General features: G+C 39.2%; 1 protein-coding gene and 1 long non-coding RNA gene across 2 annotated transcripts; both read right to left on the reverse strand.

Moving 5' to 3' along the window:
* Nucleotides 1–8734: 8734 nt before the first annotated feature.
* LOC136679736 (uncharacterized) lies at nucleotides 8735–11051 on the reverse strand. Its single transcript, XR_010796577.1, has 3 exons — nucleotides 10313–11051; nucleotides 9629–9730; nucleotides 8735–9493 (listed from the first exon to the last, which is right to left on the reverse strand). It is a non-coding gene; the product is annotated as an uncharacterized lncRNA (long non-coding RNA).
* A 2061-nt stretch (nucleotides 11052–13112) lies between these two features.
* On the reverse strand, nucleotides 13113–232221 carry LOC136678440 (low-density lipoprotein receptor-related protein 1B-like). The gene is made up of 92 exons (XM_066656491.1): nucleotides 232104–232221; nucleotides 231777–231890; nucleotides 216574–216705; nucleotides 198447–198566; nucleotides 196029–196157; nucleotides 192191–192445; nucleotides 186981–187143; nucleotides 185398–185620; nucleotides 183304–183490; nucleotides 182796–182939; nucleotides 181531–181767; nucleotides 180930–181110; nucleotides 178270–178489; nucleotides 177637–177826; nucleotides 167714–167836; nucleotides 165694–165834; nucleotides 165202–165327; nucleotides 160999–161115; nucleotides 155856–155936; nucleotides 152863–153027; nucleotides 152183–152368; nucleotides 149474–149674; nucleotides 148170–148415; nucleotides 145933–146130; nucleotides 143370–143574; nucleotides 141684–141848; nucleotides 140053–140297; nucleotides 132794–132925; nucleotides 130859–131086; nucleotides 130504–130678; nucleotides 126904–126998; nucleotides 124525–124674; nucleotides 114372–114512; nucleotides 112087–112212; nucleotides 107844–107975; nucleotides 105764–105898; nucleotides 104936–105065; nucleotides 104118–104244; nucleotides 103561–103712; nucleotides 101718–101842; nucleotides 100590–100961; nucleotides 95908–96097; nucleotides 92247–92451; nucleotides 88225–88417; nucleotides 82350–82475; nucleotides 79384–79512; nucleotides 76658–76777; nucleotides 73722–73835; nucleotides 73444–73599; nucleotides 72208–72330; nucleotides 69835–69954; nucleotides 68455–68583; nucleotides 67725–67847; nucleotides 67457–67597; nucleotides 66173–66360; nucleotides 62805–62988; nucleotides 62349–62434; nucleotides 61094–61216; nucleotides 58911–59092; nucleotides 57428–57627; nucleotides 56780–56968; nucleotides 55737–55885; nucleotides 54962–55055; nucleotides 54563–54679; nucleotides 53819–53938; nucleotides 52400–52519; nucleotides 49293–49409; nucleotides 46841–46947; nucleotides 45090–45237; nucleotides 44202–44308; nucleotides 42726–42858; nucleotides 38112–38234; nucleotides 37575–37697; nucleotides 36930–37073; nucleotides 36171–36305; nucleotides 34569–34688; nucleotides 33980–34221; nucleotides 33322–33545; nucleotides 32716–32822; nucleotides 31628–31744; nucleotides 29297–29470; nucleotides 28974–29099; nucleotides 28065–28229; nucleotides 26964–27125; nucleotides 26404–26578; nucleotides 25239–25343; nucleotides 21997–22110; nucleotides 19400–19476; nucleotides 16690–16780; nucleotides 14755–14905; nucleotides 14173–14289; nucleotides 13113–13501 (listed from the first exon to the last, which is right to left on the reverse strand). Exons 1-92 carry the CDS (start codon nucleotides 232219–232221, stop codon nucleotides 13361–13363), a joined length of 13998 nt encoding a protein of 4665 aa, XP_066512588.1. The 3' UTR covers nucleotides 13113–13360.
* Between the last annotated feature and the right edge of the window lie 56137 nt (nucleotides 232222–288358).

Here is a 288358-nt window from a genome sequence, read left to right on the forward strand (position 1 = left end):
GTAATAAACAGCCTGGTTGGTTTCATAATGCTTCCCTGTAACCAACCAGCTGCTTCTTTTATGGTGTGGAATTAACATGAGGACTCACTAGATCATATTCACTCACTCTACTGCTGCATTCCAGTAGCTGGTTGCATCAAATTTAAACCCCTGATGCTCACCTACAAAGTAAATAATGGGCCAACCTCTCTCTACAAGATGACAATAGAGAAGATCTGACCCATGTCTCGAGTGTTTTGAGCATTAAGTATGTTCTGGCTAGAAACACAATCCTTCAAGTCGCATGGAAGACAAGCATCAATCAGTGTTAGCCATTTAAAAAAATTATTTGTTACCCTCCTGGCTCACCTCATTAGTAGAAAAAAGAAAAAAAGGAAGTTTTAATGCACTTGCTGGCTATAATTGTTGTAAATGTACTGAAGTGAATTGAAGTGAAGCTAGAAATGTTATTGTGTGTATAACACGCAGAAATCAAATGTTGTTTGTGTGGCTGGAACAGCAGAAATCACATTGAATCTGACTTTTCAAGATCAGATTTGGGCCATTTTAATATGTGGCATTGAGATCCTATTCATATCCTATATCTGGCAAAATTGGAAGTTATGTGATTCTTACGTTACTCCAATCCAGGTTTATTCCTTTTTGTTAAAATGAAAATGCTTTGGATGGAGCATACAGATGTTTCCTTCTGGTCAGAGCCTGAAGCAATATCATTTGTACTTATGGGACAGTTTAGGAGCGTGATCTGGTCAGACTAATGTCAGATATAGGTCACATTATATTCATAGCAGTCAAAAAAAAAAAAAAACTGATATGATCAAAAAATAATTTTCGGGCCAATTTTACCTGCTTTGTGAACATAGCCTCCTTAGTCCCAGGAACATATTTTCTTTATGTGGCCTCTAGAAGACAGTACAAAGCAAGTCAAAAGTTGCAGGACACCCTTTTACTTCAGGAATGAAAAGGAAAATGACGTTTCTGAACAGCCTAGCAAGTAATGGGTGAGGGGGCCTATTTTTAGGCTATGACCCGACATGACCGCCATCACTAAATTGGATCAAGATCAAGTTTTTCCAATGGAAAGTTCATGTAGCATATCAGAGAAGACCAGAGTTGTTTCAGAAATCAATTGCCACAGTCAGGTTTGCAATGTCAAGTTTCCACACATTTGTTGTTTGTTACAGGCACATTACAGGCTTAAACAGACCCTAAATAATCAGCACAATCTTCGGTCAGAATGGATGGGAACACTGGTTCCTGTAGCATTGTCAGGTAGCGCTGAGTATTTAGGGTCTGGCTGAGCCGGTAACAAGCCTTTAATGAGCCTGTAACAAACAACAAAAGTTTCCTGAAATTTCCTGAGTTTTCTGGAGTGCTAAACCTGAACCATAATGACTAGAAGAGTCACACCAGTTAAAATAAACACACCGTTCAAAATTAAACAGCTCCTAATACTTTATCGGTTACAAGTCCAGGTCAGTAGTGTCTGGGTCCGGACCAGGACCACACTCCGCCTGCTATATATTGTTTAATCGATTAATGGTTTAGCTAGCATTGTGGTCAACTACTCAAGACATCAATTTGTATTTTTTTAAGTAATAGCTAATGCTTAGTTACCAGTGAACTAATACAGTATTCATTCATTCATTCATTCATTATCTGCAACCGCCCATCCAATTCAGGGTTGCGGTGGGTCCAGAGCCTACCTGGAATCATTGGGCGCAAAGCGGGAATACACCCTAAAGGGGGCGCCAGTCCTTCACAGGGCAACACAGACACACACACACATTCACTCACACACTCACACCTACAGACACTTTTGAGTCGCCAATCCACCTACCAACGTGTTTTTTTGGACTGTGGGAGGAAACCAGAGCACCCGGAGGAAACCCACGCAGACACGGGGAGAACACACCAACTCCTCACAGACAGTCACCCGGAGCAGGAATCGAACCCACAACCTCCAGGTCCCTGGAGCTGTGTGACACTACCTGCTGCCCCACCGTGCCGCCCCTAATAAATTATTACAGTAAAAATACTTTTTTAATATAAAAAGAAATTGTGACTTGTAAGGAATATTGTCATAAACAATCAAACAAATGAATGCAGCAAACTCTTACCTGTGAATATCCTATAATCAGTCCATGTAAAATGTTTTAGAGCGGGAGTTTAGGAGCGAGGAACATCATGATCATTAAAGGAAAATTCACCAAAGAATTACATGGACAAACAAACACCACCTCCATACTTTGTTCCACAGCCATCAGGATGAAGCTGCAAGAAATTGCATTATTTGTCTTAATTACATTCAAAAACTTATCAAGTAATCTTTCAAATGAAGACATGATGCAGATGGCTTGCACACACTTCTATATTATTCTCTTTTTGACCTTCCAGGTGTGCCAATTCTTACCCCCTTTGAGTTCGGATTGCCTTTATATTGAAGAACAACACAAGAGTCGGACAGTCAAGACTCTAGTACATCCTGAGTGCACACATTTATATACGCTTCAGATGTAGGTACAGATGTGGAAAGAGGTCCAAAGAACCAATTAGAATAGGTCTTAGCTGTCCTTATCCTTAACAAAAAGGATATTAGAGCATTGACACATAAAGCAGGAGGTGCTAACAGGAACCAGCTTCTGCAATAAAAAGGAAATATACATAGGTTAAAAATAAATAAATAAATAAATAGGATATATAGATGTAGATATATAATTACAGACTGTAGTTACTCTTCATGCTTTCATATCCCCATTTTACCCTGCTCTTCAATGGTCAGGACCACCACAGAGCAGGTATGAATTGGGTGGTGGATAATTCTCAGCACTAGAGTGACACTGACGTGGTGGTGTGTTAGTGTGCATTGTACTTTTACAAGTGGATCAGACACAGCAGTGCTTCTACAGCTACTTAACCCTGCACTGCTGGACTGTTTCCACTGAGGATGGACTAGAGGATGACTGACACAAACCGTGCAGAAACAGGCTACAAGGTGGACCCAGAGGTAGGTGTGTTTAAGTGAGTGGACACACTGTTTAAAAACTTTAGCAGCACTGGGTGAAATGGGGATAAGAAACAGAGGACTACAGTCTGTAATTGCAGAACTACAAAGTGCTCCTGTATGGTCAGTGGAGTTGATAAAACAGACAATGATTGTAAATACAAGACATGTGTTCTTAATTCAGTGATTATTCAGATTATTATTACTATTATCATTACTAGTATTATTCATTCATTATCTGTAACCGCTTTTTCCAATTCAGGGTTGCGGTGGGTCTGGAGCCTACCCGGAATTTCTGGGCACAAGGCAGGAACACACCCTGGAGGAGGCGTCAATCCTTCACACACATTCACTCACCAACTCACACCTATGGACAATTTTGAGTCACCAATCCACCTTCCAATGTGTTTTTGGATTGTGGGAGGAAATCCACACGGACACAGGGGGAACACACCAAACTCCTCACAGACAGTCCCCCGGAGCAGGACTTAAACTCACAGCCTCCAATTCCCTGGAGCTGTGTGACTGCGAAACTACCTGCTGCACCACCGTTCCGCCACTAGTATTATTATTTATTTATTTATTTTATTTATTTTTTGCTGTTTTTTGTATTGGTACAAAGAGGAACAAGCATTTATTCAGTTTCAGCTGCTGTCAGAACAAAATCTAATCTCCAAAAGAATAATTTTACAGGAGAAGGAAAGCCCTTCCCAACATTGACAGTAAATTTAATGTGAAAAGTTTTTTTTGCCAAGTCATTCTGGACCTTTTCTATTGCTGCATTCATCATGAAACTGTGGCATTTTGTAAACGGCAGCTGGTGATTTCCAACACTGTATAAGAAAACAAACTGACAACAAAGGAGATATAAGGCAGTGCTCTGTTAGGGATGAGATGTAAATGTGTTTGTGGTTAGTCTGTATACCCATCTGTTACCCTTTTCTCCATTTCCTCCTCTACAGGATCACAGCAATCCCAGAAACACACAGCAACCATGGCTACGAGGCATATTAAAAACAACAGAAAAATTAGACCCCCTGAAATTAAAATTCTTTTTTTAATTAATTTTGATTTCTGTGAAATAATAATTATAAAAAAAAAAAAATCAAGTGATCTGATGCAAGTGATCCTTTTATTTATCCACGAAGCAAATAAATAATACAACTCCCATTTGAACCGTTTATGAAATATGTGTAAAATCAGAAAGCAGTAAGTAATCGTTTATTTAATTAATTAACTAATTAATTCATTATCTGTAACCGCTTATCCAGTCCAGGGTCGCGGTGAGTCCGGAGCCTACCCGGAATTGTTGGGCACAAGGTGGGAACACACCCTGGAGGGGGTGCCGGTAATTTAATTCATTGCAATAAAATAAACAACATTGGATGTATTTCTTCACAACAGTGTTTTCAAGTTTTGAGACAGGAGCATGTTTACTTCCATGATCTAGAGTCTTTTCTTTAATGAACATTCAGTCACTGGGGATTGTTCCAGTTTTAAATCTGAAAAGTTTCAATTTCTTCCATTTAACAACTCTTCAGGTGCATGATTGCACTGGACATTAGTTGTTGTATTATACTCCTTGATCTTTACATACAGAGATTCCCTGAATCTTTAGAGCATAAAACACCTAACTTCTCTGCAGCTGTGTATTGCACTTGAACTGCTGGATTTTTCTGAAGAGTTTTTCTTTTTGCAAATTGTAGTTTTCTACCTGTCCCTTGCTCATAAAGGACTAGAATGTTCTGGGAAGCTGTTTTCATTCTCAATCTTCATTACATCACCTGTTTAAGATGATTTTGTCTCAAAAGGCTACTTTTTAGTATGAGACATTTAGACATGACCCCTCCTGTTTTTTGCCTTAAATGTCTGTTCTCTCAGCTCCACTGACCATACAGGAACACTTTGTAGTGGCTTTGTATACCTTTTGTTTTTGCCCTTTTTTACCCTGTTCTTCTATAAATAGGTCCATCACAGTGCAGATATTATTAGGGTAGTAGATCTGTTGCTGTTAGGGTAGTGGATCTGTTGCTGTAGAGTTTGTGTTGGTTATCCTCTAGTCCATCATCAGTGGACACAGGACGCCGCCCAAAGGATGCTGTTGGCTGGATATTTTTGGTTTGTGGACTATACTCAGTCAACCAGTGACAGTGTGGGGTTTAAAAACTCCAGCAGCACTGCTGTGTCTGATCCAGTCTCCACCAGTCAACACCACCACGTCACTGCAGCTCTGAGAATGACCCACCACTCAAATCCTACCTGCTCTGTGGGGGTATCTGAAGAACACGAAAGAACAATGAAAGAGGGCACACAAATTACTACAAAGTGTTCCTGTATGGTCAGTAGAGCTGAGAATACGGACAATGATTGTGGAAACAAGTCAATCCCATGTTTCCCCACTGTTCTTGGCTTTGTCAGATAATTCTTCCTTGTAATTTTATAACCTTATTAAGAGGTGGTCATAATGTTATGGCTGATATATTAATAGCAGTACAACGCTGCTGGAATTGCAACATGCATGTGAACCAAAAGTGGCCCACATACTAAAAATTCTCATTTGGCCACATGTCAAAAAACAGATCTGGCCCACATCTGACAAAGATATGTCAGTGTTGGCTGGAGAAAACTGGATGTGAAAAAATGGCCCAAAACATGTGACTCATGTGACACAAAACATGTGACTCCAATCTGGTATTTATGTGGCCTTTATATGACAAAAGGGAGCAGTGCAATCAAGTGCTTTTGCAAAAATTATTTTAAACATTAAATATTTTGTTGAATAAAGGATTACATGCACTGAATAATGTAGCAGCCTCTTACCTTTGATAGTCCAAAGTAACTCTGATACAAGCTCTACACATCTGTTTATTACTGCCACTGGGTTTACATCACTTTATAGGAGGATTGCCTTTATCCAAGACCTAAATTCCATTTATTGGACATATAGGCCAGAAGCAGCAAAATTATCCACATCACTGGTGGAATCAAATAAGAGACACATGAATCACATCGGCAGATATTGCCACAAGTCCTTGTGATAATGATTACTGCAGTTAATTCAAGTAGAACAGGAACAATGAAAGTGAGGAATACCAAGCTAAAGTTCAACTTAGTATCACATGGGCAAGAGAACTCCAGCAACTTTTCAGCTCATTTCAGAAGGATGGCAACAGGAACTGTGGCTTGTAGTGGAGATTTACAAATCACCTATTTAATTCTGAGCAAGGGTTCCTTAAAAAATCGCATCTTTTGAGTCTCCTATGGGATCTTTTTGATTGTCTAGTATTCCCTGAAATTGGAAGTGTATCAAATCGAATAAAACACGAAAGACCTGAAAACCTTGATCCCAAACTTTCCAACAGCCAGTCATTGTCATTATGAAGCCACATATTTCTGCATAGAAGTCATTATCACTGCTGTGCAGGACTTATGGTCATCAACAGGAGAGGTTGGCTGTTGTTTTTTATACTTGATTAAATCTGCAAAAGATGGCAGCACGATTGCGCAGCAGGCAGTGTTACTGTTACAGCGCCAGCGTCCTACGAGTCCTGGTGTTGTTTGTTCAAGCGCCGCTCCGTGTGACTGTCTGTGAGGAGTTTGCTGTGTTCTCACTGTGTCAGCAGTGGTTTCCTCCCATGGTCCAAAGCCACATGTTGGTAGGTGTTGGCACATGTTGGCACATCTGAAAATTGCCCATAGGAGTTTGTGTGTGTGTGTGTGTGTACCTGGCCACTGGAATGCATCATGTTGTAGTGTCAGTCCCAAAGCCTGGATAAATAGAGAGGGTTGTGTCAGGACTGGCATCTGGCACAAATCTGTGGCAAATTGAGAATGCGCGCTGTGGCAACCTCTCACGGGAACAGCCAAAGGAAGAAAATTAAGCAAAAGATGATGAGATCTGCAAAAGGGGGCATCTATATCTACAAAAAGAGATCATTGTACCTCTTAAACTTGTGGCTAAGTCTTGTATTTACTAAGTCTAAGGCTAAGTTCTTCTAATTTTCTCCAGGCATGCTTTCAGATTGTTTTTTTGCAGTGACATTAATTGACCAGTTTTGGTTTCTTTTCCCATTACTTCATATCCCAAAACATTTTGTAATCCTTGTTTAGGTGAAATCTTAAAATCTCAAGGCATTAAACAATATCATTACAATATACATTTTATATGCAATTTATTTCACTTACATTATGAACTGTGACTGTCAAAACTGCATTTTCAAATTATTCATATGTATTACACTTCATGTAATGTCAATGTCAGTATATATATATAAAGACACACAAACACACACACAGGGAGGGCCGTTAATATGGATACACCTTAATAAAATAGGAATGGTTGGTGATATTAACTTCCTGTTTGTGGCACATTAGTATATATAGGGGGGGGGGGGGTGGTTGGGGGGACCTTTCAAGATGGGTGGTGACCATGGCGGCCATTTTGAAGTTGATCATTTTGGATCCAACTTTTGTGACACATCAAACAACAACACCGCAAGCAACACCGCAGGAGAAATGCTAGCACAGGCTTCCAGTATCCGCAGTTTCAGGTACTGCACATCTCATATCTTCACAGCATAGACTTCAGATGACCCCAAAGATAAAAGCCTAAGGGGGTCAGATCAGGAGACCTTTGGGGCCATTCAACTTGCCCACGATGACCAATCCATGTTCCAGGAAACTGTTCATCTAGGAATGCTCGGACCTGACACCCATTATGTGGTGGTGCACCATCTTGCTGGAAAATCTCAGGGAATGTGCCAGCTTCAGTGCATAAAGAGGAAAACACATCATCATGTAGCAATTTTGCATATCCAGTGGCTCTGAGGTTTCCATTGATGAAGAATGACCCCACTATCTTTGTACCCCATATACCACACCATACCATCAATTTTTTGTTCCAACGGTCTTGGAGGGATCTATCCAATGTGGGTTTGTGTCAGACCAATAGCGGTGGTTTTGTTTGTTAACTTCCCCATTCACATAAACGTTTGCCTCATCACTGAACAAAATCTTCTGTGTAAACTTTTATTTTGCCCATTCTGCAAATTCAATGAGCCGATCTGGGTCATCCTCGTTGAGATGCTGCAGTTTGTAAGGGTGCCACTTGTGAGTAGCTAATATTCGCCGAAGGGATGTTCGACTGATGCCACTCTCCAGTGACATGCGGTGAGTGCTACGCTGTGGGCTCTTGCTGAATGAAGCTAGGACAGCCACTGAAGTTTCTTCATTAGTGACAGTTTTCATGCGTCCACATTTTGGCAAATCCAACACTGAACCAGTTTCACGAAACATGGCAAGCAGTTTGTTAACTGTAGCATGGGAGATGGGTGGTCTCGTAGGTAGTCTTGCATTGAAATCTGCTGCAATGACTCGGTTACTGTGACATCAACACAATTTCTATCCTCTCCTCACGTGTTAACTTCTGCGACACGTCAATGGCTGTAAATAAAAAGAAACTTGTAAATAACTCATGAAAGAATAAAGTTACAATAACGTTACCAATGGTTACAAGCACACCATTGTTTTTCTTGTGAAATTCCCAATAAGTTTGATGTGTCACATGACCCTCTTCCCACTGAAAAAACAAAAGTTGAATCCAAAATTATCGACTTCAAAATGGCCGCCATGGTCACCACCCATCTTGAAAAGTTTTCCCCCCTCCCATATACTAATGTGCCACAAACAGGAAGTTAATATCACCAACCATTCTCATTTTATTAAGGTGCATCCATATAAATGGCCCACACTTATGTTACACAGACTTACACATAAGTCTTTTTTTCTATTTTCAATTATATTTGACAGAAAATACAACAACAAATGAATGCAAAAAAAAATTTGTATTCATATAATTTCATTATATTGGGATCTGGAGGTTGTGGGTTTGATTCCCGCTCCGGGTGACTGTCTGTGAGGAGTGTGGCGTGTTCTTCCCATGTCTGCGTGGGTTTCCTCTGGGTGCTCCAGTTTCCTCCCATGGTCCAAAAATCACGTTAGTAGGTGGATTGGTGACTCAAAAGTGCTCCTAGGTGTATGTGTGTGTGTGTGTGTGTGTGTCACGTTGTGAAGGACTGGTGCCCCCTCCAGGGTGTGTTCCTGCCTTGTGCCCAACGATTCCGGGTAGGCTCCGGACCCACCGTGACCCTGAATTGGATAAGTGGTTACAGACAATGGATGGATGGATGGAAGATGAGCAAACAGTACAATAGCTCCAGGTTTTCTTATGTTTTATTAACTTCCACTTTATCCATATTAGAGATAAGATCTGGCAGTGATGAAATTCTTATAGGAAATGTATCAGTATCTCCTTTAGCAGGACATCACTTTTTAATGTCAGGGAAAAAAATGCTTCTTGATTTTGTATCTACCTTCACACAGTGCACCTGTTTTTAATACATCAAACTGACCTGTATTTGTAACTGAATAAAAATTTAAAAAAAACATCCTCCAAACTCAGGAACACTGGGAATGAAGAAGTGGTGCCTCCTAAAACAAACATGACATGAAACAGACAAACAAAATCTTGATGGATTAAGGCATCAAAAAATAGTAAACAACATAATATAGTTCTACCATTATGTAGTGTATTATAGAAATTTACTACAGGACAAAATGCTGTACCTCCTCTGGCTTAGTTCCCTGTGTTGCATGTCGACAGTCTCGGCGACCCACGATTAGCACGATCAAGATGCAGATCAGTGTTATCAGAATAAGGCCTGCCACCTTAAAATATAACAATATGTTTAAGTAAGTTTTCTCCAATGATGATGGAGATACATCAAATAGATGTATCTGAGATACTGTGCTAAATTGAAGTTGAAATTTTAAACATGGATGGCCCATAAAGTGTTTAATTCAGGGACTATAGAGCAATTTGAGTTGAGTTGTACTTTCATAAATATTATTGGCTGCTTCCTGCTTTCTTTATGCTTCTATAAATACAGTAGGAAGTCTACATCAACCCTCAACATTCAAATTAAAGCCAATTTGTTTCTCAAATCCCAGCAGTCCTAATATACTCTAACTCTGACCGACAAAGTCTTTCAAATAAACAAACTGATAAAATGAACTCAGATTTTTAAGGCAACTTAAAATCATTAAAAAATTAAAAAATAAACAAATAAAGAAAAATCAATGCAGATCTACAGTGAGTATTAATCATTCAACCAATGGTAAAGAAAATCCAAATGATTCTTCAATAGTTTAGAGGTGGTGTGATGTGATCTCTTATTTCTTTTTAAGGTGACAAAATAGCAAATATTTTTAAGTTGAAATAAACAGGAGAATGTTTATCAAAGCTCTTACCTGGGACCAACCAATGAAATGTTGGTATAATCCCTTTTCCACAGATTCTCTTGAACTGGAAGGTACACACCAGGTCATACGAGGCTGATCTTCATCCAATATATAATTTCCTTTCCAGTATGTCAAAGCACAGGCCACATACTGACCATCCAGAAGCAACAAAATGACCCACAGAGTCGGAGGGATCAGGCAAGGGAGGAGGACCATGAAAAAACGGCTTCCACATGTCCACCTCCTGCACGGCCGAGTTGTTACCAGCATCAAAGTGAACACCACCAGTGCCGGGACAATAAACATAGAGGCTGCATACACCTCATTTACCCCTGGTTTACAGGGGCAGGACAACTTAATCTCCATCAGCTTCTGGATTCCAAACAGGAGAAAGACAAACACAAAGGTGGTCCTGAGAGGACACTGGAAAACATCCGTTATGAAGCTCATTGTTCGAGGCAAAGATACTTTCGTTCTGTGCCAGATAACGACAACAATTTCTTGGATCCTGAAATACATGCAGTCTGATTTCGTAGTTTTTAAAAAAAGGCGATACACAGGAAGCTAAGACTTTAAACAGAGTTAGTGATTCTGGTTCACAACCTGCCAAAAAGAGTTGCACAAAAGATCTCTGCCCCAAACCTCTTTAAAAAGTGCTGCAAAAACAACCATCCAGTTCAAAATACGGTGCCAAAAAGAGCTCTTCGTCCCAAACCTCCTGAAAAAAGGTGTCAGAAAGATCCCACTGCTGTCAAATCACCAGGCAAACAGTTGTTATAAGCCCTTTCTGTTTTAGAAAGTGAAACCATTGTGTTTTTTGTTGATGCCTGTTAGTTTCAAGTGCTGCACCCAGCACTTACTGTCAGCCAAAAGTTGGTTGTTATTTTAGGAACTGATTACAGGAAGTCAAGAAGGGCACGTATTTCTCAGCATTCTTAAGGTTAATTTCACACTGACAATGCCATTTTTATTCTGTGTTTACCAGTAAAATTAACAATGCACAAGTTGATTAATTTTATATTCTCAACACTAATGCAACATCTGAGCATAGTTGTAAAGGCGGTAATCCTTAAACCACAATGATGCACAAGTCAAACATTTAGTTTATTCATGAAAAAATATATTTAAATAGAAAAGGATTATTCATATTGTTACCAGCATGAAGTTTAGAAGCTAATACCTGTCATGATATAGGGGTGTATAATTACTGATGGCTCCATTAATACTTACAGATTTAGTCACATTTTGGAGCTACTACATGCTGCCTTCTAGCTGACGTCTTTTTCAGGGATGTTCCAAGTACATCCTGCTGTGACAACAAGATTGAAGCATGTGTTTCCAGATTGTGTGGGTGGGAAGACATGTTGTATAATGACAAACAGTTGCAAATTTACATTATGGATCCCTGCATTTACTAAGCACTGCTTTCTGCTTCTTTTTTTATGGTTTTATATCTGAAATGACAGAGCAATAATCACAAACACTTAGAGTGTTAAGGAAATTTATTTTATATCTAGAATCACTGGTCCAAAATCAGATTAAATAAATGCAATATGTGCATAGATGAATGACAAATGCAATAAGCCCATTATCATTAATATATTCATTTGAGTTAAAAGTATAAACTCAACAACATATTTCAATTTTAAGGTTTGTTAAGTTGGCATTTATCATTTAAGTGCCATTATTGATACCTAATCTGAAGTTAGGACCAGAGTACCCAAAATTACTGTACAATCTGTATAAAAGTACAACATTTAATACATTAACAACTGGACATATAAATCAAATATAAAATTATAAAACCTTTTCTTTTTTGTCTATTTCCAAGTGTTTACATGTGTTAAAGCTGACATGAAAACACATTTCCTTTGTTATTGTTTACACTCATTCATCAATTATCCATGACCGTGTGTTAAGCGTGAATCGCTGAAGTATAGATATGATACTTAATGTAATCAAAAATGAGAATGAACATTTGCAGATATGTTCAAGGCCTAAGAACTATGACTGTTTTGGTTTTGGTTTGTTGAAAAGCATACAGATTATAAAGACTAGTTCATATACTACATGTCCAAACGTTTGCAGACACCCTTTATGAGGTGCACCGATTGCTGATATGCACAGTTTAAATTATCTCTACAGAACAAGCATTGACCTGTAGAATGGGACACTCTGGAAAATCCTAAGACCACCATGCTCAATGCCAATTGTTCACCAGAGTGGTATAAATCCCACCAACATTGGGCTGTGGAACAGTGGCACTGTGTTCACTGAAGTGATTACGCTCCACCTAATGCCTTTGGGAAGATGTAAGAAAGCCAGAAATGATCATCATACCATCATCAGTACCTGACCTCACTAACGCTGAAAAGGCTGCCACCAAATCCTCATAGCAATGTTCCAACAACTGGTGTGAAGCAATGAGTAGATGAATAGAAGTTGTTACTGCAGCAAAGAGGAACAAAACCTAGATTAATACCTTTCCTTGGATGAGCAGGTGTCCTAAAACATTTGGCCATATAATGTAGATCTGATAACTAACAGTAACATATGTTTAGCATTTGCAGAGCCATACAGTGATATCAAAAATAAAATCTGTGCTATATGAATATCATTTTGTTAAATATGTGTCTCCTATTTTGTAATACTAGTAAAAGGCAGAGGCAACTTGGGAATATAACATATATATATATATATATATATATATATATATATATATATATATATATAATACACCTTTGTAGGCATATATGTATAATAATAAATAAAACCTACACAGAGTTTTTAAACAGTCTTTGCGTGTATTTGTGTAAAGCCTTAGGACTCAGCAGCTTGCTGTAGCATCACAGAGTGCAAATAATACATCAAAAAATAAAAAACAACAGAAATGTTCAAGAAATAATTAAACCTTTCATATGACGATGGCACAAATGAAACAAAAAGCAGGATATCAGTCGCCTGAACCTGATCAGACATATAAAAAGTGTCCTTTTCTGTACATGTCTTGAGTAAAAAATATGCTAGGTCTGTGTAAAAGCTAGATTTAAGCCAGTTTCAAGCGGTCGTTTCACGGATGGCTGTGTCCAGTCTCTTTGGGATCAGGTCTCTCCTCTCGTTGAGTCTGATCACAGGTTTACGACACTGCTGACCATCCACGTACATCTTCGCATAGATTGGATTTGAGTAATTCATGGCCTAGAAACACAAACACATTTTGTTTCAAGTTCTTACTAACTTCTGATGTGATTCAGATCCAAATTTTATGGCTCCTGTGTTGATTCTGACTGCAACTCTTATGACTCCCAATTTGATTCATGCTCCAAAATAATGACCAATAGTCTGATTCAGACTCCAAAAGTTACAATTCACAATTTGATTCAGACTCTAAACATAATGACTCACAATTTGATTCAGAATCCAAAACTCATGGCTCACAATCTGATTCAGACTTCAAATCTTATGACCTACAATTTGACATGCATTTCAGAACCCATGTTTTGACTCAGATCCTGTGATACATTACCTGATTTGGACTACAAAGTAACATGAACTATAAAATTGAATAGACACTTAAAGTCTTGTAATAATACTCTAACGTTATTAAACTATGGCTAGAAACTGCAGTCTAAAAATCCTGCAAAAACTAACAATGAATAGTCCAATCAAAATTGTGTTCTCTGTTGTATCTTGGCAGATTACAGTTAGGTTAAATTCCAGCATCATTAAGAACAGACCATGGTTTTACTATGTTTCATTTAGTGATCACAGGAAAAAGATCAGGAGAATACACAGGAAAAGTGAGAAAAAGTGAATGCAAGCATGTGAGTGAGGGGAGAGAGAATGAGAGAGAGAAAGACAGAACTCACCTGTCCTGGGATGAGCTCCGTGGGGACAGAGTGAACAGGTAAAGTGTGTGAAGTGTGTGAGGGGTGCAGGGTGTGGGGAGGCAGGTTTCTAGGGTCACTTGACCTCACACACCAGCCCTTTAGAAAAATAGAGAGAGTGAGAGGAAGAAAGGAGGGAGGAAGAAGGAAGGATGAAATAGTGAGAGGGAGAAAGCAAGAAATAGCATTCATATATAGTGCAAAGTGAATTCCATTCCAGCTTTAGTGTCTCAAAAAAAAAAAAAAAATCCAGGGCAAGGGGCAAAGTTTAGGTGTGTTTTTCAGCAAGCCCCTTTCTACCTTTCTACAGCTTCTCAGGAATATTATAATATGCTGGATTAATACAAAATTTATAACAGAAAGTAAAAAACTAAATATATGACATGATTTCAAATCTAATCTGGACCTGATTCATTTTCATTTGTTTCCACTATTTCATCCCCCAAACTCAGAAAAAGAACTGACCACAGAAATCAAAGCAAAATCCCCAAATTTCATATATGCAGTTTCTAGTTTTATAAGACATGCACTACTTAAAATGCTTTAGAAAATTCATCCCCTGACCTTATGAGGGTCCAGCGTGAAGCTGGGGTGCAGGAAGCTGCCCACGTCTACATGGTTGTCATGTTCAACCTCGTACATGTTATAGGATGGGTTTCCAATCTCCACATTTAACCCTCCATTAGCCATGGGCTGCCTCTGAACTCGCTTTCCTCTGAGAGAGAGAGAGAGAGAGAGAGAGAGAGAGAGAGAGAGAGAGAGAGAGAGAGAGAGAGAGAGAGAGAGAGACTAAACAATAGGTAACTAACAGCAGAACACTTTAAAATAATATTTCTCATTATATTTCAGTGATGTTGATGCCTGGGCTTATGGTCAGTCAGTCCTAGTTCCGGTCCCAGAACTATTCAAACAAGTAGGAGTTTAAATATTACTGGGGGGGTGGAATGCAGGAGTACCTTTTAGAACACAGATCAACACAAAATGAATGAAAGAAATAAAAAAGGGCTTTTCTATCTGAATTGTACCAGGGTTGTGGTGGGTCTGGAGGCTTCTCATAATCACCCACCAAAGTGTGATTTTGGACTGTGGTAGAAAACCTAAGCACCTGGAGGAAACCCACGCTGACACAGGGAGAACACACCAAACTCCTCAAAGTCACCTGAACTAACACAACATCAGAATCCTGGAGCTGTGTGACAGTGACATTACCTGTTGCACCACATAGAAGAGCAAATTCAAAACAGAAACTGGCGAACAGGGGGCCAAACATCATCAGCGCTGATCTGACTTGTTCTTCAGCGGTGGATATGGGGGCATGACAGGCTGTTGGTCCATTGTTCTTAGTGTTGACAGTGACTTCTGACAGTGGGCTGTGGCTGTGGATGTTTTGTGATCTGAAGTGAGAGTGGAGGTGGATTTTGTCCTTTCTCAAAATGCAAGCTTAAGTTTATCTGATAGGAACAGTTTTGCCACCAGGCCTTGTGTGGCTGTTATAGGTGTCACTTTCTATATCTGTTTTAGGAGGTTGGAATTTTCCATACGTTATGTCTAATCTCAGAAATATATCCTAATATGCTGAGTAACTTTTAATTTGACTGGAAATTAAATAAATGAATGATGATGTGTATTTTACATGGACAAAAGTACATCTACATTACACCTGGTTCCCATTTGTACGGTCAGACACTGACATTGGATGAAAGAGTCTGTCTCACAATCTCCATTCTAATTCGTCCCAAAGGTGTTCAATGAGGTTGAAGTCAAGGCCCTTTGCAGGTCAGTGAAGTTCTACTACACCAAACACCCCACCATGCCTTTGTGACCCTTGCTTTGTGCACAGGGGTACAGCCTTGCTGAAACAAAAAAGGGCCTTCCCCAAAATGTTCCAGCAAAGTTGGAATCAGACAGTTGTACAAAATGTCTTGGTATGCTGAGGTATTAAGGTTTCCCTTAAGTGGAACTAAGAAGTCTAGGCTGACTCCTGAAAAGTAACCTCACAGCATTATCCTTCTTCCACCAAACTTTTGAGGTTAGACAGCCAGATAGGAGATTGTGATAAAGTCACAAGACATGTTCCCAATGCTCCAGAGTCAAGTGGCAGCCTACTTTATACCACACCATCGAACGCTCAGCATTGTGCTTGCTGATGTAAGGCTTGCATGCAGCTGCTCAGCCTTGGAAGCCCATGCCATGCTACTCCTTGTGCACAGTTTTTGTTCTGATAATGACAGAGGAGGTCTTGAACTCTGCGATAAGTATGTCGGCTGAGAGTTCTTGACTTATATGCACTGTGCACCTCAGAACTTGGCGACACTGCTCTGTAACTTTCTGTAGTCTGCTACTTGTATTTTGAGTTCCCTTGGTTCCTAAATGCTTCAGTGTTTGAATAATATCACACGCCATATATCTAAGAGGGAAATAAACACCACAAAGTGTGTCACAATATTTTTATTCATATAGTGTATATTTTTAAAGTGAAAAAGATAATTCTTTTCTCACCTTTGTCTTCGTTTGCAGATGAACACGCCCACCAACACTGTGACAATGATTATCACCAGCAGCACCAGAGGAACAATGATGGCGATACTCCCTGAGACAATGGCACAGAAAAGGCAGTGTGTTTTCAGAATCAAGCTGTGATTTTATATGAATTTAACCACATTCAAGCTAGTAAAGAAACTGTGTGCAAAATGCAGTTTCTGAACACCACATTTGCGTTTGTAAATAGAGGGGGAGATATTTTAATATGATTTGCATTTAAGTTATTGTTATTTTGCTTTGATTAATGATGTGCATAACTATAAGTAACATGTATTCCTATTTGTATACATAGAGTACAGCAATAACTGTAGATTTCAAGATTTCTAAAGGGTTAATAGGGGTTGTAGAGTCTCTGAGGTTATGTCACTGTGGTTATTTACGAAAGTAGAGTGCTTTCCCTCTGTGTTAGATCTCAGTTTGATCACGGCTATGAAGGAGCCTAGATTTTCTTCAAAGAGGGGGAGGAGACCCACTGCTGCCATGCTGCAAAATCATGTTTTATTACAACGCTTTAGTTGCAGTGACATCAAAAAAGCGGCTGGAGGAGGAAGTAGGTTAGAAAGGCGTTGCTCCTGAACCTCCAGACCGGCTCCGATTAAAGATTCCGCACTCTAACATCCCTATGCCATCTCAACATCCCATTTCTGATGTTTTAATGAGATGAATGGGGAGGATTATAGGGGTTCAGTAGGTCAGAAGAATCTGGCTTCGGAGAACTGTACAGAGACCCAATTCTGTACTGTTCGGAATTCTTAAAACGTTGGTAAAAATCCCATTCAACCTAATGTGAAACTGTAATAACCCAACGTAGTATTGTGAAAAAACAAACAAACTCCTGATTAACAGAATTAGTTTCAGATAATCAGATGTTTGTTTCGGTTCACAACAGAAACAATCTCTACTTTTCTGGGAATCTTTGCATAAGATGTTGGAACAAAAGCTCTAGAGAGGTCAGGTGCTGATGTTCCTAATCAGCCCAGTGCTATTTGATAGCACTCCATCACTACTTTGTCATTTGTCATGGTAACCTTACGGTACTTTTCCACTGCATGATCCTTATTTGACCCAACTCTACTTTTTTGATGCATTAGGTAAATTTGGCCCTGTTAGGTAAAGTACCTCGGAACCGGGTACTTTTAAATACATGCTCTCTCGTGGTTCCAAGTAAGTTGAGTAGGGACTAAACATTACGTGTAAACATTGTAGAGCACTTATTGGACAGAGAGATCTGTCAATTACAATGTAATGCCGACATCCAGGATAAACCTGCCATTTGTAGAATCTACAGTAGTGATCATGTTTGTTTGACAGCTTGTAAAATTACACTATTGTCTTTTAGAGGTTCAAACGTCGATTAGATTGGTGGCTGATGGAGGAATCCAGAGAGCTGGATGGTGCTACAAGTAACAACTTGTTGGGGACTGTTGTAATGGAAATCCAACCAGGTAACAGGCACCAAGAAGTTAGTAGATCTTCTTCTCAAGAAGAGAGCAGAGTAGGTACTATGCAGTGGAAAAGCACCATCGGGCTCATATTTGGCTGTTCCAGAACTTACCTTTTTAAGCCAATGCTTGTCTACAAAGGTTATTTCAAGCTGTCTGAACTAAATCTAAAAGATGATCACAAATGTCCATTCTCCAGCTGCACAGATCTAAAAGCCAGCTTTTTTCAACATGCTGCTTTCAGCTTTCCACAGTAAAACAGGCTCTCTTTCTTACGTCATCTTCTACTTTGAAATATCACTCCTCAGTCCTGGAGATGAATTAAGTCTGGTCATTGCTATCTCTCCAGAGAAACCTCGTCTAACGGTGCTCAAATGCCAAGGCCAAATCCACAGCGAAATGTCAGCAAATCAAACCAGGACAGACTCCACAGAGAAACGGACATTAAACTGCAATAAAGAGACCAAAGCCACTGAGGAGAGAGTGTTGGAATTATTACTGAAACCAAAAACGTACATCCCAAATGCCACTGTGCTGGAATTACAGCACAGAACAGTAATGCTGTACTGCTTTATTACAGCCACAAGGGCTAGGAATACTTGTTAATGCCAGTTTATTCTGTTTATTCAGTTTATTATTCGATAAGACCAGGCCAGAAGCACAGACTCCAGAAAATCTGCTTTATGAAGGCAGCAATATGGAGATAAATGTCGGTCAGTGACTCGTGTAATGACCCAAGTTGGTTATTTATGGACTCTAAGCGTGCTTATGTAGTCTTTATGAGCTCTGAACTCATGTCCACTCGCTGTGAACTCAAGGTCATTGGCCTGATATGAAATGCCAGCGGCCAGGCAATAACATTCATATTTGAAGAGATGACATCCATATTTGAAGCTGTGATAAAATAAAAATTATTAGCTGCCCAGATTCTGAGTTAATGTCCCTTCTTGTTTAAGACAACATGGTTTTGCTATACTTGTAAGGACCTAATATATTTAAATGGGGGGAAAATGTAATCTATGTACCTTATGTAACTGTTGCCAATTTACAACTGAATAATAATATGAATACTGGCCTACAAGATATGCAAAACTTTTGGTAAACAGTTTTGCTTTTTCCAAAAATAAATCAATGTTTACTGTTCTGAAAAGTTCTGTTTTGTGTTATTACGTTATATTATTACTAGTAACACTATAAAAACCCATAAGAATAGCACTGTCACTCACTTTCACTGACGTTGTCTGTTCGATTATTCTTACTGGCGGGTCTTTCACATTGTGTTCCAGTCCAGTTTGCTGAACACCTGGGGAAAAAAAAGCATACCCATATCATACACCTGAGCACAAAAACCACACCCTAATTACACAGTAATATAAAACCACTGCAAGATTGTAGGCATGTGTATAGACACCACAACCACAACACATCTGAGTATAGAAGCCACATCACATACGTGAGTACATAAATCACGCCCATGAGTATATAAACCACACACATATCACACATCTGAGTATATAAGCCACTGCCATATCACATACTTGAATACAGAAACCATCAGAGGTGGAAAGTAATGAATTACATTTACTCACATTACTGTAATTGATAAGTTTTTTTTGTGTGTATTTGTAACTTTACTTTTACTTAAGAATATTTTGCATTACGTATTGTACTTCACTACATTTTAAATCACATGAAAATGCAAGAAAATATATTTGCGCATTGGAAACTACTGGAGTGAATGATGGGATGGAGAGCAATCTAGCGCTAAAATCACATGATGGTGCAGACGCAGCTAAGTGTAAAACCCTGTTGAATTCTGTGTTACTCTGCATGGAAATGAAACCCTGACCATATTTAAGAGTCCACTTTGGCTTCAAGTGCAAGAAAGGTGAAATATTTGTAATGCAGTGTAAGCTGTGTTTACCAAGAGAGAAATAGCAGCTTATAAAAACCCATCATCAAACCTGCGAATGTAGAACATGTACAGGTAGGTTAAATAATACTACTGTTGGACTGGTAGTCAAAAATAAGTTTTCCTCTTTTAGTAAGAGGCTCAAATTAGCAGAAAATACACCAGTGAGTGTTGGTTGGTATTACTGAACGGTTACCTGTATTGGCCTTTTTGTTACGACTTGATCTGCACCAATCAATTTTATTTATCTTCCATACTTTCGCATTCTATGGGTGTATTAACATACTTCACTGTAACATTTTTGTGTTTGAGGTATTATAACACATTTCTCTGTTTGAGGTATTATAACTCTGTATTTAGAAGCACCTGGCTGCTATGATAATTTTATTTCCTTCCAGGGATTCATAAAATTCATAAAATCTACCTGCTGGTAACATGTTATTAATTAGTGCAGTTACATGACGAGATCAAAAACAATATGAATAGGAATGATATATATTGCAATTTAAATATATATTTCTGTTGTTTTGAAGTAGCTATGTATGAGGTAAATATTATAAGGTGTATTATTGTATCTTCAGGCCTCTCCATGAGCAGTTTTTTTTATTTGTACAATTATTCCATTAATTAACACCAACTGAAAATTATATCCCCTTCTCCTTTTTGCGCTACACAGAAAAGACCCCCCCACCCAAAAATATATTATATTATACTATATATATATATATATATATATATATATATATATATATATTATATATTATACTGGTAATTTTATACAGTACTTTACTTGAGTAGAATATTTTAGTACTCTTTCCACCTCTGGAAACCACACACACATCACCCACCCGAGTACAGAAACCACACACCTGATAAGAAATTCAAACATAAAAAAAAAACTGCTAGTGTTTCTCTGAACAATGCACTAACTGCTCGAGAGCCAGACCTCAGCATTATGGAATGGGTTTGGGATTTCTTAGGATGTTTCCTGTAATTTTTCCTGATGCTGAAAAATGAATGGTTTGTTCTTCTTTGTTAAAAAAAAAATATTCAACAAACATTTCATGAACGAACAGACAGACACAAACACACACACACACACAGCCCTATTAGAGTGCAAGCTAATGGAAGTTTGTATCCAACACTGGGATGTAATGTGTGTGAAGGTGAATGGTGCAGACATGCAGATATGTGTGTGTGTGTGTGTGTGTGTTTGTGCTTATGTGAGTATATTAAAATTATTAGGACACATGCTGATCTGGATGCTCAGGGAAGGATGGAGGTTGGGGTGACTAGGTTACTGGGATGTTCCCAGTCGCTATGGCAACCAAAGTGCTACTGCAAAAAATGATTTTTCATCAAGTAAACTCATCTTTAATCTAGTCAACATATCTATTATTTATACTTATGAGACCCTTAGAATGAAATGGTAACAGTTAAACATCCCCAAATGTCTCTTAACTTTTTTAAAGTGGTATTACCTCTGAAATAGACATATTTTAACATTGTTTGCACTAGTTGCCTTTGTGTCCCAAAAAAATTACCAATCATAACCATGGCAACAACATATGAAGTCAATAAAATGAGGGCACTTTATACTAGACCTGTATAAATATCTGACATTAAATGTTATTATTTATAGTGTATTATGACAAAACTGACCCAAGTTCCATAAGAAACCCATGATGACAGATGACTGTTAGAATGAAGTATTAAGCATGTTAACATAGGCCTTTGTCAGCTGTCTTGTGAATGAACACCAATGATGGTACAGAATTAAAATATGATGTACTTATTACAAATTCACAATGAGTAATGTGAGATATATTGACTAGATTTAAGAAATGATCACTTTGACAAGAGTTCACTGTCTTGCAGTGTGGCATTAGCAGTAGATTTAAGGTCACCTACTTGCATTGAGGTTTATTTAAGGTGGATAAGGAGCAAATCCCTCGGTTCTGACAGTAGAACGAACACGGATCCAGCCGCTGGTCACAGCGCTGGCTTTTAAACCCGGCCGGACAGCTAAGAATGAGGAGAACCCAACGAGACGAAGGACACATCAATATACACAGGGACAAAAAACACCTCACACTCAGATCTTGTATCTCCAAAACAGAAAAACTTACAGCAGGAGGAATAAAGTATCCTAATTTTCAATGAATGTGAGTGTGAAATTTATTCTGGAGCAAGTACATTTTTCCAAAAATAAATTAAAAAAATGGAGATACAAGCTTTATATTTGGATACATCAGCACTGTCATCAGATATTTTTGAAATTAAGAACACATTTTTCTTATTAAAGCGATGATATATACATATATCACATTCAAGAATCTGAAATCAATGTTTTTTTTAAACATAATCTTAACATAGACAATCCAAAAATAAATTAAATTAACATCAACAGTGCAAATTTGTTGATGATCAAGTCTCAAGGAAAATAACCTGACCAAAATGTATTATATATTTATGCAGTTTGTATTGAAAATAATATAGAATAATGGAAAATTATTAATATGCAGAATTGATTCCAGACTTTTGAACTGTAGCATGCACTCACTGGCCACTTTATTAGAAACACTTATGACAAATCATCATCAAGCTGAAAGTCATCCACCAGGAAAAAAATTTGGACAAGGGCAACTGTGGTCGCAACTTCTGTGATATGTCTCCGATATGTGAATCTTTAAGTAGCAGAATTACTCAGGATGAGGTATCTAAAAATTAAATCAGTAGGTAATTCTATAAAAAATAAAGCTTTCCAACAGAGCCTTGTTTTTAGCCACATGGATGGAAATGGCACACAAAAGAGTGTGGAGTAACTGATAGGAAGATATCTAAAAATCTTTGGACACAAACCAAAATGACATCATAGGACTGAGAGTTATCAACTTCCACAAAAATAACAAATATCCAAAAAGAAAATAAAGTGAAAAACAGCACACAGAGAACAGAGAAATCACTTGAAAAAAGAAAAAAAAAACCCACACAGAACAGACGTCTTTAGCCAGAAAAGAAGTGTTGTTGTTAATATGCTAATCATTCCAGGTAATCTCCCATCCACAAGCTTTCATTGAAGTCCTTTAACCTCAGAAAAAAAACACTTAAAAACATACCACGGACATCTGCATACAAATAGAGTCTGCCTCACAGAAACAGGACAAAAATAAACTTTTAATGGAGTCTAGAGCGAGAGGTGGGGGGGAGGATTAAAAACTATAACAATAAAATTATATTAATAAGAGACATTTTTTGGTAATGTCTATCAACAGTTTTTCACTTTTTTATAACACACACACAGAGACAGAGAGAGAGAGAGAGAGAGAGAGAGAGAGAGAGAGAAGCACTCCTCTCTCTCATTCTCTATTCAGCTTTCTCCTCTCCTGTTTTTACTCCCTTCTTCATCTCCATCATAGTCCCATGGTTCCTCTACAGATAGTGCTAAAGCTTTATGCAGCATGTGTATTGTACAGTAATGATACAACTTCTAGGTAGAGTAGTAGCTGTAAGAGTACTAGTAATATTTCAGGTAGCAATACCAGTATTGTTAGTAGTACGCAGCACTACTAATTGGTTATTGGTTAGAGGATGAGCAGGGTGCTGATTGGTTAATGGGTGGGCAGTGTGCTGACTGGCTTGTCAACTCAAGCATAATGTTGGGTCAAACTTTGTTCTTGAATTTTGTGGCTGGTAGGTTGTATCTTCCGTGTTGGGATCAAAGTTAGCACATTTTTGTAAGTGGACCTCGCTGAAACTTCACTGCAGAAAATATTCCAGCAAATATTTTAATTACACATACACACAATAATTCTACATCTATAAAATCAATCTGCACATGTGCAAATCTTTTTTTCCAGCTCCAACTCTTTATTAAACATTCACAATCTTAAGGTTATTATTATTTTTTTATTCCCCCTCACACACATTAACACGATATATGTACATGCAATTTTCTCACATGCACAGACAAGTGACACAAATCTGCAAACTGTGAACATATATCTGAAAATTATTAAACATTTCCCAAAATATGAATGACAATTCTAAAATTCCACAGTAGCACAGTATCGTAGTAGAAGTACCACCTTTACTTCTAAAAGTATTAGTACCATTATTTCTAGCTTCTAGTAGTAGTACTTCTGGTGTTATCATTAGTAAAAATACCTGCACTGCATTTAGTATTTGTAAATTTAGGAAACCTACATGGATACGTGGAGAACACAACTCCTCACAGACCCAGATAGGGACTTGAACCACAACCTCAAGGCCCCTGGAGTTGTGTGACCAATGACACTACTTGCTGTGCTACTGTGCCACCCTTCTTGTAGTATTATTAGTAAATTTAATAGTAACAATATTATTATTAGTTATTCAAGTAGTAGTAGTAAAAATAGAAATATCATCATAAATTACACTGAATGATCACTGGATTAGGGACACCTATCTTGAATCTACTTTTATTGTCCACTGACTATAAAGGAGCACTTTGTAGATCTACAATTACAGACTGTAGTCTATCTGTTGCTCCGCATTCTTTGTTATCCCCATTTCACCCTGCTCTTCAATGGTCAGGACCCCCACAGGACCACCAGGGAGCAGGTGTGATTTGAGTGGTGGATCATTCTTAGTGCTGTAGCGACACCGATGTGGTGGTGGTGTTGTGTTGGTATGAGTGGATCAGACAAAGCAATGCTTTCAGAGTTTTAAAGTGCTCAGTTCCATTGTTGGACTGAGGATAGTCCACCAAACAAAAGTATCCTGCCAAAAGCATCCTGTTGGCGGCGTCTTATGTCTACTTATGAATGTCTAAAGGACGACTAATACAAACTACAGTTTGTATCTTGGACCAAAGAAGCAGGTTTGTCTAACAGAGTGGACGGTGTGGACACAGTGTTTAAAAACAGTCATCCCTGGCGCCCTGGAAGCAGTTGGGGGTTAAGTTACTTTCTCAAGGGCACTTCATTATTCTAGAATTAGCAGTAGTTCTAATACTGCTTCTAATATTGGTAGCACTGCATTTAGTAATAGTAGTAGAAGAAGTAGCAGTAGCAGAAGCAATAGTAGACGTAATATATGTGTAGAGTCATGTGCAAAACGTTCTGCAGCCTTGGTCAAGCAGGTCACTGGGTGTTTGTTGTATTGTTACTCACTGGCAAAAAGGCAGAGAGGTCTCAGAGTCCAGGTGACAGATTCCTCCATTATAACAGAAACCATCACACAGCTGACAACTGGACGCTATTCTCCCACTGGTGCAGCTATACAAAAAAAAAAAACACATACACACGCAGGCAAATACAAAAGCACACATGAATATCTTAAAAACAAACAACACTTTACAGTGTCTGTAAATTTTAATATGTCCACATACACGCATCAAGGCTGTGCAAAATTCAGAATTTCAAAATTTAATTCAATTCATTGAGTGAATTTGAATTTAAATTGGAATTATAGGAAGTGGATTTGAATTCATTGCAATTCAGAGAAATTCATTCTTATCACATATCAGTGAGAATGTGATACTTTTATCATACATTTTTCATCCAAATGAAAGTACAGACACTAACATTAAGCATACATTCCCTTAATGTCGAGTAACTAGCAATATCTTAATTTCAAAGTAATACAATGAAACAATGTTTTGGTAAAAGCAATTATCATTTATTAAAGTACTTTACAGGGTAACATTGTTGCATCTAGTGGTCAACAGTTCTTCAAATGTTTTGTCATTGAGGCAACATCGTTCTGGTCTCAATTTCTTGCCCACAACACTAAAGAGGAAGCAGGCATAGCCAGATATTTACATGAAAGTACAGCTAGGTTTGGGAAATGGTTTTGAAGACTTTAATAAAGCAAGGTATTCTGGGAAATGAAGTGCTGTCCTATCATTTTCCACAGTTTGAATGTTATTGCAATTTTAATGATCTGTTTTATAGAGTATGTATTAATGTTAATAAGTGGTAAAATGCCTATTTACTATAGTATTGTGTACATAAAGTCCATACAATAATATATGTATGAAATTCATGCTGTAATCATATGTAATATATACTGTAAAGCTTCCTTGTTTTTATGTATCTTTACTTTCTTTAAATTTAATTCCTGCAGTTCAAATTTCGCTTTCTGTTTGCAATCTCAATTCAAATTCAAATTCAAGAATTGAATTGGAATTTAGGGGTCAATCTCAATGCAATTCTGAATTTTGTTCAACCCTGAAACATACACACTGAGACTGACTTCCAGAAGGCAGGCACACACACACACACACACTCACACACACACACACACACACACACACACACACACACACAGACTCACTTGCAGTAGACATCAGCTGTGTTATTATCAATGATACACGGTGCTCCTCTGCAGTGAACACAGCGGTCCAACTCACATCTTGGACCCTCATACCGAACCGGACAGACACACTCCACAGAACCACCCCCAGACAGGGTACATACCCTCGAGTTCACACAAAAGTGATCACACACATCTGTACACAAACACAAGCAAGAAAGCAGTAAAATATCAGAGACAGAGAGAGAGGGTAGACAACCTCAGGTTCACAGAGAAATGATCACACACATCTGCATACAAACACAGAAACAATGCATTTCATCAGAAAACATGAGAGAGAGAGATAGAGAGAGACAGAGAGTACACAGAAATAGTGACAAATACAAACTGCTTACATTTCCATACAAACTGGCAGCTGACTGATCTTCACTGTAATGGACTGGAGTTAAAGTCTTCATTTTGTGTTAGTTAGATAAACATGGTACGTAGCTTTGTCTTGTATGAGCCAGATTATACATCACTTATTGGCTCTCAAATTAAAGTAATATATGCATTTGCGCCATCAATTTCAATTTACTCACGGTGTTTACAGCGTTCTCCAGTGTACTCTGATGGACAGATGCAGAAGGGCTGGTTGCCAAGAGAAACATCACAGGTTCCTCCATTTAAACAGAACCCATCGCACACTCGCTTCTCACACATAGAACCAGAATAACCTAGAGAACACCTACACACAGGCCTCCCTACACACACAGAGAGAGATATAATTTTAGATACAACTCATCAATAATGTTTCAGTGTCTCCTTTGTTTCTCACACAGGACTAAGAATATATCACACAAGAAGTAGAATATGGGTGTTTCTGACAAAGTGGCCAAAGTGGAAGTAAAAAGCGGTTTCTGACCGGAGGTAGAAGGGACATATTTCTAGTGAAGTAGCCAGTGAGTGGAAGTAGAAGGGGATGTTTCTAATAAAATGACCAGTGAGTGGAAGCCTTAGTACATACTGTAAATATAGACACACTTGTCCTGCCTGACAAGTGCACTTTTAGACAAGTGCACTTTTAAAGCTTCTACCTACCTACCTCTCTCTCTCTCTACAGTAGGGTACAGATATTACAGACAAGTGGATCTTTACAGTGAAATACAGCAGGGTTTTTAGCTGTTGTAAAAACTGCAGCTTTAATAAAACCTTTGCTTCCAGACTGGTGTCTGATATTTTACCACACACACACACACCCACCCACACACACACACACATACACGCTCACAGCAGGAATAATGACCCGCTGACAGATCTCTCGCCTGCCCTAAGTGTCATCTTGTCCTCTCTATCTCTTTCTCTCTCTCTCACTCACGCACACACACACACACACAGAGAGAGAGAGAGAGAGAGAGAGAGAGTGAGAGACAGAAAGAAAGACTCACTTGCAGTAGATATCGCACACTAATTACTCTCTATCCCCTTCTCCTCTACACTCTCTTTGTCCTTCCTGATCAATCACTGTGCCTCTCTGTATTTGTCTTGTAACCATTTCCTTCCGTTTCTTTCCATCAATTTGTCTGTTCTTCTTATTCTGTCTCCATTATCCCCCTTGCAATCTTTTTTCAGCTCAGACACTCTCTTTCTGGAATCAGAAGTGGGATGTTTCTAATAAAGTGTCCACGGTGTTTAATGCTTACCCAGTGGTGATGAGGTGCAGGTTCCCCCATTGAGACAGTGCTGTTTGCAGTGGCTGATCTCACACTGCTGTCCAGAATAATTCGGCCAGCAGAGGCAACGGGCTTGTCCTTTCTCATTTAACACACACCTCCCACCGTTCTCACACAGCGGTCGACACAGGTCAGCTGAAACACACACACAGAAATGTGTTTACAAAGGACCTGGTCAACTGTAACAGTGCATTTCCTGTATTTCCTAGATATTGCATTTGTCCTTGTTTTCTGTCTTCATATAAGTCTGAGGGGGTGTGAAACCCTAAATACGAACTCCAAAATTCCTAGCCACCCCTTTGTGGATTCAGCTCGTTTAACATCCATCCATTAATCAAAGATGTTTATCACTTGTAATTACAAACATGAAATGAAATGGGATGCTCTGGAGTGGATACCTAACACCCATGCTCAGTGCTAAATACCACCAGAGTGCTTTAAACACACCTGGATTGAAGTGTGGACTGGTAAAGCTATGTTGTATAGAGTTCATATAATTTAGGAATGAGCTGGAGTGGTGTTCGTGATCCAGAACTAATCATCAAGCACCTGACCTCGCTAATCTTCTCGTGGCTGAATGCCACTAAATCCTCAAAGCAAAGTGTGCGGACACCTGCTCATCCAACATTTCTTCTCACATGAAAGGTATTAATCCTGAGTTTGTTCCTCTTTAATGTAGTAACAGGCACCGCTCTTCTGGGAAGGCTTGAAACTACATGTTGGAACCCTGCTGTCAGCATATGATGGCACGAATAGTTCTGGATCATAAACACCACTCTTACTTATCCCCAGCGTAGTAATATCCTAATCATTATTCATGTACATTTAATTTGTGCATTTGTTTTAGTTATGGATTTTAGTGTGTTTTAAGTGTGTTACCGGAGACACTGGCATCTTTGCAGGTTCTGTTGATCAGAGACTTTCCCTCAGGACACACACATCGCGCCCCGTCAGGATTCAACAAGCACAGAAAATCACAACCCATGCTCAGACAGGGGTTCAACACTGAGAGGGTGAGAGAGACAGAGAGAGGGAGAAAGAGAGAGAGAGCCATCAATATCGCCATAATAAATAAAAGCATTATTAGTAAACAAGCTTGTAAATGTGATTTGAATGTGTTTGCATGAGGTAAATATTACATTTAAATTAGATATTAACTGTTTGACAAAACAAAGATGCACATGATCTAGGTGTTTCCTCACCCTCTTGTTGTTTATATCGGTGGAACACCAGAATGCTGGATGTTCGCTCCACACTCAGACGAAGCTTCTCCGCTGGCTGTCGACCATACTTATGAACCCGGAATACCTCGTGTCTCAAATCCGTTCCATAGACATAATCCTCAAACACATCGATACGGAAGGGCTGGGAAATACCTGCAGAAATATTAAATAGGAATAAAGTTTGTTTCGGTAACACAGTCCAGCTTTATCTTCCTGGTCTTCTACCGATGGCTGACACTGTAGATCCAACATTTGGGGACAGCTCTTATTATGATGTTGATTAAACATATTTAAATATGGAGCACAGCACATGAGCCTAAAGTCACCTTTCCCAATACCTGGATTGTGATCTCTGGATTGACAGAGCTTCGTCCAATAATTTTGGGATGAGATGGAAGAGTGTTTGTGAGCCAAAACTAATGATCCAGCATCAGTACTAGGCCTCATTAATGTTTATCTGACATAAGGGCAACAGTCACTATTTTAATTTAAAAAAAGGGCTTTTTATAGAATTTTGACGATGTTTCTTCACATTTTGCTGCTCTCCAGTCTGTCTGCAATGCTAGAAACCGGATTAGTTTGTTTATGAACCCCAGTGTCAGTAGATGCCTAGGTGGCTCTTGTCTGGTTTGCCAAGGTTTCTCTCTGTCTACTCACAACAGAGAAAAGGCATCTGGAGCTTTTTAGAAAACGGAGAGACCTGCAACCTTTGAAAAGCATGAACCAGATTAGCATATTACTCTATTCCTACTCCATATTGAGTCCATATTAAGGGGGGCATCTAATTGTAAAGCAGACCCAGATCATAAGTGCTACAAAACTAAGCAATGTGAGAAACAAATGAGTTTCTGTGGTAATTCAAACAGTGAATAAAAATATAAAATTTCAATTTCAGACATATGCAAACAAGTCGTTTATTCCTCAAACATAATGTTCCATCTTAAAAGACACAGAGCTTCTAAATGAAAACAAACCAGGGAGAACAACACCTCCCCAGAATCGCCCTTTAGCTCAAATATCCTGGCACCTAGTTTAAAACCTTCCCAGAGTGAGTTGAGACTGTCAATGCAGCCCAAATGGACTTCTGATTAAAACCCTTCATTTTACAAGACTGACAACTGCAAATGTTCATTAAATTTTCCACTTTTCATAAAGTGATATTTAGCTGACCCTTCAAATTTAAATATTCATTCATTCATTAATTCATTCATTCATTGTCTGTAACCGCTTATCCAGTTCAGGGTCGCGGTGGGTCCAGAGTCTATCTGGAATCATTGGGCGCAAGGCGGGAATACACCCTGGAGGGGGGGCTAGTTCTTCACAGGGCAACAAAACACACACACACACACATTCGCACACACAATCACACCTACGGACACTTTTGATTTTGAAATATTTTTATCTCTAACTTTTTAAATAGGAATTGTTTCTTTTCTCTCTCCCTTTCTCTCTCTTTAACTCACACTCTCCCTCTCTCTCCCTTTATTTCTGTGTAATTCTCTGAATTACATTTGAGTCAGACACTGAGCCAGCTTGATGCTTTCATGAGTCTCTTTCACAAAAAAAATAAAGCATAAAGGATTCTCTCAAAAAATAATATTAAATAAAACAAGGTAAATCTGGGTATTTTTTATTGCTTTTTTCTCCCTCTGAGACACATGACAGAACCCACTTTGCCAGGCCAGCTAAGCGCCAACCAAAAATACGTGGACAGGAATAAAGCCAGCTGCTTAGCAGGGGGAGGGTTTTCATAAAACACGCTGGATGTGAATTCCTAAATGTGTGTTTGACATTTTCGACACTTTGTCTAAATAAGATTAGGTTATTAAAAAAACATATATCCATAATATCCTTATCAGAATACCAAACTTGGGCACTTTATTGCAAACATACCACTTCTACTTCCACTCACTGGCCAATTTATTAGAAACACCCCCTTCCACTGCCACTCCCATGCCACTATTAGAATCAGCCCCTGCTACTACTAATCTACTTGCCAATATATTAGAAACACGCCTTTACATCCATTCACTGGCCATTTTATTAGAATCACTGCCCTACTTCTACCCTCTGGCCACTTTATTAAAAATACCCCTTCTACTTCCACCTACTCGCCAATTTATTAGAAACATCTCCCTTCTACTTCCACTAATTGGCCAATTTATTAGAAATACCCCTGCTACTTCTACTCACGGGTCACTTTATTAGAAACACCTATCACTATGTTTACTCTCTGATATAGGTCTGGAAGCTGGGTTCTCCTGAATTATTAGAACCGAAGCTGGTGAAAGCTGAGTGAAGGTTTCTCACCGTGCTGAGAAGTCACGGCCAGCTGAGCATCAGATCCATCCAATCTAACGCTGCCGATCACAGAGAGTTCCGAATCAGCCCAGTACAGCCGCTCCCCATAATAATCAATAGCCAAACCTGCACACACACATACACACACACCACATACATTACAGGTCACTGAAGCATGACAAGGATTCAGAAGCTGTAATTTTTAGGTAAAATATTACGTAGTGTTCCTTTAAAATAGCAGGACGTTGTTCACAGGTTCATAAAAGAAAAGAATTAAAGACAATCTCACACTGACAAATTCTGACTGCCAGTGTTTCTGACATCATACACCAAAGCAACCAATCCGGTCAACATGTGTTCTGGGAGTGATTTCCATAGCATTAAGTGAAGAAACCAGAGGAGAGGACTTTGTGAGCTTAGTGTTATGATTTTTAAAAACACAGCAGAGATTTTTTTCTGTGGCAAAGTTGCTAAAGGAGAGGTGGTGAGTCTTGAGTTGAGTGAGCCTTGTGAGTGCAACATCTTTCAAACAAATTAACAACAGAAACATTCAAGTAAACCAGTAAATAACAATAGAAGCGAAACAGTGTCAATGACATGGAAAAAAACAGAAAACTAATAAATAAAATAGCAATTAAAAGTACCAGTAAAAACAGTAAAACTTTCATACACCAGAGTGAAATGGGTCTCAGATAGAGCTTTACAAAGTTCAACATAAAAAACCCAAGAAATAACCTAAGTGTTGGAGACATTCCACAGTTGCATGTAACTGAGGTCTATTCTGATTGGCTCATCTGTGTTGTGCTTCACAAAGTATTTTGGGCTGAATCATTCTTTATAACTTCAGCATCAGTGGGCAGGGCCAAACTGCTTGGCTAATGTGGGCTGTATTTTCGAATATATATATATAAAATTTAGTTTTTGTGACATTACAAAAACTGTTTAAAGCTGTTTTTACAGCTTAGATGTATATATGTTCTGAATGAACTGAGATGGAAATCCTTTAAAATGGGACCACATTTACCACCAGAAATTGTATGCCAACATAATGGAACATTCAGAAAGACAGGAAAGATAAGAAGTAAAGAGATTAAGACCTGTGGGTCTTCTTAGGTTTTTCTCCAGCAGAACACGACGCAAAGAACCATCCATCGCAGATTCCTCGATGTGGGAGTGATCACCAATCACTGTCCAGTACATCATGCTAAACACAAATGTTCATATCACACTGTAATACTCAGTAAATAATCACCTTTACAATCAACAAACATTACTAAATAATTCATATATAGTTTTTGACTTATTTCTGCAGCTGCACATGAACCTAATGTCTCCAGGCTCAAGGTGAAGTGTCTGTGATCTTACAGCCTGAGGATCTGTGTTCTCTGGGGTCTTAAATCTCGAGCCCTAATCCTAATCCAATACCTTTAAGATGATTTAGAGTGGTGTTTGTGATCTAGAGCTAATCACCCAACAGCAGTGCCAAACTTTAGTAATGGTTATGTGGTGTGATGCCATCAACTCTTCACAGACACCTAGTATTAAGCCTTTCCAGAAAAGTAGAACATATGATTAAGCCATTTAGTGTAAAAAATAAGAACAGATCATAGTCATTCTGAAGTGATTCTGAAAGATTAGAAATGAAACATTATAACTAAAGTTATCTTTCTTTCTTAATCTTAGCAGTAGTGTTGTTAGTGTACCCTCGGACAGGATTGACTGTGATGGCAAAGGGCTCCCCCTGCAGGTCGGTGATGAGACGAGTGCAGTTGGATCCACTTAGCTGTCCAACGTTAATGGAGTAGCGTAGACGTCTCCAGTGTGTGCTGTAAACACTGAACCAGTGCATCCTCGAGTGATCTGTCCAGTAAACAGCACCGGTCACCCAGTCTACACCAATGTCTCTTGGCCTTCGGAAATCTGGACACTGCACAGAGAACGAGTGAGAGGGGGAGAGAGAGAATGTAGCTGCAGTCTGTTCACTGTAATCTTTCTGAAGCTCAGATTTAAGGCAGTATCTCTGTGAAGTTTGTCTACGTCTGTGTGTGTTCGTGTGTGTGTGATGTAGTCAGACTGTTTGAAGATGTTAAGCTTTAACACCTGCTCATAATCATTCAACAGCGACGAATCTCATTAATCTAACAATAACACACTTCACTTCATGCACAGAGAATCTAACACTCACCTTGTACACATATTTATTGGCCATTTCATTAGAAACACCATCATTATATGTATATAATTACAGTAGCTGCAGTTTATCAGGTGCCTCTTTTGCCATTTATCATTGGACAGTTTTGACCACAAGGCCACTGTTGTCTAGATATTTCTGCGTGTGTTTCTCTGGGTATTTTGACTCACAATGTTGCCACTGGCCCCTCGGATAGGGGTCCTGTCCCCCAGTTGTCTGTAGAAAATCCCCCCAGGGTTGAACTGTGTCGCCCAAATGAATTTGTGCAGGTGAAAATGGGCGTCCATCCCCACAATGCGTGCGTTATCAGACAGCCGGGCCAGCTGGGCATGTCCGTGGCTCTGATTAAACGGATAAACAAAGCTGTGTATCTCCGTATCATTTGCAACATACAGCACCTGATCCTCAGGACCTGGAAAAAAAGAATAATAATCTTAGGAATGATTCAACTCTACCTGGAATGGAACCCTCAGTGATAAGTCTTCACAATTTTTAGTTATGGAATAGGAATCTACTCTATTACATTGAAATTATTTCACTGAATGTCAGCATGCTTAGAGGACAACAATACTCCTAATTTACATAAACGGACAAACACTCACATTGGCCAGCGTCATGCAAGTAACACTTTAAGACATGACAATTAACATGGTGTTTAATTTGTTAGCATTCTCCTCTAAGTGTGTTGAGCCAATGAAACAGAATTAGCAGTTTATATACTTCTTTATACATAATTTACAGAATGTGTTGCTCTGTTACCTTTAGTTATGCATTCACCATTGATCTCTTTAAAATTCTTGTCACAGGTGCATTTATACGATCCTTTAGTGTTGGCACAGTACTGAGAACATACACCAAACATCAGACACTCATTCACCTCTGAGAGAGAGAGAGAGAGAGAGAGAGAGAGAGAGAGAGAGAGAGAGAGAGAGAGAGAGAGAGATGGTGATGGTGATAAATTCAAACTTCCCTACAAACTGGCAGCTAACTGATTTACAGCTTTACTGTAATAAACTGGAGTTAAAATCTTGATTCTGTGTTAGTTAGATAAACATAGTAAGTAGCTTTGTCTTGTGTGAGCCAGATTTTACATCACTTATTGGCTCTCAAATTAAAGAAATATATGTATTTGGGCCATCTGTTTGAATTTATGGCTGATAGGAAGATATAAATTATAGAAAGGTACATTGAAATAAGTGTGCAATATAGTAGAGAGATTTGAGAGATTTAGATGTGAGAGAGAAATAAAAACAAAATGTGGAGGTAGAGAAGAGAGCCATTGATAAGCTGCAGACTGTAGTTAAACACAACTTTCTCTGACAAAAATATAAATTATACTGTATATATCAATAAATATCTATGGTATTAAAGAAATTGTCTACGATTGTGGTGAACCGCAGAAATAGTGCAATATCCTCATTTCCCTTATGCTTTTCAATTTACGCCATGAGCAGAGACTGAGAGAGAATGCCTAGCGTACCAGACTGAGACAGTTTGTTTTTACCAATTTTTGTTTTCTTTTGTTTTTACCCATTTACAGACACTGGGGTTTCATAAAAACATTGGACCAGTTTCGAGCATGCAAACAGAGTGGAAAACATCTTCTGATTCTCTTGATTACAATCAAGAACGTTGCCTTTAATAGATCAAAATGTATGACATTTCACCCTCTCCCGTTAAATGGGGGCGGGGATTGTGGGGGGGGGGGCAACATATCTAGACAATATATCTTTCTTCTGAGGCTACATGTATTCATATTCATTCTAATGTTGCATATTGTTTAAGAGGCAAAACAAAATGGCAATCATAGTGGCAAAATTTTTCGCAGAGAATATTAGTTTTGCTTAATCTTCATTGCATGATTTTATGTACCCCAGCAAGTAATGGGTGAGGGGGGCTGTCTTTGGAACAACTGTCCTTTGGTACAACATGGCTGCTTTCAAGATGGTGACCATGTACTGGACATAGCCTAAAAGATAGCCCGCATCTCCCATTATTTTCTGGGGTATTCAGATATGTCATTTTGCCTATTGTTTCTAAAATAAAAGGGTGTCTTGAGATTTTTGACTTACTCTGTACTCTTCATTGCCACTGTTGGTCAAGAAGTTTTTAATCTCCAAAACTTTTTAGTGGAAGGAAAAACCCCCTTCCAATTTAAGAAAATGTTGAAATATTCATTCATTCATTATCTGTAACCGCTTCAGGGTCGCGGTATGTTGAAATATAATATTTCAAATAATTTTATAGAATCTCTATTGGTTAGTTCTAGGAAAATACACTCAGTGCATAATGCATAAGATATCTGATATGTTCCAATAACAGAAAAAAAAGATACAAGAATTGTTTTCTCTCTGTCTTTACCTTCACACGTTTTGGTGTGTTGATCCCTCCTGAACCCACTGTTGCACTCACACACAGAGTGTGTGAGTGTATGTTTACAGAAAGCATCATCGCCACACATGTGTGTTTGTGCTCTGCAGTCACCTTCCACAGGAACTAAAACACACACACACACACACACACACACACACACTGATATCACCACTCCCGCTAAAAGCTCTGCTTTTTCAGCTGAATATGGACAAGCTTTAGTGAAAGCTATTGTGAGGAAATGGAGCTTGACACTTAGAGAATGGATTTTAGTTGTTGTGTTTTAGCTTAAAAGTTTTTAGACGTGCTCAGAAGCTCCAATGGGCACTTATATTCCCAGGGCCCTACATTCCATACAGTGGCTTATTCCTCTGAACCCTGGGAATATACAATTGTTGGTATACAGGATGGGAACTGGGAATGCAGGACCCCGCAATAAAAGTGCACCAAGGAAATAGAGCACATGTTAAAACATGTCACACACCTTTATATAGCATTAAGTAAGATAATTATCATTGTACTATATCATAATCTAACTGGATGGGCATTATGGATTTGAGGTATAATGTGCATTTCCATTATCTACAAAAAGATAATTTATGATATAAACCTGTTTAGAATGTTAAATGACTTGACTGGATTCAAGGGCAAAAAAAATGACTAGGACATGAATATTTTGAGCTTCAACTCATCACTTTTTTAATATGAAGACACTGACTTATTATTTTTTATTTTATGGTGAACACTCACACTGTTTGCAGTCTCGTTCATCAGAGCCTCCATCTCCACAATCATCAAACAGATCACACTGAAGCTCAGCAGAAATACAGCGTCCGTTAGAGCAGGGGAACTCTGCTTTACCACAGACTCTCACACTTACATTACTAACCTCACCTAGAGAGAGAGAGAGAGAGAGAGAGAGAGAGAGAGAGAGAGAGAGAGAGAGAGAGAGAGAGAGAGAGAGAGAGAGAGAGAGAGAGAGGAGAGAGATATTTAGATGGGAGAGAGAGAGATTTTGCTGGGAGAGAGAGATCTGAAGTATACACACAAATCTAGTAGTGGGAATGATGAATATATAGTCACTGTCCAATTAAAACGTATCTCCATTTTTGTGGATTTTTAGATTGCAACATCATTTAAACACCACAGCTGTCCTTCACATTGTGCGAACATTTCATGATAAATGGGCCAATAAAAATGCTCCAAAATTACTAGGAATAAAATCTTTTTAAATTGAATTTCATTGAAAGTTAATAAGGTTTTTTTTCTCCGGTCGAGATACTTTTTGGGAGACACACTTTTAATTGGACAGTGACAATATGTTGAAAGTGTGTGAGTGTGTGTGTGTGTGTGTGGTGTGTGTGTGTGTTTGTGTGTGTGTGTCTGTGTTCTCACCACACTCCCCCTCATCAGAGTTATCTCCGCAGTCGTTTGCTCCGTTACACACCTGTTCTGTCCGAACACACACTCTGTTGTTCCTGCAGCGAAACAGTCTGCCCGGGGGACACGGCAACTTTACTACACACACACACACACACACACACACACACACTGTTGATTAGCCAAATAGCTGTTATATTATAGAGCCATATGTTTGTAAGCACCTGCTCTTCCAACATTCCTCTTGAAATTAAGGATATTAATCAGGAGTTTGTTCCTCTTCACTGCGGTAATTGTCATTTCTCTCTGGGGAGGATTTTTTTTCACTACATTCTGGAACACTTCAGTGAAGATTTGGTGGCACTCAGCCACATAATCTTTAGTGAAGCCAGGTAGTGATGTTGATAATTAGTTCTGAATAACAAACACCACATCAACTCAACCCACAGGTATTGAACTGAGCTCCATCACACCAGAGAACACAGTTCCACCGTTCATCCGCACTACGCTGAGGGGCTTTATTCCTCTCTGGCTCATGTAGTTTTAACATACCACACATCTCTGGATCTTCGTCAGAGTTGTCACCGCAGTCATCCTCTCCATCACACAGAAAAATCAGCAGCTTACACAGTGTGTTATTACACACGAACTCATCAGAACGGCAGGTAACAGCACCTGTAGAGAGACAAACACACACACAAATCAGCAACATTATTTTCTTTTCTACACTCATTGTCCATTATCTCAACTCCACTGACCATTCTCAGACTTTACATTTATATAATGACCCAAAAAAGCATGTGTGTTTCATATCAGCGGACTACACATTTATAAACCACCACGTCAGTGTCACTTCAGCGCTGAGAATAATACAACACCCAAATCATACCTGCCCTATGCTGGTCCTGCATCGTCCTAATCATTGAAGAACAAGCCAAAAGGGGGTAACATAGAATGCAGAGCAACAGATGGACTACAGTGTGTAATTGTAAAACAACAAACTATATATATGAAAAATATTCTCCCGCTTTAACTGAATAACTGATCGATGTTCTGAATAAATGTGTTATTAATGTCTTAGAACTGTAATTTCTATTCAGTGTCAACATAAAAGTTCAGATTAAAAATGTTCTAAATGATCTAAAATGTTATAGTTTTTTTTTTTGGAGAGAGAGAGTGTTGATAGTGTGTTATGGCAGGTGTCCAATGCAAATGGACATTAATAAGAGAAGAGTGACGCGAATATAATTGAACAGGGCTCCAGGCTGAGCTGAAACATGCTTCATAATAACACACCACGGAAATAAAATCCAGATGGAGAAAGACTGAAATAATACACAGAGACAGTTAAATGACGAAAAATATCTGATAGATTTACATAATGTTCATGGAAGCTGAGCAACACTTAACTGAATTTTCCATCATAGTCCAGACAAAACTTACTGAACATAATCTCTCTCTCTCTCTCTCTCTCTCTCTCTCTCTCTTTCTCTCTCACACACACACACACACACATAAACACACAAACTGGGTATCTAAGCAGAAGTGCAAATTTGAGCAATAGTATTGCCCCCTTGTGGACAAATCAGACTGAGAAACAGGTGTGAGTGCATGAATAAATTGCAAACAGAGGTGGGTAGTTAGTAACTACAGGGGTTGGACAATGAAACTGAAACGCCTGTCATTTTAGTGTGGGAGGTTTCATGGCTAAATTGGAGCAGCCTGTTGGCCAATCTTCATTAATGGCACATTGCACCAGTGAGAGCAGAGTGTGACGGTTCAATTAGCAGAGGGTAAGAGCACAGTTTTGCTCAAAATATTGCAGTGCACACAACATTATGGGTGACATACCAGCGTTCAAAAGAGAACAAATTGTTGGTGCATGTCTTGCTGGCGCATCTGTGACCAAGACAGCAAGTCTTTGTGATGTATCAGTAGCCACGGTATCCAGGGTAATGTCACCATACCACCAACAAGGACCAAACACATCCAATAGGATTAACTGTGGACGCAAGAGGAAGCTGTCTGAGAGGGATGTTCGGGTGCTAACCCGGATTGTATCCAAAAAACATAAAACCACGGCTGCCCAAATCACAGCAGAATTAAATGTGCACCTCAACTCTCCTGTTTCCACCAGAACAATCCGCCGGGAGCTCCACAGGGTCAATATACACAGCCGGGCTGCTATAGCCACACCTTCGGTCACTCATGCCAATGCCAAACGTCAGTTTCAATTGTGCAAGGAGCGCAAATCCTGGGCTGTGGACAATGTGAAACATGTATTGTTCTCTGATGAGTACACCTTTACTGTTTTTCCACACATCTGGGAGAGTTACAGTGTGGAGAAGCCCCAAAGAAACGTACTATCCAGACTGTTGCATGCCTAGAGTGAAGCTTGGGGGTGATCAGTGATGGTTTGGGCTGCCATATCATGGCATTCCCTTGGCCCAATACTTGTGCTAGATGGGCCCGTCACTGCCAAGGACTACCAAACTATTCTGGAGGACCATGTGCATCCAATGGTTCAAACATTGTGTCCAGAAGGCGGTGCCGTGTATCAGGATGACAATGCACCAATACACACAGCAAGACTGGTGAAAGATTGGTTTGATGAACATGAAAGTGAAGTTGAACATCTCCCATGGCCTGCACAGTCACCAGATCTAAATATTATTGAGCCACTTTGGGGTGTTTTGGAGGAGCGAGTCAGGAAACGTTTTCCTCCACCAGCATCATGTAGTGACCTGGCCACTATCCTGCAAGAAGAATGGCTTAAAATCCCTCTGACCACTGTGCAGGACTTGTATATGTCATTCCCAAGACGAATTGACACTGTATTGGCCGCAAAAGTAGGCCCTACACCATACTAATAAATTACTGTGGTCTAAAACCAGGTGTTTCAGTTTTATTGTCCAACCCCTGTACCTACACTATCATCTTGTCAGTATTTGACACTATCATCAGTAAGTATTTTATTTTATTATTTTACTTCTTACTGAATTTATATTTAGTTCCTAATCTGTTTAATATGATTGTGATTTGTTTTGTGATGCCAAAGTGGAGTGATACACACTTCAGTTCCTGTACTGATAGGTACATGATATGGTGTTCTGTTGACCACCTCAGGACTTTAGGAGGTTCAAAACCTCATACTCTTGAACTGAAAATATTTTTTACTTTCACTGGTCATGATCTACATGGCTCTTCAGATCAAACCATCTGTTTAAACCTCAGCGTGTGACTCCTGGTGTTTGGTGTAAATGATCCTCAGTCAGTCGCAGGTGTGCGCCGCATCACAAAAGACACAAATGTCTGCAATTTAACCAAACACCCAAACACACCGAGCAGGGCTTTCATGTCGGAGAGAGCGTGATACGGAGTGGAAACCTTTCATCTCTGTCATTTTTGCAACTATTTCACAAATCACTGCACTCACGCATATGTGTGTGTGAGTGTGAGAGAGAGTGTGTGTGTGAGAGAGTGTAAGAGAGAGAGCGAGAGAGTGAGAGAGAGAGAGAGAGAGAGAGAGAGAGAGAGAGAGAGAGAGAGAGAGAGAGAGAGAGAGAGAGAGAGGAGAGGGGGAAACAAGGGCAATTTTCATAAATATTTTGCAAATGAGCACTCTCATGCCTGAGACGTCATAGGCATGAATGAGTGTGTGTGTGTGAGTGTGTGTGTGTGTGTGTGTGTGTGTGTGTGTGTTGTAATCTTCTGAAGAAAGATTGTTTGATGATCCTGCTGGATGGATTCCTCACACAAACGTCTGTATGTAAAAAACCAGATGCAGTTTTTAACCCTGTGGAGCCTTCACATCAAATCCAATGTGTTTTTCTTTTCCCTTTTTTATGCTCTTTGAGATAAAAGAAAAGTTACAATTAATTTTTGAGTTACTAATGATAATATATTTATTATTTTTCTTTTAATGGCTGAACACAGGATAGTATTCAGCAGATAAAAACATAAAAATACCACCAAATACAGTCTGTGTATTTAGGTCATCCACATCATGAGTTTGTGTTAATGGTGAGAATGTTATACCAGCTCTGACCAGTTGGGTATTGGATTGTAAGCACTGGATTGAACATTTTAAAAGTTAGGCTTGTAGCTTATGCATAGAGCCTCAATATTTTTTACATTTGGTCCACGATGGGTCAGATAAAGAATCAGAAATTCCCCCTGCTGGCCAAAGACAGTTTAACCTTTAACCTAAGTTATATGTTAGCTTATATACAGTGTATACATACAGACATACCTCCACATTCTCAAGAATTAGGGTCACAGGACCCTCACAAAAGTGTGAATATTTCTAGGTCTGCAAAACCTTAAATCTCAATAATGTCGACCATATTGAACACACAAATATAAAACAGTATCCTGTACTAATTTATTTATTAATTTATCTATTAAGTGTATGACTATGTTTTTAAGCATTTTTGGGTAACATTCTCCTGCTTTTTTGTAATTTTATGGTAACAGCTGTATAGTATTAAATTGACAAATATCATTTAATTTTAAAAATGAACTTAAATATTATATATTAATATGCTACGCCTATGAATGCTAACATCGATAGCACCATCTTCTCACACGTACATTTGGATATAACATTATCCCCAACAACAGAACCAATCGATGCACCTGCTTTTGCAGCGCTTTTCGCCTAATGGGACTCATAAGGAATGCAGTGATGAATGAATTCTTCTTTCTTGCAACTTTCAAACTTATTTTTTGTTCATTTTTCTTGAATAAATGACTGTTGGCATTTGTAATACTGTGCAGCAGTTACCATAAAATGACAAAAGAGAGGGAGAATGTTTAAATATTGAATTACAATAATACATTACACAATAAATGCTTTAAAATTAAGTAGTACACTAAATACATGTTAGATTTCACAATTGCAAATGTAGACTACAGCCCAGTTCACACCAGAAGAGGTAACCACACACAACATTGAAAAACGAATGTTTCAAGAGGGGAAAAATGTGAGGAAAAAGAGAGAGAGAGAGAGGGGTGGGGGGGTGGAGGTAAATAAGGTGACTCAAGAATACAATCATTTTTTCACTCTGTGCACAGATTCGTTTTGTTGCTGATATTATTATTTTACCCAAGCGTCACTACTTATACTGAATGATGATTGGATACTCGATGAAAATGTAAATGTACCATTTTCACAGTTTTCCTCGTCACTTTGGTCGAGACAGTCGTACACTCCATCACAGCGCCATCCAGAGGGAACACAGTGCGCTCGGTTTCGGCACAAAAACCCCTCCTGTTTACATTCCCTTACACAGTCCACCTGCACGCAGACATACATAAACATCACAGGTATTTCTCCAGTGTCCCTTAAACGATGACAATGTGTGCTGCAGAGGGTGAAACTCCTAAACTCCACGTCTTGAGCCAGATACTGACCTTACTTCGTTTTCCCCATCTGTTGACACTAAGCCTGTCAGCTTTATCACATAATTGTTAATATGTTTAGACATTTAACCACGGACAGAACGTCTCTTTTGCACATTAGTGATAATGTGGTTTATTATGTGGTTCATTTGTGAAATGACTAAATTCACATTCTCAGGACTTAGCTTATTTATTCCCTTGATATTTAATGTAAGTTATCTGACACATTCAGTATTAAGACAGAAAAAAAAAAAAAAAAACAGGTCACTGACGCATTACCTATATCCATCCATCCATTATCTGTAACCGCTTATCCAATTTAGGGTCGCGGGGGGTCCAGAGCCTACCTGGAATCATTGGGCGCAAGGCGGGAATACACCCTGGAGGGGACGCCAGTCCTTCACAGGGCAACACAGACACACACACATTCACTCACACACTCACACCTACGGACACTTTTGAGTCGCCAATCCACCTGCAACGTGTGTTTTTGGACTGTGGGAGGAAACCGGAGCACCCGGAGGAAACCCGCGCGGACACGGGGAGAACACGCATTACCTATAAACGATTATTAATAATCTAAGGTGCTTTCAACCTAAAAAATAACCATGTAATAAACATTATGTTTTTTATGTTTGTTCACAGTCAATCTCTGTTTATAAAAGAACAGGCATTTCTTGGAAGCAAATTTTTTTCACATTAATAATCTGGTTATGATGGTTTTCAGGCATTTTATAATATTTTTTAAAACTTTCACTTTATTAATATTTTGGGAGTTCATATATGGGAATGTATGCTGGTATGTGTGTGTGTGTGTGTGTGTGTGCGAGCTTTAATACAGCCCTCTTTTCCCCTGAGTTTTTGTGCTTAATTAAACACAAACTTCTTATACACACACACACACACACACACACACACACACACTCCTCTGCTTATATAACAGACATTAAAATAGAACGTCTCTTCTGATATCTCCTGTGTTGGATGTTTAAAGCAATTTCTGTGGGGGCCAGTGTTAGAGGTCATCACTAAAGTGGACAAGAGCTTTAATTTCACAGCCCTTCACACACGCGCACACAAACACACTGTATTATACTGTATGGCATTGTAGAGAAATACACTGAGGTGTATTGCATTGTATTTCACTGTATTTTAAAATACCAAATAGTACAAGAATGTTTTGCATCAAAATGTATTACATTGTTTGATTATTGATAGTTTAATGTGCAACTTCTGTACCTCTTCAGATCCGTCCATGCAGTCATTTTTTCCATCGCAGCGCAAATTGGCTGACACACATCCTCCCCCTACACACACATATTCATTCACACTGCAGGAGGGACCAGCTACACACACACACACACACACACATACACACAACACAAAAATAAATTTAAGCTGGGAATATAAAATGATTCCTGACATAGAGCTATTGTGTAAACAGAGCCAGATCTGAATACCACATGCTGTTATAGCCTTATGATCAGTCATGTGATCAGCTGTGGGTGTTGGTGTGTGTGGGTTTGACCCAAAACACTAAACTCCATATCGACCCTGTCCAGAAATCCTGCTGTGTCCAAAACTAAACCCTATTGTTTATATTCACACAACTCATTTTTTTTCTCAGTTTCAGTTGTATTCAAGGGGTTGTCACTGTGAATTGCCAGACAATCTGGTCAATAAACTACACATTAGAACTCTTCAGTATCCCTTGGTCTTGGGAGCTGCACCAGCAGCTGGGTGGTGGACTCAATGAGAACACACTGAACTCCACAGAGACAGTGACACAAGGGAAGGCTGCATCCCAAGGTCCCCATGGCCTTTTAGGTGTGAGGCAGTGGCAACATGCTATAAAAATACACTCCAAAAATTATACAATACCCAAATATTTATGGGCAAAATCTTTTTGGGTTGTTTGGATTGATCTGGACAAAGACAAACCAGTTAGTGACTCAGTAGCTCTAGATTTCAACATAACACAACAGAAGACATTCGGACACACTATTCAAGTACTGACAGTGTTGGGGTGATAAAGCTTCTATTTATGCATTTAACAGTATTCTACACTTTATATATGATCCACAATTCTGTCTGTGTGTGTGTGTGTGTATGTTTGAGTTTGTGTACCTATGAGAGCTGTGTTAGCTGGTTGACAGTGTTGCTCGTCCTCTCCATTTTTACAGTCCTCCTGTCCGTCACACAGCCATTTTGCTGAGATACAAAGATGATTCTGACACTGATACTGACCCTCAGCACAGCGGCTCTCACAGCCTCGCTACACACACACACAGGCATACAGGGACACATACACACACAGTAGGAGAAGAGAGATATGAGGGAGTAAAGAGCGAGAGAAAGAAAGAAAGAGAGAGAGATAATGTTCATTCATTATGGTGTAATTGCAGTTGGGAGTAAAACAATTGTGCATCTGTTATTTTTAAAGAGTTAAAGAGCTATTTTCGAGTAGTTAACTCTCTGGTAATTAAAAGCTTTGAATTCACACAACCTGTAACTTCTACATGGTCACACCTGTACAGGTATTACTGGCAGACTGGGGGTCTTTTGAAGTTCTCCAGTTAAAGTTCTGCAGCATGGGAACAACTCACAGAGGGCAAACAAGAGGGACAAATATTTTAAGTGTTTAAAATAAAGTGGCAAGTGTGTGAAATTAGAAGGAAGGGGTTTCTTATAAAATGTTCTGGAATTAAAAGTGTAAAGTATTTTCTCTCTGTTCAATCTTTCATTGAGAGCCATAAACCTAGAGCTTCTTAGACAAACTCAATTAAAATTAAAATATGTTCATTACTTTGAAAATTTTTCATTGTAAAGTCAACAAATCACAGTTAATATTTCTGCTACATTTATATTATATTTGATGCTAGTTCTCTACAGAATGATCAACAGAGCTGAAGCAGATTTTGACTAATAAAGTGAAAACAGGCAAAATCTTACAGGCAAATTTTTGGTGGATGGCTATTGAGAAATGTTCAGTAATGTTGAAATAATTTAATACATTTCATAATTTCATAAATCAGCTTCTTGGTGGTGATTAGCCTGTAAGCATGTTCTGTAGGAAGCAAGTCTTTTTGCAATATTCTCCTGTACAAAAGTGTTTATTCCAGCTTAGACAGCAATATTTGTGTCATCTAAATGAAACAATAAAATATTCAATCTGATCATCTCCCCAGAAATAAGATTTGCTTAAGGAATGTTATAAGAAATTATGCTGAGCAAAAACTAGAAAGGTGAGAGGCAGTGTCAAAAGCAGCCTAAAATGTTCAGATGCATCCAGTCAAAAGCATCCAAGCAAAAACAGCCAGTCAGAAGCTTTGGCTGCATCCCAATTCTCTTCTACAGAGTAATACTATACAGTATTATGTGCTAACTTTAAAACTGTGAAGTTGACAAGCTAGTACATAAACAGTTGACATACTACACTTTCATTTCAAATTAACAGAACATGATGAACCCTGATATAACAAGTGGCACCTGCAACGCTCTCAGATATTTTTCTTCAAAGGCTGCAACTGAAATATCTCCCTCCACATAAAATAATGTAGTGCACTCTATTTCAGATAATAAAACCATCTATATTAGATAGAAACTACAGTAATAGTTTTATAATATGTAAGACTTTTTGGGACAGAGCCATTTTTATCCAGATGCTTGAAGCTTCTCCGTTTCTGTTTCCCGTTGGACTGTTTCCCCCACTGTTTGACAACAGTGTTATCATTACTCAAATATCAACTGGTTCTAAGTGTGCACTGTGGATTTTTTACTATACTCAACTTTGACACATGAAACTACAGTACATACTACATACTCAAACACTAGTTAGAATTAGTATTAAGTGTGTTAAGCTGCAGTGTCATACACACCTCATCTGAATGGTCAGCGCAGTCAAAATCTCCATCACAGCGAAACCGTGCAGAGATACACTCTCCGCTTGCGCAAACAAAGTCCTTCCAACTGCACGTCACTGGCTCTGAGGATAATACACAAACACACAGACACACACACACAGACACTTATTTATACATTATATGCTCAAAGGTGTTTCGCCAAAAAAAAAATATTAAATAGAATATTAAACACTTCTGCAATGGTGGTCGAACTGGTAACCTTTCTGTCCCAAGCCTACTCTTCAAACCATTAGGCCATGCCTGATCCCATTAGTGAGGTAAAGAAATATTAGTTCACACTCTCAACCTTCCCAAAGGAACTGGATGGAGTCCCATCACTACAGGATACACCACTCCAAAGCCCAATTCCTAGGGGAGAGACCTTTGGTTTTGAGCATCATTAACTTCATGTTCATGTGCAGCTTCTTCAAAGTATCCCAATCAATGTCTTGAATTTCTAAGAAAGTTATAGAAGAAACTGAATGTCTACAATCCCATAATGGTTGGATCTTAAAGGGAAGTCAAGGAATTCCCTAATTTAATACTATTAGTATTTAATGAACCTATAGTGTATGCACACACAGTTTCAATTCAAAGGGCAGAAAAAGATAAGGAGAGATTAAATGCTGTGGTGTATTAGTATGTGTGTGTGTGTGTGTGTGTGTGTGTGTGTGTGTGTGTGTGTGTATGTGTGTGTGTGCTACTGTGTTTTGTTTTGAAAGTGTTTGGCCTTGTGTTGGTGTGAATATTTAATTATAAACCTCATAAAACTCAATAAAGCATTAAATAAATGGACAGTGCTCAGACCAGAGTAAACAACCACACTCCCATCGGACAAAACGCACACACACAATTGTATTTTTTAATTGTGGGGACTTTAAATAGACGTCCATTCAATTTGATGAAATTTACCATAGGTACTTTTACTTTAAACCTAACCGTAACCCAACCTTAAAACATGTCTTCACATTAAAATGGAATGACTTAAATTGTGAGCACTAGCTGTTGGTCCCAACAAAGAAGACGAGTCCCCACTATGTGACTCATAAACACACTTCTGTCCCCACAATTTCATATATTTCTGGTACACACATAGACACACACACCCACACACACACACACACACACACAGTAATAAAACAGAGTAAATGATATTAGGGATTACTCAGTGAAACTGTAGCAACATGGCTGCAGCTATTAAACATAACACCAACTAAATAACATTATAACCACCAACTCATAAATACAACAATAAAAACTGAATCATACTTAATAATCTCCCAGATCAGGACCCTGAAATTAGATTCATGCAAATAACACTGATCATAAAGCTGATGATGAGGTGGATAATGAAAACGATGACAGAGAGCTCAATAGTAATGGTAATGATATTGATGACAATGATAAGGATAATAATGCTGATTTTGAAGATTATGATGATTGCAATGATAATGAAGGCAACTGTAATGATGATGATGTCAATTTTGATGATTTGATGAAATGTATTTATGATAATGCTAAAGATGATGTGGATGATCCTAGTGTCCATGGGTAAAACAGTGAATATGTAGATGCTATGTTGATGACTATACTGCTGATATGGACATATGATTGTCATAATTGTGACATCATATTATTGATAATCATTAAAGTAGTGATATAGATGTTCGATGGTATAAAGATATTTGATGGTGATGAATATGATGATGATAACAGTGATTGTAATGCTGATAATATCAGTGAAGTTGATGTGATAGTAATGTTGGTAATACTGAGGTGTAAGTCAATACATTTGTTACTATTAAAAGCCACACTTTTTATTATAAAATTCAGAGGATGTTCCCTCACCATTTGCTGTTCTTCAGTCAGTTTGCATGCCAAAACCATTCTAAAGTGTTTACAAAGCCCTAGTAGCTATATATGAGTCAAATGAAAACTCGGTCTATTATGCTAGGCTTTCTCTCTCTGCTCATGGTAGAAAATTACTTCTGGAGGTTTTTAAAGACCTAAAAACTTTAAAAAGCATGAACTAAGATGAGAATATTGCTCTATTCCTGCTCAATTGGTGGGTGATATTGATTATTCTTGCTGCAGTTGGAACTGATTCTAAATTTGATAGAGCACTAACTGCACTGAAACCCAGAGTAAAAAATAAACACAGACCGAAACCTGAGTAAAAAAATTGTTTCGGTGGTAATTCAAACAGAGAATAAAAACTTACGGACTACTTCAACTTCAGCCACGTACACAGAGAATTCGGGATTGAGCCCACTAATCCAGGACATAGAAGCTGTATGACAACATAACTATTTGTTTTGCCTCGGTACCACACCAATTGGATAGAAATATTGAAAATAATGATAGTGGTGATGACGATAATTTGGATTAGTATGATATTAACGAAGATGATGATGATCATGATACCCACTGCAGTTCTCCTCGTCTGAGTGATCTCCACAGTCGCTCTGTCCATCACATCTCCAGTGCTCCGGGATGCAGTTATTATTCCTGCAGCGGAACTCATGAGGTCCACACGTCTTCTCATCTGAACAGCAAACAAACAAACAGCAATAACTTCACAGAGGGCCTTTAATATTCCACAACTCACCAAACACCAATAACTTCGCACTTCTCAATATTTAACTGTCTGTATTCCATAAAGGTCAGCTGCAGCTTTATTGAATATTGGAACAAAACTTAAAGTGAATTCCCTGAACTCCAAGAGTCAAAGCAATTTTCTAAAATACAGTCACACACACAATGTGTTTTGTTTGAAGCTTGTTAACAAACAATTGAATGTGATGACCTGGAGCAGCTGTACATGCCCCTTACCATTCACATTTCCAAGAGTCAGCCAGTGGAGTACAAAGCCCCTCATCATTAGGCTGTAGAGTAATAGAACTGTGTTCTCTAGAGTGCAAAGTGGATTTTGATAACCACGTCAAATTATCCAACATTAAAACCTAATGTACCACAGGAACTGCCTTTCAACATCTTGATAACCACCTGAAACAATATACATAACCCTAGTTTGGGAACACCTTAGCAACCACCATAGACACCAGAGAAACCATTTATTAACTCTAGAACAACCAAGACTGTAACAACAACAATAATAATGAATACATAATTATTTATCATTATTATTATTATTATTATTAAATATTATTAGTTGCTTTTAGTTTACAAAAAAATGTATATATATTGTAATCATATATTTTGATGAACTAGTTATACACACTTCATTTTGTTAATAAATAATTATCAAAACCTGTAAAACACTGTATTGTTTCTGACATTTTTATGAGCTATTTTAACTAATTAAGAAATGCATTGATTTATTATTATTCTATTTATTATATATAAGTGTGCAAATGTAAAACAGTCAAAATGACTGCTATGGCCATTCTAGTAGTTCTTGAAGTTTGGGCTTTGTAGTTTTAACCAATTGAAACACCTTAGCAACCACCTAACAACACCCTAATAACTGCTTGTGACATTACAGAAACTACTAAATAACACCTTAACAACCGCTTCTTATATTACAGTCACACTAACAACCACCTGGGATACCATAGCACCAACTTTACAATACCCAAGTATCTGGGAATTGACGAGGTTGCACATTTACTTTGCATTTTCTTCAGAAAATATAATTCCTTTTATAAACATCATCACAGCAGTGAGGTAATCAGTCCCTCAGGGTTTTGCGCCAATTATGTCCCGATAGTGACTGTGCTAATCCCACCCAACAATCTGCTTTAGTCTCATTCTCTCAGCCTCGTAATCTAACCACCACCATAGGAGATAAACACATAAAAACACGATTAACTCCCAATCACAGCACTAATTCTCAGACTTAATGACAGCAGGGAGGGAGGTCGTATTGTGACAGGACTAGGAGAGGTATTTTAAGCTTTGTTTTTTCTTGTTTATCTGCTTTATAGACCGCCAGGGGTCAAATCACCTCCAAGCGTACTTTGAGAAAACAGGAAACAAAGACTAATTTTGAGGAAAACATAAACTAACTGAACAGATGACACACTGAGAGTCTGAATCAGAGAAAAACCACATCAGCGTGGTTCGAATAATTCATGAGAAATGAATGAAAATGGGACATATCCATTTGACTCAAGCAGGGCATGATCTTTAAATGCAAAATGCTTCAGCTTGTGCCTCATTGGATTTCTAAGCACACAGTGAAATACCACTTCAAAGGAAGCACGTTTAGCAGTGGAAATGAAATATGTAGCAAAATGAAGTCACAAAATCAGCCAAGTTGTAGCCTTTTTTTTACCCATCAACACTTGGACAATGCATCACAGGCAAACTTGGCTTAAACATTAAAAGCAAATGTCCCTAACAGAACTTCTACTACACAGGTCACATTGTTAAAAATAAACCTTCCAGTCCCCGGACACTTCATTAGAAACATCCCCCTTCTACTGCCACATGGTGCCCACTTTATAAGAAACACCCTCCTTCTATTTCCATTCACTGACCACGTCATTGGAAACACACCCATTCTACTTCCTCCTGCTGGCCATTTTACTGGAAACACCTACCTATCTGAAACCACAAGCGATGTGTTTCTGATAATGTATCCAGTGTGTATTATTATGTTTACATAAAATGTGCACTGTTTAATACATGATCAAAGATAAAACTTAAATATTTGAATATAAGAAGTATTTTGTGTGGTGTAATATCCTTGGCCTTTTAGATTTATGCATAAAATATAAAACAGTGAATAGGGAAAAATGCTTAGACAGAGATTCTATTATTAAAGTGATTCAATTACTGCTCTTGTATTAGGTTCTTACCCTGTGGAAAACCGTGTATCAATCTATGTATTTATTCTGGTGTAAAACGCTCGATATGTAGTGGAGAATAATAAAGTCATTTGTGAGATCGTTTGTGTGCCACAGAGAATATCCCTCATGCACAAGTAATGAGGCTCAAATCACTGGTGAATACTGCATTCTTTTTCACAGCAAATCTGTCTCTGCCTTGTTTGTACCTCATTCTGTCGAAGGAGTTACAATGTCACCCTTTCAAAACATTTTAAATGATAATTTAGCAACGAAAATATGTACACTCATTTTCAATATTTAACCTAATGAAAATAGAAATTCTTTAAAACTTCATTGTAGAATCACACGGGTGTGTGTGTGTGAGTAAGAGAGGGATAGAGAGACACAGTGAGAGAGAGAGAGAGAGAGAGAGAGAGAGAGAGAGAGAGAGAAAGAGAAAGAGAGAGAGAGCGTATTAAAGTGAAAGTGTATTATTGAAAAAAAGTTCATTCATTGTCTGTGACCAATGTGTTTGTCCAACTAAGGATCATGGGAAGAAAAGTTCAGTAACTGTTTTAAAAAGCAAAACACTGTACTCGCACAAGGGGAGCATCAACTACATGTACACACACACACACAGTCTGCACAGTCTAGGGGTAGTTAAGGTCATATGCACTTTTCCTTGGTGTGTGTGTGTGTGTTTGTGTGGGGAGATATTTTGACATTATGGAGATTCTCTCACCACAGTTAGCCTCATCCGAACCGTCTGCACAGTCTGGATCCTCGTCACACACCCACAGCTTGGAGATACAATGTTTGGTTGTTTTACACTGAAACTGAGTTGGAGAACATGTGTTCTCAGCTGGAGTACATACAGACACACACACACACACACACACACACACACACACACACACATACACACACAAAGTAAAGAATTAATAAAAAATGTAGTATCCCACAAACGCAGCTACATTGGAATGAAAACACCAGCCCCATTAAATCAATGTAATCTATTGCTAAAATTAAATAAATAAAACAAATCAAAATGAAATAAAACTATACTCTTTTACTCTTGTCCAACATTCGGTTGTTCCTTTGAGTTGTTGCTGCAGCAGACAAACTGATCTGTGCAGTCATCTTGGAATAGGATTTACATTGAAAGCCCTTACTGACACCACCATTATTTGACTCCATATTATTATCTGAAGAGAAAATGAGAGTTAAACAAAGGCTCCATTCCACTCTTGATGTTGTTGTTGTTTTTTTTTAATAAAATAAAACCTAATGAAATACATGCATTTCATTGTTTTGTACAATTTTAGCGATATTGTCACCAACTGCCAAATGTCTGGCCATGAGATCCCTTCGTGTGTCTCTGCAGTCGACATCCAGATTAGCACTGTTAAATCCCACCCCTACTTGGCTAATCTCAACTAGAGGCGAACTTCAGTTACCTCCGCTCTGCAATTACCACTCACTAAGCTAAAACTGTTCACTGCCACTGAATCTCTTAGGCACTAGTCCGTCTGTCCCTCTCAGTCTCCTTTTTTTATCTCGGTCTCTCCCTCAGGAGGCTAGCAAGGAAGATTAGCCTCCTGCTGTGGTTTCAAACGGAGGATTCTGTGCTTCTTTCTGAGACAGAACCCATGACACTGATTGGTACAAAGACTCTTAGTTTCTTACTTTTTCCCCACTCTTGAAATGCTAAATCTTTGAAGGCTAAAATTCAGCACTGGATTTAACTCTCCTAGACCCCCCAGTGCATATAGCAAAATATTTCCCATTAAATCCATTAAAATATATTATAAAATAAAAAAGTACATGTAACTTATCAAGAATCAAGTGCGCTTCTCGACATTAAAAGACATTCTCATATTCAAAACAGGGCAGTGTCCAAGGCCAGAGAAAGACAACCCCTGCCACTGAGTTTTATGGAAACTTGCTCATCCAACACTGAAATCCAGCGCATTACGCAGGAGTGTGTTTCTCTTTGCTGGTGAAAAACATCATCCTGTGGTGTGGCTAACAGTGGGAGTTTACTGGAAAACCACAGCCTTGGGTTGTTCCGTGATTTATTTGCATAAGCTAAAGCCCTTGATTTGAATTCTGTATCTCTTCAAACTTGGATTCTGGAGATAAAGGAATTGTAGGCTCTTACGGCAGTCATGTTCATCCTCTCCATCACCGCAGTCATCCTGGCCATTACACCGCAGGTTCCCTGGGATACACCGGTGAGCTCGACTACATTTAAAATGACCCGACAGACAGATGTAGGACTCTACAGAGACAAAGGTAGAGAGAGAGAGAGAGAGAGAGAGAGAGAGAGAGAGAGAGAGAGAGAGAGAGAGAGATTCATATGAAACGTTCTTATGAAAAAAAAAAGGTTTATTTCTCTAAAGCCAGCATATCATAATTTATGATATATATTATATGACTAGGGCGGCACGGTGGCGCAGCAGGTAGTGTCACAGTCTGTCTGTGAGGAGTTGGCATGTTCTCCCTGTGTCCGCGTGGGCTTCCTCCGGGTGCTCCGGTTTCCTCCCACAGTCCAAAAACACACGTTGGTAGGTGGATTGGTGACTCCAAAGTGTCCGTAGGTGTGAGTGTGTGAGTGAATGTGTGTGTGTTTGTGTTGCCCTGTGAAGGACTGACGCCCCCTCCAGGGTGTATTTCCCTGCCTTGCGCCCAATGATTCCAGGTAGGCTCTGGACCCACCGCGACCCTGAATTGGATAAGCGGTTACAGATAATGAATGAATGAATGAATTATATGACTCAAAAACCAGGCCCAGTGTATAACACTAATATGTATTCTCAAATACAGAAAAATTTTAAGGTTTTCATTCTCTCTGCATTCCTTTATTTCTCTGTCTTGGTCCCTCCACTGAACACTCCAACCTTACCGCAGTTGGCCTCGTCTGAATTATCCCCGCAGTCATTCTCTCCATCACAGATAAACGGCGGTAGAGCACAGAGACCCGTCCGACACTGGAACCGACCTGGCTGACATTTAAACTCCGCTACATAAAGAAAGCGAGAGAGAGTGAAACAGAAAAGGACAATACTGAGAAGGAGAACATTTCTGAGGCTAAAGCACGACTCTGAGAGGCTCTTGGACTTTTAAGCTGATGTGCAGTGGTACATTTTCATCTCACCATTTTTCATTTCCTCTTCTATGTAGATATGAACTGAGTAGGTTTATAATTTACAGTAACAGAGTGCACTCATTATAAAGCATGTTGTCTATAAACGTTTGGACATACAGTGAAGGTCATGTTCAGTGTCATAGTGGTGTTACTCACGACAGTCAGCTGGTTCATCCGAACCATCTCCGCAGTCATCAACTGTGTCGCACTTCCACCAGAAAGGAATACACTCGTCTGTCCCACAACGGAACTACACACACACACACACACACACACACACACACACACACACACACATTTTCAATGGGACTAGCTAATAAAATCATTAAAGTAAGCTGTTCAAATGTGAAAATAACACATATACATGTGTTATAACTAATAAATGTCACTGTATTATTAAATGAAGTGTAACTGATTTAAAATAGCAGTCATTTTTCCACCAAAAACTTAGATGTTTATTATTTAACTTTTTTCTATAAAGTGCTGCTCACATTAGAAAAAGACATTCTGCTTCATACGCTCTCAGAAAAAATAACTGAAGGTACAAACTGTGTAAATGTACCTTTAAATGTACAACAGTGGTTTAATTACAGTTGCAGTACTTAAAGGTACATTACATTATTTTTCCAAAAGCAGAGGTGAATAATCTTTCATTACAGATCTGTCTAAAATAAAAAAAAATACACATCTACAATTATTACAGAATATGGTACAACTATGTAACCCAACTAAAGGCACTAAATATGTACATTTGGGGGTAACACCACAGTGACACAAGTAAGTACCAGAGTTACAGTTTTTCTAAAGGTGTAGAATATGTTTAGCAATATCTTTGATACATCCAGGCCACTTGGTGTTTTATAAATTGAAGAAGAATCACTGGAGCAAATAAATGATTCCTCCTTTACACTGCAGTGTTTGGTGCAGGTACCTGGCTGGCAGTGCAGTTAGAGAGGCAGGTCTTGTTGTCATTGGCCAGATAAAAGTGGGTTGGGCATGCACATCTGTACCCTCCACCTGGAGACAGCAGGCACAGGTGACTGCACCCTCCATTTGTCACCTGGCACTGGTGTTTGGGAACTGATGACAACACAAAATCAGAAAATAACTCCACCCACAAAAGTTTTAAAAAGAGTGAGATTTATAGAACCTAAGTTAAAAGATAATTTAACTATAGCACCTCCAAAGAACTACATTTTACATATTAATTCAATCATTTATTCATCTTCTGTAATTGCTCCTTCCCTGACCAGAGCCTACCCAGAATCATTGGACTCAAGGCAGGAACATACACTGAACACGACTCCATCCATCACAATTGTGATCACAATGATTAATTTCAGGAGTATATTTTCTCCAGTTACAAGGAGTTATAATCAGTTCTATTTTAGCCCTCATTGCTCTCTAGCAGCTCAATACATGCTCAAAATTTCACAAACAACAGCTCCAATCACTGTCACACTAAGTCTGCAAATGGGCTCGTTTCAAAGTTGATGTTATGAAGATGGATGAGCTTTGTTGAAAGTTAGCTAGAATCCCATTTCATGTAAATGTAGCACACAACTTATAATAGCTACATTTAAAGCATATTATATATTTCCAATGTGGCAATTGTATGGAAATCTACTGAAAGCCCTCTGTACCAGCTCACATTATTTTATGTTTCTTGTGCTCTACAACTCATCTTATTAGCTTGACTATGATTCTTGTTAACAATCTCTAGAGCTTGCCCCCCCTCCCCACCACCACCACCACCAGCAATAAATTGTCGGTGGGCGGAGCTTGTACGTCATTGTTTTCTGAGTTGTTAGTGAAATGTATACAGCACACGTGTGATGAGTCACTGTGATCACACAGCAACTCTTCTGAGCATTTAGAGGGCCATCTGATTTGATCTGAACAAATCCCTGACCAAAAAATAAGTAAACAAACAAACAAACCAACAAACAAACAAACAAGCAAGAGTGGGCTTACCGTCCAGCTGCCGCAGCGGGTGGTGCACTTTAATATCCCGGACTGTTTGCCAGGAGCTCAGAAGCTCGGACCGCTGTGAGCCGGACAATTTGTGAGCACGGCTCAGAGTCTTGGTTTTCTCATCGCTCCAGTATAAGAAATCCTCAAACAGACTCAGACTCATGACTCCACCCAATTCCTCAATAGGCACTACAACCAAACAAGAAAATAGAGTGTTTATTTCAATCTCCTTTCTCATTTCTCCCTCATTCTTTCTCTTTGTGGCACTTTACCTTCCTTTAATCTCTCTCCTTTACCCTCTTCTATCTGCTCTCTAAAGAGGGCTGTTTTAACCCTTGGACGTCCATCTCTTTTGTGTTCAAAACTCTTTCACTCTCTCTCTGATATGTTCCTTACTCTTGCAATCTCCCTTTCTGCCTTTTTCCCTATATCTCTACACCAGTGATAAATGAGGCAGGTTTAACCTTTAGAAGCCCCCCCCACCTCGGTACTGCCCTCGCCCCCTCTCTTGGTCTATCTCTTTATCTCTCACTCTTCCTAAATCTCTATCTTAATGACAAATAAGGCCAGTCTCTCACCCAGTTTTAAACATTAAGCAGATCCTTTTCTTACATTCTTTATTTTTTTCACTCAATCTCCATCTCTCACCTCTGTATCTGTGTGTTCCGTCCATATTAGACAAGAGTACATGGTTTCCGTCGGCCCAGTAGATTCTCTGGTTGATGAAGTCTATGGTGAGGGCTGATGGAGATTGGATTTCAGAGTCTATGATGACCTGAGGTTTACTGCCATCCATTCCCACTCGTCCAATGTGAGGATACTCACAGCAGTCAATCCAGAAAACATAACTACACAACATAAGAACACACTTCAGTAAATCTCCTTCAGATATATAAAAAAAAAAAATATATATATATATATATATATATATATATATATATATATATATATATATTGAATTTCATCAAATACAATAAATGGGCAATATCTGAAGGTACTACATAAAGCAAACGTTTGTCCAACATTTCTTCTGGAATGAATGGTATTGATCCTCCTTGCTGCAGTAACAGCCTCTCCTTCTGGGGAGACTTTACACCAGACGTTGAAACAAATAAACACTACTGATTTTAGATGATTAGTTCTAGATCCCAACTCATTCCAAAAGTATTGAATGGACCTCTATCACTCCATGAGCCCAAAGCTTCTGGTGGATTTTTCACATTTGCCATTGTGCTCATATACAGCTGTTGCAGTGTGTACCATTCTATTGGCAATGCTTTTATTTAGAGTCTATATGAACTAAAGCCCTATTCGGACAAGATTGATTTTACCTGTGGACATGGGGTAATGTGTATGTCCATGGCCCCATTTCAGGAAAGATTCCTGAGCCTTTAACCTATTGTAAAATGAGCCGTAAAAATAAACCCATGTTATTTTAGCCCTGTGCAAATTGACATGAGGGGGAATATTCCGTCGTATCCCAGGGAAAAGGATTACTTTTGTGGGCTTTCTCAAGAATAGAGGAGCTGGAGGAGGCAATTAATGATTAAATATACATTTCAAGTACGAGGATAAGCTCAGTTTCTGAACAACACACCATGCTCCAATCTACAAAACAGCCTAAAGGATCACTCAGAGGATTCAACTTCTGGCAGTTTTGTGCACAACAGCAGCCTACACACGGTTTGAATGTGTGTCTTGCTAATTAAATTACCATTGAATGGTTTATAATATTAGTTGTAATAAGTGTGTGAAGGATTTGTAAGAATTGTATTTTGCCATCTTCTTGTCCATGATCTGTTATGAGGGACAACAAGATAAGGACATTGAGAGGAGAATATTTTGGGTGGGAGGTCTGTTCTGAAAACAGTAGTGACAGTCTAAAAAGTCCAGTAGCTCTGCCGTGTCTGATTCACTGTGTGACGACAGGGGCAAATTGAGTAGCCATCCAGTGAGAATCCACAATAAATATTACTTATATCCTATGGTAAAATGACATTACCCCAGCTCCCCACATAAAATCAACCCCATCCAATTAGGGCTTTAGTCTGTATAATTGAACATGTGTGTCCAAAAAATATTTAAGTGCAAAATTATCTGAGCATATAGTGAAGATGTATGAGTGCTCTACCCAATACTGGGGTCCAGAGCAAGTGATGAAGGATTCCTGAGGCCTGAGTGGAGCAGAACAGTGGGGTAAAGGCCATTAGCTTTGGCAACCTCCACAGTTTTCCTCTCAGAGTCGCTCCAGTAAAGGTTCTTGCCAATCCAGTCCACTGCCAGAGAACTCGGAACAGAGGTTCTGTGGACCACCTGACACAAGAACACAATTAGAACCCACTGGTATATGAAAAACTGGTTTGGTGAAGGTTTGAACAAATATTAAAGGAGAAATAAGCCATTTTTCTAGTGATTATGCTTCGCATTATGAAACAGTACTTATACTGACACCTAATTACCTGGATGTGTCAGAGTTTCTGTACCAAAGCTATTATAAACAAGGATGCCCAGTCTGAGAGGCCCTGTTTATGGAGCATAAACTGGTTCAGTCAGGAATTTATTGAGAGTTGGACGTCATGAGAAAAATTAAAAAATCCTTCTTTATCCTCCCATCACTTGCTTTGTTGTACACACTGCTGGATTCAGGACATACCGATCTAGATTTATGTGGTTCTTATGTCTTTAATGGCATTTTTAATGACAGTAATAAGGGTCCAAAGGCTTTAAGGCAGCACTGAGGACAGCAAAAAACAGCCAACCAATTCACAAAGTACACATTTAAAAACAGTCTGTTCTAGGACGGCATGTTGTTAATGAATATTCAGAGATTTATGAGATTTATAAAAGAGGGATGAGGAATGTGTCATCTTGTATTTAAAGCAGACGACTCTTTCTCCACTCCTAAATAATGTTAATCTGTTTATTTCCCTGAAAACAAACAAACAAACCCACCGACAAACAGGGCTTGTGTATGGGTTCCTCGCCCACAGAGCATTAATATGATAATTGGTGAAGTAAATTAACAAGGGTTAGAGGGCAGGAAACAAACAAAGCGGGAATAAAGCAGTGTGTAAACCAGGAACACGTTGTGCAATGGTAATTTTACAGAAGAAAAAAAAACCCAAGAAAACAGCCATGTTCTGGCCTCTTTCAGCCGACATTATGTAAATGAGCTTAAAACCTTTAAAAAAAACCTCACTAATTATCACAACCTACAAAACGAAAATCCCCACAATCCCTCAATGTAAGCTTTAAAACCTGATTTACTCTTTATAAATGTTTCTAAATAAATAAATGGTAAGCTATGTGCTCCCACCTGGAGCCCAAAACCACATCTTTTCATCATTTTATCTTTGAGCTGTTTGGGCCCTTCCTCTCCCCCTACTTCTGCAGTTAAGAGAAAGCAGCTCTCTCTGAGCTCTGAAGTGGAGAATTCGAGCCAAGTTTCAACAAATCAGGGGAACCCTACAGCAGCAATTAACCAGCAATTTTTTTATTTATTATCACACACTCACATTAGTTTGGACCATGTAGATGTTAATAAAGGAGGTGTGTAGATGTGGACCAAATAATATATTGTAGCTGTCCAATTCAAACCTGTATCTCCATTTTGTGGATCATCATTTGAACACACCAGCTGTCTTTCACATAGTGTGAAAATTTGAATGATGAATGGACCAGGAGCCCACCTGGAATCATTGGGTGCAAGGCGGGAACAGTCCTTTGCAGGGTGGCACACACCCACGCATTCACTCACACACTCACAACTATGGACACTTTTGAGTCACCAATCCACCTACCCACATGTACTTTTGGACCATGGGAGGAAACCGGAGCACCCGGGGGAAACCCATGCGGACACAGGGAGAACACACCAAACTCTTCATAGTCAGTCACCTGGAGTGGGACTCAAACCCACAACCTCCAAGTCTCTGGAGCTGTGTGACTGCGACACTACCTTCTGAGCCACCGTACCACTGATATCTGATTTATACTTTTTAAATGAAGAATTTATAAACATAAAATATTACTGTTGTAAATAACTTTATGGTATTATTAATAAATTTACCATAAATAAATAAAATAATAATATTTATTTACATAGCAACATTTGCACAAATGAGAGAGAGAGTAAAATATTTCACCATCCTGTTCACAGTGGGTCTGGACATTATGCAAATCATTAAGTGCAAAGCAGGAAAACACTTTGCACAGGGAGCCAGTCCATCACAGAGTTTCCTATGTTTCAACACTCCCACACTCCAGGAGGGGAACTGTAGGGTGCCTGTATGTGACTTATTCTACTGTACACACCTTAAGATCACTCCCATTGAGCCTCATTCTGTTTATCCTTCGTCCAGTTGGCCGGCTTGTATCAATCCAGAATATCAACTCCTTCCTGTAGTCAAAATCTAGAGAGAGAACATTATTGAGACCCTGCAGAGAGAGAGAGAGAGAAAGAGAGAGAGAGAGAGAGAGAAAGAGATTAAAAAAAGACCAAATTACCCATTTAAAATTCATATCTGTTGATTATTTAATTGCCCTGCTTTTCCAGGAGCTCAACACGCTTGTAGGAGAACACTAACTGCTGATTCTAGTAATCAGATAAATATACTTGCAGGAGAACAATAAACATCTTCTCCTACATGTTTGCAAGAGGAAAATATCAAATAATTCTGTTCTATCACTAAACACTTTCGCAGGAGAAAACTAACTACACTAACACTGTCACATCAGCTCAATTGCTTTCTTTTACATTCATCACTTTTATAGTTTTAGATCCTCTCTCAAAAAGAAGACACTTAATATATAAAAACTAAATTCCACAAAATCTCATGCTCTTTATTTAATTTCCATTTTCAGCTACTTTAGTGCCTGCTGTGGATCCAGCTTACTGAAGCAGGAGACAGTGCTAGCAGGGATTTTTAAAATGGCTCTTAAAGATTCAGCAGTTCAGTTTTTCAGCAGAACTCTGAGTTAATAAGCCTTTTATTCAAGTGTGTTAAAGTTCCTGTAGTGATCCTCTGCCTCTGCAAGAAGCATCATGTCCAGTCGACCAGTTAAAGTTTAATTAAAACATTACTATTCCTTTTCAATATCATTTTGAAACATGCACTTTACTGGAAAACATCAATTGGAGCTGTTCAAAATGTGAAAATTAAACATCAATTAGTCACTTTACCCCTGTTCTACTTCCACTCACTTGCCAGTTTATTAGAAACATCTAGAATTAGAATCCATTCTACCTCAGCTCACTGAAAGAAGTAGGGGATGTTTCTCATAAAGAGGCCAGTTAAATTATTATGTATCATTGTAATGTGAATCAGGTTTTAAATGTAAAGCCACATTTGATGGAGGAGGTTCTTAATGCTGCTATCATCAGCGTCTCTCTGATACCAGTGCAGAAGAACTCCATATGCTGGAATCTTTTATTAAAGTGGGATATGGAAAGTTACAAGGGACCCCCTGTAATGGCGCTGCACTTTGATCAACGACTCCCATCTGTTTTTAACACTGATGAAAGACAGAGTGAGTGTTTTCTTAATATTCCATGAAGAAGTTTTAGAACCTGTTTTAAGAGAGTGTAGTTTGACCCGTCCAAGCTCATTTTTCTGATCTCGTGATGGTCAGCCAGGATCAGAAATGGCTCCTCCACTGGGCATAAGAAAAAAAACAAAAACACATGCATTTAACAAGGATCCAAAGAACATTTACCAAAGTTGGAGGGTGTTACATCAGATCAACACACTTGGAGGAGAACACTAATTCCAAATCCTTTTACATCAGCTTAAAACACATGGAGGAGTATGCTACAAGTAATAGTACTAGGAGTACTAGGAGTGTTGCAACAGCTCAACATGCCTAAAGGAGAATACTAAATGTCCCTATGTTGGCTAGCACTGTGCTAAATGATGGCTGGGGGGAGGGGAGGAAACACTGAGTCCTGATTACGAATAGCTGTGGCATCAGTGGGGATTAAACTCACAATCATTTGCAACTTTATGCCCACGAGGTGATTGTCTACCTGTAACAGCTCTGCAGCTGTGAGGGACAGCATCCACTCTCTGGTATCCGTCCATACACAGACATTTGTAGGAGCCATATGTATTCACACACTTCTGGCTGCAAGGGAAAGTCTCCACACACTCGTCCACGTCCACACACGTCCGGCCATCTGATTTCAGGCGGAAACCTGGCCAACAGGTACACTGAAGCCCAAAATAAGAAATTAAGTCAGATATTATAAACAGTGCAGTAGCCATTCATATATAAGGCAGGATGGGCTAGGAGAGGCTGTTGGCTTTATATAAGGCTGGGAATGATAAAAAAAATTGGGCTGTGGAACAGTGTAACAAATAACCTCACTAATGCTTTCATGGATGCATTAGTGATGTAATGTATGACAGATAATCTGTGATCTGTACGGAGAACCCACCACAGATCGGGGCACACGTGAACAGTGAATTAATCACTTAAGTTTAACCATAACAGAATAGAATAGTTTTATTGCTGCTTTTACTTTATACAGTAATAACTCCTCAAACGGAACATCTACGATTGTGGGGAAACTCTGTTCTCTGGTTTGTTTACATTCAGAAGTTCTGTGACTTTTAATGTGGAGTAGTATTTTTTTGAGGAAAAATGACCATTGCTTGTATGTGGCTGAAGTTATACTTGTCTGTAAATTTTTATTTATTGTTTGAATTACCACAAAATCTCATTTGTAACTCAAGTTATTTAGTTTTGTAGCACTTTCGGTCTGTTTACCCATTACCCATCATCTCAGTTCTTGCTTTTCAAAGTTTGGAGGTCACTTCATTGTCTAAAACCAACATAATGCTCTTTTATTTGCATGAGCAGAGAGAGGATGCGTAGCATACTGGACTGAGACACTTTGTTTTTTACCCATTTACAGACATTGGTGCTTCATAAACACATTAGACTGATTTAAAGCACACAAAACAGAATGGAGAGCAGCAAATGGTGAGGAAACATCCGCAGAACATATGGAGCTGCATTACTCTGGTGCGTGGAGAGTGTGGCATGTCGGTGGAGAGTCCTAACTGTGTGAGGTGAGGGAGTCTGATATGGATGATGAGCTCCACTATTTGAATGTGTAACATAATAAAAGAAAATGAAACGGAGCAATCACTCCACTCAATCGCTAATTCACAAACAGACTGTGTCTAAATAAAGTTCAATAACACAAACCAAGCAGTAGAATACTGTAGCATCTGCCATGGATTTTGGGTGGAAGCCAAATTTGGATTTGGGGAAGCTGGTATGTTTGCATGGCCCCACCCCTTTCACTGTGTATGTGATGTGTGTGAAGGTGAATGAGGTTCCCCAAGTTCTCAGCTTGGGGTTATGATCCCAAAACAACAACAACAACATAAAAACACATCCGACCTGTGACTCAAAAACTGTGATCTGATTCAAACATAATTTTGTGATCAGTTACACCACTAGTTGCATTGATCGCCACTGTGTGTGCCATGTCTTGCCACTGTGTGTGCATGTGCATTGATTGGCAGTTAAATGGAATGGCGTTCTATGCACTGCACTGTAGAGAGTCCTCAGGTGTCTAGAAAGGCGTTACTACTATAAGTGTAACTATAAATAAATAAATGTGTGGAAATGTATTCAGTTTTATAGAACAGTATTTAAATATTTTGTATAAAATAACAAAGTGGAATATGTTGCTGTGGAGCCGTGGAAGTTTGTATCTGTGATAGAGACAGAGAGGAACGAGGTGAAATTCATCCTGGTGACATCGCTGTGTCCTTGGCTCTCTGAAAGTGTCTGAAAGTCGAGGTGTCACAGAGCTGCCGTTTCCACAATGACACGTGCCAAAGTGGCCTGTCCTACCTGCCAGTCTTTGTCCAATCATACACTCTGCCTGTGTGTGTGTGTGTGTATCTCCTAGCTGTCAGCCAGTTTGCTATTCACAGACAAAGCCACATCCATCTCTCTCTCTCTCTCTCTCTCTCTCTCTCACTCTCACTTTTACTCTGTAGAGTCTGGGTTTGGTTTACACATACCTAAACCGGTCATAAATTATGAAATGTTTTTTAATGTTTACATAACTATTACCTTGCAACTAAAGGAGCAATCAGTTCTTTTCTCCACTGTTACTTATGAAAGTGATTATATTTATTTATTTTATATATATATTTATATATATATAATTTTATAAATTTATTTATATATTTATGATTATATAAGTGAAATCATAATACACAAATGATCAAATACCTCTGTAGTCTCTGAATGAGTCCCTCACATGAAAGAAGGAAAGAAAAGTAACAATTAAAAATATATTATTTGAATTACTTTAATTTGCTTTCTGGTAAAATAACTACTTTTTTTTAAAAACCCATAGGGCAAACAGCATCAGATCCATCACAGTCTGGTTAAGTCACCTTGAACTGGACCAAAAATGTGTGAAAGCTGATGAGCTGGTCCTGTGATTTAAATCCTCACCTGACAGTTTGAGTGTGTGGCGTGTAAAGAAGTGTGGGATTGTCACTGCGAGAGTTTTTATGTGTTGCTGTCCATATCCAGGTGAGGAAATGTAAATTTTTATCACTCTGCTGTCCATATTCTGGCGGATAATGATGCTTCTCCTGACCATGGTGCAGTTAAAACTGCAGCATCTGTCAACAGCATCAATCTACAGCAACAACCAGCTCTAACCAAGCCATTAAAACTGCTCCACACACTCAAAACAACGCAACATAATTCCACAGTAACCAACTTAATCCACTACACACACTCAAAACAACTTAAAAACAACTGCATTAGAAAACGGCATCAAACTAAAATCACTTTACACACTTCAACACAGCAACATACGAAAACCAAGTTTAAGTATCCTATACATTCAGTACTAATCAACATAATTACAATAATAAGGTAAATTCGCATTTATATTCTCACAATAGCGCAAACACAACAATATCAGAAGAAGAATTTGTAAGACAATCAACAGATAACAACATAAGCTATGAATCAACTAAACCTATCCTCCTGTTTCTCCAGTCTTGAGTTTGAGTTATTCAGTGTAAAAGGGGAAGATCTGTGGTAACACATGAAGACTAGTGGTTCCCCCCATGATATCTAAACACTGAAAACAATCTGAAATAACAAAGCATGCAAAACAAGCTAATGGTGGCATTAACAAATAATGCATGAAGGTATTGGTAATGGCTGAATGAAAGTATGAATAATAATTTAAGTAAATCAACAGTTATAGAGAAATAGGGCATTGATAAAAAACAAAATACAACGATAAATAGAAATGATCTATGGAAGGAGCATGACTGAAATAAAGCTGAATGAAAAACTAAACAATAACTGTATTAAGATCTTAATAATAACTAAATAAAGGACCTTGTATCCCACAGGCAGATCAGTGCAGTCCTGAGAGCACCCGCTGATTCGTCGGTTTAAACACTCGTTAACTCCACAGTTCCGCTCATCTGATTGGTCTCCACAGTCGTCACGGCGATCACAGACGCTGCCTAATGGCACGCAGCGGCCATTGGCACACATGAAAACCGAACCATTGCACAAACTTTCTAAAACACACACACACAGACACAAGAGATCAGACTTAGACACTAAACATGACAATTCCTATGATATTATAATGTTAATATTATGTAAAGTATGTGGAGTGTTGATTCACAAATGAAAGTTAAAAATGTACTGTGCACAGTGAAAGCAAATTATCAGCAGAGTCAAAAGGCATTTGACTTCTCTGGACCTAAGCTCATCTGACTGCTGCTCAGTGGAAATCTGTACTGGTGTCTGATGAGTCAAACTTCCAGATGGTTTATGAAAAATAAAGGGACGTTGCATTCTCTGGATCAAAGAAGAAATCCATAATCTGTCTGTGTGAATGTATAATTACAAACTACAAAATACAAAAACACATTTTGAAGCGGTATATGATGCCTTCTAGGTGACGTCTTTTTCAGTGACATCCATCATTATTTCAACATGAAGCCATTTAAGAAGTGTGGAAATTATAAAGCATCAAATAAAACATACCCTTGCAGAAGACGAGTATAGAGGAAGGATATCAATAACCAAAAATTTAAGATGAGCGTTCAGTGTTGAAAACTAAGTGTTGTTAAAAAGAAAGGTGATTGTAATGCAGTATTAAACATGCTGCTGCCCAGGCATCTCTGGAATGTTTAAAAAGGCATCAAATTTGATAATACTTTTACAAAACATCAAAATTCGTAACAGTCATAGATTAAATGTCTTCAATTTAAAGCAGGTCAAACTTTCTGTCCTTACTTTGTTGGAAGTGAGGATATTGTAAATGAATATTTTAAATGCTGAGGAAAGGGTACTTGTATCTGCCGGCTGAAATATGCGCGAGAGAATTAGATGAAAGGAAACCTGAAGCTGTGAGGCTAACCAGCTTTGGCAAACCTACACATATCCACACACACACACACACACACACACAAACACTCCCTCACAGAAAGAAACAGCAGTCGGCTCTGTTTCTTGCCGTCAAAGCAGAAATTACAGAGAAAAACAAAACTGTGGTGAAAAAACAGTGAGGAGCTGAACCTCCGCAGAGAGAGACAGGTGTTACTACAAATCCCAGAAGGCTATGGGGTGCCGGGACCTGTCAGTCAAACAGGTGAGAGGCCTTGCCTGCGGCGGAGCACTTGGGGTTCAGCGGCAGCTCGTCTGATTGGTCGAGACAGTCTGTGAAACCGTCACACTCCCATTGGGCGCTGGGTAAACACCGCCCATCTGCACAGCGAAACTCAGTGTCTGAACACATACGGTACTCTAGAGAGAAAATGAGAGAGAGAGAGTGAGAAAGAGAGAGAGAGAGAGACACGTGTTGACCAGCTGAAATGCATTTGGGAAAAAAAAAGAAAAATAGAGAAAAGGTAAAGACAGGAAAAGCACTGACCGCACTCAGGAGATTCATCAGAACCGTCTCCACAGTCATCATCGTGATCACAAACAAAACGCTGAGGAACACACAGCTTATTACCACAGCGGAAAGAACCCTCTGAACACGTGTGATTAGCAGCTGAGAGAGAGAGAGAGAGAGAGAGAGAGAGAGAGAGAGAGAGAGAGAGTTACAGATTAGTTTTCAAATTAAAGCCTTGTTTCATCTTATTCCTCATATATTTTATTAATATTAATACATTCAGTGTGTAATTAAATGAGGAGATTTACATATTCAGAGAATAATGAGTGAATTCAGGTACCCATTGTATAATCTCTATAAAAAGATGAAAAGAAACGGGACCCTCTGGAGCCTCCATGCCCAATGCAAAGAGTCCACCAGAGGAGTATAAAGTCCCCCAGCATTGGGATGTGGAGCAGTGGGGTGATGGAGCTCTATTCAATATTACTTACAACAGTGCACATAAACTCATCACCTGGTCTCACTAATGCTCTTGTGGTTGCCATCAAATCCTCACAACTATGTCCCAACATCCAGCCTAAAGCCTTCATAGAAGAGTAGAAATACTTACTGAATTAAAGAGACTAAAAAATACCCAGTGCTTGGGTCATTTCTACCCCTCAGGCACACGTTCGGCATAAAGCCTGGTGATCGCAGGCTCATGTGCAGCTGCTCAGAGGGTCACTTTCAATTTATTTTTTTTTTTTTTCTGTTTATATTGTGTTACCACAGCCGGCTGCTTCTAGTTCATCACTGCCGTCGGGACAGTCTCTCTCTCCATCGCACAACCACCGCTGGGATACACACGCATACGACCCCACACACTTAAAGAAACTCACAGCACATGATACTGAACCTGAGAGAGAGAGAGAGAGAGAGAGAGAGAGAGAGAGAGAGAGAGAGAGAGAGAGAGAGAGAGAGAGAAAGAGAGAGAGAGAGAGATTACAATTTCATTTATTCTCTTTCTCAGTCAGCTTCCTTCTCCATCACAATATTTCTTCTTTCATCCCTCCATCATTCCTTTGCCACCTCACTCACTTGCTCTGTATTTCACTCCTTGTCTTTCTATGCCTCAATGCCCCACATATTTACTCTCTCTTCACAGTTTCACTCCTTCCCATCTTTCCTTCCTCTCATTTTCACTCATTTAGTGCCATAGTAACTCTTTCATCCCCTCCTTCACATCTTCCTTCAATCCCTCATGTATTCTGCACTCCCTCACATTTCATACAGTCACTCCCTCACCCACTCCTTCCCTTCCCTCACTCCCTCGTTCATTCCTTGTCTCGCATCCCCTCAGTCACGACTGCCGATTCCCTCGCTCCTTGTTCCACTCATTCACTCCTTTCCTCACTCTCACTTACACACTATCTGCCTTCATCCCTCTCATTCATTGTTTTCCTTACTCACTCACTCACTCACTCACTCACTCACTCACTCACACTTTCTCACTTAGTCCCTCCCTCCCCCACATACTCCACATACATTCACTCCTGTCTTCCCTCCCCCCTTTTGTCATTCACTCACTCCTTCCCTCACTGTCTCAACTACTCACCTCCCCCCTTTCCTCCCTCCCCATCCTCCTTTACACTCCCTCACTCCTTCCTTTATTCACTCTCTCCCTTAGTCCCTCCGTCCTCAACTCTCTCCTCGACTTATTCACTCGTTCACTACTTTCCTCACTCTCTTTCCCTCTCTTCCTCCATCCCCCCCTTAATCTATCAGTTTTAGTAAACTTGTTTAAAAAGCTGTTTGAGTTTGACCTTCTGCTGTCTGCCTCTCACTCTCTCTTTCTCTTTGTGTGTGTGTGTGTGTGTGTGTGTGTGTGTGTGTGTGTGTGTGTGTGTGTCTGTGTGGGGTTATAAATCCATAGCGGCCATGAAATAATTTGCCTCTGAGACACTAAACACTTTTTCTGCTGCTTTCTTTCATGTTGATTGATCTCCTTCCACTTGGGGAAATCACACCAATTTCCACTGAGAGAGAGAGAGAGAGAGAGAGAGAGAGAGAGAGAGAGAGAGAGAGAGAGAGAGAGAGAGAGAGAGAGAGAGAGAGAGAGAGAGAGAGAGAGAGGGGGGAAGTAAATAGTAAAAGATAAAAGATTTACTGCAGATCTCGGGGTTCTCATCAGCTCCATTCTCACAGTCTTCCTCTCCATCACACACCCATCGCTGAGAGATGCACCGGCCACCAGAGCAGGAGAACTGGCCCCACAAACAAGACGAATCTGGAGGGAGCAAGCGAGAGAGAGAGAGAGAGAGAGAGAGAGAGAGAGAGAGAGAGAGAGATTTGTAAAACTAAACCACTTTTAGTGGTTAGCATTGTGCATTGTAAAATGCTCCAAAACCATCTTAACCGGGTGATGAACTGAAGCTTGGGAATAAACCCAGCTTCCGGGAAAGTCTTAGTCCTTTATGAGCAAGGGTCGGGTCAAGGATCAGCATTCTGACAAAAGATAATAGAGAGAATAATCCAGCAGTTCAAGTGGTGGTTGCAAGAACTGTCCCAGCTCACAAACTCACACACCATGATGTCCCCAGGCTGCAATCTCCCCCAATACACAAACATTCTGTACCATTACATCTGAGCTGAAATATATAGACCCTGAGACCAAATAAGAAAAGAGAAGTGAAAAGCTATGAATACTAAACTCAGCTCCCCTGGATTCATAAACTGGCTTTATATCAGTAAAACCCTTATTATTCACACACACACACACACACACACACACACACACACACACACACACAGGGCAAGTGTGCCTTGATCAGCAAAAATGAGCCTGTGTGAGTGTTTACTCCCTAAACCAACTATTGATTTTAGGATACAGACACACACACACACACAGGGCAAGGTCACAGAGAGAGAGAGAGAGAGAGAGAAAAGGAGAAATACATTTTCTAGGCACAGAAAATGCACTTCATTTAAAGAAAGAACGAAAGAAAGAACAAAAGAAAGAAAGAAAGAAAGAAAGAAAGAAAGATTAATGGACAGACATTAATTTTGTCTTAAAATTAAAGCTTCAAAATCACTGTGATGCTGATTGCTGCTCTGAGCTCAACACTGCAGAAACTGCACCATGTAACTTTGGGGGTGTGGGGGGTGGGGAACCACCTCCTTGATTTCAGGACAGTGTTATATAAGTGAATTACACTCTGCAACTGTAGGGGGAGTTCACAATCTTACCTAATGTTACCTTAAGAAGCGAAAAAGAAAAAATCCATTCCCCTCCCCAGAAACTGCATTTCCCATAACCCCTACGCTACCTCAGCTGTTTGATATCACACACCTGTGTCTCCAGCAGCAATATCTCAGACAGAAGACATATTGAAACTCATTATTTTTAATGTTCTTAGTGGCAGCTGTGTGAAAAAGTGATCAATGTGAGACACAAACCAACAATCTCCCTCAGAACACCCACTGGGCACTATCCTGTGGCTACGTGTACAGCTTGAGTAGAGCTTTAGCAAAAAATAAATCAATGTACTATTAACCTCACCACGTAAAACACCAATTATCAAATTCAGTCTCACATTTTCAGTGTTTCCTGTTCCCACACTCAGCCTCTTTATCACAGCTTCCATTCTTTTCAAGAGGCTCTCTTTATATTTTCCCAAACAAATCTGCAGCCACATCCTATATATCGGTCTTAGAAGTTGAATTTAACCCCAAACTCTGTCTGTGCCACGGAGTCCCAGGCTCTGTATTGGAGAGTGCACAGATGCTTTATTTTGTGTTTATTTTCCTTTTCTCTGTGTGGGTTTCTCTCCCCCGTTACATCCTTTCAGAGCCATATTGCTGAGATGTTGTTCTTCTGACAGTGGAAGGATGAACACAAAGAGCTGTGGGTTTGTTCAGAGCTGATTGATTTTCTCTTCTCTCAAAGATGAATGCTGTAAGTGCTGTTTATCTGATGGGAACCGTTTTGGTGAGAGACTCTAGGTACTGTGCGCCCGTTATGGGTTCCAATCTTTTCTGTAGCTTTTTATCTGTTTCTGAACTCTAGTTTTACTTGGTTTCCTCTGACATTTTCTTAACTTCTGTAAGCTGATGTTTTCCTATATTTCAGGGTGGACTCTGAAGGGTGAAATTTGGAGATTATTAGAAATGATAAAACGTCTTGTGTTCTATTCTAAAAGGCTGGTTTGATTCAGTCTTCTGTAACCGTCTGTCCAAAGCCCGCCTGGAATCACTGAGTGCGGGGCAGGAACACACCTTAGACAGGGTGCCAGTCCATCACAGGGCACTCACTCACACCTATAGACACTTTGACAGAGTTCGTCCAACATGTCCCATATGAAACCCACACAGACACTGGGAGAACACACCAAACTCCTCAGAGACAGTGACCCGAGGTGGGAATTGAACCCACGACCCCAGGACCCTGGAGCAGGGTGTGAGCCACTGTGCTGCCCGCAGAAGAAGTGTTAATACGGATTCAGCAAGTAAAAGAAAATAAAACACAGCGATCACAGCTTACCACACTGCAGTTCATCCGCTCCGTCCTCGCAGTCTCTCTGTCCATCACACAGCCACCGAGCGGAGATACAGTGACCACTCGGACAGGGAACATAACCGTCTGAACACTTCTGACCTTCAGAGGCTGAGAGGGGTCAGCAGGGAAAAAAAGCAGGGGCAATCTGAGACAGGTCTGAGATCAGAGACATTTAAAAGGTCAAACAAGGACACTTCAGGGACATCTGAGGAACTGTGTGTGTGTGTGTGTGTCATAATAACTGCTTGTGCAGAGTGACTCATTTTTTATTATCTCCCCAAGGCAATAGATAGATAGGAAGATAGAACGTGCGAGAGAGAGAATTCTCCATTTCACTTCATGTTTTTCTATGGAGATCATTTCTGAAATCATTTTCCATTTTGTCAGCTACACCAACAATATAGATGCATTTTGTTGCTCTGCATACTTTGTTAACCCCTTTCCCACCTAACCCACCACAGAGCAGAAGGGGTCGTTCTCAGCGCTGCAGTGACACTGACATGTTGGTGGTGAGTCAGTGTGGGTTGTGCTGGTATGTGTGGATCAGACACAGCAGTGATGTTGGAGTGTTCACACGTTGTGCACACACACTGGCCTCTCAATTAGACACACTTACCTCCTTGGTCCACCTTGTGAATGTAAAGTCAGAGACAGTAGCTCATCTGTTGCTACAGAGTTTGTGCTGGTCGTCTTCTAGTCCTTCGTCAGTGGACATAGGACGCTGCCCACAGGATGCTGTTGTTTGGATATTTTTGACTGGTGGACTACTCCCAGCTGTGTCTGATACACTCGCACCAGCATAACACACACTAACACATCCCCACCACTTTGGTGTCAAAGCAGCGGCGATAATAACCCATCTCTCAAATAATACCATCACTATAGTGGTCCTGTGGAGGTCCTAGTCGTTAAAGAACAGGGTAAAAGGGTAAAAAGATGGATTACAGTCTGTAATTGTAGGCAAATTCAATCATTATTTGGTGACCAAAAACCTTTGGACATACAGTGTACATGCCCCACGATCCCCTCTTAAACAAACCTCCCTGAATGTTTAACTCCAGGATCTAGATCTTTAATAAGCCCTTATTTATTCAGCTCATGTTTGAACTCAATTCAAGCTGTTGTTCACAACAGCTTTCTGCTCTCACAATGGAGTCTGGAAAGCAAACAAACAAACAAACAAACAGAAGAGATAAAAAAAACAAAACAAAAGGAGCCTACCACTGCAGTGGGCCTCATCAGAGAAATCTCCGCAGTCGTTGGCTCCGTCGCACAACCAGTGTGGGAGCACACACAGAGAGGTGGAGTTACACCTGAGGAAAACACTGCTATGTATTCGGACGCCCAGCCGGTGGTAATCCACACAGTCCACATCGCCTAAAAGCACAAACAGCAGGTAGTCAGACACACACAGAGCTGCTTTTACAGCTTCTCAGTAATAAAACAGGGTCTCGTTATTATCTATGAAGTCTGTATGTATATCTTTAAGCTGATCTTACTGCAGTTCTTCTCATCAGAGGCATCTGCACAGTCGGTGATTTGATTGCACCATGCCTCCTGTGGCACACATCCACCATCTCCACACCTCTTCTCCACAGATGAGCATGAAGAACCTGAAAACACACAAATAAAACAACAGAACTGTCTAGAGGCAGAAAAAATATATATACAAATTAAAGAAACGCTAGGTATGATTTGGGTTTTTTACTCCCCCTAGTGTAATTCCTATTTACAGCACTGTACTGAAATCAATGTGGAGGGGGAGGGGGGTTCCTACCCTCCTCCAAAAGTTACACAGTGCAGTTTCTGCAGTGCTGAGTCCAGACTAGCAAAGCCTGAGGTTCTATTCTCTCTATAAAAGCTCAGTGAAACATGGATGATTTTAAAGCTGTAATTTTAAGGAAAAAAAATATGCAGTGTTCCTTTAAAAGCAGGATTCAATAAAGAAACAGGAGCAGAGAGGAACAACCATCTACACAGGACACACAGTGAAGTGTGAAAAGCATGAAATGAAACAAAGTGCTCAATTTCAAGTATCCACAGTGGCTCAAGGATAAGCTGGGATCCATATCTAAGCATCCAGAAACACTACCTGACCTCACCTAGCTGAACACCATCAAATCCTCACAGCAATGTTCCTACATCCAGTGTAAAGCCCTCCCAGAAAAGTACAGCCTATTAATGCATTAAAAGAGGATCAATATCCTGATTAATACTCTTAATTTCAGACAAAACTCCGGAGAAAATCAGCAGTGGGAAACGAAGGTGTATTTTTCACCCGGAGAACAGCAGAGCCAATTATCTTCTCAAACTCCTGGCCAAGGATTTGAGATTGCAGCTCCAGTCTCATGCGCAACATTTTTGTCCGATTGCAACATCTTCAACTGGCTGTTTTCTTGAAGCTGATGGAGGTTTTCCTCACACTGGAATTCAGGGTTAAGAGAATGGATAAGATTTGTGCCCTCATCTATAATAATTTGTGCTTATTATTGCATTTCAGTATCTAAATGGACAGTTTATGTATGAGGGAAAAAAAAAGCAGAACATCAAAATGACCTTTCATTTTAACATGGATCTAAACAGCCTGTTATCATTGCTTTGCCTACAACACTGATATTGTATCCCTGTTCAAAGTAAACTGTGCATCTCCATATATTTTGTTTCTAACCAAAATGTGGAACAAAACCTTAATCCCCTACATTTTGGCCTGGCCTCACCAGATATATTCGACATAGTCAATATATTTAACATTGTTACACGCTGGACATATGAAACATGCCCATGTTCAACTCACTATCAGAACTGGGTTGCAGAGAGCAGCCGACAAGAAATGAAAGATTCACACGTGACCACTGTGTTTAGTGTCAGTGTTGATACACAGCTAATCATGCAATGAACACAGGCACACAAAGAACCTTGAGATAATCTAACGTTATTAAAGGAGCAATCTGTAATATTGACACCAAGAGTGTAAATTTCGAACAAAGCCCCTCCCCAGATGTGAAAACTGAACGAAAAAACAAACAAGAGACTTAAGACTAGGGTGACCATATCTGAGATGGTAAAAAAGAGGGGGGATACATCATCAAACATGTATCTAAGTGAAAGGCAAAAATGGAAAAGAGCCCCCTGCATTAACAATAATTTACTGTCTAAACCACCTTAAAATTTTAGACTAGACAAGGCTGGGGTTATTTCCCCTTCAACAATAAATGTCATTTTAGGGGGCAGATCCTTGCTTCTTTTAATTTCACCTCAAACAGGTCAGTGTGAGAGTCTAATTTGTGTTATTCTCCAGCTTCTTATTCATTTCTACCTTAAACAGCTATGCAAAGCTAAAGCTAGCACTAGGTTGTATAAACAAAACATGTTTTGAAACACAGTTCCTACTTCTTTTAATCTATACATAGGCATCTGTACTCTTATAGTTTTTTAGAAAGTATCTGCAGTTACGTGTTCAGGAGGAAATTAGCCGGCTCTGGATCTGTTCTGTAGTGTGGCTGCATCTAAACTGCCTCCACCTTTCAAACACAAGGCCAATATTTCCTCTCATTTTACCCTGTCTTAGTCATGGAGATTTTTAAAAGGGCAATGGGGCTTTTTGGGTCTGGTAAAATATAACATTAACTCTGTTCACTTGGTCATTTCATGGCTGCAAGGCACTAGCTCTGTAGACCTGGCAGCGGTGGGTTTGGACTGTAAAATGATTGGACAGAGGCAGGACCTCGGAGGGCGGGATCACGCACTCCGCTCTGGACTGGGCACTTCTCAAAAAGAATATCCTGCTTCATCAAAAATATGAGAAGCAGCTGTGTTTTAGCTTTGATTGTTTCCTTAGTCTATGATCACACACCCTGGACATGTTATGACTAAGTACAGTAAATATCTCACAGATTGCTCCTTTAAGTTAGTAATGTTTCTGTTTCATTCACATTCTCTCTTTCATTTCATCCTTAAAGCAGTATCAGTCCTCCACACACAGCACTAACACAGTGTCAGAAACACACAAATCATACATTTACCTTTGCTTACATGGTTCATTTTTTAGTAAGTAAGATAAGGTGAGTCCTATATCTGTTGTGTTAATTTCATTCAGTTGCTGCTTATACAGAGTGTATTGTGCCCCACCAGGCATTTCATACCAGAGACGCCACTGAGCGGTTCCTTTGGAAGACTGCTGTAGGATGAATGGGTGGAGACAAACTGCTGTAGGATGAATGAATGCGGCAAAACTGATATAGGACTTATGGCTGGTTTAAGCTGAGTGGGAGGGACTAAACTGCTATTGACTGGTGGTAAAACAGAAATATATGGTTGTGACGTCACATGCTTGTTTTTGCAACATGTATCTTAGAATGAATGGTATGTATTTAAATTTAAAAAATGTGTACATGCTACATTCAAAATTATAAAATGTGAATAGAGATAAACTCACTATTGCAGTAGGCCTCATCTGAGTTATCTCCACAGTCATTAACTCCATCACAGAAATGAGAATTGGACACACAGCGCTGGTTATAACATGGTTTATAACCACTCCTACACTTACGGTTATCTACAGAGAAAAGCACAGGAAACATTAAAAAGACTTAACACATTTATTACAAAACACACTAATTATTCCTGTAATGTTCATCTGGAAAGAAAACTGCAGTCATTATTAATATATATATATATATATATATATATATATATATATATATATATATATATATATATTGGCTACAGTGAATTTTTTAAAGTTACATTTGAGCTTTATTATGCTCTTTGTGTTGTATATTTTATCCAGATTGATTATTTTCTGCTACAGTGGGGTTCCATTTCTAAGCATGGTGTTGTAGATTCTGGACAGAGTTGGACAGAATGTGTTTATTTCCTGATTTTTAGTGTTCACTTCTCAGTTTAAAAGCTGATTATTCTGTGATTATCTTTGAACTGGGCAGTATGTACTAGAGATATTCCAGACATCCCAAGTCTCCCGGAAGTTCTAGGAGTCTCCTGCATATCAGACGATATGCACAGCGGCTGTGTCCGTGTCCACCTCCCTGGAATAGGTTTTTGCAACTTGGGATGTCTGATGTTCACAACTTGCTTCAGGTGAGTCATGGTCAAGTCAAAACACTGGGAATCGAGTCAGAGTCAGGTCACAAGTCACTCAGAATTGGGCTTGGTTCCAGTCAAGAGTCACTGGAAATGAATTCTTAATAACTTAACTCTAAATAACAATATCAAGTCAGATCCAGGTAGAATCATGTCAGTTTTGAATTAAGACTCACAGAAGACAAGTATGATTCAGAGTTGAGTCATGAGTCACTGCGATTTGAGGGCAAGTCAGGAATCCAGGTGACACGAATCTGATGAGTCATCAGTCACTGCAATGTGAGAGTGAGTCAGGAATCAAGCAGATATGAATCTGATAAAAGGCATGATTCATTGGGATGTGAGTGCGAATCAGGAATCAAGAAGATACAAATCTGGGTCAAGGTAAGAATAACTGCGATGTGAGGGCAAGTCAGGAATCAAGAACATGTGAATCTGAGTCGATTCATGAGTAACTGTGATGCAAGTTGAGCCAAAAGTCTTTAGCAGATATAGTAGTTCAAGTTTCCGCCACTTGGTTGTTTACATTCATACTTTACCATTAAATTCAAAGTCTAATTTAATTCATCAGTCATATAGAAATCTGGATCAAGAAATGATCCAGTAAATTAGGGAATAGATTTGTGAATCTGAAACTCAAGTGCTCACCAATGGTATCCATCATGGGTCATTCAGTATCTATTCAGTAATTAATGCTCAATGCATTTCTGGGAATAGAGAACTAAGATGTGGTTTCACACAAACCCTGAGAGTTGAATGGTTTCTGAAACCCAAACTATTCTGTGCGCCATCTACTGCAAAGTGTCATAAAATCATTTGTAATGCAGGTGCAGTTTTTGCGATGTAGTAAATCCGCAGAAAACGGCTAGAAAGGGCAGACGCAGGTTTGTGCATGCATAATTAATTAGCGCAGGAAGCAGAACCGCCCAGACGCCGCGGGCGTTTCCTGGCCTCGGGAACAGCAGCCAACAGCTTCCAGAAACAGATGTTCGCATTATTACGACTCTAGGGCTATTGTCTCTAACTCTGAGCTCTGAACAGAAACACAGGAACACAGCTCTCTCGGGCTATTGTCTCTGACTCTGTGCTCCCAACCAGAACATGGGAACACAGGAACTCGCTGCAGGGGGGAGCTTTTTTAAGGCGGACGCTTTGAGAGGTTGAGACATTAAATTCATAGCATTTGCCTTTAGGGAGAAACAAAACATGGCTTATGATAAGAGTCCAGACTACACTGCTCACTCACTCTCTCTCTCTCCATTTCTTCCACCCCCTTCTTTCTCTCTCACACTCTTTCTCTCCTCCTATCACCTCTCTCCCTCTATTTCCTATCTTTCTCTGCCTTTCCCTCTCACAACCTTTTACTCTCTCCATCTCTTCTCCTGTCCCCTCTCCCTTTCTCACATTCTCTTTCTCTCTCTTTTACAATTCAAGCAAAAGTTTGGATGACACATCTTATAATATATAATGGCATGCTCTGACTACAAATACACATAAGTCAAAGTTCAGCATGCCCAATGCCAAAAGTCAGCTATATATACAATACAAAAAATCACCCAGACTTGGCCTGTGAAGATGTGGAACTGTGTTCTCTAGAGTGATGATCTCCATCCAATACTTTTGGAATGAGATGTAGTGGTGATTACGATCCAGAACAAATCTTTCTACATGAGAACATGAACTTGCTAGTTCTCTTGTGGCAGAATGCTATTAAATCCTCACCACAGTTTTCTGAATTACTAACACAACTCAAAGTGGAATTGAATGGAGCTCCATCACCCCAGAGTACACAGTTCCACTGCCCCACAGCCCAGTGCGTAGGGGCTTTTTTATCCACTGCCCTTAATCAAATGCTTGGCACGGGCATGAAAACCCTAGGCTGATGTATATAGCTGCTTCCGAACGTCCATTTTGATGAGTGAAGTAGTTGAATTCACTCATTATAAAAGATGTGTATAAGGCACATGGTGTTGAACTGTGGTCTCTTAATATATGAAGGTCCATTTTTACAGTGATAAAGCATCTCCAAACTTTTTGGTTTATAATCGAGCTGGTTCTCACCACAGTAGTGCCTCTTCTCATCTGATTTGTCTTTACAGTGAGGGACCCCATCGCAGGTCAGCTGGTAATCCACACACTCTCCATTTCCACACTCGAACTCGGAGTGGACGCGACAGGACGAGTTCACTGCTGACAGGAGAAGAAGAGAAGGACAGGGACCAGAAAGAGTTAAAACAATACACACTGTGCTGACACAAGGTAAACAGTTTGTTATGTCACGAATATGTCATGTTGTAACATTATCGATTAGTCGGTAACATCATTAGTCTTCTTTAATTTTTTAAGTATTATTGCATTATTATAACCATTATTGTAACATTTCAGAATGTTAACATACATAATAAAATAAGTATACACAAGGTCAGGGTATGCGTCGTTACTTAACTATGTTTCCTTGGCTAATGCTAAAAATGAAAAAGAGAAAACAACATATTTTTCTATAAAATGGGTGAGAGAGAGAGAGGGAGATCGAGAGTGAGAGAGAGAGAGAGAGAGAGAGAGAGAGAGAGAGTATGTACTATGTGTAGTACAAAATACTTTGTGTTGCCTTATACACTTGGTCACTGTGTGCTGAGCAGTGCAGAGTTGAGCACCTCAACTTTAGTGTTAGTCTGCACTCCTTCACACTAGTTTACTGCACTTCTTTTACAGCCTACGGCTCTATACTTCACACACACACGCGTACATCATGCTAGCACTCATATTAATATCACCGCTCACAGCACTGCCTCCAGAGAGAGTTTGAACAACACTAACCTTAAAGAAAAACAAACTAACTTCCTCTCTGTGGTTCAGGTGAGGAAATTCACATTCATTATATTTAAGGAGAGGAAAGAAAAAAGAAAAAAAAAACACTGATGTTCTGAAAAGGTATGAACCGAAGTTCTACAAAAGTGAGAGCGAGACAGCGAGAGAGTTTGTGATAACTGTGATAAAAGAGGAAGAACATGAAACAGTGTTAGTGTTTGTGCTAAAGAAAAACACTCAGGCAAAGTGTGAGCAAGAGAAATTATTAGAGAAAATGAGAGAAATAAAAAAGAAAATGAGTTGTTTGATTAAAAAAGTCAAATTGAACCTAATATAGAGTTTGTGAGTGTGAAGAGTGTGGAGACAGAGACAGAGACAGAGAGAGAGAGAGAGAGAGAGAGAGAGAGAGAGAGAGAGAGAGAGAGAGAGATTTTGACTTTAAATCCCCTTTAATTAGTCATCATTTTGAAAAACAGGAACCTTTGAAGGTAAAAATTCTCCAGCTGAACGGTAACACTTCTTCATCAGCAACATTAGCGCAGCACTCTTTCTCAAACCCTGAAACTTTAGAGGTGTTTTGGCAAAAAAACAAATTCAACTTTTGAAGAGATTCCACTAAACTCTGAATTGTTTTGCCACATCTACATTTAGTCTTTCAGATATTAGTCTGAAAGATTTCCACACTCCTAACTTTGCTTGTCCCACTAAGTAACTGACCAACACACTTTTAGAGCACTGGACATTGGAGAACTTCTGAGAACACCCAAAAACAAACAGAATATGATTAAACAGAAAGCCCAATCATTCTAGAACCCAGCTCCTTAGTTCAGCCAGCACAGAGAGTTTGGAGCACTCAGAGAATCCATGAAACAAATGATCAGTGTTATGACAGCTCTGCAGTACAGGATCCTCCACTGGAGGTCTCCTGAACACTTGGGCAAGTGAGCTTTGCACAGAAGCGACCACAAAAGCCACAAAACCCTCAGTGAGACGTGGGCCATCCACTTAGTTACAGATCTTGCTTTTAAAGCATTAAAAGTGACAGATTTTACTCAGCTCTGATACAAAAGCCTTTTCCTGGCTGATGAAAAAGCAAAATGCAGCCATCCAAAGAGGGAAGTGGCCCTTAATTGTACTCCTCTTCAAAAAACACTTGGCATAATATACAACTCCAGAAAAGAGACACAGTTCAACACACAAGATAAAACAGAAATTTAATAAACAAATAAATAAGTATATAAACACTCTAGGGCTGGGCAATTAATCAAAAATGAATTGAAATCGACATTCAAAAATTCTAATCGACATAATATTGATTATATCAGTTATTTTGATATATTCTTATTCTGTTATGTCCCCACTGTGTGTTCTTGTACTGTCCATTTAAAAACAGGCTACCAAGCTGTAGTCTTGTGACTCTGCCCCTAACTGCCACATGGAAGCAACCTAAACCCAAGCCCGATACTCGAGCAGCTCAACCAAAGAAAAACATAGCGTCTGTGGTTTGGACGTGCTGTGTTTTGACTATAATTAAGACGACACTGAACAAAAAGAAGTCAAATGTAAATGCTGAGAAAACAGTTTGAGCAACCGAGCACAATCACACACCAAATATAACAGTGCTCTAAAAACAGGAGAGGAAGAAGCTCCCAGCAACATAAGAAAAAATATCCCAGCTTTAACACTGGAGCATATTTACAGTACAAGCCTCGTCACTGAACTCTGAGGGTCAAAAATAGAAAAACAAAATCCTTCATTAAACATAATCATGGTAAAATGTACAATTAATCGTGATATTGATTTGCGCTCATATTGCCCAGGACTAACACAATCCATAGGAGAAAACCATGAGGCTCTATTTGTGCCTAAAGAGAATGTGTGTTATTCTCCAAGGTCCTGAATCGCCAGTTAAGCTTGTCACTGCTCGCCATTGTACTGCGTTTACATCAGTCAGATCCCTAACTGTTACAACAGTATTAAAAAGAAAATAACATCACTATCTTAACGTTAATGTAAATAACACACACACACATACACACACACATAGTAGTGACTGTGTATGCAATGTATCTAAATGTATTTATATATGTATTTTATTTTTATCCTTTTTTTAAATTATTGCTATTGTAAGCATCACGTTCATCAAAAATGTCAGTGGAGAAATTGAAAACTGAGAGAGAGAGAGAGAGAGAGAGAGAGAGAGAGTGTACAGGACTTACATACACATCTGTTATCATCCAGTAAAACTCGTTCGCCCCGGCAGCTGCAAGTCACTGTGCCCTGAGGGGTTAAAAAGCACAGGTCTTGGCAACCTCCGTTATTCACAGCACATGGAGATAACTCACCTGAAGAAGAAGAAAAACAAGAAGAAGAAGAAAAAGAACTGTAAATGTGTAAAATTGTTGTTCTTTAACACAGTAAGGGTCTTCACTATTCTGTAAGGTCTACCTCAACATTAGTGAGGTCAGATATACTGATATTAGACTTTTAGTCCTGGATCCCAAACACCACTCCCCTCCAGTACTGAATGGAACTCCATCGCCTCAGAATAGACAATTCCACTGTTTCATAGCAGTGTTGGGAAGCTTTATACCCTACTGGCAGTTCATTTGTATTGACCATGTATTCTTGGTCTCCCATTACATTCCCTGCTTGACTATAGAGGAAAACAAATAACAAACACAGTAATATGGACTCCTCCTGATTTATGGTAATGAATCATAAATAAACTATAGGCTAATTGTGTATTATAACTCTATGAGAAAGAGGCTTTTGTGTAAATATTTTTGGCTGCATAATCAGCCCCGAGGAGCAGGAACCAATTCAGGATCCAATTAATTGCTTACTGCATGAAAACTGTTCGTCATTCTCTCCTTAAAAAGGGGTTTGTTGGTTATTGCTTATGTGAAAAGGCTTGTTGTGGTGAAGAGGGAGGAAAAAAAAGCTTCTTAAATTCATCTCTGGAGCTCTAGCCAAGGATTTGCGCTCTCAGGAATGCACACTGAGATTTGGACCTGTAGCTCTGTAGGCCACCGTAGCTCTATCTGCTCCTCACAGAACACTCTCTGGACTCTTCCCGTGCCCCAGGGACACACTGCACGTTTTAAGTCTGTTTCTTTACACTCAGCTTGTCAAAGGTGTAAATATAAAAACATCTTTATAAATATATAAACAACTGAAAAGCCTAAATCCTAATTCAAATAGAGTGAAGTGCTAGAAATTAAGGAATTGCTGCTATGTCCTTGCCTCTCGTATGTGTACATCACAACAACGACACGTCCAAGACACTTGCATTCACTGATTCATTCATTCATTTTTCCTTTGTAACTGATTTTTACTGCTTTCCTACCCTGCTTCAAAATTATAGTGCTTCCTACCACATTCTACCATCCCCCAATAATGACACAGTGCCGGGCCCAGATTAGCAGTGACAGAGGTTCCATTCATATCACATTCTATCAAATGTCAGTGAATCATTAGAATGATTCTGAAACTGTAATTTAAAGGTAAAAATCATTTTAATCTTTTAACTGACTCACAGAAAATGAGTGGAGTGTTAATTGGAGTTTTGTATAATATGTCCCCTTTAATGACCTTGTAATTCAGAACAGTGATTTTGAGACAGGATATGAACGTACGCAAAAAAAAAAAAGGTCTGGAACCATTATTTTCCACAGTATACATCAGCAGGAATGTATTATATAGGCACAACACCAACTAAAATATATTCAATGGAAAATGTTACATACAAATATGCCGGATTCTTTGCAGCTCTGCTCCATAGTGGCTATGTATTTGGGAACAGTAAATTTAAGCGTGTGGAAGATATTCAAGAAAGAAAAACCATGGCAATATTCTACACAAAGCAGACTGATGGGATCCTGTAGAGAAGCTCTGACAGTTAGATCCAACAACTAAGAATTACGTGGTGTATTTGTGTGCTACCACTGAGATCCATGAATTTAAAGCTAAGAATTGGCCACAAACTTAGAAATGGAAATGAGTGTAATTATCCCCACTGTACAAGTGGATAATGGAGGGTTTACAAAAGCAGTTACATCACAGGACAACGTGTTCAAAACACAAATGTCCAGCATGGGTCAGCGGGAGTAATTACTTCCTCTACAGAGTAAGTTCCACCTGATTCCCATTTCAAGAGTTTTTAAACACCCCTCGTAAAGAGTGAAATCCACTGCTTCAAATTTCACCCACTGCTGAAAGAATAAACTGCATAATCTCTATAGAAAATTATGAAACGGAATAGGACACTCTAAAGCAGCTGCACATGAGCTTAAGCTCACCATGCTCACTGCTATGAGTCTCTCAGTGATGTATAAACCTCCCAAGTAACCAAGTCCTCTGCAGGCCATCCAATACCTCTGGGGTGATTTGGAAGCCATAACTGTCCACAGAGATCTGTTTATTTTTAAAAACTGAGGTTTTTGTTTTGGCCTCATGTCCACATGAAAACACCATTTTAAGTCCATCTTAAAACCACCATTTTTTTTTTTACAGAAAAGCTGATGAAAAGCTGGCTTAAATGCAAATACCTCCTCAATCCCTATATAATGAAATACACAATTCATTAAACTACAATGTACACAAACAGACAGCACTAGATTTCAAATTCCCACATATGAATAAATATACATGATGCTGTATTAGGAATGTATAAAGCACTCTTAAGATCTAGATATTGGAATATCAAGACTAGTGGTGCACATAGGGAGTATGGAGTGATTTGGCATTAACACTTTTGTGTTGCTCTCATGTGTCATGGTTTTGATGCCTGTCTTTAAGATGTACTATGGCCCCCTACATGACACAAAGTACAAGAGTGAACAGGGCATAATACTACTTTAGAACTCACTAGGTTACAAAAAAAACCATGAACTTTTAAGCAGTGTGTTTGTGTGTGTGTGTGTGTGTGTGTGTGTGAGAGAGAGAGTGAACGAGTGAGAGACAGAGTAAAATAAAATCTATATTTTGTTTTAGCATGTATATATACTGCTCAAAAAACTAAAGGGAACTCTTAAACAACACAATGTAACTCCAAGTCAATCACACTTCTGTGAAATCACCCTGTCCAGTTTGGAAGCAACACTGATTGTGAATCAATTTCACCTGCTGTTGTGCAAATGGAACAGGCAACAGGTAGAAATGAGAGGCAATTAACAAGACAACCCCTATGAAGGAGTGGTTCTGCAGGTGACCACAGACCGTCTCTGTTCACATCGTTTCTGGCTGAAGTTTTGGTCACTTTTACATTCTGTCAGTGCACTCACCCGTAGAGGCAGCATGAGGCGGTGTCTACAACTCACAGAAGTCACTCAGGTAGTGCAGCTCATACAGGATGGCACACCAATGTGAGCTGTGGCAAGGAGGTTTGTAGTGTCTGTCAGCACAGTGTCCAGAGCATGAAGGAGATACCAGGAGACAGGCCAGTACACCAGGAGACGTGGAGGGGGCCGTAGGCAGGCAACAACCTAGCAGCAGGACCACTAACTCCTCCTTGGTGCAAGGAGGAACAGGACGAGCAGTGCCAGAGCCTTGCAAAATGACCTCCAGCAGGCCACTAATATCTATGTTTTTGTGCAAACTGTCAGAAACAGGCTCCATGAGGGTGGTATGAATTCCCAACATTCACAAGTGGGGCTTGTGCTTACAACCCGACACCGTACAGGGCGAGTGGCATTTGCCAGATAACACCAAGACTGGCAGATTCGCCACTGGCACCCTGGGCTCGTCACGGATGAGAGCAGTTTCACACTGAGCTCGTGTGATAGACGTGACAGAGCCTGGAGACGCCATGGAGAACGTTCTGCTGCCTGCAACATCCTCCAGCCTGACCGGTTTGGCAGTGAATCAGTAATGGTGTGGGGAGGCATTTATTTGGAGGGACACACAGCCCTCCATACGCTTGCCAGAGGTACCCTGACTGCCTTTAGGTACCGGGATGAGATCCTCAGACCCATTGTGAGACCATATGCTGGTACAGTGGGCCCTGGGTTCCTTCTGATGCTGGGCCTCATGTGGCTGAAGTGTGTCAGTAGTTCCTGCATGATGAAGTCATTGATGCTATGGACTGGCCTGTCCCTTCCCCAGACCTGAATCTAATCGAGCATCTCTTGGACATCATGTCTGGGTCCATCCACCAATGCCACATTGCACCACAGACTGCCCAGGGGTTGACTGATGCTTTAATCCAGGTCTGGGAGGAGATCCCTCAGGAGAACATCCGCAGCCTCATCAGGAGCATGCACAGCCGTTGGAGGGAGGTCATACGGCACGTGGGGGCCACACACACTACTGAGCCTCATTTTAACTTGTCTTGAGGAATTTCCACTGAAGTTGGATCAACCTGTATTTTGATTTTACACTTTTATTTTGAGTATGATTCCAAACCCATACCTCCATGTGATAATAACTTTGATTTACATTACCATTTTTATGTTATTTTGTTCTCAACGCATTCCATTATGTTATGGAATATCCCGGTTGTGTTATTTACCATGACCCTGAAATGGATTAAGCTGAAAAGATGATGATGTATATATTTGAAAATTAGACCATGTGAGGAATTTGGATGTATGTTTATTATTATATTTCTAGGACAAAAACTTGTGCAGTTATTTAAGTGTTTTATGAAATTCCTGTTTTATTTCATCCACAGGAGCGTGACTCCACCAGAGAGAAGGATGTGTGAAATCCAAACACGAGTGGTCACAGGGGACGCGTTTAAATGCCAGGTTTGAGCGGCTATGTGCTTTTGTGGTCATCTGTGATCAGATCACCCAAGATGCATATTAATGTCAGGTGTTAATGAGTTCTTAGTAATGTACTAGATGAGCAAAATGCATTTTTGTTTTGGAAAATGAAACCTTTATTTGTGAGAATAGCAATATATTTTATCATCAAAATATTCTCACCTTACGGCGTCTTTCAGGCACATTACGAATTCCAGCAGTGAAAAAAATTGCAACTTTGACGCAATAATGTTTCCTTGACCGACTTATCAACGCTAGCATTGTTATAGATCAATTTCACAGGACACAGTCCTTCGCTGTAAATGGATTTTGTTCAGTCGCAGCAGCTGCTGTTTGTAACGATCAGCATTAACAGTTTTACCCAGTTTCAGATGTTCATAATACAGCACATCCTTCACACCCCATTCATATCCCCAGGATCTACACAATGTTGCTTTATCGTTTGATATTCTCGTAAGAAATTCACTTTTCATCACCAGTCACAATATTCCACAGGAATATTTTCTCTGTTTGTCGTACAGATTCAAACACTTCACAACATGGTCATCCTCTTTGTTCTGACTCAGATCATGTGGCACCCATTTTCCTTGCTTTTGAAAATTTCCCACTGCGTGTAAAGGATTGGAAACAGTTTGTTGAGTCATTCCAAGTTGTTCAGTTAGTCATTTATGCATTTGACATGAATCTTCATCAGCGATTACAATTCATAATTGTTTAACTTTCAGGGGCGCACCGCTACATTCTCCATCACTAACATTGAAACCACCATCTTTAATAATCTAATCTAAAACTCACACATACGTTTGGATACAATATTATCCTCAATAACAGAATAAATCTATGCATATGCCTCTGCAGTGCTTGTTCCTTAATGGAACTCATAACAAATACAGTGACAAATAAACTCTTCTCCTACCAAATTCTTTCAAAATTCTTCTTTCTTCTACAAAAAAAGTGAGAGAATGTTTGAAATTTGAATTACAATTATATGTTAGACACAAAACCTCTTAAAACTTAGTACATCTAATATACGTAGCTGCAATCAAACCCTCATAGTGATGTTCCAATATCTAGTGTGAACATTTTTATTTAATTTCCCTTTTTTTAACTCTATGTATTAGATTTTATTTTTCAAACTACACTCTTCCAAAGTGTGGTGCAACTGCACTACATGGTCCATTTAACCAGAATAACATTGTTTGCGTAACTTTTTCATTAGTTCCTGATACCAAAACATCAATTTAACACAGAAGATAGCAAACAATAAACACTTGCACACACACACACACACTCACAGTTCCCTGAGATGTGTGTGTATATCACTCACAGCTGTGTGTGTCGTTAGCGACAGCGGTGATGCCCATGGGTTGCTGAGGGCTGTCAGCTCTCAGCACTGTCACCTCGCCTCCAGTCAGTTTATCACACCTCATCACTGAACGCCGATCCCAATCCGACCAGAACAGGAACTCTCCGTACACCACCAGCCCAAAGAAGGTCCCAGGACCTGCCTCCAGAACCACCTACACAAACAAACAACATCAACAACATCGGGAACTACACATACACCACCAGCCCAAACATCAAGCCTTTATAATATACTCAAACTTTTTGCTACTCTTTGCTGCAGTAACAGCTTCTATTTGTTCAGGGACAGCTTTAGACCAAACACTGGGACACTGCTGTGTGGATTTAATGGCGTTCGGTCACAAACTTAGGTGAGTTCAGGGAGAGATGTGGAGCTTTTCTCACTCATAGGCTGAGCTTAATCTTTTATGATGTGGTCAGTCTGTGTTTATGTGTGTGTGTGTAAGTGTCTGTCAGACCTGCCTTGGACACTCACTCGCGCTCTCCTAATGGACATAGCTGTGATTTTGTGAGACTCATTTTTAGGCCTGGTCTTGTTTTATTCATCCAAACAGCAGGAGCCCCATATCATAAATTAAACAAAAACAGTCTGAATAAATAAACTATTAAAAAGTGCAAAAATGGCATGAATTTTCCAAGTAAAAGTAAATAAATATTCAACATGCTATCTGTGAAAGTGTCCCCTCTCTATTTATTGGGTCATATTCATATTGCTGGGTGGTTTATATGTGGCATTTTTGCTTGTATGCACACAAAAACATTATATTTTCTTACCAGTTTTATAAACTCAAGTCCAAATCTAAACACATTTATAGTTTTTGCCGAAGCACCTTGTGTGGTGGCCTAGAATGGCTTTTGGCATTTTACCCTGACTGACTCACTTGATGAAATACACATGCGTGAGGTGGGAATCTGGCTGAGGAGAGAATTTATGGGTCTGATGACAACACAGGCTGCACTTATTTTAATCGCACCAAGGTAGCTCAAGGAGTGGGCATAATCATTTTTATTTTTTTTAAATTAAATTCCCTAGGCTTTGCTAAATTCTCACTCAATCATTTGTTGTCTCCACTTTTAAGACCCTACCACCTAAAACATACAAAAGAACAGCCTGATCTTGTTTTAGTCATCCTCCATAAGAGTAGAGGTTAAATAACCCATATTTCCCAAAATCTGTAATATCAAAGTTCCACTTTAACAGGTTACAGTGCAATTAAGAGACTATTGACAGCTTCCAGAACACACTGAGAATTTTACAGGAAAATTATAGATATAACAAGAACTCCACTGGATATACAGACCTCCTGATGGTCACAATCCCAACATCTCCTCATTTCCCATTAACACCATCTTCTCTTCTCCCAGAACAATTCTCACATTTTAATTGGGAAGCTGGCAGACGCCTTGTTAGCATACCGGACGCTATTAAAATCAACTAGTAGGGTGCCAGCAGCTTTGACTCCTAAACACAGTGAGCAGCCGATAGGATAAAGGGCTGAAATACAACCTGCTGCTGGAGTTTGAGTACACCCTACTGAATGTCATGTTTCTGTTGATTCTCTGAGTGAAAATAATCTAAAACTACTGGTCTATGTCAATTTTTATTTAAAATGTTTAGCATAAGACTAATGTTTAGCATAAAGACAAAACATAAAATATAAATATAAATAAATAACTGCCTAGCAAATTAATATTTAATTTAGCAGAAGCTACTTTTTATATTGTATTGTTCTATATGAATTTCCATATTCCATATTAACAAATCAAATTCAACAAATAAACAGTGCCTGTGCAAAAATAATATGAAGCATACAAGCAATTGCCTATTCATTTGGGATACAATAACAACCACAAAGCAACCAACTTAGTACTAGGGTTGGGTGGTATAATGATAATACCGTATACCGTGGTGTTTAAAAATGTGGACAGTATCTCAAAATCTGGGCAGTATTGTGTGTTGTGTTAAATTTCTGTTTTTCTGTCTTTAACAACATGGACAAACATTTTTGTGCATTTAAGTGAGCCACAGGGAGCTGGCACTGTGGGAGCTCACTGACTGGAGAGTTAACCGTCTGAAAATGGGTGGAGAAAAATAAGCCCAGTAGCTCACCACAGTTGGTGTGTTTGGAGCCTCAGTTTGCTGGAAATTTATGTGCTGTGGTGTGCTAAACCATGTTCTTGTTAGCTGGCCAGCTCTGCTTGTAAACAGTGTAGAACTGTCTTAGTTTGCTTATTTTCTAACTTTTCTCTTCCTCCAAAACCAGTCACTGAAATTTGATCTCCAATACATTTAAACATTTTTTTTGTCAATACATGTTGGTGTGCACTTTCGGGCTGGGCTGAGCTAAACCGTACAGCAAAAACATTCAGAAAACCCTGTGCTTACATATATATATATATAAGGCTCAGTGCAACCCCCCCCCCACACACCAACACCCTCCTCACGGTAATACTGTATATCGCGATAATATTTTGAGACCATATGTTGGTATGAAAAATGTGGATACTGCCCATCCCTACCTAGAACATTAGCTTAACAACATCCTAGCAACTGCCAAAAGTTGCATAGCAATCATCTAGTCCTACTTTAGCAAAAACATAGAGCAATACACTAGCTACTAGCTTTTGCTAAGCCAATTTTTCATGTGATCGCTAGTATATGTTTAAGTAGTTGTTCAAATATTGCTAATTAGTAATAGCCTAGCAAATACTACATCAATAGCCTAAGAACCACATAAAAATTGTCTAAAATATACCACAAATAACAATTAAACAACATAGCAACTACAATGCATATCATAACAACAAAATAAGAAGAACAACAACAGCTGCCTAAAATTACATAGCAAACACTTGGCTATATACTTACTACACTGAATTATGAAGGCTGCTTTTCATTAGGAAATGTACTTTTCTTTCTGATCCTTCAGTGCAACACAAATTTCCATGATAACAGACAATAAATCATCTTAGATGCTTTTAGCAGTGATGGTTTAAGGTGCCATGCCCTCTCAGCTGAAGTGACCATCCGCAGTGCTTGGACATTTGCCTAATGGAGGCTCATACATTTAAAAAAATGGGAGAAAAAAAAAACAGTATAAACTGAGGAGAACTGAGATGTGAAAATATCAGAATTTGCTTTGTGATCTTGGGAGGCCTTACACTTTTATTTCAGAATCTAAAGATTTCCACTTCAGTTCAGTTTCATTAATGGTTCAGCCTTTGGGAACTGAATGGGCGAGCCCTGGATTGAAAGCTTTTACTGCACTTTCTCTCTATTAAAAAAAAAACTGATGAAAAGATGCTACAAAAGCCTTAAGATGTCTTGCTCCCATTCAGAGCTGTTGGGAAGCAAACATATAACTGAAGCCTTCCAACAGTTCCAAATATTCAAAAGGAGCTGATTCCTACCCCCCTCTCCAAGTTACATAGTGCAGTTTCTGAAGCTTCATTTCTCTCTGTCTTTCTCACATACATATTTGCTCCTGCTTCTCTACAGTACAAATTTGGTGTGTTTCTGCTCCTCTTCTCACTTCTATTTTTCAGATGTTTAGAGAAGTTGTTCTTTGTAAATATGCACATAGATAATTTGTATGGTTTATCCAGTATAGCTGGGATGTCCTATCATACAAGTAGTATACTCGAAAGATGTACAAGTTGTAGCTGCTGGTTTCTCATAACTAATCACGTTATGTCACTTATTTAATCAGTTGGTCTCAGCTAATGACCACAGGGAAAAGTTTCTATAGTCATTGGTTATAGCCAATGGTCTCAGCCAAACATGTGATCTCCTGCTACGAGGAATATGTAAATATCATGTGATGATGCAATAGATATGCAAATTAGTGCATCGAGTCATCTAGTGACATTTAATGACTTTTCAAGCAGGCATTAGCCACTGTCCACTGAAAAGAGTTGGCAAAACTGATCACAAACACTTATACATACACACACACATACACACACACACAATAAAACACTTACATGTCTGTGTGCTCCACTGTAATCACATCTTTCGAGTAAGCCCAAGCTTCCATCAGAGAAGTACAGCGTCTCAGCTCTGTGGTCAATTGTGAGTCCGTTAGGTGTGAGGAGTTGTTGGCTAACAACCAGCTGGATATTTCTACCCGAGAGTGAAGACCTGAGGATGCTAGGTCTTTTTTCATTCCAGTTTGTCCAAAACATCAGACTGAGAGAGAGAAAGAGAGAGAGAAAGAGAGATGGCATGCATCCATTTGCAAATTTTATTTAAAAAAAGAAAAAAATATATGCTTCTTAAAATATTGTACTTGGATCCACTTAGCAGCCACCTAGCTACTAGCAGAGATACCACCGCAGTGACTTGGATACACCTTAGTAATCACCTGAAACACTAAGCAGCAGCTAAAATACCATAGCAACCACCTAACAACACCCTACCTACCACCTAGGACACAACAGCAACAACCTAAATGTGCCCTAGTAATCACCTAAAACTTGTTCCATTCAAATAGGGCTTAAGCAACTGCATAAAACACCATATCGAGCAGGTACTTGCCAGAGCAGGTAGTTAATAGTGTGTGTCTAAGCATTTAAGGCGATTCGGCTATTGTTATGAAATCTATTTTTCTGTCTTTTTGGTATTTCTCTTAGCCTCAAGTAGCTTCTGCTGCTTGCTAGGCTGCCATTGTAAATAACATTTACAATGCCTGGTTGACTTAAAATTTTAATTAAATAAAAATAAATACACAAAATAAATATGTAAATAAGTAAATAAATAAATAAACCCCATTGTTAGTAACCAATGCCCTTCCATTGCCTATTCTCATTCCAGCTGGTCCAAAACATCAGGCTGAGAAACATATATCCATTTATAAATTTTACAACGGAGAAATGGCTGTGTCTCCATCTTAGTGAAATAGGGAAAAAAATCATCCATTTGCAAATGAAAGAAAATCCATCTCAGTCTCAGACCCTTAGCATTGATGCCCTTTGCCTTTCTTTAACAGAAGAATCTATACATCACTCATCTGTGTTGAAGCAGATTTTCATGTTTTGGCCTCTTTCAGAAAGAGAGGGAGCACAAAAGAGGGAAAGGTTTAATGGATTCTCACAGATAGATGTTATCAGGTCTTTTTTTTTTTTTTTTCATTTCAAATCCAGCACAACAACATCTAAATAACAGCAAAAAGGTCTGTGCTGTGTTGGCTTTAAATAACATGCAAATCATCACCATCCTCTTCATCATCATCATCATCTTTTCCACTTATCCATTTCAGGGTTGCGGTTTTGCAGAAATCTAAAAGGGATAATGTCAGCCTTAACATAAACAATATAAATAGAACATGTTAAAATGCAAAACAAAGACAGCTTTCTTTTATAAATATTATTTCTCATTATCCTTATATATGCAGTCACTTGATGCCACAGCAAAACTGTCCATTGGGTCTCTCTCTCTCTCTCTCTCTCTCTCTCTCTCTCTCTCTCTCTCTCTCTCTCTCTCTATCTCTCGCACTCTCACCCACTCACCTCTGAGATGTGAGTTGAGGTTGTCTCGATAAAGCCCTTCCTATGCTAGGTCATTATTAGAGTTTTCCAGGTGGTTGCTAATGTTATACTAGGTCATTGCTATAGATTATCCCCATTGGTTGCTAAAGTGCTGCTAGGCTATTAGGGTGCCAGGCCATTGCAAGGGTAGGGTGATGCTTAACTATTTGGTCAGAGATACCAACACATTTGCCCTCAACTCCTATAAGTAATTCTATGAGTTTTTTTTTTCTCCCCTGTTCTTGTCCTTTTTTTTAATCAAAACTTAATGGGATGGTGAGAAGACACAGCAATCATCGGGATTCCGCTCTCTCTCCCTCTCTCTCATGCTCCCTCTCACTCTCTCTCTTCGCTGACCACAGAGGAAATAAATGAAGAGGCTTGCAACTCCAACAGTGCTAACAACTCAGCTGAAGTGGAGCCAGTTCAAGCTAATTAATGCTAAAATCCATCATTTACAGCATGTGGGCGCCAAAATATCCCCCCACATGGCATGCTGGGATGAACCTGGTTTTTAATCAAAGGTTCAAGCCCGCTAACGCATGAGCAAAAGTTTTCACACCCCTGTTTAAGTGAAAATTGAAACGATGCATTTTCTACAGGGAAGAAAACTTTCTTCACATTTCATTGCACAATTATTTGAGGCTTTAATATAAACTAGTTTTCATTTGGTATTTTGTTTTTGCTCAGTGTGTTACATTCAGGAAATAAACAGTGACTGAGTATTAAAATGTGTTTTCTATATGTTTCAAATTTTCTATGTTTCTAAAGTGATGCAAAAATATATGCACACAACCTTCTGTACAAATTATCAATGTGTCAAATTATTAAACAAACTTAATCTTAATTATTTGAATCAGATTTATAGTTAAATACAATTAGTATGAATTTTAATTTGCTGGTTGTATTTGCTAATATTTGTCCCCAAAAAATAGAGTTTCCTTTTTAAAATAAGTGCAGTTAGTTACAAAAATTAGCTTCATCAAAATACATTTACTCCTGTCAGTATTCCAGAACATTTTTTTTCAACTTGTCGAATGCTTCTTAGGAGAATACAGAACAACATGGATTGGCAATTTAGAAACACAGATCCTTTTATTTTCCTTTAGATTTACTGAAAAGGAGGTTTGGGTGGGGCTTTTGTAAAAAGAACCTAGCAGCAAAGTGGAAAAACACTTGGCTGGTACAAAGCATGTGGTGTAGGTGCCAAATAGTGATCCAGAAAACACTACATCATTGCATCAGCACAACCATGCTTCAGCAGTCAGAGCCACGCACAAACACACCTGGAGTGCTTCTTAAAGAAACAGTCCACTGGTTTGTTCACATGTGGTGAAGCTTGGAATGTTTGTCTGAAAATATATGTCCAAGACATGCAGCAAATTACACACGTGACTGGATGAGATGAATGTTGTCATTATGAAAGAAATGCAGACTTCCATCAAAACCACAAATATTTATTCCTAAATTATCAATTATAAAGTGTGAAAAATCCTGCTTGAAATCAAAAGAAAGCTTATTAATTAATCATCAAGGTGCAGCTAAGAATCTGAAGGGTTTGGGTTTAACTGTTTGGTCACAGATTTTTGAATCCCTAGCTTTTATTAAACGATGAGGAATGAAAGAGCTGTATGTGGTGACTAATCTAATTACTGTGTCGTAATTAGTGGATCTCTTTCTTAATTGACCTCTGCCAGAGACATATATCAAAACTACAATTTCCAGCCGCTGGTAATTTGGAGAAGATTTATGTTCTCGATCAAGCAAGAGGGAGAGAGAGAGAGAGAGAGAGAGAGAGAGAGAGAGAGAGAGAGAGAGAGAGAAGGATGGAGTCTGAACACTGTAATGAGGTCTGGTCTCAATGAACAAAACTTTGTAAATGCCTACTGTTCCACCATCTCTCCTGAAAGTCAAGGTCTTAATCAGGGAGAAGGAATTTGGAGCCACTTCACTCTATAGTTGTTACTCAATAATATATTTTAGTGAGTATATACATGTACTAGTTATTAAATCATTCATAGCCGTTGCTGATTAACTTGATGCAGCTGACAGGAGTTAAGTGAGATTATTCTGTTCCAGTGGTTAAAACATTAACACTTGAAAGAAAGTGTGCACTCACTTCTGACACTCGTCCAGTGCGAGGACGTGTGGATGGTCTTCCTCTGCCATGCGGACCACCGTGTCCATTGTGAAGGCATCCGATCTCTTTTGGTCGATGCTGTGTCGTGTAATCGTGGAAGTGGAAGAACTTGTCCAGTAAAGAACATCCCAGCCTCTGTGGTATGCCAAACCCTCCACAGAGCCAACATCTACACACAGAATATTAAGATAACCAGCTTTATTACAACGTTGTTGTAACCTATGTTATTATATTTTATAATACAGGGATATGCCAAAGCCTCCAGAAAACCAAAATCTACACTCTGTACCATTCATTCATTATCTGTAACCGCTTATCCAATTCAGGGTCGCGGTGGGTCCAGAGCCTACCTGGAATCATTGGGCGCAAGGCAGGAATACACCCTGGAGGGGGCGCCAGTCCTTCACAGGGCAACACAGACACACACACACACATTCACTCACACCTACGGACACTTTTGAGTCGCAAATCCACCTTCCAACATGTGTTTTTGGACTTTGGGAGTAAACCGGAGCACCTGGAGGAAACCCATGCGGACACGGGGAGAACACACAAACTCCTCACAGACAGTCACCCGGAGCGGGAAACAAACCCACAACCTCCAGGCCCCTGGAGCTGTGTGACTGCGACACTACCTGCTGCGCCACTGTCACGCTCTGTGGAACATGACACCTTGCCCATGTTGTCACATATCTGTATCATTAAAAACCATCCGAGCCTCAGTGATATACCAAACCCTCCACCAAACTAATCTCTATATCTAACCTCTACATTAAAGTTAATATAAGATTTTATTATGTAGCCATAACCATGTTATAAGAGTTATAGCATTTTGCAAAAATATGGACTGTAAGTGGAATATGTTTGTTCATAAAGACATAAAAATATTTAAAAAAAAAAAAATTAAAATATGTATTTTTCAGTGTGGCTCTCTTTAATTTTTTTTAACATTTTACATAAAAAGATTTATAAATGGACTACCAGAATAATGTTTGCATTGTGATGTTGGGACGTTACATTTTGATCTTCTTTATAAATTAATATAATATGTGCCCAGAGTTTGGTTTTCTAAACAACAGCAATCGAATCTCAGAGATTTAAATGTCTGCTGAACATGCCTCTCCTGTAGCAACACCAACAAATCCCATAAACCTGATCCAAAGCTCCTCCTGGAGCATCATGTAGCTGTTGATTTTCTGTTGTCTTTGCTGCTGATTTTGTGGTTGATTTTCTGTCTGAGCTTCACCTTTCAGACGAAGAGACGACGAGAACAAGTCCATCTGACACATCATCAATAACTCACACATACAGCTCTGAACCAAAGCTATGTCTCAAAGCTGAGGTTCAAGACTTCACCCTTTAAACATTCACTGCTCGTCAAAGTTTAGAGACATCTCGCTCTTTTCTAGAAATATTCAGAGCAAATAACATTGGAGGTGTTCAAAGAGAAAAGAAATGGCAAGCAGATTTATTGAAGAGTAAGATGTGGGAAAGTCATTAAATGTTGTGCTGTTCGTGGCTGTTGGAAGGAGAATGTATAAGTGTCGTTCTCCAAATGATCAACACACACAAAGTAGTGAGGAAAGGATATGTCAGATTTTTATGTGTATTACATTTCAATTTGGCCTGGGCAAAGTGGGTCAGAAGTTTTAAAGGTACTGTGTGTGATAAAAAGAGTTTAAAAAAACAGACCTTTTAAGTGAACAGTTAACACAAATCCTCTAAAAGGCCCTCAGGGAATAAAATAAAATATCAAAAAAAAAAAAAAAAAAGCTGTATATAAGACATGGAGAGGAACAGCTCAGCTCGTTTCTTCGGGAGAGGTAGAAGGTGAGGTTTAGTCTTTGTTGTGTCAGTTCCTGACAGCAGCAGGAAGGAGAAGTGAGTGGAAGATTAAGGCCGGAGCCAGTTCAGCCTGACTGAACACAGCCAACTTGTCAACACTAACCTTAGAAAATAGGGGGGAAATGTTGAGCAGGTACGAAACAAAAGCTTCACGCCTACTTGCCCCCTTAGAAACGGCCCAATCCTGACAAGCCTGTTACCCAGAATAAAAACCAAGGCCACTCACAGAACACGGAATCGAGCGAGGAACACTGAGAGAGGGGTTTGCCTTTGAAACAAGATATAAATACACAGTAACATCTGCAAAAGTTAAAGTAGACAAATGTCAAAGTCACCACCAAAGTACACTTCATCTTTGGCCTTCAAGGTGGGCCTTGTCTAAAAGAATTACCTCTGGAGTTCCACAAGGCTTCATTTTAGGACCACTACTCTTTTTATTGGGCAGCCTTTCAAAGAAATGGACTGGGATGTTCAAACTTTTATAAATGTACATGTTCTTAAAATGCACAATGAGCCAAAACATTATAACAAGCTGCCTAATATGCTGCCTAAAATTTGTGTAAACAGCAGCTATTCTTCCACTATTTCCAATATAAACAAAGATATAAAAGTGTATGATAAGAACAGTGGGGTTATTATTAATGAAGTGGCTTAGGTTGTGTGTGTGTGTGTGTGTAGTGAAAAATGTTTCACTTACAATGTAGGGACCTAAATCATTTTACACACTCACATTGTGGTAACTTGTCTTCTTTGTGTAATCAGAGTCGGATTAGGGTTAGGATTAAGGATTAAGGTAAAGGTTAGAGTAAGCCTCCATGTCCCCCACAACACAATGCAAGGAAACTCTGTCTCTCTGTCTCTCTCTCTCTCTTTATATATATATATATATATATATATATGTGTGTGTGTGTGTGTGTGTGTGTGTGTGTGTGTGTGCGTGTGCATGTGTGTGTGTGTGCGAGCTCATTTGTCAGCAGTTGGCAGCTGGTCGTTCCTCAGGTTAATCGTGTATTGATTAAGAGCCGGGTGCTGTGATGCTGACAGGGTTATGGAGCCATACGTCTCCAAACTCAGACAAACCACCACATCACTGCATCGCACAGCTGCAAGGAACAAATCACTGTTCTGCACTGCAAACTGCACTCTCACCCTGCTCTCGTTACACTCAAATACACAGCACTTACTCCCAGTGCATCCTCACAATACTCAGGTCCTGTCAGCGAAAACGGGCAAATGTTAAAGCACATGATCTATTCTTCCCTCACTGCACCAGCACTAAAACACTGTATACTCACTGTACTCTCTCTGATCCCATCCCTGGACTAGCACTTAATGTGGATCTTTGCACCTACTTCCATACCGCTTTCACTGCACTTTTTCTCATAGTGCTCTCAAAGAATTTATTCCCACAGAGTTCTCACTAGGCCCACTTCCATCAAAGAAACTCTGGTACTTGAACTGGTCATGAAAGAGTCCACTGGTAGATTCTATTGTTTATAGAAGGTTCAGATTGTGCATACTGAGAAAAGTGGAGAAAAGAAGTCGATGTGCCTCGTGTTGCGCTGATCACAGCCCCAAGAAAACTGACAGACGGAGCATTTTCCTGTATTTACTAGGGCTGTCCTTATTTTTAATGTTTTAATTAATTTATCATGAAACAAAAAATGGTAGGCCAGAAGAATTTTAGTGGAATTCATGGGTTCTGAAATTTCTTGTCTTTTCAGGCGTCAGTATTAATCTTTAAATATAAACAAATCTTAGATGCAAACAGAGAAAAATAACGAAATAAACACTTGTGATTTATGTTCTGTTTAAGAAGAACAAGCAAACCTTGCCTTCTCTTAAATCACCTGAATTCCTGAATAAGAAACTGGTCCAAAACGAAAGATTGGACTGACATATAAATCACAAGGCTGATGAGTGGTCATACTTGCTGTGGATAGCTTTGGATAGCAATCCACATTTCTTCTCCAGCAGACCATCTTTATTGTTAGCCTAAAGCCCAATTTATGCTTCTGACTTGATGGCAGCGTGTAGACGTGAATCTTATGCCATAGCCTACCTTACCACCCCTCGCCTCAGCTTCAGTTTCTCGTAAGTGAACCAGTGCATTTTTTCACAGGGATTTTGTTAGCATGTCTCCAAATAGCTCCACTGGAATAACGTATTATGCACATTAGCTATAATTCTTCATTAAAATGTGACCCTTGTGCCTGTTTTCAAAATTTTTGTCTGTTAAAAATACAAAACTGCTCAACCTGAATAATCTCAGTCGACTGAAGGGTCTATGACTGATGATTCAACTCAACGGATTTAAGGGGGCAGCCCTAGTATTTACTTACCTTAAAACACATAACGGGTTATTTCCATTTTTCAATTTCTAAACAAAAAAGTTACACAGACCCATCTAGTTTTCTGGTCTTTACCCTGCATGCCTTTGAGGAATATATAACAGGTTGTAAAGAACCCATGCAGCACCACTGAGTGATATCACTTTATTTTAGGCTCTGTTGTCTTTCTGGAACTTCTTTACCTCAACATACCCAGAGACACTCTCAAGGTTCCTGGTGAGAAATCTACCATTATTTGGTTCCAGCTAGGAACTAACCTTTCTAGTTTGGGAACCAATTTAAGTTGGTGGAAACATGCCAAAAAGTTCCAAATTAGGTTCGCAAATGGGAACCAAACTGGTTCGACGTTGGTGAAAAAGTCCTAATTGTATTTATTGTCACAGTGCTCTCTCAATGTTATTTGTTAAATCTGTACATGTGCACACCTCCCATGTTTAATAGTCCGAAATGTCTAATAAAACTTACTCTCAGCTAGTATTCTCCGTCCGGTCCAGTTGTCATTGATCATTTGTATGTTTCCATAGTGGACATCACTGAAGAAGATGTGACTGTAGCCAGAGGTGTGCTGACGATAATCAAAAGCCAAAGCGATGATGTTTTTAAAGTAAGCAGGGTTTTCGTAAGGCCTGAGGGGTGTCGTTTTGACATTCTGGTCCCACAGGTGGGCAGTCCTTAGGGTGGTACGCTCTGAATAGAGCAGGTATCCTTCATATGGATGGCAGTGGAGACCATCCTGAGCAAGGTAACCATGGGAGCATGAGCAGGACTTTCGTATTCCTCCCAAATAAAAACACAGCTGCTCACAGCCTCCATTACTTCGACCGCATGGGTTAGAACCTGAGAGATAAAGACAACAGAAAATAATGCAGAGGAAGCAGACGTTCATACTAAAAGTGTGGTTAGAAAAAGTCTGTTTCTTATAAAATGGCCAGTGAATGGAAGTAGAAGGGAGGGGGTGTTTCTAATAAAGTGGCCATTGATTGGAAGTAGAAGGGAGGGGGTGTTTCTAATAAAGTGGCTAGTCAGTGGAAGTAGAATGGGAGGGGGCTGTTTCTAAGAAAGGGTTGGGGGGGTAAATCTGAACTAACATTGTATATTAAGCTATGAATATATAAAATATGTATAATTACATTGCCAATATTAATGTAAATTCTTTAGTTTATCATCATAAATGTGAGCTAACAGCATTATCAGATTCCTCAGCTATGTGCTGTTTTCATTCTCCTGTCATAAGTGTGGTGGATCTGAATTAGATGATTAAATAGGGGACACAAATCACAAGAGGAAGAGTTTCATTTTTTTTTTTTTTTTTTTTTTTTTTTACTTTAAACGGTAGAAAGGGGTGTGTGAGTGTGATCATTAATCACAGAGCGTTCCCCAGCCGTTTTAAACTCAGGTGAAATTTGCAGAGCGTTTGATAAACCTCAGCGGTGCGTGACGTATGGTGTATTTTCTGGACAGTTTTTGTGGAGTTTGATGGGTTTTGATGAATGGGGCTCGGTGTGGACTCTTGTATGGGGGTCATCTATCAGTGTGTGGAAATGGCTCAGAGGCAGAAAGGAAGGAAATGAAGGCATTAGGTGAAACCTCAACCTTTCTCCCGGTCTCGGTTAAACACTTTCACGTCTCTCAGGTTTGCTCCCAGGCCACTGCGGATCGTCACAGTTTCCGAGACATCATTTTTGGAGCCACGACGGATTGAGCCATTAGCGTAGTTCCTGTAAAACAACACAGAAACAACGAGTAAAGGATTAGGTGCATTCCAAGAGCACTTTAACATTTGTGCTTTGAATATGTTTGTGCTTATCACACAAACATCAAATTTAAATGTTTACAACTTCAGCAAAAGGAGCTATAAGCCCATTAACAACCTCAATAAATGCTGAGTTTTTAGTTTGTAATAGACCTCAATAAATATTGATATATACCAGGAGATATTAATCAACCCAATAAACACTCCTTAAAGGTAGAATAAAAGATATTAGTACACACCTATTTTTACAACTCTTAAAAAATATGGTTCTTTAAGGCTTCTTTATTCAAGGAAATTGTTTTATATAGAACCCTGAACATGTGAAAGTTTTTATGCCATACAAAACCCTTCTCTAAAAGCTCAATAAAACATTGCTCTGAAAATGATCAATCTTTAAACACAGAACTCTGCTTCCTTCCTCATGTGTATCATATATCACTCTGATCATAACCTGACTCTCTCCTGATCTATCTGTTTATCTCTGGCCCTGTCGTGCCATTAGTGTCATGAGGACAGTCCCCCTTCTGACTCTGAGGAAAACTCAGGAACTTAGAATCATTGTGTGAGGGCAAACGTCAACCTGAAAGAACAAGACAGCTTTTCCCATAAGTGAGTGGACGCCTCACAGCCTGCAGAACTAGAACACGCTATCTCAAGTGACAAGTTTAAACTCACCAGAGGTGGCACACGGACTGGACTTTGCTTGGCTTAATGGACCGATGCTCTACCAACAGAGCAGACCTGGCTTGTATACGGGGGGTGGGTTGAATATGCAGTAGCACAAGCAGACCAGTGGACCCCTCCATGACAAACTTGTCCATAAATGACCTCAATAAACACATCTTAACACTATAGTCCATAAAGGTCCTATTACTCCATAAATTACCTCAGTAAAGGCTCCTATACTAAATAATAGGAGATTATTAAGAGTCTAAAGAACACAGCCATACACTGGCATAGGGGATATTAATACATCATTGAACACAATAAGCACTGACATTCACGTCAATGGGAGATATCAGTCAACAAACTAACTCAATATAGGGCTCAATCTCAATGAACAATATTATGTACTACAACATATTAGCACATCAATAAAATGGTCCAATACAACAGAGTGCCACAAGCATCATTATGTTCTTTAAAAATATACAGTAAAACAGCAGCAGGGGTTTGGTGGTCTGTTCATGAAGGACATGGTCCACATTGTTAAACTGGAGCTAAACTGGGGCTTGTTATTTAAACTGATATCTCTAGTTTTACAAGAACAATATCTCTGTCCACATTCAAAGACCTGGGAAGCAGTGATGCTTTAAAAATGTGTCTGCTCTGGAGGGGGTAAATCTGAGGGAGACATATGGCACGGCATAAGGTGAAGACACGCAGCCACCCACGCGCTGACACTGAGCCGAAAGAGAGAGAGAGAGAGAGAGAGAGAGAGAGAGAGAGAGAGAGAGTGAGAGTGAGATCAAGATCATCACACGAGTGTGAGGGGTGCTGGGAAAAATGACCTTGATCATCCCTCCCTTGTTATGATAGAAAAAGTGAGAAAGTGTGTATGTGAGTGAGTGAGCGAGTGAGAGAGAGATAGAAAGAGAGAGAGAGAGAGAGAGAGAGAGAGAGAGAGAGAGAGAGAGAGAAGCTTTCTGAAGAGACTGTAAGGTTTATAGAGAAATAAATTACCTGTCAGTCCAGAAGAGGAATGAGCCAAAAACAGCCACAGAAGAGATATCAGCTCCAGCAGCTGACAGAATGGTCTCTCTCTGTGCACCGCTGTCCAGAAACATTCGCTCCACCCTGTCCAAACCAGAGTCGCTCCAGTATAATCTGTTCTCCTGAAATGTGATTTGAAAACAGATCTCAGGAAGCTTTATCAGCAAATTACATTAATAAATGAGAGTAATATCAGCCAGAAGAGTCTAATCCCACTCCTGTAGCTAGGGAGTCACTGATTAAAGGCGATGAAAATTGAATGGTACACACAAGTTAGTATTGGCACTAATGCTGAAGCTAGGACTGAAAATTTTGCTTTAGATTCTTCCAGCTCTTTAAAATCTGAAGATCTCATCAGTTCCTACTGTGGCCAGAGCCACCTTTACGAATGGCTTCGTTTTCACACTAAGTGCTAGCCAGGACAAGCATCTGCTTGAAATCTGATAGCACAAACGGTCTGGGAATCCTGTAGATTGATTCTGTAATTTTGGTATTTATTTATTCTACAAGAAGAGAATAATCTGGACCTGAAAATCTATGGAGAGTCCACTGGGCCTGGAGAGTCCTGAGTTAACAATCGTTGTTTTCTCTGAACCATCCAGACGAGATCGGACAAGTTTCGGAGCCTGGCCCCATTCTGTCCAGACCAGGAACCTGCACAAGAACAACCAGCATAAGGTTAAAACAAGTTCATCTTAAAACAGCATTTGATCAATCTGACCCATCTGCCCAGACCTCAACAGTTCAATAGTCACCTTCCATTGAGGTGTCACATCAATAGAGGCAGCATGATGCTTTTTGTGCAAGTGTACACTGTAAAGGCATTGTAAGGCAATTGATTGCCTTAACATTTTGAGTTCTGCCAACTTTTGCAGGTTTACAGTGTTACCTTATTTAGACTAAAATCATCATAAATGCATTCATTCATTCATTATCTGTAACCGCTTATTCAGTTTATGGTCAAGGTGGGTCCAGAGCCTACATGGAATCTTTGGGCGCAAGGTAGGGACACACCCTGGAGGGGGCACCAGTCCTTCACAGGGCAACACACACACTCACATATTCACTCACACCTATGGGCACTTTTGAGTTGGCAATCCACCTACCAACATGTGTTTTTGGACCATGAAAGGAAACCCAGAGGAAACCCGCGTGGACACAGGGAGAACACACCAAACTCCTCACAGTCACCTGGAGTGGGACTCGAACCCACAACCTCCAGGTCCCTGGGTCCGTGTGACTGAAACACTACCTGCTGCACAGCCTTTAGGAATTGTTTGAGTGTAAACTGAATTTATTCTCTGACAGATAATTACTCTAAACACTTGCTAAATCAGAAACTCACCCTTTGAGAGGGTGGACAGTGATGGCCCGTGGCTGGTCCAGTTCCTCAGACAAAATCACAGTCCGATACAGACCGTTCAGACGAGAAACCTCAATCAGGTCCAATCCATGATCCGTCCAATAAAGATTACCTTGAGAGAAAAACATATAAGAACAGTCAACCAGCACAGAAACAAGAAAAAGGGAGACTATTCCTGTGTCGAAAATGGCTCCCTATTCACTATTCTCTATATTATTCACTATATAGTGCACTATTACAAAGAGCTGAATTCAGGAGGGTAGATAATGATTTTGAACACTACCTCATGCAGCTTTTCACCAAACAAGACAGTGGATTATGGGTAATCTGATACCTGCTAGTGTTGTACACTACTTTTTGCAGTGCACTGTGGGATTGTTTGAGTGCACTGAGAATTGTCCATTATGTTTTGGACACTACTACAAAATGACAGAACCCCAAAATAGTGCACTATATAGTGAATAGTGAATAGTGCACAGTTTCGCACACAGCGTATGATTCTGTTTAAGGGCGATTGACAGGGGAAAAACTTACATATATTTAAATAATTACTTGTAATAAAATATTTTTACAGTGAGTTATTTCCTTCTCCTGTAAAGGGACCATTTTGGAGATATGTGTTTTTCTTTGGACAGCAACTATATATATTCCTCATGTGTAAAAGTAGAGGTAATAAAAGACTGGGTTTCACAAATAGAGAAAAGCTCTAAAACACAAATAAAGAAACCCACCAAAACATGCATTTTGAACAGACTGTTTTACCACAGCCAAATAAACTTATACACAGAATTCAAATGAATTATTATTTACCGGCAATCCAGTCAACGGCGAGACCCTCAACACGGCCCACCCCGCTGCCCACCACCTCCTCTCTCCACGTCTGATCTCGACCCGCTCTGAAGATCTTCTTGGATCCAATATCGATCCAGTATAGTGTGTCGTTTCCTAGGAGATTGGTTCAGGTTAAATGCGATTGTTTTAATACATTCAATTATGAAGGCTCATAAAAGGGTCAACACTTCAAATCCACCCAATGGGAGAATGTCACTGGTTTTGGATATAAATCTTCGCATGTTCCTCTGGTTGAAAGAAGAGAAGAAGAGCGGTTTGGTTCGAGACACATTTATAAAAACAGATCTTGATGTCTGAAAGCTAATTTGGTACATTTTCAGTCATCATCATCATCGACTGGTGAAGATCGCTGCGGCTTGTGGAGAGGATCTAAAACACTGTGTTTTTGCTGTAGACATGGAGATGTCTGGTTCCATTCATCATCACTGTAAAGAAATGTGTTTCTACCATCCACTATTTCACTCCAAAACTCTGTCCATCTTTTATTTACAGCTCAAACACGAGTTATGGAAGGATTTTGGAAACATACTTTAAGGAACAAAATATGATTCTACTACATGTCCAAAACGTTACATCCTTTACGATGAGTGTATTGGGGTTCACCCATTGTGGAACATACACAGCTTGTATAATGCCCATAGAAATGTAGGAATCTCTTTTGATACCCAGTTTAAATTGAGAGCTTATATTAAGCATGACATGACTTTGTGTGAGACAGAAATAAATAAATAAATAAATGAAATAAAGGTCTAACTCAAAAAATGTAAGTAAAAAAAGAATGTATTTTCAGATTTTCCTGAGTCATCCACACAGCCACAGTGGCCTGAAAGGCTTTATATTGCTGCTCTATAAATTATGCACCATCATGACAGAGAACAAAAGTGTATTTATTAGATATGTATATGCTGGGTTTTTTAAAGCTCTGTCTGGGGCAGAAGAGTCAAGGCTGTTTCTGTCACTTCTGTCTCTCTCTCTCTCTCTCTGTCAATCTCTCTCTCTCTAGCCCATTTTTCCCCAATTGTTTTTTCACACTCTCACAAAGACAGACTCATCCCTGCAGGAGAAAAGGAGCGAGGGAAAAGAGGAGAGTCCTTGTTCACAGAGATCTCCATCACAAAGCCATTTTGGGGAAATTGGTTGAACTTGGCTGAACTGCTGTTAGGCAGCTTTCATGCATCTGCACCTCTTCTGGTTTCCAATAATATTCACTTCTATTTTTCTGTAGAAAAAAATATTCAAAAAATCTGCTGGGAGAATAAACTATTTTTTTCACCTTTGAACGTTATCTGCAATAAGCAGATATATCATTATATATCATTGTATAAATACACTGCTGGAACACTTTATCAGAAACTCGCCATACTACAGTATAAAAAGAGTTTCTAATAAAGTGACAAGTTTATAAGTGTACAGGGTGTTTCTAACAAAGTGGCCAGTGATTAGAAGTGGAAGGGTGGGGTTGTTTCTAATAAAGTGGCCTGTGAATGGAGGTAGATTTTTTTGGGGGGTTCTAATATCAGCGACCACTGCATAAAAGAGAAGGGGTGTGTTTCTAATAAATTGGCACACGAGTAGAAAGAGAAGGGGGCTGTTTCTAATAAAGTGGCCAGTAAGGGGAAACAGAAGTGGAGTGTTTCTAATAAACTGGCCAGTGACTGGAAGTAGAAGTAGAGTGTTCATAATGAAGCTCAGCAAAGATGTATAATTATTACATATCACAAATAAAGACTGAAGTGTCTGTGCTTCTTTCTGAGGAAGATGAATCAGTTTTAAACCCATCACCACACTGATTCCTTCAGACCCTCACCTCAGAAGACAGCTCTGTAGGTGTGCTCTGTAAAATCTACACTATACTCCTGATAAATACCCCTGCTGTCAAAAGAAATGCTTGACAAAAAAACATTACTCACCACTGCCCCTAAAGGTGTTATTATACGTGTTTAAAGTCATAATACCTGTTTTTGTAACGCTCACAACATTTCATTTTAAATTTTCAATTTCATTTTTAAGAACATTATACCATGTTTGGTGTCCTCACCTGCATGGTAGTCCAATCCAGCCGGGGCTAGCTTTCCTGTGATGGGTGTCAGAGCGTCTGAGGGATCCCCAGCATCCAGTGAGATGCCCCTAATCTCCTCATGAGTTGAGTACAGCAGGAACGATCCCATGCCTTCAACAAACACAACCACACACTACAGAACTGTTCAAGTGTATTTGTGTTTTTAAATTACATACTGTAATCAACCCAGTCAGAGATTTTTTTTTTTTTTTGTGGGATGGGACATAGTGACACTGGGAAGACATGGGGTATAATAAGGCATTCTGATTTTGTGCTGTTTCTTGTGTCATGTGCAGAGATGTTTAATTTGTCCCACCACATTTAAACATTCAGAGCACAACAAAGACAAGGAGCATGTAAAAATAAGTGTACTGGGTAAAATGTTGAAAACAAGAATGGAGCAGGAAGAGAACAAAGTGAAATTGTCTAAATAACAGGACTTCTGCTCCTCTCTCATGGGCTCTTGTATTGAACCAAGCTGAGGCCCATTCTCATTTAAAGAAACAGATGCTGAAACCAGTCGTTCTGAACAGGGCGGTGGGACACGGTGGTGTGGCATTTGATTTTTGTGATATTTGGAATAAAGCAAAACATCTTTAAGACCAGGGTAACACAGCTAGTGACAGAGAATGTAGTAAAGGAAGTTGTGCACCATGATGCAGGTTCAAAGCACCTTATTGGGGCTTGCAAACACTCATGATCAGGCAACAAGATCCAAAAATGATTCATTCATTCATTATCTTTAACCGCTTATCCAGTTCATGGTCGCGGTGGGTCCGGAGCCTACCTGGAATCATTGGGCGCAAGGCGGGAACACACCCTGGAGGGGCGCCAGTCACAGAGCAACACACTCACACCTATGGACACTTTTGAGTTGCCAATCCACCTACCAAACTCCCCACAGACAGTCACTTGGAGCGAGACTTGAACCCACAATCTCCAGGTCCCTGGAACTGTGTGATTGCGACACTACCTGCTGCGCCACCGTGTCGCCCAGATCCAAAAACACTCTGTGTTATGATTCTTCATAAAGATTATAGTTATGTTTAGGGTCAGGGTTATGTGTCTAGTTACGTTTGGTGGAGGTTGAGGCTGATTTTTGTGCTGAGTCTGTGTCAGAAATTCATGTGTATATTCATGAAAGCCAAACTATACTTTTGTACACTAAATCCTGGGAATGGTTTTGTAGTCAAATATGTACAAAGCCAGCCAGGGATCAGAACACCTACAGGCAGAGGCAAGGTGAGAATTGTATAATTTTAGTACTTTTAATAAGGCAACATAATTGTACCACATTCTATATTAATTGTAGATTTTTATATTGTATTGATTACATGCACACAACTTTTGAAAAGAACGTATTATGTTCTTTTATTTTACACAGTTCTATAATTAAATCTTCACCTGTTCTCCTGGAGAAGAGAATATAATGTACACAACATCACTGTTGTACTTTTAAAGGTACATTTACATTGTTTGTACCTTTAGGAACAACAATGTACCTGTATTGTGTTTTTTTCCCCTGTGTGACCAAGTACAGAAAGAGCCAAGTTCTGTAACAGAATGAATATATGACAATGGTAGCATGGCAAGGCAAGGCCAGTTGAAACACAGTTGGTGTATCTCATTTACTGGGCTGCAACCTTTGAAAGAATCCATTCTCTGCCACATACATGGTAAGTGCTGTCTTATTTCAATAGAATGTAGAGGATCCTTGAAACACGGCAGGGAAACGTGTCCTTCTTTCAGCCAGACCCTGAGGATGTACTGCATGCATCTTTCTCAGCTTCGATTTCCTCAGACGAACCACTTTGAACCCAGAGCAGAGCCAGGTCCTTTGTGTGACGACTGTCTAATGTTATCAGTATTATCAGCTTCTATTAACGACGTACTTTAAAAGGTGAAAACGGGGGCTCCCAAGTTTGGAGTTGACCATATCATAAGGAAACCAACCAGGTTCAATCTTCTGTAATGCCTTAAGCCTGGGAAAGGCTTTTACATTCTGAGCAGATGATAAACAGACTGGGTATCTCATGCTACACAATTGTTTTGACAATATTTATGGAGACTGGAGAAATGTCAGGCACACACTACACAACCCTAAACCCCTGAACCAAACAAGCCTCTTGTGTTTCCTAGGGGACACAGATAGACAACTCACTGCTGTAACTGTTTGCGCTGCTAATTGTGTAGATTCACAAAAGCATAAAAATGGACTTAATGCACGGTCTCTACACACCGTAGAAACTGGAGATTAGAAGAATAGCGCATACTTGAGGCTACATTCCACGTGAAATGGTTCAGAAACATTAACGGTAGCAGTAACATGCTCCAAAGTCCTGTGACATTTAAGGTAGAATGGTAAATTAGAATAAAGTTAGAATAAAGGCTGTAATGGTGTGGTACCACTGTGTTGTTTCTCTTATAAGCGATACTGATTATTTGGGGACATGAGCATCTACACTCTAAAAAGAACCAACTTATTTGAATTGCTTCAATTGGTAACAAGTAATTCAATTAAGTTTATCCAACTTAATTTTTTAAGTTTTTGAAGGTTGAACTTAAAAAATTAAGTTGGATAAACTTAATTGAATTACTTGTTACCAATTGAAGCAATTCAATTAAGTTGGATCAACTCTTCTCTTTTTAGAGTGTATGTAATGTCTTGTAGTTTTCCATAATTTTACTATTTAAACTTGTATTTATTTAACATTACACTTATATAGCACCTTTCTAGAAACCCACACACACACATACGAGAAGCGGCAGCCAAATATGCACAGCGTTCTCTCAACCAGGAAAAACCGTCCACCTGGAGCATTAGGGTTTTACCAAGGACAGAGCGCCAATCCATTTCTGGGCACACACACATACAGATATTCATTTACATACACACACATTTACCAGGACAGTTATTAGAGAAGCCAATTCACCTAACCTCCATGGGGTTTTCGTGGAGACCCTGGAGGAAACCCACGCAGACACGTCCCCAGATAGTCCCAGCGCTGAGTGGCGAAAGTGCTAACCACTAGGCCAACGTGGTTAAAAATAAAATTAAAATCAAGCATGTTTGATATGCTGAGACTGCTCTGAAACACCATGTAAAAGTCTTGTAGTGTAACCTTTAAGTTTAATAAAGCATGCTCCAGGGTGGTTTCCTGCACTGTACCTAATGATTCTGGGGGGCCTCGGGACCCACCTCTAAACAAGATAAGGTAGTTAGAGGAGATGTATGAATGTAAATAAAGCTACAGAAATAAAAAGATGTTCTGAATTAAAAATGTAAAATGCACAACCTTCAGTCTAGTATAAGACTTGGTAATTATTTTACCAGCAAAAGTTACATTTAAAATATACAAGTAGCAAATTTTGTACAGTCACAATGTTAACTTTCTACAGTGAATTTATCCCATAATATTGTAAGAATGATTGTCATACTGTGGTTAGGATAAATCCGTTCAAGGGGACAAATTCCATTCTTTTTTCATACAGGTCTGAGGTCTTCATGAAACATCTGTGACATGCGTTGGACAAAATACCACAGAACGAGTCATTTCCGCACCTGTTTCTTTAAATGATTATGAGCCACATATCTGCTCTTCTTTTGGCTCTGTTTTTTCATGTCTCCATTCTGGTCCTGTCTGTTTTACACTGTCTGACCACGCTTTTGCTTATGGGTCCAGTGATGCTGTGATTGATAACGCTCTGAGGGAGGGGTGGGAATAATAATATCGTGCCTGTGTTTTACACAAGCGGCAGTACAAAATCAAAACGGCTTATTTTATGCCCGTTTACTGATTAGGCCAAAGTCTGACTGTGTGGTCTTCTTTCACAGTTTGTGGGTGTTAGATGCTCCAGATCCCCAAATAAATCTGCACATGTACTGGAAAAGTGGATGGAATTTCTTTTTCATAACATGTCCTCTTTAATAATGTATAAGGTCTCATACTGAATGCAGAGGGTGCAGAATAAATACAGTGAATTGGGTTAAGGCTCATTTGCTTTGTCTAATATCAGACTGTGCTTTAAAAAAACCCTTTGTGTATATTCCTCAATACATTTCTCCTCATTTGTTGCTGGTTAAGAAATAATAAGCTACTCATAGTGTATTTCTGAGAGCTAAAAAACCTGTGGCCAGCTGAAACATTACTGCAGTAATGATTCAATCACAGGCTCTGAAGTCTTATTCAGATCCAAACGAGATTATGAGAGACAGTGTTACCTTGGCAGGTGGAGCGGTCGTCTCGGAGGCTGTATCCCGTTGTACAGGAGCAGATCCGGGAGTTTTCCGAGGTTGGCAAACACAGCTGAGAACATCCGCCATTATTCACCATACACACATTCTCACCTGAACAAACATATCACCCAGAGAGAACCTTAACATGCAGGTATGTGCGTATATTTCCCCAGCTGTGTCACAGAATGTCTGAAAAATGTCAGAGCTGAATTCTCCAGCTGTTTCAGTTTGATCTAGTTCACTGATGCATATCATAAGGCTAAATACATCTGACAGTGGGCTTACACACACAGAGACATTCACTCAAAGGAAAAAGGCAGAGCGTGGACTTTGTTCTTGGACGTCCAGTCAGAAACGGGCTGTTAACTCGTGTGAAATACAGTAACAAGCCAACTGTCCAACTCCCCTGTGTTCTGTGTCCTACAGATAAATGGTACCGTTAATTGGACTGCAGTCTGAAGGCTGAGGGCTGAAGATTTACCTTAAACACTACTTATTTGTCATTTCTTTTTATTCTAATGGCACTTTAAAAGGACCCTTTTCCTCAGAACTAATGAACCTGTCTTTGATAGGAACGCCTTTCTGATAACAGCTTGCTAACAGACAGAACAGAGCAGTATTTACACCTTCAACCTCAACTGGGACATACATCCCCACCTCTGCACTCTTACACCATTAAAACCTTGAAGGAAAATTCAGGGGTCAGAAACAATGCAGAGAACAAGGGCTATAAGATTTCAGTTGTCTGTGTAGAGTCTATTATTATCACGACTCATAACTGCTACTGAGAAGAATAGTGCAACCATTCTTTAAACAATATACACCCTTCAAATTAGTTGTTTAGATCATGTTGTTGTTTTTTTTTTTTTTTTTACACATTTCCCTAATTGTGTTCTTCTTTAGTCTCATAAACGTTTGAAATGAGAGGGCGTGATTATTTGAGTGATACATTTGAGGTGACCTTTATTATAATTAGCGCTGCCAAACTTCCATTAGCACCACATGGGAACAATGCACAATCCTGACCGGCAGCCAATATTCAGCTAAACGGGCAGGCTGTGTTCTCCTCTAAGTGTTTTGAATTGAAGGATAGAACAAGCAGCTAGTGAGCTCCTTCACCCCCATAAAAGTATTTTCTATTCTTTTAAAAAACTGGCACTATACTGCAGATTGATTCAGAGTGTGCTCTCACTAGAAATGAACAGCACCAGAGTTCATTTGGAATCAGATTGAGACCACCTCCTCCCAAGGCTCAGGAAATTCCACATTTGAGTGGGATTACTCCTTTCACACCTGCCCAAATGAACTACATCAAGCAGAGTTTCTCCTTTTTCAAATTGTGGTGTGCTACAAACAAGCGGAACTACCCTGCCTGAGCACGTGGGTCTCAGTCCATTTCTAAATGAATTCTGGTGCAGTTCATTTCAAGTATGAATGCAAAATGAATCAAAGGCATCTAAATGAAACTAGCACAGGGTGTGTTGCTCCAAGATGTAGCAAGTTCCTTTAAAAAAACAAACAAACAAACAAACAAACAAACAAAACAATGAGCTAAAGACAAACCTCCAAATATCTTCTCTCTGTAGTGGAGCTGGATCGCAAAATAAAACTCAAATTAGTTTTTTGTCTTACTTTGGTTGGATTGTAAATGTGTCAGTGTGAACTCAAAGCAAACCCAACAATGTTTTGTTGTTATTTTGTCCAGAGCAAGGGAAACAAACTAGAATCTGAACACACCCTCGGAGTTGAATGCCCTTCTAGAAATTATTAGTTGTACAAAGAATATTTAAAGTGTTATGTGTAACACATAAATGTAATTCACAATTCAACATTTACCTGCACATTTGTCATTTTACAGTAACAGTTGTGTGTAATTAAAAAGTTTGTCATTACTAACATCAGAATCATAATTTTTAAACCATCTAAACTAAAGTTACATATAATTTTGGAAGCAGTATTTTCCCCAAGAACGGCACAAATAAATGCACATGCTTTTGTAGTGTTTTAATAGAACTCATCAACAAATAATTTTTCTCACTAGCCATTTTCAAAGTATTTCATTTTAGATTATATCTTGTTTAATAAAATAACATTTGTCACTTTTAATACTACACAACAGTTACCATAAAATGACAAAAGTGGGATTGTATTTGAATTCTGAATTACAATTATAGGTTACACAAAATGTGCTTTAAAACTTAGTTGTACACCTAATATTTAATTTTATTTACTACAAATTACCTTTGTAAATATCCATGCATACACATTACCTTTTTGTCCATCTTTGTCATAGACTCTGATCTGGACCACTCCAGTGGTCTTGGTTCTCAAAACCTCCATCTTCTTTCCGTCTCTCTTGTTTACTGTCCCCACTTGGGCTAACACGTCATCTGCCCACCACAGCTTATTCCCTGGACACATATCACAAAGATAAGGGCTCATGGTGAATCAGCAGTCTGATAAACACACTGTGAGCCTCAGGTCCTCCCTGGGTGTTTTTAAAATTTTGTTTTATATTATGTATTATTTTTATCCCTCCAAATTTATTCCATTAGTGAACTCAGAATGTCCGAATACTAAAGTGTTGCATTTTTTGGAATCTGTAGAATTTACAAGAATTTAAAATACAAATTATCACCAAACTATTTGGATGCCTTATGGTTATTGAATGTATTAACATATTAGGGGGTATGTATCTCTTTTGATAATGAATTAAGGAGCAAATTCATGTATTGCCTTTGCTCTCCCACAGGCACTTCTAAAGGTGGCGTTAGTGAGTGCTAGAGACAGAATTCTACTTATTGTAGTCTGCATTTAACCTAACGTCTCTAAGGCAAACAATCAGCTATTGGAAAATTATTTGGTTAACAAAGTTCTAAGAGGTAAAAGCACAAATCAAAGGGGTCTATATTCATTATTTCCGCTATGTCTTGGCTCATTTTTATTGCCCCGTCTCTATCTGGCTTTGCCTCAGTGCTTTCTGCTCTCGGACATAGTTAACTGTGCTCAGAAATGCTCAGAACAGCACAAGCTGTGGGTGGAGGGAACGAACCGGAACCGGCTCTGCACACATGGCTTAAAAACAAGGAGTAAAAATGTCTCATGTCTCCTCTGAAGTAATGAGAGACTGTACATTCCTGCACCATTTCTGCAGATATTAGGACATCCTCAGAATCTCCCTCAAGTCTGAGTACTACCACAATTTTGTTACACTAAAGCACACTAGTCTTAGTCATCACAGAGTACAAAGGCAATTTCAATGGATTAGGCTTAATCTATGGTGCCCTGCTATTGTTTTTTTATTTATTTATTTTTTTACTTATATGACCAAGCACATCCAAACGAGGGGAAACTCAGATCAGATTTCCACACTAAGGAGCCTTACTATGCTGCTCACTGAGAAGCACCTACTACCCATCTACTTGAGAGTACACCATTATCCCATTCATCCAGAAAGAATCTAAATTCCACACAGTACCCCATTGCCCCTATTTATCTAAGAGAAGTCATTCAGGAGTACCCCATTACACCTATACACAGGGTGAGTCACAATTGGCAAGACACCCTTTTATTTCTTTGATATGCTACATGACCCTTCCCGACCTTCCCGAGTGAATGTGTGAGTGTGTGTGTGCTGCCCTGTGAAGGACTGGAGTCCCCTCCAGGGTGTATTCCCGCCTTGCGCCCTATGACTCCGGGTAGGCTCTGGACCCACCGCAACCCTGAACTGGATAAGCGGTTACAGATAATGAATGAATGACCACATTCTCATTGGAAAAACTGGCGCTTTATCCAATATGTCGGCTTTCAAGATGGCAGCCACATTCTGGACACAGCCTAAAAGATAGGCCCCTTTTCCCATTACTTGCTGGGGTATTCAGATAAAACGGTGTCCTTTGACTTTTTGACTGACCCTGTAATTGAGTTGCCCATTACACACTGTTGTAAGCTATATCTAACCCTCATTGAGAAACACTCCACTGAGCTGCTTCTTCGGTAGAATGCCACTGCCTGTTAATCCCATATGTTTAAGAGTACCCCTTTACCCCAGTTTACTTGTTTGCCTCATTACATTATGCATAATGCAAAAAGCAGCATCTAACCCCCTTTCATTCGGATAAATTCCACTGAGCCGGTTTATTTAGAGAAGTCTGATACCACGTATTACTTGAGAGCGTGTATCGTCACTCTCGCCAAAGAACAAAATGTATCTCCAAAACTAACTTTACAGGAGAAGGAAAATAACCTTCTTAACTTTCAGTGGAAGTCAGTGTAAAAAGATTTTTTATTCATTCATTCATTCATTTATTTATAGCCTGTAACTGCTTATCCAAATCAGGGTCATGGTGGGTCTGGAGCCTACCCAGAATCAGTGGGCGTGTGATGTGTTAAAAGTAGCATTTTGGAGCATTTCCATTGGTCCATTTATCATGATGTTTTCACACAATGTGAAGGACAGCAGCTGTGTTTAGGAGACTAAAAATAGACACAAATGGAGATTTTTCTTTAGACAGCGATATTTAAAAAAGAACATCGTTGTCCCTGAGAAGTACATAAAGTGTAATACAAATTCTAGTCTTTTTTCTGCTTAAAAACATTTACACCAAACTATGCCGGACAGGTGTATTCCAGATACCCCAGCACTGGGAAACTCCTAGTCTTTATGCTCTCTTAGACATGAGTCGTCATTCCCAGTTCAGCAGACTGACAGGATTCAATGGCTGCTCCATTACTTCTGCCTTCAGGGCTTGAGCTAAGTTTACTACGCGAGATAAAACCCCAGAGGAAAAGACACGCACTCAACCCCAAAGCCCACAGAAGAGTGAGTTCCCTGTTACTGTTAATGTATGAGGAAATAAAGACTTTTCTCTTTCTGGACGCCTCTGACGTGCAGACATTTGCCAAAATGAAATAAAATGAAATGAGGAGAAAAAAACGTATTAATAATTCACCATAATCGCCACCCTTGTTCAATTACTCAGGGGACGGAGCAGTAAAAACGGGGTTAATTAGGCATTAATATTAAAATAATGAGTGTAACAATCAGACAGCAAGGAAACAAGAGAGCGAGACAGAGAGAGAGAAGAGGGAAAGAGACAGCAGAGATGGAAGGCAGGGAGGGAAGGAGCGAGGGAGGAGAAAGAGGGAGAGAGAGACTAAAAAGAAGCTAAAAGAGAACATATTCATGTCGTCATGCTTCATTGAGACATGCTCAGGCAGCTTGTAGAAATTTTAGAGCTTTTTTTTCAGTCATTTTTCACTGGTTTCACACATTTTTCACTCATTTCTTAACTCTTGCACCTGTTCCTGAAGAAGCCCGCAGTCAGAAATCTCTTTAGAAATGCAAAGTACACCCAGACTCCCAGAATCTTCATTTGCTGAGAGCTGTCATATAACCACATCACATACAGGGAAGAGAGAGGGAGAGGGAGAGAGAGAGAGAGAGAGAGAGAGAGAGAGAGAGAGGGGCTCAAAGTCTCCACTCCACTGTACAAAATGATCTCTTAGGAAGTAAAACCACCTTTAATCTGGTCAATATATCTATGTCCCATTATAAGATTGGTGTAAAATTATTAGAAAATCATTTAATCATTTCCATATATTTAAGTGATTTAATCCAGTGAAAGTGTCTTATTCCAGTAGCAGGTCATTTGACTCGCTTCAAGAAATTATGCCTACAATAAGTCACATGATCAGCTAAATAGAACAAACACAAAAACAAGTATGAATCATTTCATGATCTTCTTACAACAATGTCATAAATAAGAAACACTCTTTACATTCTCTAGTTTTAAGATGATTTCACTTACTACAATTACATTTACACCAACGTTTTTAGCCAATCACCCTTTAAAACACCTCAAACCAATGTAAACCTAAAAAATAAACACAACAAAGCCTTATTTTTATGTGTGTAAACAAACTGTTTGCTCGTTTTATCCCATGTTTACTGATTTTAGGAGCTTATAAAAAAAACTAAATGGGTTGTCTTAGTTCATAATCTGTGGATTAATAGGCTGAAAACACCCAAATTAATGTGCTATGTCACCTTTAATACTATCATGGCTGAAATGTGATAAATATCCATATAATTAAGTCAAATGCACAAGCCACAAAAAAAAAAAAAAATCACAAATAATTAGAGGGGCCCCAGCTCAATGTTTACAGTAAAATGCTGTGTTCCACAGTGAGAAAGTGACCTTGTTTTTGAGGCTGTTTGGTTCCAAGGTCCTTGCCTTCAATCTGAGAGCATATGCCTTTAAGCTAGACATTTAACCCCTGATTTACCACTCATTCTCTACCTCTCTCAGGCCCTGGCCTCGATATGAGAAGGTTAAAAATGACACAGGCCACTGGTCTTATTATTTATTTTTTAACCTTAATACACCTCTATGAGCTCATTTCTTTCACAAATAGAACCTCATTTCTCATTATTTTTGTTTAGCAAAACTATTTGCATATCACTTTGCAATTACATAGCAATTATATTTAATGCAAAATACATTTCTTACCATATCCTAACCAATTTGCTGGTAATATTGATTTCAGAGACCTTGCTTTAATTCCAGACCCATTATAAGATTGACAGATATTTGAGATGTTACTACATAGCAATGTTACTACATAGGTAATAACATAGTAATATGTATACATTAGATTTATTTTATGAACAGGTTCAATTGCGTTTGTTGTTGCTAAAACTGACCCAGAACCTGGCAAATAATGTAAATCATGACTGTGCATGCATCAAATTCAAAGTCTAAGAAGATGAGGTGTATGAAAAGTTTGGCACAGATGGTCAAAATGTTTGTTTTTGCTGAGTTTCTAATGTAAAGTAAGGACACATATAAAGATTTTTGTTTTTAGATTTAGTGCTTGTTTTGCAATATTTTTTTAGAAAATGAAATATGTATTTCTGAAAATATGAAACAAGGTTTATTTTTCCTCATTTGTCAAATTTTATTAAACAATAACTGCTGATTAAGATTAGTGCTAAAATCAAGACCAAAACCAGTTTATTGATTAAAAAAAAGTAGTAAAGATTTTGAATTATTTATACTTTATTCTGTGGTTTATTTCCAAATGTCTATAAAAATTAGTTATGGCTTCCACTGTCTCTGCTATAAAAAATATGTCATATTTGAAATTGAGCTGAATGTGTTTTTTCTTGAAGTTCAGCACAAAATTTCGTGGTGGTTAACCTAACTGAAGAGTATAGTTCCAGATGTTGCACACAACGTAACAGTAAAAACAGCCCCAGACTTAGTGAGCAGTTAAAAATGCACATTACTGTTAATATAAGACTGTTCACAGTGTTCACAGTACAACAGTGACTTGTTTGTCTGTGTTAGTCAATTCAAATGAAGGTTTTATTTGAACATGTAGAAAATGGCTGTTTTATTCTGTTTAAATGTATTGCTGATTTTCAAAGACAATACAAATAATATAGTTTCCAATGGCCTCTGGTGAAGGTGCTACACTCTGATCCCTAAATCAATCACGTAAAGCTGAGACAAGGCCGAGACGTTGATGAGGGAGGATATGTCACTTAATTTTATCATAGCCCTATGAACCCTATGTATATAGCTATTAAAGATAAAAATACACAATAAAGAATTATTTAAGCTTTTTAGTTTATATTTGTTGATCTAATGCATTATTATTTGATGTGAAACCTACAAAAACCTTGAAAACCTATAAATCAATAATAGGAATATTTTTTTGCTGATGACTCATAGTTTTCTGCCCAGAGACAGCGTGAGATGTCATTTGAGTCAAAACGAAACTGAAAGTAAACGCCGTCTTTCTTGTTCCTTTGCAGCATCTTTTTTTCTGATTTTAGAGAATATCATTAGAATCTTTCATGACGAACATGACACACAAATTTTGAAGGTTAGAAACGGTAGGATCTGCGCTTTCTAACGGTATACGGAGCTCACAGACGCATTCAGACATTCAAGACTTACAAAGCTGATTATATAAGGTGTGTTTCTACCCCGCAAAATGCGGGGTTAGGGTTGATTTTAATGACTGTTTTGCCTCTTTTATTTTTGACTGATTAAATGCACTTTCCATTGAAAAGGACCAAATTAAGATGAATGCATTCATTCATTGACTGTAACCACTTATCCAGTTCAGGGTCGCTCTGGGTTAGGAGCCTACCCGGAGACTTTGGTCCTTCACAGGGCGACATACACACACATTCACTCACACATATTCATGGACACTTATGAGTCACCAATCCACCTACCAACATGTGTTTTTGGACTGTGGGAGGAAACCGGAGCACCCGGAGGAAACCCACGCGAACACTGGGAGAACACACCATACTCCTCACAGACAGTCACCCGGAGCGGGACTCGAACCCACAACCTCCAGGGACCTGTGCTACTGTGTCGCTCCATGAATGCATTAAAATAATAATAATAAAAAAAAAAATAAAATAAAGAAACGTAATGAAACTTAATAGAATATACTCAAAGCAGTGTAAATCTTAGTTTTATTTTTCACTACAGAAAGAAGAGAGGACATGATTACATGCAAAACAGGGAGAAGATAGAGAAGATGGAGGAGACTATGGGGGTGATATAATGTGTGCACCAGATGCTAAAAGTCAGGATCACTGATGATCCTGCACCTGAAACAGCTGCTTCACTGCCACAGTGATCAGCATCAATCCCCACAAGCATGAAGAATACGCTCGGAAACACAGCAACCCACATCCATCACACTCCTCTCATTTCCCACACTGATCTAACAGCACTTTCCTGTGTTTTCACGTCCTAATAATTCTGATTATGTTGGATATTAAAGGTTGGCGATGCTGGTGAAATACAGAGCAGTTGCTCTAAAGCATTTTAATAAAAATTTTAGATGAACTATATTACTGGCACCATTTAGTTATTAATTGTCATGATTTGCTGTTTTTTGGCATCAAAAAAACTCAAATAAATAAATAATAAAGTATACATAAATAAATATAGAAGCAAAATCTCAAACCTAAGGATCAATTACATAACCAAGCAGGTATGTAAATATGTATTAATAATGTAACTACGCTGAATCAGTCATGGGCGGCACGGTGGCGCAGCAGGTAGTGTCGCAGTCACACAGCTCCAGGGGCCTGGAGGTTGGGGGTTCGATTCCCGCTCCGGGTGACTGTCGGGTGTGTTCTCCCCGTGTCCGCGTGGGTTTCCTCTGGGTGCTCCGGTTTCCTCCCACAGTCCAAAAACACACGTTGCAGGTGGATTGGCGACTTGAAAGTGTCCGTAGGTGTGAATGTGTCTGTGTTGCCCTGTGAAGGACTGGTGCCCCCTCCAGGGTGTATTCCCGCCTTGCGCCTGATGATTCCAGGTAGGCTCTGGACCCCCCGCGACCCTAAATTGGATAAGCGGTTACAGATAATGGATGGATGAATCAGTCAAGTTCTTCTTCATGTTATGCAACAGCCTGACACCTAGTGACACCTAGTGCCCTGGAGGTTTCAGAGATTCTATAAATTTGCTTTAAACGTGGCTGTTGCCATGTAAGGGCCCCGTTCTATGGAGCATAAACTGACAGCAATCATCACAGACAGTTTGATTCTGCATCTCATATGATGATTATAATGTATAATGCATTTACAGGCAGCACAGTGGTGCAGCAGGTAGTGTCGCAGTCACACCGCTCCAGGGACCTGGAGGTTGTGGGTTCAAGTACCACTCCAAGTGACTGTCTGTGAGGAGTTTGGTGTGTTTTCCCTGTGTCCGTGTGGGTTTCCTCCAGGTGCTCTGGTTTCCTCCCACGATCCAAAAACACGTTGGTAGGTGGACTGGCGACTCAGAAGTGCCCCATAGGTGTGAGTGTGTGTATGTGTTACCCTCCAGAGCATTTTCCCACCTTGCGGGTAGGCTCCGGACCCACCATGACACTGAACTGGATAATTATACAGACAATGTATGAATACACTTAAAAAAGTACAACAACAAAAATATGACCTTAAAATGAGAAAACATTAGTGAAACAGCAACAGCAACAAAATGATGTCATTCTCTGCTCAGATGTTAAAATGATATAAGAAGGCCTTCACATTTACAAAAATATCCCCCGACTCCCATTAGCCTTATATCACTAGTGTGTGAATAAAATAAAGCAAATAATAATAATAATTCCTTCAGAGAGTGAGAATGTCACAATCGATCAACTACATTTAGGGTAAGGTAGGGAAACCGAGCTGAATTGGATTTTGGGCTTTCACTTTAAAAGACACAAAAATAGAAAATAATAAAATAGAACAGCTGCTGTCTCAAATAATCATCAGAAGGCTTCTCTCTGCTTCATGTAGAATCACAGTCTGAAATGAAAACCATTCAAGTATTGTTTCATGTTAGTTATAATACCCACTTAATAAATAATAACCTCATAAATCAATTAAAACGTGTCAATGAGATAAAGAAGGTTTCCTTGGTCACATTGTCAGAGCAGATGGTGCCGGAGGTCTGCGAGAATGGAGAGAATATAAAGGAGTGAATAGAGAAACAGAAAGAGAGAAGCAAGAATGAGAGACAAAAAGAGAAAAAGAGTCAAACTGAAAGAGACGGAAAGAGGTTCGGGCTCCAGGTCGCCAGGGACTCATCTGACTCCACTCAGTGGGGAAAAAAATAAAAAAATAGACCCGAAGCATTGAATGGGCTTTGAGTCATCAATGCAGAGGAAGGAAAACAAAACATACTGCCGTGAAAAGGAGAGAAGATGAAGATGAAGAGGAATATGAGGGAAATCCAGTGAAAATAATAACGTATCTGACATCAGTGAGGCTTTAGCTTCGCAGAATCACTACAGATCAACACAAACACGAAGCTCTCAAACAGCTGAGCTTCACAAAGGAACACGTCTTTATTAGCAGGATTATGAGGAGGAAGAAGAAAAACCCCAGAGCGAGAAATGATATCATTTCATCTCTGAACTGAAACTGACTGCGAAAAGGGCGTATTCACTGCTGTAATGTGGAGCTTTCAAATAAAGATCCAAACCAGACACTGCTTTCACATTCACTATGGGCCCAAAAATTTACAGACAACTCGTTTAACGAGTGATTACTGAATGTTAAGATGCTGACATAAATCTAACTGCATTGAAAACTGTCCAGTAGAAAGCGACACTACGAAGCAGCTGCATATGTCTCTTTATTGTTCCTCTGAGGAAACAGATCTCTAGCAGTCATTTCCAGAGAGTCTCTTTTACACAGTGATAGAAAACAGGGAAACATGAAGAAAGCTCTGATTCCACCTTCTGATTCATTTTACAAGGTGTATAAATAAGTTTTAAAGCATTTCTTGTGTAACGTAAATTGTAATTCAAAATTCTAACACTCTACCACTCATGTAGTATAGTACATTTTTTAAAATGGCAAGTGAGAAGAATTTATTTGTCACTAAACCCATTCCAACAACAAAAAGCATTTCAAAAGTATGTGCATCAGTGTGTTCTGTTGATGGGGATAACACTGTATCCAAAATAGGGATGGGCGATATGGCCCTAAAATAGTATCACGGTATTTCAGTGCATTTTGGCAATAACGATATTATTGGCAATGTGACAAAACACTAAAAAATCAATATTATATTAATATGAATTATATTACATTGAATATATTTAATATATATTAATAATAGTAAAGACTTCTTTCATTTGTAACATAATACCATGGTCTATTGTACTTCACTGTGGCAAAATGACTCATGCATAGAACGTATGCCATATTATGAGTAACTGCATGATGTCATTACTTTAAAAAGTCTGAATATCACAATATTGATTTTTTTTATCATTTTAAAAATTATGATGATATCATTGCGAATGATACGATATAGCACAGCCCTTTTCCAAAAGAGTTTTGATTTAGACGATTTAAAATGGTGATCGATGTTAGCGATTGTGAACGTGAACATGGAATCACTGGGCAAAAACCGGGAACACACCCTGGAAGGGGCACCCGTCCATTGCAGGGCAACACACACTCAGACATTCCCTCACACCTATGGACAATTTTGAGTAGCCAATCCCCCTACAAAATGTTTAGGACCCTGGAGTGACAGTGATTGCCCGTATTAATACTCTAGTATTAATTACACGAGTATTTCTAGTATCAACTTAGTATTAATATTTATATTTTAGCACTAGTTAGATATTTTAAACAGATTTTATTTTGTTATATATTATTATTAATAAAATGACAGTCATTATTAATGCTATGTAACAGTTACCATAATATAACAAATGAGCAGGAGAATGACTGAATTATAATTATACATTACACTAAAACACTTTAAACATTATTCACTTATTATTATTCATTATTATTTTTTGAGTCATTATATTTAATTAGAACTGATTTCAAAATCAACACAACTGAATCGTCACTTATTACACTGACCGACTCACCCATAACTGCCAGAGCCGTCGCCTTCATCAGATCCTTCTTCAAACTGTCAATCACTTCCAGACCACTCCCATCCAGATTACATCTGTTAATGGTTCCATTCCCAGAGCTGATCCAATAGAGTTTACTGGAAGAGTAGTCTATACACAAGCCTGTGGGGGAGAGGGAGGGTTATCGGAGCAAAGTGTAGGTGTCTCCAGTAGAAGTGTCCAATGAGTAGGAGTAAAGGAGGGTGTTTCTAATAAAGTGGCCAGTGTATGGACATATGAGATTTTTCTAATAGCTGGGGATTTGATGGAATAACAGTACTGCTGTTGTTTTTCATTAGACAGTAAACAAGTGTCAAAACAGAGCATATCCACTCGAGTCTAATCTCCCTTTCCTCAGGGGGAGTTGTTTATTTGTTTATAATGGCATTAGTGTCTGAAACCAGCCGAGCTTGTCTCCGCACATCAGCTCTACCTCCATCTTCACCATCTACATCACACACATAATCAGTGTTATTAAAGACTGGCCTCTGGCTGTAGATCATAGGCACTGGGTGTCAAAAATATTTAGAATAAATTAATAAATACAAAGGCAGAGAGGAGAATGGGGTCTCTCTGTGTGTGTGAGATAATGCAACTTTTCTGCCATTTTTCCCATAGAAACACTGTGAAGGAAGTAATATATGGTACAGACATTTTAGATTTGTCCCCTCCCCTCATCAGTGTACAACAAGTCCTTTAAATCCTTTATGAACCTTCCATTTACAAACTTTCAAACATGAGAACGTCTGAGTCCATTTGTTGAGAATTTGTCTGTTACAGTCTCATCTATGACAAAACGAAGACATCACTAGTTCGATTCTTCAATATGGTGGATAAACCTGAGTCTTGTTATGAACTTCAACCAGTGCCATCCACACCAGGTGTTACCAGTCCCCCCCCCCTTGCTCCTCCTCCTTCTCCAGTGCTGTGTGCCATAGGCTAACTCCAATGCTAGATTCCTAGGCTAACTTTCTTGGACTTGCAAATTGGCCTGTCACAACAGGCATTTGTTTAGATCAATATATTGTCCCAGATATAATGGCAATAAACATTATTATTGATATGTTGAGTCCATTTTATGCCACAGATAAAAAAATAACATAACAGCACAATAAAAAATGACACCCATTTAAAGAGCAATTAATCTGTAACAAAATATAGTTTTTAAGAATGGCTTAAAAGAATGGAAGAAGACATTGGAATATAAAAATATATATATTCAAATAGATTAAATAAACCAAACTAGATAAACATAAATTTGACAAAATCTAAAATAAAACCATTGTTTTAAAATATAGTTGCAGATGACTATGATTACAGATTAAATATGTCAAAAACAAAAACGGAGAAGAATGAGAAACAAGCAGAAATGACTCCTGGGTGCTCTCGCTGAACTGAACTGTGGCTCATTCTCATTTAAAGGAATAAAGCTGTTTAGACAGGAGGGGAAAGCTGCAATATTTTGACCAAATAAAGTCACAGATGTTTCATTAGTTTCCCATTGAACTGTAATGAACTTGTGGAAAAGGGGTATAATATGTCCCATTCAATTTGAGACAGTATTCATTTATTCATTCATTCATTATCTGTAAGCGCTTATCCAGTTCAGGGTCACGGTGGGTCCAGAGCCTATCTGGAATCATTGGGCGCAAGGCGGGAATACACCCTGGAGGGGGCTTGTGACAGTATGATTAAAGCAATTGATATAGAAATATCTGAGATGCCTATAAATCATGTGAAAAATTGGTTATACGCCTCCTGCTTTCCTTAGGTTCGTTGTTTGTTTTGTTTGTGTAAGGAACACAAGAAATACACCCACTAAACATCTGCTCGCTAAGATATGTAGCTAAATATAATATCACATATTGTGATAAAAAAAGAAGTCACAAAAACATAAACAAAAAACAAAAAAATGTATTTGGACACCTGCTCATCTACTGTTTCTTCTGAAATGAAGGGACTTATTCACTCAGAAGTCTGTTCTATAACTACTCTGCCAGTCAATAGATGAAAGAACACTGCTGGCATTGCTATGAGGATCTAAGCAGCAGCCACATGAGCGTTAGTGAGCTGAGGTACTGATGTGGGATGAGCAAGTTCTGGCATTGTCCCACAGATATTGAATAAAGTCCATCTCTCCAGAGAACACAGTTCCACTGATCCACTGATCTGGAAGACTCTTAGCATTGAGTCTGGCGGTATTAGGCTTATGTGAACCTGAGCTTAAGAGTCATATTCCATGTCATGCTTTTCTATGACAATTGCATAATACATTCCCTTCATTTCACAAGAAATGTTTGATAAGGTGTGCACAATTTGATGGTCATATAGTGTATAGCTGTATGTATCTACCGACGGGTTCTTTCTGGTTTTGGTGGAGGATCTTGCTGTTGCTGCCGTCCATGTTGGCCATGTTTATGGTGTTTCCATCAGTCCAGTACATTTTCCTGTGGAAAAACAAACAAACATAACAGTGAGTTCAACAGTGAGTGAGTATATATATTAAAGATTTAAGGATTAAATACTGCTAATTTAAGAAACACCCTCTGCCAACCCAGTGTTTAGACTCTCAATAGAAAAACATGAAATGAAAGTGGGATACTCTGGAGCATCTGCACATGATCCTAATTTTTCCATGCCCAATGATGTGGTCTGAACCCACAACACACTGGAGGTCAAGACACTGCAGCTGTGTGACAGTGTCATTTCCATGCTGCCATCAAATGAATGAATAAATCAATTATTTATCACCATCAAAGTTTAATTATAGTTCATTTCAGTGAGCGAAGTGAGTTGCTAGTTAGATGTTTTTATGTGAAACAACAAACAGATACTGAAGTGGATCATTTAGGAGGCTTTGCAGCTAGATGCTCATTTGAACGTAAGAAAAAAAAAGAAACACCTTTCAGGACCTGGTACTAAGCTCAAAGCACAATTGGACCTTTGGGCAACCACTGGACCTCTGAAAATGTGAAGATCTGAAACTTCACCCTCACTAGACATCTGCTTTGAAGAACAGGGGGAAAAAACAACAACAACAACAACAAAACCCTAACAAAACAAAACAAAAAGATTTGCGACTCAGAGGACCCCTTTGCCATTAAAAGTGCTCCCTTTTCCTCATGCTTTTTTACTTTATTAGATCACAATGGAAGTGAGGTGGCATGGATGGCATTATATGATGAATCTATGCTGTTTTCAATTAAAACAGATATAAAGTATATGTTTTTCATGTTAAAAACCACAACTGATTTTTTAAAAGCTTTTCCTTCTGAAACAGACCAATGCACAACTTGAAAATGTACAATTACCCTAGTCTCTCTGAAGGATTATATTTGTCCTTCATCAGTCCGCCACTGGGGAAAAAGCACCCAAACATTGGGCTGCGGAACAGTGGATCTATGTTCTCTGGGCTGATGTTCTCACTCCATCCAATACCTCTGGAAAAATTTGAGATCCAGACTACTTGACCTAATACTCTTGTAGGTGCCATCAAATCCTCACAGAAATGTTCCAAGCTTTCTCAGACAAGAAGAATTACTGTAAGTCAATGCAGAATGGATTAATTCCAAGATCTTTTGTAGCATTTCTATTGGTTCAATTCATGATATAATGTACAGGACTATGTAAACAAACAACCTTATATATGACCTCACTCGCGCTGCCATATGTTTCATTCACATGCGTGGGCATATACATGGTTACTCATCCCTACAGCAATCTGCTGTTTATTCACGCTCTACCAAGTGATGTTTACATGTAAACAGATGATAGAACGATGCGGCTCACTGCGAGTTACTGTTATGGTTGAGAAGGTAGAGCTTTTAAGTTTTAAGGTGGAGAATACAAAAACAAAAGGAGCTCCAACAAATAACAGGCCTCCGTCTGCAGGGAAGCCAAATAAGGAATAAATCTTTCATATTCGTCCACATATATCGGGCATCTTGTGTAATTCTAAGTGATGGATGACTTTCAGAAACATCTAAGGAGCCATTAACATCTGGACAAATCTTCCAAAATAATAAAAAACAGAATTCAAACAACATAACAGCAACGGCAGGCATATTATAAACGCTAAATGCAGTGTAAACAATAGTTCCTTTGCCTTTGTGATGTATGCAAATGAGCCGTCTGTCACTGACCGGCAAAAACAGAGGAAGATAAATACTGGCATTTGATTGGCTGCTGCCCGGTGCTGGCTCGTTAAGAGCGCCTTAACGAGCATATCTGTTCTGCCAGCTTTAATAAGCCTTGTGAGTGACTGTGTGTTGAGTTCACACACATACACACGCATTCACACATACACATTTCAGAGCTCAGTAATCAAATCCATGACCAACAGGCCGACAGCAATTAACATCAAAAGCTCCAGTATGAAACTATACAGCCTTCATATTAAAGATATGAGTAATTTAGGGTTTTATACAGGTTTGTCTGCATTTGTATGCAAACGTTTATGTCCCACCAGTTGACTGATATGTTTTGATGAATTTCTACGTGGAAATACTCCTTGTTTCTACACCCACTGTCCATTTTATCAGCTCCAATGAACATATATGTGCACTATATAATTTTACAATTGCAGACTGTGGTTAACAGACTGTAATCTGTTGCTCTGCATGGTTTGTTTTCCCCTTTTCGCCTTGTAAGGATCTCCACAAGACTACCACAAAGCAGGCATTATTTGGTCAGAGACAGTAGCTCATCTGTTGTTGTGTTGGCTATCCTCTAGTCCCTCAATGGTGGTCATTGGACACTGCCCACAGAATGCTGTCGGCGGGCTATTTTTGGTTGGTGGACTATTCTCAGTCCAGCAGTGACACTGAGATGTTTAAAAACTCAAGAAAGCACTGCTGTGTCTGATCCACAAACACTAATACGCCACCACCACATCAGTGTCACTGCAGCACGGAGAGTGATCCACCACTGAAATATCACCTGCTCATTGGTGAGGTTCTTTAGGCGTCCTGACTACGAAGGACCAGGGTGAATAGGGGCAAACAAAGTATGCACAGCAACAGATGGACTAAAGTCTGTAATTGTAAAACTACAAAGTGCACTTATATGTTCAGTGAAGCTGAGAAAATTGAAAATGTGTGGAGAAACAAGAATGGCCAAATATGGCCAAGATTTATATCCCAATATATTTCTTAATTTCTGTCAATATGATATAATTCCGATACTAATAAGTACAATAAAACATTAAAAAAGCCAAAGAATATCTGCCAAGAATTGAAAGCAACATGACATCATCAAACAACAACCTCTTTGTCAATATGAATATATTTAAACTAACTTTAAAATTGAGTGCAATTAACTAGTGTAATGACCGTTAGTAAGTGTCAGATGCTATACATAATATTTAATGAAATATTGAAAATGAATATAAAAAAACATCATGTTTATTGAAACATTTTATATTGTGATATGTATTGATATTGAATAATTGTCCAGCCCTAGCCCACCAAAAAATATAACATGAATAATACACTTCTCATAGGGTAGACCACTGAGCATCCTCAAATTTAAATATAGACTCAACAGCCAGAAATGGGTCTCTCCTTGCAATGGATTAAATTTTAGGTTAAAATGCCCCCCAAAAAAGTTTTTTTAAAATTGAATGGAACACTAGGTCAAATTTGGTATTTTTTATCCTGGGCTCCCATAAAGACACAGTGTGTATTTCACTTTTACAACACCTAAAGTCAGGATGGAGGGGTGGATTCCTACTCTCCTCCAAAAGTTACATAGCAGCGCTGAGCTCAGAGTAGCTACAACAAAGGCTCTTTTCTCCCTGATACAACTCAGTATCACAATTGTATTGATGCTGTAATCTTAAGGTAAAAATACTACCTAGGGTTCCTTTAAGTATTTTTTTAAAGTGTCTTCCAAAAAGAACGGGAGTGTAGTAAACTGAGAGGAATGAGTACAGTATGATATTTAAAGAGTTACCCTCTTGCTGGGTGCAGAACCAGGCCCTTGGGTTTGTCAATGCTGTGGATAATGGTAGTTTTGAGAGATCCATCCAGTCGAGCTACGTTTATATGAGTCTCATCACTGTCCGAACTCATCCAGTACAGGTTCCTGGACAACCAGTCCACTGCTAACCCTCGCACATTTAACACATCTATAAAGACAGACAACAGATATTACAGATCAGTCCATTGTTACCACACCAGTGCAACACTATATTCTTTATTCGGTCGTCTCTTTTGGGGTCTGTTTCCTTTTCTCAGTATGAGAATTAGATTTTCTAATGAAATCTAATCGGTTGTACTGTATCGTTTTGAAGTCTGTCATACTGTACCTGTGGTAACAAGTGTCTCTAATCGTGTTCCATTAATTGATGCTCGTTTAATCATCCGAGTTTTAATGTCAGCCCAATATATTCGCTCCTCTGCTGCATCGTAATCCATGGCTGTGACATCATCTATATCTGGAACTGTTAAGGCAGTGATGATGTTGAGGTAGGGGTTATCTAGATCAACACCTCGTATCTCTGATCTCCGAGAATACAGCAGGAACCTCTTCACCACTACGACACAAAAACCGACACACACCCACACACAGAAACACAGAAAAGCATGGATTAATATGAAAGCTGTGGATATGTTACTGCATGTTTCTTTAATTAGCCTAAGCCTACATTTGGAAATATACCTCATATATATTCATTCATTCATATCTTTTTCATTCATTCATTCATTCCTTCATTATCTGTAACCACTTATCCATTTCAGGGTCACGGTGGGTCCAGAGCCTACCTGGAATCATTGGCAAGGCAGGAATACACCCTGGAGGGGGCCCTGGTCCTTCACAGGGCAACACACACACATTCACTCACACACTCACACATACGGACACTTTTGAGTCATCAATCCACCTATGAACGTGAGTTTTTGGACTGTGGGAGGAAACCAGAACACCCGAAGGAAACCCACGCAGACACAGGCAGAACACATCAAACTCCTCACAGATAGTCACCTGGAACGGGATTCGAACCCACAACCTCCAGGTCCCTGGAGCTGTGTGATTGCAACACTACCTGCTGCACCACCGTGCCGCCCATTATTAAATATTATTAAAATTAATATTTAAAGATTTGACAATTTACACCAATGTTTTTGTCCAGTTACCTACATATATTTTATTACTACCTTTTGAAATGTGAGGCATGTGAGATAATCATTTTTATTAGAAATGAATTGTAATATTTCTTCATTTTCTACAGCTTTTTCTACTGCGTTTAAATTGTGGTTGTAAAATTTTAGAATCATTGTATATATTTATTTGCTAAAAGACTTATGTCTCATTGTTGAAAATATTAGTAACAAAAGAAAACAAAACTGGAAGACTGTATATACTGCACGTCTGCATTCAGGTATCTGCTGCATATACACTGGGTTCAAACTGAAAGGAGTGTTGAAGATGGTATTCTAACGTTTTGAGGTTAACAGGTCACAGAATAGAATAATTCTCCTGGGTTCTCCCACTTGGGCATAATTCCCTTGGCATTTGTTCTTCTTTACTGAGAAACACACGGCTGTATTTAACAGTTTTTTCTCTTTTTATGCTCATTCTCTTTTCTATTCTCTCCTCTGCTGAGGTTTGTCCTCCTCTGACCTCTGAAAGCTTTTAAGAACAGGAAATTCAAATGAACCACAGTTCCCTTGGGTTCTCAAGTTCTAGGTCACTGGGTTCTCTAGAGACCCGCTGGAACTGGTCCAACAGCTTTTTTTTTTTACTCAACTCTATTAGACTTAGAAAAAATACTCTAAAAATGTCACTTATTCTATGTGATCAGCTAAAAAATCTATTACAGTAATGCTATGGTAAAAATCTATAGAACCATACACCTTAGCATGTACTCTTGGATTTTTGGCTTTCCTGTGAAATTACAAACAGGGGTGTAGCTGAAATGTTTAGGTCTGTTTCAGATGCATATTTCACTTAGCTGGTGGGGCTTACTTTAGAAATTGAGGCTGAGTGTGCATTGTTCTTGTACAACTTGTGGTGTGTCTCACCTGAGCAGGTGCAATGGCGGTGTGGCTCAACTAGGCATGTATAATTGGGGGGGACTGTCTCAACAGGGCAGAATCAACAGGGTGTTTGAGCCATGTGGGCAAGTGAAATATGGGGTGTGTCTAGCCTGGGTAACTACAAATGTGGATGCATCTCACCTGGGCAGGTGTAACTGAAGGTGTGGCTCACTTGTGTGGGTGTAATGGAGGGTGCGGCTCACCTGAGCATGTACGGTTGTTTGTGGATATCTTCATTAGATAAGGGCAGGCACAAGAGGCAGAGACATTATAATTAATCAGACACTGGTGAGAACAGGGGCCTTTCCCTCCATTGGCTTCACATGGGTTAGGGGCTGAGAGAGAGAGAGAGAGAGAGAGAGAGAGAGAGAGAGAGAGAGAGACATTATTGTTGTGTAAAAACCTTGTATATCCATTTTTGTCCTATCTTTCCTTTTCTTTTTCCCCCCCTGCTGGACCCTGAGAAACTTGGAAAAGACATTCCTGGTGAGGGGAAAACCATGAGGAACAGGGCGGCCTGACCCTTAAGCAATGGGAAGTGTCGTTGCATACTGCAGAACCCCAAAGTGCAATATTAAGAGACAACCATTACCTCGCCATAGGTGGTATGTGAACTGGAAATGCTCAGCATGAAACGAAGCTCTACCAAATAAGAAAACTCCATTCACATATCACTTCTGCCGAGCTGGTGGTTGTCAGTTTGAAGTTGTTCGTTCTGATTCGGCTGGGTACATGGTGCTCACTCGCTTAAGGGCAAGGCTGCCCTGTTCCTCCAAGTTGGTTTCAGGATCCTCAGGATGTGAGGCACTCCCTTGCTTAAGGGCAAGGCCACCCCGTTCCTCCTGGTTTCTTCTCACTAAAGCATTCTGTTCCGAATTTCAGGGTAACTTGGGGTCTTGGCAGCTGCATCTGTGGAAGCTGTCCAAAGAAATCATGTATCTCAAAAATCACAGGGGAAAGGAAAAAAAAACCTTCTTAACCTTCAATATTAAGAAGTCAATATAAAAAGATTTAATTCCAAGTAATTTTTAATCCAGGTTTAATTTTGGAGACTATTGGTCCATTCATCATGACGTTTTCACACAGACCAGCAGCTATGTTTAAATGATAATAGAAAAAATATTTTGGTTTATTAATGAGCCTTCAGAACAAATTTCAGAATGACGTATTCGACAGCAGACCCTTTCAGAAAGAATGAATAAAAATGAAGTGGTATAAAAAATAAAAAAGAAAATTCAGTGCATTCTATAATATCCTGTCGTTTTCAGAAAGGAGCTTACTGCTTAATGGTCATGCGCTCAATAGAGGTTTGTAAATGTAATAAAGTAATGTGATAAACAGTCAGGTCACTTCAGGCTGAATGGGGCTGTTCTCTTCTTTATGTCCGGTGCTAAATGATTTGGACAAGTGGACAGTAATAGCCGTAAGAGGAGGCTAAAATGTTTAGGGTTTTTAGATGCTCTGGAAGAAATGATAGTGGACTGAAAGTAGATTTCCTCATGATAAACAGCTGGCCAGAGCCAGAAGAACGGATTCAACCTTATCCAGAACTATAAAAGTAAATAAAACAACAAAAACAGAACATAAACAATGTTATAAATGAATATAAACATGGCTAATACAATCGGACATGTTACAACACAGGCTTCTTTCCACTGGAGCACTGCTTATATCTGAAAAATGAGTTGATAACATGCACGCTATTGGATTTAGTTTCATTACTCCAGCAAACACGGTCCTACTGCTCCACAGGCTAGTGTTTCTGTGGATATTATACTATGGGTGCACTTTAAAACAGCAGAATTCACTCTTGAAAAGGTGTCCAGAATACTGTGAGCATATTGTGTATATTTTTACGTCACTACACAGCTGTGTGCTGGAACAATAATATTTATCTTTATTATATAAATGTTATTTTATTTATTTCAATGCAGTGAGTGCTCATTCCAAAGCTTTTGGAATTATCACATTTACAGAATCATTATTTAACAGCAAAAAAACACTTTTAATACAATTACAGCTGTAATTCCACTCTTCTCCAAGTGTCCAGATTAAAGATGATGAAATCTGCCGAGTTTGTGAGCAGCTGGAAGAGAGAAGGCCCTTGAGACCCCTTGCTGGAGGCAGAATGATCCAATTCCCTTTATTTATTGGACATTTTTGGCAGTTAGTTCACACGCCCGCACCCAAAGGCTGCATTAATTCCATTAAACAATTTCAAGGGATACGTTACGGAAGCTAGAAACGCTTGGCTCATGTTCCTTTATGCTCATCTCCTCTCAAAAGAACAACAAAAAATTCATCGAGGAATGCTGATTCATAGCTGTTCCAAGGCTTTTTTTGTTTGAGGCTGTTTTGAGTTTGGTTCATACCAAGTCGTACAGGCCAAAAATCAGACAACTGTAAATTAATTCCAGCACATATTTGCCTTAGTATTAAAGAGTAAATTATAAACAAAATGTTCTGGAGAAACCAATAGATTTTTGGATTGAGTTTAGGGTTTTAGCGTGTCATGAACGGGGAACATGGAGGAAAGGAGGTATATGGAGAGTTGTCTTATTTAAACAGAATTAACACGGAACACGAACAGGAACCAGACTGAGCGTGAGAAGGAAAAAATAAACACAAAATAGCATAAACAACAGAGAACGCAAACAACTAAGTGACACAAAGCTGAACACACTGAACTAAAGGCTTCTAAAGCTAGGAAATAAAAACACTAAACAGGACTGAACAGGATAGACAGAATGTAACACTGAACAGAGACAGAAAGAAAGAGAAGTAAACAAGGGCTGTGCTATAAAACAGACAATGGAAACAAAGCAGGAATCCCAAAAACACTTGCTGGGTGAAGAGACACAGAAACTATATTGAAAGATTAAACAAGAAATTTTATAAACAAGGAACAGTGAAACTTTATGAGTAAACCACAACAGACAAACTAGAAACACAGAAGGACTACAAGCATGAGAATAACTAGGATGAATAGACCAACCACGAAGAAAGGCAACAAATGAGAAAACTAGAAACAAGGACTTGGAGACAAAGAACTCAAAAAATATAAAACTAAATCACAAATGCCCCCCCCCCCCCCCCCCCCCCCCTCCAAAACAAACCAAAACAGACAACCTGATAAGGGACTGACAGACAGAAATGAGAGACACCTGTGAAAACGAATCACATGGCACAAATGAGGAAGGCATGGCATGGAATCACCCAAGGGGGCAGGAGCATACGGCTAAGTAAACAACAGAAAACACATGAGGATCAAAACTAAACAGGGAGAACCCAAAGGAAGACATTGAATTAAAAGCAGAACAAAGAAGAAGGTGTAGAAACCTAATATAGGGTTTAGGTTTGGGTTGAGTTTAAAAATAGTGTTAGAGTTAGGGCCTAGATTGCTTTAGGTTTTTACTGATATTAAATTATGGGATGAGGGTTTCACACAGGTTTATCTCAACCAGTGAGCTCTCTGGTTACTCCACAGACCATAACTATGGGGCTGCATGTAGTGAGGAGTTTTCCAAGTTTTCCTCCTCCACGGCATGACTACTGCACAGTGCTTTTTGAATCACCTTTTAACACAAATTTAGCACATATTTTCCTTCCTTGGATGCTTGCCATTTTTAGAGGGAGCATGAAATGTGACTTGGATTATGCAGACCTTCCCTGGCACCTGAGAGGTATCTACAATATTGGGAACAATAAAGTACTTAACCTTCTACTCAGCATGGCAGGCATGTGATTAAAGGGACTTTGTGGGAAGAAACAACTCACTCAGCGCAACATGCATCTGGCCAGTACTCCTAAAGTTTCAGCCCTGTACGGGCTTGGCACACTCATTAGTTGCGGAAATGTGGCATGACATCATTCAGAAGCTGGCCAATCTCAGGAGCTCCATGATCAAATTCCAGTTGAGCTCTGATGGCTATAATCGTGGAAAAGTCCTCTATGGATAATACACTGCTGGATTTCAAATGCTTTTACATTAGTGCTGACCTCACAAGAAAGAAACGAGAAGAAATCTGCAGAAAATCCATCCAGCAGATGGCCCAAGAATCCAACAGGTTTATTAGTCTGAAGTTCGTCAATGGCTGTGACCAGGCAGAACGTGCCAGGGTTGTTTTACCAAGTGATGGTCAGGACCGCGTCTATGACTAGGTTTTTGGTTTTGAGTTAGGATTGGGAGTTTAGCAAGAAGGCCAGAGTAAATTTTAGATATTGGAGTTTGATTATGTTTTGGATTAGAATCAGGGTCAGATTTAGATTTAAGACTGGGCATAAATATATGTTGGAACTGGTGTTTAGGATTAGGGGGTAGGGAATTAGGTTTATGAAAAACTGACTCAAATTGTCAATTTCATCAGCTCCACTGACCATACAGGAGCACTTTGCAGTTCTACAATTACAGAACGTAGTCCACCTGAACAGAATCGGCTGTGTCTAGTCCACTTGTACCAGCACAACACACACTAACCAACACTAAAAAATGTCTGTAAAGTTTACGGTGAAAAACTGTAGAACCATGACAGACCATGACAGTAAACTCTAAAAAGGTTGAAGGTTTCTGTAAGAGTGAAATACCATAAATACATTCATCAGCCACAACACTAATTTATACAACTCTTTACTGTAAAAAATATTTATTTCATTGTTAAATGCACAAACCATTAGGGGTGGTACATATGGCCAAGGACTGGGAGGAGCTGAGACTCATTAGGGAGCTCCCAGCATGCCTTGCAGCTTCACATTTTCTGTGATTTTCAAAGTTTCTTTGTTTTTCTCTGTCTTTGAGACTTTTTGATTTTGGGTTGCATTGGGGTGATTATTTTGTGTTTTTGTGTGTGTTGTTTGTGTTTCTGTGCATGTTGTGATGAGATGTGTGTTGGTCAGGAAAGTTCACCATCAGCCCGTTCTGGAGTGTGGCACCCAGATACCACACATTTCTTTGCTCCTTTTTAGTCAATATCTCCTTTTAAGGGCTGAATATAGGATGCGTTATGGCTATATCTAAATATGGCTATATATGCAGTATGACTATATCTTCTCTCATTAGTCACAATATTTTCATATTAATTTTATGGCAAAATAATGTTTATTTGTTTTTTTATTTGTAAATACTATGGGCTTTTTATGGTGTAAATCTGTTTATTTTTTTTACAGAAAAGTACTGTAAACAAAACATTAATTAATTCATTCATTTATTATCTGTAACCGCTTATCCAGTTCAGGGTCGCAGTGGGTCCGGAACCTACCTGGAATCATTGGGCACAAGGTGGGAATACACCCTGGAGGGGATGCCAGTCCTTCAGAGCGCAACACACACCCACACATTCACTCACACCTACGGACACTTGGACTGTTGAGTTTTTGGACTGTGGGAGGAAACCGGAGCACCCACACTGACACATGGAGAACACACCAAACAGACAGTCACCCGGAGTGGGTCCCTGGAGCTGTGTGAGTGTGACACTACCTGCTGCGCCACCATACTGCTCTGTAAACAAAACTGTTCTTGTCAAATTTACGATTGTCAAAAATAATACTGTAATGTCATATACATTTTGACCGTATATTTTACGGTGAAATTCTGGCCACAGCTGCCGTTTTTTTACTGTAAATTTTACAGATTTTTTTTTTTTTTTTTTTTTTTTTTTTTTACAGTGCAGCACGTTAAGTGTCACTGCAGTGCTGAGAACGAGTCAGCACTCAAATCATACCTGTTCTGTGGTGGTTCTACTACGAGCAGGGTGAAATGGGGATATGAAAGTATGCAGAGAAACAGGTGGACTACAGGCTGTAACTGTATAACTACAGAGTGCTCCTGTATGGTCAGTGGAGCTGATAAAATGGACAATGAGTATAGAAACAAGGTAGGTGTTCCTAATCCAGTTATCATTCAGTGTATATTTGGTAAGAATGAAAGATAACATTGCATCCAGGGTTTAACTATAAACTATGCAAAATTGTATAATTTTAGACCAATCAGAACAAGACATTTATCCTCATTATACTGTTTGTTTGAATAATTTAAGACAATATATTAATTGGATATACATTTTATAAGAACACTGGTATTGTGTATACTGCTTTGCTGTGGTTACTAGTTGTTTTATTCATTATAAACACAACCCAATGTGCCATGTGTGAATATTTATGGCATGCACCAGAGAGCGGGATATTTGCATTTGTTTTTGTTTGTTTGTGTGCTTGGGTGGGGTGGATTAGCCATCTGCAATTTGTTCTGATAACAATTCTGATCTAAATCTGGTTTGTCCTCCACATTAGGAACATATAAGGCTGTTCTCAGTGTCAGAAGCAAGTCCTAATCTACACTTTATGTCTAAAAACTGTAGACACACCTTTATAATGAGTGAAATCATCTAATCCAAGTTTCACACCATGGCCTTCCATTTGTCTGTGTCTGGTAGACCTGCAGTGGGAGCTTTCAAGGAGGCACTCCTTATCAGATGCTGGAACCCTCTCAACAGACTCCCCTCACCCCATTACAAAGAATATGTCCAGCAACCCTCCAGAAAAAAAAAATCATTTTATCCACTTGTATCTTTTTTCAGTCATTACCAAGAACTCATGACCATAGGTCAAGAAAGCTGCGGTTGCCTTGTGCTCTTACTCAGAGTTTGATTCACAGTACTGTGGAACAATCACGGAGAGTGCTTCATGCGTGAACTCTCACATGGAAAATTAGCACTTGGCTGAGTCGACTTTGGACCAGTTTGGGCTACGCCACTGCAAGTGGACATTAGTTTATTGTTAAAGGGGCTGTTTATTTCTAATAAACACCAATTATTAATTTATTAATAAAGGAGTATATTTTGTAACCAAATTTAATGTCAAAATGCTCAGCTCCTGCGGGTGAATTTGCTTCTGCCGTGGTCAGTACTGATATCTGTAGCTGTGCGCAAGCTGTTGCACATGGCAGGGAGGGGAGGTCATGGCAGGTCACCAAACAAACACAAAAGATATACATTAAGAAAATAATAATAATAATAATAATAATAATAATAATAATAATAATAATAATAATAATAAATACATTATTACACAAAGATTGTTCACGAATCCCAAATCTCGAGTCTAAGCTGAATCAGAGTCTTTTGAAAGCAAGATTCAAATCAAGTCTCAAGTCACTGTTGAGTCCAAGTCTCAGACTCGAGTCCCCATATCTGCCATAGGTGAGAGTGGAGATGTACATCAACTTAATGGCTCAGCTCTTTTTTTACCACGGCTCTCAATTTTAAACAACTGTTCACGAATGTTCAGATCTTTCAATGTTTGCAGTTTGAAGGCTTATGTAAGGACCTACTTTAATTTAAATTAACATGACTATTTAACCCAGATCTCTGGGAAAGAGGATTAAGAACTGATTTGAGTAAAATATGTGGACGTTCAGCATTGAAAGGTAAAAATTTACAGCATAAATCAAAGATTTCTTTCTCACTCTGTGGCTGGCGGCTGGGGTGGACAATCTCCAGGTCGAAGGGTTGGGCGCTGGTCTTTTGAATCACTGTTACGTTGGCACCGGTCCACTTGCTTGCCTTGGTCAGAGTGTTGGTCCTCCAGTCTGTCCAGAACACACTCCCCCCGAACACGGACACAGCAAAGGGATGTGACAGGAACTCATGACCTCTGAGGATCTCGATCACTCCGGTGCCGTCGTACAGAGCAGAGTAAATTGCATCAGACCTGAGGGGGATGGAGGGTAATCAATATCATCACTTTTCCACTTTATATCCACTTTTTTTTTATTATCATAATGCGTTTGTTCATGCCACACAAAGTCATTTATGCTCAGCACGCTTGGAGGAGAACCCTAACTACTAATGCGGTTAGATTAGCTCGACACTTGCTTAGAGTAGAACTCAAACTGCTTAAAAATGGCTATTTAATTCATGATATAACACTTACTTGCTTGGAAGAGAACACTAACTAAGAACTAACAGAACTAACTAACAGAACTAATGCTAATTCTGTTTGCTCAGCTCAACACTGATTGGCTGTGGCACTACACAAATCCATAACCAACCACTTTTTACCACTTTGTTTCACATGGGTATGTTTTTGTTCTGATCACTTTCATTAAATGTTTTTCCAGTTGAACTTATTATCATTATATTTTAATTAATTAGCCTTGTATCTCCAGTTCAGAACTAAAAAATACACTGAACTCACACACTGAACGTTGTGTGAGTATTTTGCAACATGTTTCTAAGTGTCTCCAATTGTAGATGATAAAACAGTGTCCAAACACATAATAAAACTCCACAGATTCACATTAAAAACTCCACAGATTCACATTCATATTGCATTCAGGGCTTCATCCGTCAGTGAGACTAGGACAAGACACATCGATTCCTGATAAGAGTTAGAGTTCACAGAGAAAGAGAGAGAGAGAGAGAGAGAGAGAGAGAGAGAGAGAGAGAGAGAGAGAGAGAGAGAGAGAGAGAGAGTGTAATCTGATTACAGCCGAGACTAAACAGAGACCCTGATCGATCCGATTGTTCCTCAGACGGCTAAATTTCATCGTCCGAATATTAATGAACTCAACTCCTCCACCACGAAACACACTTTGCTACTTTTTGAAATTCAGTAAGTCACAACCTGAATGTAGACTTAAATATTACATGGTACAATATTTGAGGGATTGGACTTTTGTTCTAGAGGCAGTCTTCATCATATATTTATTAAATATATCATTAAAAAAAACAGTGAGAGGAAGAAAGATGGAGAGAGAGAGAGGGGAGAGAGAGAAGAGAAAAAGTGATGGAGAGAAGGCAGAGAGTGGAGAGAAAGAAGAAAAAGATTAGTTAAGAGAGAGGGAGAGAGACAGGAGCAGAGAAAGAGAGAAACAAAGGAGCAGAGAGAGAGAGAGAAACAGAGGAGCAGAGAGAGAGGGAGAGAGAGAGAAAGAGAGAGAGAGTGAAATAGAGACTTAATGGATGCCAACATAAAGTGAAATGATCCTCTCTCTCTCTGCTTTTTTACAATGTTATTAAACTTTAAGGGGACAGATGCTCTCTTGTGTGTGTGTGTGTGTGTGTGTGTGTGTGTGTGTGTGCATGCGTGTACCACCTCGCATCTGTCCACACAACCCTCCTCTCCATGTGATCCAGGGTGAGTCCATTAGGCCACGCCCCAACCTCCATGTCCCTATACACCACGTGTCGCTGTGACCCAGACATGGATGCTCCCTCAATCCGTGGAAAGGTGGCATCCCAATCCGTCCAGAACAGAGCTCTGAAGACAACACAGGCTGCATCTGAATCTGCACACTACACACAGTTCTTTATTAAAAGTGAACTCAGCTAAAAGTACTGCAGAAAAACAGAAAACCTGAAAAAGCAAGAAAATATAGTACAATGCGTTACCAAGGCCAATGCAAAGTGTCTGCCAGAGGTGTATGAATCTTCAGAACAGTGCTGTGGAGCAATGGAATTGTATTTTGGGGAATGAATAAATGCCATACCCAAAAGCAGGAGAGAATTTTGCACCTCTGGCTATACTGGGCAATAAAACTATAGCAATATGTATTACAATAGATATGTAAACAATAATAAGAAGAAAAATGTTCAACAGAACATTTGATAGTTTCATTAAATGTGTTAAATGTAAACCACCAGAAGAACACAAACATATACCGTTTGGATTTATGTAAACACCCCAAACATGCTCCTGCACTAGCTTATGTGTAGCCAATCAGATCCCTTTGCAATTGACGGTGCAATGGCACGCAAACAGGCAGTCATTATGTTGCCTTTTGAAAAGACTCTGAGGGAGCGGTGGCTAAAAAGTACTGGTCAGCTTCCAGTTGGGATGCATTTCAGGACATGCACTGTCCCAACCAAGATTGGGAATGCAGAGCTGTGAAATGATTTGTGCTTAATAAGGTATGTGTAACTGGTGTGTTTCTCAGCAGTGGAGAGATCTGTCTGGAGCATTAGCCTACAAGCTAATTTAGCTGTTAGCAAACTATTTAAAAAATTACATCTGATATTATGCAAAGGACATTATGCAGTGTTACATGCAACATAATGTAATTAAAGTGTTCATCACTCGCAAAGCTGCACACAGTAGAGTGACTGTGAGCTCAATTTAAGTAGCCAAAGAGCTAACTAACCAATTGGCATTAGCTTACAGCAACAACATAAACATGGACTTAAAGATGATCATGAATACAGTCTCCCGACAGACCGCTTTAACATAAGATCGGTCTATTTACGGCTAGTGAGGAAGAAATTGTGATAAAATGTCTCTATTTCCATCTACTAACTGTTAAATGTAGAGTTTTTAGTGTCTACTGCATTGAAATGTAAAGAGGTTTACGTTTAAAGAATGTAATCATGACACAGGACACAGATCCCATTCATTTTTTATGATAAGATAATTATGTTAGTGTGTCCGTTTTTCATTCTCTGGCAGGATAAATAAAATGTAAATTTACAGATGTCTAATGAAATCCAACAACTAGTAATATCCAGCTTCCTGTCTCCCATGGGCAGTATCCTAGGGGTCTGTGGAGGTTATGACCATTGAAGAAATGTGAGGGGAGCTAACACAGTATGCAGAGCAACATATGGACTATAGTCTGTAGTAGAACTTATAAAATTAATGGCATATAGAAACAAAGGGATGCAAATGTAAATTATCACTGTGTAATTATGTAGTTGTATTTGAATAGATAGGCAATGTACATTTATGGCAGATTGATAAAAATAACTTTGCATTTAAGGGTTATGAGCCATGTGTCTGAATACGCACCCTTGTCCAGGGTCCACAGCAATGGCGCGAGGATGCTCCATTCCTCCAGCAATGAGAGTGGTCCGTAAGTCACCATTTAGCTTGGACACTTCGATCTGGTCCAGGTTACTGTCAATCCAGTAAAGATTCCCCGCGATCCAATCAACGGCCAGACCTTCGGGCGTCGCCAAACCATGCTCAACTACCATCTCTACCCCTGAGACACCTTAAAAACAGAGAAACAAGGTTGAAAATATGGTGCTTAACATAGTGGAAAACAGCTTAACACAAAGTAGAAACACAAAGTTATCACCAGGATTTTAGGCAAGTGTGATGGTCACAATATATTTTTAGTCAGAGCATCTCCAAAACAGCTGGTCTTTTGCAGGGGGGTAAATGTAATTTTATCATTGTGTTGCAGGAAACAATAATGCCAAATTACTGTAATTTTAAAGCTACGCGTAGTATGGTCAACAAGTAATAACCAAGAATGGCCTGTCGACAGCACACTAAACGTGGGCATAGTGGCGTGATCTCACCTAACAGATTTTAAATAGTAAACAATTATGGCTGGCTGACAAATAAACCACTTTCAAACAGACAAACAGGCAGTTTATCTATTTATTAAACAGGTATATTGGAAAGAGACCGGATCATTGAACAAGCCCAATTAACTTTAGAAACAATCCCAAAAGCCACAACATCCAACTACAGACATTTAAAAGCAACGTCACAGTAAAAGCCTAATATCCCTTAAAATTCATGGACCTGGCAACTTTTGTGATGATAGTGGCGACAGTAGAGCAAAACACATTGAGGCATATGAAGGGGGAATGCAAATCATATTGAAGGGTCCCAGGAAGGGGCCAGCCCTGGTCTTGAGGAGGATGTATATGATCTAAATGAGTTCTGAATGCCCTCTGGCAGTCCAGGGTGGAACACACTCTATAAATTTATACTTTCATGAACCCTAAAATGCTGAAAATTGATTAGATGCAAATATGTAAATATGTTTTTGTGACATCACAAAATCAACTAATTCATATAGGGTCTATTTTTGCTGTTTAAAGTGAGCAGAGTATGACATATTTTTACAATGTTTACATACTCATACATTTCGTAGAACAATATTGACACATTTTTGATCAGAAAGAATTAAAAGCTTGAAACAAACCCTTGATCTGCTTTCTAGACAAAACACAAAAGAAACGAAACAAATCTGGCTCTAAACACAGCACACACACATTCCTGCCACTCTTCTATTTTCATTTTGAAACTCCTTCTTTCATTTTGTTTTTGTTCCTCCGTACAAAAGCTCTCTAAGCTTTGTTTGTAGATCCCGTCTAAAGTATTTTGGTGTTATTTTGAGTTAGTTTGCCCCTGCAGACATGGTCCTAGTGAAGCGATAAAAGCCAACAGCGCTCCAGTAGGGTCTCTGGAGCTCCATGAAACATTAAACTCTCCTCCTCCATCTGGGTGCCATTATCTCTGAACTGAAATATTAACCAGTGAGAGAGTGCGAGTGAGAAAGAGAAAGAGAGAGAGAAAAAGAGAGAATCTCCCTCTTTAATATATTTCTTCAATCCATATATTTATAGATTCTATCCATAAACGAATATAAATAGTAAAGTGTCAATATCCTACATTTTATTGTTTTTGTACCATTTCTCTCATTTCGTTCATTGTCTGTAGCCACATATCCAGTTCAGGGTCGCGGTGGGTCCCATAAATCAATGGGTGCAAGGCAGGAACACACCCTAGACAGGGTGACAGTCCAATCCAGGGCACCACACGCTAACACACTCACACATATGAACACTTGAGTCGCCAAACCACCTACCAGCCTATGGTTTTGGACCGTGGGAGGAAACCCGAGCACACAGAGGACACTCACACAGCTTTTTCTCTTTAGTTTTAACATGGTAGTAAAGCCATGAGTGAAATAAGCTAGGTTTTGTCAGGGTGCCCAATCACTGGTGTTACATTCTGAGCAGAAAACTCTTTTTAAAATCAATTTAAACTGGTTGGGCTAAAACCTTTGGAAATGAACTCACCATATGACAATTTTAAGACTCACAAAACGTTTAACTTGAGTCAGAATAAAGTCATTTAAAAGACCACTAGGTAGTGTTTTTCCTTAAAATTACAACTTCAAAATCATTGTGATATTTCACTGACCTACAGGGAGAACAGAGCCTCTGTCACTGCTACTTAGGGCCCAGAACTGCAAAAACTGCAATATGTAACCTTTAGAGTAGGGTAGGAAATCACCCCTTTCTGGGGAGCCCAGAATCAGAAATATCAAATCTTACCTAGTGTTCCTTTAAGAACATTTATCCACCCAATAAATATGATAGATTTTTGCCAAAAATCTGCTTTTTTGTGTCCAGTAGCATCTTTTAAAACACTTGACATTTTTAACATTTTGTTTTTCATAAAGGTTATAATTTCCATCCTACAGACACTGATGATCACCCGAAGACAGGCTTCATTTTGCAGCTTGGGACTGTATGGTCTCGGGAACTGGTCTGAAACATTAGCAATGTTGACATGGTACATTAAGTTAATTGATTAGATTAATGACCTCCATTTTCGGAGAGTTTCCCTCGGTAGATGTGGTCCTCCACCACATCAGTCCAGTACAGCAGGCTCTCAGTGAAGTGGAAGTCCAGAGCGATTGTGTTCCTCAGAGATGGAACCAGAAGACTGTAATCTCCACTCCTCAAATCAATCCGACGGATCTCATGGCGGATCGAGAACATCACGAACGGCTCAAACGGATCTGAGACAAAAACACAAACAAATGGGTTAATATGAAAACTTATATCCGCACCGTCTTTGATGTGAAGCACTGAATAGTAACCCCCCTTGTGAGTAAGTAAGCTTTCAGCCTGTCCCATGAGGTGCTTCACATCTAAAAATATGCATTGCAGAAACGGTAACTGTACAGGACAAGACAGAAATGTAGTAACAATAATGTAAAGAGATTCAGATTCTGAGTCATTGTTCATCCATTGTTAAATTTTCACACAGTGTGAAGAGTTACATACAGTGCTTTAAAGAGAAAGCAGATGTTTTCACATATTAAGTCAGACATTTTAATATGTGAATTACATCACGTTTCAAGAATAAATCTTTTATAATAATAATAATATTGTAAAATTGGAGAATATAATCATTTGATTTAAAGGAACATGGCAGTTTAAAGTTCTAATACTATCAGAATACTGATGACAACATTATATTATGATGTCATTCTCATAACAGAATTTCACCAAGATCAGTTTTTTTCTTGTAATATTACGAGTTAATTATTGAAATGTTGTATTTTATGTTTTTTTAAGTGGAACCAAAATGTCAAAGCAGCTCAAGAGTTCCAGCAAGTAAAAAAAAAGATGATTCCTAATGTGACTCAACTCCTATTTTATGACTCATGACTAGACCTGGGCCATAAAACAAAGGCAATTTGCCTTATGCCGATCGCAATAGACACATCATCAACAGCTGAAAGAAAAACATTCAAAAGGGCATTTCAGAGTTTCCTTTAACTTAAATGCATTAAATGCAAATCACAAGGAAAGCGCATAATGAATACACAGCGTATGGCTTCATGAACACACCCCAAACCTGCCCCTCCTCGTCATTCAACACATTTATCACTCGGCTGCATCTTGGACATGACGAATACAGAAACAGCATGAGTGAGAAAATGAGTGCAGACGCTGAGGGAAATGTGAATAAAAACGGACAAGTCTGCTCAGCAGCAGGAATACAACAAATGTTTATTTATCACCTTAGCTTTTTCCATCCTTTACAGCAACATGTCGTCAGCCACGACCTACATCTGCTACATCATCTTAAGAAACAACCCAAGGCAGTCCAGGCTTGAGAGGTACTCAGAGTCAATTCCGTATGACACAACATCCAAACGGTACAAGGACATAACCCACACACTAGCATACTACATTACTAAATATATGCTTCCACTTGGTGTGGTGGAAAAGCCTTGTTTCTGAAAGCTTCTCAGCGCGGTTAAGCCCTGCTATATTGTCCCATACCACAAGCACTTTTATAAGTCAATAAATTGATTTTACATTTATTTTTCAGAAAATGTTTGTGTACTGCAAAGCTATTGTCTTTTAATATCGTTTATTACATCTTGGTGTTAGGTCAATGTACCACAACGTTTGTCTCATTTTGTTTACTGAGCTTCAGAGGTTGTTACATTGTTGGTTCCATCTTACAAATCCTAGGTAAATCTGCCTCAAAGTTTACTATGACTGTCTATGTGTACATTATTCTTACAGTGCACATATTTGTTACATTTTATTTAACCTTATTTTTTATTTGTAGTTATATATTTTTTATTTGAATGGATAACTAAGATGGTTAAATATAAAATAAAGCGTTTAAATTCAGCATTTTCTGGTTCTTTACTTAACGTTAAAATCTAATGTTTTATCGTAATATATTTTTTCAGCTATATCGCCCAGCCCTACACATGACTCGATCTGAACTTGTGACTTCCCTCAACTCTGACTCTGAGTCGACTTGGATTTCTATCCCAGTGACTTATGATTTGACTCAAACCTTGACTTCATTTGAACTCTCATTCCATTCACTCACTCGAATCACACTCAAATGAAGTGACTCCTTCTGATGTCACTGATGTGTGTTCTGTCAACTGTAAGAGTGTGTATACTAGTGTGTATATCGGTCTGTGTGTGTATTAACGTGTGTAAATACACTTTAGTATTTATCAGTGTGTGTATGTGTGTGTAAATATTAATGTGTGTGGGGGCAGGTATTAGTGTATGTTACCTGTACTCTGACAGCTCTCTCCGTCTGGTTCCAGAGTCCAGCCAGAATAACAGGAGCACTTGACGGTGTGTTTGTGCTGCTCACAAACCTGAGAGCAGCGCAGGTGAGCCGTACACACATCCAACTGACCACAGGTTTGTCCATCAGCGGAGAGGTGCAGCCCCGCCGGGCACACACAAAGCACACCTTTACCTGGAGCTATCACACATTCATGACTACAGCCCCCATTATCCACCATACAGTCACCTGGAGGGGTACAAAGTGAGAACGAGAGAAAGAGAGAGAGAGAGAGTGTGTGTGTGTGTGTGTGAGAGAGAGAGAGAGAGAGAGAGAGAGAGAGAGAGAGAGAGAAAGAGAAAATTACATCAAATAAAAACATCTATCTGAGAAATAAAATTTCAAAAAGGGGAGACTCCAGCCCAATCCATGAATAGACACACAATCTAATACAACAGAAAGAGAGAGAGAGAGAGAGAGAGAGAGAGAGAGAGAGAGAGAGAGAGAGAGAGAGAGAGAGAATAGGGCTGTGGCATTAAACAATGAAGACCAGCCAAATGCAGGAAATGGCTAGCAACCATCACCACTGCTACGTATACATATGTATATATGTTCTCCACTATTTCCGCATGGTCTTTCTTCTTTTAAACTGTAGTGTACGCCATGAATATCAAATAAATTTGTTTAAGAAATCTAATTTTAAAAAAAGCTTAAGAGTGTAATTTCCCCCCAACTGTTGACATCTGGACTGCTGCGACTGAACCGCTGAGGTGCCAGTCTTTGTTTTATAAAATGGACACAATGGCAGCAAACCTAGCCGCAGAACCAAATGCAACCTTTGCCAGTTTGGGAGCATTTCGGCTTTCAACCAAATGAAAAGGAGAGCCAGGCAATATGAATGAGGCAATATGCAAAATCTATGCCAGAAATATGGCTGTGAAATGGGGAAATGCGAATTTGAGATCTCATCTAGCTACCTATCATTCAGCTATCAAAGTCTGTCTGCCTCCACCAGCACAGAGTCGTGGAGCAGCCTCAAATGGAAGCGTTCAGGCCAGTTCCAGGTGACAGTTAGGAGTGTAGCACAAGAATCAGGATAAGTTAAGTACTTTGGGGCAATAATATCGCATACGGCAGTGTTGACCCACATTAAAACATACAGAGAGAAAGATAGAGAGACGCACAAAGAGACACCCACACCTATCCAAGCTTAGGCCTAGGATTCCTTTATGAGGGATTGACAGCATTTTGCTGATAGAGGAGTTAATCAGAAACATACATGTTTGTGTGTGTGTGTGTGTTCTCACCGCAGTATGGCCCCTCGTCCGAATGGTCAGCACAGTCTCTCCGGCCGTTACAGATCCTCTCCGGTGGAAGACAGGTAGATGAGTCATTAGCACACGAGAACAGGGGGGGCTTACACACTGCCAACACACACTCCTCTTCATCAGAGTCATCCTCACAGTCCTGATCACCATCGCACACCCAGCTCCGAGAGATACACCTCCCTAGACACACACACACACACACACACACTTACTTTATATATGTTTTCCCCATATATAAAATCAGATATAAGATCCACAAGAAACAATATTTTGAAGAGGATGTTAGAGTTGAGCAAAAGGAAGATAAAAGAAAGCAGGGTCTTATCTAGATATTAACATTTCCAATAACAGATGAAAAAAGAGGCAGTATTTTAAAGGAACCTGAGCTCCCCTACAGCACTGACAAACCTTAAGGGGCGGGGGTGGCATTATAGGGAGGTTGGTTTTCCTACTCTCAAAGACAGAGACCCTATTCTCTTATTTAGGTCAGTGAAGCATCACAATAATTTTGAAGATTCAATTTTAAGGTAAAATACTGCATAATGTTGCTTTAAAGGCTAATGACTCTGAAAGTGAGTCAGTATTGAATGTGTTATTGCATAACTATTCTAAAACTGCAACGCTGCATGACTGACGCTGGCTTGGAGCCATGTAAACATAGCCATGGAGATAGGAGCCACTGTAAATCAGAAATGATCCAAGGAGAGATTTGAGCTTTGGTGGCCACTTATTTATTTAAGGTAGAAAAAAAACATATATCCAGAGCCTTGGGGTTTATCCTGTATTTTACAGCAGTTTCACAAACACTAGCATTATTTCAGAGAAAAAAGCCTGGGCTCTATGGCTTTGCCCCTGATACAAAGCAATTACACTATGATTACCTGGCTCAAGGTAAGAGTAATACACCCTGAACTAGGCTCCATAAACACACCCCCACTAGTCACGGCCACGGCTCCACCTAGTGCATACATCACTCTCAGGCTCTGGAATCTAGCCCCAGGATTATGATTCTAAATAAGTGCAGATATATGTGCTGCAGTTAAGGTTAGTCCATTTAGCTGAAGGCCTGAGTCAGGGCTGTATCAGAAGTCCCCTATCTCCCCTTTCAGCTACTGTTTCAACATAGTGTAAATTACACTGCGATGATAGCACATCATAGCACAACCACAAAACTGTTCAGTCCAGATTGTGAAACCCCTCTGTTTACCATTCAATCTCCGATATTACACTCATCTGCGCTAAGCGGCGTAAAATCGATGTGAAGAAAGATTGTCCCGCGTCTCTAGAGAGATTTAAGCCAAGCTGCCCTTTAAACCTGAGCCAGGGATTTACACAGCCACTTCTGTTTACATCAAACTCCACCACTGTCCACACTTCACGTTCAGAATGTTTGATTTCCCGTCCTCATAAATTCAAAGGTGATAACCCACGACGTGTCTTGGAGGCATTTTTATAGCCAGTGCAATGTTTAAATCATCTCTCTGTGATAATAAGCCCAAAAGAGAGGGACCTTGAACTCCTAGAAAACAAATTTATTATTGGTTTAATTGTTTGTTTAACATCTACTACAACACATACAATTTTCCTCAATAATAAAACCTCATTAGATGCCTCATTTGCCAAGAACAATATCAATACCACATTTGATGATAAATTCAGAGCTTTAACATTTGTAAACAATCAAGACAAATCTACTGTTTGCAGTTATAAAATATGGCTTTGAAGTTTTACAATTAAATATTACAGTCCATCTGCTGCTCTGCATACTTTGTTACTCTCACAGAACCACCACAAAGCAGGTATGACTTGATTAGTGGATCATTCTCAGCGTTCCAGTGACACTGACATGGTGGTGGTTTGTCAGTCTGTGTGGTGTTGGTACATGTGGATCAGACACAGCACTGCTACTGGAGAATTTAAACCCTGTGTCCACTCATTGGCTTCTGTATTAAACACACTTACCTTGATGGTTCACCTTGTAAATGTAAAGATGTAAAGTCAAACACAGTGTATCATCTGTTGCTGCACAGTGTGTGTTGGTCAACTTTAGTCCTTCACCAGTGGTCACTGAATGCTGCCCACAGGACATTGTTGGATGGGTATTTCTGGTTGGCATACTATTCTGTGTAAAGTCCCCAGCTGCAGTGCTGGTCTATATTTTATCCAAATTTTATTTACCATTTTAAATTAAGAACTAAAAATAATGTGCCCCCCGCCTCTAAAATGTGCATCGGATATGAACAGGCCATGACACACTCATTCAGTCACTCTCACACTCACATTTACAGACAATTTCTTTAAGTCGATCCACCTATCAACATGTGGTGATATGTTGCACATGGAGGACACCTATGCTGACACAGGGGGAATACGTCAAACTCCTCACAGACTGGGAGTGATTTAAGGTGAGGATCAAACCCAGGATTGAACCCAGTTGTATCAGATCATACTTGGGCAAGATTATAACCCCATTCTTTTGATCCTTTTGATTCATATAGATGAAGAACAAGCTGTATCCTTATTATATTTTCAACAATGTTTTGGAAGCATAGACTTCAAACAGAGCCCTTGACTTTAGGACATAAATTAGGACATGTCCCACAACCTACACCACAGAAATGTGCACTTCAAAGACAGCCTTAGGACCTAGGACCAGAATTGTGACAGTGCCACCTGTACTATTCTTACCCGAGTTCCTGCATGTGAACTTGGCCTTGGGGTCACACACCCTGCGGACCCCCTCACACACTGTCTCATCACTTCCGTCCTCACAGTCTTTATCTCCATCACACCGCCATCGCTCTGGGATACAGGAGCCGTCGCCACGGCACTGAAACTCCTCTTCCTCACTGCAGTCACTCACAGAGGCCAAAGCTGAGCGAGTCAGAGAGAGAGATCATTAGATAGAAAGCAACAGAGAAATAGATCAATAAATAGAGAGTGAGAGGGAGAGAAAGTTAGAGAGAGTATATAAGAGGGAGATAGAAGATGAGAATGAGAAAGGCAGAAAGACTTTACGCTGACAGCCAAACAACATCACAAACACCAACAAGCAGAAACATCCAATTTGTTTGTATTGAAACAAATGTATTGAAAGTCATGCTGTTACCAGCGCAGGGTTCAGAAGCCAGGGTCTGTATTGGTATGTAGATGTATTACTTCCAAATCTGTGTAGGCTTTTTTAACTGTGACATAAGTATGTTTTGGTGTGACATATGCAGCTTACAAGATGGTGTCATTTTCAAGGGTATCCATGATTAAATAAACAAGATGATGACAAATAATTGTGCTTCTCTCTCTCTCTCTCTCTCTCTCTCTCTCTCTCTCTCTCTCTCTCTCTCTCTCTCTCTCTCTTCATTTCTGTGTACCTGTCCCTTTGCAGGTGATATTCTCATCACTGTAGTCTCCACAGTCATTGTCTCCATCACAAAGCCAGTGTTCAGGAATACACTTCCCACTGGAACACTGGAACTGTGCAATGGAACATGCATGAACACACCCCACCTCATCACTGCCATCTCCACAGTCATCCTCTACAGAGAGAGTGAGAGAGAGAGAGAGAGAGAGAGAGAGAGAGAGAGAGAGAGAGAGAGAGAGAGAGAGAGAGAGAGAGTAGGCTGTGTTGTGATTAATCAGTAAAATACAGAGAATAGGTTTGTTAAAGTGACTTTTCGCTAAAACTCCAATGTAATCAGTTGGCAAAGACATGTTTAGTGCTGCAAATATAAAAATGGAAGCAAGCTTCAAATATGAAAATGCACTTTCCATATCACACACATTTTAAAACCACAGTCATGCCATCTGTACTTCAAAAAGCTCTGTTTGTCTATCTAAGAGTTTATACGTACATCTGCATCTTGTGCTAGCCTGTTTGTGAAACATTGTTTTGGTGCGGTAGGTTGGGGTGATCTAAAATCTAAGAGTCATTAACTATACAGCTTAATTGAGCACAACTCACAGAGATGTAATTCACAGAAAGAGTACACCTAAAATAAAATATGTATTAAAACCTGTGTGTACGATATGGTCTTAACTTGGTTGGGAATGCTGAACTTAATTCAAAATAAAGTCCAACTTAGTGAAATCCACTACATTAATAAAGAAAATTCTCCTAGTTACATATGGTATTACATTCCTATCTATATTTTTTTACTGTGAGAATGTGGAACAATTAGATTTGTGCAAATGTATAGTTCAGTATTCATTAGTTATTAAATAACTCTTTACCAAATTATAAATAACTATAACCAAAATAAACAGACTTCTGTATACATGCATGGTCTGAAAGTTTGTTGAGTCTACATACTGTAAATCATCATAGTGATAATGAGCACCCATGAATTACAGATGGATAGGATGATTTATGATAGTATTTGATAGCTGTACGTGTCTATAAACTGTTTAAAACCTGTTTATTAATGGCTATTAAAACTTAGAATGTATTAATAATAATTTACAACCCAAAAGAAAACCTGATGTTTTGGAAACTGGCCAAGGTAAAGACTTCAGTATGTTGATTCACTCATTTCATATGTTGAGGTATGCCACATTACTTTTTACACTTAAAAAAGAGATTCTGTTGGCGGTTAGATGATTATACTTGGTTGATAAATAAACAAATATGTGCTGGAGCTGACAGGCTTAATAATGACTGATGAAGAAGACTAAGGTAAGTTTCTGGCAAATCTGAGTGTCACTGGACAGATGGATGTGGGTTCACTATTCGGCAACAATAGCTCTTTCTATATGTTTCATATCTGATTATTAATTACTTTTAAGGTGTTTACAACCTAATAAACAACACTTGATAAACTGATCTTAATTAAATTACAAATTATTTATGTGGATATTCTTATTCTAAAGTGGTACCCTTCTGCCATGCGTTATTGTTTTGTTTTGCCGTGTACTTACGTCTTTTTCCTTCTCCTTCAGTGTGGCCACCAGTTCAGATTGATGGACTCTGTCTTGCTGTTTTGATTTCGGCCTGTTTTTTAAATTCATATCTCGTGTTTGCACTGTGTTTATATCTCAACTGTGCTTCAGTTTGTGAATGTTTTATTTGACTTCCTTGTGTAAAACCTATTTTGGCTGTGTGTTCCCCTTTTTGAATTTGTTCCTTGATTCTTGTATTGTCTTGGTTTTTTTCCAGGCCTCACTGTTCTTGCCTCCCCTCTGGGTGGTTGTTTTTATGCCTCAGGAGCCACATACTCAGAGGGGGGTACTGTCGTGCTTCTGCTCCTGCCCAGTGTTTTTGGTTCTTTTGTCATGTGCTTGCTTCTTCTTTCTAATTCTTTGTGTATCTTTACTGTGTACTGAGAGTGTCTGTGGTCAGGTGACAGAGCTCACAGGTGTTCCGTGGTATCTGAAGCTGCGTTTCCAAATCCTAGGCTGCAGCCGAGCTCTGCCGCGTTTCTCAGCCACTACGACACAGAAGGATGCTCCAATGTGAAGCATCCTTCGTATACAGCCCAGAAATGCAGCCTACGTTTGGAGCGATTTGAAGGACGCCACAGATGCATCCTTCGTCTTAGTTATATTTATAACTCTTAGTTACCCACGATTCTCAGTGTACGTACAGCGCGTTGGAGAAAATAAATAAACCATGGTGAAAAACAGACGTTCATAGTTTGTTTACCTTGTAAAGTGTAAAATAACAAATTAAGTAAATCATTTGCCTCCATAAACCACATTTAATCAAAAAGCTTATTGCTATATTACAGTACCACAGAAAGCATACAATAGTATATTATTTTTAATCCCAGTTGAAATGGTTTAAAGATGAATTTGAGTGTTTATAGGTTGAGGTATGAGTTTTAATATTTTTAGTAGTATTGTCTTGCAGGACAATCCTAATAAGCAAATACAACTTATTTCAACTTACAGTCATGTTAGTGCTTCAAGGCAGATAAGACCTTTCCAGTGACATCACGACACAGCCTACGTAGACCGTTCCATTTGTGTGATCGGGTTACTAAGAAGGAGTCTTCAGAGAACAGGGATATATATATATATATATATATATATATATATATATATATACATACATGTCCTCCACTGTTCACTGAAGAGTTCTTCTTAGAGCTAAACATGCTTTAATAAAGAACCGAAACAAGTATTAAAAATACTAGTAACTGATTTCTTTTATATGCAGTAATTGGATAAGTATTTCAATTACTTTTGAAATAAATAACTATCATTTGCCCAACACTGGTCTGCAACATTGTGTTTTTCTCTCTGAATAATATTCTCATAGTGCTATTTAATAATATTTGTATCTAATAATACACAACACTGATATGAGCAGTTCAGTGGGATAGATCTTGTATTGGAGCAGGACTCTGATCGGTCAGAAATTTCTCACCTGAATCACAGCGCCACTTGCTGCTGATGCACCTGCCGTTGGAGCAGCTGAATTGAGTTAAAGGAGCACAGGTGGGGAAATCTGACAAATTAAAAAAGAAAATAAAACATTAGTGGCATTCCCATAAGTATCTGGACACCTGCTTGTCTGATGTCTCTTCTGAAAGAGAACTGCATGATATTAATATTATGAATTATAATTGTGTTCTTATTTGCTGCAGTAGCAATCCCTATCTTCTGGGATAGATGGTGGAACCTTGCTGTGACCCTTTAGGGGAGCCACAAGAGCATTAATGAGATCAGGTACTGATGCTGGATGATTCATTCTGCCTCCAAGATCATCCCAAAAATATTGGCTGGAGCTCCTTTATTCCAGAGTGTGCAGATCCACTGCTCCACAGCCCAAGCATATTTATTTAAGCATATATGCACCTTCTCCAGAGCATCCCATTAATTTCTATAGGCATTAAACCATAAGTTTTCATTAAAATAACTGGATGCACTCAGAGGAGTTGTTCATATACTTTTGTACAGTGTACACACAAAGACACACACGCACACACACACAAGTATTCTTTTCCCAGAGTTTGTCGTAAGCTAATCATGTCGGGTATAAATGTAATTAACTGCAGTGAAAAGCTTCGATTAAATCCTCGACCAGTAAACTTTCCTTGTGCTTTGAATAACAAACATGGCTCCTTAGTTTATCACTGAACTTTGCCACTCACTCTCTTATCTCTTTAGAGACAGGAATGCTGTCCAGAATAAAAAAAAAAGAAGCATATATTCAACAAGACTTATGAGAGCGTACAACTATAAGAACATGAGAGTGAATTAATGCAGGGAAGTTGAGGAGTTCTACTAACAAAAAAACTTTCAGGCCTAACCAAGACACAGGGGAGTCTGTACAAGTCTAACCCATAATCTTCTTTGCTAGAACTTACTGAGGAAATGCTATAGTCTCAAAAATAAATAAATAATTTGTGCAGATGCACTATTAATATTTACAACCGTATGTTTTACACAAGCACTAGCCACTCAATTTTCTCAGAACAGGCTTTAACACCCAGAAGGAATACAAAACATTGGTAAGAATATATATCACATGAAGCAAGTCCTGAAAACAATAATTCTACCATTATTAAAAACAATATCAGAATAAACTGAAACATGTGGTTGACCAAAGCTGACCACCTGCGAGTGCAGTCTATACAGTAGACAGGTATTATGCCAGATGTAAACCTCTCATCTCACCTGGTTGCAACCAGCACCAGGCACACAAGTGCAACCCCAGTGGATGGGTAGCAGATGTGACGAGACACCAAAATCCACAAAGACAAGAACCTGAAGTCAGGCTAATGAACTGAACTAAAGCTGGATGAAAATTCAATGCCTAAAAGTTCCCTAGAGAGCTCTGGAGTGAGTTCCACAAACATTCCCTTGAAAAACTGGGGAACTGGGGGGAAATAGCAATCTCCAATGGCCTTTAAACAAGAAAAAAAAAACAAACAAAAAAAAAAAAACAACAACCGTTGTTTCAAGTACCAAAAATGCAAAATTATGCCCCTCCGGCAGAGGGCAATATCAAATACATTAGGCCTTACGTGAGATACATTATGAAAAAATGCTTGCTAAACACAGGATAAAACAGTACAAACACTTTTTACAATGGTCCTGCTGCTTTGTCTGAGTATCTCCAATCACAGCACTGAACCCATGACAGTGCATCATCAGAGCTAATCAAACACAAAGACTGGAAAAATAATTGTACATTCTTAAAATGAAGATGCTACCAAGGGTTCTTTCAGCGATGCCGTAGAAGAACCACTTTTGTTTCCATAAAGAACCATTTTTGTTTAAGAAATGTATGTGTGATGAAACTTTGAAAGGTCTAAAGGTTGCCATCTTAAGGTTCTTTAGCCATTTTAACATGTTAACAAACTGGTTCCTTATAAAACCAAATGTGGTTCTTTTATGGCACTGATCAAAAATCTTTTTTAGCACCTTTATATTTAAGAGTGTAATGATTATGTTTCATATTTCCTGACTGTAAGGGCGGTACTACAAGTGGTTAAAGGTAGGCACTGGCTACTTCTGTAGGGCATTTCCTAGCTGTTGTGCCTCGAGTTCGCCTCAGTTCAGATGTGCTATGAGTGGTCTAGCGCTGCTGTGCTACTTTCAAACAGATACTCTTGAGTCCCGTCTTCCCCCTTCCCCCTCCTCAAGCACGCTCAGAGAGTGGCTAGTACTCTGCCTCTTATCCCAGCTCGACTCGACAGCATTAGTGCTGCTACTGAGAGCTTTGCTGAGCTGCCTGTCTAGAGATGTGCTAACGGCACTAGCCACAGATACAGAGCGAGGCCGGTGCACCGTTGTCTGCCCCTCCCTCAAGCTCACTCCTGAATTCGGCAGAACTCGCTCCTTATTTTTGCGCCGGTGGCGAACCTCTGAGCTAATTCACTCCTGCTGGAAGTTATTTCTCTCAACATAGACTCAACTGTTTGGCTGTGCGTTGTAGCGTAGCCCATGAGTGAGGCAGACTATTGCTTGCGGACCACCACGTCGTGCTGAAGAATTTAGACTGAGCTCAGCTTGTTAGCAATATGTGGTAGCGATGTTTTCTGGAATGGATGCATACAGTGCCCTGCTATCCTGGACTCGTTTGACGGCCATGAATTATGCCCGTCTTGTCTTGGCCTGGAGCACCTCCGAGAGGTTCTAACTGACCCATGCATAAACTGTGCAGGATGTCTGTAGCTCAATGCCAGGACTGGCATTGGCTGGCATAGAAGCAGGGGACAGGTTGGCTCTGCCTGTGTCTACTGCTTGAGCCAAAACCAGTAAACACCACTGGCTCACTTATCCTCAGGCACAGCAAAAAAGAGAAAAACTTCTCTGACCTCTTTATGCCATCCCACCCTTACCCCTTATTCCAGCCCTACTGGAACGGGTCTGGAAGGCGAGATGCAGAGTCTTGTTGGGAGCCATAACGCCCTAGATTTCCTCTTCTAATATCCTGTAACAAGGGCCTCCATGGGAAACTCCCCATCTGAGAGTCTCTCCCAGTTAAGGGGACAAGTTTGGCACTCTTGGCCAGAATTTCACCAGTTGTGGGTGTGGCCCTTAGGGCTGTTTCCGAGTTAAATCAATGTCCACAATCTTGAATGTGCCAGTTCCATGCACTCTGACTCTGTATGCTGTGGAAGGTATTTGAGAATTGGTGTGATAATCAGCAGATTGCTCCTATTTCATGTACCGTATAATGAGTTCTTTCCTTTCTTCCACCACTTCTGGAAGTAGGGGAGTCTCCCTCTACGATTAAAGTTAATGTGGCTGCCTTAGCTAGCTACTTGTCTTTAGATAGAGGCTCCTCTCTGGGTGGCCTTCTTGAAAGGGGCAAAGGGGCAGCATCTGCCCAAAGCATTGAGATCACAATCGTGGGATCTTCTGTTGGTGTTAGAGTTTCTTTGTGGTCCTCCCTTTGAACCAGCAGAAGAAGCCACACTGAGATGGCTGCACTTCTGCTTGGTGTGTCTCCGAGGCTAAGCTAGGCTCACTGCTTTCGAAGCAGCGGCTCTAGCACTGGGTTGTGGAGGTCATCAGAACGGCTTACGAGTATGCCAAGCGTACCATACCTGCATTGGCCACAGCTCACTCTGTTAGGTGTGTCGCAACATCCTGGGCTGCCCTGAACGGGGTTTCTATTGCCAACATATTTGCAGCAGCCACCTGGTTTCTCCCAGTACTTTCTCCAGGTTACAGCACGGGCTGTAGTTGAACACTCCTTGTTACTCTGTGGGCATACAGCATTCACTTGTAGTACCACTCTGGTGGTCAGGAAATGCGAAAATTACCCTGGTTATGAATGTAACCGATGGTCACTCGGAGTGTGTGAGAAGAGACTGGGTTCCTGAGGGCATTGCAAGTGAGAGTCGAGCTTATACATGCTTGCTGCGTCACTCGCTATGACTGATTTGTATTCAGATCCTCTGTCTGCAGTTGGCACAGCAAAACATTATCCACTTGTAGTACCGCCCTGGTGGTCATCCACTACTCACATAACCATGGTTACAAAACCAGCATTAAACAGGGTGAAAATGAGCATGAAGAAGAATAGAGAACGAAATGAAAATAGCTAAAGACCAGAGCTTCTTCTCCTCTCCCTTGGGTTCTTGTGCTGAACTAAGCTGTGGCTCATTCTCATTTAAATTAACACACGCTGAAACCTGTCATTCAGGTTTAGAGAATGGTGATGTGGTGTTTGATCCTTGTGGTATTTTGAACAATGCATATTACAGATATTTCATTAAAACCCCGGGAACAGTGTTATACTTGTAGAAAAGGGGTATAATGTGTTCTTTGTTACATGTTTACAAAAGAAGGTATGCTAATTAATATATTAAAATATATGCTATATTCATTCATTCCGTTTTGCAGACTCTCCTATTCAGAGAGACCTAAAGAGATGATTCTGTTACAGAACATTTATGCAGAAAGATTTAGGAGCCTGGTCCTTAGAGTCTAATTCATGTGGTGTGGCTACTACTTTGAGATAAATTATGCAGGTATATCCTCCTCAAGATTCTGGACAAGGACAATCCAGCTCAAGTTATTTCACAGTGGAAGTGTTACAACCAGAAAATTCCTCTCAAACACAACGTCGGCACATTCCACAACAGTGAAAATGTGCTTTCCAAACACTGGCTCTGACTCAAAGAAACCAAGCATGAACTCTAATTAATCCTCTTTCTGTGAGTGGTTTCGTAATGTAGTGCTTTATAAAGCACCAGTTCAGGACTGTAGAACAACAGAGAAATTTTCCTTCTAGGCTTTTTCACAGCAAAGCACCAAATGTGTAGCTTTGTGTCCTGTGAAATATGTGTGATGTCTCAGATCCTGTTGTGAGTAGGATAAAAGATGTTCGTTAAGCGGAACCCTGTGGTGAGGTGGTGTGGAGGATTTTGTACGGATCGGAGATTGTTTCCTTTAATAAAACGCGTCTGAAATAGGTGCCGTGTTATTGCCTCTCTGACCGTACAATGATTCTAACAGATAATGGCAAATGCTCTCAGAAATAAAGACTTGGTCACAGCGGGACATTGAATTAGAGAAGGACAGTGGAAGGAGGACCTTGAAGAACTCACCGCACGATAGAGGCTCGTCAGAATGATCACCGCAATCATCGTCTCGATCGCAACGCCAAGTCTCTGGGATACACCGTCCATTCACACACGAAAACTGACCCGACTGACATGTCTGGGCTGGAAAAAAAAGAGAAATACATAAATAAAGTGGTAAACCAAGTACTTTTAATCCCTTTACTGTACTGTGAGAATAAAAGCTAAAACTGCAGGTACAACCTTAAACATCCGATAAAGGGCCTAACAGGATTCATTAAATTCTCTTGGGGAATATTTGTACCATTATATAACGTTTAAAAGACAAGTGCAAAAACTACCACCCCATGTTTCACAGATGGCATTGAACATAAATTATATTCAGTATACTCTATAGTCAAAAGGTACCCAATCATAAATAATTAATATATTACAAATACTATTGCCCCCTCCAGGGTGATGATTCCAGGTAGGCTCTGGACCCACCGCAACCCTGAATTGGATAAGCGGTTACAGATAATGAATGAATGAATGAATGAACAAATACTATTTATGTTTATATTAATTGGTATAGAAATAAGTTTCATATCTTTGTGTTGTATAACATATCTTTTAAACTGTTAACTGATAGTATCAAAATTGTAATTGACAAACCAATAATTAAAACTAAAAATGTAATAGTTTGAACATGGCAAGTGAGAAGAATTTATTTGTCACTGCGTTTGCTATGAGTTCCATCAAAATAAAAGCACTGCAAAAGTATGTTTTTAAATTAAAGTTTTTTATTTAAAAATAAATTATTTATTAAAATTGGCATGGTGTCGGGCAGGTAGTACAGCTGTCACATAACTCCAGGTCGTGGAGCTTGGGTTGTGAGTTCAAGCCCCACTCCGGGTGACTGTCTGTGAGGAGTTTGGTGTGCTCTCCCCGTGTCTGTGTGGGTTTCCTCCCACGGTCCAAAAACACACGTTAGTAGGTGGATTGGCGACTCAAAAAGTGCCCGTAGGTGTGAGTGTGTCAGTGAATGTGTGAGTGTGTATCGCCCTCCAGGGTGTGTTCCTACCTTGCGCCCAGTGATTCCGGGTAGGCTCCGGAACCACCGTGACCCTGAACTGGATAAGCAGTTACAGACGATGAATGAAAATTATTTATTTATAAATAAAACAACATTCTACCTTCACTCAGTTATTGTATTTATCATTTGCATTTTTGCACATTATTTCTTACTGTCTGCAGTAACTGCTGTACCTCACTACATACATTGAGTAATGTGTACTGTTAATACTGGTTAACACTTCATTGTCTTTTTCTGTCCCAGTATTTACTTAAGTGCATTTGGTCTTTTAACTTGAGTTCATTACTTCCTTTTATTTATTGCATAATTTGTATCTGTGTTCTATGGTCCTAGAGGAGTGGTGTTCCATTTTACTGTGTATTGTATATATCTCAAATGACAATTAAGCCTCTTGAACCTCAACTAACACAATAACATTTCTTCCGCAATAGAAGCAGGAATGACCATAATTCCTTTCTGCTGCTCTCAGAGGATTTAAGCACAGTGCTGAAGGGGTTAAAACAACAAGGCTGGGATTACTGAAGACGAGTTCCTGTTAAAGAAGCAGCTTTGAGTAATCCAAGACCTCTAATGCTGTCCCTGCAAGTCTGCAGCTCATTTCTGTGCAAACCTGACCACGTCCAAAGGTCAGTTGTCGGGACTTCTGCAGCGAGCCAATCAGACAGGTCTATTTAAAACCTACTCAAGTGGTGTGGTGGCCATTCTGAAGTGGGTGTAATGCCCATATTTGGACTTCTAGGTCTAAGCTGTATTTATAAACATATTTCTAATATCCCTTTCATTTCTGTCACAGAGATTAGACTCAGAATTTCATCACCCCCAGTACAGAATGATCACAATGCCTATATCATGGTGCAATATTCATAAACCACTCTTTGTCTTTGTTTGTCTACTAACATGTTTTGAAACTACTTTTCAATGGCGAAGCAGAAAATATATATAACAAACACTGAATTCATTAAATAAAGGGTGGTTTGTGTTAGTCCGTACAGATAGCATCCCACAAGAAAAGAGAATCGATCAAATCTAAAAACTGAAAAATCAGTGGCTGTAGTCATTTTTAGTAGTAAATCTAGGGACGTGATGTAATACTGTGAACTTGTATTTAATATTTTTTCAGTGCAACCGACACTGATCTCTCCATCTCCTTTGTAATGTATATATATTGTATGTATTACATTCACATATTTATATCTGAAAACAATCTTTATACGTGAATCCATCTATGCTCTCATTGGACTGTGTGCATTGTGATCAAATCTGGTAAAAATTACACGAGTATTTTACAGTAATTTACCATAATTCCATAACAATTAACCACAGTGTCAGCAGTGACCCCTGTCTCTGAGACTGAAACCCAACTCCAGCTTCACTCTGTAAATATTGTAGCTCTAGCTCACACTGGTTCACTGCTGCACCCTCTTACACATATGCCATCAGATTTACGGATACTATCTAACTTCTCTATTATTTCTAAATCATTTACTATTTAATTTATTGGATATAATTTCTTTTCTTTTGAAATTGTGCACATTTTACATTTATAGAGTGTTATTTAAAAAAAGCTCTTAATTAAATTTACAGGATATATATATATATATTAATGTGTGTGCCCCCAGTGAGTAACACAGGACTGTCTCAATATTTCTGGTTCTCTGTCTTCTGGGGATTAGTTTGTAATCCTGTCATCAGAGATGAACAGATCCGAGGTCAGGAAAACAGAAAAGTGTCTCCTGAGCTTTCTGCTCTGTCACTCAACCAACCACTATGGTATTGGAATTAGATTACAGCATTATCAGGGCTAACTCATTACATTTAAATACACTCTCTCTCTTTAGACAGGAGTTACCATGAGGTTTATTTAAATAATTATAACTATTTATTGAAAACACATGTGAGGTGTTGTATTGAGGTGTGAATATCTACTTACAGCTCTTCTCTCTGATTTTATGTCTTTATCTGAGATTTATTTTAACTTCATTCCTGTTGTTCAGCATTTTAGAAGCTTCTACAACTCTATACATCTTTCTACAATCATTCAATACTTCTAAATGTTTACGGCTATTAACTGGTGAGGGCACCATGAGATTCCAACTTCTAATAGTTTTCAGTGCAAAAACGCAGTGCAGATACATTCACCAATTCACCAAGAACTCCAGCAGCACTGCTGTGTCTGATCCACTAATAGCAGCACAACACCCAATAACACAGCAACATTACATCACTGCATTGCTGAGATTCATCCAACACCCAAATAATACCTACTCTGTGTTGTTCCTGTGGGGGTCCAGAGAACTGTAGAACAGAGTGGGGTAACAAAGTATGCAGAGCAAATGATTGTAAAACTACAAACTGCTCCTTTCCGGTCAGTGGAAATGAGAGAATGGACAGTGAGCTTAGAAACAAGGAGATGCTCATAATGTTATGGTTGATTGGTGTTTATATATATATATATATATATATATATTGCAATGCATATACTATATTCCATAATGTAAAATTGATGTACAGCAACACAATAATAAATCCACAGTTCTTAAAGTAAAAGGAACTGATGATAAAACTGAAAAAACGGACCACCAGCATTCAGCACTCATAGCCTTTAAACTCACTGACGCGAAGCCGACTTGTGTGAGTGTGTGTGTGTGTGTGATTGTGTGTGTGTGTGTGATGGATTACGCTGGCAAGCGTGAAGCTATTTTACACTCACTACCGCAGGGGACGAGTGACATACAGAACTGAGACAACCAGGGAAATTATACTCTCTCTCTCTCCCTCTCACACACTCACATACACACACACGCATTTTACAAATCATTATTTAAACCTGAATTTACTTGATCCTTTAAAGGAGCAATCAGTCATTTTCCCTAATTATTCTTCTTCAAGTTGTAAAACAGCCATTGTACTGACACCCAGTGATTAGTTTGAGCCGGACGCTGCAGAAACAAGAGCACCTCTTATATTTGGAGCGCATGCGTTCCAGAACCTATCCATGTGGATCTGGCACCTCTGTGTTTTTTATGATTTTCTGTGTTTTTTAGGTGTTTCCTACCTATACAGATACAGTTTTAATTTGTTTCTTACCTGAGCATGTAAGTGTGTGCTCTTGTCTTTTTTTATCTGAGCAGTTGTGAGATTGAAGTGTTTCTCACCTGAGCAGGTAAGGTTAGCCTCGTCCTCATCATTACCACAGTCGTTAGCGCCATCACAGAGCCATTTCTTAGGAATACAGCGTCCATTCTGACAGCGAAACTGATCTAGTGGGCAGCTGCGGTTAGCTGAGATAAACAAAACTTTTGTCAAGTAAATATTCACCGGTCATTGGTTCTTTCCCGTGTGTTGATACAGAACATGACTAAAATAGACAAGGAATATCTCTCATTAAATTAACACCAATTAAAATATACAGGACCAAAATAAAGTTAAGTAAGTTTTTTTTTTTCGGTAAATCACATGGCAAAGCTTAAATAACTAAAATGAATATGCCGCACTGTAACATTCATCAAGGCAAATGAGGTTTGTAAATATATTTTAAGTCACACCTATGAAAATATATGCAAATACTTATCAAACATTTTTGTACATCGACCACATTTTAGATTTCTGAGGGTTCTATTTTTTTCTGAGAATGAATGATTATGTACAGCAGAGATGTGGTTCCTCATCACTTCCATCAGAACAATCATCATCTCCATCACAGCGCCAAGACAGCTGGACACAGCGCTGATTACGGCACTGAAACTCATCTGGACGACACTGTTTAGGCATGGTCAGGATGGCTGAGGCTGTGGTAAAGTAATACACAGAAACACACAGAAAAACTCAATAAAATAAAAACAGATCAATTAATCAAACAAACTATAATTTCACATTATTATTGTCTGCAATAGCCTTGTGATTGCATTTTAACTGCATGCAATTGCAGTGCAATTATTCTTACAGATGGAATGCAGTACTACGGCACGTGTACGACTTATACATGTATAGCTCTTTGAGTCTTGCCTCCCTCCAGTCTCGAGGGAATTCTTCCTGTGCCACTGTCGCCTTCGGCTTGGTCTTATGGTGCTTTCTGATTCACATTGTTATCTGTTCTTATTTTATTCTAGTCCTGTAAAGTTTCCTTGCAACAGCAGTTGTAAAAAGCGCAATATAGATATATTTGGATTTTATATGAACTTCGGTTGACAGTAATGATTTATATTCCACTTTATATTAAAGTATTCACTCAGTAGTAGTTACATAGTAACAACATCAGTGAAACTGCTAGCAATCTTCTCAAGTAATTATATATATGCATCAACTGAATCAAGTAATAATGCTGTACAGTACATATTCAACTACAGTTATTAATCATGTAATTATATATAATAATATACTGATTACACAACTAAAGACACATGTTTGTACAGATATAATCTGCAATTATGAATACATCAGTCATCACATTGCTGCTGCATGCGTCATTAATGCATTTAAAGTTTTAGGAACATTTAATATAAAGTGGAACCCAAATCATTACTGTATTTAATGTAAGTCAAGTATAGTATTTCATCTAAGTAATTACATTGTTGTTACATATATTACTGATGTATAAGCACAAGGTTATTTATAAAACTTTATAAAACGTGGAAGGTGTGGTTATGTTGTGACAGTCATTAACTGGAGATATAATACAACATTCACAGACACATGCATGCACACACACACACACACACACACGCACACACACACTGACAAAACAACCCTGGAGTGTGGGAACCTAGGCTCTTGCATTTATATCTCATCCTTGAATAAGAATCAATACATTTATTCAGAGTTATATAAGCATATCTGATCAGTTAGCCTGTTCTCATTGATCCTGCTGCTACTGATCTGGCTGTGTGTGTTAGTATTGATCGTGTGTGTCCTTCCACAAACACACACACACACACACACACACACACACACACACACACTGATGGTCTCTGGATCTTACCTTCAACTTGAAGCCTAATTTAAACCCTAACCTAGGCCACAGTCTGACCCTTTAACCTTTCAATTGCATTGATTATAACTTTCAGTGACCCTCCAGCGAAGCCCTGCTGTGCTTCTGTGGACAACCAGTCCTGAGAGACCAGATGTTAACAGTTTGGTAACAGATAATGGCAAAATCTGTCATTATCCAGGCTTTATCCCAGTACCGTTCCCTCTAAACAAGAGCCCCAAAATGATGTCTTTGAAGGAACAAAGTGTAATGTTTGTGGTGGGAGAGGCTTAGAAGAAATTAAGTGTATTTTTTCATTGCGTGAGCATGTGGGATTAGGGTAATTCTCTGACCAGCCAAGAACAAAAGTTTTGTTTTATGGGACTGACTCTGAACAATAGTAATCTGAAACTGAGAATAGATGTCACAAAGGAAGGAGGAGCAAGGTCACTAGATGTACAATGAACGGGGAACAGCTCATAACATTAACATGGCATCTGTGAGGAAGAATCTAGTAATGAAGCTGGTGTAAAAGAACCATATGAAGGTTGCAAAGACAGAGGTACGGTTTACTACAGGCAATAAAACCTGCTCTTTATAACAAGGACGAAAGACTTTGATTAAAATACTGTACAAGTAGAAGACAAGTTTTCCCAATACATTTGGTGGGCAGTGAATGATTAGGGCCTGTGAGGGTTTACCTGAGCATGTGAGATTGTCCTTCAGCAGATGCTGATCATCTGCACACGCGCAAACACGTCCGCCAGGTACAGCCAAGCACAGAACACCACAGCGTCCATTATTCACTGAACATGCATTATTGCCTGAGAGAGAGAGAGAGAGAGAGAAAGATAATTAAATCAAGTACCTTCTACTTGCACTAACTGGCCACTTTATTGGAAACACCTATATTATTAAGAACTGTGGTTGTAACTAAAATGGATCCCATAATCCTCCATTTGAATTCAAATGAATTCTAAAACTTCCACTTCTAACAAAGAAATTCGTACAAGGTACAGCAGTAGTTTTAAAGTACAACTGTGTTCCATAAAGGTACGTTACATTCTCTTCACCAAGAGAAAAGACGGATATTTGTAAGCTTTCATTATAGAACTGTGTAAAAGAAACAAACTATAAGTTCTGGAGATTTAATGAAGCGTCTAAAATCAACACAACTTTAAAATATACAATTAATATAGAATGTGGTATATTCATGTTTCCTATTTAAAAGGCACTGCACATGTACCATTGAGGCTACCAAATCAGTGGCAGCAAAATGCGCCACCACAGTGACAATTTTTCTGAGAGTGTAGATAGAAAATCTTCTAATTATTACAAGTGACCTGCATTAATTATCACATTGATGCAGCCCCCTGCAATAGTGCCAAGTCCCACCTAGGGGGAGCACCCCCTGCTTTGAGAACCACGCAGTTCCTCGGTTAGTCTATATATATATATATATATATATATATATATATATATATATATATGTATATATATATATAAAAAAAATGGCACATAACACCTAGACAAGTCTTTTATAGCTACTGACATAAACGTACATAAACAACTACAAAATCTGCTTTAGTTGAGTCCCTCTTACTAGAATAAACCTGTATATGTTTCTGAAAGTTTCTGTCAGTTGTGATGTAGTTGATATTTGGCCTTATGAACAACATCCTAACTCCAACATTTCAGTAAACCATCTATAATTAAGCAAAGAGTATTTCAATATTGAAGTGGAATCTTCAAATGGTTCCTATATAATACAAAAATATTAATGTTTTGACTATCTCCTATAATACAATTATTACCACTATTAAATGCTGTTAAAAATACACTGCAATGCAGCTGAGATAACACTGGAGCAATGCCTTTCACTTCAGATCTCTTTTCTGAGTTACAAAAGCATTAATATGAAATCTTTTTTTCCATCTTTGACCCCCGAGCGAGAGAGAGAGAGCGGATCAGTGTGCGAAAGCTTCCTTTGGAGACGTTTCAATATCAGCAGGACGTAAGCTGTCCAAACTGAAACGGCTCCAAACAGCCGTAACTGAACCCCGGGGGGACGGCGAAAGAGTTTATCCAGGAAAAATAGGTATTAATATAAAAACCTGGCAATATAATCACCATCCACAGCAAGAAAAAACATCATAATAAACATTATAAAGAATATTGAGGATTCAGATTCAGTCTTACATTGAACGTGGAAAAATCTTAAAAACACACACAGCTTATAACTCTTCATAATAAGTTTTCATAACAGCTGCAAACTCATATTGACTTGATCTCCGTGGGTGAATGTTTAGCTTTATGTTATTCTTTTGTTATTCTGAATAACTTTGCTAATAATTAATACCCAACACATGCACACACACACACAACATATATGCATACATACGTATGCAGTCATCTAACCACATACAACCTCTAGGGACAAATGAGGTCCACCCATCTCAAAACATGACTCTTCACAAATCCAATGGCATCTGCCCTGTTATTAACAGTATTTGATGGAGTATTATAGAGCTGAGCTGTAGAAGGTTCCAGGATCAGAATGTCCAAAAATGTACATTAGCTGTATTTTCCGCGACAAAATATGATTCTCAAGGTATTGCTTCTGAACAGCTTCTATGGCAGCTGTCACGGGGAAATTCAAGTTAAGCCCAGAGTCAGCACATAATAAATAAAGAGCTGGGCACATGGTAATCTTGTCTCTAGTTCAGAAATAAATTCAGAAATAAGTCCTTGGCCAAGAAGAATCCACTATAAAGCAATGGCACATGACCCTGACTTGAGCTACCTACAGTAAAGAGGTCCACCAGAGGATGGGTCTTCAAAGACGTATCCCAGAGACGAGTGAATTCTAAGACACATGATGTGCCAGGAAGAGAATATGTCTCTTTCTGAAAAGTTCTGAAAATAACCAACATCAACTTTATATCAAAAACAGTACTATTCCTGCTGATCCATGGAAGGACTGAGGGGGAGAGCTATGTACTCCGTGAAACAGGTGACCATTATATTATCATAGTTTAAAGCAATACGTCCCTTTACTTCATAAGTAGCATAAAATATTGCAAGTACTTTGCTGATGTCTCTGTAGTTTTTTCAGTAAACGTACAGTTCTGCTTTAAATGATGAAGCAATTACATTTTAACATCTTTGGTTTTAAAGGTGGAACTGGAAGTTTCAAACAAAATAAGCAGATTTATGATTGTTGAAGGTATTTGAAAGCATATGACACCCTAAATTTACCTATGTTAAAGTCCACCAGCACTTCTCTTATACAGTGCCTTGGGAAAGTATTCGGCCCCCTTGAACATTTCAACCTTTTGCCACATTTCAGGCTTCAAACATAAAGATAAAAAAGTTTTATTTTTTGTAAAGAATCAATAACAAGTGGGACACAATCGTGAAGTGGAATGAAATTTATAGGATGTGTCAAACTTTTTTAACAAATAAAAAACTGAAATATATTATTCAGCCCCTTTACTTTCAGTGCAGCAAACTCACTCCAGACGTTCAGTGAGGATCTCTGAATGATCCAATGTTGTCCCAAACGACTGATGATGATAAATAGAATCCACCTGTGTGTAATCAAGTCTCCGTATAAATGAATCTGCTCTGTGATAGTCTCAGGGTTCTGTTCAAAGAACAGAGAGCATCATGAAGAGCAAGAAACACACTGGGCAGGTCCGAGATACTGTTGTGGAGAAGTTTAAAGCTGGATTTGGATACAAAATATTTCCCAAGCTTTAAAAATCCCAAGGAGCACTGTGCAAGCAATCATATTGAAATGGAAGAAGTTTCAGACCACTGCAAATCTACCAAGACCCGGCCGACCCTCTAAACTTTCATCTCGAACAAGGAGAAGACTGATCAGAGATGCAGCCAACAGGCCCATGATCACTGTGGATGAACTGCAGAGATCTACAGCTGAGGTGGGAGAGTCTGTCCATAGGACAACAATCAGTCGTACACTGCACAAATCTGGCCTTTATGGAAGAGTGGCAAGAAGAAAGCCATTTCTCAAAGATATCCATAAAAAGTCTTGTTTAAAGTTTGTCACAAGCCACCTGGGAGACACACCAAACATGTGGAAGGTGCTCTAGTCAGATGAAACCAAAATTGAACTGTTTGTCCACAATGCAAAACGATTTGTTTGGCGTAAAAGCAACACAGCTCATCACCCTGAACACACCATCCCCACTGTCAAACATGGTGGTGGCAGCATCATGGTTTGGGCCTGCTTTTCGTCAGCAGGGACAGGGAAGATTTGCATCAAAATTGATGGGAAGATGGATGGGGCCAAATACACGACCATTCTGGAAAAAACCTGTTGGAGTCTGCAGGAGACCTGAGACTGGGACGGAGATTTATCTTCCAACAAGACAATGATCCAAAACATAAAGCCAAATCTACAATGGAATGGTTCACAAATAAACGTATCCAGGTGTTGGAATGGCCAAGTCAAAGTCCAGACCTGAATCCAATTGAGAATCTGTGGAAAGAGCTGAAGACTGCTGTTCACAAACGCTCTCCATCCAACATCACTGAGCTCGAGCTGTTTTGCAAGGAAGAATGGGCAAGAATTTCAGTCTCTCGATGTGCAAAACTGATAGAGACACGCCCCAAGCAACTTGCAGCTATAATTGCAAGAGGGCCGAATAATATTGCACACCCCACTTTTCAGTTTTTTATTTGTTAAAAAAAGTTTGAAACATCCAATAAATTTCATTCCACTCCACGATTGTGTCCCACTTGTTGTTGATTCTTCACAAAAATTAAATTTTATATCTTTATGTTTGAAGCCTGAAATCTGGCAAAAGTTTGAAAAGTTCAAGGGGGCCGAATACTTTCGCAAGGCACTGTACCACTGACTGGCAGCAGAGCACCGCTGAAGTGCTGCTCTTTTTTGTGTTCTGATAACTTATCGGGCTCTTGAAGAGTTGTACCATTTCGTAGGGGGGAGGTTATAACCCTAACACTTTGTAACTCAGTTTCAAGGGGCAAGATAACACTTGAAAACAATGGGTAGAATTAAAATTAAGGAATGGGATTCACCATAAGTCTAGACATAAATTTGAATCTCAGAGAGTCAAACCTTAGAGATAAGGAACATAGATGTGCTTCCTCAGAGACTAAGATTTGCATATCACAGAAAGGATATGCAACAAATAGGAATCCTATGAGATACCTGGACCTCCTCTGGCTCCTCAACATGAAGGAGCAATGGCTCTTCTCTCTCTGCAGATCTCCTCCTTTGATCATGGAGAACCCAAATCTTATCACCATAAGTGAGTATGAGGACGTAAAATGACTGGAGACAGAAAGTTTTGCTTTATTGCCCAACACTCTCTTCACCATTAAGGTCCAATAAAATGACCATAGTACTACTGCTGCTACTGCACCCCAACATATAACCAATCTCTTGCCATCACCGTTGAGTAAGAATAATTGTTGAGTTAAAATAATTAACTCCATTTGGGGGGATGTTCTCACCCACGACCTCGATTGAGCATAAGATTCCAAAGCCAGGATTGAATCCATATTGTTCAGCCTGAGTCTGGGATTCCAGCAAAGGAATCATGACATAGGATGATTAAAACTACACTGTCCCTGGTGGCCAATATTTGACTGTTACTTGTACTTTAAAAGTTTAACCTTAGCAGTACATGAGGCTGTGACTGTGAGGATAACCCCACCTCTCTCAATTGTCTCATATCTATGAGTGTCGGTTGAGTGAAGGGTTTTTGCTGCTGTGCAGTTCAGCTCAGCACAGTCCAACAGTGCACACTGACACCCATGTTGACTATAAAGACCCATTTCTGAGCATGCAAATTTCAGCAACTGGTGGTGGAGGAACAGAAAAGTTTGAAAATAAACAAAATAAGATGGTTATACACTGTTTAGAAGCATAGCTGGCCAGCTAACAGGCACTTGTGCTTTTGCATATCACAGCAGATGATTTTCCAGGGAACTGGGGCTCAAATCACACATATATAGAGGATTAAACCTTAGACCTCAGAAATGGCTGAAAGGCTTCAGACTCCAGACAATTAATATAAATAAAAATAATACAATCTGAGATGTTTAAAGCTAGATTACTGCTGGGCGCTATACCAGTTCACACTGAAAACTGTTTTTTATTGTTGTTATGTCAATGTCACAGGGGACATTTCTCATTGTTGAGCTGCTAAACATGCATGGAACGGAGTGCAAGTATTAGTGGAGTTGTTGAGCGTATTGAAAATGGACAGGGGAAGTTCTGGAATTTGTACCAGACATTGAAGTAGAAGATGATGACCCAGAAGAACCTTTGCCAAAAAAAGGAGCCGTGTCTGTTGTCTGGAGGTACTTTGGGTTGAAAAGGTCAGACGTGGATCAAACAAACACTGCAAATGCTGTCGAGCTAAAGTATCAATAGTATTTTTGCTGGGAGTTGCACAATCATATTTATGATTATTGTTATTATTTATTTGTTTAAATATTGTTATTTAACGAAGATATTTGGGACTTGTTCAGTGCAATACAACCATTGACAAGCAGCATGGCTATTTTATATCTAAATACCTCTTATTTGTTTAAATATGATGTAAATTAATGAAGGTAAAGATTTCTAAACCAAAAAAAATGGTGACAGACTGATAACATTAACAGAGTGTAGCTGGTGTACATACATTTTGAAAATGTGCCTATAGTTTTGAAGTTTGAAGTTTGAAGAAAAATGTGTTAAATAAAAAGTTCTACATTTTCACTGCAACTGTCATGCCATATGATTCCTTAACTCATTTAATGCCACCCTCTGAAAAATGGTTATGATTATGGGGCCATGCAAACCACTTAACCACTCTACTGCAGAAATTCTTCTTGCAATCAAATCATGTCATACATTGAAAAAAAAAATATAGTGAAACCCATATAATATTGAAAAATACCATGATAACAAATACTGGCCATACCACCCAGCAATAGGCTAGATATACATTTGTTATTTGGCCACGTGTTCGTGTAGACAAACGTCTGTAACTGCACATGATGTGAGGCTTCTTCTAAGATGTGGGCAACTGCGGACTACGTTCTGACAGTCTTCTCCTAAACTTTCCATAATTTGTTACTGATACTGTTGATCACCTGCACTGTCCCTACCGTTTATGTGTGTACTGCACCTTGTAACCTTAATTCCTGAGGACGTGCACAACTGAAACACCAAATGGATGCAGGATACATTTACATCACCACACACAGACTTTCCCAGAGAGGCTGAAGTGTGATGCCTCAAAAACTGCCACAAACTCTCCAGTCCCCTTTCTTAAAACTGGGAACTCCACCCTGGTTTGCCAATCCAGAGGTCCATGAGATATTACAGAAGCATGTCTGTGAAGACAGCCCCGAGACATCCAGGGCCTTCAGCAATTCTGTGCAAAACTCATCCACTCCAGATGCCTTTCCACTTTTTGACTATGACAGTAACTTCAGCCAAGGGAATGGAACCTGACACTCAGGCAGCCTCCGACCCTACCTCCTGCATAGAAAGCATGTCCCTTGGGTTTAGGAGTTCCTCAAGGTGCTTCCAAAGCGCAACAATATCCTCAGTTGAGGTCAGTTTCATCATTCATGCTGAGCACATATAGGACAACTCTAACTGACACATTCAGCTGTAATACAATTATACATGGTAACATCAATAAAAACCAATGTAATTATAATGTAACTATCAAGATACACTCATGTAGTTACAAGAGAAAACTATTGCTGCACCACAGATGCCAGAGATACCAGAGAGCAGGGACTAGTAGATCAAAGTCCCATACTAGCACGCAAGAGAATGCAGACTTCACCTAAAACACTCAACTTACTATTGGGGATCTGGAGCTCCTAAAAACCCGCAAACTGTGAAATAAACAACACTGTCAGCTTTTCTTGAATTGCTGACTCCAATTAGCTTTTTTGAGGTCATTAACCCAAGGGTTCACATACTTTATCCACTAGCACTGTGAGGTTTTTATGGTTGTTCTCAATGAATACCTGAATGATCAGAATTTTGGGGTAATTATTATTATAATTTATGCAGAAAACCATGAAATTCCAAAAAGTACACATACTTTTTCTTGCCACTGTATCATAGACATTTCATTACGACCACAGGACTGTGTTCACATGTGGAAATGGGGTATAATATGTCTTCTTAAGAAAATTAAAACTAGAGACACAACAGGCCTTCCAGGGATTTGAAAATGGACTCTCACACCTTCCTCATAGACTTAGAGTTCACTTAGTCTCGCGCCTCTAAGATTCCAGACATGTGACTTGTGTTAATCTGTGGTGAACAGTGTGCTCTATAAGTGCTAATAGATGTACAAAGTCTTCTGATATTTGTAAGACAAATTAAATTCATTATTTCAGTGCAAAACAAAAGAAGCAGACATTTATACACCAATCATCCACTGCATTTTCAGGTAAGAGTTAAAATGGGGTAAAATATGACATTTTACTGAAACATGCCTTTAATGTTGATGACTATGAGAACATGAGTCTGAATAAATAAAATAGCTGTTTAGCAACTTTCCAGACAGCAGTGAGAATGTAAAACAATGTCTCTATGGCAAGCACAGGGGTCCAAAAATAAAGAAATCAATTCCAGAAACACAGGCTACTGATTGTAGCTTCATAAATAATGAAAGGCTGAATAACAAGCTAATATTCTCTTTCTCTCTCTCTCTCTCTCTCTCTCTCTCTCTCTCTCTCTCTCTCTATAATGGTATTGAATTACATCAACTCAAACAGCATAAAGCAGTCGATTTTATTTGGACAGATCTATATTTCATTCTCCAGGCTGGAGGTAATAGAGCTGGAGATAAAAGGCGTCAGAATCTGTTTCAAGTTTCAGCAGCAGGCAAGTCTCAGATGAAATCTGCACAGAAATGACACGTGTTCCTCCTTTATTTGAGTTTTAATGCTGAATATAAATGTAATTTATTGTGCAACTAAATGAAACAAGGTAGAAAGGGACTTAAAACTTGTCTGAGGCTTGAATTGATGTAAAACAATTTTTTATTTAAATTAAGAGTTCTAGGATTTATTCAAGTTGAACCACCCCAAACCATGCATTTAATAATGTTATAATGTTAGGTTTGTAAAGAGAAAAATAAGACATTGTCTAGTTTTAGTTTTTGATCTTGAGCACAAGATTGAATTAGATCTTCAGTAAATTGTTTTTCAAAATGGCCGTCTAAACTGATTAGATTCTGGGCCTTCTATGCTGATTAGATTTGATAAATACTAAGTTCTCCAGTAGATCTTTTACAGCCAATGCCCACTTGATGAAGTATTTTCTTTGCATTTTTGGAAGCGTAAAGCAAAGTATATGCTTTAATTAACTGCATAAGTTTAATCAGATAATTGTAAAGTTGACTACTTATAAAAGTATCTTCCAATATCCAATATACCAATGGTAAAAGACACTAAGACACATTCACTGGATTCAATAATACCAGCCTTAAACCAAACAACTGCACAATTGCAATTGCACTGTCACAGAGAAGCTGCCAAAGATATGTGGGCTCCCATCATCTCGATCATTTGGTTTAAAGTGGTCAGGACAGCAGTCTTAAACCAGTGTTTTTCTCATCCTGATATTCCAATAAAATCAGTATTTGTATTTTTTACTGGAAAGTCATGCACACAATGACCCTAACTTTGTGTTAGTGCATGAGGACAGTGGTTGTGTGTTGTAAATTTAAGTGCTACCTGTGGCCTCTCCTGTGGTTTAGGATGTATAGACAGTAAATGTTGAGGATGATTTTCAGAAGCTCTGAGTAATGTTCAACATAAGCACATTCCCCATCTTCACGTTGTGTCTGCCCTCTTTCCACCCTGAAAATGCCTCATTATAAAATGCTTTAAAAAATCATAACGAGTAGTATTAGACACAGAAGAGAAGCTTCAGAAGAGAGCTTTTTTATGCATTGTGCAGCAGTATAGGAGTTATTACTCTCAGTGTAATAGCAGTGAAAATGCTGGGTAAAGGAAACTGAAGGTTAAAATGATCATCAGCAGCTTCTGACTCCAGGCTAAAGTTCATAGCTCTGAAATTTTGGGATTTTAGAACAAACTGCAGTTCTGAACAAAGAGAAATTATCTAATTACTGCAGACTACACACACACACACACCCACACACACCTAGTAAAACACGCATACATAACAAATATTCATTTGTAACATGGAGATGAGAAGATGAGGAGAGGATGCAGGAGGTTATTCTTACACAAGGGCGAAGTCCAAAACTTAAATGTCACACAGACACAGAGCCAGTGCTACAGTAACACAGTGACTGACTAGACAGAGGCTTTTCAATATAAAGGATACCTGTGAGGCCTTTTACATGACCACAAAGACACACAGACCTCACAGGCACAGGATTGTGGCTAGGCAGGGAACACTAGGAGACATGAAAATGAAAATAAGAGCACATGAAAAGGGAAACAGACTGACTCTTTGGGAATGACAGGACATAATTAGGAAGCCAACTGTTAATACGATGTATGAAATGCAAGATGAGAAATGAAATCAGTGATCATTAAAATAAGTCAAAGCTGTCAAAGCTCAGTTTGTGTTTACCTTTCTGTTTCTGTGGGTTGTAGACCTGCAGAGAAAACAGTGGAGGGTTCTCCTGCCTCAGAACTGTAACGTTCCCCCGGTTAAGATCCAGCCGGAACACTGACCCATTCATATAATCCGTCCAAAAAATATAATTTCCAAAGTGAGAGATTCCAAACGGGTGATTTAACTCCTTCCCATTGTACACCACCTTCAGAAAAATAAAACAACATATGTCATATGCAGGCTCTGCAGGGTCAGGTTTGTTCCTTAAATCTGATTTTCAGTTCAAGTGTCCACACTGCAATAGTCTAGTTTTGACGTGGTTGTCATAGTGACGACATAGATGATAGTTGCCATATGCTTGATGCATATGGCACAGTGGTTGTCATAGCAATGGCATATATCTGTTTGTCATCACAGTAAAGACAAATGTAAATACACTGGTGGGAAGGCAAGAAGCTCTGCCCACAAATGACAAAAACACAACATCTGATCTGACTGGTCAAACTGAGTCACATGTTCAGATCAGAATTAACTATGTTCTGTTAGGAATAAGGTTCTTCAGTGCTTTATTGTAGTACTTTAGCACATCTTTATTTATCATATTTAATGGCTGTAGGGTAATAAGTGAATGAGTGAAGGTTCTCTCACGGTTCTGTGGATTCCGCTGAGCTGGATTCTCTCAATATGGTCATGGAACGCATCGCACCAGAACAGTGTTTCACCTGCCGGGTCGATGGTTAGTCCATTGGGCCACAGAATGTCAGACGAGACAAAGGTGTTGTAATTAGATCCGTCCATCCACCCTCTCATTATTTGTCCTCTGCTCTCATTCACTTCATCTTCCTCCCACTCTGTCCAGTACATCCACCTGCAGAGTCCCAAAATTTCACTCATTCATGCATGTATGGTCTCTCTTGCACTCTCTCTTTGTATGTAAATGAGTTAATGAATTATTCAGTAGTGTGAGCGCTTGATTAGCGGTTCCAGCTGTGGATCAGAACCAAGAGCAAATGTGTTCAACCCAGAGTCAGCACTAATCCATCACATTACCCATATTTCATTACACAGGAGGGGACAAATACACTCATGCTGGAGGTGTGTGTGTGGGGGCGGGAGGGACTGTTATCAGATCATCAAGAATGAGAAATGATGTTCCAAGCAGAAACATTAACACAGAATATGTTTGTCTATAATTGATTTCAATAAACCTCATGATCCTAACATACTATTTAAGGAAATCTGATAGTGAGTTGTGTTTTATGTCAGTGTATTTTATGGGAATGTGTGACACCCTGCGAAGGACTGGCACCCCCTCCAGTGTGTGTTCCCACCTTGCACCCAGTGATTCCTGGTAGGCTCCGGACTTTGAATTAGGTAAGTGATTACATACAATGAATGGAGTAACGAATGAAAGAATGAATGAATGAATGAAAGTATATTATGGTTGTGTGTGTGTGTGTGTGTGTGTGGGGGGGGGGGGGGGGGCTCTCTAGAAAGGACTTCCAGATAGTCAGTAAACGCCATAATCAACATTATCATCAACAATACCAACTGGCCCCCTGGGAACACACTTTGATGTTTTTAATTTCTTTAAACTATAAAAAACATTTGGTTTAAATAGAAGATAAAAAGCAAAATTATTAAAATTCTTAATAGGTACATGACTGGTATTCAAGTTCTACCCATTTTTGCACTGCCCATTCAAAGCAAAACTGGTGAAATTCAGGAGAAATGTATTCGACTTTGGGCTTTGGCTACGTAGAGAGCATTTTACGCGACACGTAGGCTGTCCACTAAGACATCTTAATCAGGCTGAATTTTAAGGCAGCACTGAACATTTCTTCAGCCCTGATGGCAATTTCTTGATGCAACGTAAGAACAACACCTGTCTCTTCTCAATGTATAAAAATAATTCAAATTAAAACAGGAATTGTAGAATGCACCACGCTGAAACACTGAGGTGACGCTAGCCTCTAAGATAAAACAGACCGGTTGCGTGCGGTGGGCTGGAAGAAGCCGTGATGCAATCACACTCTAAGTAAAGTCTCCCTACCTCATGAGGACAAACGACCGTTAGAACACTGTCTACTTAAACAGCTGTCTACGTAGTCCTTGCCTACCTAGGCAGCTCACTAGGGACAGACAGCTGTTTTGGGACAGACCTAGAGCTCTAGTTAGAGAGCCATAGCGCCACAGCTTGTTCATGCCTATTGCATGCGGCTGGTGTTTACCTCAGCAGCTTGCATCGCCTCCACGTCAGCTCTATGGATTTTCCTCTTCTCGTTTTATCACAATTGTAATTACTTTTGCTCTGGAAGAAGAGCGCAATAGGGAGTTGTGCTTGTGTTGCATCATGGGATTGTGGCTGAGGAAGGGTTCGATGCTGCCTTAACAATCGGCCAGGTTAAGGTACCTCAGTAGGGAGCAATTTTAGGGTATCTAATAATTGGGATTGCCTACGTGTTGGTAGTGTGCACACTATGACATCAATTGTTGTCTAAATAGAGAGTTCACTAGGTTTTGGGACTCACGCTCTCTCTCTCTCTCTCTCTCTCTCTCTCTCTCTCTCTCTCTCTCTCTCTCTCTCTCTCTCTCTCTCTCTCTCACTCTCCCTCTATCTCTCTCAGCACCTGAATGACATTAAACTCAACAATGCTCTTAATCACCAGAATTATTATGAACTACAGAATGGCAATGTCCATAAAAAGTGTCTGGAACCTCGACGACTGAGAATGAAAAAGGTCATGAAAAGTAAAAAATGTTCATGAAAAGAAAGAAGCAGTGATCAATCTTTTCGTAAGCAGCAGAGCAACTGGTTTACAGTAGGATACAATTTATACGAAGCTTTCAACTAAGCAATCATAAAATTGTTTTTTTTTAATCTGTCAGGGTTTGTATCAGTTGGCTTCTGTTCCTGGCCTTTTCCTTGTTCTTTGGCTGTTGTTTTAGTTCTTGTCTCCTCCCTACTCCTGCCCCTTTATCATTCTCACCTGTATCTGCTCTGTAGCTCTGCCCTTCTGTCATCTCTCCCAGATGTTCCTTGTCTGTGTTGAAACTTATATATATCCTCCTTCCTCACCTTTGTTTGTGTGGGGCTCTGTTGTTTCTCTGTATTTTGAAGTACTATGTTTCAACTTGTAGCTACACTTCAAGACTTTATTCCAACTTAGTTATTTTGTTACACAAATGATGTTATTTTGTTTTGTTACTTTGTTATAAAATTAACATGCTTAATTTACCCTAAAAGCCCATTAACTAATAACAATTAGTGTGTATTATTTTACACATCAGTAATAATCAGTTCGTACCCTGTGGGAGGGTTGACAGCAATGGCTCTGGGGTGGGCCATGCCTCCCTCCAGGAGAGTCTTCCTGCTCTCCACTGCTCTGTCCATCCTCGCCACACTCAACCCCTTCCTGTGACCATCACTTGTCCAGAAAATATTACCTCCCAACCAGTCTACTGAGATCCCCTCGATGTTATCCAGATCTGTGGAGAGAGAGATGGGGGAGAGGGGGTTGGGGGAGGAGGGGGGGAGGTGGGAGTAAGATAGAATAATTCAAATCGTTTATAAACAGATTATAACAGAAGTGCTCCATTTTATATGCCATCGTTCGCTTGTGTTGTTTGGAGTTTGATACACCTACAGCTGGACAATACAGAAAAAACTTATATCACAATATGTTTATGTTTAAAATTAAGTGCAATGAACTGATGGCAGTGACAGATGCAGTAAATAATTTATACTGAAATATTGAAAATGTGTATAAAATCATATTGTTGTTATTGAAACATTTTATTGTGCGATTATATATTGATATCGAATTACTGTCCAGCCCTGGATACACGGACTAGATTTAGTAAGATTTCACTTGATAACAGCTCTGTCAAATATTAAAGTAAACTGACCGTCTTTCAGCACAGTCTCACGTCCTGTACCGTCCAGTCTCTGGCGGCCAATTAGAAAGCTGGTTGTGTCTGAGAAGTAAAGGTAGCCAGAAGACGAGTGGTAGTCCAGCGCTCTGGGGCTGACCAGGCCCTCAACTGGAACCATGTGCTGATCTGTCCATTTACCATCCAACCCAGAGCCTCGGATCAAACCGGGACGACCCTTACCGTAAAACAGAAACGGCTCGTCCTTCGTCTCTGAGGAGGGAGGGTTGAATTAGAGAGAGAAAGAGAGAAAGAGAGAGTAAATAGAGGCTGACTTTGCCCTCTGTGTGACTTTAACTGTTATATACACATTCACAACCAAATTTTAAGCAATATGAATATCTCATGAGGGCATTTTAACATGTAATAAATGTGTTTGTTGAGTTTTTTAAACATGATATTAATAGAAATGGAGGACTTTATAAAAGAGGGCATGACCAAAAAAGATGGGAGGTGCAAAGACAGAATCGTACAGGAAGTGTAGAGAAAGAAAAGATAGAGTGAAAGGGAGGGGGAGAGAGAGAAAGAGAAAGGGAGAACAAAAGGGAAACAGTCAAGAGAGACAGGTAGGGAGTGTGGGAAAATGGAGAGAGTGAAAAAGAATGAGAGGCAGGGAAACAATTAAGAGAGAAAGAGAGGCAGGGAGAGTGGAGAGAAGGAGAAAGAGGTAGAGAGAGATTAGAGGAATAAACAGAGGCAAGTAGTGGGTGATAAGCCGATGCTGTCAGAGCTTTAATTAATTAATTGATGTAATTAGGCTCAGATTTTCAATTCAGTGCAAAATAAAGCCTTTGACAAGAAAAAAAAAGAAAAGAAAAAGAAAAAGCGTATCCAACAGACTCAGGCTAATTACATCAGCTTAATTAAACCAGAATTAGTTCAGCTGATTTAGTTTATCAAGTCAATCTTTGTGTTCATAACAGCAGAACTCATTATTGCTGTGTGTGTGTGTGTGTGTGTGAGAGAGAGAGAGAGAGAGAGAGAGAGAGAGAGAGAGAGAGATGTTTGTAGGTGTGTGCGTACGTGAGACAATTTTTAAATGATCTAATGTGGACAATAATGTGTAGAGAAAAGGGGTGCTATACATCCATAATCATAATAATTAGTGAACAGAGCTACTTCAGAAAGCACAAAGCTCTTTACAGTTCTGTAGAAAATGCATAAGAGCCCAAAGCAAGAGTCCACCAGAGAGACATAAAGAGCTGTGTGTGTGTGTGTGTGTGTGTGTGTGTGTGCCTTACTCCTGCAGTCTGCACCGTTGCTGGAGAGGGTGTAACCTGTGCGACAGCGACACACTCGAGATTTAAAACTGCTGCTGAGGACACAGAGGTGGGAGCATCCTCCACTTTTGCCATAAACGTCTACATCACAGGCATGAGACCTTACTGTACACACAGTCAAGCACAAACACAGACACATGTCATCACAGCAAACCTTATAGGCACCTGATACACAAAACAATTGTTTCAAATTAAGCAGCCAGCATTTGGTTGTTATAACAAAGTACTATTTAAAATAGTTAAAATGATAAAGAGGCCAGTGTGTAAAAGCAGAAGTGTTGTTTCTAATAAAGTGGCCAGTGAGTGGAAGTAGAAGAGGTGTTTTTATTAAACTGGCCGGTGACTGTAAGTAGACGGCAATGTCCCTAATAATGTGGCCAGTGCATGTAAGTAGAACAGAGGTTTTTTTAATAAAATTGCCAGCAATTGGAAGTAGAAAGGGGGTTTCCAATAAATTGGCCAGCTTTACCTGAGGGCTGAGTGAGTTTGTGATAAACTCTGATACTTTTGGATGTTTCCGTGGTGATGATGACATTAGCTTCACTGCTGTTAAAACGGTTTACTCTCAAAATGTCCACTTTATTTCCACGAGAAATATCAGAACACACCACATACAGGTAGTCTTCAAATACTGATAATCCATACACCTGAGATACCTGAGAGAGAGAGAGAGAGAGAGAGAGAGAATGTGTCTGGAGAGCGATCACACCTTTCAGTATAATCCAGAATCTCAGTGTGAACAGATTAGCCTTAATCCCTCAGGAGAAATACTAGTGGCGTTAGCAACGTTAGCACGCAGCAGGGAGGCAGTACTCATACCTTTGAGCTCAGGTGAGAATCAGCAGGTTCACCACAAAATTTAAACACACTTCATGGTTCACTTACATTTAGCTTAATCCTTTCATAATAGAACTGTGTCATATAAAAACAATAATAAAAGTACTGGAGATGAAACGGGGCATATGAAATCAGCACATTTTAAAATCCACAATTATAATAAAATAATTATAATTGAAGGTACAAATATGTACACTTTAGGGTATCACCACAGAGACAGCAAAATGTAACACGACAAATGTTCTGACAGTGTAGGGTGGTTCCACATATGAATGTCCTGTACAAGGTCCGTACCAAGGTTCGTGTTGCGTTACATTGTATACTTAGGGTATGTTAAATTCTGATTTAGTGAGGGGACTAAAAGACTTAACATCCTGTCGTCATCACCTATGTGGGCTGCATTTCCCCATACCTAATACTGAGGGGCATGATTTACTGAACGAAGAGAAGCATTTCTACTGTTTAATACTTACCTATTTAATACTTACGTCTACTTATTTTTGGCTAAGATACATACATTAGTTTTGCAATGCTTACTTATTTGGCAGCTCCTTACTTATATTTTCCATTCCACTTAAAAGGCTGATGAATGGCTGATGAATACAGTGTCCCAATCACACCTGCCTGAACTTTACTTCCTAAACAACTAAGAGCCCTTTTGATAGTGATGCGGTATTTATTTATTTTTTTAAACCTTGTAGGGTGCTAGTTTGTTGTTTGGAATAAAGCAGAAGTAACGTATTTGGAAATGCTGTTGTTTAAATTGTAGCTTCTTATTCATGTTACTACAGTACATAAAAACCAGGACAGTCGCTGTGTGAGACTGTTGACAGGTGTTATTTTATTCTCCCGCATGAATACATCTGAATGTTAATACACACATGAAAGCTGAAAAAAAGTGATGTTCACTGTTCACTGTTGATGCTGTTTTCACTGATGGAGTTTGGTGAGGTTCTGGTAATGAATTTACAGTTAAATGAAAGGTTTTTACATGTTTTCAGCTCTTTTTGGAGTGAAGGCAGTGAGATAAATTCATGGCCAATATTGACTTTTAATTCAAATTTCTGCATTATGTCTGAAAGTACAAATCATGCAAACAAGTGTTTATATATGGCACATGAATCGGGCCTTCATTCAGTCTGATCTGGACAAAGACCACCTCTTTTCGTCTGGACCGTGGACACATGCTATTTTAGTTCAGACAAACTTAAAAGACAAAATAAGGCATGTGTGAAAGCACCCTTAGTGCTTATTCTTTTACTTTAGCTCAACACATTTTGAGGAGACAACTAAGTACTTATTCTGTAACATCATCTCAAAATATTTAGAGAATATGGTCCAGATCTGAACATGATACAAAAAAATAATAATAATTACGATTACAAAATTCTAATCAGGGATTTCATATTTCTCAAATTAACTGTGATTCCAAAATGTATAATCACCAAATATTTCCAATTTCCAACTTTGATGCTGAGGAGTTTGGTCCGCGGAGGTTTCCTCCAACAGTCCAAAAACACACTTTGGTAGGTGGATTGAAGACTCAAAAGTAGGTGTGAGTGTGTGAGTGAATGTGTGGGTATGTGTCACCCTGTGAAGGACTGGCGCCCTCTCCAGTGTGTGTTCCCACCTTGCACCCAGTGATTCTGGGTAGGCTCCGGACCCACCATGACCCTGAACTGGATAAGCGGTTTCCATTCTAGTGATCTTTGAATTTTTCTCTCACCAGTTTCCCACTGATTACTGTGTGCCGGTGTTTCCCGTTGTAATCCACCACCTCAATTGTGTCCAGATAAATATCAGCCCAGTACAAAAATTTTTGGACGAGATCGAGGGCCAGAGCAGTGGGCTGTTCTATCCGAGTCTCGACAATTCGAATCCGATCAGAACCGTCCAATCCACAGCGCTCCAGCTTTGCCACACTTCCATAATCAGAGAAAAACAACTTCCTGAAGGGAGTGAGAGAATTAGAGAATGTGTGAGTTGGGAGCGAGGGGTGGGGGAGATAGAGGAAATATGATTTTACATTCTTTCATTAGGATTTTTTTTAAGTATTGGGTTTATTCCATGTTCAGTTTCAATATCCAAAGCATTAATGAAATGTAATTTTTTTTTATTGAATTATGTTGATTATTCCTCTTTGAATTGTCAATTTTTAATATAAAATTTCTCTTACATATTCATATCGTGTATATTATATATTACAGGATGCATATTTTAAATTATATCATAATAATGTAAGTATAATATATTGAATTGTCCCCAATCAATTCATTAAAGTATTTTTAAATCTCAACATTAAAAGTGGCTGAGAGTTTACATTTTAAACTACTTATTAGCACAAGCTAAATACTTCGCTCAGCAGAAAGAGCCAGAGAGAGAGTCAGAAATAATGTCTGAGGACAGGAGACAGGTTCCCCTTAAATACCGAGCGTGAGACAGATAATCCTCACTATATCTGCAGAGTGACAGACTTAAACGTTTTTTTTTAAAGCAGGGTTTTTAACTCAACAGAGAAAATACCACAACTACTAGAGCTACTAAAGCTGCTGAACTGAGAGAGAATGAAGCACTGATCAAAGATGTGCATGGAATTCTGTCACAGCAATTTATCTATTTCTTTATTTATTTAGCTTTTTTTTAACACTAGAGCTATTGCTGCCAACAAGCAATGGAAGTCTATTAACACCAGTTAGCATTATGCTAACTACATGCCTAATTCATGGTTAAACTTTACCTAAAACTGTGTACATCTATTTTTAAACACCAGCATAATTTATCCATTTAAACATTGTACAATCCAGACATTTCATACATATACCGCTCTGTTCTGTAGTTCTAATCCTCTCATTAGCATATTTTAGTGTACTTAGCCATGATTGCTTGAAGCCTATGTGATGCACAAAACTGAGCAAAACAAATATAATTCCAGGGTTTTGTTTACACTACAGGGCAAACTGCATTGTTTCCTTTAAAGGAACACTAGGCAGTGTTTTTCCATTATTGTGATGCCCTACTGACCTGTGATACGGAGGACAAAGCCTCTGCAGTTTCTACTCCGGGCACCACCCACACACCCACCCAGCCCTCCCCTAGCCCTTGATTTCAGAACAGTGCTATAAAAGTTAACTACACTCTGAAAATGTAGGTGGAGCCCAGCAGCAAAAATATCAAATCTTATCTAGTGTTTCTTTAATCAAATGACAAAATAGAGTTAGATGTTAACTATTTAAAGCTCACATTTTTGACTGAAAATGAAAATCATTCAGTCTCATATTGTCCATCAATATAAACCAAGAACAAACTCACCCCATCACCGGATCCAGGGCAATTCCTCTGGGGTTCTGTAGGTCCAACTCCACCACCGTAACACACTCCTCCTCCTTCTCACTGCACACGAAAATTCGATCACTCACTCTGTCCACAAAGTAAAAATTCCCCGTGATCCAGTCCACTGCCATCTGCTCCACATCTGAAGACCGGAGAGAAGAGAGGAGCTAAATAATATGATAAATAAAGGGTTAAATATTGCATCTTACATGTTAAATGTAAAAACACCTGAAATGTAACCAAAATATCAATATTTTCATTCTGTAGTGGTTCTCATGGCCATGGAAGATTCACAAGTCTAAGCTGAAGTTCTCCATGAGCAATATGAATGATGAATTATAGTTATACTTCTATGGCACATTTATAGATCTACAGTCAATTTACATTCTTTGTAACATTAGAAAGTCGAGTCACACCCAACCACCTCCAATTAGCAAAATCCACTTGGATGATATGACAGCAGCCAATCTTCCCCTAGTGCACTCACCATTCGTCAGATATTTGTTAGAGAGGAGATTGCAAGGAGTGATTGAGCCAATTTATTAGAAGACAGATATAATTAAGAGGCCAGAAGTGGCCACACTGTTAGATTTAGTCAGGAGCACTGTGCAACACACCTACTCCCCTCAAGGAAATGCCCAAGAAGCTTTAACAAGGTCAGAGAGGCATGACCTCAATTTAACGGCTTATCCCAAGGACGGCGCCATGTGTTCAATACAGGGCCCCTGTCACTGCACTCTGGCATTGGGGTCCATGCAGTGTTGTTCCCACCAGCTCCACCTTCAGCATTCATCCCAGTTCAAATCTGCTCATGTAATTGCATGAGCGTAAGTACTGCCCAGGCCCAAAACAGCTTAGCTACTTTGGAGTGTTGTAGCATTCCGGTGCAATGCTTGGTACTAGCCTTGGGCCGGTAGAGGATATTACTGAATGTCGCAATAGGTTCAATCAGTGACAATATTAAACAAATTATTGTATATATCAACAATATCAAACAAATCGCCATGTGAATTTATTCATTTTTAATGTTGTTGCTGAATTATGGAGACACGGGATAAAGAAACCGATCCTTGTGTTTTATAAAACACTGGAAGACACAATCAAAGAAATCCTCATGTTTTAGGAAATACAGAAGGCATTTAAATTAAATGAACCCTCATGCCTTTGGGCACGGGAGATAAACGAAACCTCCCGTTTTAGAAAAAACAGTATGTGTGTTGGCCTAGATTTTACATTTAGCAGGAGCTCTGAATTGAAACCGATGTTGTGCATGCCACACGTCAATAATAGGCCAAAAGTGTATTTTTGCTCTTAACGTTAAAATCCTTCACGGCTTGTTTAAAAGGCTACGCCAATTAATATAGAAGTATAGCGTGCACAACACGGACCATGGTTACCGTGCCTGGTGTGTAGATCAGTAACATAGACTGCAATGAAATGCTCATCTAACTGAAAGGTCTATAACTTGTGGGAAACTTTGCAAATAATTTTTTAATACAGTTTTATCATTAATGTTGATCATTCTGGCGACAATAATTATTTGTCTAAATTCACATTATCGTACCAGCATAGTTGGCAGTCATCTGAATTAGATTTTTTTGAAAACTTCAGAGGGCCATTACGGTTAAGGTCTAGTCAGTATGTCCAATAAGATATACATGACATAAGATGGCTTCATTTAAATAGAGATCATTTTTTATATTGTTCAGGGTTACCTCATTGACTCGAAAGTGTCCGTAGGTGTGAGTGTGTGAGTGAATGTGTGTGTGTCTGTGTTGCCCTGTGAAGGACTGGCATCCCCTCCAGGGTGTATTCCCGCCTTGCGCCCGATGATTCCAGGTAGGCTCTGGACCCCCCGCGACCCTAAATTGGATAAGCGGTTACAGATAATGGATGGATGGAGGGTTACCTCATTTTATTTCGAATGCATTATATTCATGTATTTAAGCCATATTTGTAAAGCACAAGGGCACTGCAGCACAGTTTTTAGGACAAAGAATTCAGCTCTCATTAAACATTCCATTCAGCCATTGGAGGAAATTAATGTTTGGAAAGTTTGCACAAGCTGTTCACTCTCCCCCACACATGCACACACACACACACACACACACACCCTGAAGAACGCCCTCCTGAGAAATCTGCCTACTTTTCTTTACGAGCTCCATGTTATGAGACTCAACTTTTATCACTGATCCCTAACGTATGAGCCTTAATTAATGACACTTAACTTAACGAGCCTTAGTCCCAATATTAGACGTTCAGTCAATAGATGTCCATTGAAAACTGCCTGTTAATGCCTATTAAATATAATGACCACAGACCCTGCTGGGTGCTCCTATCCCCGTTATAATGCAGCAATACTACCAGCTGTGAACTCTCATATTTGCCCAATTACACACAGTCCCCTCCCACTTCTCCCAATCATGCTCTCAGGAGCATTAGAGGATGCATCTATCATCAATAAAAGCAAAATTGTATTGCCATTTCTGCAACTGAGCTCAAATATTTCAAATGTTCATGTAGGTATACGGCACAGAGAGGCAAAATATAATCAAAGTACAGAAACATGAAGAAAGAACAAGGAAAGACAAGATTAGAATAAGACAAGATTAAGGTAAAACACAGACAAAACACATTTAAGGCGACAACAACCACAGGTGAGAACATGACAACACTGAGAGGACAAAACAACAACATGAAAACTATTCCATTTTATTCAATTTTCTCTTCTCTACCTTAATATGTGGTTAAACTTAACTGTATTTATGTGTTCTGTTAAACAAACACCAGGCTGTATTTTTATTCTATAAATAAAGCTTCAAAATTATTATGATGCTCTGCTGTCCTATAATAGAGAGAACAAAGCGATTGCTGTTTCTACTCAGGGCTCAGCACTGCAAAAACTACACTATATAACTTTTAGAGGAGGGTAAAAAATCACATACACCCCTCCACACACACACACACACACACATACACACACACACACACACACACACCTTAATTACAGTGCTGTAAAAAAATTACCCTCTTCAACCGTAGGGGGAGCCCAGGGGCAAAAACACCCAATCTTAGCTATTGCTTTTTAATAATTGCTTCCGACATGAGGAGGTAGGGGGCTGTAGAAAATGGCTCCCAACATATGAGTGATGTTGTGATGTTGTTTATTGGCTTTTCGTTGAAGAGCATTTAGACTAAAACTCTATGTTGTCCTCACCTTGTTCAAAGTTTCTGCTACATTCTTTAACTTTTAAATACGTCTGTGTTGCAGTAATTGTTGTAGAATTGAAACTCTTATGTAACTTTGAAAGCAGACCGGCACACCATGAATCACATGCCCATGCCTAATTTCATCAACTATACCCCAACCTCACCATTCCTACTGGTGACAGAGAGACTATGAGAAGCAGTGTTCAAAAGTAGAAGGTAATAATTTGTAAATTTCATGACCATAAACATACGCTAGATGGCCAAATATATGGGGACACATTTCCTAATCACTAAATTCAGGTATTTCATTCAGTCCCATTGCCACATATTTATAAACTCAAACACCTAATGTAGTCTGTCTTTACTAACATCTGTAAAAAAACAGGCGTTCTAAAGAGCTCTGAATTTGAGTGCAGTAATGTAATAGGCCACCATAGCAAAAGTTAGTTTGTAAAGTTCCTCCCTTCCTAGATATGTCATGATCAAATGTGAGTGGTACTAATAATAGGTGAAAGCATTTAGGAACCACAGCAACTCAGACATCAGACCATTTTCACAAACGCTATTCTGTATGAAAGCATTCCCAGAACAAAAGAAGCCGATAAAGCTGAAAAGGGGTGGGTCAATGATGGAATTACAATGGGATGTCAGAATAGCTCCTGTAGATGTAATGTACATTCGTCCACATATTGTAGTTGTAACTTTATAATATCGCTTTAAATATGTACATCACTTTCAAAAAGTAGACTTATATCTGGCAACAGAAATTAATTGTGTGGTCGAGAAGTGGCTTTTGAGTCTCCAGATATTGTTTCTTGGCCATGGCTCAACCAACGACACACAGAGAGAAATCCTGATCTATTTTTGAGCAAGACGCTTAGTTTCTTTCCTATTAACTGAGCCACTGCTACATATAAACACAGTACATTTTTCCAGCATGCAAATAGACCAGAGAGCTAGCAAATGGTGAGGAAACATTCTCTGAATCTTATAAAAAAGTGCATTAGATTAAATCAGCGAACATCACCTTTAAGCCGAAGCCTTGATGACTGTTATTTTGAGTACTTTATGGGCGTGCCGTATGTGGAAAGATTGTGTCTGCAGAATATGAGATTAGGAGCGTAGGCAGAAACCACAAGTAAGCAGTACAGACCATCCCTCCCGTTGATTTAAAAACACACAAGGAAATCAGGCAAAAATACAGCAACATATTTTGATTTCCAACAAGTGTTATTTCAAACAGCATAAGCAATTATTCTTTCCACATTTATTATTATATTTTTCTGTTTGGGCCATAACAGTGCTTCTCTGCAAACCAGCCAATCAGAGCAGTGCTCATTATATTAATCCTGAGCCCACCAAAAAAATTGGCAACAGCTTCTACAGCCAAATCATAGGGTTGTAAATGGGCATGTAAATCAGCATGTAGACATCAGAGAACAATTTCCAATATGAAATTCATGTATTCTAGGGCACAGTTAAGGTGTATTTTGTTCTCCCTTATGCTTTGTTATACTCTCATTTGTTTCCTTTTTTAACTCTGTAATGTTGTATTCTCTGGGCCACTGTAACATTTTCTAATAGCTCTCTGAATTACAAACAAATTTATATCTTAAATCCTCTAAACACAGGTTCTTTACTCCTCGTTATTTTCTCGTATGGCATCACTTCATCAACCCATTTGCTTTAAATCTCAGTTGTAAGTTACGAGTGTTCATGAGAGTAAAGAGCATCTGGCGAATGAGCTAATGATTAGATGCAGTTGACCCCCTTCAACTTTAAAACCTTTCAATTAACAGGAGATTAAAAACGTCATAAAACCAAGTGGCTGAGTCTGAGGTCATTGTAATGAGCTTCTGAGTGAAGACAAGGCCCAAAACCACGACAATAAACACACCATAAAAGGAAAACCTCCATAAACCACAAGCCTTTAAAGATTTTATATCATTTTCTGTCCAAAAACATACGCCTGTACTCACGTTGGAGGTTCTGTGCTATTCTTATTTGGCTTTTCTCTGATATTCCTTTAAGTCTGGACAGTTTGTCACACCAAAGCTCAGCTGTGGACGAGGAGGTCTGGAGCCAGCAGACACTTTCGTTCCTGTGAATAAAGTCCAAAATTTGGGTTCCATTCGTGTCCAACTTCAGATTTGAGACTGAGGATCCATTCAAGTGTGAGAAGGATATAGAGTTCAGATTTGCTGTCAATATCAAAGGCAGCTGATCCCCAGGATCTAGAATAAGAAAAAAAAAACACAAAAGAAAATCTTTGTTAAAACTGTGTTCGAACATGGCAGCAAGGGTTTTATAGTAATCAACCACATTAACATTAGTGAGGTTAAGTATTGAGGTTACAATGATAACTTCAACTTCTCCTAAATGTATGGTGCTTTACCACGGCAAAGAAACACATCCAAATTAGGGATGAACGGTATCCACATATTGCATACCTTCATACCGTCTGAAAATATATACATGGTATACTGTATTACCGTGGGGTGGGAGTGGGGGGGCTATGCTGTCGGGCTGGGTGAGCCTCATATCTGTGAGTGTTGGTCGATTGAAGGATTTTTGGTTCAGCTCAGCTCAGCACAGATTGTCAGTGCACAACGATACACGTTTTGACGATATAAAGCCTGCTTCTGAGGGAGCAAATTTCAGCGACCAGTGTTGGAAGAAAAGAAAGTTTTAATATAAGCAAAATAAGACAAGCGCTACACAGTTTAGAAGCACAGCTAGGCAGCTTGTGGTAACAGACACTGTAGTTTAGCACACCACAGCACATGATGTTCCAGCGACCTGAGGCTCAAAACACCCATATTTAGAGGATAAATCCTTAGATCTGTATTATGTTGTATAGACCTGTATTGTGTTATACCGCCTAACCCTACTCCAGAGCTTTTCATGTCACTTCACACTTCTGTTGCACCACCATGTAGCCCAGAATATATTAATTAATTCATTCATTCATTATCGGTAACCGCTTATCCAGTTCAGGGTCGCGGTGGGTCTAGAGCCTACCTGGAATCATTGGGCGCAAGGCGGGAATACACCCTGGAGGGGGCGCCTGTCCTTCACAGGGCAACACAGACACACACATTCACTCACACCTACGGACACTTTTGAGTCGCCAATCTACCTACCAACGTGTGTTTTTTTGGACTGTGGGAGGAAACCGGAGCACCCGGAGGAAACCCACGCAGACACGGGGAGAAAACACCAACTCCTCACAGACAGTCACCCGGAACGGGAATTGAACCCACAACCTCCAGGTCCCTGGAGCTGTGTGACTGCGAATCTACCTGCTGCGCCACCGTGCCGCCCGAATATATTAATTATTATATACAATTTATGAGATTAATTACTGTTGGAATCTACCACTAACTAATAATATTGGTCAAGCCCTAGGTGAATAAACATTGATTTGTCAATATTTATCTAATAATTTGGAAAATTGACTTAACACATTGAGAAATGCTGTCAACTAAGGTGACACAAAGCCAAATAAGTGTCTCATAACTTCCCAAACTGATTTAAAGAATGATCAGTGTTGACACGAGCCATTTCCATTATCGAATGCTTTTTTAAACGATTTCTTTTTTAATGAAGATGCAGCTGGTAATTAATTAGGTATTAATTTCCAGCACTGATAGCCAGACTTCATCAGTTTGAATGGAGTCCTGACTGACTCTTCATTAAGCCTGGCCTTATTTATCTCTCATCTCCAGGCTTCACCGTGCCACCGGCTGTTTGCCTTTAGATGAAGTTAAGCGTAACTGACAGCTGTAGGAGGCGAGTGGCGGTGTTAATGAGCCTCGAGCAATGCCCAGACGCTGGCATATTTCCCTCCACAGCCGCGGGCTTCCGTTAGAAATTGACACCTGAGGTCCTATCAAATAATGACCACCTCTAGGCCTCAAACACATGCTTCAGTTTAACCCTACACACTGGCCAATCATAACTAAATGACCTTTACTCTACTTTCCCCTAACTTTTCCTCACTCTTTCATTGGGTGCCCAACATTAGCTTCAGCTACAACCTTCAACTATAGCTTCTGAAGTGGCTTATTCTCTATTACTATTCCTATCATAACAACAGCTGAAAGAGTAGAGCAGACTACACCACTGAAACTAAAAGCCACTTCAGAAGCTAGAAGCTTTTAGCTGAATTACATGTTGGAAAAAGCATACATAAACTTTCTCAAACCACTAGTTTTTACAAAGTTACAATTGTGGACACCCAATATTAGCCAATACAGCTTCATGTAATTTGGCTATTTTCATGCTTATTATACTTTAAACTTTAATAATTTCACATAAACTTCATTTAAAACTGTAAACACATGCTAAAAATCATATCAGTTCATTAATAAGGTAAAGCTTTAAAATTACAATCAAAAAGAAGCTTCTCCTAGACCACAATGAGATCAGAGAAAAGAAACTTTAGCGTAGGTCTCCTGCTGCTCTAATGTGATTCCTGAGATAAAGACCTCAGTAATGTCACACGTGTCTCCCCTGGAGTTTGAGAGGAGATCTCAGTAAAGTCACAGTATGGGATCAGGTTTGCCAAATGAACTAAACACTCTCTCCTTTATCCTTTATCTCTCTCTCTCGTCTCCCTTTTGTCTAACCCTTTTGTCTCTTAGGGAATTTTAGGAGAATCCCAATTATGTCTTCCAAGTCATTACAGAGCAATATATGAGCAATACAATCACCAATCAGCTGGGAAAAAAAACACACAAATAAAAAATGAATAACGCAGATTATTTAATTAGATTATCACAGATTATATAGGACAAGTGCATATTAGGAAGCAGGTGAACAGCCAGTTGTAGAAGTGGATGTGTTGGAAGCAAGAAAAATGAGCAAAGGTAGGGGTCTATGCAACTTTGACAAGGATAAGATTGTGATAGTCATAGAGGTTTGGTCACAGAATCTCCAAAACAGACAGTCTTGTGGGGTGTTCCTAATATGCAAACGTTAGTACCTACAAAAAGTGGCCCAATACAGACAACAAGGTGAACCAAAGAATCATTAATGTGTATGGGGCACAAAAACTGCTGAGAAATATTATGTAAGGTGGCAGAACTCACAATGCATCACAAATTGTGCTACATGAGCTCTTCTACGGAGCACTCTCTCCCACACCAGACAAGTAGCTTTGGAAGCACATGCCATTGTTGTTGGATCACAGTGGGCCTTCCTCTGACCACTTTTAGTAGGTATTAACCACAAGAGCTGCCATTTTGGAGATGCCCTGACCAAAACATTATAACCAACACAGTTTAGCCCTGTTCAAAATCTCTCAGATCCTTACACTTGCACAATTTCCTTGCTTTCAACACATCAAGAATTACTTTCACTTGCTTACGATACCCCTCCCCTTGACGTGCCATTGTAATGAGATAAGTGCTTTTCATTTCCTGTGGTTTTAGCCATGTGGGTGATTGGTGTATCCAAGTCCACTTAATTAGAACCACCAACCTCACACTTGTACTCAGCATTTACTTACAGTTAGGTTAAGAAGGGAATGTGAAACAAAGCAATACTTCATTAAAATTTGATGTAAAATGTGAACAATTACAAACAAAACTAAATCAATTCTCCCAGTGGTTGCCAATTATCAAGCTGAATTCCTTATTTGAACTTGTAATAAATTAGTTGGGTGTGTTTTTCAGCTTTATTAAAGATGCTGTGTGTGCAGGTTTAACCCCCACATTAAAAAAACAGCAAGCAGCTGTGGGAAGGGTAAGTGTATTTTTCATTGTTTTTTTTTTTTTTTTTGCTGATGATGAACTGTGTGATGAATGTCCTCACCGGTTTTGGCTTTGCAGGACCGTCTGTTTGGCTGCAGACTGAAGCCGTCTGCGCAGCTGCAACTGTATGAGCCCAGTGTGTTTGAGCAGATTTGACTACAACTCCCATAATCCTCACATTCATCACGATCTGCAGGGGAATACAACATATCACTCGCCAGTTAAAAAAAGTCAAAGGTAGTTCCACACTCACTGTCCATTTTATCAGCCCCACTGACCGTACAGGTGCATTCTGGAGTTCTACAATTACAGACTGTAGTTCATTTGTTGTTGCGCATACTTTTTAGTCCCCTTTCAAACTGTGCTTAAATGATCAGGACCCCCTCAAGACCTCCACAGGGCAGGTGTGATTTGGATGATGGATAATTCTCAGTGCTGCAGTAGCCCTGGCATGGTGGTGGTGTGTTGGTGTGTGTTGTGCAAGATCAGACACAGTACCTGATATTTCACATTGTGGGAATTTTGTTTGAATATTACAATATCATTCAACCTATGTCAAAGTCAAGTCAAAATCAAAGTCCAAGTCGGCTTTATAGTCAATGCTATAATATGTACAAGGAGGACTCAAAGGGATCTAGGGTGGAACCTGGAAACCTGGTCACCCAAGTTGTCTTTATAATGAAGGACCCCCTCCCACCCACTTTGCTTGAAAGGCTGTACACGTTGGAACATTGCTGTGAGGCTTTCAAAGCACTCACAACTCATCCCAAAGGCATTGGGTGGAGTTCCATCACCCCAGAGAACACAGTTACACTGCTTTGCAACTTGACGATGGAGGACTTTATATGCCTTGGTGACCTTAGGCTCATGTGTAGCTCCTCCAGAGCATTCCTGTTTCATTTCATATTTCAGAGATACAAACTATTTGTATGCTATTGAATGTTTGTGTCGCCAAGATTCAATAAAATTGTGAGTATGGTATGATGTATTTCAAATATTAATTCACGTAACTCAGCTGTTTCAGTCCCATATCTGGAATAATGTCAGATTTTCTAATATTTAAACAAAAATTGAAGACATGTTTTGTATAAACCCCTATTAAATTCAGTATCCTCCCATTAGCTAACTGATATTCAGATCGACATATTCTCTGCTCTTTTCAGTAAAGCATTATACTCAGTGAAAGATGATCTCCTGCCTCAGATAAATCAGGTGGAGAAGAGGTTTTAGAAACTGAAGTATTCCTTTAATGTGCTGTACACCTGACCTAAATACATAAAACCTGCTCTCAGTAGGGACTGGCATGTACACACACACAAACCTATGAATATGTAAATGAGCGCTCTGTAATTGGGAGAAGGTGAGTGATGGGTAAACGGGTGTGTAGGCAGGCTTTACCTTCGAAAAATACAGTGAAAATTGGAATAAATAGAGCGTATGGTACATAACACCCACAACATACAGCTGAGAAGAAGAAACACTCTTAAAAATCAGTGTTTATCTACTAAGAATGAATTCAAAGAGTAAAACAAAGAAGTAAACAGTCATGCGAGGGGACCTGATACTCCATATGATTGACTTAGACTTACAAAGCCCATATCGTTTCACCAGAAAACTACACATTATGTAGTAATTGCATTAAAATGCTTCTACCTTTCATTTATTTCCCACATATAACATTTGTACACAAATCTTGTAGCATTAAAATCCCTTTTTTATATTTATTGGTTTAGAGGAACACTAACTTAAACATTTTCCAAGGCTTGATGTTACAAAACAGGCATTATTCATTTTGCACCAATATTTCCAGCCTTGCTTTATCCTTCGGAATTTAAAAATCTATGCCTTTAAGGCAGATATATGTAAAATGTGCTCTCTTCTAATAGGCTGCCCTTCTGTAAAAAGCAGTGTGGCCTAAAACAGAGCATATAACTTAGAATTTTAGAATGCAGAGAGCAAAAATGCTCAAGGCTGTAGAGGTGCTTTTGGGTAAATGTGTTGGTTTCTGTAACATCATAAAACCATGGGCCTCATCGTGGCTTTATTTCTATGTATGGATTATATAGATTTGGGTGTAAATAATGAAAAGTTAGGAAAATTCACTTTCTCTTAAATGTTGGAGACCAGAATCTCTTGCAAGAATCAAATATGTAAATGAGCTCTGTTTTGTTTGGCTTCCCGGTTATGTGCCAGTCCAGGTTAAGTGAGAGGTTGAGTGAGAGCTGAATAGATAAGTGAATGTGCCAGATTTATTACCTCAAATAATGTAGGGTATTTTTAAAGCAGGGCTTCATATAGGGACTGTTTCATGACTGAGACAAATTTATATGGGCTCTCCATTTGAATGCGTGGAGTAGTTATGATTAAGGGATAATGTGCTATAAAATTAAGGTAATGTCCCTCAAATGTATGGAAAGAAATCTGGAAACACACTGTCTGTGTGTGTGTGTGTGTGTGTGTGTGTGTGTGTGTTCATTACCTCTGCAGGTTCTTCCATCCTCCTGGAGCTCCATTCCATTTCCACAGTAACACACTGCTCCTGTTCTCATCATTACACAAGCAAACTCACACTGGAGTTTAACACAGCTCGGCACCAGCTCTGAAACACAAACACACACACACATGCACACACACAATTACATCACATTACACTGAACTTCTCTCAGGTTGAATGTGTTGTTTTCTGCCTGAAGCTGACAGACTGTGCTGTGAATCCACTTTTATTCCAGTTCTTTCTCTAAAGCAAACCATTTCTCACTATTTTTCCTGTTTCCTCTCAGCACCAGACAAAAGTTTTTTGGTTGCACAATATTAGATATATATCAAACCATGGTAATATGAAAGATATGAAAGAAGCCTGAAACAACAGGAGGAAATACAACGGATATATTTCACCATCTCAAACAGAAGCACCCAGTTGAGTACCAGGAAAGACCAAAAAGAAACTAGCAAGGAGAGCTCAACAGCCAATGTGAGTTCTAACAAGCAGACTACACTGACTCACTATAACATCTTTTTTAAATATGTTTTGTTATTTACTGTAATGCTTTGAGAGTAGGTTTTGTATAAATGTTTGTATAAAAACATTTGCTGTTTATATGCATGCACTACACTTTCCTGCACTTTGGTTTTGTGATAGATTTATTTGTGACATAATTTAATACAAAATCAGAATCTGTAAGTTAATGTTGGGTGCAAAATAACCTAATGTTTACATGAATGTAAAAATGAATATATTTTTCAGTCTTTTCTCATAGGGCCACAATAATTACATTATCGATTTTTTTTTCACGATATATAGATATTTCCTCAGTCATTTTTGCTGAACTCGATGTCGCCCATTGTGTTTACCTGCATGTTTGTTTACATAAAAAAGACCTATATTTTAGCCACTCTCTTTATAATTTTCTCTGGTTTTGACTAGTCATTCTGTTCAAGAGCTGATTTGTCAATTTGTTTGTGAAAACAGAGGTTTTATTTATTTAGGATATTTAAACATTTTCATATTTCAACTGTAAAACCTAACTGCACTTCTTAATGAAAGTTAGCGTAACTTAAATGATACAGAAATGTGGGATCACTCAAACTGAGCCAAAAAAAATAAATAAAAATAAATAAAAAAAGGATAATTAAGATACACATTCAGGTAATGTGTGTAAGATCAACGTTTTGGTATATTTTGCGTAAAGGTGATTTTTTCAATTAGGTATAAGGTTTTTTTTTCCAGTTTTTTCTCCGCATGGGGACATGTCTGTGCCGAAAAATGGTTGAGTACCAAATTTGAAGCAGAAAAGTGAAAAGTGGATAGATGCTGATAATTTACACTGTACAGCACACATTTAAACTCACACAAATACACTTCCAGTTCCATCTTAAATGCTCCTAACGCTACTACACTAACACCAGTTTATTTGACATTTTTGTTACACTTTATATAATAAAGCAGTTACAGAGGCCTGGATGTTAACTGCTGCACCATTTAACGTGAAACAAAGCTGGAAGCTGGAGAATAAAAAAGGTAAGCTGGCTTCTTCTTCTCTCATTCCATCTTAAAAACTGTAGTGGTTGTGTTGGTTCGTTTACTTGTGTTTATGTTTCTGTTGGTGGAGTTAAATTCAATTGCTACAACACATTTTCTTATCATTAGTCACTCCACCTAAAAATCTTCTGTGGCGTTTCTGTTTATGTGTGACGCATCGACATGCTCTCTCCTAATTGGCTGGACGCAGTCTATCGGCGGCAGTCTTTTGAGAGTTCCTGAACACAACACAACCCATCATGCACTCCACGCACAATTTAAATGAAAATAATCTGTTGAGGCAAAGTATGGAGAAGGGTAATGCTGCAGGCCGTAGCCCCAGTGGGCGTGAGTAAAGGGCAGAGCATATGCCAATCATTTTCGACTGCAGCCAATTACACAAGAGAGTCTTGATGTCAGTCACTTTTTATTAAGTCTATCACCAGCCAGAGTTAGTTTGTCCATCATTTTTTAATGCAGCCAATGGTGTTCACGTCCTCTCCTACAAGGGTTTGTTTAGCGGCGGCAAAAACATGGCGGACAAGCACTAAGTTGAAATGCCAGGTAACTTACAGATTTATTTTAGGTATAAATTAAACAGGATTTAATAGACTGTTTATCAAGTGTTGAATCGGTACCGCTATAACTAGGAAGCGAGGTTTGCTTAGAATAAGTTAGTGCTCACCATTTCTTAAAAATAACATTTATGTTTCACATGATATGTAACTTAATTTTGTATGATAGGCCATTACTCTTGGTTAGTCAGGGGTCAGAAAAACCAAGTTCATCAGTGGACCAGCATACACTCAAGGTATGGTAACACTAAACAGTTATAAAGTCTTTCCTTGTTTATGCTGTAAACAATGGTTGATTTAAAAGTAGTTAAATTGCTTGTTACCACTTATTTTATTTCTTTGAACAGACTGAACTATTTTACAATGCACTAACATTCTTATTACCTAAGTAAATAGATTACATTGAAAAAAGAATACACAACTATGTAGTTCTGCTTCAAGAATAACAGCTTGGAAGTAAACCTGATTTTTTTTTCACATATCACTGAATATGGAGTCTGCATTACAGAAAGTCCTGTTTCTAAATTCTGAAATTTACAACAGATTTTTTACAATAAAAAAAGGACTTACTCTAACATACTTTTTTGTAGAGGAACATTGTGTATGTTTGTTTATGTTTCTTTAAATAGTGAGAGATTATCATGAAGTGCCAAAATAACTACGGCACCAAACGTCCCCACTGACTTCAGCAAAATAGGGTATAGCCCCCAGCATCGCCACTAACTTCCTCACACACACACCCCATAGAAGTGCTGAGAGCATGTCTGAGGAAGACATACAACAAACTCCCAATCTTCCAGGACATTTACCAGTCGTGACACCTGATAAAGACTCAAACTCACAGCAGACTGCCGTCTCTGAGCACACAACCTGTTTATCAGGCTACCATCTGGTAGACTGTACAGAAGCATCTGTACTACTACTGAATCAGCTGTTTTTGTTCCCAAATTTCTGATTTTTCATGAAATCACTTAATGTATCTGTTCATGTGCTTACATACCTTGCTGTCAATGCTGCTATCCTCTTTCATTTGTCACATGTACTGTATACTCATCAATTTGTGGTGTTAGTTATGGACAGTTGCTAAAGATCACTGCATCTGTGCACACACATTTATTTATTCATATTTAAAGCTATGACACTGCAGTTTGGTTGTCTTCTGTCTGCACTATAGTTAGATATAGTCATATCTTGCACACATGCTCATTTATTAAAAATCCATAACATGACTTATGGATCTGCTCATTATTATATGTTTAGTACATTTCTGCATGTACAATATATGTTATAGTTATCTTTTCTGCTGTATACACTGTATTGTATAGCTGTAATTTTCTCAGCCTCACCACAAGCATTTCAGTGTGTGGATGTCCTTGGCATGGTGCCACACTGTAAAAAGAAAATTGCTTCAATTGGTAACCAGTAATTCAATTAAGTTTATCCAACTTAATTTTTAAAGTTTTTTAAGGATAACCTTAAAAAATTAAGTTGGATAAACTTAATTTAATTACTTGTTACCAATTGAAGCAATTCAATTAAGTTGGATCAACAATTTTCTTTTTACAGTGCACGGAGGAATGTGTATGTGTGTGTAATTCAAATAAATCTTTGTGGAAAAATAATATTTGTTACATTTATTTGGTTCACTAGAACGCTGAACAATGTATTTAATAATAATACAAAGTAATAATATAACAATGAATTATCAAAGAATAATGATGAATACCACTTTAAATTCATGCAAACACCAAGTTCTCATTTACAGACTAGAAAGTGAGTAATTGCTTATAAGAAATCAGAAATGTATAATCACGTTAGATAATTTTATATAACACTGATACAAAATAAGTAAGCAGATTGTTCTGTATACATCACATAGCCTAACAGTAAAATAAAAGCAGCAAATGTGTATTAATATTGATAACAAGATTAGAGTAAAGTATTTTATATTAAATGTAATGGAAATGAGATAAAGATATATGATATATAAAGACAATGGTAAGAATAAAAATTAAGCATGGGTTAGAATTTTTCCATTGGAAAAAGGAACCAAAACTAGCTTCCTCGTCTTTTGAAAATTGAAAAGTGTTAATGAGCTCTATAGTTTGATCATATTAGGCTACCACAACTTAAAATTATTTGCACTGATAATTGGCTACAGTGAAATTACGTCAGATTCGTTCATTTTCTTACTGTAGTGTAATGACATTTACAGTAACTTTTAGGCAGATCAGATACTTTACTTATACACTGTAAAAAGAAAATTGCCTCAATTGGTAACAAGTAATTCAATTAAGTTGGATCAACTATTTTCTTTTTAGAGTGTAGATAAGCTGGCTAATTAATGAACAAACTAAAGGCAAGACATGGCAAGTTTATTTATAGAGCACCTATCATACACAAAGGGCAATTCAAAGTGTATTACACAGTGAAAAGAAAAGTTAATATGAAGTTAAATTAATATCATGTGGTTGCCCCCCCCCCCCAGGTTACCTTTCTCTATGCACCCAGTTTAAAGCTGTAATGTTTTACTTGCCTGGTCTTGATAATAAAACCATAAGAACAAGTTACCGCTTTCTCTACTGTAGCGTTTTGTTGGTTGAAAGTCAGTGAAGGTGTTGCTTGTGTAGAGCTATGGTATAAGTAATTAGGGTCTTGATAATTGTTGGTATTAATTATTAGACGTGTTTAATATTAATTTGTAGTAATTCACGGTTTAAGTACAAACAACTACTTGTGATTTAAGTAATGCAAACTTAAATACAATGACTCTAGTTCACTGAATTCACTTGACATAGTTAACCACATATAACTTCTTACAAGTGAGTTGTTTGTACTCAGAAATGATTGCATTATTAAACTTAAATGGTTTAAGGCAATCGGTTTCCGTACTTCATTTGAATTCACTTAACTTGTCAGGTTTTACAGTGTAATAACTATTTTTGCTAAATGTTTATTGTTCTGAAAAGGAGTGTAACTGTGTTATTACGCTGTAATATCATTATATCAGTGGCATAAAATGACAATAATATAATTTATCGCAATTATTTCTTGGACAATATATCGACCACAGAAATGGCTATAGTGACAGGCCTATTTGTCACTTCTCAAAAAATATAATTATCACAAAAATACCCTGAAATACTGTGATATTATTTTAGGGCCATATAGCCCACCTCTCTTACAGTAGATGAATGAATAAATGTAAAAATGTATAGGCATCTGAATGGCTATTCTTCTCTTTAACTAATTATTTTCTGAATTACCAAGTTTTTCAGTCACACAAAAATCATATTTAGAAAGGAATATTTTATTTTTAATGCAGTGTCAGGCTGCATGGCATTGCAAAAATTAAAAAATATATTCATTCAGAATGGTGAAAGTGTTTTGCATTGAATGCAGGAAAAGACTGGATATTCATATAATATTTTTACAATGATCTCATAATGAGAACGATTACATATATCAGGTCTATTTAAGATGAGTTCACTTGTCAAAGTGAACAGAAGCTTCTGTTACAGATCTCCAGCAGTATTTTAAGCTGAAAAAACCTGCACAGCAAGAAGAATACAGTTCACCAAAAGGCCGCAGGACATAAAACCCGCTCCTTCATAAAGTCGGGACGGACGCTGCCTCATTCACTGAGCATAACTCAGCACTTTCTGGTGTAAATGGCATTTAAAGCCTGTTTCCTTTGATGCATTTCTCCAGGGTCCGCTCCGGCTCAAGGTTGCTGTCAATAGGACGCAGTTAAAGCTCAGATTTACAGTCTACTCCCAGGAATCTGTCACCTTAGCGGCACTTAGTGCATCGTAATGCTAATTTGCGCAGTTTGCCGCCCTTACTCATGGACTGCGCTCAGGTGAAGAACGACTGCAATTCACAAAAGCGCCAGAAACAGGGCTGCAATCAACTGCAAAAGAGTTTAATATCAATAAACAATTCAGAGCATTTTTCATTCCCTCGCCCTCATTGGGTCACCTTCCTCGCATCGTCATCATTATACAGACAGTTTTGTATTCGGACAAAAAAACATACACACACACACACACACACACACACACACACACACACAGTGTTTGGGTGTGGAAAGTAGATTTTGAGGCTTATATAAAGCGCCTGTCTGAGCCTGTCCAAATATCTGACAGTTATTCCACAGAAACAACTCAAAAACACACTCAGCGACACTGTTCTGACTTGAAATGAATAAAGGCATAAAGGCCAAAAAAGCCAAGACATGTTCAGTGTTCTGGATCACACACACCACTCAAGCACATCCCAAAGGTATTGGATGGCGTTTCATCACCCCAGAGAACACAGTTCCACTGTTCCATGGACCAGTGTCAGGGGCCTTCTGTAATACCCCTCTGTAATATGGATGCAGGCGAGGAATCAGAATACAAATTCAACTGGGTTTTATTAAAGTCCATGACAAGAACAGACTAGGAAAAACAAGACTGGTCTAAAATAACACTAAGAACATCAATGCTAAACGGGGGAAAATAGCTGGAACAAGGAAAATACATCAAACATTACACCTATAACACCTCAACACAACATACAACAACATATCAACTAATGCAAATTAAAAGAACAAGACAAAAACAAGGGCCATCACTGAAATGGCTCCCTAATCCCTCATTAGTATTGTGCTATTTAGTTCACTAAGTAGCGCTGAGAAACTCAAGTGCATTCAGACACGTCCACTGTCTCTTGCTTAAAAGGAAACAAACTCTGTTTCACATTCAGCTCATGTATTGAGCTATGATGCTTATCATGAATTACAAGGGTGTGGTAGGAGATAGTAGTGCCCTCAAAATCATGCTTAAATTAAAGTTAGGATTCGGACACTCCAAGAAAAACGGTGACACACCCAATAGTGCCCTAAAACATGAATAGGACGGCCGAGGTGTATAAATACACCAGGAGAGGACCAAGGAATACCTATAGGAACAATTATTACTATGGTGACTCTCGGCTGCAATGCATGACAATGTTGGGATGAGGGAGGAGCGAGGGTGGTGATTCACAACCAATACAAACAAAAGCTAAAAGGAGCAGGAACACATTCCTAAGAAAACATAGAAGCAATACGACATGGAAAAGTGCAGGGCTGCATGTTGGCATTAAGCATGGTTTAGGCTCAAGTGCAGCTGCACCAGAAGAATATCAGGTTGACTTTAGGCAATATAGCAAATATTTCTCATTTTAAGTTGTTTGTAAGAATATTATAAAAGCATTTTTGCAGTTCTAGCCATTATGTCCACAGGTGTGAGTGAGTGACTGGGTGAGAGTGTAATGCCCTGTGATTAGCTGGCACACAGTTCAGGGTGGATTTCTACCTTGTGCCCAGTAATTCTGGGAAGGCTCAAACCTAAGTCTTGTATAAACGGAAGAGGTTGGAAGACAAAGGAATGACTGAATTAATTAAAGAATTAATGCATTAAAATCAGCAAAATATAAAGTATTTTTCATTCATCAGTTATTATTATTATTATTATTATTATTATTATTATTATTATTAGTAGTAGTAGTAGTAGTAGTTTACAGTGCCCTAAAGACATAGAATCATAGTATGTCATTAAACAAAAAGAGAGACCCACAATCACTATCTGTTGAGAGATGTATATTTAATATTCAGGATATATTCATAACCCGTACTAATCTGAGAGGACCGGCCCTTTAAGCAAAGCAGACCAAATGGAGCATGTTTAAAAATGTATAACACCATTTAAAACATTTATTGCTTAGCTTTCTGAGTCTAGAAGACGTACAAAGAAGAATCATTGGAGAAAATGAGTGACTGGCCCTTTAAGACAGATAAATGAGCTTTGTTTACATTTTAGCATTTAAAGGGCCCATGTCGTTAGTTTATGAACATGGTTTACTTTAGAAGTCTCTATTCTTTTGAAATTTTGCAGTGTCACAACTACTACCACATTTAAAAAATTCTGCCTATTCAACCTGACATCAGAAGGATTGATTCTACTGTTTAAATTGAAACAGCTCATTTGCATATATCAGTCCTAAAGCAAGTGTCAGTCATTTTCTCCACTGGTTGCTCTTCACTGCATAATGAAACAGTACTTATACTGACACCTGGCTGCAAGGATGTATCTGAGATTCCCTGCTAAACCTAACTGAAACATGGACTCTTCCATGAGGGACCCACCCTGTGTAGCATAATCTCCTTCATTCAGACTACAAAGCAGTCTGATTCTTCATTTCATGTTCATGTTAATCAGTTCCATAAATGTTATGATACGTGGTGGCACAAGTGAGAGCCAGTGTGGATGTTTAATTCTAGGAGGACAGAAAATGGCCATATACAAGACTTTTTATTGTTATTATTACATGGGATCAAACAGAAGACATAAGATCAGAAAAAGTTAACATAAGTGCTCTTATATGCTACTAGAATTAAACTGCAATATTAGAGACTCTAGGCTCACTGTGTTGTTAAGTTTCTGAGAGAAATTAGCTCTTTTGTTATTCTCATCTTGGAGTAACTATTAATGCCTGACATACTGGAAATGACAGAACAATTCTCAACAATTTATGAAACATGTCACATCCTTCAGAGCAGAATAGAAAAGAAAAATCTCAACAATATCTGAACAATATCTGACTTTTAATTGTTTTCCTTCGTCTTCCAAAGCTGAACTGACAGCAGCAATTAGCGTCCGAACAATGCGTGACACGGCACCATTCTCTCGGCCCGCTTGCACAAAACCAGAACAATCCGTCAACTCCAAGCAATCCAAAAACTACTTCTCCAATTTGTTTCAGAAAAGATCCAGTGATTGGTGCCCACTTTCACAAAGAGAGTTACAGAAAATAATAGAAACATGTAAAATACAAAGAAAATGAAACAAACAAAGTCACAATGTGTCTTTCAGAGCGTTTGGCCCATGGTAGCTACTTATTTTACTCTCTTTTTTTTCCCTTTTCCATTAGGCAAATTTGGTACCTGGCACCTGGAACCAGGTACTTTGAATACCCGCTTGCTTGTGGTTCCAATGAGCTAAGTAGAGACTAAACTGTGATGTGCAAATCATGAAGAGCCCTGACTGGCCAGAGACAATTGTCACTCTACACAATGCAATGCAGACATCCAGCACAAATGAGCCATTTAACAAAATACTCTCCACACTACAGTAGCAATCACATTTTCCAGCTCATAATATTGAGATCTTCCAGATCTAAAAAGCTGAGATTTTTCAGAGGTTGCTGACTTTGTTACTTTCTACAGTGAGCTCTGTGTAGCACCAATGTATCTTTTATCATATGAAAACTGTGAAATAAAAATAAAAATAAGATGAAAATTGGCACAATTTGGATACTGTCAGCTGCCAGTAGAACAATAGAATATATAGTATGTGCCAGTCTGTAATGTGTTTTGCTGGTCATAGTCAGCATTACTCAGGCATTTCCTTCGTTTACATTCACTAAACTGAGGCTTATGGACACACATACCTCAACAGAAGCGTGTGCAGATTTTGGTCCCTACAACATGATGAATGTATGGACCATACTCACAGAAGCACACACAAACACACACACACACACACACAAAGACACACTGCATACAATCACCTCCCAACCTGGGAAAACAAATCCAACTCAGTCACATAGGAGATTTATCAAAGGGGGAAAAACCTGTAGTGAGGAGCCCTGCTGTTGTGTGTGTGTGTGTGTGTGTGTATATATGTATATATATTCAATATATATACACAATGTGTGTGTGTGTGTGTGTGCATGTGTGTAAACAGTAATTACATACAAGTTGTTCATTTTTTAGCATCAGAAAATACAGCAGAAAACATATATTTAACTGAAAATCACACAGAAGCCTCAACAACTAAATGCAAATTACATTTTCTGCATTTACTCTGTTGACACTTTGCTTTTATTCCAGCTTCCACTCTTTTCAAGACACTCACTTTCAGTTTCTCGAACTAACCTGAGGCCACAGCTGCAAAGTTTAAAGCCATCACACACTGACAATTCTAAACAACAAGTGGAATCTCACAGAAGTTCAGCAGAAGGTAACATTTTGTATCATTTTCACCATCCGGTATTTAGTGTTTGGTGTGAAGAATATAATCAGAGATACACCTGATCTAAATCATTGAGTGTCGTTAATTATGCCCACTATATAAATGCCTTTAGATGCGGTCTGCACATTATGATAGAACTAGCTTCTTATTCACTCACTCACATTCTTAGTCATGTTTAGGAACCAATTCAAAATGTGGTGCTGTTCAGTACTTACATACTCACTCACATTTGGGAACTACTCATAAACACAAACATGGTGTGGACTGAAAGTTTAGAATCTGCCGTTTCTCCACATTATTTCTCCATTTGTTTCAGTCAGAAATAACTCACATAAAATTACAGCATGACTTTGCTGCTGATGAAAAGGAACTAAATTTAACAGAAGGGAATCTGGGACTTGGTGGAAAAGGCAAAACTGAAATTCTGTTTATTCGAGTGTTTAGACAACGCAGAGTCAAAGCAGCCGTCTCAGACAAGCTGAGCTTCTGCGGGCGACAGAGAAAAATAAATATTAAAGAGCAAACAAACGAATACATGAATAAATAAATGTCAGAGAGGGAAGGGAGGAGGAAGTAAAGCTGAAGCAGAGCTGTGAAACACGCCTCTCTCCAATCAACACTTCATAACTTACACCCAGCACGGAGCTCAGACACGAGAGATCACACACACACACACACACACACACACACACACACACACACACACACAGAGCTTGATGTTCTTCAACACTCTTAAAGAAACACTAGGTAGTAACTTGAATCATCAAAATCACTGTGATGCTTCAATGATTGCTCCATTGCTACTCTGGGATCAGCACTTCAGAAACTGCACTATGTAATTTTTGGAGGAGGGTAGGAAAACCCCCCACACTCTCTCCCCTCCCCCTTCAGGACACTGCTACAAAAGGGACATCTATAATAAGCCCAGGAGCAAAAATACACAATTTACCTAGTATTCCTTTAAAACCCATAGTTTACAGAAATATTGGACACAAATGTACTCCTAATAAATCCATATTACACTGTACAAATGATCTGTATTTTCAGTGAAAGCAATTGAAATCTAATAACGCGGCCTGTGACGAGGGGGTGTTTATAACTAAGTGGCCAGTTAATGTAAATCATTACTAAAACGTCTAATCAACATGAAACTATCAGATCAATACATGCAGTGTTTGCATTTCTTGTAAATCATTGTCATATATTCTACCTCTCCCAGCAGAAAAGTAGCTAAAGAAAAAAAATCCACAAACAAACAAAAAACACACAAACCAAACAGCGAACAAAAGACACGCCTTCAGTCTAAAACAACACGATCCCTGCTCAGGTCTAAAGATGGATCTCTTTAGTGCGCTGTGATGCTGTTTGTCTTTGAAACGCCAGCTTTCTTCCTCTTTACTGTCTCTCTCCGGGGAAATCACTTCTTCCCTTCGTTTCCTTGTGTCTAGTCACTTACGGTGAGATGTAATGAGCTGATGCTGAGTTTCCACTTCGGCTCCAATGAGCCTCTACAGCTCCTCTGTTACCGCTTGCCTGTAGCCGCTATTTTAGACCATGATTTTTGTCATTGTGTTGATTTTATTGTTGTAATGAACTTCCAAAAATAATGTACGCTGTTCTCAAGTGACCTCTCCATGCTCAAATTATATTTATTCTCCTGAACAGAAGGGTATTAATCAGATGTTTGTTCCTCTTTACTGCGGTAACAGCCTCTACTCTTCATCAACAACAGATGTTGGACCACTTCTCTGAGGGTTTGTTGGTATATTCAGCCACATAAACCTCAGTGAGATGAGGTACTGATGTTGGAAAATCATTTTGGATCACAAATACCAGTTCAACTCATCCCAAAATGATTGCATAGAGCTCTATCACTGCAGAGAACACAGATCCACAGCTCCACTAACCAATGCTTTGGGGCTTTATACCTCTGCAGCCCACATTTAGCCTTAGGCTCATATACTGATGCTCAAGATTGTTTCATTTCAATTCTATGAAGAGTATAGGAACTCTGTATGTATATCTGAATTCAGTCATTTAAAAGGTGTCTATTAGACATTTTTTTGGGCATTATGTGTTGACAAGCATTACAGGTCACTGGTAAAAAAAATCTCATTCAACCTAATATGAAGATATAGAAATCTATCACAATACAAGCCTTTAGAGTCAATTATTCATAGTATTCAAAATAGGTGTGGCTAGCAACTCAATTTAGTCACAGCGTTTTCATACATCGAGAAAGTGGACATTATTTAAAAGAGAAGTCAGGAGGAGAGTCCAACTCCTTGCAGAGAGAGAAAGAGAGTGAGAGAGAGAGAGAGAGAGAGAGAGAGAGAGAGAGAGAGAGAGAGAGAGAGAGAATAGCTACTGCAGCCAAGACACTTGTACTAGGACACTTATCTCTGGAGAATGAGCTTCAGGCGAAACAGAAGATCTACGACACACTGCTCAGCAGAGACCATTTTCAGTGGGAGACAAAAGTCCCGCTAACTCCACACCTCCAGCTCAAAATTCCTCTCCAAACGCCAATATTCCCACAGCGTGAGGTGGAGGTTAAAGTTAAGGTGGTAGGAACAGATTGGAATAAAGGAGAATATGAGAGAATTACCTCTCTAACCTTGATCTCATTAAACAATGAAAGGAAAAGGAAATCTCAGTTGCTAAAGCAGCAAAGGGAGTGGGGAAAATCCACCAAATACATTATTTTAAAACAACTTCAATTGAACTCCATGAGTCTGAAAGGATGTAGAGCTATAAAGAAGCCTTCATCCCTGAGAAAATAGATAACAAATAAGTACATCAAACAGGTTTTACAGAGTATAGAGTCTAAATTTGGGATTAGTTTTACTTGGATCAGAAGAAGTAAAAAAAAAAAAAAAAAACATTTAAACCAACTTCTAGGACTGATTCTTTGACAGAAAAGTGAGCTTAGTGTCACCAAATATTTAAGGCATTACACTGATGTCTGACTTGAACTTAAAAGGGCATACTCTGTAAATGATGGATAGAGCAGCATGAAAACGAAAGGAGAGAGAGAGAGAGAGAGAGAGAGAGAGAGAGAGAGAGAGAGAGAGAGAGAGTCGTTAAACACTGATGGCTGACCAAAGCCCAACTTTCCACAACTGTCAAAAAATGATTTTTCACACATACGCATATATATATATATATATATATATATATATATATATATATATATATATATATATATATATATATTAGTATATATTATTTGGTCAGTGTCACTGCTGTGCTGAGAAAAGTCCTTCTACTGAAAATATGCAGCCAATAACATCCAGGGTCCTGTGTCTGCTGATGAAGGACTAAAGGGCAATCAACACAAACTGTGCAGCAACAAATGATGCTACTGTCTCTGACTAACGAGGTTGGTGTGTCTAATACAGTGGACGATTAGTGTACTCTGTGGTTAAAAACACCAGCAACCTTGCTGTGTCCAACCCACCAGTGAAACACACACTAATCATTTTTTTAAAAGTTCACCTATATGGTAAGTGGAGCTGATGAAAAAAAAAGTATTTAATATATTATATTGAACCCTGTTAGTGACTATACATAAGGATCAGATTTGTACTGTTCCATTATATCTCAGGACACCTCAGCGTATGTGCTACTCTCACATTGTGTGCATGCGTGTGTGTGTGTGTATCTGTGTGTGTGTGTGTGTGTGTGTTTTGCTTCTATTGTGACAATGAGGGATGAGGTCTGACCACAGCAGGCCACTGGAGGACTGAGAAAATAGAATAGAGCAGTGTGTGTGTTTGTGTGTGTCTGAGAGAGAGAGAGAGAGAGAGAGAGAGAGAGAGAGAGAGAGAGAGAGAGAGAGAGAGATAAAAGAGGGTATAGACTTTTATTCCATTACCACCTGGACTCTTCATAATACAAACTGACTAAGTCTGTCATACTTAGATCATAACTGTGATAACTACTGTAGCAGCCTGGATTTTATTTTATAAAATACAATATGTCCCATATGGATTATACTGGGATTTTTTTTTTATTTTACATAAAAAAATAACATTTTATAAACTTGATTACTATTAAATCAGAAATGAAGATGCAGCGGGCAAGAGAACAGTTTAAAAACTATACGAGTTTTCCTTTAAAGCATATGCCCATTGATTATATCATAAAAAATATTGTCACTATCCAAAGAAAAGCATATCCCTCCAAATTAGTAACTTTACAGGAGAAGGGGGGAAAACATTCTTAACATTCAGTGGCAGTCAATGTAAAAAGATTTTATTCCAAGTAATTTTGAAGCATTTCTATTGGTTCATTCATTATTAAATTTTTACACAATGTCAAGGACACCTGCTGTGTCCAAGTGATGTAGAAAACTAAAAGTCCACAGAAAAAATGGACATACAGGCTCTACATCCTGAGGAGGCTCAGGTCAGGTCTTTACTGTCATCTCGAAGGTAACTATTCCTCGATGTGGAACAGCTACTGGATGCCTTGAATATCCCTCTGGGATTAATAAATATCTAAGGTGCTTTATTGACATGACAAATTAGTTACATTTGTTATATTTATTTGTTATATTGTTATATTTGTTTTATATATGTATATATATATATATATATATATATATATATATATATATATATATATATAGATTTAGAAAATGTTTAAATAAAATGGGACGATCTGCAGGAGCTGCTCGTGAACCTAAGAACACCATGCTCATAGTAAGAGTCAGCCAGAGGGATATAAGGCACCCCAGCATTGAGCTGTGGAGCAGTGAATCTGCATTCTCTGGAGCACTGAAGCTCCAACCATTACCTCCGAGACAAGCTGGAGTGGTGTTTTGGACCAGAACTAATTCCCCAACATCAGTACCTGACCTCACTGACGTACTTGCCATTTAACCCACACTGCAATGTTCACACAACAGCCCAAAAGAGTAGTATTTACACCAAATCTAGAAAATAACAAGGTACACAAGAGTCAGAGTTGATCTTATACGCACCTTATGCAGTCGGCTCAAACAAAAAACATGGATCTAACGTTTTAAATGCTTTAATAACAATTAAATGAGGTCTGTGATTAAAATGAAGCAAAACAAACAGTTTAAAAGAACAAAGGCAATGTTAATCAAATAAAATCACACAGACACTTTATGACATGAGGAAATGAAATAAAAAATAGCAAAATAATAAATAAAAAGGCGCATGAAACTAATCACAGATAACAACCCTCAGTAGACAATGAAAGATAATGAAGGCATTCGGTTGATGTCATGAATGAGTAAACTGGCATTCATCATCATGACACACAACAAATGCAAATAAATAAATTATAAATGCATTATAAATAAATAAATTATAAATTAAATAAACAAATAAAGTAAATACATAAAAAAAACAATAAACACAAACATGAGCAAAATACTGCAGTAAAGACTCATCCATGCTGAAAAATCCCCAAAAATATCCAAGGTTTAATCCAGAAACTAGTTTCAAGTTTTATTTGTCACACATCGCCACACACAGTATAACATGCAGTGAAATGCTTACACGACTCTCCGTTACCGAGGAATAAAATACAAGGAGAAAAATTCAATACAATACAAAGAGAAAAAAATGTAAATAAATACAAATACAAAGTTTAAAAAATACAAGTATACAACAGATAATCAGAACGATGAGGTCATATGTTAGGTCTAATAAACCGTAAGGAATTATCTATCTATATACATTTGGATGTATACAGCCATGTGTGCATCAAGAGTAAAGTGCCACTGTGTATGTGTGCAAACAAGCAGGAGGTAGTGTTTTGGATATTATACTTATGAGTTCTAATCCGTACAGTATGTGGTTAAATTCAGTGAACTGATTGTGCAATAACGTGTGTACAGGGTTCGTACTTTGTGAATATGAGGAAAGTCTTACTCTAAGTCCTGGTTCAACATCCTAACGGCCTGTGGGAAGAAACCTCTCGTCCTTTCTGTTCCAGTCTTTATCGTGCTGTATCGTCTTCCAGACTGCAGCAGCAAGAACAGACCATTGTTTGGATGGCTGAGGTCCTTCATTATCTTCCTGGCTTTGGTCAAGCACATTTTACCTTTTACTTTTACCTTTTAGATTGTCTGCAGGTTAGGAAGCTCAACATGGGTGGTCATCTGCATCGTGCTATTATCAAACCAGGACGTTATGTTCCCAGTCAGGATGCTCTTGATTGTACACCTGTAAAAGTTCTTTAGTATGCTGGGGGGCAGTGTGAAGTCACTCAGGCATTTAAGATGGTACAGACGCTGACAGGCTTTCTTTATCATGAAGTTTCTGTGGCATGTCCAGGTTAAATCCTTAGTGATGTTTACACCAAGGTAGTGGAAGCTATCCACTTGCCCCACTGGGACGTCGTTAATCCTGTGGGGTGATGGGTCCTCTGCTGCTGAAGGCCACAACCAGCTCCTTTGTTTTGCTGACGTTCAGGAGGAGATTGCTTTCCTGGCACCAGATCTCTAGGTGCTTAATCTCCTCCAGGTAGGCCTTCTCATCCTTGTCGGAGATCAGACCCACCACAACTGCGTCATCAGCAAACTTTATAATGGACCAGGAGTCGGAAGTGGCTCTAGTCCTAGGTGTATAGGAGGTACAGCAGGGGACACAAGACACACCCTTTTGGAGCCCCAGTGTTAAGGGTGAGTGAGGATGAGACATGTCTACCCACACATACTGTTTGTGTTCTGTTTGCCAAAAAGCTTCCAATCCACTTGGACATTGATGTGCTTAGTCCAAGATCCCCCAATTTCATGGTGAGAATGGAGGGAATTTTGGCATTAAAAACTGAGCTGTAATCAACCAATAGCATTTTTTCAGACCCAAGGTCATCCAGCTTGTTTTCTAGGGCCTCCATGTTGCTTAGGAATATGCTGGGCAGGGCAGGAATATGCTGGGCATGCTTCCCTCTGGGGTGTCTTCACCTTGTTCTACAGGGGTTTGACAATGAAACTGAAACACCTGGTTTTAGACCACAAAAATATATTAGTATGGTGTAGGGCCTCCTTTTGCGGCCAATACAGCGTCAATTCGTCTTGGGAATGACATATACAAGTCCTGCAGAGTGGTCAGAGGGATTTTAAGCCATTCTTCTTGCAGGATAGTGGCCAGGTCACTACGTGATGCTGGTGGAGGAAAACGTTTCCTGACTCGCTCCTCTAAAACACCCCAAAGTGGCTCAATAATATTTAGATCTGGTGACTGTGCAGGCCATGGGAGATGTTCAACTTCACTTTCATGTTCATCAAACCAATCTTTCACCAGTCTTGCTGTGTGTATTGGTGCATTGTCGTCCTGATACACGGCACTGCCATTAGGATACAATGTTTGAACCACTGGATGCACATGGTCTTACTGGTGCAATGTGCAATTAATGAAGATTGGCCACCAGGCTGCTCCAATTAAGCCATAAAACCTCCCACACTAAAATGTTTCAGTTTCATTGTCTAACCCCTGTACCTCCACTGTTTCTTTGTTGTTCCCATGCAGGATCTCACTTGGCCAGCTTAGATCCGGAATTGAAACCGGCAAAGGTTGAGTAGACTGTATTCTAATAGCAACAAGAATACTTCTATCGTATCCAATGCAAGTGGTGTTGACCATGGGAAGGAGCAGTGCAGAAAAAAAAATCGCAAAAAGCAAAAGTTTGGTCGGAGCTGTCGTGACAGCAGCCTGACCCACCGGCGCCAACTTGCCACACACTAAATGATTGTGATAAGTAAATATACTTTAAGATCTATCTAACTATCTATCTATCTATCTATCTATCTATCTATCTATCTATCTCTAAATTACATTTAAAAATCAGCTACTGATGTGTGTGATACCATGAGGGTAGGGTCAGGGCGCAGCAGGACAGATGAAAGTCCAAGTGTGTTTGTCTGTCTTGTGTGTGTGTTTGGGTTGGCGGGGGGGTGGGGGGGTAGAGTCTTACCTCGGCAGTGTACACCCTCGTCATATCCATCCCCACAGTCGTCCACACCGTCACACACCTTTGAGAACCCCACACACCTCTGTGTGCCCACACACTTCACATGATACAGAGGACACACCACCTGCTGAGAACCTGATAGCGAGGGAGAGAAAGAGAGAGAGAGAGAGACAGAAACATAAAATAAAAGAGGATGCTCTTAGGCTGCCCTTCGCTAAGAGTCTGCAGAGGAGTATAAAGCCCCACAGAACTGGTACATAACTCCTATACTTTCAGAATGACTTGAAGTGGTATCCATGAGTGGTTGCAGCTGATGTCACAGTGTAGAGTAGCCACCATATTGGGGACCTACTCAGTTCTCAAACACACAACTTAAATAAAAACTGATATTTCATTTTTTTTTCTGTCAACACTTTTAGGCCTCATTTAGTTGGTAAAACCAAAGAAATGTAAGTAGGAATTAATCTTTTAATGTTCATGTTTATGAACAGAGTTCTGATCGTCTGTGTCAGTTAGTCGAGGAGCTCAGGCTGGGTCCAAGGAAAAGAATGGCAAAATGAATATGTGGCTTGTGTCTGTATTCTCTTACATGCTAACACAAACTTGCTTGTGTATGATCTGTGCATGAATAACTCACTCAGGTTCAGACAGTAGAGCAGAGAAATGCATTAGAACCTGACGTGCTAATAGTTTTCCATTAGATCCTATGATGAAAATGCTAATAGGGCTAACAGATTTTAACAGCCTTTTTCTCCTCATTATGCTACACTTTGGGATCCTCTGTGTCCCTAACACAAAGAGGTGGTGGGCATCTGTGCTTCTGAGTGTTGTAAGACTCTCTCCAGCACAGGAACAAGACCTGTGTGTGTGAGAAATGTATCCATCTTTCCCATAAATTTACATTAGTGCTGTGTTCTGAAACAAGACAATCGGATTAGCTCATTTTTATGAGATCATAAATTAATTTAGGTGCAACCCTGGCTGCACTTTTAATACACAGTGTAACTTTAAAACATAATCTGTTTGTTGTACTGCAGCTTTTGTGCCGCTTCTGATCTCTAACCAGGCATCACACACCTACACTCCTCCCTGATTTCCTTCCCTGTCCAAATATTTTGCTTCTCTCTTTCTTACCTTAATCATTTTCTTTCTCTTTTCTTTTTCTTACACCCCTCCCCCCCACCCCTCTCTCAGGAGGTTTTCTCTCGGTGTGTGTCCCCTCTGGAGCTCCGTCCCACTTTCCTCCACTCCAAACACAATCCCACATAAGGGAGAGAGTTGTTTAAAAATATCTCCTCCCTCTCTCTCTCACTGGACCTGTAACTGCACTTTTTTCAGAAGGTTCCTGGGAATTAGAAAAGCTGCGGAAGCACACAGATGGTGGCTTTACGGTAATTTTCCATTTTGTGTAATGTTTTATGTTTTGTTTTTAATGCATTTTGCTTCTGTAAGCAATGAAAACAGAGGCAGAACTCTAAAGAAAAACCCTCCTTACCCAAGGTATGGATGGTATACAAACACATACAATTGATTCATTGGTTGACTGACTAAACGTAGTTTAATAGACTAGATTAGGTACAAAAAGGAGAAGGAAGAAGTGTGTATAATTCTTAATTATTACTTTAAAAGTACAATAAGTAAATTTTACCACCAAAATGTAGCAAACTACCTCTAAAAGTGATCATTTTTAAAACAAAGATTAAATCACATCAACACTGTATTCCCTGAATGAATCAGTTTATGCTCCTTAGAGTGGGTCTCCCACATGGGCCATTTTTAAGAAGTTGAATGCACATTTTGAAGTTGAAAGCCAGGCCTATAGGTGCCAGGATCATGGCTGTTTCATAACGTGAATAAAAAATAATAGGAGAAAATGACTGTGAAAATGATTGCTTCTTTGATTAATCAAGCTGCATTTATTGAGAACACTAAAATTAAAACAAAGAAATTATGAACAAAGCATTTAATAAGAGGATGGTATCAGGGACTATTCATACAAACTGACCAATCAGAGATGAGGAGAACACAAAAAAAAACTGTTGCCTAGCAATTGGCCAATTATTCTCAGGTTCACACCGAGAGTTCTGTAAAAATAACCTGAAGAGAAAAAGTGCTCAGATGGTTTTGAAAGTCATGCTGACAATTAAAGACACTAATTAAAGTGAAAAGGCCAGTTTTTTTGGTTTTTCAATTTTATATATATATTTATATATATAAGGCAGTGTAATTATTACAGCAGCTGGACACTGTTTGACAGTGAAAAGTGACCATTTTGCATGTTAATAATAACTTCATAAACCATCTAACACCCTGCTTTGCTACAAAACACATCCTGAAACATTATGAGCTCCGTTAACTCGCTTAATTAAACTCGGATTGGTTCGCAAACTTAATTGTTAAGCTGAGCAGCAATAACACAAAACAAATGCAGAAAATTAACATCAATTCAACTAGCACTCACTCCCTGGCCATTCAAGCAGATTTATGTTGGTCTGTACAGTGATTTTTGTTTTTACAGGAAATGATTCTAATAATTCCTCCGGGTGCTCCAGTTTCCCCCCACAGTCCAAAAACATACGTTGGTAGGTAGATTGGCGACTCAAAAGTGTCCGTAGGTGTGAGTGAATGTGTGGTGTGTGTGAGTCTGTGAAGGACTGGCGCCCCCTCCAGGGTGTATTCCTGCCTTGAGCCCAATGATTCCAGGTAGGCTCTGGACCCACCCTGACCCTGAACTGGATAAGCGGTTACAGATAATGGATGGATGGATGGACGGATGATTCTAATAGATTGGCTAGAACAACAAAAAAATATAATTAATATAATAATAAAGTGGAACTTGTGTGTATTGAATTAGTAGATGGTCTTTACAATTAAGTGAACAATTAGTGGAAATAGAGTGGGTGTATTTCTAATAAAGTGGCCCGTGAGTGGAAGTAGCAAAGTTGTGTGTTTCAAATAATGTGGCCCATATGTGGTTGGTGGAAAAATATGTAGACAATTCACTGTAGAATGTGGGAGGATGTGACGCCCTGCAAAGGTCTGGTACCCCGTCCAGGGTGTGTTCCTGCCTTTCAGGGTAGACGCTTGACCCACCGCGACCCTGAATTGGACAAGAATAAAACCACAGAAGAGCTACTGGAAAAAAGAAAACGGAAAACAGATCTCTAGAAAATTATAACCCTGTTTGTTGGCAGGGGATGCACAAACGCACGCACTTTTATTATTACAGTGGCTGTAATTCATTGTATTCCCGAAAAAAATAACTGTGAAAACTCACTATAAGACGTGTCATCTAATAAAATCACCTAAACTCACCTTAAACAATCTGATCTTACTTCTTATTAAAGAACAAACATATAATATTCATATAATTATGCACAATAGCAAAATGAGATATATTACATTTACTTTATAAGATATAAGATGATTTCTTTTAACAGTTTATCATTACTCTCCAATGTAAACCATAAATATGCTTTGAGAATGAAATATCACTGTAATTTGAATTTAGAAAGAGATTGAACACAGTCTCCGCGAATGATTTTTGTTCATGGATGCGTCAAGCAGTGAAAATTGATGATTAAAAATTAGAGGAGTACTCTAGAAACTCTCCAGCAGTGCCCAATCAGGGGCAAATTAAAAGCAGTAGCTCCCACACTTGATTTAAATTAGCTTCTTCGCAATTAACTGGCTGCATTTAAGTGGCTGCACCGCGTCGCAGAATAATTACAGACTCAATATTTCTGTGATTGCAACAATACGGAGCAGAGTGATTCACTACAGCCCCAATACGAATATCTAATCACAAAGATGGGGTTTCTAATAAAGTGTCCATGGAAGTGGATGTAGAAGCCTCTGAGCATTTTGCCTTAATGTGGCTCAGATGTAATCAGGCCTGTATGGACATGTCAAATCCGATTTTGTAAAATCAGATTTGAGTCACTTTCATATGTGGTCCTATTCAGATTCATATCCGATTTGTGAATATGTGAAATGAATGTGATTGGCCAAATCGGATTCCATGTGTCTTTTTGTCTGTGCACATCTGCATAGTGCAATCTATTAAACCTGCACTGGCAACATATCAAAAAGACCAGTAGAGGCCATACAGTCCCTATACAGTGCACTTCACAGATTATAAATATAAAGCTACTACTACTACTACACAGGGCACTATTTAAACTGTAAAATGTGAAACTTATGGCCAATTATATGAAATAAGCTTTTTTTATAATATTTTAGAATTTGACCAACAATGCACTACATGAGTGCAGAAACTGTAATTTTATGACCTAGAGTGTGCACTACAAAGAGTGTAGGGAGAGATTTGGTACTTGGCCAAGCTCTTGGTGCATCAGCAAAAACTGGCAGGCTTTTTTCTCCTTCTGATTCTAATAATGTACAGTCAATAAGCTGTTTGCTGTCTTCCGAGCAAAATGTGATGCACAGAAGCTATTATCACGTCCATTTTACTCGTTTGAATACAAGGATTTGTCTAACAAATATGATATTTTTATTGTTGGTGAAGGTGCTAATGTTCCTAAATGTATCAGAGTGTGCATACAAGCCTTTTCAGAGACAGATTCCATTAAATGAACAGTCAAAACAGTCAAATCCAATATTAGCATAAAATCGGAGTTGATGAGTAAGGCTTGTAATGTGAACACAGCCAATGTCACTGCCGCACAGCTCCAGGATATTGAGGTCATGGGTTCAAACTCTGCCTTGTGTCACGGTCTGTTGTCACGGGGTGCAGATGTGCTGACCCCCAATACTACCACACTAGTGCTCATATCTACTTTCCAATATGATGAATTGTCTGGGGTCCACCCACTGCAACACCACGACCAAGGACAATGAAGCTACAAGGTGGCCGAAGGCAGGAACATCAGGAGCATTGAGATGAAAAGAGTCACAAGACGCTCCTCCACACCCCTACCCACACATGACTCAAGGTGGATCCCCACCAAACCAAGCCACACCTTCCCCTACACCCTGGTTGGGATGTAGTTTACGTTCTCCTTATGAAGCTGTCGAAGGCTACCTTCAATTCTCCAACTACAGGGTCTCAGGTCACCCTTTTATTTCAGAAACGAAAGGGAAATGACATATTTTAATTAGCCAGCAAGTTTAGGTGAGGGAGCCTATGTTTTAGGCTATGTCCGGAACATGGCCACTATCTTGAAAGCCACCATATTTGATAAAGGGTAAGTTTTTCTAAAGCGAAGGTGTGCTTGTAGCATATCAAAGAAGACCAAGATTGTCTCAGAAATCAATTGCTGCAATCAGATTTTCTATATTTCTTGTGGTTCAAAAGTTATAACCACAGAAATTTTAGAGGTAACTGAAGATGGAATTGACAAAAGAATAGAGGATTGAGGTCACGCCAGTACCTCAGTCTCTGGCGGTTGACCTCACCACTGACATAAAAATTGTCCTTGTCATTGATGGTCTAACGCCCAGGTGCAGAACTCGGCCGTCTATCAGGGTCATCCTCTAATAGTTTCTGCTGCAGCTGGTTCTTGAAGAGGTGCCACATATTGCAATGAAGAATCTGTACCAGGGGCGGATCCATACAACATTTTGCTGCAAGATGTCGTGGACTTTTCACAAAGGCAGCCAAAACCACTATTGTGACTTGCTGTCCACAGTCCTGCTTTCTCTGAATCTGGCTATGAGCAATGCAACAGTGCTGTGTGAAATTGGTGGTTTTCCTGGACGTTGGTTGTTGAAGTCTGCGGCTATGATATGGCAGCTGCGTTCCCCAGACATCAAAATCACCTCAATCCTCTCTTCTTTCATAAATTCCATCTTCATCATTCCAGTGTTCTTAGATATGCTACATGACCACCTTCCTATTGGGAAAAACTTGCTCTGGATCCAATAAGGCAGCTTTCAACATGTTCCGAACATATTCTAGAATAGATGTCCCCTCACTCATTACTTTTCATGTTTTCATATGTCATTTTCCCTTTCGTCTCTGAAATGATATTATACTTTTGACTCTCCCTTTATATATTTGTGCCACACTGGGGAGAACGGATGCAGGGCAAGGATCTCATACCTAGTATAACTACACAGAGTCCTAATGTGTGTATACGCAGAAAAATTTATTTTCTTTCTCTATGCCTAACTGCCTTGGTTTCCCCCATTTTTTTTTTCTGCACTCTCCTGACAAATCTTATACACAGCCTCCTACAAGAACAAAAGCTGACCCATGAACTGGCCCATCCACTCAGGGTCTATGCAGAAGATTTTAGGAGTAGCACAGCCACACAACCATCATTGCCCAACCAGTGTAAAGTGGCCCTTTCTGTGAACAAAATCAGGCATACGTACAGATGTTTGAGACATCGTCAAACAACATGCTTGGGATAATAATCACTGGACCCAAAATCTGGCTCCCTTTCTGATGGGTGAGACTCAGTTGGCCTACTTTTCTTGGGCCCTGGAGGAGCAGGAGGAACATAAACTCCTCAAGGCAGAGGTCTTGGCTCAACCCAGGCTGTCCCCAGCTGCAGCAACAGGAAAAAAAAAACCATGCCTGAACCTATCGCTGCTCCCAAACCCCTAAACCCCGAATGGCCCAGCTGCTAAAAGTCACTCAACAGTGGTTACAGTTGGACCAGCCAGAGCAAACAGTGGCTGCTCAGGAATCCAGACTTCCAGCTGCCTTTCATCATACACACAGACATCCCTGAGATGGGGCTCGCAGCGCAGTTGCAGGAGTTTCAAAGTGAGGAACATCTGGTTCATCTCAATATACAAACATGGCCCTCTGCAACAGAGAGCTGAAGCAAAAAGCTGTTGGTTCTTCAACTTCCAGGATAACAATACGAGCTTTAAGACTCTAACTCGCTACACAGCAATGCAGATGGCCTCTCCCACTTCTCAGCCCCTGAGCAGCCTCGATTATGTCCCCTGGGCTGACTTGTGGGCAGAGGAATTGTGTCAGGGTGCTCACACTCCGTGACCCAGCACTAGCATCCAAACTACATGCTCCAGTTTCCTCCCACAATTAAATAACACATATTGGTAGGTGAACTGGAAAGTGCAAAGTGCCTATAGTGTGTGAATGTGTGATACACTGTGATGGACTGGTTCCCTGTCCATGGTGTGTTCCTGCCTTGCTGCCCATTGATTCTGGATACACTTCAGATCCACTGTAACTGGATGAAGCATAAAGGGAGAGTGTCTCTAATAAAGATGATTACTGTAATGGTCTCCTAAATCGACTTCCAAAAAAGACCATTAAACAGCTTCAGCTGATTCAAAATGCAGCTGCCAAAGTTCTCACTAGGAGCAGAAGAAGAGAACACATCACCTCCGTGCTTAAATCCTCACACTGGGTACCAGTCTGTTACAGAATAGACGTTAAGGTGTTGTTACTGGTCTATAATGTCTTAATGATGTAGGACCAGCGTATTTATCAGATCTGCTACAGAGATATAAGCCGAGCAGAGATCTCAGATCTTTAGGAACTAGTTAGTTAGTCCTGCCTAACTCCAAGGTAAACATGGAGAAACAGCGTTTAGCTACTACGCCACTTTTAAATGGTGCCAGCCGACTGAGAACATTAGAAGAGCTCCAAATTTAGACACTTTTACATCAAGACTTAATACATTCCTGTTTGTATTGTATTTTGTATTATATTGTATTTTTTTCATTGCCGTATATTGTTTTAGATTACTAACGTTTTAGTTTACTCTTACTTTTAATTTAACTGCATTTTTACAGTTTCTATTGACGCTGTAAATCACTCTGCCTTGCCTTGCCTCAAATGGCTAAAACCAATGGTAACCCTATTCCACCAAAATGGATCCAGATATGTTCCTGCTCACACAACTAATTTGGAAACATTTGGCACATTTCTGCCAACACAAATAAGTTCCAGAATCAGGAACCTTTCTCCCCAACTTTAACTAAACTTTCAAAACTTTCATTCCCCACCTCAGACGAAGGGGATGTTCCGCGCCCCACCTCTCCCGTTTCTGCACCAAAAAACGGTCATAAAATACACATGCATATTTACAATTTTCTAATTTATTTAAGTAACATCAACTTCTGTCTCTAAATCAGTAGCTTGACATTATAACACTAGATACAACATTAACATTGGCCACTAATTAAACTGCTTCAGTTTCTCATTTTTCAATCTGTGCAAAAATGAGCAAAGGCAGGTGCAAGGGCGTAGGAGTGAGTTTGATATTGGACACACACACACACACACACACACACACATATATATATATATATATATATATACATATATATATATATATATATATATATATATATATATATATATATATATATTCATACTATTCAGTGCAGCAGTATGCAGTCTGTGACATAGCCAGAGACTAACTTTAACTTGCTGCATGTTTACAGTGCTTTCTCACATCCTGAACACAGCTAATATTGATGTTCACTAACTCTCATATCCTCCCCTGTTTCACTAACTGTTATATACAAGCCGCTTTAATAACTGTAATTACCCATCATTGTTATCTGCTGTGCTCTCGTTACTGACCTCAAGCCCAGAGCTGGTAAAAACTAACTTTATAAACCAGACTCTGACTGTGAAGCAGAGGCCAGTGAAGCAGCTGATTGGAGCCGCTCTATAATTGAACAGGTGCCTTAACGAGGACTGAAAGAAGACCAACTGAGTCTGTCTCGCTGCCAAAACGCCTTAATCTCGGTGGCGCATTTTCAAAATAAATGTTTGCGAATATAGGCATATTTTGGTTCCAGTATTTCTCATCTCCTATTTAATGCTCTTTTATTATATTTAAGGGCTATTAATGAATCCATTGTGAGTATATGCTTTTTACTGAGTAAGCTTTATTGGCAAAAAAGAAAGGTATTAATAAAGATTTTTTGCACCCCACCTGCAATACCTACATACCCTAATAGTGGGGCACACCCCACACTTTGAGAAACTCTGAACTAAAGTATATTTGGTTCTTCAGTCCGAGTGTGTCAAATTAAAGAAATTCAAGAAACAGCACAGAGCCTCAAATAAAGCATTATCATGCAGTGGAGCTGGATGTAATTCATTTGCAGCCTGTCAGATTGTCCTCGATGGTGTGCTGGGAAAAAGACCATAGAACCAGACATGAAATTGGAATATGAAAATGGGAGACTGAAGACGAAAATCACAATGAAAACAGGAAAATGCTCTTCAGTGTTTTTTGTTTTTTTTTTCCCCTGGGGCTGTGTTCAGAGTGTTCTTTTAAAGGTTACTTTTCTCCACTGTTCTCAATGTTCACAAGCTCAGCAGGATGTCTCTGGAACCATACTCTGAAGTATTTTGACTTTAACAGACAGAACTCAGGATAATTTATGCATGTGTATCATTTATCACTATGATGTGAATCTGCTATAAAAGAGGATAAACCATGACTCTCTCCTGACTTCATCCATGTATCTGTGGCTCTGTCGCTGGTGCTTAATTGAGCTACAGCAACACTGGAACAGAGCAACCCCTCCACGCCCTCCATTGACGATCAATACTTGGCTCCCATCAAAACTGGTGGAAACACAGGGCTGGTTCTCTGGATAGCACCAAGGTTCTAGTTCAATAACCAGAGTTCCTTTGTTCAAAAAGGGCTACGGGGGGATTACAGAAGAGCAGTAAGTACTTCTATAATAAATCCAGACAAAGAAAATCTGGCTATAATAAAATAAATGTTTAAATTGTCAGAGAAGGCCTGAAGCTCACCAGGCTGTCAGATAAAGAGTGCATCCATAAAAGTCTCTACAGAAAATGACCTTTCTTTTTTGACCAGCGGTGGCTTTCAGCAAGCACTTAAACCTTCATCTCATCAAAAGTTCAGCCAAGTTCTTAACGTGAAGAAGTGGAAAATGCTTAGACTGAAAAAATATCCACTGGATGGGTGGAGAAACATCTTCAGGATTAGAGTCTGGATGATTGAACTTACTAATACCAGGCAATTTAAGAAAATGTAAGAAAACCCCTGACAAGTCCAATGTTGGACATTGCTTCTAACCTAAAATACACTTTTTTACTACAGACATCTTTTACAATGAGTAAGCTGCACACCATGGGGTAATAGTGTGTGTGTGTGTGTGTGTGTGTGTGTGTGTGTGTTCACTGCCACAGAGGGGTTAAATGCAGCCTCAGAATTATACAGTAATGCTGTGCAATGACTATAAAGGCATGTTTCATCCATTGCTGACACAATTTTTCATATAATCTGACAGGTGCACATGAGCCTGAGGTCACATACAGCTCCATAGAGTAGCACTTTGAGGTTCTACGATTAAAAATGGGTCTATTTGTTGCTCTGCACACTTTATTAGTCCATTTTCTGGACCACCACAAAACTGGTATAAATTGGGTGAAAGATCATTATAGTGTCATAGTGACACTGACATGGAGGTGGGGTGATAGTGTGTGTCAACAGTAACATGATATATAGCTTAATATTTTGAATAATGATCATTTAATAAAAGCAGTAACAATTAAAGTAATTGTGTATTTAATCTACATTTTTTAGAAGGGTTTCTTTTTAAACTGTGAAAAATGGTACAAAATGTTATATTGTCATATTAATCAATATAGATCAACATAAAATATATTATCATGATAACATTTTTTGTCCATATCGCCAGGGGTGGACTGGGAAAAAAAAAATCGGCCCGACCGGTCCAATCACATTCGATAACGCACACTTTTTCTGTCTCTTGTATGTGTTTACCAACTGTGCAACTCTTTAAAACCATGTTGGTCAGTGATTTCTTTACAAATACACCTAGAATTGTTGGATTCAGTGTAAAGAGGCACACAGCTGCAGTGGCTTAACATATGACTTAACAGACAAGATAACTGAAAAGTAACTTAGATTTGGCCTAGCCTACTACTCATCCCACAAACAATAATAGTATGATAATTAAATTAGAATGCCGCCTGCTGAATTACTGTTATTGTTGGTGAAAGGTGGTTTTAAAAAGTGTACTAACCTAGGCTTATTTTTTTTCATCCAGTCATTGTACACAATGCCTCATAAATAACCGCTAGTGGTAAAGACCTTATTACATGTTCCTGTTCACAGTGAGTGTCACTGCCAGAACCACCATCGCCGCCACCACCGCCACTGTCATCAGCCACAGGATCTGATGAAGGCCCTGCTGTGGCATGTCTGTAATCATGGCACATTTGGCAGCGTTTGCTTGAAGAGCATGTTTCTTTTCTTCTCAGTTTTTCTGCACCTCCTTTGCATTTTCTCTCCATCTCAGAAGATCATAACAGATAACGTTATGTTCATCCAACATTGCACTGCACACTGGCACACAGAGCCAAAGGGAGGAACTGTTTCATGATTGGGCCAGCCCTGTGTCAGTAAAGAAAACAACTAATGGGCCGCAAACCAGTATGTTTCAAGGGCCAGTCGTTAGGAAACAAACTCTTGTGCTGACATTTTTTTTGGCGAATGCATTACGCAGGAAGGACCAATGTGAAAGAGGTTGATGTTTAACAAAATGACTGGGCCAGCCCAGTGACAATCGGACCCTATATGCCAGATGACTAGTCTGTCTCTGTATATTGACCAGGTCTAAATGCTGAGAAATATTCACTGCCAAAATAATACTGACTCTATGATGGTTCTATAAATAACAAGGTGACATGGCATTAAAAATGCTTGCAGAGCAACACATGCATTGCTTAGAGTCCAATAGTGTTTTATAGTGACGTAATATGTATTTTTAAATAGTTTTCTTTCATAAATATATAATTTACATATTAGCTTCTTGTATTTATATAATGTATTGACTAATCAGCCTAAAGGTTAAGACATCAATAAGAACCCTGTGGGTTAAACAGTTAAAAATCTGTAATTATTCTGTAAATGTATTCTCTTGAGCTCACTATATTTTTAGAGTTACCACAATTTAAAAATTAATAGCTGTGATTAATGGTGAGAGTTAGAGATTACACAGGGAAAGTAAAGCCAAAGTCTTAATTACATTAAGGCCTTGAATTCAGATATAAAACTGAGGCAAAATAATTTTAGATATTCTAAAAATGCCCCTAAACTCTTAAAGTGACTCGTTACTACCTTTTTCATGGGAAATAAGCTTCTGCTAATAATTATCCTAATCACAGCAGCATAACAAAGCACTTAAGTGACTTTATCTTTCCTCCAGGGAGACTGCTGAAGATTTGTTGAATTCAGCGGGCTTTTATTATTTTTTTTTTTTTCATTTCCAACAAAGAAATGTTCTCTGCGGGTCTTTAGTTTTGTTACTGAGAAATGAACGAGACCACATTTCACTTGGAACATTTAGAAATTGGATTGCAGACACTGTATTTTTGCTATCATTGGATTGAGACTGGATTGAGAAGTCATCTGTCTTCCAACCACAGGACTTGGGTTCGATTCCCAGCTTTGGCAGAAAAACACCATCAAAGAGTCTTTTGGCTTCTGCTAAATGCCATCTCACTCCAACAACATTGAATCAGTCATTAGTGTAACTCCTCCATGTAAAAAGTTCACACTGGAATGGCATGTCATTCTTTAGGCTGATGAGTATTGCTAACTATATACATAATTTTCAATGATACATGTTAACCACTAGTTACAATAACTGTGTTATGCTACTAATTGCTAACGTTATTAACTGAAACCTATCCTTAACTTTAGCGAATAAAAAATCAGCTTTGTTTTCTTGTACTTTTTCTAATAAAAGCTGTTGCTTTTTTGTTTTTGTATATATTCATTTTCTCATGGAGAGAATATAAATGTCCTCAAGACGATGAAATGTTCACATTAACATCACATGTGCATACACACACAGAGACACAAACACACACACACACACACACACACACACACACACACACACACACACACACACACACACACAGGGAAAACAGATGGCTGAAGTCACCAGAGCTCAACCTTCTCAACACAAATGAGTTACATTACGCTGCATTAGCCAACGCAGTCTAAGTTAAACACGCCCCACGGCACCATGGGAAGGATTCAGCAGCAAAATACCAATTACTATCTACACCAAATAATGCCTCGCATATGGAGATTCTCTTTTCTTTTCCATATATATACATACACTCTAGCCTCAGGACCCAACACCCAGTCTAGCCCAGAAAAAGCAGGCAATTTCTCTCATTTCTCATTACATCAAATTTAGCTTTTCTGCTAATGGACTTTCAGAGCGTCTGAAAGAAGAACCTCATTAAGGCCCTCTTTTTAAACCAATCTGTGATTCTGCTTTCCATCAAATGCAAATGTTTCTCTCCACAAAGTCCACTTTCTACTTTTCCACCATAAAAGAAATCAGCTGCATTGATTCATTTGATTTATTTTGGTGTCACTTTGATGAACATACAATAGTGAGACAAATCAAATGACCCCTTTTCTTTAAACAGTTAAATAAGTCACTAAATCAAAAACCATTTATAACTGCCATCTGGAACAATCGAGTAGGTATTACCAAGAGGAAATTACAAAAAGATTTGCTCTATGTGATGTCCTAATGAACAGCACTACCGGGAGTAAAAGACCCAAAACCTAGGACTAAAATGATTTAAAGCCTGCCAAGAGTAAATGCTCTAAACATAGAAACTACCAAAACTAAGTCTAAACAATTGCACCTCCCAACAGTAAAAGTCCTAATGAGTATGAAATACTAAAAGCAAAAGCCCTAAAACCAGGTACCAGTGAATCCCCAAGAGTATACATCCTAAAGACTAAAAGCTCTAAAGACTGACAAGGCTGGCTCTACCAAGAGTCAAAAAATTTCAGTTCAATCACTACCAACATAAGAACTTCAAAAAAATATTACCACAAAAAAGCACTAAAACTGATATAATCTATATTTATAATAACCCTAAAATATGCATAAAGTGAATTTTTAAAAATACATTTATGCCATATTCAGAAAGCCACTGCACATAACAATCTGACATATTATCAGAGTGATACTGTCTTTTGTATATCGTCATATTTGTACTGAAAATGCCTTTGTGCAAAATGTTGTGATTCTGAACTCTGAATTTTCTATAACGGTTCAGCCTTGTGTTCTCTGAGAACTGTGGTGGGATAATGATGCCGTTCCTCTGTCAGGAATTAAAGTAAAGTGAACGAAGGGCTTTCTCAGGAGGATACACTCCATCATTCCTGTGCCGACACAGCCACCATGGCTCTTATTAACGCTCCGTGTGTGATCTGTTGTCGTTTCCCTTCAGGTTTTAGCTGGTTTTCTGTCAGATCCACTGTGTGTACATCACTGGCAGCTTGCTTGCTGCTCTCTGACCCATGTTTACCTGCTAAATATGGAACCGTTGTCCTGTCTCCTCTAAAAGAAACGAAAGCAAAGCATCAAAACATCGTGAAGCGGTGCCAAGACAGTGTTGTCACTGTGGTGGATGGCAGCCAAAGACTTTTTAACACCACAGACATCGCATCTGAGCTTTTTTAACCACTATTCTTATGGCAAAGAGCTTAGTGGATACACCAGATGTCTAAGTAAAAAATATGTGCTGATATTAACACTGTACTTCATCACACAGTGGGGAAAACTTGATGACCAGTCCTATTCCACGGACATTCCTTGGAGCACTGGGTTTATTATATGCTGAGAACATGGGAACTATAATTAAAACCTCTTATAATACTTTTCAGAATTTCCTCATTTATTTATGGTTTTAAACAATAAAAATGTATTTCAATGTGTTTCGATATGACCAGAAAAAGCCATTTTGAAACCTGTCTTCATCCTACAGAACTACACAAGCTGCTGTTTTGGTTATTGTGCCTTTTAAGGAGCAATGAATCATTTATACCACCAAAAAGTAACATTTTTTTTTATATGAAACTGCTTTGAAGTATGTTCCACAGACTGGGTCCCAAATACAGTGCCTCCCATGCTTGAAATAAGCTTAGTGCAGAAACTCTGGTTCTTCCAAGACATTAGTTGTCTGTATTACGACTGCTCCATATGCTGCAGCAGAATCACAATATATTTAACTATATATTGATACATTTATTTAACAATTTCTCTGTATTCAGACACATGTTGGATGATTAATTCTAGATACAAATGCCACTCCAACTCACCCCTAAGTTACTACATAGATCCCCCACGGCCATAACACTGTATATGTATATGGATGTTTATCAAGGGCTTATGTATGATAATGAGTGATTATAGAGACTCACAGCGACCCAGGGTTTCATCTGATGAATCAGGACAATCTGCTTCTCCATCACACAACCAACTCTCAGACACACACACTCCTCCATCAGCACAGAGAAACTCTCCATCATCACACACTGCAGAGAGAGAGAGAGAGAGAGAGAGAGAGAGAGAGAGAGAGAGAGAGAGAGAGAGAGACAGTGAGAAGGGTATTAATCAGATGTCTATGCTGCATGAACAATCTCTAATCTTCTGGGAAGACTACACTAGATGTCGGAACATTTTATAGCATTCAGCAACATAAGCATTACCAAGGACAGGTATAGATGTTGAATGATTATTTCTAGAACCTAGGTTTATCACGCTGAATGCCAGTCGGCTGCTAGTGAGGTAAAAAGCCCCCAGCTTTAGTGAATGGAGTAGTGGAACTGCAGTTGATAATGTTGGACAGGCAGGGTCTCTGTACATTCTGGCCATTCGATTATTGTTTTAAAAACAGAGAACGTGATTCGTTATCTGATATTCAATTCAGAATATAAAAATGGGGCGGCACGGTGGCACAGCAGGTAGTGTCGCAGTCACACAGCTCCAGGGGCCTGGAGGTTGTGGGTTTGATTCCCACTCCAGGTGACTGTCTGTGAGGAGTTGGTGTGTTCTCTCTGTCTCCGTGTGGGTTTCCTCTGGGTGCTCCGGTTTCCTCCCACAGTCCAAAAACACACGATGGTAGGTGGATTGGAGACTCAAAATTGTCCGTAGGTGTGAGTGTGGGAGTGAATGTGTGTGTATTGCCCTGTGATGGACTGGCGCCCCCTCCAGGGTGTATTCCCGCCTTGCACCCAATGATTCCAGGTAGGCCCAGGACCCACCGTGACCCTGAACTGGATAAGCGGTTACAGATAATGAATGAATGAATACGAAAATGGGAAAGGAACCATTATACAATTTCTTATTTAAAAACAGAAAAGACAAAAAGAGAGATTAAAACAGGAAAATGCTCCATCCGTCTGTATTCCGGGGCTGTTGTGCGGGAGACTGACTTTTTTTATTTTATTTTTTTTTAAAGCATTCAATGTTCACAGACCTGCTGTCTGTTTTAACCAGGAAAACACCATGTATGACTACACAAATTGTATAATCTATTTCCATTTTCCATTTCAAAACAAATTTTGAAGGGCCAAATGTTACATGGACCAAGCATATTGTAGGTAAGTGTGTTTGAGAGTATGTTTAACAAAAAAATCAAGAATGCTCACTTGAACACACCAAACAGAGTTCTGCTCAAAGAAAAAAAAAAACACAAAAGAAAACAAACAGAAAAGAATATGACGCATTCTCATGGGAAAGAAAGGCAAATAAAAGTTGCCACAAAAAGAGCAAAGCTGCAATGAGTTTATATATATTCCCTCTCTGAGTATATCAGGAATAACTCCAGCTCAGAGTACCTCGTTCAGTTTTAAACTCTCTCTCTCCTTCTCCCTAGGCCTAGAGAGTGAACATAAAACGAAAAGCTGATGGGTTATTTAAAGAGCCTGCCCAGTATTTCTGTAGGCTTAATCAAAACATTATATTAGGCAGAAGTACCTTCATTATTCTGTTCTATTCACAATATATTTGGCACAGCAAAATTTATAAAATGACATCTGATGCTTTTAATTTTTAGCACCACCTTTTCAGAATTACACTTTCACTGTGTAACTTCTGTGTAACTTTCTTATGTTTGACAATAGTGAGACATAACTAGAGCTGAACAATAATTCAATATCAATATACATTGCAGTATAAAATGTTTCAATAACAGTATTATTTTAAGCACATTTTTATGATTTCAATATACACTATTTACAGCATTTTCACTGACTGATATCAGCAAATGCTACTCATCGAAGGGTTCCTACATCCTAGAGTGCATCCCAAATTCACACTTGGCACTAACTCCAACATGTAAAATGTAATATATAGTATAGTTGGAACTGTCACAGTTACATGAACTGAAATATTCTCAATGTATACTTACAAGTGGTCTGTTTTTAAGTATGTTGCTGACAAACAGTTTCCACGTTTGTGCAACTTGGGTGGTAATACTCTCTAATTGTATTATGTCATCTTACTTTAGTGAATTCTAAGCTAACCTATATTGCAAATTCAGAAATTCAAACTGGGTGGTGTGTAAAAGTGCAACCAGTCACAGCTTACACAGCACAAACAGAGCAAAGAATAGAGGGCCAATGTCCAAAACCCTAAACGGGATCACCCCTAATTCAAACCAGGTTTCATATATTTTCTTCCTCTGTTTATTTAAGCAATGTGTTGATTTTCTTACAGCATGTCAAGCTCAATACTCTTGGCTTGTTTATAGTGCACTCCTATGTTCCTATGTCAACTTACACCATTTAATGCATATGGGAGAGCAGTGTAATATGAGTGGTAAAATTTGAAATTGGTTTAACTACTTCCATTGTAATTCTGCCACATTTCCCCTTATCTTGACCATAAATAAATAAAAAATAGCTCTTATCTCATTCTCTCCCACATTTTGTTAATTATTTCAAACCTGGAATCTTCCCCTGTTGTTGTAATATGACCGTTTATAATTACAATGTTTGCTTGTTGCGTTTAAAAGCCTGTTTAGTAGGTTAACTGTCCGCTAGCCTGTCCTTATCAAACTCTGGCTGCTGCCCTAATCCACCTAGGCCCTATAAAGTTCACTAGCTACATGAGTTACAAAACCTTGGTTTATTCACCCAAATGCAGTGCAACATGTTCAGTGTGAGATTGTGTACTCATGACTGCTTCCCAAACATCTTTCTGTTAGACACATCTTAATTATCTAGGTACAGGAGTCAGCAGTGTAAGACTTGTGTATTACACTTTGTATGGGTATGGACAGATGGAACGCAGTCTGAGCAAGTAATCTTAGTCTGAAGTTCAGAAGCGGCATGAATACGGCAAAAATTCTCTTAGTCAGTTAAAATGTTTCTCACAGGCATATCACAAGAACAAGTACTTGAAGTACAAGCTTCAAGCGGTAACTGGTTTAAGAATAGAATCAGCCATTAACAGTACAATACCTACTAAAAAGCTGTGCCATCTTGAAAAACTGGGCCATTACTTTGCTGTCAATCAAGCCATGGGGTCCAGCCCACACACACACACACACACACACATATATATATATATATATATATATATATATATATATATATATATATATATATTAGGGCTGGGCAATTAATTGAAAATCAACAGTCAGTACTTCTAATCAATATAACCTTGTCTGTATCAACTATATAGATTTTTTTTTTTTTCTGTTATGTTCCCACTGTGTGTTCATGTACTGTCCCTTTAAAACCACGCTACCAAGCTGTAGTCATGTGGTTCTGCCTCTATCTGCCACATGGAAGCAAACGAAACGCAGAGGCTGAACAAATGACTTAAGCAGCTTGTACCAAAGAAAAACCCAGAGTCTGTGGTTTGGACGTGCTGTGTTTTGACTATAATTAAGACGACACTGAACAAAAAGAAGTCAAATGTAAATGCTGAGAAAAAACAGATTCAGCGACTGAGCACAATCACACACCAAATATAAACAGTGCTCAGAAAACAAGAGAGGAACAAGCTCCCAGCAACATTACAATAAACATCCCAGCTTTAACACTGGAGCATATTTACAGTACAAGCCTCGTCACTGAACTCTGAGGGTCAAAAATACAAAAACAAAATAATCCTTCATTAATTGTAATCATGGTAAAATGCCCAGCACTAATATATATATATATATATATATATATGTATATATTCCCTAGTTAAAATGAGAGGTTTTTTAAGAGACACGGAATGGCTGGATCTAAAGTGCTTGTAGAGTCAGTAGGTTCTTACACATACAAAAAGACAAAAGATTCTAGAAAAAGGCACATCACAGTAATTAATTTTCCAAAACTGAGAGACAGGGAGAAGTTCTAATCCAGAGTTCTGTACAGAGAGTTGTGACTCTAGTCCTATAATGAGACAAAGTGGTGATTTGATCTATACAGAGACAAAAGGTTCAAGTATATTAAGAAGGTTCTAGACAGAACCAAAAATTGTAGACTGAGACAGAATGGACATACAGTTCTAGAATGTACTTGCTGGACTGGAGACAGACTGAAGAAGTGGGGTACTGAACACAGACAGAAGGTTCGGATCCAGAGAGTGGAGAGTAAATAACAGGCATTCTAATGCAGAGATAGAACCAGAAAAAAAGGTTATAGACAGATGTACTGCTATGTTCTATAGCAGAGTCCTGAGAATTGTAATAGGTGTGAGAGTTATGACTCAGCGAGAGTTAAATCTATTCATCGCTCCCCCGTTGAGAACTTGAACAGAGCATGAAAACTGTCGTCTTTAGAACTGTTCCTGATATCAGCCATCAGTACAAACCCTAAATCAGTGTTAGAGACAGCAGGAGGTCTGGAAATCCTTTCAGAGAACCAGGAAAAACTGAGCCCTAACAGAACCATAAATACACGCCACTATGACAAGCTCACAATCTTAAAGAGGGGGGCGGGGGAAGAAAGGAGAGAGAACAGACAAAACATCATCATCTGGCAGAAAGAAAGAAAGACAGGGAAGGAAGAGAGGAAAAAGAATGATGGAGGAATAAAGAGAGAGAGAGAGAGAGAGAGAGACAGAGAGAGAGAAAGAGAGAGAGAGAGACAGACAGAGAGAGAGAGACAGAGAAAGAGAAATGTAAAGGTAAATAAGGAAAAAGAGAGAGAGAGTTTGACATTGCTTTTAATGTATTAAGCGAGCATAGATACTAATCCACATTTCACAAATTAACATGACCCCATTCAGTCCTATCCATTTCACCTAACATCCATACATCCTGTTAATGACTTGTTCATGAAAGGAAAAACATCACACACACCCCAAGTCCTCTGTTTTCTACACAGCACAGTGCTTCAGCAATACATGCCATATTCTGAAACAACATCAGGACATTAAAGGAACACTAGGCAGAATTACAGCCTCAAAATCATTAGCCTATAATAGGGAGAATAACGCCTCTATGTTTGCTACTCTGTGCACAGCACTGCAGAAACCACACTGTGTATCATTGGGAGGAGGCTAGGAAAACAGACGTGATAGCCTACTTCTGTCCCCTAAACAAATGTATGCAGTGTGCTAGTTTGAAGTTATAGCCCTGTGTATTACCCACTCCTTTAGGTCTCCTGTCCTCTTAGGGAATGCCGGTTTGTATAAGACCCTCCAGCTAAACCCGGCTGTGCTCTGATCTCTTAGCAGTTCTTGCCTATGACGCGGACTTATCTCTCCCAAGGCCCTCAGGTTCGTCACCTTCACACACACTGCTTATGTGAGAACGTTCCCTTCGGCCTACTTGAATAGGCCCTGGCTCAGAGAAGAAAGGGTCAGCAGGGTGCTCCTGTTCTCCTGCCAACCTCTGTGGGCAGCCGTCACTCACAGTAAAGGAAACAATGGGGCATCAACTCCTTGTGGCAGCTGTAGTAGCTCCTGCACCTGCTGGGACAAAGCTTGCGGCACATCATTTAGGAAATATCCAAAAATCCGTTGCATGTTAAAGCTCGTTTGATGGGCAAGGAGCTGATCTCTTTCCTACCCTGTGCCATTTGAGATTCGCAAGTAATAATAAATATATATTTTTTTAAATATATAACATTCTTTAAAAAGCAATATTCATGATTTTACTTAAAAAATATTTTTATTTATGTATTTATTTAGTTTTTCACAAATTTCTCACCATTTGCCAGCTCTCCAGTCTGTCTGCATGCTCAGAACCGGTCTAATATGTTTACGAAGCGGCAGTGTCAGTAAATAACATAGTAAAAAAATAAATAAATAAGTGTCTCAGTATGATGTTAGGCTTTCTCCCTCTATCTCTGCTCATGGCAGAGAAAAGGCATCTGGAGTTTGTTAGACAACAGGGAGAACCCCAAACGTTGAAAAGCATGAACCGAGATGAGGGTATTGCTCTATTACTGCTCCATATGTGGGTAATATTGACTTATTTTTGTTGTTTCCGATTGCTTAAGGTGGAAATGACTCTAAAATTTGGGAGAGGGCTAACTACATACATTTAAACACAGAACAAAACTGCTACAAACTAAACAACGTGAGTGACAAGTGAGTTTCTGTGGTAATTCAAACAGTGAATATAAACTTTCAGACAAGTTCAACTTCAGTCGCATACTAACAACAGTGTTTTTTTTCCTCAAACATACAGCTTCACCTTAACATATGCAGAGCTTCTGAATATAAACAAGAGAGAAAAGCACTTCTCCTGAATATTCAATGTTGCCTTTAAGAAGCTGAAGTGCTAACAAGAATAATACACAGACCAAATATTACATATCAAAGGACCAACAAGAATCAAGTAATACAGTGAATACAAAACAGCACAAATAGTAGTGAGAGTAGATAGTGACCAGTGAGCAGCACCAAACCACAGGGTTAAAATAGACTCCCAAAAATTAAGACACAGTCAGCAGTGTCAGCAGTCTGCTAGCCCCATTCAATAGCAATGGTGACTTGCTCCCCCTGGCCGATATCAGCAGCAACTAGGCAATGAGGACCTGCTCTCCGGCCCACACCAGCCACAGCAAGACCCTTACCCAAAATACTTATTATTATTATTAACTTAAGATTAAATATATTTGCCAAGTTTACTTCATGCATACAGCCTTGTGTCTTAAGACACACACTGCTGTCTTGGTCTATGAGGCCTTGCTATCCCTCATGTGTAAGTAAAGTAAGTAAAGTAACCGCCACCTTTAGCCAGTCCTGACCTGATTTGAAGCCGGCCACGAGCCCTTTCTGGATCTGTGAAAGCAAGCCAGGAGATGTGTTCCACCCAGCAAGGCCACAGTCTGTAGATCCACAGGGTGGATGCTGTTATGTTGTTATCAGCTCCTTTGCCCAGTAGAACATTTGCAACAGCAGCCACTTCCTTCGCACCAGTCTCTCAGTAATGAGTGTCAGGGCACCCTCTCACTATCTCTGCTCAGCCCAGGTGAATCTTTAGCACTCTGAGACCAGTTTTTCCCCCACTGGAAGCCTGTGGGCTCAGTGCTTCTCTAAGGTTCTCCCCTATTACCTTGGTTCACACTCTTTCTATGAAATCCTCCAGCTCCTGTACATCCACTCTGTCATTCACCAACACGGATGCAGCAATGCTTATTGACCCCTTTATAATCTTTATATATATATTTATTGCATATCAAACAGAGTGGAGGCTCTGCAGAAAGGCAATACAACTAGCTCAGTATTGTAAAAAATAATAAACTTAACACAAGTAGCAAGGAAATGTGTGTTTGGTTGGTTTGTTTCTCATAACAATGCTTCTTGGCAATAAATCTTATACCGTTGGAAAGCCTGTTAATTCCTCTTTTAAAATGGTGAAACATTTGTAAGGAACATGCATTTGTGGGATGAGCAGTAGAGCAGAGTATGTGGGTTGCGGCCATGTAAAAAAAGGACCTTGTTTTAAGTGTAGGAGAAGTGTAAGTGGATCATGGTGTTGGGAAAGCCGAGGAGGCGAACAGAGCTTGGAGGAAGGTATCGATTTGGACAGTCCCATGGACCACTGGTTAGCACTAGCAGCAGCTCACCAGCGGAGAGTGTGATTAGCTCATCTTCTACACGCTGTCTGCAGCCAGAGCTGGGGTCCCGCTGGTCGGCGGGCTTCTCCGGGTCTGACAATAGAGGATGTACGACATGTGGGTCCTACGCTGCACATGACTTTTTAAGAGCGGCTTCTTGGGCCTAGGCAAGGCTCACTCATTCACAGCCCTGCACCCACACACACTCAGCCTCCACCACCTGATGTGCATTTTTCAAACACTGAGAGAGGGCTGAGTTCCACTCAATTTAAGGGTTTACGTACGCTTTAATGCACTTTGGTTTAACAGTGTTAAAAAGCTAGACGTGATGGACACGATCAAAGGCTTTCCGAGGTCAAGGGAGATTAGACTGGAATCAGTGGGCAGTCTCTGACAGTTCCATCATATCATCATATCAGAGAGAGAGACAGAGAGAGAGAGACAGAGAAAGAGAGAGAGAGAGAGAGAGATAGAGAGAGAGAGAGAGAGAGAGAGAGAGAGACAGAGAGAGAGACAGACAGAGAGAGAGAGAGACAGACAGAGCGAGAGAGAGACAGACAGACAGAGAGAGAGAGAGAGAGAGAGAGAGAGAGAGAGATTGTTTACTATTTTCAGCTGAACTGCATGTGTGCTGCCTGACATCTGAGAGACTTTAATAACACTTTAATTAGAGTTTTTCCCCCTTTATAATTATTCCAATTAACCATTTATGAAAATATTCTATGGGTTCACACATCTACGGCAAACCCATTAATCACTGACCACTGACATCATACTGACCCCGTCATCTCTCTATCTCACTTGCTTTCTCCGTCTCCACCTCCATGTTCTTTTATAATCATCCTTATTCTCTGTCCCTACTAGGGATGAGTATCCACATTTTTCATAACGTAATACCGTCTCAAAATATTATCTCGGTATACAGTATTACTGAAATATACTGAAATACTGTGTATTACCGACACGTGTTGACAATATAAACCCGTATCTGGGAGAGGGCAAATTTCTACAACTGAGTTTTAGGGCCACAGCATGAATAAGCGAAAAAGTCAGAATTCTGAGAATATTCTCAGATTAATTCTGAGAAAAATCTCTGAATATTTTGGAGAATAATCTGCACGTATAATAATAATTTGCTGCACGTATAATGGGGCAGACACAGTGTAATTGTGGAATGCAGTGTGTTGCTTAAGTCATACAATGGTATAGATTTCAGGAATAAACACTCAGTTCTGTTCCACACAGAAGACACACCACACACAGAGCCTGGTTTTAAGATATCGTCCACATTTTTAAATACCATGGTACATGGTAGTATTGTTGTACCGCCCAACCCTAATCCCTACCACTCTTTTGGATGTATCCCTGTCTCTCTCACTTTCCCTCTTTCACACTTCTCTCTCTCCCTCTTTCTGTGTACTTTTACTCTCTTCCCATCTTTGTTCCATCTTTCTCTGCTCTCCTGCTCTCTTCCCCTGTTGTCTTACTCCCTCCTTCTCTCATTCCTATCTCTATCGTTCTTTCACAATCTTTATTCTCTTTCCCTGTGATTACCTGCTCGGCAAATATCTCTTTACTATTTTCTTTTCTGTTCCAAACTTACAAACTCATTGTTTTCCTCTCTGTATACTTTTCTCTCTCTTTTGTCCTCTGATTTTCTTTTCCCGTGGTTTTCACACTCTCTCTATATATATTGGTACCTTTCCTTTGTTCCTCTCTCTCTCTCTCTCTCTCTCTCTCTCTCTCTGTCTCTATTGGTGAGTGTGTGTGTGTGTGTCTCTGTGTGTGTGTTTGGGTTTATTCGGCCATTTCGCTGCAGGTGAAATTCACTAATCAGTTCAGGCCCCCTGTGCGTGCGCACACACACACACACACACACACACACGCACACACACACACACACACACATCCCATTAACACACATCACATCACCTTCAAAAATTCACAAAACTAACTTTAGGATTTGTTTTCCTGCGGAGAAGCCATGTGTGTGAATAAAATAATGACCCTTTGTTTGGTCTGGAATGGTCTATTCTTTTGTTTTAAAAGGCTCTGGAGCCTCACTCGCCACTTTATTAGAAACAACTCTCTTCCACTTACTGACCACTTCATTACAAACACCCACTTCTTATTCCAGTAACCGACCACTGTACTTCTTTTCACATGCTACTTTATTAGAAACAGACCATAACTATCAGCTGAGGGAATAAAATAAGTATATTAAATTCCAGAGGGATTTATGCCAAATTCCAAGGTAAATCGTGTGTTCATGTCTTTAGCTACATTTATGTTTAGCAGAGAGTCCCATGGGAGTTAAATGCAGAAGGGAAGCCTGGGATTATTTTTCCTTCTTGGAATCAGAACCCAGGGCACGTTAGAAGCTTGTTCCAAACAGCGTCTTTCGCAGGAAGTTCACTAATGTAATAACCCCCACGGAGCCAGCATTGAATAAATGTACCCAAGCAGATGTAAATGTAAGTTTGGAAGTGTGTTTTATTCAGCTTCACACTGACACTCAGTCTTCACTGTGAAAATAATGTGGTGTCAACAAATGCAGCTAAAACATGTCATGAACACCTCATATGTATATTTTATATTCTTTTTTTTTTTTTTTTGCAGTGACAGTGACGTGGTGGTGTGCTGCGCTGGTACGAGCCGATCAGACACAGCAGAGCTGCTGGAGATTTAAACCTTTCAGTTTCACTGATGAAGCTGTCTCTGAATTTGTATCTACAAGGTGAACCAGCAAGGTAGGAGTTAAGAGTGAGTGGATGCTGTTTTTAAAAACTCCTATATCACTGCTGTGTCTGATCCACTTGTACAATATTTCTATCTATATATTTACATGTTTATATTAAATATACATATTTTATTCTCTTTAGCGTGAATGGAGGCAATACAAAAAAAGTTTAAGATAAAGATCTTTTTTACTCTGAAAATGACAATAAAACTCTTGAATATTAAATGTAGCAGTCAAACGTTTGGACACAACAATCTGTGGGATTTGCTTTAACAAATTAACACTTTTTGTGAATTGTGAATATTACACATACAGCATTATGCAGTTTATTTAAAATGAAATGAAAAATGAGACCAAGGATTAACACAGGTGAATGGTTTTTGTACTACGCTTCGTTTGCGATAAGATTTTAGTTCTAGTTCTAGAGTTTAGTTTTAGTTTTCAGACAGAGGTGTGTTGTATTCCCTTGTGTGCCCCTTGTAGTTACCACAAACCATTTGGTTTTATCAGAATCTTAAAGTACACTGAAAAAGATTTAGATCGGCCAGTGAAGTATCAATAATAATCATTTGCCATCAGTAGATTTCAGTAATATTATTTCCTGCAACAAAGAATAAACATGTACTGTATTTGGGTATGAAGAAACACCAGAATCCTAACTTCTATCATCTTTTAATATATTAATAAGGCTGATGTTAAATGTTGGCCAATGCTGTATCAGAAAACCAACAGAAAGCACTGCAAAACCAAGCATGTGCATAATAATGAAATAATTCTGTCTTTATTTTGTAACCATTTCATCCTGATGTAGGATCACATTGGGTTTGACCTAATCTGGAATCATTCTATGCAATTCTATGCAAGACAGGAACACACCCTGGACATGGCGGCAGTCCACTGCAGGGCATCACACACTCACACCTGTGGACAATTTCACATTACAACTCCACCTACAAACATGTGTTTTTGGACTGTGAGAGGAAACCGGAGCACATCCACGCATACACCGCACGCTTTTCTGAGCATGAAAAAGCAGAGCAAAGTTTCTGTAAACAAGGAAAGTGCTTGTAAATGTTAATATCAAGAGAAAAGCAGCAGTGTACCATATCGTTCTGCTTTAATAAACCTCGTTCCCTGTCTTACACACACTGTGGCCACACACCAGCAAGTGTGAGGAGTGTGTGGTGTGTGTTAACGTCTGACGGATAGAAGCCGGGGGAACTGGGTAAAGCACAGGAGGAGTAAGATGCTGAATTTTAAGCCGTGATGAATTATTCATGTTTCTTAGTGGGAGAAATTACACTGGGAGGGTTCAGACTCTGGGTGAAAGAATGTATATGTATAAGCATGTACAGGCGCATGGCAAATTAAAGGGAAAAACTTGAAAAAAATGACTGATTAAACGCTTCCAGACATTGATGTATGATACAGTGCCTATTTCTCTGTGCTTCCCTAGTAATAATGTGATCTCTAAATGTATTTTCTGCATTGTTTTTGGTCAGAAATAATCTTAAACCACGTCATTTTTATCAATGCTTCAATTACACAAGATAATCGATTGTTAATGATTTGAATTGTCGTCTGAAAAGCTAACTCCATACATGCAGTGTTTTATACCAATATAGGAAGCACAGAACATACAACAATAAAGGATAACTACTTTGGTAGTCATAGGAAACACAAAAAATCCAACAATAAATTAAGCCTTGTGCAACCTTTAAACAGTGATAAGAAAAAGAGTGCATCCAACAATAAAGGAAGCCTCCTAATAGAGATGGGCTATTGACTGATGATTGATTCATTGAAATCAACATTCAGAAATTTTTATCAAAGTTATCTTGCCTATATCAATTAGTATATTTTTCTTTAAACCCTGTTCATACTTTTTTTTTTAATTATTATTCTGTTAGTAGGTCGTCCACTGTGTGTTCATGTACAGATCCATTAAAGGCATACTACTATGCATGATTCTGCCTCATCCAATCTTGCACACGAAAGCAACATGGAAGAAAACTAAAACACAGTGTCCAACCGAGCAAATCGAGCAGCTTGTGCCAAAGAAAACAGCTGTTTTGACATTAGTGAAAATGACACTAGACATAAAAAAGTCAAATGTACACAGACAAAAAAACAAAAACGTTACAGCAACAAAAGTGGAAAGCACTTGAAGCACAATCACATCACCAAATTTGAACAGTGTATGGTTAAAAATAAATAAATAAATAATTTGCTCCCAGCAACATTACAAGAAAATAAAATGTTAATCATGAAATCGAGCTGTGGTCATAGCACCCAGCACTATCTCCAGCTGCTTTAATACAATGATAGGAAACACAGTCTATAAAGGAATTATAATAACAGCAGCCTGCCTCCTACAAACTTTATACATCGATAGAAAACACAGTGCATCCAACAATAAAGGAGGTGGTCACACTTTTGCCCAGTTTCAGGTTTTCCTGCTCTGTGCCTTATCCGAGTTTTCTTCTTAGCTGTCATGTGTTCCTATAGCACATGGCTCTGTTTTGTTTTCCCTAGTTCCCTAGTTTCTGAGCTCCCTAAATCCATAGTTCTACACAGTAGTTCTTCATATCTGTAGCTTTCTAGTTCTATAATTACAGTAGGTCCTAATAGTTCCTTATTCCCAAAGTTCCCAAGTCCTTACACTGTAAAAAATGTCTGTGAATTTTACGGTGGAAAACTGTAAAACCATGACAGTAAATGACTGTAAACTCTAAAAAGGTTGAAAACAGTTTCTGTAACAGTGAAATACCGTAAATACTTTTATCAGCCAAAATACAATTTATTACATCTTTTTACTGTAAAATATACATTATTTCACTCTTAAACACACAAACCATTAGGGACGATACAAGTGTCCAAGGACTGGGAGGAGCTGAGACTCATTAGGGAGCTCCCAGCATGCTTTGTTTCTCCATATTTTCTGTGATTTTCAGAGTTTCTTTGTTTTTTTCTGTCTTTGAGACTTACTGATTTTGGGTTGCATTGGGGTGATCACTGTGTGTATTTGTGTTTCTGTGCATATTATGACATGTGTTAGTCAAGAAAGTTCACCATCAGCCTGTGTTCCGCGTGTGGCACCCAGATACTGAACATTTCTTTAGTCCTTTCAGCAATATCTCCTTTTAAGGGCTGAATACAGGATGCAGTTTGGCTGTATCTAAATATGGCTATATCTCAGTCTCCTTTCTCTAATTTGTCACACAATTTACATGTTCATTCTATAGCAAAACAATGTTTCTTTGTTATTTTTATGTAAATACCATGTTTTTTTACAGTGTATATCTGTTTTTTAACAGAAATGTACTGTAAACAAAACAGTCCTTAAATGTAAAATTTATGATTGCCAAAAACGTGACCGTATATTTTACGGTGAAATTCTGGCAACCACAGCAATTTTACCGTAAATTTTACAGATTTTTTTTACAGTGTAGATTTCTACTTCTACAGTTCCACAGTTCCTCGATTTTTGTTTTGTCCTTGTCTCCAACTTGTCTTTAGTGTTCCCACCTATGCCTCCTTTGTAGTCCTGCCCTCTCATTGTCCTTCCCAGGTGTTTCTTTCCAGTTTTCTTTTGTTTGTTTGTTTGTTTTTTGTGTCCAGCTTGTCCAGCAGTTTATTTTCTGATTATATGTGGCATTTGGTTTAGCTTTTGTTTTAATAAATTGCTTGATTTTATGTCCGCCTCCTCATCACTTTGCACAACTGTGACAGGAGGCTTTGTGTATTATTGCACAGTGATATGAAACGGAGAGCTTTACCTTATGCTTCTACTGGCCATTTTTGGAAACACATATTTTACACATACAAACTGGTGGATTAAATTAGCACTGAGCCAATACATGTTGGTGCAAGGGTTCTACAGATAAGTAATACAGCATTGAAGGGAAGTGAATGGAGTTTTTGTGGTGTGTAAATCTTCAGTGTCATCCTCGTCTTTTATTAAGGAGCCTCTTCACCAGCTCAGCTGCTTCCTTTGGGGCTGCTGTAGAGCCATTTCTGTGAGAATTTACCGTCAACTTCAGGCTAAAGATCACAGCTGTTTGGAGACACCAAATAAATTAAGACTTTCTGGGACGCTGAAGTGGCAGTGGATTTGTTTAGGCGTCAAATAAAACCAAATAAGGTATAACAGATGGAACAGAGAGAATATAGAGGGAATGGATTTCATGCGTGGTGTCAGAAAGGCTGTGAAAGCAGAACTGTCTCTATTGGCTGAATCGGTTTAGACAACCCCCATCCAAACACACACAAAAATGTAGTCCCTGCTTTAAGTGAGAAATGGCAGGATACAAAACCAGCCAGATGTCTCTCTCCTCAGAGTCCATCCTCCTCAAGGAGAGAGGTGAAAAAAGGTGAGAAACATTGTTCTTTTAAGTTGGCAGATGGGTCCTGCTGAAAAACGAAATCAAACCAAATCAATAAAACCACAGTTTTGTTCAGTTTGACTTTTCCATCACGGATGCTTTGTAAAATCTTTTGTGGTCTGAATTGCTTTAATTAGCCTTGCATAATCAAGACTTTAACAGATGAGAAAGAAGTGCAAAAACGTTCTCTTCACTTATCCAGGCGTCTCACACCTCTACTTAAAAAACAGAGCACTGCAGTTAATGACGGGAAATGCACCCCAAGGATTCTGGCCACACCTTCTGTTTATTAGCCCCCTGCCCATTTTAGGTTCTAGCTTGCTCTTTAGGTTCTAGCTCCCTGGTTCCTTAGTTCCTTAGTGGAGGGACTGTAAGTGGTTTAGTTATTCACTCTTCCATTATTGCCTAATTACTTACCTCATTATTTCCCTGGTTCTCTGTTTGTTTTTCTATTAGGTCCTCGATCCTTTAGTTCCTTGCTTCTTAATTTTTTAATCTCCACTAGTTCTATTTGCAGTACATAGATCCACAGTTCTTTAGTTCCTTACATGCTTGTTTCATAGATCATTTCTTCCCTAATTCTACATTTACAATGGTCCCTAAATGTTTAAGTCCCTGGCTTTTAAGTTCCCTAGTTTTCTAGCTCCTTAAATACATAGTTTTGCACACTACTTCTTCAGGTATTTAGCTTTCTAGTTCTATAATTACAGTACGCCTTAATTTATATATCCTTATTTCCACAGTTCCCAAGTCCCTAGATTTCTAGTTCTACAGTTCCACAGTTCCCTACTTTTAGTCCCTTCATTCCCAGCACCATCAGAAATAAAGGTACAACAGAGGTACGTTATCGGGCACTATAGGTACAAACATCTTACATCATTGTACAGTATTGGTAGCTAAATCTGTTTTTGGAAGTCTTTCTCTCTATCTCCCTCTCTCTCTCATTGTGTGTGTGTGTGTGTGTGTGTGTGTGTGCGTGCACATGTCTGTGTGCTTTCCAGGACGGGTGAAGAATACACGTCTATGTAAACTAAAGAAAAGAAGTGATTATGCTTTAGTGATTTTATTTTTCAGCTTTGCTTTTTTACAGAGAAGCATTAGAAAATGAATGCAGAGTCTATTAGAGAAATCTGAAAGACAGAAATGACACTGCAGGCACTGATACAGCTGCAGTAGACTGAAAGCCGACAGAGCTACAGATGTGTTTGAGGAAGAAAAGAAGAAAAAAGGAGAATTTAGGAGATTTATAACTGACATTTCCAGCTCTGAATATGAAAAATATTTTCTCACCCTCACTCTCTTTCTCCCCCTCATATATATATATACCCCCACATACAGAAATAGTGCAAATGTTGTTGTCAAGACTAAACCTTCTTTGAAGGTGCCAGCTAACATTTAGTCTCGAAATCTCATGATGAATGGACTGTTTGAATGGTCCAAACATGGAACAAAAATTCTGTTCCATTATCTTCCATTGTCATATCTTCTGCTGTGAGGTTCCCCTTTTGGAGATACAAAGTTTTATCTTGACAGAGGCAATATGTTGTTGCTGGCAGGGTATCTACATTTACACACACACATCCATTTTTCATTCCTTTTTCATTCCAGATTTTTTTTTTCTGTGACAGCTGATTTAAAGTTTCACATTTATAAGGAGTGTATGTCCACACAGTGTGTACAATCCCCACAGAGAAGCACTGACCAATAGAGTGAGATGCTCTGGAGCAGAACCCATGCCTTAGACCTTTTAGACCAATGACACATTTCCATTGCACAGTACCTACTCTATTTGACTCGGCTCAGCTCTCTGACTGGTAACTTTTCCATTAGCGCAGCTGTTTGGAGATTTCACAAACAGCTAGTTTTTCCTGGAATACAAAAGAACTGGGTTCCAAGTACCCGGTACCTAATTTCCTTAAAAGAAAAGCAGAAAAGCTGAGTAGAGTCAAGTAGAGTAGAGTAGGTACCATGCAGTGGAAAAGCGCCACTAGAAGGTGCCCAGAACGCTATGAGTCCCCCAGTATTGTGCTGTGGAACAGTGGAACTGTATTTTCTGGAGCAATAAAGCTCCATCCAATATTGTAATGGTGTTTGTGTTCCAGGACTAATCTTTTAGCATCAGTACCTGCTCTCTCCAGTGTTTATTTGGCTGAGTGCCATCAAATCTTCACATGTTCATATGTTCCAACATACTATAAAGCCAAGCCAGATGAGTAGAGACTATTAGTTTCAAATGCCTGTGTCTTTTGTTGTAACTGCAAAGTTCTCTCACATTTATCTTCAAATTTAGCTCCCAGGTCACCTTGGAATTTTAATGAAAGTCACGGCTTGAAAAAAGATACAGAAACCAGTTCATCTTCATCCCTATCAGACTGTATTTCAGCTCAAATCAACGTTTCAACGTCACAATCAGAGCCAGAGCAAACCTTTTACAGAAGCAAGAATGATTAACTTTAATGATTGAACTTAAAGTGCTACCCTGGTCATTTTTAAAACCCCTAAAAATTATTTGTCCATCAAAATGACATATTTAGATGTTTTTCCCAAGAAAAATAATCACGTAACACCTTAAGGTGAGTTAGATTTAACTACACTTCAAGTTAGTATGTGCAGATATATGAAAATTCAATTAGTCCTCGCCAATATCTCCACCCACCTCTCCACCTCTTGCCTGCAGCTTGGTAAGGTAACAGGATTAGGTTCTCAGGTCTACGATTTCAGAAACACTGGTTGTCTGAATCCACCCTTTTGAGACCATTAAGAACATTGCAGTTTCAAAATGACCAGATGACCATTTTTTGCCAGACATGTTATATTTTTGGACCTGAAAAATGCATCCGGCTGGGATTTCTAAATCGGCCAAAAATATCTGTAATTTTGCTGTCTGCAGTCTTTTCCCCATCCCAGTTCTTGCCATTAGCCCTGAATACCTCCTTGAAGTGTGCATTATGAACATGCAAATGTTTGATGACGTTGTTTTAGGTGACGATAAAGGGCATGAGTGTTCTAGGGGTCAGGGAACTGAGAGTATATAGAATTGGGACACACTTAGCTTATCACTACAACTTAGTAGTGGACGGCTGGACTCAACATCACAGTGTTTTACTAGAATCTAAGACACAGAAATGTGTTGAAAGTTGTTAAGGTAATTTCCCATAGTCTCTTATTCATGTGTGGAGGTGTTTGTCTGACCCATGAGCCTGTCATTTTCTGCTGCATATTTAACAAAACTGAAAGTCATCTCATCTGTCCGGATAACGAGTCAAACAAATGGACATAACTGATCGTTACTAACATTCTGACAAGTTCATTTTCACAGTTTATTGTTTAACTTTACTTTGATAACTTTTAACATAAACTTTACATGAAAACAGGTAATATCTCCAGTTTATTTAAACCAGAACACCAGAGAGTAAAGAACGAGCTGTGAATTTCATACAGTACTGTTTTATCTGTCAGATCTTTATATGAAATATAAGCATTTTTGCATAAATATCAGGACCCCAGCGATGCCCTGATAATTTGTTAAGTATATATTACTCCTGGTTGACAAAATATGGTGCTTGATTTTGGTAACGTTAAAAAACATCACTATTAAAATGTAATCATGCTTTCTTTGAGTCCTTTGAATGTCATACAATTCAATACAGTGTTTCAGCTTTGTAGTTTGACATGGACAGGAAAGCAAAAAGGTTTTCCATGATCAGAAACTTGTCAGGAACTAACAATTTTTTTAACAGTTATAAATTTGTCATTGTCGTTTAGGCCCAAATGTTGAATGGTAAAGAGTATCAGTTAATGCATTACAGTTCAACAACATAGTAGGTCCCTCAATCCTTCTCCAAGTGTGTTCTTTTTTAAAAAACAAAATATGGCCACCATAGCTCTGCCATGCATTTGACTACTTCACTCAAGATACATCTTCTTCCAATTAAAAAAAAAACAGACATATTAACAGGGTTAAACACCCGTTTCTAATTGGAAAAGGTCTTTAACAACATTGTTTATTTCAAACTGATGCTTTCAAAATGTTTCAAAAGAGTTGGGACAGAAGACCCCTGTGCTTCATATACTTTCTCATATAATTAAGAATATTTATTATTTGTTTGGAGACTGATGGTTGCAAATGATCCAGTTTAAAATCTGAATTCAAGTTTTCAGCTGCACAGAATCCTCATCATTGTTAGATTTGCAAATCATTTAAACAAATAAAAGCTAGGGCAATAGAAGTTAAATGATCCCCCAAATGACCGCATGTTTATGTTTTGGACATATTCAGACCCCTGTAAAGGGATAAATATGAAGGAGATGCCACCTTTACTATGTAGTTAAAAGGATATTGACTTTGCACTTCACTTTAAGCAGATAATCGATGCCCACCATCCCACCAACCCAACCAATAAGAAGCTCAGCTGAGAATGGGGTCAAAACACAGGCTTAAAAACCATGACACTCCACTCACAGGATTATTTACACTTCGGTCACGAGAGAGTGACTTTAATTCATCTCCGTTTTTCCCTTATGCTGTGATAAATAGTGTAAACACTCAGAGGACACTTTATTAGAAATATTTATCCTTCTATTAAAGATGATATCAATTAAAAAATAAAGTCATTTTCAGTAGAATAATCCAGTCTGGTGTTTCCAATAAAGTGCCCAGCAAGTAGAGGTACAGGGGGTTTGTTTCTCATAAAATGCCTAGTAAAGTGGAAGCAAAAAATAGTTTTAGAAACAGTACTATTTACTGAAAATTCAAGCATTATTGCACTTTAGCTCAGCAGTCACAAATGAAGTGCTAAATAAACAGTAAAAGTACTCAAGACCAATTCCTGAGGGGGATGCCAAAGTGCTGTTGTTTTAAGGCTTAGAGGTAGTATAACCAGTAATAAAAGAAATGGCATTAGATACTATACACTATACATGGACATACTGGCGTGATCTCATCTAACAGGTTTTTAACTGAGATCCATAATGAAGAGAAACATCAGAAAAAGCTGGTAGCTTTTCTTTAATGACCTGGTATACTGAGGATAAGGATCTGAGAGCAAGCCCAAAAAAATTGCAAACTGCAACTACCAATATTTCTGTGAGTAACTTCAATGAAAAAACCCAATACCATTTAAAATACTCAGACCTGGCCACTCTTCTAATGGTAATGAAGACTGTAGAGCAAACTACCATGCGGCATATGAAGGGGGTACAATCCTTCAAAACATAAAAATGAAATTCTAGCATCTGTGTTTAGCACATATTTTGCTATTCATATTGCTATTTATTATTTAAAATTATATTTATGTTTACAATAATTACTGGGCTGCACGGTGGTGCAGCAGGTTAGTTTCGCAGTCACACAGCTCCAGGGACCTAGAGGTTGTGGGTTAGAGTCCCACTCCGAATGACTGTCTGTGTGGAATTTGCTGTGTTCTCCCTGTGTCCGTGTGGGTTTCCTCCAGGTGCTCTGGTTTCCTCCCATGGTCCAAAAAACACACATTGGTAGGTGAAATAGCGACTCAAAAAGTGTCCGTAGGTGTGAATATGTGAGTGTGTGTGTCATCCTGTGAAGGACTGGTGCCCCCTCCAGGGTGTATTCCCACCTTGCGCCCAGTGATTCCGGGTAGGCTCTGGACCCACTGCAACCCTGAACTGGATAAGCGCTTACAGATACTGAATGAATAAATGAATGAATAATTAATGTGTTTTCCATCCACCCCCAGTAGTAAAACTGAAAGAACTGCCTTCCAGTAGGCAGCACTGTGGGATGCAACAGCTAATGTCTCTGCCAAACAGTTTCAGGGTTTTGGGGTTCTGGGTTTGGCCTTGGGTCACTGTTTGTGAGGAATTTGGTTGATACCTTGTCTTTCTGGGTTTCCACTCACAATCCAAAATCACATGTTGGTATGTGAAGTGGCTATGTGACACTGTCCACAGGTATGAGTGTGTGCATGTTATGCAATGGACCTGCAATGGACAGATCCAATGCTTCTGGGTAGGCCTCTGACACAACAATCAGTATAAGTGGTCAGGGATTCCTTAGAACCACAATGATGTTGTTTCCAATATAATGGCCACTTAGCAGAAGCAGAATGTAGGTATTTCTAATAAAGTGCCAGTGTATTACACCTTGCGACAGAACATTGTACCTTCTACAGAGTGGCCACTATATTAGAAACACTCATTCATTCATTCATTGTATGTAATTGCTTATCCACTTCAGGGTTCATCTCACCCACAAGGTAGGTGTTTGTAATAATATGTCCTCTTTGTGGAAGCACCAGGCAGGGGTGTTCAGTAAAGTGGCCAGTGGCATTAGCCTCTAATCTTCTGTAGATATTTATTCAAACTGGATAAAGAAATGTATAAAAGGGCTCCATTTGTTTTAATGTAGGCATTAAGTAGAGGGTTTCCTCTTTACACTCTGCTTAACTGGAGCTGTCATAACAAACTGTGGCTCACGATAATGACGCGGATAAAAAGCCTCCTCAAACACTCGCTGCTTCCAAGCTCTCATCCGGCTCCAGGAGTGCAGGGTCAGAGCAGGGGTTAGGTTCTGCTGGAGAGAGAGCGCTAATGCACCGGCACACACTTAACTGCACACAGAAAGGGAGGTGGACGCTTAAATAAAGCTTGTAATGACACTCTCAAGTGTTCTGGGCGAAGTGTGTGAGCGCATTATCTCCCAGCTCTTTATTGGCCTAATTAAAACAGCGAGGACGTGGAGGTCAGTCTGCTTTAAAGGCAAAGCCCATCGCAGAAGTGACACTGCAATAGTCATAGATTTACGCTTATTGAATAGATTTACATGTATATATTTTCCAATCAAAACCATCATTAACAGAAGTTTAACAAAAAATTACACAAAGTGACAATTTATATGTGATATTTACAGGTTCCAATCAAAAAATATGTAGCTCCACCTCAAAAGTTCAGTCTTAGAAGTTTTGCATAGAAGTCACATGGTTGTTTTGAGTTTCAGATTCTCTCCTGATTTTAATGCTTTCTTGAGTTTCACTTTTGGAAAGAGTTAGCATTCAATCACTGTGGTGTTACCAAAGTCTGGTGCTTATGTTGCAGCATTCCTACAAAGATGTGAGAGCAATAAACAACTGAACAATCACTGAGGTCAGGTACTGTATTTGGATGACAAACACTGAAGTACTGAATGAACCCCAACTCCTCCCAAATGTACAGGTTGTTTTCAGTCACGTAATTCCGACGACCTGCAAAATCCAGATGGAAGGAAAGAGGTGCAAAACAGAATGGATGAGGCTGAGGTTAGGAGCCTGTACTGTGCTGGCTTAGATTATATAACATGAGAAGCATAGAAACAGAAAAGAGCAACGTAAGTTAGAATTTATGTTTCATATTTCAATTTCAATTTTAATTGAAGTTATGTAATAACACAATTTTGGGAGTAGGATCATTCCCAAATTCCTCCCCTCAGCCCTATGTACAGGTGCTGGTCATAAAATTAGAATATTGTGAAAAGTTTGATTTATTTCAGTAATACCCCTCAAAATGTGAAACTTTGATGATTATAACTGACAACTAATGAAAACCCCAAATTCAGTATCTCAGAAAATTAGAATATTATTTAAGACCAATACAAAAAAAGGATTTTTAGAAACACAGACCAACTGAAAATTATGAACATGAAAATATGAGCATGTACAGCACTCAATACTTAGTTTAGGCTCCTTTTGCCTGAATTACTGCAGCAATGCAGCGTGGCATGGAGTTGATCAGTCTGTGGCACTGCTCAGGTGGTATAAGAGCCCAGGTTGCTCTGATAGTAGCCTTCAGCTCTTATGCATTGTTGAGTCTGGCGTATTGCATCTTCGTCTTCACAATAACCCAAAGATTTTCTATGGGGTTATGGTCAGGCGAGTTTGCTGGTCAATTAAAAACAGGGATACCATGGTCCTTAAACCAGGCGAAACGCCTTTAGCCAAGGCAAGACACTTCTGACACTGTCTCTTGTTCAAGAGTGGCTGGACACAAGGAATGCAACAGCTGAAACCCTTGTCTTGCATACGTCTCTCCGTGGTGGTTCTTAAAGCACTGACTCCAGCTGCAGTCCAGCCTTTGTGAATTTCCTCCACATTTTTGAATGGGTTTTGTTTCACAATCCTCTCCAGGGTGTGGTTATTGCTTGTACACGTCTTTCTACTACATCTTTTCCTTCCTTTCACTTTTCTATTAATGTGCTTGGACACAGAGCTCTTTGAACAGCTAGCCTCTTTAGCAATGACCTTTTGTGTCTTGCCGTGCTTGTATAAGGTGTCAATGGTCGTCTTTTGGACAACTGTCAAGTCAGCAGTCTTGCCTACAGAACTAGACTGAGAGACCGTTTAAAGGCCTTTGCAGGGGTTTTGAGTTAATTAGCTGATTAGAGTGTGGCACCAGGTGTCTTCAATAATGAACCTTTTCAAAATATTGTAATTTTCTGAGATACTGAATTTGGGGTTTTCATTAGTTGTCAGTTATAATCATCAAATTAAAAGAAATAAACATTTGAAATATATCAGTCCATGTGTAATGAATGAGTATAATATACAAGTTTCACTTTTTGAATGGAATTACTGAAATAAATCATTCATTCATTCATTCATTCATTATCTGTAACCGCTTATCCAGTTCAGGGTTGCGGTGGGTCCAGAGCCTACCTGGAATCATTGGGCGCAAGGCGGGAATACACCCTGGAGGGGGTGCCAGTCCTTCAAAGGGCAACACACACACACACACACATTCACTCACACACTCACATCTACGGACACTTTTTGAGTCGCCAATCCACCTACCAACGGGTGTTTCTGGACTGTGGGAGGAAACCGGAGCACCCGGAGGAAACCCACGCAAACACAGGGAGAACACACCAACTCCTCACAGACAGTCACCCGGAGCGGGAATCGAACCCACAACCTCCAGGTCCCTGGAGCTGTGTGACTGCGACACTAACTGCTGCGCCACCATGAAATAAATCAACTTTTTTCTAATTTCATGACCAGCGCCTGTATACCTTCCCAACTCACATCATTTCCATGTCAGACCAACCCACCTCCGCTCATCTCCCCCTTTTATTTTGCATTCATAGGTTCAGCTTCACACACATTCCAAAGACTCCCTGAACTCCTTCCCGAAAATATTATCTGAGTTCACCTCCCCGTTTCATCCTTCTCAGGCGTGGTCTTCTCCGGACATCCTTTATCTCAAGAACACTAATGAAAGCTCATAACAGTATTGAGACATAAAAAGCTGGGTCTGTCTCGGTACCAAGGTATACAATACTCTTCTTATAGACCACACAATGAAAATGGCTTTCCATTTCCACCTTAAATGGTGCAATAGGTACACACTGACACCTGCTACAACATGAGAAGTAAGCATTATGTTTTACACTGTGGTGTTGGTGCTGTGGTGGTGCTGTGTGAGCTGGTGATAGATTTAAAACAACATCTACAAGAAACTAAACTCAAATAAGAGGTTTCAGTCCCATAAGCCATTTTTCTGTAAAATTCTTGCATTTCCTCTGTCATGAACAGAGGTGATACAACCTCTTCCTGATCTACCAGTTGAAATGATTCTGAGTGTCCATAAACGACACAAATCACAGGCTTTCTGATAGAGCTCCATGTGTATAAAATCACTTCCTGCCCTCCATCTGCAATTCACACAGTGATGTGACGTCATCTGCAAACAACATATTGGAAGGAGCTCAATTACTTCAGAGAATGCTGTTCCACTGCTTTACAGCACAATGCTGAGGAGCTTTATTCTCTTCTTGCCATTGGGAATTCACATTAACCTTCATAGAAACTAAGGGTTTCTGTAACTAGTGTAAAAAGGTCCTGGTCCATTAATCTTCCCCCATAACATTTTACTGTTGACACTATGCATTATAGTGGGATTGAGAATAACAGAAACGTATGTTAATAGCTAGCATTATATACTGTGTTTACAATCATTAGGTTTACAAATAAGTTTCAAAGCGTTTTTTGTGTAACATATCATTTTAATTCAATATTCATTCTGACACCATTTGATGGGAACTCATGGGTAGTAATAAAATGACAACTGACATTTTCCATGTATTCATTAATACATTGTCTGCAATCACTTATCTAGTTCAGGGATGTAGTGGGTCCTGGAATCATTGGACACTTTTGAGTCGCCAATCCACCTACCAAAATGTGTTTTTAGACTGTGGGAGGAAACCCAGGCATCTGGAGGAAACCCACACAGACACAGGGAGAACACACCAAACACCTCACAGACAGTGACGTGAAGGAGGGTATGAACAACCTCAGAACCCTGGAGCTGTGTGACACTGACACTACATTTTGCACCACTGTGACACCCAATTTAAAAGGATAATAAAGAAATAAAATGTATTAAATATTAATACACTACATTACAATTTCTAACGTCTAAATCACCATCTTTAAGTCGTCTAAATGTCTAAACCAAAACTCACATGTACTTTTGGATACTATATTATCCCTATGAACAGAACTAATCGATGCAAATGCTTTTGCAGCTCGTTTTCCTTGAACTCATAAGTAAGACAGTGACAAATAAATTCTTTGTGCTTGTCATTTTCAAAATATTTAAGAATTTTAAGTTGTTTTTTTTTATATATATATATATATATATATATATATATATATATATATATATATAAAATGAAAATTGTCATGTTTAACACAAAGAAGGCTTTACGCTTTAAAATGTGTGTTGCTAAAACACTGAGGTGAGCATGTGATGGCAGGCACGCAAATTGCTGGGGTATGAGCTTCTCTTACATGCTACATTAGCCTCATAGCTCCAGTGCTAATGCCAAAGAACACTTTGGCTAATAGCCTACCTTGGAAACAAGGAGAAAACTAGGGACTGTTCCTTTAATCCGCGCTCTATGTCTTTATTGTGTTTTAAATAAAATGACACACCTGGTCATCCGTAAAGTTACAGAGCGGTGGGATGAGAGATTGCGGCGGCGGGCTTGCATTAGCGTGGCTGGGAAGGCTAATGGCTAATAACAGCGGGTGATTTGGCAGAGTAATGACTAGAGACCTGAAGCCATACTCACCAGGGAAAATCTCACAGCACTTAAAAGCTTCTAAAAGCCCTAAATGAGGCCGAGCTATGAATTAATCACGTACAGTAATGTGTCTAACGGTCCTCTGAGTGGAGGAGAGAAACAGAACGGTCTGACCCAACGATCCAGGCACTTATACGCTCTCTGTCTAAAAACATATGGACACCTCTTAGAATTAGTGACTCCGGCTACATTAAGGTGGACACTGTGTATAATCTCTCTAGAAAAACATGAAACAAAATGAGACAGAGCAGGTGATTTTGTCACCTGGTCCAATGCCAAATGTCAGACAGAGTGGTGTAAAGCCCCCCAGCTTTTGGCTGTGAAGCAGTGGAACTATTTCCTCTTGAATGAGGACCCAGAAACAGGACAGAAATGTGGAGCTGCTGCACATGAGCTAAAAATCACTAGGCCTAGTGCTAAGAGTCCATCAGAGGGGTACATAACACTACATTGTTGGATCGTGGAGCAGTGCAACTATGTAGAAACTGTTGCTGCAGTATAGATGAACAAACCCCTGAATAATAGACTTCATTTCAGCAGAAATGTTGGACGAACAGGTGTCCACAGACTCTTGATACTAGTGTAAATGTGAGTGTGCTGGGATTTGTGACAAAAAAAAAAAAAGGTTTTCATTTGGATCACTCTGTTTCTATCAACTATGAATTCTGTCCTTGAGGTCATTAAAAATGTATTATTAAGTAAACACATCTGCTGCTCTGTGTCCCACTTTGGGTCAGGTGTGTGTGTGTGTGTGTGTGTGTGTGTGTGTGTGTGTGTGTGTGTGTGTGTGTGTGTGCGTACCTTTTTACGATGCACCTGCACACTGTGGCACTGTGCACATAAAACACTAATAATAATAGTATCTTTCAAAATAAAGTGACCTTTCACACACATAGACAATAAAAGTCATTATGAATACAATAATGTGTTTTTTTTTTTGTTGTTTGTTTGTTTTTTATTTATTTATTGTTATTCCCCCATTTGTTTGGGCCAAGTTCTGGTTTTGGATGATATAGTCCTGGACTATAAACACCAGTCTAACCCATCCCTAAGGTACTGGATGGAATTTGATTACTCCAGAGAACAAAGGTCCACTGCTCCACCGGCCAGTGCTGGGAGGTTATATACCCTTCTGGTGGACTCTTGGCATTGGGAATGGTGACATTAGAGTCATGCTTTTGCTCAGAGTGTTTCCGTTGCATGAATTCCAGCTTTTATGAAAAGGAGCACATAAAATAAACCTAGCCACCACTCGGAACTAGCAACACCTTAGCAGCCACCTGCCAATGCCATTGCAACCACTTACAAATTGGCTAAGCTCCGCAACCAACTGAAGGTCTGTGTCCACAATGAGTGCACTTCAAAAGGGACATATTCTAAACAAGGGCTCAGCACTGTGACTGGAGAGTCTCAGACAATAAAGCAAAACAATTCTAAAGTATCTGCACTCAATGAAAGATGCAAAAAAAAAAAAAAAAAACACCCATTTATCCCATGATTTCAAACTTATGCAGATCACAAATAAAATAATTATGGTATTATTTTACAGTTTGTTAGTAGGAGCTCCAGATCCCCAAATTAATGTTCTCATACACTGAAAAAGTGATTTTATTCATAATATGTCCTTTTTGAAGTAGTTGAATCCACTAAATATAAGCACTATTCACAAATATTTGAACATATAATGTATTTTAAAACTCCTCTACCACTTTGCTGCACAGTGATTCAGCCCTAAAAACCACCATTTTTGGATGATGATTTTTCCCCACTCTGAGAGCTCTGTTCATGAATTTCAAAGCTCAGTGTGAACCGCAGGTGCTTCTCTCAGGAAAATTCCTGCTGTTTTATATATTTATTTATTTATTCTGAAACTGAAGTCCCTCTGGACGTCCTCATCTCTCTCAGTCCAAGGGCACTGCTGTTTATTTATCACTGAAGTGACTGAACTGCTCACGATTATCCCCAGAGAGTGTGGCTAGTTCAGTGTAGCTGCTAACACATGCTAATAATGCTACCATTAGCAGCCTAGCTGTGTCACATTGCCAGTGTCCAAAGTGGTTATTCCAGTAAATATGGGCAAACATAACATTAAAAAACAAAAAACAAAACACAAGCAGACAAAACACTGGCTTAGAAGCTACTACTAGGAAAATAAACAATAGAAATCCACACAGACCTTTGCATTCCATTTATAGATTTTACCTGATATATATATATATATGAATAAATAAAGAAAATAATAAAGAAAATAATCTTGTCATATCTACAATCAATTATTTCACTTCTACTATGACTTATTCAGTATCCACTATAAAATATTCAGTATCCATACTGTTTCCATTATAAAATCTTCAGCATCTGCTCTGAATGATTCTGTATATACTATTGATTATTCAGTATCTACTTTGCATTATTCAACAATTCAGATGCTGAATGTGGACCTTTTCCTTTTAAGGAATGAATGCAAACTGAAATTCTACTGATCAGCTTCAGTCAAATTAAAATATCTGGAAAAATTAATTCAGATACTAAGGATAAAGACCAGTTATACACACACACACATACACACACATATATATACTGTGAATACACACTTCAGTAATAAGTTTTGGAGTTCAGAACCACGGACAGCGCCACGTCTGTTACAGTAGGCCGTAACCTCCTCCCACACAAATAAATCATCCACAATATTAAATATAAAACACATGAAACATCAAAGCCAGAGTGTGTTGTCATGGTCCCCCTTGAGTCGCGTGAGTCATCGAGTCGTTATGCAGATTAATTATGCAATTTGTCACTAAACACCAGCGTTAATTTCTCATTAAAGAGTGAGGGAAGTTTGCTGTGGCTGCAATGTGTTTACCTGTTTACCCTAAACAGTTTATTGTTTACTGTTTACTAAATAAGCTGCAGAAAACAAACAAAAAATAAAATTATCTCCCAGCACAGAGGGTTTCTCAGTCAAGCACAGGACCGTTAAAGCCAAGAACTAAAATACTCTAAATGTTCAAAACAATCTGGACACTACAGTGAGAGAATTCTGACCAAATAAACTTGGCAGTATGTAGTGTATACCATGCAGTGTATAAAAGCAGAGAAAAATTCAAGCAGGCACAAGACTGTGTGTAATTTAGTCCACATTCAAGACACAAATAATAACATTTTAATTTGAATATAGAAATATAAATATTTGCAAATCTGAATGTAAAATGCCACACTAAAAGAAAAAACTGTACATGTTTCTGTGTAGCCACACACATAGATCTGAACACAGATTAGGAACTCATCAATACCGCATTAATCAACTCTTATCAATAATTCAGATGTTGATATTTTGTGGGTTCAGCGGGTGAAACCACATATCAATATATTCAGTGAATACACACCAATCAGCCTTAACATTAAAGCCAACTCCTAGTTTCTCGCTTTACATACTCTCAGCTGACCCTACAGGAATTTGTAGTTTTACAATAACAAACTGTAGTCCTTTGCATATTTTGTTAGCCATTTTCACCCTGTTCCTCAAATGGTCAGGACCTCACAGGACCACCACAGAGCAGGTATGATTTGGGTGATGGCTTTTGCTCAGTCCAGCAGTGACACTGAGGTGTTCAAAAACTTCAGCAGCACAGCAGTGTCTGATCCACTCATACCAGTACAACACATAAATTAACACGCTATCACCCAATGACAAAGTCACTGCATTGAGGATAAATTAATGGAATTTGTGACTGTACATACGTGTAAAATTCAAATTCACAAATGTATTGCAATGCTCAAATTTAAAACAACAACAACAATAATAATAATAATTTAAATTCACAAATGTGGAAAAAAAATTTTATGTATAGAAATAATTTTTAAATGTGTAAAAAGAGATTTGCATTTGTAAATCAAGTGTTGTGAATGTGCGAATCAGTACCTTCTCAAACGACTTAAAATGTGCCAGAGCAAACATTTTTTAGGTTCCAAATGTGACAGTGGGAGATTTTCAATGTGGTTGAAATAATCTGCACATTCACTTTCTCTGCTGTGTGTGTGAATCTCTTTTTGCAGTTGCGGATTTAAGACCGTGTTTTGACGGCCAAATGATAGACCAATAGGAAAGCTTTAGCTGGACCAATCAGATCACGAGGTTTGTTTAACCAGTCAGAACACTGATTTGTTGCTGTCACTCAACTTTGGTGCGCTGTTGGTAAATGCCTCAAATTCTCCGTCATGGTGCATCCAGCCAGAGATACAATGGAAAGTCAGGCATGTAACAATTCATGTTTCTTAAGACACATAAACTAGCATTGTTACTTGCCTGACTCTCCACTGAATCTCTGGTAGCGCTTTTCCACCAACAAGGAACCAGAATGGTTCCAGTTCACAAACTAAATTTGGACCCGTTCGACGCATTTACACCGACATAAACTGGTTTGCGAACTTCGTTCCCAGCTGGAACCAAAGAAGAGTTGTTTTTTCAGTGTGAACGTGGGCGTGTCAAGGTTCAATAAATCGAGAAAGAGCTCAGAGCTTCAAATAGAGCTTGACGGGGTAATTTACAGCTTTTCATATAAATAAATCTTTGGAAATAAAACAGGAATACGGCCCATTTTTGTGTTTCTGGTGTTGTTAGGCGTGTTGTAGTTACGTTACAAGCTCAGCAAGGTTGATGAGTTGTGCTACCTTGTCAAAATGTGCTGCCATGGTGTACTTTTATACAAACAGTTGTTTAAATAAAGCAGTAGGTAACCTACATATAGTGTATCAGAAGATGCTGCCTACAGACGTATTAGCAGGAGATATGCACAGCCCAAATCCCCTTATTAAAGAAATTATACGATTACTACGGTGATAAAAAAAATGGCTTTATATATTTTTTATATTTCATTCGCCGTATACAGATTTGGAACACTCAAGCAAATAATAACAGTGTACTACGATTGTGTAATGCACCGGAGAAAAACATATTTAACAGAAAAGCACATTTCGACAAGGTAGCACAACTCGTCAGAACAATGGCTCTAAACTCTGCAACATTTACACAGCATTATATCTCACTCTGGTCGGACTCCATGATAAACAAAGAATAAACCATGACCCTATCACGACTCTAACAGTTTATCTTTGGTGCTGGTGCTGTATTCAGCCACAGCGACGTCATCCCTGTTGATGTATTCCTGCTTCCACTCTATATGTGTAGAAACATGGGCCAGTTCACGGGAAAGAACCAAGGTTCCAAGAATCAGGCCCAGAACAAATCAGCTTTCCTATTGGCCCATCAATTGGCCGTCAAAACAGGGTCAAACATCCTGCAAAAAAATGTTCACACAAGCAGCAGAGACGATGAATGTGTGGATCATTTCAACCACATTGAAAAACACCCACTGTCACATTTGGAACCTCAAAAATGTTTGCTCTGGCACATATTAAACCGTTTGAGAAGGTACTGATTCACACATTCACGACATTTGATTTACAAATGCAAATTTATTTCTACACGTTACAAATATTTTTTTCCAAATTTGTGAATTTATGTTATTTTTTAATTATTTTTTTAAAATTATTATTATTGTTGTTATTGTTGTTGTAAATTTGAGCATTCCAGTACATATGTGGATTTGAATTTTACGTGTAATGTATGTAAAATTTATGTAGTTATGTAGTTTGATTGGCGGCACGGTGGTGCAGCAGGTAGTGTTGCAGTCACACAATGGACCCACCGTGACCCTGAATTGGATAAGTGGTTACAGATAATGAATGAATGTAGTTTTATTTATGTAGTTGCTCAAACGCAGTTACAAATTATGTTACATCTGTGAGTATTGTTTTACAAGCTCAAAACCTTTTTGACCCTTTTTGACTCCATAAAAATGAGAAAGTAACTTCTGAGACTGAGGTGTGGAGGTATGTCTGCAGACTTGTTTGGGAAATGGAAAGGTAAAGAGTGGACACAGCAAATATTGGAACATGATTTATATTTAGTTGTTGCAGCTTCTGTGGCTTTTCATACTCTCTCTCTTTCTCTCTCACTGTGTGTGTGTGTGTGTGTGTGTGTGAATCCCATGGCAGGCGACGAGAGAGAGCGAGAGAGAGAGAGAGAGAGAGAGAGAGAGAGAGAGAGAAGAACCCCAGTGATGTAGTGTTTTAATTGTCTGTCAATTTGAAATGTGTTTTCTGATGAAGACACACAGCTGAGGTCACAACATCACACACACACAGCCACAAACACCCAACCACACACACAATGTGCAACTGGGGATGATGCTCCATGCTCCATTTCTGAACAGCAGAACCTCAGGTCCCTGAAGAACTCACTATTTTCAGCTCTGTGCAAAACGCAGGCCGATGGTGAAACATGGTGTTAAACCAGTCAGGCATAAATTACACGTTTGCATTTACATTTATATTATTTAATTTACTACTTTAACACACTGTCATTATCTATGCCGTTATGGTGGTCCCGCATTAAAGGTTCTTTATGATGTACTTTTCTGATTATAGATGAGGATGCACAATAATAAGGCTGACTAATAATAACTTCTGACTATGTTCTCTTTAAAAACATTAAAAAATATTTAAGGTGCAGTGTCAACAACATTTTCATTGGACAGTGAGACGTGTTTCCAATAAAGTGGCCTTTAGACGTGTTTCTGATAAACGTCAGTGAGCAGTGTTTCTATTAAAGTGGCCAATGATAGGTGATTCCAATATTAATAAAGTGACCAGTGACCTGTTGTTAGTGGCCAGTGTTTTTAATAAGGTGTTTCAAATAAAGTGGCCTGTAAGTGGTGCTTCCATTAACGTGGCCAGTGTTTCTATTAAGCTCAATACCAGAATAGTTTCATGGGGAACCACAAAGCATCAAAAGAAGAAACAGGAGAGCTATACAATAAACACAGCTGAATAAACAGAGAGGTGCCTCTTCAGCGTGCTTAAATCATGAGCCTCTTCTCTCGGCCGGTCCCCACTGGTTCCTCCTCTACAGTTCGTCTGTAATGAATTATGGCTGAACATAACAGCATAAATACCAATTGACCGGCAGCGTGTGGAGCAGGCTGAGTTTTTTGTTTTGTTTTTTTGGAAGGTTATCTCTGAAGCGCAGTGTTAAAGCCCTCCACATCAGCACCCTGCTCCATAAATCTCCAACTTTCACACAAACCCCAGAGAGACGCTCCAAGAAATTTGACATCGCAGAACACAGCTCCGAAACGCTTCATCAATCCTATAAAACCAGATTCAAATCACGCTCACAGACAAAGCTACCGCTTTCAAACGGTGAAGGAACAAAGACACAGCCGAGCTCTCCTGAAGAAATCCTGTGTTATTAATCCCATCACACTGCGGACATATGGGCACTTTCATGTCTGTCTGCAGTGCCTGACAAAGCCAGATTTTGCAGAAGATGCTCATGTTTCCTCATCACTGAAAAGTGCTGCATCAATCTGTTGTTACATGTTACATGTTTCCAATAAACTGGCCACTGACTGGAAATAGAAAATGTGTTTCTATTAAAGTGGCCAGTGAATGTAGGTGGAAAAGGGTGTTTCTAATAAAGTTTCCAAAGTGTGGAAGTAGAAGGGGGGTGTTTTTAATAAAGTGCCCTGTGTGTGGAAGTATAATGGGGTGTTTCTAATAAAGTGGCCAGTGAGTGGAAGTAAGAAAGTGTTTCTAATAAAGTGGCCAGTGAGTTTAAATAGAAGGAGGGTGTTTCTAATAAAGAATTACAGTTTACAATATAATAACAGAGCAGTGATACACAAAAACACATGTTATAAATGGTCCTGCTCTACATCAGTCTAACAAAGGCATTTAGAAAATTTGTTTTTTCTTTTTTCACATTTCTAATTCAGGACTTCCAGAAGGTTCTCATTCCTTTCACGTTCTCTAGAAAACCTGATACCATCATGACCAGCATCTTCATCAATATCATCACAGAAAGCCAGCATTCCTCTCCCCACTGCTGATTATTTACAGCCCTTTAAATTACTGAACGCTGAAACCCAGAGAGATATTAACTTCATAAAACCTAAGAGTAAAACAGAACAGCTACAAAAACAACAGAAGGAACCACTGCTCTCTCTCTCTGTACTGAGGCTGAACCTGACTCCACCATCTCTCTACACAGCAAATCAACCTGACTCGACCATCTCTCTGGAACTGCTTTAGCTGCATTTTTTAAACAATCAGAATGACCTGGCAAACCTACTGCAGTCAGAACTCATTGAAAACATTAATACAAAGCAGCAGAAATTACATCTGGAGGATATTATTTTAACAATACGCTCATGAAAATGTAATACTTCTTTACTAATGGTAAATCAGTAGTGTGTAACATATTAAAATGATTAATAAACAGTAATAATAAATGACAAAATGGGCAATAGCAACCCCATGTTGACTCAATAATGAGCTAACACAATGGATATTTTATTACCATGTTATAAATGTTAATTAAAGCTTTATAAGCTGTATATAATCGAATTAATAACAGTAAATATGTTCTATTAACTGTTCATAAACCCTGCAGTTCCAAAGCAACTTTGTGAAACATACACAAAAAATCACAAACTGACACGCACTAACAAACAGTGATACACTCAAATACATGCTGATACACACTGAAACACACTAACACACACTGATATAACACTAATGCACTTATTAACCCTATATTTATTTAATAGACCATTTATAAACCAGTGTGTCACAGTTGCACTTGAACCCACAGCAACACACACTGCACAGTTGAACCAGGCAATAATAATAATTACACACCTATATACTAACACAAACACATATGGTCAAACAAAACTGGTACACACACTGATGAATACTGTCACACACTTGAACACAACAATTCACAGCAACATCTGCCGCACAGTAGAACACGGCAACAATAACACACACATACACACTTATACACACTGATTCAGATGCTGACACACATTAACATACACTCATTCAATCCAGTACATGCCAGTTCACACACTGATAAATTCCAGTACACTCCAACACACACAGGAACACACAGGGCTAACTTACACGGCTACACTCCCATACACACTAACAGACACTGAAACACTTTGATACAATCCAATACACACGCGGACATTCAATAATAAATTCCCATCACAGACTGATACACACTAACACACACTGATACAATCCAATAAACACTCAGACACACACTGATACAATCCAATACACACTCAGACACACGTAAAGACTACTTAGGCACTATTAAAGCACAGTGTGACACACACTGATACATACTGATACAAACAACCATACACCGATACACACAGGAACACCTACTGACATACAATCACACAGACTGATGCATACTGTAACACACTGATATACAGCAAGCTTGTCATTGCATCTCAGAACAGAACCTTTCTTTCTTCTCCACAGAGAACAATCTCAATATATAAGGTGGCCTTTTGCAAAGTCATTTGAGCCTCTTTCTTCTACTTATTTTACTTATTCTATTACTCCTTCTTTATTTCTACTTATTTATAAGCAAAAGTACACAGGGTCATTTTGAGCAGTAATATTAAGGTTAATATCATCAATATCATTATTTTTGCTTTAGACTTCACTTTTAGAACTTCATTTGATACACACAAGCATCTGATGCACACAGAACACACACACACACACACACACACACACGGGTAAAAACTGATACACACTCCAACTCCAACAGAGTTAGACACTCCAGTACACACTGGCACAATAGGACACATACCATTTCATTGCATCGTAATCACCACATTGATACTGCATGAGTGTGTGTGTGTGTTTTCTTACCTGTCTCCAGTGTGTGTGTGTGTGCAGCGCACAGTAATCCTGCCACAGCGAGAAGCATGGACGGCAGCATGCCGGAGTGTGTGTGTGTGAGTGTGGAGTGTGTGTGAGGAAGAGAGAGAGAGTGAGAGAGTGACTGAGTGAGTGAATGAGTGAGAGAGAGAGAGAGAGAGAGAGAGAGAGAGAGAGAGAGAGAAAGAGAGAAAGAAAGAGAGAGAGAGAGAGAGAGAGAGAGAGAGAGAGAGAGAGAGAGAGAGAGAGAGAGAGCGAGAGAGAGAGAAAGAGAGAAAGTGTGTGTTTGTGTGTGGAGCCTCACACTCCGCTGCGTGTTCTAATCCACCGCCTCTATACCAAAATACTGCCAGGTAACAGAGAGTGAGGGAGAATATAGCAGAGAGAAAGAGAGAGAAGGGGGGGCAGAGAGAGAGAGAGAGAGAGAGAGAGAGAGAGAGAGAGAGAGAGAGAGAGAGAGAATGAGCAAGAGTCGTTCAATGTTCACAGCATACAATTCTCTTCATACAAAACTCATATAGAAAGTAAACTGTTAATAATGAAAATAGACAATTAGATACTTTGTGCTTGTGATGTCAGAAAAATGCAGTTCAACTCCATCCAATAACTATAAAGTTATACGTTAATGAGTGTTTCAACCAGGGAGTTTCTAAATTAGGCACAATAGAGAACAGCCAATCAGGACAGAACTTATTTACATATATTAATCTTAAAGTAACAGTAACATGAAGTGTGTTTTATTGTAAGGTATAAGGATAACTTAAATGGCCATATAGAAATGAATATGGAATCATTCTTAAATGAGAAATAATTAATATTAGATACTAAATAATTCATACTCTATTTAATTCATTGATAAAATGACAAACTGAATAGTAAGTGATGACCATGTAAGAGGTATTTGTTCAGGATGACATAAAGTGGAAAATACACGAGAATGAGGAGGATCTGGCAACCGCTGCATCTGGAACGTAAAGCGTCTATCTTGTATTTACTTATTTTTATTTATTTATTTGTATTAATTTATTGTTTTCTTTTCTGCTTACAGCAGTTTAGCCCCACCCATTCTGCTTACAGCAGTTTAGCCCCACCCATACAACTTTACAGCAGTTTAGCCCCACCCATACAACTTTACAGAGATTTAGCCCCACCCATTCTGCTTACAGCAGTTTAGCCCCACCCATACAACTTTACAGCAGTTTAGCCCCACCCATACAACTTTACAGCAGTTTAGCCCCACCCATTCTGCTTACCACAGTTTAGCCCCACCCATACAACTTTACAGCAGTTTAGCCCCACCCATTCTGCTTACAGCAGTTTAGCCCCACCCATACAACTTTACAGCAGTTTAGCCCCACCCATTCTGCTTACCACAGTTTAGCCCCACCCATACAACTTTACAGCAGTTTAGCCCCACCCATTCTGCTTACCACAGTTTAGCCCCACCCATACAACTTTACAGCAGTTTAGCCCCACCCATTCTGCTTACAGCAGTTTAGCCCCACCCATTCTGCTTACCACAGTTTAGCCCCACCCATACAACTTTACAGCAGTTTAGCCCCACCCATTCTGCTTACAGCAGTTTAGCCCCACCCATACAACTTTACAGCAGTTTAGCCCCACCCATTCTGCTTACCACAGTTTAGCCCCACCCATACAACTTTACAGCAGTTTAGCCCCATCCATTCTGCTTACAGCAGTTTAGCCCCACCCATACAACTTTACAGCAGTTTAGCCCCATCCATTCTGCTTACAGCAGTTTAGCCCCACCCATACAACTTTACAGAGGTTTAGCCCCACCCATACAACTTTACAGCAGTTTAGCCCCACCCATTCTGCTTACAGCAGTTTAGCCCCACCCAATCTGCTTACAGCAATTTAACCCCACCCATACAACTTTACAGAAGTTAGCCCCACCCATTTTGATTATAGACGTTTAGCCCCAATTAAATTAACAGCAGTTTAGCCCTGCCCTGACCCTACATTTAAGCATATAGCATTAAATGTTAATGTATTACAAAAGATACAAATAAAAACGTACATTTAACGTATTTTAAACTTGGAATATAAATCCAATAGTGGATTCTATCCATCACTGTTAAAAAAATGGAACCAGCTTTTAGTCTGTTTTTGTATTTTTTAGCATTTATTGGTATTGAGACTTTAAAATCCCTTCATTAAATCAGAGTTTTAATGAACAGAAACTTTAACAGCTCATAAAACAACTTCTTAAAACAGCACACATTTTTCCTTTAAAAGATGCAAATGAAGCAGATGCACTGGGGGAGGGAGGGGGGTAAAGAAAGAGAAAGAGAAAGAAAGACTGAAGAGAGTGGACAGTATGAGTAAGAGAGAGGGTGTTTGGAGCAGACTTGAAATTATTGAGAATATGAGAGAGAGAGAGAGAGAGAGAGAGAGAGAGAATTTGTGAGGGTGTGTGAGTGGAGAATACGAGAGATGTCTGTGTAATGGCTCTTTACTGCCATCTAAAGTCAGGAGCCGTTGTTCTGTGTTCTAAATCTACTGCACACAATATTGATCCAATACTGTGGTGAAAACACACATTAATGAGAGAAATTGGATTCTTCCTGCAGTGAATAACTTTTCTGTACTCTGAAAATCAGTGCTAAAATTTTCTCTTTGACTTCTCACTCAGCCTTGGCCTAATGGTTAGAGGACCGGGCTTGGTACCCGAAGGTTGCTGGTTTCGGGCCCCAGGACTGGCAGGAACCTCCTCCAAGTGCCCGCCATTCTGGGTGTGTGTTCACAGGCCCTAGCGCACGTGTGTGTGTGTGTGTGTGTTCACTGCCACAGATGGGTTAAATGCGGAAGACACATTTCTTTGTATGTTGTACAATGACAAGTGATCGCACATCAACATTAATAACCTCGCTCCAGGCAGGAATTCAGGAATTATACAAAAGATTAAAATAAGATTAAGATTAGAGGTATCAGCCGTGTAAGTTTGTATTTTATAAGTATGTAAATGATGCACACATTGAAATTAGATCAATTCTATGTAACACTTTTGTTTTGGCTGTAGCTGCGATACACAAATTGTTAATCAATAAAACATTATTGAATTTAGATCTGACTGCCTCGTTTTATTTGTCTGTTGAAATGACATTTATCTTCTCTTTGAGGTTTGAATATTGCTGAGTTTGTTTAAATCACTCAATAAATCAATAAGTGTGTTGTCAACTGGGTGAGTGTGTGATGGGTGTGTGTTCCTGCTCTGTGCCCAGTGATTTCCAGGAAGGCTCAGGGCCCCACCACAACCCTGAACAGGATGAAAACACTTACTGAAGATGAATGAATGAATGAATTGATGTATTAATGAATAAATGAATGAATGAGGCTTAATTTCAAATTACAGTGACACACTCTTCTGATCTGGCCAGTGTGGGCTTGTGCTCGGACTCAGGGACAAAATTATTCAAATATCCTCAACATATCCTCACGTTTACATCATCAAGGCATCATCACATCCTCCAGACATGATTCAGCATGACCAATCACAGCTCACGACTCCCCACGAGAGAGGAAGAGGGAGAGAGTGAGAGAGAGTGAGTGAGTGAGAGAGACTGAAGGACGTCAAGGTGAAAAGTAAAGATAGAGGCCAACTATCTTTAAGTCTCTCTCTTTCTCTCTCTCTCTCTCTCTCTCTCTCTCTCTCTCTCTCTCTCTCTCTCTCTCTCTCTCTCTGGAGTTTTGTCCCGTTTTTTTTTTTTTTTTATTGTTGTTTTTCTTTTCTGCTTCTTTTTACGCTCTAATGACCCCCCCAGGCGATATTCCAGGCCCCCACAGCAGAACTGGGGTCAGGAGGTCTGGTTTGTCCATGGGTCAGGAGGGAGGGAGGGAGATACAGAGTGAGAGCTGTAAATAATTGAGACTGAGACAAAGCCCAGTCCATCACTCTTCTCTCAGATCCACAGAGCCTATTTAGCAGCTGTGTGTAAATACATGCATTTTTATAATACATTGTTTTAAATTGGTGATATTTAGAATTTGGAAATAGAAAAGTTATGTTTCTTTGCGTTTCTGAAATTACAGTTCGATAATCCTGTCAACAATCTTCTGGTTTTAAACCCAGCTGTTCACTTCACAGTGGGTAGAGTGTATAGACCACAGGTATCATGCTCATATCAGTTGGATATGACGAATATGAATCAAACACCTTAGTTCCAAACCAGGCCCATTATGGTTCTACTGTCATTTCATTTCTGTCTATAGAGAAAACCAGCTTAGATCCAGAACAATGCTGACCATGAAAAGCCACCAATAAAGCTTGATTTAAATTCACACTTATGATGTCACTATTCAGCTACAATTTAGCCATACCCATTCAGTTGATTTCCTGCAGGGAGTTCTTTTTAAATACAGGAGGGCCATTTAAAAATTTTCATTTCCATCAATACATCAATATGTACTCTTATAATTACTTGTAATTATGTAGTAATTGTCCAGAAACCATAGTGTAATAAAGTTGGTGAAGGGACAGTCGATGTGTAATCACATAGTTATTACACACTAAGTATAAAGTGTTAAATTCCATGAGGCCATGCTTTGGATAAAAGTAAATCCCTTTGCTATGGAAGATCAATAAAAAATGAAGAAAAGAAAAGTAAAGAAAGGGGTAGAAGAGTGGGATTTTCTGGCTTTTTGTTCCGATCAGATTCATTTTGCTCAGTCACGCTGGAGCCAGTTCACACCAAAGAGTAAACACAGGCTCAAGGCTAAATATGGCTCAGCCACCCCCTAGAGCTTCAGCAGCAGCTTTGGAGGGCACTGCAAGAGCACAAAGAACTCACCTTTAGAACAGTGTGCAAAAGTCTGTGGATCTGAGGTCCAGTGGCACCTCCTGACAAGTATGGATTTAAAGGTGTGGCCAAATGCCACCTCAACATTTCTGCCACGTCATTGACTTTCAACTTCCCTGTGGGGCGGGTGTTTGGCGCTTTGCCTTTAAGGGGGTTTTGTCATCGGCTGAACAAAAATCACTGGATTCTCAAAGTGCATTACGTGCAATCCCTGGGACCCCAAAAGAACACGACTCATCAGAGGACAGACTGCGACGCTCATCAGATTTTTAAATTACAGCATTAAAATCAGACTGACCAATCAGAGCGCTGTTGTCATGGTTGTAGAACAAACAAAGGAAGAGGAAGACAGTGACTAAACAGCTTGTCTTGTTTGTAGCAGCTTTTCATAACACAAAGCTTAAAAAACAATAAACACGTCGATTACTAAAATGTGGCGGTTAAAGAAAATAGAATCCCTTCTAATGAAAGGAGAAAAAAGCAGAAGCAGAGCCTCAAACTCACCCAGTGACCTTCGGGAACACTGCTGAAATCCCCATGATGTTTTGTAGACTGGGGTGGATTCTGTGTATGTGTTGTTTAGTTGCAGTGCTTAAAGTAAAAATGATAACTTTATTATCACTGCTACTCATCAGTTTCGTCTTCCACATCAAGCATCTTTCTGCAATTTCTGTTGAGGCAAAAACATTTCCACTACATTAAAATTCTTTTTTTTTTTTTTGCATATTTGTATTCAGTTTGAATAGGCCTTAATCCTCTAAAATGTTTCGCTCTTCCTTCTGACAAATATCTTGGGGGTAGATGGGCCGTGTGCAGTTGTTGCAATAACACCTAAGGTGACTTGTTCAATAAGTAAATGAAGAGCTAGCAAAGACAACTGCCATATTGCAGTATACAAATGAATCAGGAAACTAACTTGACACTGTCACGTAACATTGACATTTTTTCTGGTCACTTTATGTAGCAATACCACCAGTAACCACTAGTATATTATCATTAACCCTCCTTGTATTCAGTTTGAATAGGCCTTAATCCTCTAAAATGTTTCGCTCTTCCTTCTGACAAATATCTTGGGGGTAGATGGGCCGTGTGCAGTTATTGCAATAACACCTAAGGTGACTTGTTCAATAAGTAAATGAAGAGCTAGCAAAGACAACTGCCATATTGCAGTATACAAATGAATCAGGAAACTAACTTGACACTGTCACGTAACATTGACATTTTTTCTGGTCACTTTATGTAGCAATACCACCAGTAACCACTAGTATATTATCATTAACCCTCCTTCATTAACCTTCCCTATAAAAGTGCACTAAATAGTAAGTAGGGGCGGAACGGTGGTGCAGCAGGTTGTGTCGCAGTCACACAGCTCCAGGGACCTGGAGGTTGTGGGTTCGAGTCCCGCTCCAGGTGACTGACTGTGAGGACTTTGGTGTGTTTCCTCCGGGTGCTCCGGTTTCCTCCCACAGTCCAAAAACACATGTTGGTAGGTGGATTTGGAACTCAAAAAAGTGTCCATAGGTGTGAATGTGTGAGTGTGTGTTACCCTGTGAAAGACTGCCTCCCCCTCCAGGGTGTGTTCCTGCCTTGCACCCAGTGATTCCGGGTAGGATCCAGCCCCATCACCCTGGTCCCAGACTAGTGAGGACAGCAATCAAAAATGGATTGCTCTATGACAGAAATGAATGTGGTTGTTGAAAATGCCTGCTGTTGTGTCCTATGGTGAACAATACGGTTCCAGACCAGATGTTTTATTTCATTTATAGGAGTTTATTAAGGTGTAGCAATGCTACATGTGAACCAGGAAACACTGCTGTGACAACCAGCCCACAATCCAACGCATTGCAGCAAGCTTTGTCTAGTATGAGATGTTTTGTCAGGCTTAGGTTCCAATTTGAGGCACTGCAGTTGAATTAATAGCAGAGTAACTTTTAGTGCTATATAATTTCAGTGTGCAGTGTTAGCGCTTTTACAGTCTTAGTCACAGACCCTCCGCCCACAAGTATAGTGAGATACTTTCAGTGCGTTAGCCTAGCCTCAGGATTCGGCCAGCTGCATTCTGATCGGCTATCTGCCTCCTCCTACACATCATGCCAAAATAGCAGATTTGTGATTTGTCTTTTGTGTGTCAGTCAAATATCTTTTCCTGGAGTAGTAGGCAGTTCTTGGACACATTAATTGGCGATAGGTACCAGACTCTCCCTAGAGAGTTTGGCAATGCGAGACTACCAAATGCAAGGCTAGCTCATTTATAGCATGTAACATTATTCATCTATAACTCCTTAATGAGCTCCTAATCCAAGGGATCCGGTGATTTTCATGAGGAAAAAAATCTGTTATCTGCTTTGGAACTACCTTATTTTCCACAGGATTCATTTTCAACAAAGTTTCTCATAGAGAAACACTGCATATTCCTATACTTCCAATATGACCATGATACAACTACCGAATGTCTACACAACTTTTCCTACAATACTACACCTTGTTTTGATAGCCAATATATGTTTGATATCTACTTTAGGTTAAGCACTGTCTTCGGTTTTAGCACTGGAGCTACACTGATCATTGAAAACATTAAACCGAGCTTTTTTAAAGTCTTCAGTGTCACTGCTGGACTCAGAATAGTCCACTAGCCAAAAATATGCAGCCAAAAGCATCCTGTGGGCAGCCCTGTGTCCACTGTTGAAGGACTAGAGGACAACCAACACAATGTGTAGCAACAGATGCTCTACTTTCTCTGACTTTACATCTACAGGTGGACCAACAATAGGAGGACAGAAATGTGAGAAATCTCTATTAGAAAACACAACCAAACATAAACCTAATCTATTAAAAAGAGCAAATAGAAACTAGGCAAGCCTAGTTTTGTCTGACCACCATTAGCCATATAGCCATTGTCACAGAGGTGTTTCTTTGTTTACATGTGGTTTTTATTATGTGATTGTGTTATACAGAAAATATGGAGAACAGGTAATAAATGCAGAAATGAAAAAAGGAGCATATATTTTGTTTAAAATATATAACACCGGCATCAATGTTTTTCTTGTTCATTTTATTTAAAGATAAATACTAGATGACCTAGCACCAAATAACAAAGAGAACCAAGCACATTTTGTTGATTTTAACAATTACAATTACATAATTATTGCGTGTAACTGGTTAGAGTTGATTATTGCGTGTAACATGTTAAGTTTAATGTGGCTGTGCACAGCTACATGCAGGTTTATAAACAGGTTTATAAACACACTAACGCCACAAAAAGTCTCCCCACCACAAAGAGACAAACTCGTGTGAAATACGACAAATTCGGCAGTCCTCCTCTCTCTCTGAGATATAATACGTGTGCTAATGTTGCCGCTTTCCAAGCCGTCCTACTGAGCTTGTGAACTAACCAACACCGAGCCGAGGCTCTGGCCAACGGAGCGTGTTCCTTCCTTATTTTCTATTATTCAGCCACTGTTCGCACTGAAGAACATACTGTTCTTCGGATCCAGTTGGGAACGAATTTTTCTGGTCCGCGAAACAGTGTATGTCGGTGGAAACGCGCCGAACGTCTCCAAATTTATTTCACAAACTGGAATGTGAAATATGGCTGAACGAACAACAGACGGTGTAGTAGTGCCACCTTAAGATCTCTCTGAGAAATACGGCTGAACTAACAGTTCCTACTCGCACATGCGCGTTTCAATATTCAAAAGGAGTTAGTCAGTATGCGAAAATGCCTCTTCTGTCAGGCAGTCCGGCAAAAATGAACACAATTAGGACAGGGAACACACAAACTATAACCAAACTTTACAAAAATCTACTGTACAAAAATCTAAGAGAAACCCACCATTACAGAGCCCCTAAGGTGACATGGTGGGTCTATTTAGCACGTCATGGCCACTATATAGTATAAAACAGTATTTTGAGGCCACAAAATAATATTTTGAGGTCACGAAAAAAGTATCGTGATATGGAGTCAAAATATGGTCAAAAAGGTTTTGAGTTTGTAAAACAATACTCAAAAATGTAACAGATTTTATAACTGTATTTGCAACTACATACACATAAAAATTAAATCCACAAATGTATTGGAATACACAAACTTAAAACAACAACAATAATAATAACTTAAAATCACTGAATCTCTTTTTGCAGTTGCGGATTTAAGGCCCTGTTTTGACGGCCAATTGATGGACCAATAGGAAAGCTTTAGCTGGACCAATCAGATCGCGAGGATTGTTTAACCAATCAGAACACTGATTTGTTGCTGTCAACCATAGCGCTTTTCCACAAAATGAACTCTGGTTCTTGAACCGGTTCTGTTCCTGATTCTTGGAACCTTGGTTCCAAAAAAAGAGTGTGGCTAAAAAGGATGCAACACATCAGTTACACTACAGTCTGTAATTGTAGAATCTATATGGACAGTAGAACTGATCAAATGGACAATGAGTGTAGAAACTAGAGGTCATTTTAATATTTTGGCTAATTCACGTTTTAACGCGTGGTCCCGTTTCTCCTTGTAGGATTTTTTTTCCCAGAGACATCCGTATTTTTCGTGTCGTGCTTTGTATTTGTTTCTTTCCTCGTGTAAATTATGCTCTGTCCCAAACAATGACCTCCTCACTAAATACTGTAATTTAAAGATTTATAAAAGTAATCCTACTACACCACTACATTGTGTACTACCATTCTTTCTGCCTCAGAAACACGAACTAGAGCCGAGCACCGGGACACTGTTGCCTAGCAACCGGGCGCTGGGGTTGAGGGCCAAAGGACTTCAGGTGGAGTGGTCATTATTTAGTGAAAAAAAAAAAAACAGCCCCAAGCTCAAACATCACACCAAAGGCTATCTGACGCTTTCTGTCAGGTTTAAGAGCTGAGAAAAATGACATTCTCTTCAGTGTGATAAAATAGATATCAATTATACACGAAATGAAGCCAATTTTGTTAAAGAGGATTTCTGCTTATTTTCACCATGTAAACAAAGTAATTCACAGTAGTTTGTGATGTGAAATTGTGTCTTGTAAAGAAGCTTATTCCATTATGATCCCAGGGATGAAATATTACATTTACAGGAAGGGAACATGACTGTAAAATAGGTAAGTGTTTATAATAAAGTGTCCAGTGTGTTGAAGTTGATGGGTGTTCTAATAAAATGGACAGTGTGTTTCTTATAAATTGGCTAGTGAGTGGACGTTTGCGGGGGTGGGAGGGGGGTGTGTGGGTTCAGTGAATCTTGATAGTGTCACTATTTATTTATATACAGATTCCCTCTGGTTCTCTGCTACCATGAGCTAAACTACCATGCCTATATTTGTGAGGTCAGTATGATTAGTTGGGGACCACAAATCATAAGCCTTTGCATTAAAATGTATTATTATTATTATTATTATTATTATTATTATTATGCCAGCCCTATGATAATTTTTCACTCCTTCTTTCTCAGTCTTAGTGTCTTTATACTTCCTCTGTCTCTCTGTCTCACTCTCTCACTCACTCACACAAACACACTTGCTCTCTCTTGGGTGTCCACTGTCCAGTGACTAACACAGAGACATGGCAGCTGCTGTAAGGGTCCAAAAGGTTTCACACTCTCTAATTGGCCTGTCTGTGTGTGTGTGTGTGTGTGTGTGTGTGTGAGGTTGATAAATGATGCTCTGTTCAAGGATGAAGCAAAAGCAGTGCTCAGTCATAGTACAGGTTTAACATTAAAACTTCAGAAAGTTTACTTAATACTTAACCAGCTGTGACTATTAAATACAGTCACTCATGATACACTCTAATGTAATTCCCATATCCTCTAGCAACACTATTGGATTTCCAATGATAAATAAGCAATAAGATTATTAACTTTTTTTTGTTCATTGCAATTTGAAGCTTACCGAACAAACCTAATAATATGAAATGCAATAACAAAGAACAAGAGTACGGTAAAAGAGTCTGTGTTTAAATATCACATCACTGTGTATGACATTAAAATATATATTTTGCTCTCAAATCATACACTACATTTCTGAAGAAGACTCATTTAAACTGTTCAGTAAACTGAACTGCCGCTGTCAATATTTAGTGCAATATTTGGGTGCTAAAAGTTTAGTTTCATTGCCTATGAAGTGCCGTGTAGGAAGTAAGTAGAGATTTGAGACAGCGTTATTGAGGCAGCTTTAGACAGTACAACACTGCTATCTTGTGGCTGTATAAGGCTTTAAAATATTGAGTAGAATTTTTATTACGACAGAACAACGTGGTTAACTCACGTTTGTGATGTTTTGCTATATATTTATTTACGGAGCAATATCTGAATAACTTGAAAGGAACATCTACGATTGTGGTGAAACGCAGCTATAAGCTCCGCGTCTTTTAAGGTGGAACCGTATGTTTGAGGGAAAAGGACTGTTGTTTGTACGTGGCTGATGTTCAACTTGTCTGTAAATGTTTATTCACTGTTTGAATTACCACAGAAACTAATTTGTAACTCGAGCTGTTTTGCTGTAGTTTTGTAGCCCTTTCAGGATTGCAGCCATCTCCTGAGTTTGGTGACATTTCCACCTTAAGTGATCCGGAACATGCAAAAATATGTCAATTTTACCCACCTGTAGAGCAGGAACAGTTCTGTCCGTTGTCTAAAACAATTCCAGATGCCTCATGAGCAGAGAAAGAGAGAGCACAAACATTGGTCATTAATTATCTGTAACGCTTATCCAGTTCAGGGTCACAGTGGGTCCGTAGACTGCCCGGAATCACTGGGAGCAAGGCAGAAACACACCCTGGCGGGGGCACCAGTCCTTCAGAGGGCGACACACACTCACACATTCACTCATACCATATGGACACTTTTGAGTCGCCAGTCCACCTATCAACATGTGTTTTTGGACTGTGGAAGGAATTCAGAGCACGAAGAGGAAACCCACGCGGACACGAGGAGAACACATCAAAATCCTCACAGACCTGTAGTGGGATTGGAACCCTCAACCCCAGGACCCTGGAGCAGTGTAAAAGGACTTCCTGCTGCGCCACCGTGCTGCCCACAAACCACAAACAGAAGTGAGATAGCGAATGATGATCTGAATTTTATTTTGAGTTTTTTTCTTTTTTTATTGTTATTTTTTATTACAATTGTGAACTATGCCTTTAAGGTTGACAAAAATAAACATGTTTATAGCGTGCTATAATGCTAAAAAAAACTATTAAGAACTCCAGCCGACTACTACGAATTTGCTTTATATTAAAAACTGTAGGAAAAAAGGAAAAAAAATGGATTTATCTTCTAATTAAATAATTAATTAATAATCATTAGTTTTAAGACATACCCATAGACAACCAGTGGTCTAAATATCCATCATTCAGTCCCAGAATAAACATTGCTGTTATAAAATCAGCCCGTGTTCCTGCCTTGTGCCCAATGAATCCAGGCAGGCTCCGGACCCACCGCGACCCTGAACTGGTTAAGCGGTCACAGACAATGAATGAATAAATATTATAAAATCAATGGTTTTGTTCTTAGGGCGGCACGGTGGCGCAGCAGGTAGGGTCGCAGTCACACAGCTCCAGGGACCTGGAGGTTGTGGGTTAGATTCCCGCTCTGGGTGACTGTCTGTGAGCAGTTGGTGGGTTTCCTCTGGGTGCTCCTGGGTTTCCTCCCACAGTCCAAAAACACACGTTGGTAGGTGGATTGGCGACTCAAAAGTGTCCGTAGGTGTGAGTGAATGTGTCTGTGTTGCCCTGTGAAGGACTGACGCCCCCTCCAGGGTGTATTCCCGCCTTGCGCCCAATGATTCCAGGTAGGCTCTGGACCCACCGTGACCCTGAATTGGATAAGCGCTTACAGATAATGAATGATTGAATGATTTTGTACTTAATTGTATATTTTCATGATGACAAAATGTATCACTTCTGTCACAAACCCTTTAACAAGTGTGTATATTTAAAAAACAGATTCTTATTCATTGAATTCTTCACAATTTTTCATTTGTATTTTATTTTTGCACAGTTAAAGAATGAATTTAAATTTTAAAAAATAAATAAATAAAATAAAATCCATCAGAGCTAAAATAGTGCATCATTAAATTTGGGGGTGGAGAAGCTGGCCAAAAATAAGCCTAATCCAGTTCTGCACTACTCTAATCATCTAATCACATTAGTTAATCAAGTCTGGCAATATTTAACTTGAACTAAAGGGCTGTTAGAAGAACCTAGCTCATAAAACAATTCCAGTCTAACTGGACCATTTAAGCTGGAGTGGGAAATTAAGGGACTAGCGAATAAGAAACCATCTTCTCATCAGGGGTTATTTTCTCCTCATAGCCAATTCAGACAGTGGCAGTGGAGCTTGAATTAACAGCATCTGAAGCTCCAAGTCCACTTTCCAGAGTCTAAGACCCTAAAAAGACGTGATACGCGCTCAGGAAAATCCGCTAATAGGCTATAATAACGAAAATAAGCTAGGCCTCAGTAGCATGGTGGTATTCTATAGCACAAAACGTGTAGTATTTTATTCATTATTTTTTGTGTAAGATAATGCAAATGGAAAATTATTTATATCTTACAATTTCATAGACTACATGAACATCCATCCGTCCATTATCTGTAACTTCTTATCCGATTCAGGGTCACAGTGGGTCCAGAGCCTACCTGGAATCATTGGGCGCAAGGCGGGAATACACCCTGGAGGGGGCGCCAGTCCTTCACAGGGCAACACACACACTTACACATTCGGTCACTTTCGAGTCGCCAATCCACCTACCAACGTGTGTTTTTGGACTGTGCACCTGGAGGAAACCCACGCGGACACGTGGAGAACACACCAACTCCTCACAGACATTCACCCGGAGCGGGAATCGAACCCACAACCTCCAGGTCCCTGTGACACTACCTGCTGCGCCACCGTGCCGCCCCTATATGTACATCCTATACTCCGTTCTAGAAGCTATTATAAACACCACATTTCTAGTCTTTCCAGTTTGCCTTCAGAAATTTCTTGTATTGATCTACAGCACCGATAGATGGCGATAAACGCTCACGAAATCCTTCAAATTCGCTCTCTCACTTTCTTTCTCTCACATTCTACACCTTATTTTTCTCTCTGTAGCCCCAGTCTCTCTCTCTCTCTCTCTCTCTCTCTCTCTCTCTCTCTCTCTCTCTCTCTCTCTCTCTCTCTCTCTCTCTTTCTCTCTCTCTCTCTCTCCCCTTTGGGATCAGACTCTGCTGAAATGGTGGAGGCTCGTCCTGACTGGCTTGAAGACAGAGATCCCTTCCCGTGTTTGTGGGTCAGCCCCAGCGTGACTGTGTGAGAGCCAGAGTCCCCCGCTGAACTTGGATGGACTGATGGGGTCAACGGTTCGACAGCATCCCTGCTAAACTAATGTACAGGGGGTGTGTAAAAACCGTACGTCAAGCCAAATTGGCAGGCCAGGCCGACACCCCCTGGAGGGCACCTTTTGTCCTCACCAGTGATGTGAGGCCAGCCTGAAGGTTTACATATAAACCACGGTTGACCAAATCTGCAGGGGATTTGCAGTGGCAAAATTAGCCATTTATTTTAGCAGAAAGTAGAAGGTGGACTCTGGTTTTAACTGTGATGTACAATTAACAGATGTACAATTTTGATGGGTTTGTGGATGTGTGGGGCTAGGGTGGGTTTTTTGCACTATGGGAAATGGAATTTTAACATTTCCTGACAGTTCTACTGTCTAAATCACTGTAAATAAGGCTGGTTCAAAACTCCCTCTCTCTCACTCTCTTTCCCTGTTTCCTATCATTTCTCCCTGACACCCCCTCTCTTTCCCTCACACACCATCCCTTCCCCTCTTTTTCTGTGCCCCCTTCTATCCCCCCACTATTTTTCTGTACTCCCCCATTTCTGTAACCCCCCACCCCCCACTCTCTCTCTCTCTCTCTCACTCTCTCCATCATCCTATTCAGCAGGAGCTCATTTTCACTCGTCAGCTTCATGGCCTTCTTCATCTTCAGCCACGTTCAGAGACTTTCGGACGCTTTTGCTTGCATCATCTTCATCATCTTCATCATCCATAGCTCATGTCTTCCTCTCCAGGGTCCTCTTCCACTTCATCAACATCCTCCAACAGCCATTTTTTTTCCCAGAGGACCCAATTAAAAAGCTTTCATCTGAATCATTGTTTGTGTTTAAGCACATTTTTCCCATTTTCCCGTTTTTTTCTCCTCGGTAGCCAGAGCAGATGAAAGGACAACTCAATTCTGTTCTTGTCAGCGCTCTGAAGGTTAATGAGCCGCTTCTATGCAAGATCATGTCTCGAAATGAAATCAAGTGCTCTTTATTTTTCGTTTGTTTCTTTATTTTTTTTTTATGGCCTTTTTGTTTCCTGCTTAGTTCCTTCTTCATGATAAAACTGAAGCTATTTTCTGACAGAGCTTTATTTTTGGCCTGTTTTGTGTTAAAAAAAAAAATGAAAAGAAAAACATCAAAGGCTTCACATCCCAAATCTGACCACAGTTCAGGGTTCAGCCCCTTCTCTCTGTGTGTCATCAGCTTTAACAGATGTTACTTTGTTTTGAAATCATTTTTTGACTGGTTTGGAAACCAGAGAGGGTTTGTTACTGAAGATTGTTTTTTGAAGAATAACACACTTATTTTGCTTCATTTGTAATACAAAACATTGACAACCAAGTCGAAATTGTGATTAGTTTGTTCTCTTCAAGCTTTATTTAACTGACAGAAGTACAGAAAAAAGATTTCCAGCATTTTCACCTTGATTGTGTTTTGTAAATTTAAACAAATGTAAATTGTAATATCTGCAAAGCACGGCGCAACAGGTAATGTCGATGTCACACAGCTTCACGGTCCTGGGTCCGAGCCCCCACTCTGGCTCTGAGTGACTGTCTGAGAGGAGTTTGGTGTGTTCTCCCTGTGTCCGTATGGGTTTCTTCCCGGTGCTCTGGTTTCCTCCCACCCCCAGCGACTCTGATCTGGATAAGTGGTTACAGACAATGAGTGAATGAATATCTGCAAAACACTCCAGAAAAGCTTGGACAGGGTCCTAAAGAATAAGAAGGAAAAGTTAGAGGTTGTAGGTTAATATGTTTAGCCTTTAACAACAACCTTTTAAAATGGGGACTCCAATACAAGTTCAAAGTACTGAAGGGAGTTGTCTGTTCCCCCCTCCTCCCCAGACATGAAGCTCAACCAGGTTGCCAGGTTAATAATTTACCAGGTTTTTCTACTCATTATTAAATGCTCTTTAAGATGCTTATTTACTCAGTATTATTTATATATATATATTATTCTTTTATATTTGCTTCTTATTCACAACTGTCACATTCAAGCCTTTAGTTCCACTTTAAGTGGGTCAGTTTCTTAATGGCCTTACTCACCAGCTTCTTACTTACATAGACCATCCCACTTTAAATAGGTGGCTATGCAACGCTAAATGTAGCACTAGCTTTTGAAAACAACTGTATAGAAATAATTCTGATTTCACATTTTATATTTTTATAAAACACAAAACCGAGTGTACATCATGTCACTAAAACACCTACCTACCATAGATATAGAATATTATTGGTGTTATTCAAAATTATCTGTCCCTCCTTAAATAGGCAAATATGCAAGGGTTTTGAAACAAATCTTTATTCCATCGTTTGTTTAAAACACACACACACCACTGAGAAACAGATCAAAATCTGTCTAAAGTTCTTTAAAACACACAAACCACAGTCTTTACACATTTCAGTTATTGTTATCCCTCACATTCTTTATATAAAACAAACACACTAGTTTACACATTCAAAATACACATAGGCATTTCTATTTTCTGATTGTTTGGAAATAAGTTGCTTACCTGATCAGGGGAAAATGTGTAGACTCTAGATATGTCTGGTAGTCTTGCTGCTCCTAAGCTGCCTTAATCTTTCAAACACTTGGCAAAATCAGATAAGCTGAAACATTATCTTTGTTCTCTTGGTCATTTAGTGGCTGCAGAATGTTTTGTTTGGGTCAGCAATTGTGTGTACCTGGCAACCCTGGGGGTGTGAACTGTACTGTGATTGGACAGAGGGTGCGGCCTTACGACAAAACACCAAAAGAGCTCTACTCCGGAATGGGCACTTCTCAAAGAGAATATACTGGCTTCAACACTGCTCCCAGACACCCCAGTGCCACAACCTAGCCTGTTTCTTTAATCCATGATGTTTTTTGACTGAATACAGAAAAAATATTGCAGATTGCTCCTTTAAGTGAAATAAAACCTGTAATGTAATATATAAGGATCATCTATTACAATCTATACACACACACACACACAATATACATTATGTTTTAATCATTACCATCTTCTTATTTGATGGTACATAGATCATTTAAGGATCCCTATCAGGACAAAAGTGGATTTTCCTCACAAAATAAAAGTTTGATGTGGTGTGTAAAATAAGCAAAGTCATAAAAATAAATGGTTTCACTCTCACTTCTGCTAGTGGGTATGGAGCTCTCTCAGGCTTGAAAAATGGAGGCTTTTATGTTTAATGTGTATGAATTGGCAGCTGGACAAGGAAGATATAAACATGGTCACTCGTTAGCTCAGTCTGTGGCCAGTGATCTGCCTGTTTTCTCTTTTTTTTTCTCCTCTGTGGCTCAGCAAGAGGTGGAATGGAGTCTGTTCAAGCAGAGACACGTCAATAAATGATCTTCAGGCCATCAGTTGATGCTGAGTGATACAAAGTTTTCACACTGAACATTAATTCTCTGTTTTATCACTGAAACTGCACCATAATTGTGTTTTAGATGCAGCCCTGTGATTTTCTATCGATGTGTTATAACCACAAGGTGAATGTGTGGACAGAAGATTGTCTGGGATTAATATTGTGTTGGGCTTGTTTTTTATGTACTCTGATGCATTAAAAGTGTGGTGATTGATACTTTGTTTTCCCTGTCACTAATGTAATAATCTTCACAAAAATAGACCAAATTACAGACTAAGGTTCTTTTTTGAACTATTGGAAGTACTGGTAGAAATGTCTACTTATTCAGCTTGGTGGGAAGTCATCTCTTGACCTGGTCTCTTGAAAGAAAGTTTTCTTTTTTGATCTGGTGGCATATTCTCTTATGGTGTGGTAGATAGTTCTCTTGTGTTGTGATGAAAATTACCACTGCTTTGGTCTGGTGGGAAGTTTCCCTCCTTTGGTCTTGTGGAAGGTTCTCCTGACCCCACTTGGTCAAAGGTTCTCTTCCTTTTGGTGAGGGGAAATGTTCTCTTGCCCTTGACAAGTTTTCTTTACATTTCTTAAAGAGGACAGTATTGTTTTGGTCTGAAGGAAAGTTCTCTAGCCCTCGTTTTGAACTCTTGGAACCTTGGTGCTGTCCAGTGAACCAGGTCTACATTTCCACCAGTTTTGATGGAAAATTGTTACTCTCCATTGCACGATAACTCTTTATTTGAGGCTCTGTGCTATTTCAGGAGCTTCTTTAAGTTTGTCCTACCCATGGATATCGGCACGGTTCATGACGAAGGACTTTCTCTTCTTTGTTTCCAGCTTTGAACGAACTTATGTTGACAGAAATGTGGAACAAATGGTTTCAAATTAGGTGGTAAGAGCTACACTCGTAAAAATAAGGGTTCTTTGTTACAAAGGGTTTTTGAGCAATGCCATAAAATAACCACTTTTGGTTCCATGAATATCCATTTTTGGTAATATGGTTAAAAAAATAAATAACCTTAAGACTAAGTGATGAATTATTACATCTTTAAAAGGTTCTTTACACACACATTTCTGAAACAAAATTGGTTCTTTATGGAACCAAAATGGTTCTTCTATGGCATCGCTCAAAGAACCATTTATACACTGCTATTTTTAAGATTATACTCTTTCTGGTAGAAATGTCTCCTTTGGCAGGATCCCGTCCTTTGGTCTGGTGAATAGCTCTTCTGCTTTTGTCTAGTGAATGTTCTCCTCCTTTAGTCTGATGGAAACTTTTCAGGCCTGTTCTCTGGACAGTTACTCTTTGGCCTGGTGTTGGTGATGTATCTTCTCAGTTCTTGTATTTATTTGATAGAGACATTTTGCTGAGCTCCAGGAAAATGAGCAGATTACTGCAGTTAATAGTGATGACTCTGAATCTGGCAGTGAGAAGAACTGGCATGCTTTTAATGTAGCTGCATAAAATGAGAATGACAAGGAGATTAAAATCCTTTCTCATTCTACCCCAGTACATCTGCTTAGTTTAGAATATAACATAAAGTGTTATAGAAGAATTTATCTGGCCAGTTTATCAGAAACCATCCTTATAGCTACACCTTCTGGGAGTAATAACATTGTTTGTGGAGACTTTATCCATAAACACATTATTATTGGTTTCAACTGCTGCTCAAGTAACACTTACTGTTCTTGGTATTAAAAACTAAAAAAACATAAACATAATGCTGTTGGTCGTGGATCGATGGCCAGCTGGAACAGTCTAGGTCTTGTTTTCTGCTTCCAAGTGTTGGAACTTAACTAGAACTCAAACGTAGGCATGTAATACTATTTGTTTTGTAATACTATTTGTTACTATTTAATTATACATTTGGAATATGTTCCTCTTTACAATAGTAACAGTCAGTTTCTGTGAGGGCTATACACTAGATGTTGGACCATTGTTGTGAGGATTTGCTGGAGGCCAAAGGGATTATTAGTGAGGTCAGATACTGATGTTGGGTGATAAATTCTAGACCACAAAAGGTTATACTCAAGAGGTGTGTGTACACTTTAAAAAAGATGAATTCATTCCTCAGAAGACTGTCTGCAAATTTTTTACATTATGGCTGTGTGAAAGAAAAGGCAGCCACCTCGATGCTTTGCTGCCCATGCTGTGTCATGATTCAGTGCCTCAGAAAGCAGTGATCTGACATGAACCGAATCACGCTTGAGACACACTAGCTGGAATAATTACAACCCCTGAGATATCGGGAACAAAACAGGCAGCATTTTGTACATTTTAAACATCTGATTCAGACTCAGCACCTTCCTCCCTCAGAATACAGCCTCAGAGGGCAGCATTTAGCCATTCATGACACAGTCCTAGTGCAGTTTGTATTCTGGTGCTTTCTTTGTTGCTCCATTAATTCTTTACACTGAAAGAGTAAGAAGAGTTCACTATTTTGTTGATAGCTTCAGCTACAAGTGTTTCCAAGAGTATTTTTTTCAGTTTGGCAGCAAGTAAGGCTGGGTTCACAGATATTTGAGGAACGGTGCTTCACAGTCTGGGCTCTGTCCTTATACACTGTATAGGTGCTTTGTTTGTGTTTGTTTTAGCTGTTCTCATAAGTGAACACTGAGTTTATAGCAATTATTATTCATACTTCTGCTTTGTTTCTGCTTTAGAGGATTATTCCTCACCATAATTAAGTTTCCACTGTTTCTCTTTCTCTCTATTTTCCTAAGGATAAAGCTACATAGTATATTGTACCGGTCTCTCAATGCTTAGGGTCAGCGAATCCGGGGGCAGTTAATTAGAAATGTCTGTCGGTCCTCAGAAGTATTGATTTTAGTTAAGCCCCGGGGAGCATTTAACCGTTATTAATTAGACACCCTGCTGCTCGTTTGAGGTGCGTGTGGATAATCCTTTGTGTTTTCGTAGACATTAGTGAATAACCTTGTCTAATTAAGACTAACCCTGTTATGGGCCAAAATAGAGTGGATATGCTTTCCTCATTTCAAAATAACGTGCTGCTTTCTCTTTTTCCTAAAGCCTCCTTAAGTCTCTGGACTGAAGTTTCCTCTGAAGTTGAACTGCTCTTATTAGGCCAAGTCCTTGTCTTTCTCAGAGATGTGTGTGTGTGTGTGAGAGAGAGAGAGAGAGAGAGAGAGAGAGAGAGAGAGAAAGAGAGAGAGAGAGAGAGAGAGAGAGAGAGAGAGAGAGAGAGAGAGAGAGAGAGAGAGAGTAACTAGAACTGCCTATATTTCGAACCTCCTTAAATAAGTTATAATTTCACATAACACATAAGAGCCCCTGGTGACATATGTGTACCCGTTAAAAGGTCAGTGAAGCTTCACAATAATTTCGGGGCTGTAATACTTCCTCTAATCAATTTTCATGCATTTTTCCCTGTAAATTCACATTCTAAAACTGACACCTTCATCACATTCTTAACCAGGTGATGTGACATTGACTGGGAACCAAACCATTCATTTATTAAGTGGAGCCT

This window comes from Hoplias malabaricus, chromosome Y (genome assembly GCF_029633855.1).
Source record: "Hoplias malabaricus isolate fHopMal1 chromosome Y, fHopMal1.hap1, whole genome shotgun sequence".
In the NCBI taxonomy this organism is placed as follows: domain Eukaryota; kingdom Metazoa; phylum Chordata; class Actinopteri; order Characiformes; family Erythrinidae; genus Hoplias; species Hoplias malabaricus.

Bases quoted from the DNA above. Each gene is read 5' to 3' on its own strand.
- LOC136678440 (XM_066656491.1), bottom strand. From the start codon at position 232,221: ATGTACAGAGACCCTGCCTGTCCAACATTATCAACTGCAGTTCCACTA. The intron at 177,827-178,269 runs GTGAGAGAACCT...ATTTTTCTGAAG, and splicing joins TCAGCGGAATCCACAGAACC to GTGGTGTACAATGGGAAGGA. The intron at 152,369-152,862 runs GTACACAGAAAT...TGACTCGCTCAG, and splicing joins TATCACCTGCAAAGGGACAG to CTTTGGCCTCTGTGAGTGAC.